Consider the following 288,358-nt stretch of genomic DNA (forward strand, 5'->3'; position numbering starts at 1 on the left):
GAATCAGCACAGCTGAGGATTACGGAGATGCACCATTGTAGGGCATTGAGGTACCTGCTGCACTGTGATATTGAGCTATCGACAAAGTGTGAAGACCTTCAAAACAGGCTGAGAAGAAATCATATCAGGATTTTTCAAATCCCAGAAGAGAGACATGCTCCAGCAGGAACTAAAAAATGCTGTAAAGTGGAATTGAAAATGAGTTTTAAGTTTATCACACAACAGAAGAATGTGTTGTTAACTACCCATCCAAATTTGAATGAAAAAAATACACAGACAAGTATGTTAAATTAAGTGACGTGCAGTCAGGGTAGGCAAGGTAGGCACTGCCTACCCTGCCAAAATTAAATAATTGTATTTAATAAACTTGTATTTGTATTTTTACTGATTATTCTTGTGATTTATATATGCAATATGTTTGTTATTCCAATTGTTTAGACGTTACGATGACAAATGTAGCAGTTAAGCATAATCAAATACAACAAAGTGGTAGAAATTTAGCTGCAAGCAGCAATGAGGTGGCCAAGCAGTCAAATGACCCGTAAAACACTTTAGAAATTCTCAGAACAAGGTTCCGGAAGTGCATGCAGCAAGTTTGGTGTGAATCCATCAAAGATTTGCTGAGATACGACCCAACTTCCTGTTTGCTGGCTTAATGGAATATTTTGATTGCCTGTACTGGGCAAACAGTTCTTAAAATCAAAAAATTGTGTGATGGCCTTGGTGAGGTTTGGTCTGAAGATAATTTCAGCCAAATTTGGTGAAGATTGGACAATATGCGTAGGAGAGGTAGAGAAAAAACGTTTTTCAATGAATTCAAAATGGTGGCCGCATCAATTCGGCTATTATCACAAATGATGATGGGTCACACACGGGACATCCCAAGATATCATGAGACAAAGGAATCACTTAATAAAGGCAAACAAATCAACAGTTATTGGCCAAAACACATTTTTGCTTCCTGCGGCCACGTCCAGTGATCACATGACACCAAATTAATTGGCCAGCCTCAGAAGAGGGTTCCGAGTCATCACATTAAGTTTGGTGTTGATTTCTCAAAGATTAGATGAGATATGACCAAACTTCATGTTTGGTTGCTTTGTTGCCGATTTATATTGGCTGTACTGGACAAACGGTTTTGAAAATCAAATATCCTTTGATAAATTCTGTGAGGGTTGGTCTGATGATGATGTGTGCCAATTCTGGGGATTATTTGACAAAAATTGAAGGAGGAGAAGCGAAAAAACAAAATGTAAAATGGCGGGAAATCCATATAACCGGAAATTGACGTCATAGGGTGTGTTGAACTCGTCTTGATCAAGGGAATCCAACTGTACCTCATTTTTGAATATCGGTCATACGGTTCAAAAGTCACAAGTTACACAAGTCCAACTTTGACCAGTTGGTGGCGCTAGAGTGCTCCAATGGGTGACATGAAACTTGGTGAATATAAAGAGGGGACTGTGTTGAGTGTGCCAAATTTCACAACTTTTTACCATACGGTTCTAGGGGCTGCCATAGACTCCAATGGGAGAAGATGATTAATAATAAGAAAAGGTAGCAACACTTAAGTGGCTTCGCCGCTTCGCGGCTTGGCCACCAATAAGAAAAGGTAGAAACACTTAAGTGGCTTCGCCACTTGGCCACCAATAAGCAGTGCTTTTACTGTCCATTCATTGCGGATGACAACGAAAAACTCATGTTGCACATGCGCACTTCAATCCTGTATTCTTTAACATGTACGTCAAAAAGCACAACCCTGCTGTGCCTTTGCACGTAAATATGTTATGCCAGTAATCATCTACGTTATGTATCAAACATGGACCAATTAAAATCGAGATATTACTGGACATTTGGGCAGCTGACGTCATTACACCAGCTAAGCGTAATCCCCGCGAAATTCAAAGTAAAAATGACAGCAGCAGTATCTCTCTATATCGTAGAACTAAGGACTTTTTAAAACCCGATTTGGCAAAAATGATTTGCTAGCAAGAGGGAGGCCTATGTCAACCTTGCCTGAACTACACCAGCAAAAGGGACCAAATATTGTCCGCTCGTTTCAAAGGGACTGGTATGACAAAAAAGATTGGCTATGTGGCTGTGCTAGCAGTCAGCGGCGGATGGATTTTATCTACAAATAATTTACCAATTGGTGAGTCAGAAACTATTTTGGGTTTAATTTTGAATTGGTTGAATTAATGCCGACTGCAAGCCATTTGCCTTCATATTCAATTGAGCCTGTGTGTGTTCTCATTGTTGCTGACTGACAAACATAATTGGCCGCTGTGCAATAATTAAGGATAAAGATGGTTGCATTCTGATGCTGGACATTGGTGTGCGTGCGTGCGTGTGCGAGAGAGACTACGATATGTCATGTCATGAGAGTAAGATATGTCATCCTGATTGGACATTTCTTGATATCAACCGTGCATGTGTGCCGCGCTTGTGCGTACTGTTTTGACGTAGCCTATTAGCCTAAACAATAAATTTGCTATTCTGGCTTTCATAACTCAGTGCCTACCCTCTTACTGACATCACCGCATGTCACTGGTTAAATAAGGCTTTGAAATCGTGAGAAAATAAGCAGCCCAGCTAACACATGACGTTTCATCAACGTTGCCAGTAAGTGCTCAGTTGTTAACCTGCGACTTTACGTCGTGGCAACGTTATACAGAGAATGTTGCCAGGTGGGCCCATGGACAACATTGCCACAATGTCCTACCTTGGTCGGCTGGTTGTTGTTTTTAGACCCGTGGACAACGTTGCCGAGACGTCGTACCTTGGTCGGCTGGATATGTTATTTTTTGGTCCCATGGACAACGTTGCACCTTGGTCGGCTGGTTACGTTATTTTTAGACCCGTGGTCTTCTCTGCTTGAGACTGCACTGTAAAATATAATTTTGTAAGGTGGTAATTATAACCCATGCCAATCGTTTACATTTTACTAAAAGTGTATTAGTCAGCAAGCAAATATATAATTGTGGGTAACTGACACCTACACTACCTATTTTTCAACAGTAACAATTGCAGCCTAAAAAAACATAATAAAAAAATCTAGTCTGTAGTACACCGTGCGCTTGCGTCAAGGCTGGTTCTTGGCGCCAATGTCGATCCTTTCGTTCTTTCGGCGGGATCCTGTCTGGTGTTTGGTTGTTCAGTTTAAGGTAAGATTCCTTTTTACCAGGTTGCTGTTTGTCATATTTAATTGTAAATGTATATCGTATTGTCGGCTTGCTTCTGTGTAAGACAAGGAATTTTAGTTTGTAGCCTTCTCTAGACTGTTAACAAGTTAGCTACTCAATCGCTTTGGATAAAAGCGTCTGCTAAATGAATGAATGGCAGTCTCTCAGCAAGCTAGCTAATAACCGAATGCAAGCTAATGCCAGAATTGAAAGGTTAGGTAATCCTACTAACCTTAAAACGTGGGTTGGTAAAATGGAGATGATGGAAGATATGTTGGTTACGTTAGCTACTTTAAACTAGCTAATGTTACCTATCGTGGTACTTGACAGGGTCACATGTATTGCTGTCACGGCTGTATAACCTGTTCGGCTCAAGATTTAAGCTAGATGCTAGCTAGCTAGCTAACGCTACAGGTAATGTAAGCCTCCTAACGTTATTGCTATCAAACCTAGCCGGATGGTTACTTTGCTTACGTTAAAAAAGTAGCTAGCTTTTTTTTTTAAGGCAGCGCTTTTAAGCATTTTCTGTATTCAGTGTGTTATAGGTATGAGTTTAACGTTAACGTTAGATTCAGAATAGCGTGATAACGTGACCCAAGTGGGTGAAATTAATCTACCGTTTTTCTCATATGTATATGTATAACTTTCCAATTCAAATAATCGGACGAAATACACAATTAATTGTGATCCGTTGTTATAACAGTAGCTTACCTATAAATAGCTCAGTGTTGAGGAAGTGTGTGTGGTCGAGGGAGAGTGAAGGTGAATGTGCACAGGAGCCCCGCTTGGAGGAGAAATAAGCGGAATAATTTTATACTATTACTGTTAACTGTAACCCAAATTATTGTCATGTCTAGACATAGCTTTAACTACTGGTCTCCACTTGTAAACTACTGTTGATTATGTACCATGTATAAATAGCTGTGTTTAGTGTTGCAACCCAGGGGACTTCACGGCCCGCTACACAATAAAATAGGACTCAGACACGAGGGGGTTAACATAAATTGGTCTTTACTCTAGGATTTCAGGGTCAGGGTAGTGGGACAAACTTTAAATTAGGGGTCTTCCCGTATGGGGTCTGTAGTCCTTCAAAGAGTGTGGTTCTGGGGGGGTCAAAGCAGAGGGAAAGGTTAGTTGGTTGGGCAACGCTCCTCCAGGGTTGTCTTGGGCTGGCTCCCTTTAAGCCCTCGCCTGATTGCCTGATGGGCACCAGGTGTGACCAGTGCCATGTGCCCAGTGGCTGCAGCACCTCACCAGGCAGGTAGACTCCCTCTATCACCTCCCCCAATTGTAGTCGATGGACCCGCCTTCGGGCCGGATTGACTGCTCTGACTCCCCTGCTTTGCTACAGACCCCCTCCACCAGCTCCAGGCAGGGGCTGAGATCGTCCACCAACCAGCATTCATCCCTCCTGGAGAGTGCATCGGCATTCCTGTTGGCTCTCCCCGCCCTGTGCACAACAGTAAAATGAAAGTTTTGCAATTCCAAGAACCACCGTGTGACTTGTGCATTGGTGTCCATGGCAGTGGCCATCCATTTGAGTGGTGCATGTGTATTGCTATGGTCTATAGTTTAGATAATTTGTGTGTTCACCCTGATTGTGTATGTTGTCTAGTTAGATAGCTATCCAAGCTATCCACAACTAGAAGCGTATATGCAAGTAGTCCATCATGAGTGGAACTTTCGCTCAACGTTGGCTGCACAATGGTACATTTGCATTGAAAGTGCGACTTGTACTCCAGTGCGGGTTGTACTCTGATTTGGACAAAATGCCCCTCTGGGGGTCCAGGTAAAAAAAAGTATATTTTAAGTATACTTAATCATAGTATACTTGAAGACTGATTAGTCATCAGTATACTTAAAATTATTGAATGATTAATTAATTTGAAGTGTGCTATTTTGGAACAACTTATTTTGTATTAAATATATTTAAATTGTAATTAAATTATACTAAAGCACAATTTAAAGTGTATTAAGTGTACTTTTATGTGCTAAAGTGGAACAACTTCAAGTATACTTTGTACACTTTAAGTATATGGACATGGCCGTATACTTAAAGTGTACTAAGTATACTTGAAGTTGTTCCACTTAAGCATGTAAAAGTGCACTTAATATACTTTAAATTGTGCTTTAGTACAATTTAATTACAACTTAAATATATTAAGTACAAAATAAGTTGTTCCAAAATAGCACACTTCAAATTAACTAATCATTCAATAACTTGAAGTATACTGATGATTAATCACTCTTTAAGTATACTCAAGTATGCTAAGATTTAGTATACTTAGCATTTTTTGTTTTTACCTGGTATGTTCTCGTACCAGGGGCCATATTTTAGCCATCCTCTCTTGCATCTGATCCACGTACTCTATGACGGAGCGGTGGGGAGAAGGTTGTTGCTCCCAAGCCTCTTTAGCCAGATCCAGCAGGCCTCTGGGTCTCCGTCCATACAGCAACTCAAACGGCGAAAACCCTGTGGAAGCTTGGGGTACTTCTCGTATGGAAAACAAGACAAAATCAAGTAGTTGGTCCCAATTTTTCCCGTCCACATCAATAACTCTCCTCAGCATTTGTTTGAGGGTCCTGTTAAACCGCTCCACGAGGCCATCGGTCTGTGGGTGGTACACTGACGTTCTTATTTGACTTACTTTCAGCAATCTGCACATCTCCTTCATTACCTCCCTGGTCTGTCAAGACCTCCTCGACTGAAGAGGAGGAATAATTCTCGGGCAACAGCTTTAGCGTTAGCAGCCCGTAATGGCACCGCCTCGGGGTAACGAGTGGCATAATCCATGATGACTAAGATATACCGATGCCCCCTACTGGACTTTGGCAAGGGTCCTGCTATATCCATGGCCACTCTCTGGAAGGGGGTGTCAAGTATAGGTAAAGGGATCAAAGGGTTCCGATTGGGTACCTTCGGGGCAATCTTCTGGCACTCCCTACAGCTTTTGCAATAATCCTTTTCACCCCAGGCCAGTAGAATCGACCCAGGATTCTGTCGTAGGTCTTCTCCACCCCTAAATGAGCTCCTAAAAGATGTGAGTGGGCAAGGTACAGAACTTTGGAAACATAGCATCTTGGGACTAGCAGCTGATCAACAACGAGTTCACCCCGCTTAACCACCCTATACAAGAGGCCTTTTTTCACAGAGAAATGTGGAAAACTAAATTGACTCACCCCTTCCACACGTTTCCCCTCAACAACCGCTAGGTTTTGTCTGACGTGTTCCAAGTTGGCGTCCTCCAGTTGGGCGGTCCCCCTTTGCCACCTCCCTTTTCCTCTTCAACAAGGGGAAACTCATAAAAAAACCTTGTCGGATGACGCTTCGTCCTGCCCCCAGTCCTCTTCTACCAGGGCCTCTCGAGGGCAGTGGTTCTCAACCTTTTCAGTGATGTACCCCTTGTGAAATATTTTTTTCAGCCAAGTACCCCCTAACCAGCGCAGAGCATTTTTGATTGGAAAAAAAGATGTAGGCCCTAATACACAGCGCTATGCCATTGTAACAGATGTGTTCAGGGCATGAACAGGGCATGAACAGGCATAACTCATGGGTGGGCTTTTAGATTTATTTGCTCCTGCAGAAGATAATAAAACAACAAATTGCCATCTTATTTTGTCTCTCTTTGCACCTCAGCTTCCCTCAAGTGATACAAAATGTAGTGTTCATTCAACATTACCTCTCATATTCAATTCACACTACTAGCCAAGAGCTATTCAAATTTGATCAGAAAACATTTAGAAAATTAATGTTAACATCACGAAAAACTATATCCAGAGGAGATAACAGTGCCACCTAGAGCAGGGGTTCTCAAACATTTCAGCCCACGACCCCTAAAATAATGGTACCAGTGAGTAGTTAATGCGAGCACGCGTAGCGTGCAATCCAATTTTATTTGCCTTTATTTGAGAGTGACATTATTTTTGAGCTTTGTGTAAAATAAACAAAGCAGTTTTTCATTTGGGAAAACTTTGTGCGTAGCACCCCACCTTCTGACTGCAAGTTTCAATGACTTTCCGTTACGTTAAATGACCGGACTACTTGCGGAATTATATGAAAGATGTGAATTAGAAGCACAAAACCCGTTGACAAAGACAGCGGTCATAAACTTTTTGCAGCGATGAATATCAAGAAATTACAGACCTGTGAACAAAGACATTCAACCTACATATGGCCGATACAAATCAACATAACTTTTTGGAACATTCTGAAGAGCCGTATAATAACTATTTTTCCTATCGTACCCCCGGTTAACAACCACTGCTCTAGGGATCCGCAACTTTTCATCCGTTTCGTCTTCAGATGAAAGGGAGAGCCCCGAGGGTGCTGCACAGGCATGCACCACCTTCACTTTTCGGTTTAGGTGTCTTCCCCGTATTACTTCTCCTGGGGCCCCCAGCCTTGTGGGCCCACAAACGCCAAAATATAGAGCAGTCCCGCCCTATCAACACCGATACTGGCAACTTTTCTACCACGCCAGCCTCAACCTCAAAGGTACCCCTCGTGGTCTGCACCTTGATGCGGGTTGTGGGATAGTCCCGTGAGTCTCCATGGATGCATGACAAGGGGCTGAGGGGCCCATTGGAACCAGTGGTCAACTCTGGCCTTATTAGGGTCACAGAACTTCCCAAATCCAGCAGGGCCTCCGCGTCCTGGACCCTGATCCTGACAGGCAGTTTATGGGCCTTTAGGCCTTCATGGGCCCAGCAGGTGATGAGGTAGCTGCCAGTCTTTTGTGGGAGTCCCCTGACCCCGCTGTGGGCATTGGTTCATCCTGGACGGGACAACTCCAAGCTAAATGGCCCTCTTGTCCACAGGTAAAACATCTCCGGTGGTCGGGATTCACCAGAGGTCGGCGCCATGGTGGTGACCTGGGTTGCCCCACGTGGGTTGTATGGTGTTGATTTGGTGTTTCCACATCTCCCTTCTTCGGCCTCGTCTTGTCTCCCCTGGGGTCAGAACGGCTTGGTCGTGGGTTCTCCATCCGGCTGCTTTGCAGAAGCTCCACTGTGACCTGTGGTTTTCCAACAGTGCGACCAGTTCATCCACTGTCTTAGGGCTGCTGTGAGAGGCATGTAGTTTATCGTCTGTGGGGAGAGCTCTCATGCACCTGTCCATCACAATCCGACCAATGGCGGAGGGTCCATCCCCGGTGGTTAGCCAGCCGCGGGTCAGGCGAACCAGCGTAACAACCTGGGGTTGTACTGGGGCGGCACCATCATAGATCCAGGAATGGAATTGTTGTGCCCTTGTCTGGAGATTGTGGCCATGATGAGCTAAGATGGCTGCCTTCAATGCATCGTAATTATTCACATTTGGTAACGAAAGGTCCCAACTATCATTGAGAAAGTTGTGTGAATTGACAATATTCCTTTACACATTTCCTAGATCAAAGAGGAGTTCCGATTTATAGCAACAATTTCCCTGGAACAAATGTTCATGCTGAAGCTTGATGGCTACACACCACGTCTTCTGCAGTTGATGCGGGTCAAAGGAGGAGCTGCTGGTACCAGGACGCTTAATCTCTTGAACACTGTAAATGAGGTATAGTTGTTTTTTTTACAGATCTCCTCGATGTCATCTTCACTACTTTGTTTGGTCAGCACTTTAACGGGCTCTGTAGGCTTCTTTGGCTTCATCAAATGTTGGCCCAGAACCGTCATAGCATCTTGCAAGGCCACCAGGCTTTGGGCCTGCTGGGTTTGGGTTTGGACCAGCTGGGCTAATGCACTCTCCATAGCACCACCGGGGACTCCTCTACCTATTTTATTGTGTATCGGCAGCTACAGAACAGAAATTCCCGCATTCTCCACCAAAATGTAGCAACCCAGGGGACTTGAAGGCCCGATACACAATAAAATAGGATTCAGACACGGGGGGGTTAATAGAAATTGGTCTTTACTACAGGATTTCAGGGTAAGGGTAGTGGGACAAACTTTCAATTAGGGTTCTTCCCATCCGGGGTCTGTAGTCCTTCAAGGAGTGTGGTTCTGGGGGGTCAAAGCAGAGGGAAAGGTTAGTTGGTAGGGCAACGCTCCTCCAGGGTTGTCTCTCTGGTCCTCTCCCTGCCCTGCGGCCTTGGGCTGGCTCCCTTTAAGCCCTCGCCTGATTGTCTGATGGGCTCCAGGTGTGACCAGTGCCATGTGCCCAGTGGCTGCAGCACCTCAACAGGCAGGTAGACCCCCTCTATCACCTCCCCCAATTGAAGTCGATGGACCCGCCTTCGGGGCTGGATTAGCTGGTCTGACTCCCCTGGTTTGCTACATTAGCTCATGTGTCAAGTGAAAATGCTTTGATTTGATGTCCTGCCTAAATCTTCAGCTGATATTTAGCATTACAATAACAATTAACAATGTCTTGTGTTTCTGATTATCTTTTTCTTCCACAGGTGGATCTAACGGAAACCATTGAAGAGCATTTAAGAGGCATTCAGGTATGCCAATTTTCACAAAAGACACATTAACTTTTGGTACTTGAACGGAACTGAACACTGACCAAAGACCCTCAACTGAGGAATATTATGGGTGTGCTGCCTCATTGCAAATGAACTGGCTGTGCAAAATATGTCACTTTACAACATCCAAACGGTTGGACCTATTGAAACACTATAGATTACAACATGGGCATTTTGGTCTAAACCAGTCCATGCCCTGTCTCCATACGGATTGCCCTCACAACTTCAGGACATGGGGTGCAGTACGGACACATTTGTCCAGGTATCACTCACACACAACTGAGCCAGGCCAGCTTTCCTTCAAATGTTTAGTGTGTAATTCACACGGTTCCCACACAGAGAGACACTATTTTGAGCACCTTAGTGTCCACCTTAAAACGTTTGAAACTGTGATCATAAGACAAATATACATACAACATTCCACAGTCATAAGAGCAGGAAACATGGGGCCTCATTCTCGAACACAGTTAAAAATAATTTAAGAAGGAATTTCTTCTGAATTGGATATAGGAAAATATTTGGCATTCGTGAAAGTTTTCTTATCTGGGATTTGTTCTGAACTTCAGAAGACTTTCCAAACTCAGAATAGCGGTCATAAATCGTCCAGTTGTCTCAAATGCAATTCCTTAAAAAACCACAAGGATCAAAAGAATCACATTTACGATTTTTCACGATTGCAAAAATACTAAACCCCATTCTCTGAATCAAATGGTCAGTGAACTAAACCAATTTGTCAAATCAGACACTCTTTTGGCAAAACTCTAAACACATTCTCATTCACTAAACACATTTTGCTCTGTGATGCACTTGTGCTGCAAAATGGTAAACAAAAGTGGCAAACAGTAAACACAACTACAACACAGTTGTCATCTGTAAAACACAATGACTCAAAATTGTTCACACTTGTTTCTATTGGTGGTTTGAGACAATGTCAGCTTTCACCGTGGTGTCTATATACAAGAATAGCATTTTTTACTTTACGTAAATGTTTACCTTTCACCATACAGCTCTTTTCTCAACCCAATTGAAGAGTTTTTCTCTGTGTGGCGGGGAAAGGTCTATGACCGAAACCCATATACCAGGATAAATCACCCTACAGGCAATGGAATTGGCATTTGGTGACAAAGGTGTGGAGTGTTTTCAAGGCTGGTTCCAGCACACCGTTGTTCTTTGTTCTTTGTTGACAGTACTACTGTAAGTTGTGATGGTTACTGTAATATTTTCAAACCAAATCACAATATTTGTATAGCCCTTTTTACAGTACAAGCAATGTCACAGAGGGCTTCACATACGCTGATAGAACTGCCACCCAGCCGACCTCACCCCTCAAGGAAGACAGGGAAAAACTCCCAGAAAAACTAACTAGAGGAGAAAAAATTGAAGAAACCTTGGGAGGAGCAATTCAGTTAGGGATCCCTTCCTCCAGAGACGGTTGGCAAAACAGAGGTGCACAACACAAGCTAAACATAGTCATACATCAGGAAAGTTTCAATGGGTGTTGAAACACCAAAATCCAGTGTTTCAAAATCCCAAAACAATTTTCTTTATTGCTACGTAAATGCATTTACTGTGTATACATAAATTTGTCTTTACATGGAACTACATGGCCTGGATTCTGTGTTCTCCATTTTTATGTGTTTTGTCTAATGATTGCTCCATGGTGTTTATATATTGATTTGCTGTGTTTATGATCTGACAGCATTGTTTGATTTTGAGCACAGGTTACATGGTTTAGGGGCGAGTGTTTGATTTTGCCAGAAGAGTCAGAGGTTTTAGAAATTGAGTTTGAATATTTGGTTTTGTGTTTACAGTTTTGAGAAAATGGTTGACTGTTTCAAGAAATGTGTTTTAGCAATTGTGAAAAACTGTAAGAAAACTCACTGTGTTTGAAGTGTTAATGAAGTTATGAGAAATTGTTGGTGATTGCGTTCAACTATACAGACTATGGCAAGCCGTTTAATCATTTAACCAATGAATTCTTGATATCCAGAATTGAATTCTTGATATCCAAAATGCAATTCTTGATATCAACAATTCGAATTCTTGATATCAAGAATTCATTGGTTAAATGATAAAACGGCTTGTCATACTTAGTAAAAAAGCTTAGAATTGTATTTTTTCTATCAATAATTCAAATTTTGGATATCAAGAATTCATTGGTTAAATGATAAAACAGCTTGCCATAACAGACATCCTTGGATTTAAATAATTATAATAATTAACCTTGCTTAGTGTGCACACTGTTAGATTCAGTGGAGAACAATTCCACTGCTCATCTTACTGGTATGATGTTGCACCTGTGCACCGGTTGCTTTTTGCTTGGACAGAACTTGCGTTCCTGTTGCCTTCCTAATTTTGTCGATTCTGACTGTACACTTCACTGCTGTTGCGTGCCCTTATAAGGAGCTTTCGGGGCATGTACGTATGCAAATTCAGGAGCACGAGGACGCGCTTTCAATTTAAGAAAACTCTTCCCGGGGAGCACAGCTCAGAAAACTTCTGCTGTGTAGGAACACATTTTCAAGCGTTCATGAATTTGGCGGATGTCTTTTTCTTACGTTGTTTTTCCAAAGCCCGTAAGAAACATTTCAGAAGAAACTTAAGAAAATGTTCGAGAATGAGGCCCAAGGTCCCCATTCACTGGAAGAGTTTAAGACCTCTGTTTTCCATAATCACCAAAGTCAAACACATGAAGAAAGTGAATATGTTGAAAGTGAAAACTACTGTGACTGTCCTTGTGGAGGATAAAGACATGAAAAAAACTATTATCAAGAGACAAGGGCGGAATCCCAATACTCCCCCTTCCCCCTAGTTTTGCGCGTTCCTGTTAGAGCGAGTGGTGTTCCAACACTCTTTTTGAGCTAAGGATAGGGCTAAGACTAAGGAAAACCAAGTAAGATCGGGAGCTTATTTGAAACCTAGGGCTATGAGAATACTGCGCGACCGGCAACAATGGCGGAGAATTGTATTTTTCATCCAGAGAGTCCGATAAATGTAATATTTTCGGCTTAATTAATTGATTAAAAAATTTGTTGTTTAGTCTTGTTTAGTGTTATACACAGTCCTGAACATATATATTTGCAATCATTTTCCTAATTGAAACGTTTGGTACGCTAATGTCACAGTGCTGAATTGCACAACAGTCCTGCATTTCTTTGACTAGCATATCTACAGTTTTAAGTAAACTCCATTAGCAGCGAATCTTGTTTAATATCAGTGCATAACACTACTTGCTTTGGAGATATCGATACGTGCTAAATGACGTACCTGTAACCAAGTGGCGTCCCATTTCTTAGGGATATGTAGCCCTTACCCCTCAGTTTCGGCCAAGGGCTCGGGGTATAATAAGGGCTAGGGGTAAGGGGGAGTATTGGGATTTGTCCTAGGTTTGCTCTTCCTTTAATTGGAATGCATTTTCAATGTGTCTAATACATGCATAGATGAACTAGTAGAGGAACTTAACTTCCTTACATCATCTGCATCTGGCCCAGTTATTAAAGAAATTATACTGAGCACTTTGAGTAAGAATTCAGTGATTTCAGAAGTGGTAAAAGATCTTTTAAACCCGTTCACTGCAGCTTCAGGGGTGGATGCTCAAGTAAAAATGTTTTGTTAATATTTTTCAGTTCATCTCATTTGTCTACTTAAACTTAGTTTGAGGTCTTTTAGAATTGGTGACTATCATTGAGGAAGTTGAAAGTGAATTGAGAATGTTCTTTTACTCATTTCCTAGATTAAGGAATGGAATTGTTGTGCCCTTGTCTGGAGATTGTGGCCATGAGGAGCTAAGATGGCTGCCTCCAATGCATCGTAATTATTCGCATTTGGTAACGAAAGGTCCCAACTATCATTGAGAAAGTTGTGTGAATTGAGAATATTCCTTTACTCATTTCCTAGATCAAAGAGGAGTTCCGACTTAAAGCAACAATTTCCCTGGAACAAACGTTCATGCTGGAGCTTGATGGGTACACACCACGTCTTCTGCAGTCGATGCGGGTCAAAGGAGGAGCTGCTGGTACCAGGATGCTTAATCTCTTGAACACTGTAAATGAGGTATAGTTGTTTTTTCACAAAAAGTGTTAAGAATTTGCAGAAATAAGTTTAGTCACTAAAATGCATCCATTTACAGTCCCAATGTGTCGAGCAAAAGAGGAATGCAGTTGTCTGTTGCCTAATTGAGTATCTTGGGGAACGTCAAGAGGAGCTCTTCCAAGACTGCCAGGTATGTTATTACAGTTCTTCTCCATTGGTTTGGCTCATTTCTTGAAACAGAAATTAAATTCTCAAAACAACATGGCCAAAACTCCAAACCACTTGGCAATTGCTCACAACAGAATTTAATTTCTCATTAATTTCATCAAAATTGCAAATAATTAAAGCACATATCTCAATGTCTCAGTACATCATTGTAAATGATTAAGTACAGGTAGCCTACATTTAGCACAATTTCCAAGTGAATAAATCTTGTTGATCTAAACTGATTGTTGATTCTCAGTCTAATGGTTGTTCACTCCAAAATGTGTCAGCGTAATTTCATTGTATAAGTCATTACTTGCACAATAGTCTGTTCAATTGTCAAAACTGGTCAAGAACATAATACCAAGAATACCATAAATTAATCCCTTGAAACATTTGATAAATTGATGACAGCAATTGACAATCAGGTGAAACTAGAACTTGACAAACAAAAGAGGAGTTTCACACAACTCAGATGACCAATAAAACAGTTTAGTTACCCAACAGGTGCTGTCAATGACTGTGAATGCTACCAACATGTATTTAAGCAGCTTGACCATACAGCACCAGTACAATTTCTGAACATAGAGGCACCTGGCCAAATAAATCAACAAGGGCAACTGCCTGCTCGAGGAAGAAGAAGAGGAGTAGGAAGGGTGAATGATGGTGGAATAGGGGGAAGACGCCGAGGAACACGAAGACACCAGGCTGTCCCGGATGAAATTCGGGCCACAATTATACTTATTATTATCTTATTATGCTTTCACTAATGAGAAGGGGTGTGTGAAGCATCAGTTGCAACCAATGATAAGCCACTTCTCTACAATCATTGTCAGAGCTGAATCCCATAAACCCCCACTTTACAAGCACATATGAACCAAGCAGGTCATAGTGTGTATCATTTCTACAATACTGTGACACAGAAATGGAAGGTCAGCCTCGTGGAAAAGGGGTGAGGGTGCTCGGCTCTGAAGTCGGTCTCCGGAAACAAATTTTTTGTAGGTCCAATCAGCGAACAGAGGGAGTGGCTGAAAACGATGACGTTAATGTCGTGCACTAGTTTGAGTAGTTCAGTAATGGCGGCAGAGAAAGATGCGAGCGAAACTATTCTACGGTTTTGGCAACGCTGCCGAATATCCATAGGTTAAAGCCGGAGCAAGAACATTCCATGCTGAGTTTTGTTGGTGGCCATGATGTTGTGGCCCTCCTCTCCACTGGGTTCTGGAAAAGTTTGATTTTCCAGCTACGGCAGCTAGCTCCGTTTCAGTAGTGGTGAAGGAGTTGGCTAAGGCGAACGCTTGCGATTGGTTATGGCAAATCAGAGTGGCTCTGGGCGGATCCAATAGTTTTAAACTTCAACAGAGGACCCGCCTTCAAGGAAGTTAACGTTTGTCAATCGAGAGATCCCAGACCCTCTGTACAAATGTAATGTACGAGGGTCTGGTTAGGACCAGGCTACGATTTTGCAGCCTCGTTCTTAAAATGAAAATGCATTTCTGGAAATGCATTTGAATTGTGGTCACGATTTTGCAGCCACGTTCTTAAAATGAAAATGCATTTCTGGAAATGCATTTCAATTGTGGTCACGATTTTGCAGCCACGTTCTTTTCATTTCAAATTGAGTTTTGGTATCTTATTTGCTGGGGCATATTTGCTGGGGCACACTTTTTCGTTTTCATTTTAACTAAGTGAAAGAATGAGCAGTCTTAAAGAAGAAAATCAAAATGCAAATAGGATGATTACTAATTTTATTTACGAGTCAAATAATGCAGCCACATTCTTAAAATGAAAATGCATTTCTGGAAATGCATTTTCATTTTAATTTTGGTTACGATTTGCTTCCATAGTAAGTAGCCCCAGGCCTCAAAATGTCTTAATCCGGCCCTGGGTGTCTGTATCCAGCGCAATTGAGAAATAAGATTAACACCGGGGCATTGTTGACGAGCGCCGCAACGCTGCTAAAGGAGCTGGGGGTTGACGTGCGATGCGGGGAGAGGGAGCGCATCGAGGAGGAGCTGGAGGATACATGGAGGAGACAAGAGAGGAGAAAGAGGGGAGTGCTTCTGTCATCAGCTGATCTCAAGGCCCTTCTGGAGGGGGAGGACTAAAGGACATTGGCTAAACCAATGGTAAGGTTGGTAGTCCCACAAAATGTATAACTAACGGACTTATAGGAATACCGTAAGCGTCACTGGATCTTATTATGTATGGGGTTCCATTTTATGGGGTAGGCTACCATTTGTGCCAAAAAAGTTGATGCTTTTGTACAATGGATGTTGGCGATTGCTTTGCTCTCAGTCGTTTACTTCGCAGCAGTTCTTGGGATTTGCAGTGTAGGCCTACCATTTGTGCCAAAAATTAGTCGATGCTATTGTACAATACGCCTGGTTATCTTACCTATTGTTTTCCTCTCATTCGTTTACTTTGCAGCGTTGCGTTTACAATGTGCCACTTCACCTGTCGTTTGCTGTGGTCGTTGCTTTTGTCTTTGCATCTAAACGATCACGTGGATCCTTGCAGTTACGCAGCACACCTGCGGATTTCTCCCGCTGCCGATTTCGTTGGTTTGCAGCGTTATTTAGCGTTTATTTAGATTTGATTTGTCTTAGCCTCCAGTCATCAAACACAAATTTTAAGAGTATAAAATCACCAGATAGCTGGATAATGTATGTGTTACATTGTTATGTCGCCTACACACAGCTTATATAGGCTACAGTGCTTATGTCAAGTTTTCAAAATGTTTTGTTTCAGACTCATCTTAAAATTGACTCGATTCATTTGTGAATACCTCAACAATTACACACAATACAGACTGACTGACTGACTGACTGGCAGACTGACTGACTGACTGACTGGCAGACTGACTGGCAAACTGACTGACTGACTGACAGATAGACAAACAGACAGAGACTGACAGACAGACATAGAACAGAAAAGAACAGAGAGCAAATCAGTGCAATAATGTTTTGAATTTTGAAAGGCATCAAATACTTAATATTGAAATTTAAACAACACTGAATTCTCATCTGAATATATTTAAATGTAAAATAAAATTCAGGTTGCTGAAATTCGAGCCTAAAAATTTTTATCTTGAAAAATGTAACCATAAAAAACTTGACCATATCAAATTAGATCCGAAAATTTTCGAGCTAAAATAATGCGACCATATAAAATTAAAGCCTATAAAATTTGACCCTAAAAAAATCAAGCCTATCAAATTCGACCCGAAAAATTAGGTCTAGCTTAAAAAATTCAGATTTAACATCCGGGATATCAAGGACAGGTAGAGCAATCGAGCATCAATGCAATCGAACCAACTTCGGACCTATCAGAGCACAGACCTTCAGTCAAGCACTCCGAGGAAGCGGGAAACCTTCAAGCTCAAGAAGAAGAGGAAAAGAACGATGGCTGCCCGTGACGGCAACCAGGCTTCGATGAGTCAAATTTCGATGTGATCAAATTTTATTTATATAGAGCATTTCATACCAAAAGAAAACGCAAAGCGCTTGAAGCACGGTGGCCCAGTACTGTATGGAACCCCACATGCTAGCCAGTTGATCACTTTTGGGCCAGTACTAGTATGATCCGACTGGCCCAGGCAATGCTAGCGACCGTTTGAAAATACCTGTTCATTATTCATTTTATATGAGCTATATTTCATAAAAACTTTCCAAACATTTTACTATTTTTCTATGAAGAGAATTTAGAAAAGTATAATCAAACTAAGTTAACTTTGGGCAAGATTACTACTAATTCAAGGCCAGTTGAATTTATAAGTGATGACCTGGAGTCAATAATATACGTCTAAATGTCGAGCCCTAAGTGCATTATAACTCCTGGAGGGAATATAATGGAAGTTGTTGCTTATTTATTACATCTTTTTGACACATTTTCTCTTTCTTAGGAAGTGCTGCTTGACCATATTTTGGGAAGACTGCGCTCTCGTTTAGAACATATTATTAGCCAAATGCCTTTTGATTTGGACTACTTAAAGTTCGCTGTCACACAAGAGTGTTTTTAAATGCTGTATCCAGTCGGGTGACTGCTTCTCCAGCAATTGTAGATGCCCTGACATCACTACATAGGCTTATAAACCTGGATATGGAACAAGTTGAACAGCCAACTTCAATGGTTCAATTTGAGGAAGGACTAGTTGGACGACCACAAATGGTCCTCTCTCTGAAGTACCTTAGCAGTCTTTTGGGCCTTAACTTGTCCATCCCATGCATAGCTGCACTTTTGGGGGTGTCAAAACATCTGGCTGAGGCATATATGTCAGTCAGGACACTGTACAGCACTCTCACAGATGAGGAATTGGATCGGTGTGTGAGAGACATCAAATCCAGGCAGCCCCACTCAGGTTATCGGATGGTGAAAGCCCTATTTGCAAGCTCAAGGACTGCGGGTGCACTATGACCGCGTCAGAGCTTCCATGCACCGCATCGACACCGTTGGAGTCATATCACGTATGACCAACTTGGGTTGCATTGTCCGAAGAACCTACTCAGTTCCAAGCCCGCAGTCCATGATGCACATCGACACAAATCATAAAATCATCCGGTAAATTACTTTTACAAAGAGCAGATTCATTCATTATTTTACCTAAATATAATGATGGGCTTATTCAGAATAACATCTTGACACATTTTCCTGCAGCTACAGCATTGTCATCTTTGGTGGCATAGATGGCTTTTCACAGAAGATAAGTACAGTTTTCAGGAATAAATGTGTTCATGTTTATCCTGCTTATATGTGTTTGTCTAATACAAAAATGGTGTGTATGGTATTACAGATAATGCATCTTGGTGCAGCCTCCAATAACCTTGCATCAATCACCCTGGCCTTCATCCAAGAATCTGTGGAGAAGTTTGGTTTCCCTCTTAGGTAAATATGATTTTAAAATTTTGTCAGCCCCTCCATACAACAGCTTGATCGCATGCATCATGTTTTGCAGTTTTTGTAAATTTGATGTGAGATGCTTCAAACATTCCTGTGCTGATTTCATAGATTGTATAACCAACCAACACTTAATATAGTCTTTGTTGTAAATGTTTGTTGGAGAATGTGGATGTTGCACGCCTCATGTTTACAGTTCGTGGCACTGGAAGAGGCAGCTTCATTGCTGGGAAGAGTGCTCACAATCAACGGTTAGTAAAAGAGTGCAGATAAAGCTAGTTAAACTAGGGCACTCCACTGCTGCCATGCATCTAAACTTTTTTTCAGAATTGAGAGGCTATTGAGAGACCTATGGACAGCTGTAACAAACATCTACTATGATGTTCTTCACTACCTCGAAGAAGAGGGCTTCCTCAATATCACCAATACTACACACCTCTTCTGTTTCCATTATGTGTTCCTACCACGTCTACAAGATGACCTGGACAATGTTCGCAATGGTTGGGACCATCATTCATTAAGAACGGAAGGCAATATGACCCCTAATCAGCTGTGGGCACTGGGTCAAATACATCAGCCAATTCCAGTTCCAGATCACATGGCAGTATGTCTAAATATTCAACTCTTTTGTGTTCACAATTGTAAAAAAAAAAAAAAAAAAAAAAAACCCACACACAATTATTAACATTAGAAACAGTCTAATTGACAATAATAGACCATATTTAGCTAAATAGGGCTGTGCGTTTACTAAGTAATATGTTGAAGCATATTAACCCCGTCAGCCGCCCCCTAACCCCGTCGGCCGCCCCCCGACAGCCCACGGAACGAGCACCGCTACTACCTGGCGGCGGCAAACAAAGGAAAATGCTGCACGGCACCGTCTCAGCAAGCAGCTGCCTGAAGGGAGTGCCAATGTGCCAATTCCCCACAAACTGAAATGATAAATAAGAGAAGACCGCGTAAAGATTTCTTTTTTTAAATGCTTGTGCGCCCCCCACGTGACATGAAAAAATGCTGCCCCAGGCGGCTGCCCGGTCTGCTCGTGCCTAAAACCGCCCCAGGGTATAGATATGCCGCCACCTTTGACCACCTCAAGGGACAGATTTGTCCTTGCCAGAATCTCCCATCCAGTCCAGAATTTTACCAGATCTCTCAATTCATTCGGTGATGCTGTGCAGTAAACATATTCAATTATTTTACAAGTTACATAAAAAGTTGCTGTGGAGAGATACTAACTAGATGACCCAACTGTTTCACAGTTTATTGCATATGTTTACTCTGTCATCATACGATTTTCAATTAACTGTCGAAGATAACCTGATACGTGGGACATGGTGTCAACTGAAAAATAATTGTCATCATCTTCTTCTTCATCATGATGAGGCCAGGTAATGCGCTTCAGAAGTACCTACATTGAAAGCAAAAAAGACAACATGGGATAGACTTTAATAGTTTTTATTATGGCTTCTTACATTATATTTGGTGTGATTTTTTCAGGCTTTTGAACCATACACTTCAAAAACGCCACTGGTGGGTACTTGGAAAGCATGTTGCAAATCTTAAGAGCGCTAAATCAAGCACACAGACTAATGGGCACAATTACAGATGCTGGATACAGATATGAAATCTCTACCCTATAGTAGTATTCAACAAAGACCTGGATTTAAAATAGTGTTAAGTTACCTCAGGGCTGTAATCCACTGCTCCCTCTTTAGGGAAAAGCAGGGCCACTGTGTCAGGCCATTTGGTCAGCACAGTTTGTCACGGCTGGCTGCAAGGAGGACCCAAAAACGGATTGCGGAACAGAAAGTTTAATAAAGGAGAACTGAAGACTCACGAGCAAAGCTCTGGTACCAAAACAGAAAACAAGCCGTAGAAGGAAACTAAAAGGGATCCGATAAACGTGGTCAGGAAACGCAGGGTCCGAGATTGGGAAGGCAATCCAGTGTCCATGGAGGGGTAAGGCAGCGGCTCAACGTGGCTGGGCAAAAAGCATATTGCAGGGTCTAGAACAGGTCTCAAGCATAACAAATATTAAGTATTTATAAGGGGTATAATCAGTGCAAACAGGGAACAGGTGGTGAGAAGGAAAATAGAAAGAACACTGCCATGACACACAGTGACCACTAGGTCACCACTAAAACCCTGACACAGTTCACATTTGTGTCTCTTTAAGGCCCCGTCCACACTAGCCCGGGTAAATACAAATACGCATATTCGAATTGAAAATGATCTCCGTCCACACTAGCGTTTTCGAATCATTTTCCAAATGTTTGCCGTCCACACTAACACAGATACATGACAATCGTTGTCATGGTTTCGCCACTTCTGTCCCTCCCACCACGCTGCTCTGTTTACATACACACGATCAGCTGAGACTGACACCTGTTTTGAGGTAAAAAAAAAAACCTGTCACACAAAAAACAGTTACACTAACTTATAAATAAGTTATAGAGACGGAGCAGCATATTTCTTTCACTTTCCATCTTGACGTTATAACCTGTAGAGCACAAGCTACCCCAGTGCCATGGCAACTGAGCGTCATCGTATCTGAAAAGTTCCGGGGACCGCGTCCATACTACTACGTGTACCCGGCGTTTTCAAATGTCTCCGGTTAGGGGAGTGTATTCTAAAAGCTCAGTTTTAAGTATCCGAATACGCCGTATTAGTGTGGACGGGAGGTGCAAACGCAGACATATGTATGCGTTTCTAAATGTATCCAGGCTAGTGTGGACGGGGCCCTAAGACCACGTCTCAGCTGTTTCATTTGTCTTGTGACACGTCCAATGACCTGTTAATGACAACAGAGAGAGAAGGTGGAATACATTGTCATTCTTAATCCACCCCCCCCCCCCCCCCCAAATGATTAGGAATTAGAAATTAGGTTCTGCAAACACAACCACATCCTAAGATCTTACTCACAGCATGGATCAACAGTTTCTCGAAAATCCATCTCCTGTTATTATTAGACAGGCAAGGGAGGTCCCAGGCATAGGCCAAGTCCTGTACTCTTTTTTCTGTGCCATGACAAATATCACTTTCAACTAGGAAGTGAGAGGCTGACGGCACCAAATGGCCTGTCTCTCCATCAAACAACCGTGTCACATCAGTGTTTGCTGTTAAAGAAAATTATTTTTAGAGAAAAGCATTTAGGCTTTAATTTAAAGCTTAACAGCAACCTCTAGATATGTTTTAAATGCAGATTGAAGCCGTATGTGGTGTTCGTACCGTCTGTAACTGCTGCACTGCTTCTGGACGGTCCAGGCATTACTGCTTGCTCTTCTTCCATCACAGTACTACACTCAATCGCCTCATTTCCTGCACTGTACACAGTCACATCATATTTATAATGGTAATCTGTAAAACTGCTTTTATGTTTTAATATTTTAATAGTTCAAAGACCAAGGCATCTGCTGGTGAGTGAAACGAGTACGGTACGAACAATGGTGTTACCTTTCCCCGCATGAAGCAGCATGTGCCTCAAAAATGTGACAGGAAAATATGTCCATGCACATAGGACAGGGTTGCTAAACTGCTGCAGAGAATATGAAGTTAGCAAAGACAACAAAACAAACTTAAGTAGGAACCACCAAGAAATGACTTAAAATCTGCTCTCATCAGGCATTTTGATTGCAGCGTATTCATGTTCAATGTTAATAATTATATATTGAAAATGCTCCAATAATTCATTCTTACATGATACGTCTTTCTGCGCAGAGTTTTCCTCCACATTAGCCGGGCAATTATCACTGTCAACATCAATGATGTTGCAAGATTTTAAGTGTTCGGTCAGAAGCGGCAGTGGAATAGCTGCTCCACATTTCTGACACCCTGCTTTTGGTATGCCGCTGAATGTATTGTCTGTTAGTTGCAAAGGAGTTGTGCTTAGTTCTTCTTAAATTGGTGCAATGAAAAGAGTTGTTTTATCCCCCTGGCTTGCAAGCTTCATTATTTTGCCTGTGTAGCCAGGATCATCAGGTGTCTCAAGAGAGTTTGCATTTCTTAGCATAATGGGAAATAAAACTATATATGACCTAAGCACCCTTGTATAGACATGGATTACACTAAGCCTAGTCTTTAAGTAAGAGAAAAATGTAATGAAGATCTCCATTGAAAACCTTTTTTTCCTCTGCCACTGTACCCATTACAGATGACCTATACACTGTTTGGATGAGCACTAACATAGTCATCGTTGTTCCATATCTCAACACTAATAAATACAAACGTATACGTGCCTACATGCTGATTTGTAAGGCAACCAACCACCAGATACCGTCTCCAATTGTGGAAATACAACCTTGAGTGTATCACATAACTGTAAACCAAAAACAATTAACATTAATTATTATTATACATTTAGTTATTATTAAGAATGCTGAAAAGGGTTGAGGTTAAACTTTTTGAAAAACCATGCCAGTCTTGCTTAAATGCATTCAAGCATTATATTAGTTGGTTTGGTTTGAAATTTCACTGCTAAAGCCAAAAGATTCAAAGTTTTCAAATTAGTCATGCAGACTAAGAGTAGTACTTACCTCATCATGTGTTGTGCTCTCATCTAAATGGGCAGTCCTGCGACCCAACCCTGCCTGCATGTGAACTAGTTGCTCTAGCTCAGTGGGAGATTTTTTATATTGTTTAGGTAACAGATGGAAAGCCACTTGAAGTGGTTTGCTCTTTTAGCAGGAATTACATTTACTGCAGGAAAACGCCTCTTTCCTTTTGCCTTTGTAAACATACCTGGAAAGGACTTTTGAAAACAAATACAGTCTATTTAAGCCTAAATACTAACAGAACATCAAGTTGTTTTAATCTGTTCAAGTTAATGTACAGAATCTAATGCTGAAGCTTAGTCATTTCAATTTGAACTGAAGGTCTTTGTGACTGATGGCCTGACTGCTCATTCTGTCCTTCCTGCCCGTTTGGTCCTCCCGGCCTCTGTTCCCTGCTGGGTTGTAACCAAAAATAGTTAGTAGTGAGTCTGAAATTATTTATTAGATAGAAAACATAATTTTCATGTGTACAAAAAGTGTACTGAACCTTATATCCTGACTTATAGAAGGGACCACTGCTTGCACCTTGTGATGTCAGTAAAGACAATAAGTTCCTGACCGATTTTACAACCTCAGCGTGATTACCCCTTCAACACAATAATATAAGTGTAATTTAGAAAACACACCAAAGTTCAATTCTTTTTAGAAAGCCAGACCATTTATAGTTAATTGCTACAATACATTCTCAATACATAGAAAAATAGTAAAATTTTCGGAAATGTCATTCATTCATGATATATAATCGTCGTCATTTAATATAAACTGTAAATAAATAACCTTTTAAAAACAGACTTTTCACGAGTGGCCCACATGTGAATATAAAGGCCGAATAATACTACTGCGTTTTCACGGACACAGGGAACGCCCTCCGTCAAGGAACGCCCTCTCCCTCTCCGAGGGGCTCGGAGAGCTCTGCGTCGTCGTTGTCATCTGCCGCTTGTCCGGGGATCGGGTCGCGGGGGCAACGACCTAAGCAGGGAGGCCAAGGCTTCCCTCTCCCCGGCCACTTCCACCACCTCTTCCTGGGGGACCCCGAGGCGTTCCCAGGCCAGCCGAGTGACATAGTCCCTCCAGCGTGTCCTGGGTCTTCCCCGGGGCCTCTTCCCAGTGGGACGTGCCCGGAACACCTCACCAGGGAGGCGTCCAGGAGGCATCCTAATCAGATGCCCGAGCCACCTCAGCTGGCTCCTCTCGACGCGGAGGAGCAGCGGTTCTACTCTGAGCCTCTCCCGGATGACCGAGCTTCTCACCCTATCTCTAAGGGAGAGCCCGGACACCCTGCGGAGAAAGCTCATTTCGGCCGCTTGTATTCGCAATCTCGTTCTTTCTGTCACTACCCATAGTTCGTGACTATAGGTGAGGGTAGGAACGTAGATCGACTGGTAAATAGAGAGCTTCGCCTTTCGACTCAGCTCCTTCTTCACCACGACAGACCGATGCAGAGCCCGCATCACTGCGGACGCCGCACCGATCCGCCTGTCGACCTCGCGCTCCATTCTTCCCTCACTCGTGAACAAGACCCCGAGATACTTGAACTCCTCCACTTGGTTCAGGATCTCCTCCCCGACCCGGAGATGGCACTCCACCCTTTTCCGGTCGATAACCATGGCCTCAGATTTGGAGGTGCTGATTCGCATCCCAGCCGCTTCACATTCGGTTGCGAACCGCTCCAGTGAGAGCTGAAGGTCACGGCCCGATGAAGCCAACAGGACCACATCATCTACAAAAAGCAGCGACCCGATCCTGAGGTCACCAAACCGGACCCCCTCAACACCCTGGCTGCGCCTAGAAATCCTGTCCATATAGGTAATGAACAGAATCGGTGACATAGGGCAGCCCTGGCGGAGTCCAACCCTCACCGGAAACAAGTTCGACTTACTACCGGCAATGCGGACCAAACTCTGGCACCGGTCGTACAGGGACCGGACAGCCCCGATCAGGGAATCCGGTACCCCGTACTCTCGGAGCACCCCCTACATGAGCTCCCGAGGGACACGGTCGAACGCCTTTTCCAAATCCACAAAACATGTGTAGACTGGTTGGGCAAACTCCCATGTACCCTCCAGGACTCCGCGGAGGGTATAGAGCTGGTCCACTGTTCCACGGCCAGGACGAAAACCACATTGCTCCTCCTGAATCCGAGGTTCGACAATCCGGCGGACCCTCCTCTCCAGGACCCCTGAATAGACCTTCCCAGGGAGGCTGAGGAGTGTGATCCCCTAAAGTTGGAGCACACCCTCCAGTCCCCCTTTTTAAAGAGGGGAACCACCACCCCGGTCTGCCAGTCCAGAGGCACTGTCCCCGATGTCCACGCGATGTTGCAGAGTCGTGTCAACCAAGACAGCCCTACAACATCCAGAGCCTTAAGGAACTCCGGGTGGACCTCGTCCACCCCAGGGGCCCTGCCACCGCGGAGCTTTTCAACCACCTCGGCGACCTCGGCCCCAGAGATAGAAGGGCCCCCCCCCGATGTCCCCAGACTCTGCCTCCACGTCGGAAAGCGTGTTGGTGGAATTAAGGAGGTCTTCGAAGTATTCCTTCCACCGATCCAGGACGTCCCCCGTCGAAGTCAGCAGCGCACCGTCCCCACCGTATACAGTGTTGACAGAGCACTGCTTCCCCCTCCTGAGTCGCCGGATGGTGGTCCAGAACCTTTTTGAAGCCGTTCGGAAGTCATTCTCCATGGCCTCGCCGAACTCCTCCCATGCCCGGGTTTTTGCCTCCGCGACCACCAAAGCCGCGTTCCGCTTGGCCTGCCGGTACACATCAGCTGCCTCAGGAGTCCTACCAGCCAATAAAGCCCGATAGGCCTCCTTCTTCAGCTTGACGGCATCCCTCACCTCCGGAGTCCACCACCGGGTCCGAGGGTTACCGCCGCGACATGCACCGACCGCCTTGCGGCCGCAGCTCCGGTCAGCCGCTTCAACAATGGAGGCCCGGAACATGGCCCATTCGGACTCAATGTCCCCGGCCCCCCCGAGACATGATCGAAGCTCTCCCGGAGGTGGGAGTTGAAGCTCCTTCTGACAGAGGGTACTGCCAGCCGTTCCCAGCAGACCATCACATTACGTTTGGGCCTGCCAGGCCTGACTGGCGTCCTCCCCCACCATCGGAGCCAACTCACTACCAGGTGGTGATCAGTTGACAGCTCCGCCCCTCTCCTCACCCGAGTGTCCAAGACATGCGGCCTCAAGTCCGACGACACGACTATAAAGTCGATCATCGAACTGAGACCTCGGGTGTCCTGGTGCCAGGTGCACATATGGACACCCTTATGCTTGAACATGGTGTTCGTTATGGACAAGCCGTGTTTAGCACAGAAGTCCAACAACAGAACACCACTCGGGTTCAGATCGGGGGGGCCGTTCCTCCCAATCACGCCCCTCCAGGTCTCACTGTCATTGCCCACATGAGCACTGAAGTCCCCCAGGAGGACGAGGGAATCCCCGGGAGGAGCGCTTTCCAGCACCCCCTCCAGAGACTCCAAAAAGGGTGGGTACTCTGAGCTGCCGTTTGGTGCATAAGCACAAACGCTCTGCGTACATCTCCTTATTTCCTCCACTGTCCGTGCGCTAGTCCGTCAATTTACGGAAACCCCTTTGCTGTGATCGGCCCGTATTGGAACCATAGATATATATAATCTTTATGTATATCTATGATTGGAACCGCTTGCGTCAGGGGCGGTCGCCAGCATTGCCTGGGCCAGACGGATACTAGTACTGGCCCAAAAGTGATTAACTGGCTAGCATGTGGGGTTCCATACAGTACTGAGCCACCATGCTTCAAGCGCTTTGCGTTTTCTTTTAGTATGCAAAGCTCTATATAAATAAAATACAATTTGATCACATCGAAATTTGATTCATCGAAGCCTGGTTGCTGTCACGGGTAGCCATCGTTCTTTTCCTCTTCTTCTTGAGCTTGAAGGTTTCCCGCTTCCTCGGAGTGCTTGACTGAAGGTCTGTGCTCTGATAGGTCAGAAGTTGGTTCGATTTCATTGATGCTTGATTGCTCTACCTGTTCTCGATATACAGGATGTTAAAAATCAGATTTTTTTAAGCTCGAAATTTTAGAATTTGGGTCGAATTTGATAGGGCCTAATTTTTTTGGCTCAAATTTTTTAATCTCTAAACATTTTGGATCGAATTTGATAGGGTCAAGTTTTTTGTGGTTGAATTTTTTATATGGATTTTTTTTGGCTCGAATTTGAGCAACCTGAATTTTATTTCTATCTAAAAATATTTAGATGAGAATTCATTGTTGTTTAAATTTTAATATTAAGTATTCGATGCCTTTTAAAATTCAAAATATTATGGCACTGATTTGCTTCCATACATTGTTGTCTACGAAAAATGCATGAGACATTTTTGAGAGCTCTTTTTTAGTTTTCTTTTCCTCTGAGAAAGGTTGTTTATAGCATACAAATTCCATCACCGGTTTACTCGAGGCTGCAGTAGACCAAGTGAGACCATCAGATTCAAGACCCTGGTACTGACCTTCCGAGCAGTGAATGGGACTGCACCTGACTACATCAAGTCTCTCCTGCAGCCTTACACCCCCACCCGCTACCTACGGTCTTCTTCAGATAACCGCCTGGTGGTCCACCGCTCAAAACCACCCGGTCCCACCACAAGCTCTTCTCCTGCCTGGTCCCCCAGTGGTGGAATCAACTCCCCACCTCCATCAGAGATACAGACTGTCTCTCCACCTTCAAGAGAAGGCTCAAGACGCACTTGTTCTGGGAGTACAACGGTACTAAGGAATGGTTTGCTGAACCCAATGCTAGTTTCCTCAAGGATCACAATGACTCTTGCATAGAGACTTGTTGCTCTTGTTGGTTAGAGGCAACTGATTTAAACTGTTGTATTTGCTGCAAAATATTCTATTTTAGTTAATCTTATTTTATTTTTACTGTTGCTGCTTTTTCTACAGGTACACTTGGACTTAGAGATTTATGTTGTTTAATTGTAACTTGCTGAACTACATGCTCTTATGGTTCTTCCCATTGGCACTTATTTTTGGTTGTTCACAATGTGTGCTTCTTGTTTTGGCTACCCGCAAAGCTTTGGGGCTATCTTGTTGTTATTATCAGTGACCTATGCACTTTGTAAAGCTCTCTCTTGGAAGTCGCTTTGGATAAAAGCATCTGCTAAATTAATAAATGTAAGTGTGATGCCTTTTCAAGGCATGCACAAACTCTGTAAACACTGTAAATATCCATGTTACAACATTAAAAGTATTACTAGAATGTAATACATAAAATAAGAAACAAAAGCATATCAAACATGACATTAAAAGCTGTTAAGAACTGTACTTACATGAATAGAACTTTAAATTATAATTTCAGAGTCTACAGAGGTGTGTGCTAGAAAGTGTTATTGTCATTTTAACATTACAGTCTCTTTTGTGCAAATTAACGATTGTACGAGTGACCAGTGACAAAGGGGCTGTATCATTCAGGTGTCTACCAATACAGCCCTACACAACTTTAACATTGCAACTAAGATCTCACTTCTCTGCACTGGCAAGATTATATGTGATGCAGCACATAATCACAAATGTGGAAGCCAAATGGCCTGGCTCTGTTCACGACTCAAGGATCTATTGTGAGCAACAGAGTTGCAAATGGTAAGCTTTGAACAAATATTCCCTTATCTACCTCTTTTATCACACTCCCAATGTACCCACTATATAATTATAGTGCTGCTTGGTGACAGAGGGTACCCATGCCAGCCCACTCTGGTGACCCCCTACCCTGACCCTTGCCCTCAGCAGCAGTGTAATGTGGCCCACTGCAGGACTAGAGCCCAGGTAGAGATGACCATATAGGCTCAAAGCCCAGTTCCAGTCCCTACATAGACTGAGGGTAACCCCATGTGACATTATTGTGGCATGTCTTGTTCTCCATAATATTACAACTATTAGAGGAGAGAAACACCCTTCCATACAAATCGACTCTGAGGACAACCATCCCCTCCACCCTGCAGATGTCCAAGATGGAAGAGTAGTCTGAGACATACTGTGCCGCACACACTTCCACCAACCCCTTCCTCCAGACATCATGCTTGGCATTCAGGCCAAAGAGTTCAATCTTTGTTTCATCAGACCAGAGAAGTTTGTTTCTCATGGTCTGAGTCCTTCAGGTAACTTTTGGCCAACTCCAGGGGGGCTGTCATGGGCCTTTTACTGAGGACTGGCTTCCATCTGGCCACTGTCGGCTCTACCATACAGGCATGATTGGTGGAGGGCTGCAGAGATGGTTGTCTTTCGGGAAGGTTCTCCTGTCTTCAGGTTCTCCTGTCTTCACAGAGCAGCGCTGGAGCACCACACTTCTCCCATTTACGGATGATGGAGGACACTGTGCTCATTGACCGTCAATGCTGCAGAAATGTTTCTGTACCCTTCCCTAGATCTGTGCCTCGATACAATCCTGTCTCTGAGGTCTACAGATAATTCCTTGGACTTCATGGCTTGGTTTGTGCTCTGATGTGCACTGTCAACTGTGGGACCATATACAGGTGCATTTCAGTAAATTAGAATATCATGGAAAAGTAAGTAAAGTTCAATAAGTAAATTAAAAAGGTGAAACTTGTATTATACTAAGGCATTACACAAAGAGTGAAACCTTTCAAGTGTTTTTTTTTTTTTTACTTGATGATTATGGCTTACAGCTATTGAAAATCCAAATGTCAGTATCTCAGAAAATTTGAATATTGTAAAAAGTTCAATATTGTAGACTCATGAGGTCCTACTCTAATCAGCCCATTAACTCAAAACACCTGCAATGGTTTCCTGAGCATTTGAATGTTCTCTAACCCTGCGTTCACACTCCAGAGACGCGATGTGAGCGACAACATGTTTTCCATTCATTTTCTATGGAGCTAGGCGATTCGCTTGCGTGGTGCATTGTGGGTAGCAACGCGATCAAGTTGAGATGTTCTCAACCTTATGCAAATGAGGAGCGATTTTCGCTAGCGATGGCCAATCGCAGTGTTTTCTTGTTTCTCGTAACGTAGCAACCATGGTAAACATTGCTAGCTTTCAGTTTTTAAGATGGAGAAGCTAATCGCCTGTGTGGCTGCATATCCAGTCCGGTACGATATGTCCCTGTATTTGTACAAAGACATTAATAAAAAGAATGTGGCCTGGCACAGGTTTGCCGACGTTGTCGGTGCTCCTGGTGGGTTTTCTGTACTTTCAAATTAAGTCTCTCGTCACATTACGTAACTTTGTTCTAGCTAGTTAGCCTACTAGTACAGTAGTAGCCCGGCTGGAACTCCCTGGTCGTATCGACAGATTAGCAGAGACTTTGAGTAATATAATAAAACGTTTTTACACATGTCAACGTGTATGTTTATGAAACAGTTTTGTATTTTGTATATAAGTTGTGCTTACAATGTTGCGAGTGCTTAAACCCAAGTCTTTACACTTGGCCATGACAACTACAACAGTGATTTTAGAGAACTACATTCTAAATAATCTGTTTGAAACGCCCCCCAGCATGGTGAACTGTGGGAAGGCGAGCGATGGCAAGCGATTCGCGTCGCTGCACTGTGAACACAGGCTAAGGCTGCTTCAGTAGGCATTTAAGACAGTCATTGACACCCTCCACAAGGAGGGTAAGCCACAAAAGGTCATTGCTAAAGACGCTGGCTGTTCCCAGAGTGCTGTATCCAAGCATATTAATAGAAAGTTGAGTGGAAGGAAAAAGTGTGGTAGAAAAAGGTACACAAGCAACCACAGCCTTGAGAAGGATTGTGAAGCAACGGCCATTCAAGAATTTGGGGATTCACAAGGAGTGGACTGAGGCTGGAGTTAGTGCATCAAAAGCCACCACACACAGACGTATCCAGGACATGGGCTACAACTGTCGCATTCCTCGTGTCCTACCACTCCTGAACCAGAGACAACATCAGAAGCGTCTTACCTGGGCGAAGGAGAAAAAGAACTAGGGCCACTAACCCTTAAAATATTTAATCGCAATTAATCGCATTCATATCATAGTTAATTTGATTAATCGCATTTAATCGCACATTTTTATCTATTCCAAATGTTCCTTGATTTCTTTTTGTCCCATAATTGAGATGATAGCTCAGTTCACAACGACAAAACACACAGATAACTTTGGTCTTGTCAATGGAACCATTTGGCAACTTTTTAAAAGTAAACCTTCCATTCAGAATTGTCTTATTGGCATCCATTTCAGTTTCTCTCGCTCGCCATCCACTCAAAACGTAACGTTAGCCTACTACTCTTTAGCCGGCTCGCAAGCCCAAACAAGTGTGTGCTGAATGCCTGTTGTTTTGTTTACGGTCTAGCTAGATCTTGTGTGGTAGTTCTTCTAACGTCAGTAGTTGTTGCAACAGCATGTGAAAAAACCGACAAAGTTTGCTTGGCCAAAAGGAACGTTATTCTTGCGGGGAAAAAATTGACGCCGTTAAAATGAGTTTGCGTTAATGCCGTTAATAACGCGTTTAACTGACAGCACTAATACATAGTAAGACTGACTTAATCTGGGGTAGGAAAGTTTGCTACCTCTCCCCCTGGCTTGCGGTAAGGGTTTAGTTGCTATTTCAACGATCTGTTAGTAGGCTACGTCCTTATTTTAGCATCATTTATTGCGAAAGGAATTAAGTTGGTTCACTGTGCCCTGCTTTTCCGCTAAAACGTCATTTGATTAAATAAACAAGTGAGTAGATGACAACATAACTCACTTTATTGACGCTAGCGCCAGCCATCTGCATTGGAATTGTTGATAAATGGAAGTGACGTTGGAGTTAAATTCAAAACGCATACACTATTTGTTAACGAGAACACTTTTTCAAAATTGTCTGCCATCTTTTCTTTTTCGCAAGGCGTCTTATTTTACCCATAATACAAAGCGCAACAGGCTATCTAAGTCAGTCTTGCGTTAGTCACACATAGTGAAGCTTTATGCAACAGGTAAATTGAAGTGTCTATGGCAAGTCGGATTTAAACTTACATTTAAGTCTAAGCCTAGGTCTATTTTTTATGCAACTGGCCCCTGGACTGTTGCTCAGTGGTCCAAAGTCCTCTTTTCAGAGGAAAGTAAATGTTGCATTTCATTTGGAAATCAAGGTCCCAGATTCTGGAGAAAAAGTGGAGAGGCATAAAATCCAAGTTGCTTCAAGTCCAGTGTGACGTTTCCACAGTCAGTGATAATTTGGGGAGCCATGTCATCTGCTGGTGTAGGTCGACTGTTTAATCAAGTCCAAAGTAAATGAGCCGTCTACCTGGGCTGCGTTTTCCGAAAGCATCGTAAGCCTAAATTGATCGTAGAATCCATCGTCCGATGGATCGTAGTTTTACAGGCCGTTTCCCAAAGCCATCGTAGCTAAAGAGGCTCTTGAAAATGCTTGTAGATTAACAAGAGATTTAGGGCTGCCTTTCCCGAAAGCGTCGTAAGCCTAAATTAATTGAATAATCCATCGTACGACGGTTGTTATTTATTTTTTATTTCTTTACTATACATGCCTTTAATCAAATGATATACGAATTACATTGGTATTTCAAAAACGCATCATGCTGATTGTAAATTCATAACACCTGCTAGGCTATGTGCAAATCATGTGAACTATTTTCAACCACCTACAATATAAATTAAAAACAATAATAATTATGATATAGTAAATGTACAACGTTTTCTGTACCGACAGTCAATAATAATTATTGTGTACTGTGATTACTCAATTCTTTTGGTTAAAGTTTATTGAACAAAAGTCTTGAAGTTGTGACAAAGAATCACATTTCCGCATCCGGGAATAGTCTTACGTTGTTCTTAAGAGACACGTATGAGGATTCTCCTTACAGGCATGTTTGGAAAACGCACGTAAGAAATAATGATGGGAAATGCAGCCCAGGACATTTTTGAGCACCGCATTCTTCCTTTTGCTGACAAGCTTTATGGAGATGCTGATTTCATTTTCCAGCAGGACTTGGCACCTGCCCACACTGCCAGAAGTACCAGAACTTGGTTGAATTACCATGGTATCACTGTGCTTGCCAGCAAACTCGCCTGACCTGAACAGAGAATCTATGGGTTTTGTCAAGAGGAAGATGAGAGACACCAGACCAATGCAGACGAGCTGAAGGCCGCTTTAAAAGCAACCTGGGCTTCCATTACACCTCATCAATGCCACAGGCTTATCGCCTCCATGCCACGCCGCATTGATGCAGTAATTCATGCAAAATGAGCAACAACCAAGTAAGGTACCGAAAAGGGTATGTAACATTGGTTGGGTTGAAAATGGCCCGGGTGCTGTTCTATGCCCCCTGACAGATTCTCTGAAATGTTCCCGGGAAAAAACACAAGAATTTCTCCTTTTATGGTATGCTCATTAATATTTAGATAAGCTGCGCGCTGATTGGTTGGTTTTCAACGAGTGAAGCTGTGGAGCAAAAACGCAACACGGCCAACAGTAGCACTCGCTGAAACATCGAAGTTGGAGACTTGAAATAAAAACGCACAAATAAATCTATTGTGTCTACACAACACTGTTTTCAACAGTTTGACTATATATCGTTTGAAATGATAACATTACTTGTTTCCACTTCTGTTGTTGAAGCAAACTGGATTGACTTAGGTGGGTAGAATGTTAGGCTACAGCTTAGCAACCAAACCATATCGTGATTCTACTCGGCTTCAGTTAGCTAGCTAGCTCTAGATATCTTGCTGAAAAATAACATGACAAAGATCTGGACAAACATGCATCGTGAATTGTAGATTTACATTACACAGGTTATTTATTTGAATGAAACACAGTCAGGAACATGAATCAACGTTAGCCCCATTGCCAATAAACTAGGCTAAATGATCACACAGTCTACCTATGCTCTTGCGTTAGCAAGCTAAACTTGTTTACACACCTACAGTCTAGGTGTTACTACTAGTAACAATTACTAGCAATGCTAACGTATCCTGTATCTAGCACCTGCCTTTCTCCAGTTCTTTCAAATAGATTATCTATACAGGCGTTAGCAATGAGCCAGACTGCTGTTCGTTTTCTGGCCATTTTTTGGAAGCTTCCTTTCTAATGCCGACTACAGCTAGTCTAGCTAGAGTCATTTGATGTGTGTAGAAACGTATTTAGCATTCTACCTGGTATGCTATATACAGGAAACGTTAGCATTGCTAATAACTGTTAGCACAAGATCATACTGTCCTTATAGCTTGCGGTTGCAATGAGCATACGGTCGGAACAGCACCTCTTTCCAGGTTCAGCTTCCTAGCAAATCCTGCTTGAAATTGTCCAAGGTGGTCAAAACTGTCTTGGGTGAAATGTTCAGAGCAAATGAATGATTGAGTGTCGAACTTCGCCGGGATCTTCTCTTAGACAACAGCAGCCATGCCTGTTGAATGTTTGGCTCCTTTGGAAGACTGTGAGTGTTAGCCTTCCCTGTACAGCCTGGAACACAGCATTTACGACCGTGGTCCAGTTTCAATATCCTTGTTATAATTCAAAACGTTCTTCTTTGTAATTCCTTATAAGTAGCCTACACAGAGCAGCGCGCAGCTAAACTAGTATCGGAGATAGACGCTACCTCGGGCTGGTCTGGGTGTAAATTCTGGGGCGTGACAAAGATACAGACCAGAGCCAATAAGAGGGCGATCACCGGTCCTAGGACCGGTAGCTTTGTTGTAAAGCTAGCGTTTTACAGCCAAATTTTTTCTTTTTGAGATTTAGATTTAGAAAAGGAATGAGGTGTCAATGGACTTTGATATTCACTGTATGTTCATTTTACCCACCGAACTGTCGTTATTCAACTATGACAAGGTAAAATCGGTTTTGCAATCAATTGCCCCTTTAACTTATTCAAATCAGCTGTTCTGGAACCGAAAAGTTGAAGTTGACCATTTTAGGGTAAATCAACTCAGAGTTCAGGGTTAGGTTCAGTTTGTTAAACCAGCTTTGTGGAATACCCCCCAGGAGGGGATAACCCTAACGCTCTGTCGTGTCAATGTTTTTATAATTTGCTAAAATATATTCATAATTCTGAAGAGGAATCCACCATTTCCGCTTGCAGCTATATTTATTATATTATGATTTACTTATTAACATCACAATTCATTTTTATTTTTTTCTGTATTTTATCTTTGACAGTCTACTTGAGCCTAGTTTGTCAAGTAAAAATTTTAACACACTTTTTCATTCACAAACACACACATTCCCTCACACTCCCCATCTCTCTCCGTCCCTATTTAATCCCTTCACTCCCTCCTCCTCTGTCTCTCTCCCTCCTACCCATAATGCTGTGCGGTCTGAGCAGGATTCAACTGAGCTATAAAAAGCAGGAGGGGAAGGGAGGGCCGCCGCGTAGCAGGGACAGAGGACACAGACAGAGCAGCAGATCCCCAAGCACTGGAATAGAGCCACGCAACGCGTCAAGAGGTTGGTACAGAAGATACACATGCATACAATAGCACCATACATGAAGAAGTCAGGAAGCAGTGGCGGAAACAACTGGGGTTATTGTTCCAGAGGGGATACAGGAGATAAAGAGAGAAAAATGGTTATGTGTTTGAGTGGAAAAGACTGCTTACACACTGAGAGAGAGAGCCTCATTGTATCCCAGTAAGTGTTTCTGTGCTGCAAAGCATTTAGTGGTTGGATTGGTCAGTGAGGACATTAGTCAGGCGAGTCAAATGCTTGGTGAACATGAGGAGCAAATCTGAAGTTAGATATCTTAATGAGACTGTGTTTTGCCAGACAAACATTATTAAGCAATCAGTCTCTGAAATAATTATTATGTTATGCATTTTATTTTCTCCTGCTAATATTGCTTTCCAGAGATATACTCTAATAATCTGAATAATTACATGGGTTAGTGGGGTTCTAAGCAAGCTGTGCTAACATGCAAGTCAGACAAACATAACCTATCCAGAGCCAGAGTTTCATTGCTTCATCATGTCGTGTGTCATGCATTTTCTTAGCACTGTGCATTTACACATCTGCGACAGTTAGTGGCGCACACCAAAATCACCGAAGCCACAACAACAACAGCCACCATTATCCCTCTAACCAACACACATACAGATACACACCATGCATATCTAGACACACACCATGACATATCTAAACTAAACAGCACTGACGTCAGAGAGGTGTCCTGCCTTGCCTAAAAGGGGTATGCACTCAAATTAAAGGTGCATTACACTACAGACAAACAACAAACTCAGTAACCTGCTTTGCACCACAGGGAGAGAATAGGGAGAGTTCAGTTGCAATGATGGATTAAATGCTTATGGCTTAGTACCATTCTTGTGAATGGCATTAACTGTTGTCACTTCCATGGAATTTCCAGGGTTTAAACCAAGTTCAGGCTAGACACTACATGTGCTTTTGACAGCTGCGAAGAGAAACAGGGGCTTTATATATCAGGACTGTATGGCCACTGACATCGATAATACAACTTGAATTTATCTTAACTTCTTAGGTCAGGATTTAAGGTTAGAGAACTTATATGTTAGGCATGCGCATAATAGAAGTTGGATTGGATGGTGAGAGTGTGTGAAAGGTTTTTGTCACATCGATTTAATTAATATGAGAGTGCACAAAGGATTGCAATTGGAGCAATATTTATATTTTATATTATGATCCATGCATTATTATAGAACACGAAAAATGACATCCCACAACAGTCTATTGTATTGAAGCCAATCTCTACAGATTTACGCAGATACGTGGTGTAGCATTGATAAAGAACCCATTCTGCATTACAATTGGGTCTCAAAAAAATAGATTTTTAATCTCAATGTGACATACCTGGTTAAAAAAAGGTTAAAAATCGTATTACATTTATGTATTAAATGGCTATAATGCCAGTTAACCACATTATTATTATTCATACAGTACAGGATCAAGCAAGCATTTATTAATCAGTTTTTCTGTATATTAAGATTATACTATACTATACTATAGTAATGGCTTTTAACATACAATATATTTCTATCCACACATAACTTCACAGGTTACATCTGTCACACACACACACTGAAACTTCAACTGGAAAAGGTAGTAGCCAGGTTGTAACCCTACCTATTACACCCAAATCATATATGGCATACAGGAGGCAGGAGGAGTTATGGTAGGAGGAGACCTGTGATTCTGTCTGCTGTGGGGACCATACTTGGCATTGGAAGTCCCAAAGGGGAACAGTGCTGACTCAGGTTGACATTTGCAAAGGTTATACAGCCTCCCAACTGTACATGTTACCCTGTAAGGCTGAAACCAGGCAAAGGTTCAAAAGAGCAGGTTACAGGAGAGCAGGTTACATTTTATTTTACCAAACATCCATGGCATTGATCTACCAGACTGTATGTGTGTGGGTTGATGTGTGTGTCTATGTTTGTGTTCAAATCCAGGACATTGTGTACCAGCCCAGTAGCAAAGGAATCCTTTTACAAAAAGCCTTGAATAACACATGTACGGTCAACTTTTCTGACCCCAGACATGCTGTGGTTCAAAATCAACTTCTGTTATCACAATAATTATAACTTGTACATATCTGAAGGTACAGAATAGGAATGAATTAGATAGAAGTAGCTCAGCTTTAGTAGTACCACTACAACACATTTTACTACTATATGCAAATCCAGTCCAAGACCAGTTTTGTCTCTTTCCACCTGTCACACCGGCTGTTACAGTACATAGACACATTCTGAACAAACACGCAGTCTAGGCTACCCTGGTCACATGAAACTTGCACTTGACCTGAGAGATCTGTTTACACATGACATCCTGACACACCCAGGAATGGCCCTCCCTCCTTCTTCTCCCCTCCCCTAACTCTTAAAAAAACCTGAAGAGAGAGCTTCCTAACACAGAGACAAAAGAAGGGCATGTTTGCTTATTTTTCAATATTTATACTCTATGTGCTATAATACTTTATATACTATGTGCACTTGAGTCCATTTTGACCACAGACTGTCCCATGCATGAGTCTGATATTTGTAGGACAGTTTCTTTCCTTTAGCAGTTTAATGCTACTTACTAGGGTATACATTGTTGCTCAAACAGGATATTAGAATATGTGATACCAAACAACATACAAAGACGGACCATTATGATAAGATTGAAAGTTGTCACTTATTCTGAAAGGGGTCACAGAAGGCAAATTTCATCTCTCCAAAGAGTGAGCTATTGGTGAATGTTCAGCATGCTGTAGCAAAGCACTCTTGTGGTCAGACAATAAGCATACACTAACAACCTTGTGCAAGGGAATAAGTTTGAACGAAGTAGCCATCTGCAGGGCTAATTTTTTCTTTTTTTCTCATTTCCAGTTCAAAGAAATCTCTTCAACATGGCAGGTAACAACATAATTTAAAATATTCATAATTATACTTAATTGAATATACTGAGTTGGGACTATTTTCACATTTCCTCAATTTTGTCAAGCGTACATCAGTTTGCATTTCTTTAAAGCTTTGCATCTGTTTAGCTAGGGCAATTGCACACTCTTGTGGATGATAGGTTACACTGCAGCAATCTGGCAAAGAAAACCAACATACTCAACAAATGACTACACTGCAACAACAAAAAATACATACAGAAATGTCTGAAAATGTAACTTATTTCTCAAATTTAGACTCTAGTCAGACTCTAGAGTCAGAGCTTTGGATGTCTAAATTATCTGAATTGTTTAGCTACCCTTTCATTTATTTTTGTTTGGGAGATTCAATTTCACCTTACAGATTCAGAGGAAACCATTTAGAATATTCTTATATAATGTACTGCTGTATTCCCCAGTGATTCACATCATATCCATGTGTAGAATAATTGTAAACAAAATCGCCCCATAACTGCTACAGAATGTACCTTAAGTATAATTTGTCAAAAGTCATCCTCTGTGAGCTAAAGTTAGTAAGTGTTATACCATGGTCTGGGTAAATACTATATCATGTGATAATGTAGGCCTACACCTACTAAGTAGTTCCAGTAAAACTGTCTGTTCCCCGTTTTAAATTGTTGCGCTGGCTACATGTGTCTAAATAAGTAACCATAGCAACAGCCAGGGATACAGTCCGTTTACAATTTATTGAAACAATTTAACAGGCTAATATCTTTTTCCAACGAGTGACTTCAACATTTCTTTTAACTTATTTGGAGAATCCACTTTCTAAATTTACCGTGTCAGTGTCACATAACCGCTCATCTCACATTCCATTCGCTATTCACCTCGCTCGTCAATCTACTTCAGCCAGTAGCTTAACCGACGAGGCTAATAGCTCAGCCAAAGGAAAGGAAAAAAACTTAGCAAGTGACCATGGTAAAAGCGGAATAAGGCCCTTATCGGAAAATAAGCCCCTTCAGAGCGAAGCTACACCCCTGGGAGAACAGCCGTGTAATAACAGGCATTATCCCTTACTTAGCACATGATTCATGACATGAGGTGTGGTCACATCGTGATGCGCCTGACAATAGTTACCATGATAACAATACAAAAGTGTGCAGAGTGATAGGCTACTTAACTGCACTTCAAGTGCAGGGCAGTCAATCTGTTCCCCAATCTGTCAACAATGGGTTGCAGTAATTCTACCGAGACATGGACCCTTCTCACAAAAACTCACAGTTCTGTTGGTTTGTGATTTCTTCTTCTTCTTTTTTTTAGGATTCCTCCGTAAGGAGGAAACCTATTGTTATTGGTGGTTTTATTATTTGTAATTCTTGTACCATGGGAGTCAATGGCAGCCCCTAGACCCCATCGACAACTTTTTGTGAAATTTGGCACACTCATTAAGGACAGTTTCTTCTATACCTACACCAAGTTTCATGTCTCCCATTAGACCACTCTAGCGCCACCAATGGGTCAAAGTTGGACTTGTGTTTACACACGCAACTTTTGAACCGTATGACTCATTTTCAAAAATGAGGTACCATTGGATTCCCTGGATCAAGCCGAGTTCAACGCACACCATGGCGTTAATTTCCGGTTATATAGATTTCCCGCCATTTCCGGTTTTATCAAAAACCTTTGAAAGCCTACTCCTCCTACAATTTTTGTCATATATTCTTCAAAATCACCAGAGATGATCTTCAAACCAAGCCTCACAAAAGTTATCAAAGGAATTTTGATCCTCATAACCGTCTGTCCGGTACAGCCAATCAAATTCATCAGAAAAGCCGCCAAACAGGATGTGAAGTCATGTCTCAGCAAATCTTTGAGATATCAACACTAAACTTGGTAGATCGGAGGAAGACACTACAACATATTACCATGTGCAAAGGCAAATTCATATCTCTAAAAATGATTGATATAAATCAAATTGAACTTATCGCTAACGCTAAAATAATGCTTTGCACATCAGCCAGTCAAAAACTGATACTCTGATTCAATCACAAGTTCATATGAAGACTCTTGAGAATGTTCATAACACAAATCTGTGAAAAAGTTGACTGTAAGATGAAAGGTCGATTTTTGGTGAATATTTGAAACATGCTTGCTTGGCTAATTTCTAGGCAAATTTCCAATGAATGTCTCCCCTGCTCCTCCCCGCGCGTGCTCCAAAATCTCACACACACTCAGCCTTCCCTTGACACACGCGCGGCCAAGACGCACACGCAACATTTCAGGAGAGTGTGGGCTGACCAAGCCCCCACTCATTCCTTGGTCTTTAGCAAAGGCCCATGTGGCTCTTGATGGTATTGCATTTCCGATTTTGTATGCAATGGTAAAAAGGTCTCAAATCCTGAAACATTGATAGTATAGACCAAGAGTAAATACCACACCTCAAATGGCCCACCATTACCCATAGGTGGCGCTATAGGCCACGCCCAAAAGCACAAAGATACAAGGCTTTCTGGAATGGATAGGTTCACCAAGCCCCCTCCCTTCACGTATTGGCTTGAAAAAAGGCCCATGTGGATCTTGATGGTATTGCATTTTCGATTTTGTATGCAATGGTAAAAAGGTCTCAAAATCCTGAAACATAGATAGTATAGGCAAAGAAACAGTTTAACAAAAAGCCCATGTGGATCTTGTTGGTATTGCTTTTCCGATTTTGTATACAATGGTAAAAGGTTATAAAAATCCTGAAACATTGATAGTATAGACCAAGAGTAACTACCACACCACAAATGACCCACTATTACCCATAGGTCTTCCCTTGACACACGCGCGGGCTTGGCAAGACGCACACGCAACATTTCAGGAGAGTGTGGGCTTACCAAGCCCCCACTCATTCCTTGGTCTTTTGCAAAGGCCTTGTGGATCTTGATGGTATTGCATTTCAGATTTTGTTTGCCATGGTAAAAAGTTCTCCAAATCCTGAAACATTGATAGTAAAGGCCAACAGTAACAACAACACTTTAACAAAAGCCCATGTGGATATTGTTGGTATATTTTTCCGATTTTGTATGCAATGGTAAAAAGTTAAAAACATCCTGAAACATTGATAGTATAGGCCAAGAGTAACTACCACACCACAAATGGCCCACCATTACCAATAGGTGTCGCTACAGGCCACGCCTTAAAGCACAAAGCACTTCACTTCTTGTGAAGATTAAAGCACTTCACTTCTTGGCTTGAAATAAAGGCCCTTGTGGATCTTGATGTTATTGCATTTCAGATTTGGTATCCCATTGGAAATTCTGCAGCATTGATTTTTCTATACAGTTACAATTTGTCAAGAATATACATTTTTCAATGGTTCGCAATGCTTTACACGTAAGCCAGTCAAACAAGTTCATATGAAGACTCTTGAGAATGTTTAGTACACAAATCTGAGAAAAAGTTGACTCTAAGATGAAAGGTCGATTTTTGGTGAATCTTTGAAACATGCATGCTTGGCTAATTTCTAGGGAAATTTACAATGAAATGTGTCCCCTGCTCCTCCTCGCGCATGCTCCAAATTCTCACACACTCATTCTTCCCTTGACACGCGCGGGCTTGGCAAGACACACACGCAACATATCAGGACTGTGTGGGCTGACCAAGCCCCCACTCATTCCTTGAATATCAGCATAGGCCCTTGAGGACCTTGGTGTCATTGCATTTCCTACTTTGTATGCAATAGTAAAAAGGTCTCCAAATCCTGACACATTGACAGTACAGGCCAAGAGTAACTACCACACTTTACCCAAAGCCCATGTGGATCCTGTTGGTATTGCATTTCCGATTTTATATGCAATGGTAAAAAGTTTTTAAAATCCTGAAACATTAATAGTATAGGCCAAGAGTAACTACCACACCACAAATGGCCCACCATTACCCATAGGTGGCGCTAGAGGCCACGCCTTAATGCATAAAGATACAAGGCTTTCTGGAATGGATAAGCTCACCAAGCCCCCTTCCTACACTTACTGGCTTGAAATAAAGGCCCTTGTGGATCTTGATGGTATTGCATTTCAGATTTGGTATGCCATTGGTAATTCTGCAGCATACATTTTTCTATACAGTTACAATTTGTCAAGAATAAACATTTTTCAATGGTTCGCAGTGTTTGGAGGAATCCGCCATTACTGCTTGCAGTTATATTTTTTCATTTTTTTTTTTTTACAAAAAAGTGTGTAGATTAATAATATCGTTTTTAAAGACTTATAGACTTTGTTCTGTTTCATCCCCATGTTCCGCCCAGACAAAATAAAGGATGCCAAGATTATCTTTGTGGTGGGTGAGTAAACTATTAAGTCATAAACGGAAGCAGGGTACAACATAGCCAACTGTACTGCATTGTGCTGCTACTGTAGAGCTAGCTATCATTAGTGTTCGTCAGTTTCTACAACCAGCTAGAGCCAACAGTATTATTGTTAACAGCTTCATATTTAAATAACTTTGCATGTGAAAAAGCACTGAAATAATATACCAGAGGTCTTCAACCCTGGTCTTCAGGGACCCCCTGTCCTGCATGTTTTAGATGTTTCCCTGCTCCAACACACCTTATTCAAATGAATGGTCGTTAACGGCTTCTGCCTAACTAGATAAAGACCCATTCATTTGAATCAGGTGTGCTGGAGCAGGGAAACATCTAAAACGTGCAGGACAGGGGGTCCCTGAGGACAGGGTTGAAGACCTCTGTATGTTACATATTTTTTTTTTGAGTGGGGCTTTTGCTTGATTGCTGAGTTTGTCTACGTATTTTCTGTACCACCGTTGTTGCTAACTTGCCAGAGTCGGACTAGCCAGAGCTAGTGGATAAAGTATTTATTATTTATGAGACATTCTCTGGACTAGCTAGCTACTGCAGATGTAGGCAATAGTGATGGGTCGCGAATGAGCCGGTGTTGTGTCCCAACTGGTTTTCAAACTAACTGGTCCCCCGGCTGTGCGTGCACCTATCAGTCTGCCTCTATTACCAGAATCGTCACAAATTCACAAACAAACATATTATCGGCGATTTTCAAGTCGGATGTCATATTTGCTGCGGCGAATATGAAAGTATAGGCTACGTGCGCTCTACATTACCATTCACGACAAAATAAATGGAGACAAAATTAAACATTTGCAAGCTCGCATGAAGTGGGATTCGATCTCACTAGGGCACCGAGGTAGCACCGTTGTTAAAATAGGATACAAGCACGCAGTTTCCACAAAACTGACACAAACACACGTGTGTGTTCTTCACAGGTGGGCCTGGCTCTGGTAAGGGCACCCAGTGTGAGAAGGTGGTGGCAAAGTACGGCTACACCCACCTGTCTTCTGGGGACCTGTTGCGCGCTGAGGTGTCTTCTGGCTCCGAAAGGGGCAAGCAGCTACAGGCCATTATGCAGAAAGGAGAGCTTGTACCCCTAGTGAGTTCCGCCAGGAGATGGGGATAGCTCCATAAGCTCTCGGATTATATGGCAAATATCCATGCTGTTACTGTTCCACTTGTTAATGTATGATTTATCAGAAACTTGTTAAATCATCAACGTATGTAATTGAAACATTCCTGTACTTATTCCTGTACTGTGATAAGTTATTTGTTATCATACTAATTTTTTTTCAAACTGGTATTTCATATTGAAAAATATATGCACATTTTTAAGTTGTGATTTGTAAAAATATATTTTCAGTTGTGATTTGCAAAAAAAAGAAAGTTGGTTTTAAATAGTTTCATCTCCTTGTAGGACACAGTCTTAGACATGATCAAGGATGCCATGATAGCCAAGGCTGATGTGTCTAAGGGCTTCCTTATTGACGGCTATCCCCGTGAGGTCAAACAAGGAGAAGAGTTTGAGAAAAAGGTAGGCGGAAAGGAGGATTTGTGCTGTATCAAAGTATTGTACCTTGCACCTGTACTACTTTTGTTCTTCTGTATTTTACCCAGATCGGCGCTCCCTGTCTGCTGCTGTACATTGATGCCAAGGCTGAGACCATGGTAAAGAGGTTGATGAAGCGTGGCGAGACCAGCGGCCGTGCTGATGACAACGAGGAGACCATTAAGAAGCGCCTGGACCTATACTACAAAGCCACTGAGCCAGTCATTGCCTTCTACGAGAGCCGTGGCATTGTCAGGAAGGTGGGACCCGTGCAAAAGATCATTAGGACAAACATAACGACAAAGTATTTCCAGAGCCTGTTTAAGGAGAGCCTTGCCACTCCCTATTAAGCCCCATTGTACTTCATTTTGTTGCAGTTTCACCAGAGTTCCACTGGGAGTGATCGCGGTCTAGTGCAAAATGAATGGGAGTATATGGATTTAAACGGCTACATTTGTCTCTTTCGCCTGATTGTCGTTGAGAAATCTCAGATTAGGTTGTAGTTTTGCATGTTCAACATAGATTACAAGTCAAAAATTGAATGAAGAAGTACTTATGTCCTTTCGATTTCTTACAGGGTAAGTCGTTGTTGCCCATAACACGGTAGTGTGACGGTGGTCAAACAGGGGACTGACGAACACTCTTGACAAAGATGCTTGTTTAATTCCTGTTCATGCACAACCATAAACAATGGGTATACGCAGCATCTGTTCATGCACAACCATAAACAATTGGTATACGCAGCATCATTGACAGGCAACCTTCTTCTGTCTCATTTCATACAACACATTAATCACATATAGTCTACAAATAAAACACTGCACAAACAATTTAAACAACAGTGCACATATTTCACACATATAACAAACTATTGGAGCAACATACCTGTTCATGCACACCATAAACAATTGGTATACGCAGAATCTGCACAAGTAAATAAAATGACAAAATACATCAGGTTCAGTATGGCAGCACGGTTAGCTAGCTAACAGAATGTCAGGAATGGGAAATTCCCGTCTAACTAGCTAGCTAATCACAACGTATAATGATGAACCTTGTGGTATACACAAACACTTTAGGCACATTGACAAAACTGATTTACAAACAACACAATCATACTAATCACATAAATACATGTAATATGTCGAAGCTGTCGACATTCATTACATTTATCAATCTATAATCTATCAAAGTATGAGGTTCATTTTGCACAGTAGACCTACCATTGACAGGCAACCTTCTTCTGTCTAACTACGGCTACAGTACATACAACTCTATAATTATGGCAAAACTCATCATAATGTTAAACTGATTTTTCAACTCCGTTACACCAGCATTCTGCTAACGAATGCTGATTGGTTAGTGAAGGACTGACTACAACCAGAGATCCCGCTTGATGGCATCCGAAGCAGAACCAGAATGTCAGAGCATTAGCAACATTAGCAACAACAAAGCAACAAAGCAAGCCAAAACTCTTTCTAGCATGCGTATTGACAGGGAGAACCTGTCAGCTGTGTTGTCGATGCCTCAAGAGAAAAGTGGAAGTAACCAGAGCTAGCCGTCAAGCAATAGCTCTGGTCTTACGATGTGTATGATGTCAATTACATTTTCAAAGGCTTTTTAGAACAGAAAGGTGACTTTAAAAAAATGTCAGAATTCAAATTACTAGACAAACAATTATATCCTGAGAAAAGTGGATTTTGAGGGGTATAGCTCCATAGACCTCCATTCATTCTGCACTCGACCGTTAGCGCCTTCATATGGAACTTGAGTGGAACTGAAACCAGTTCAGAACCCGGAAGTTTCGAGAGTGGCAGTTCTCCCTATATTAGACATTCTCTGGTATTTCTAAAATGTTTCTTGTTCCTCTCTCTCCAGATTGATTCTGAGTTGCCAGTGGATGAAGTTTTTGGTCATGTTGCAAAAGCTATTGATGCCCTTAAGTAAAAAACAACTAAAAACAATGACTGGGTGAACTTTTTGGTGTTTTTATATATATGTGTACATCTCATGACAAAGAAAGCAACAAACTGCTGTGTCTTCTTGGTTTGAAAGAAAAGTCATACATTTACATTTAGTAATTTAGCAGACGCTCTTATCCAGGGCAACTGTACAGGGACATTCCCCCGGGGCAAGTAGGGTGAAGTGCCTTGCCAAAAGACACAACATAATTTTGCAACAGGGAGTCGAACCGGCAACCTTCTGATTATTAGCCAGATTCCTTAACCGCTCAGCTATCTAAACCCCTACAGGTCATATAGGAACAGCTATGCCTTAAATCCAACTTAAATTAGGTATTCACAGTGCATCACTCTTGTTAAGTTACAGCCTTATTCCTAAATTGATGCAAATTCTTTTTTTCAAAATTCTACACATAATGGCTTGGCATACCTATTTTTGGGCAGTTTCTCCCATTCTTTTTTGCAGGACCTCTCAAGCTCGATCAGAATGGATGGGGAGTGTTGTTACACAGCCATTTTCAGATCTCTCCAGAGATGTTCAATCAGGTTCAGGTCTGGGCTCTGGCTGGTCCACTCAAAGATATTCACAGAGTTGTCCCGAAGCCACTCCTTTGTTATGTTGGCTGCGTGCTTAGGGTAGTTGTCCTGAAGATGAACCTTCCCTCCAGTCTGAGGTTCAGAGCGCTCTGGAGCAGGTTTTCATCAAAGATGTGTCTGTCCATTGCTGCATTTATTTCCCTCGACCCTAACTAGTGTCCCAGTTCTTGCCGCTGATAAACATCCCCACAGCATGATGCTGCCATCATCATGCTTCACTGTCAGGATGATATTGGCCAGGTGATTAGCGATGCCTGGTTTCTTTCAGACATGACACTTGGCATTCAGGCCAAAATTGTTCGATCTTTGTTTAATCAGAACAGATAATTTTGTCATGGTCTGAGAGTCCTTCAGATGCCTTTTGGCAAACTCCAGATGGGCTGTCATGTGCTTTTTACTTTAAAAGGGGAGAAAGACAATCTTTAACAAAAATAAAAACAGGATCAGAGTGCTTGAAAGCCTATCTATAGACACAATAGGATGTAAAGACACTTTAAACATCCATCTTACTAGTTTTTGGAACCTTCCGTCTGATTTTACCGTCATTGATCAACCAAGTTGTTTCCTGCACCTCACACACACAGGCCCTACATGGCCTCACATACACTTTCCAACAGGTATCCGGAATATCCTCTATTCTCTTCTCTGTTGATGACTCAGTTCAGAGATGAGGAAGAGGAAAAGTGAGTAGACGGGGAAAGGATGTCTACTGGAAAGTCAATCAGGCTGCCAAGAAAGGAGTCACTTTCAAAAGTAAGCACTTTTGAAAGCGCAGGGAATTTTCTTGCATCTGTGGAATGCTGTTTTACCTAATGTAGAGGTAAAGAGAAATACCATGAAGTGAGAGAAATGAAAGGGGTGACATTCTGATTACTAGCCCGATTCCCTAACCGCTCAGCCATCTGACTTGCTGTAGGGCAGGCGCGTTGCTAGACATCAAACTACTGGGACACAGGCCCCAACTCATTATATGTACAGTTCAGGGGCATTAGTTTGATCAGCTTTGGTAGGGCCATCAATGGTTAATGCGAGTGCGCACCAAATTATTCCGCAATAACTTGAGCTTGAATACTGTTTTTTACATGTAATGTAATACATTGGACTCATGTTGTTATAAGTTTGAGTCAAAATAAGATGATCGTAGAAACTTTAGAAACTTTCTTTAATTTCATAATTTCTCTTAGCCTACCTCAATTCTGACTTGGACTTGTGTGTGCGCTGCAGTGGCTATTATAGCAAGCACCAGAGGAGCGTGCGGACATGGAATTCTGCAGGCACGCATTAGTTTCGGTTTTTCAACTGCGTTGATTTTACAAGCATTGACTGGGTTAATGCATTTCTTTTCCGAGGATTATCCATCTAAACAAGTGCACTAACTAATAAAACACGTTTTTCCTGGGGCACAGCAAATTTAGACTTGGGCATGTGCCCCAGTAAAAAGGGTCTAGCGACGCCCCCGGTCATAAATGTTCTAATTTGGCACATTAATACTACATTCAAGTGGGTACCCCCACACCAAATATGGGCCACATCGAACCATAGGGGGCGCCACAGGCCATGCCCAAAAGTCAAATTTTCAAGTGATGGCATTTTCTACCGAATTGCTCCAATTATTCTGAAACATGGTGTGCATGTCTAATTTTTCATGAGGAACAAAAAAGCCTCAAGGACCCATAAGGTCCGCCATGATGGATTTTCTTGTACAGTGATAATTTTGGAAAACATTCAAAATTCTTTGTCTCTTGAACCAAAGGTCTAATTGACTTGAAATGTTTTACAGATATGTATCATTGGCGTATTTTAAATTTTTACATAAGAAAATTGAATCAAGTACAAAATGGCAAAAGGGGTGTATTTATGTAAATGTCCACATTGCCTCAATATGTTTGGGTCACTAAATCAAATGTATTTTTGAAGGATGGTTCAAACCGAATAGGCTTTAAGGTGACATGCCTTTTAAGTACCATGCGAAGTTTCACCTTGATATGTCAAAATATGACTGAATTACAGCTGTTTGAACTTGGACCAAATCTGACAATGCGCGCCATAGGAGAAACAGCTTTTTTTTAATCCAGTTATTGAACTTTGTGTAATCCATCCCTGGGAATGGCTCAATTGGCTGAGATGTTGTGCTGGTAAGCAAAGGGTTGTAGGTTTAAAACAGTCAGAGGCATAGTTTTTTATTTTTTATTCTGACAAAACGGTTTCAAGTCTTCTGATCAATCCTCCAGTTGTAAAACATAGCAATGCGTTTTTATTTGAGCCAATCACAACACTCCAATCATCTGTTTAGCGAGACTGTGTAAACCACTGCAAAACAAGCCAGGTTCACCACAGTAGCTAGCTACTTGTAGTCTACGCAAGGTAGAGATAACGCTCATGGTTATCTCTAATGAAGTATGTATGTGTAATGACCGCAGCCTCTTACGTGCAAGTTAAAGTTTACACTGTGATTTTAACACTTGAGTTTAATGCGAATTGTGAATTTTACTGTGAATGTGAACTCTCGCAGGTTGTTTCATGTAGCATGTTTCATGTAACATGTTTCATGTTTATATTAGGTGTCGAAGACAAAAAAACAAATACGCGCACACACACACAAACATTTTGAATAAGTGGAACACATGATAAAAACGTTATTTTCCCGAAATTATATAACACTGCAATTTTCTGCCAAGCCTAATCATCTTTGCAACCTTGCTGCTGCTACGGAATTAAATATCGATTCGTATTAGGCAGTCACCGATTCCACTGGGGGAAAATGGGCGGTTCAGTCTTTTTTCTCTGCCGTTGCAATGATGAATAGTGTTATCTCTGTTCGATTGATGAGGGCTTGTTTTATTCTTGTGCGCGTCTGCACGAGCTTTCCTCAGGGTTAATTAGACTCGGAGTTTACAGAACTAATTATCACCCGTTCTGAAACCACTCTGAGTTTGACAGCTCAGAGTTAATCTATCCAGAGTGGTTTAATTCAGTATTTAAACCCTGGTTTCTGATTTACCCCCATGTGGCACATACAAGAGGGCAAACGTGGAGTTGCACTATCTTAACAAAATAAGGTTCAGATTAAATCTTCCTCCATGCAAAATGTTTAGTATGAATGTCTGTGTAAATGTCACTGGACAAATAAAAAAGTGCAGAATACCCGAAGACCGCACATATAAGCTTCTCCATTTTCAGATGTGTTGTTTGTGGTTTGGACGTGAGTGAAGCTCGTCAGCATTCTCCGGTCAGTGGGAGTGGTTCAAAAGAAGGCTATAGCCGCACCACCTCAACGGACACACTGTATAAAGTTTTTTACCCGTTCTCAGGATTGACCGTTGTTTCGACCTAGTGGATTATAAATGATAATCAAAGGGGACATTCTACGTTGAGATGTGAGTTACATTGTATATATTTGGGGTAGGCCAACATATGATAGGCTAATGGCTATTAGTCAGTCGGTACAGGAGCCTATAGATGCGAGGGGTGACTGTGTAGTCCGTAAAGTCTGCTGTAAAGGTACAAAAAGTCAAGTTTGTTTCAAATGTGTAGTTTCAATACCTAGTCAATACAGTAAATGGTAGATTCAGATTTTTAATCCTGTGTAGTAAAGTTTATAGAAAGTATAACTATTGCCATTTATATTATATATATTTTTGGTTGAGTTTAACAGAAAAAAAGAACAAATGGGAAACAGCAACATAGGCCTACACAGACATAAAACTTAAATTGTTTTTAGGAAATAATTATTTGACAATCTGTTGATGAAACTTCTTTTGTTTTGTAGTGCTAAAACATCAACCGTTTATACAGGCTTAAACTATATGAACAAGAGCAGTCTCCCCTGCTTATCAGATCTTCACATTGTAATATTATTTAAAGAAAGCGACGCCACACAATTTCCTTACGTACCCAGCCCAGAGTTACTGACCACTCCATAAACTCACAAATCTGTGCGCCTTATTGCACACCAGTCTCCTGGCAACTGTTGTGGAAACACCAAAACATACAAGTTCAGTGCTTTGAGGTTTTCCACATAAATCATATTTGTATGCATGCTTTTGAACAACTTCGCTTTATGAAGTGTTTTGACAAAGTTTGCCACCTCAAGTGGCCATGTGTTTCATTGCAGGGTAGTGTATTTTATATTATTTTAATATGCTTTATCTAAATAGCCCACCAGAAGTTACCTCGAGCAATAAGAGCCCCCCCTCTCATATTCACACACTTGTGATCCTTCATTGTTTCCATACTTCTGTCCTACAGCTGACCATTGACCTCCCAAGGCTGGTGTTGTGTGATCAATCTTCTGGAGCAGAACTACTGCCACAGTCACTTTAACTCTGCCACTGGACAACGGCACTTCTCCCTCCTGAGCTCTTAGACGGGATAGAAAACAAGCAACTTGATTGGAGAGTTGAAGATGGAGAATTACTACAAACTATTCTCCCTGCTCATGCTGTGCTTTACCATTGCACCCTCAGGTAAAAACCATGATTGATCTCCTACGATGCATAATCTTTATTTTTGTAGAGGGCTTTTTAATGCACGGATCATTCAGACATCAGAGAAATCTGAGACTTATGGAGTTGAAGCTTTAATGATATCTTTGCGGGGAAACCAGATGCTTGACTAGTATTATACCTTTATTAAATGTCCTGTCATAGCTTTATTATTTCTAGTCCATTTTTTGACAGACTAGTCAGAGCCTTTATTTGAACAGATGTTTTGAGTCAGACTTGTGGCCATTTAGGATTACCATTGGATTTAATAAGTCTATATTGTCCATTAGTTTTAGTTATGATGGTTAACCTATATCTACTACACAAGTTACTGTCATAGCTTGATAATCAGGCGTGTTAGTGACAAACCAGAACAATGAACCATGTAATCATTTTTCAGTAAACCCCCCATATTGAAAGTGCAACCCCGGAATCTTGATGCACTCCTATGTTTATTCATATGGGAAAGTTGTTCAGCACAACACAGATGTATGGGATTAAAATCTGTCAGGCATTTCCATCCAACTACTATAGCTTTAGCTATTGGAAAAACTTAATAGGACATTTTATATCTCTGATTCTTTTGGCGCCAGAGAAAGTAATAACATTTACACAACGTATTTATTAAGGAGTATTTTTTATCCTCATTGTAATCCTAAAAACACTCCTACTGTGCTTTCTCTGGCCAGTAGTGGTGGAAGTCATGGTTGGTCAATAGAAGTCCAATGTAACAGTGTATTGGCAGTGTTATAAACTCCAGTTGGTGATGTGGTCACAGCTGGATCTCTCTGGGTAGTATTTCAGAAGGGCCTTTACTTCTGCTCTTTAGATCAATGGGGGTCCCCAGTTACACTACTCTCTTGGGGTGTATCTTGTATAACACTAACAAATACCCACTGCAGCATGTGCCAATGGAGTAATTAGGGTGACAAAATACAGCTTCTGTTTCTGAAGGCTTTGCAATGTGAAACTGTAGACTACGCCAGTGGAGAACTGTAGATAATCTCTCTAGTATGGGTTTAGTTTCCCACGATCAACTCAAGAATTGGGCACTCTGCAAAGTTCATATTCTGCATGTGTCCTCTTTATAACCCAACGGAGTGCCGCGATTGACATTGTTTGGATAAGCATTTCAACATAAAATAATGAAAAATAATGAAAACATTATTTGCCGCCAGTTTGGCTTGCTCTCTTCACCTCCCAGCCCTTTCACTCTGACTGCTCCTCTGGTCTGCAGCGAGACTCAAGAACCGGGCACTCTGCAAAGTTAATATTATCAGGTGTCCTTTTTATAATATAACGCAATCTAACTAATATGATTAACAAAGGTATTCACAATAAAATGACACAAATTAAGTTTTTTTAGTATAGATAAGTGAATTTTGTTACTGAAATTAATGTGTTTACTAGGGTGTAACAATTCAACAAGCCCACGTTCGGTTTGTATTGCAGTTCATGGGTCATGGTTTCGGTTTGGCGGTTTTCGGTTGACAGGTGACTTAAAAGAAAATGGTACATCCCATAGGTTAGGCTGACCAGAAGTCCTCTTTTACCCGGATGTGTCCTCTTTTTGAGACCTAAAAAATGCGTCCTGCAGGTAAACCAAAATCGTCGGGGATTTTCCCTTGTTGGATACTTGTGTTTCTCTGGGTCTTTCACAAATTAGTTATTATGCCCGTACAAGTTTTGGAAAGGGTTTCTCCCTTACGTCCATCTACTCTGACAGTAGACTGTCACTGGTCAACTGCCTTCTCAGTGTTGCCAGATGCACGATAATTATCCTCCTGGATGGTAATGGTGGGGCATGCAGTACACTAGCTCCCCCCCACCGCCGCAATGAAGTGTCCTCTTTTTCACAAGCTCAAATCTGGTCACCCTTCCATAGGTGCAATCACCAGCGTATAAGTAGTATTGCCAAACATTTTCGGCAGATTCAGATTCCTCACTACATCAACTTTGGTTGTCATTACACTTTACTTAAGTCTTCTAAACTAAATAAACCTCATAAGGTCTGCAAAAAATAAGTATTGCCTGGCATTACTACTTTTTTGGCAATACTGACGGCGGCAGCAATGGCACGTCCTCAAAAGCTAACCTTTCGCCTCCACATCCCATCTCCATTCTCCACATTTTTATCTTCCCTAGCTTCATATGACTTGCCTCTCCCCAGTTCCTTCCAGTACGTGACTCGTCATTGATATACTGACAGTTCATTGGACAGGTACTCTCCGAGAAAAGTTACGGGAAAGGGGAAGAACAAAGGGTGTTAGGTTGTGTTTTCTCGTACATTCGAAAAACCAGGCTTACATGTAATAACCAAACCGTGGGTTGTGTGTTGAACAATTTGGTTTTTTTTTGCAGTTCGGTTTTGCACCCCTAGTGTTTACTGATGTCAAAACAGCCTGCATTTTGCAAATGTACAAGCAATGTATGGTGAATTAGGCCTTCAATTATGTCAACTGGCTCAACCATTGTTAATGTAATTACTTCTGTTATTAACTAAATGTTTAGATGCTTGTGGTGGTAAGACAATTTAACAGAGAACTAATATATACAATTTGATCAACATAACATAAGCAATGTATTACGTTGGAATCAGCAGACAAATGAAGGCTACATATTAATTTGCATAAATGTAGTCTACCACAGCATTTTCAATTTGACTAGAATAGATGTGGAGGTTGAACAAGTACTTAAGAGATGACAGAGAATTGCAATGGTGATCTGAGAAATATAGGACCAAAACCACTGAGAAGAACTGTCATCACCAGCTGCATCACAGGCACTGCACTATCTATAATCCCAGAAATCTGTGTGTGTGTGTCACCAATTTTATCACGTGCACTATCCATAGTTCAAGGAATCTGTATTCGTGTGTTTCACTGACATCTAAATCACCGCCGGCATAAAGGACACTGTGCACTAGTAGTCACAATTGCAGAACCATTCTTCAAACATTGGCCTTCATTGGTTATAATCACTATTTGTGTCATTATAGCTTCCAAAGATCGGTTATTGATCGAGTTAATGTGGGTTATGTTTATGAATGGGCAATGCTGTGTTGACTGTAAGCTGTACTGGACTGCTGCCAGCAAATTGTGTTGTTGACATACCATCGTTGAAGACGCTCTAGGTAAGGGACAATGTTAACTCTAAATCCCATTGCGACCCCAGTGTGGTTTATTATCTGCTGCACCCTCTGTAGAAACACAGGGAAGTACCACATTTCTGTCTGACGGGGGCTTTGTCATCTGTGCTCCCTCTGCATTGAGCAACAGTGGGAGCTCGACACAGCGGTGATTACAGGGCTTCCCTAAGCACTTCCGCCAACCCAGGGTCCCTTTACTCCACGGGTAGAAGAAAAAGTACAAAAGCGATTAGCAAGCGCTACCGGAGGGTTAGTGTGTGGGCGTGTGTGTGTGGGGCGGGTAGCTTAATAGCAGGCAGGGGAGACTCTACTGGGAAGAGATACATGGGATTTCAGGGATGGGGGGCTTGATTATGTAACTGTAAAAGCATATCAGATGTATGTTATAAGGTGGGTATAAGAGCAGGAGTTTTTAAGGTAAGAGGGAAAGAAAGGATACATCATGGGTAAAAAGAAGAGGGGGAAAGTCTTAAAAGATTGCCTGTTAGAGAGACAGATAGAGAAAGACATGGCTATGGTAGCAGTACCCTTACATACAGGGCCGGCGTTTTGGGGTGCTGTTGAAACATTTTGCCTAGGGCGGCGAAGGTACTCGCACTGGCCCTGCCTACATAGAGAGAAATTATAGGAGAGAAATATGACAGTTTTTCAGAGGGCCTCCCGATGGGAAACAACAACTGAATGAGAGGATTTTTTTTTTTTTAAGGCGTTGGAAGTCTAAATATGCCACTTCCCCCCGATACCAAAGTGAGCAATCTGCACTGTCTGAGACGTAACGATGCAGCCACTTGTGGCTCCCGCAGACCGATTTCTATCTCCCTTGTTTTGCAATTAACAATCCATTTTAAACTTCCTCTTTTCCTCTCTTTGAGTGGGAAACACAGCTAAGCATAACAGGCTACCGTATTTGCTCTCTCACAATTGTTTTCCTGTCCAGGATGGCTATTGAAACACTCAATGAGTTCCTACAGCAATAGAGACAGTTTTCAGATTAGGAAATTAGGATGGGGAGTTTTAATTTGTAGTTGATCTAAATCTCACAGTAAAAGTCTAGTCAGTGTGGTTGGCTTCGTCCATTTGTGAGTTGTGTTTTCCTTGATTTAAGTTGTTAAGAAGGTACTCCACTTGTGCAGTAAGACATTTATCAAATACAATGCTCAGCGTAAATGAGTACACCCCCATTGAAAAGTAACATTTTAAACAATATCTCAATGAACGCAGGGCAGTATAGAGTCCCAGTAGTCTTCATCTTTCGAAAGATGAAGACTACTGGGACTAATACTCTGGAGTGATGAGACCCAAGATGAATGTTTTTGGAACTGATGGATTCAAAACTGTATGGCGTCGCAAAGGTGAGGAATACAAAGAAAAATGCATGGCGTCTACAGTGAAACATGGTGGTGGCAGTATCCTTATGTGGGGCTGCATGAGTGCTGCTGGTGTCGGGGAGCTGCATTTCATTGATGGCATCATGAATTCACAGATGTACTGCTCTATACTGAAAGAGAAGATGCTACCATCACTTTGTGCCCTTGGTCGTTTTGCACTTTTCCAACATGACAATGATCCTAAACGCACATCTAAGGCCACTGTTGGATTTCTGAAGAAGAACAGGGTCAAAGTGATTCAGTGGCCAAGTGTGTCTCCTGATCTGAACCCAGTCGAACACCTATTCTGAAGAGAAAGGTTGAGCATCACTCTCCATCCAGCATCCAATCTCTAAAAGAGGTCATTCTTGAAGAATGGAAAAAAATTTATGTTGCAAAATGTCGCCAGCTTGTTCATTCCATGCCTAGAAGACTTGGTGCTGTTATTAGCTATCATGGAGGCCATATAAAGTACTAGATGTAGTCTACTTGTCGTGGGGTGTACTCATTTTTGCATCACCCTAATTTGAGTTAAACAAAAAAAAAAACTTAAAAAAAAAGTTATTAACTTTACTTTCATGTTATAAGTTAAACATATGTTCTTAGTCTTGTCAACATTTTTGACAATTGTTTTGTGTTCATTTAGATATTGTTTAAATTGTACTTTTAAAGGGGGTGTACTCATTTACGCTGAGCACTGTATATACATTCAGTTAGCTCAACAATATGGGGGCAGTGCATTACCTAACCCAGGGGTCAGGAACCTATGGCTCTTTTTTCAGGATTTTATATGGCTCTCCAATTTTCAAATGTTGACTGAAAATACACCCTTGAACATGATGATAAATTTATTTTTTAACTATCAACATACTTGATTCATGTATAAATATGAATGTGTAAAATTAAATGAAATATGTTCAAAATATTTAGGTTAGAGACTCGCAGCTTAATATGATTGACAGCGGCATTTGGCCTGGAGCTAACCTAGAGTAAGCGGCCCCATTATCGTCAAACTCGCCAACGTTCCAGACCCAATATCGTCCACGACCGTTTCTTCCGTTAATTTAGGCTGACCAGACGTCCTCTCTTACCCGGACATTTCCTCTTTTCGAGACCTAAAAAAATGCGTCTGGCAGGGATTCCAAAATCTCCCTTATGTTCCACCTTCTTGCGCAAGCTCTGAGCCTCTGACTGTAGCAAGAACTGTCATTTTGATCAGATAGTGACTTCAAGTCCAACCAGAAACATCGGGTAGGCCTACGAATCATGAGCTTCAAAGTTGTTTAAATAAATACATACATATGCATGGCCGCGGGAACTAGGGGTGCTGAGGGTGCTGCAGGACCCCCTGACAGCACGAGAATTTAAAATGATATAACTTGAAAATCCACCACCCCGCAATAGCGGACTGGCCATCGGGAGCACCGGGAGAAGAATAATGATCGAAAACCAGGCTAAGAAACGTAGGGTGGGGCTGAAAAATTTAGACAAAAATACATCACCTTCACTAGACCAGGTTTTACCAATTAAAAAACGGCTATTTTTGTTTTTACATAAAGTTAACAAAAACTATTTTACGCTCAAATAAAGGCCCCAAAACTTGGCTTGCGCGCTATGCGCGCAGGCATTAAGTATCGAACTCCCGAACTAGCATCACATAAAACACAGACTGTGCATGCATTAACAGGGCAGCTGTGGTGGTGTATATTATTACTGATGACAATTAAGCATTCCCCAGGGCCCCGCCCCCTTAGTTACTGTTGCTACGTCCGACACAATTCCCGGAACTGATAACCCAAAAGCCATAGCGAGTACGGGGATAAGCGCTATAGCTGTGAGTGATGATTTTTGGAGTAATACCCCCGCGATATCCTCCAGTTCCAGGCAGAAGGGACTGCAATACGCAGTGGAAGGATATATATAAAAAATATTAAAATTAGCAACGAAGGGGAAACAACAAAAATCTAAGCTAAAGCATACAGGTCTCAAGTTGCCTTGACTGGCCAGGCACTTCACAGCAAACACAGGGTTGGGATACTCGGGAGTAGGTCCCCCACTCATTAAATGCTACGAAGATTAAAATAACATATCTTTATAATGGCCTGTTGGGACGTTTTGTTCAACAATGATAGTATTTTAAGCTCCTCGCAGCTTGCAATTTTACAGACATTAACATTTTGATTTCAACATTAACAAATTTGTTGGAGTGACTAGTTATGCACTAGTAGTGGTAATAATAGTAGTTGACATTAACCGTAACTGTTTGGGGATGTTCTCTCAACTAACATATCTTAGAAATCGTTTGCTAGCAGCTTAATTTAGCTACCTTGGAGCAGACATATTTGTGTTTGTTGATGTTCGCTAAATTAAGTTAGGAGTGGGGTCTCCCACACTGTTCAATCCACTGCCGGCACCTTTCCTCTTGTGCCTTGGCCTTTGGAAATTGAAATAAAACCAAGCCTCCCTCTAATCTGTCAGGATACCTTGTGTCAGTTCGACACGTCCCGTAGGCACACGTTACTTCAGATGTCAAAGCTTGACGGACATTCTTCTCTTAGTAGCGTTTGCTGGGGTCCGATTGGACGAGGGCCGTTCTAGGGAGAAGTTTCGGGAATGGTCAATTATAACAAATTATCCTGTTAAAACTTTTATTTGTGAGACATGTTTATTATTTTAACGATTGAAAACAGATGTATAACTGACCGCTGTCGTATGTGTCATCCAACAAAGGCTAATGAAATAGCAGAATACCGCTTCCGAAAGTAGATAAATAGACTAAGTAGATAATATTAGCGTATATTTTATTGTACATTACATTTCAGTATCTCCTTTAGTATTATTTTTTGCAGTGGGGGCAGGTCTGTCCGGTGTGAAGCGCGTGTCCATGCTATTCACGGACATGCACTCAGTCACTGCTGATAGACGGCCTTTTGTACAGCCCTATTTCTGATACCATGGCGCGCCGCCACGTAGAGGAAACACTGCATTTCACAATTATATTTTTATCACAATGTTAAATGAGCAAATACTTATCACCCTGGCCTTTGTCTGTGACGTTCCTGCAGCTGTTTTGCAGTTTTAGGTAGCTAACCATCTCCCGGAAGTTAACAAGTGCACAGGTTTTGTCATTGTGAAGTTAGTGACGTTTGTGACTGTAGCTAGCTAGTTAGCCACCGTTAGCTTCAGTTTTTGCCACAAAAACTAAAATCATACCCAAACCACCAAACAAAACGTTCACGCGGATACATTCAACGCAATCGGGACCAAGACAAACATTTTGACATCGACTATGTAGTGCAAATATTCATGTTTTTTTAAGGGTGGGAAAATAATAATAAAGAATGTAAAGACCAATTATCACCCTACGTCACACGACTGTCAAGCAGGCTCAACTGCGCATGTTGGTAGCAAAAGATGAACTTCTCACAGGTCTATTACACTTGGAGTGTCGATCAGGTCATCATATATAGCATTAGGATAGCTTCTGTCCATTCTTTATTGCACTAAACTGTATATCCTGCACTTGCTGCTATTGCACTTCTGGTTAGACCTAGTCTACATTTTGTTGCCTTGTACCTGTACTTTGTGTAATGACAATAAAGTTGAATCTAATCTAATATCTCTGGCCATAGACGTATATACGTACATATATATATACGTACATATATATACGTACATATATATATACTCGTACATATACATGTGTATATATGTCAATGGCCTCTGGATTGCAGGGCTTGACATTAATATTTTGAAGGCACTTGTCCTTTGGACAAGAACATTTATTTTTCACTTGTCTATGCACGAAAGTCACTTGACCCCGATACTTTTAAATAACCTGACCAAGTGATCGGGCAAAACTAGCCTGGCGGAGGTCAAAATGGAGGTAGCTCTTTCAGGCAAATGACGAATGAAACAGGCTCGGTTAAAGAAATTCCGGATGCTGGCTATCTTCAACAGGCTCGTATCTACAACAGGCAGTCCTCCCTGACGTTTTTGGTGTCGAATGGAGTGAACGGGCAAAACTAGGCTGGCTTGGGCAAAACTAGCCTAGCTAACGGAGGTCGCTTTCTTAGGCAAATGATGAATGAAACAGGCTTGCTTAAAGGTCACATGAAATGCTGTTTTTGGATGCTTTTATATAGGACTTAGTGGTCCCCTAATACTGTATATGAAGTCTCTTTCCCAAAATTCAACCTTGGTGCAGAATTATAGCGACTACGAGTAGTCCCACAATGAGCTTTCCTCAAAACGTGCTGCTTCTGACCTTTAAATGCTAATGAAGAGGAGAGAGGCGGCACCATGCGCTAATGTTTACAGTGGATGTATTGCAATGGCTCGTAGACCCGTTTCTGCAAGATGCCTCGAATTTGCCCATTCTCATCTGATAACCCTGGTTTGCAGAGCTGCACACTCAGTCATTTCAATGTGGGGAAAGGCGGATATCGCACGCGCCATAACACCAACAGCAGAACGTTATCCACATAACAACGAAGCGTACAACACTGCGTTACAGAATGTGTATTCACACACGTACATTACCTTTCTACCTTTACATTACATTTACATTTAGTCATTTAGCAGACGCTCTTATCCAGAGCGACTTACAGTAAGTACAGGGACATTCCCCCCGAGGCAAGTAGGGTGAAGTGCCTTGCCCAAGGACACAACGTCATTTGGCACAGCCGGGAATCGATCTAGCAACCTTCAGATTACTAGCCCGGTTCCCTAACCGCTCAGCCATCTGACTCCCCTACATTAGCGACAGTACCCCAGCTGTTATCTGCAGAGGTAATGTTACTGCCAGATTCTAAGGGTGGCAAGCTAGGTAACAATATAGTAAGCAACAAAATGATATAGCATGAGTTACCTTACTTGTCCGAGGTTTGTAGCTGGACAGAGGAGTACTGATCCAGAATTTAATTTCAGACGTTCAGCAAGGCCAACTTAGTATTGGCTCAAGTTAAGGAAACAGTGGTGGCTGAAATGTTTGGCGCACACATGCAAAACTTTGAGAGGTTGTGTCAGCGCATTTCCAGCAAAAATAAAATTAAGATACTGGTTGGGCAGAGGCTCGGATGAAGGAACTAAAAAATACTTTAGTTTTAATTTGTACATCCAAGCACTGAGCAACTGTTATGCTTCGTTTGTTTGCTCGCTATGATGTCTCTCCAGGAAAAGACGATATCGCACTCGCCCTTGCACGGTTGTAGCTCAGTTTTTTCATGGAAGGGCCAGATTATCTGGGCGGGCAAAGCAGAGAGAGGGGAGGTAACCTTCCTCCTTGTGACGTCACAAGGTTTCAAACAGAGCAATTGAGCTTTCATTTTCTCAAAGGCGGAGAAGAACACCCAGGGCTTGGTTTACACTTATCGAAAATTATAGCCACTGGGGGACCAATGGCAGTCTAGGGGAACCCATTAATATTACATATTAATGTTAAATAACCTCCTAAAGTGAAGTTTTCAAGTCATGTGACCTTTAAAGAAATCCGAGATGCTGGCTATCTTTAGCAGGATCGTATCTACAATAGGCAGTCCTCCCTAACGTTTCTGGTGTAGAATGGAGTGAAATACAACATTGTGCACACTGCCATTGAGTGACCCGAGTCTGACTGAGGTTAACGTCAAAACAGACAGTGTAACGGGGACCCAGTCTCACTCAGATTGCCAGTTTTAAACAAATCACAAAAATAATCGGACCAGCGGGGTAAAGGCAGAATTCCCATATCTCTTGAAAGCTGCCCTGCTTGACTTTGTAGATGTAGAACATTGTGACATGACGTGAAGACATGGCTGCCACCCATCTATGCGGTCTACCGGCGACATTCTCACTAGAATGTCAAGACTTTCATGACCCAAATGAAAATGGAATCGCTTTCTCTCCTAAAGGCTGTCCTCCTTGACCTTTTTGCTATCCTTGCCCGGTTTTCTGCCACAACTTAGTGCGCGCATCCCGAATATTTACAAACAAATTATTGGCCTATATGAGAGAAAATGTATGTTGTGCCTTGCCAATGGCAGTCACACACAATAAGAAAAGGTATAAACACAATAGGTGGCTTTGCAGCTTTGCTGCTTGGCCCACAATGACTCAAGGGCCTAGGCCTGCATGTCTCCTATTACAATAAATATATCTGAAATGCCAACATCCGTGACACTGTTGAAGGCATTTATTAAGGGCTAAAAGCAGTGACAAGCAGTAATACAATTGTTACAAATCCTTACACAATTCAGAGGGTACTTTAGTAGTCAGCCCTAACCCTAACCCTAGCCTATATCCTTTCATTGGTATTTTTTACAATTGCTAAAACACATTTCTTGAAACAGTCACCCACTTTCTCAAAACTGTCAACACAAAACCTCATCTTTAAGCACAATTTACAAAACCTCAGAATCCCCTTGCAAAATGAAACTTTCGCCTCAAAACAGATTTACCTGTGCTCAAAATCAAACACTACTCTCAAATCATAAACAAAGTGATCAAAATTGTGTACACTATCAAGCAGTCAGTAAACAATACACCAAAAAATTGAAAACACATTGTTCAAAACATTTTTACATAATCTAAAAACAAATGTCATATTTATCCGCATTGTCTTTAGATGAACAAAAACATGTTCTATCATAGTAGCTCAAAATTGATCAGAAATTACTACTCTGCTTTGCTCTTTGCAGTTTTTTTGCTCTTTCTACCCCTATACAGTACTCAGTGTTGGGGGTAACGAGTTACAAACTAACGGATTACAGTAACGATATTACTATTATAAGTAACAAAGTAAAGTAACGCATTACACTCAAAATATTGGTAACTACACTACTTTACAAGACTTCAGGAACGCGCTTTCCTGCGTTACCCAAGCCATTTTTGCCAGTCTGAAAAGTTCTCTTTTACAGTTTTTCACAATTGCTAAAACACATTCTTGAAACAGTCACCCATTTTCTCAAAACTGTAAACACAAAACCTCATCTTCAAGCACTATTTACAAAACCTCGAATTCTCTTGCAAAATGAAACTTTCGCCTCAAAACAGTTTTACCTGTCCTCAAAATCAAACTTTCACCTCAAAACAGTTTTACCTGTCCTCAAAATCAAACTTTCACCTCAGAACAGATTTACCTGTGCTCAAAATCAAACACTGCTCTCAAATCATAAACAAAGTGATCAAAATGATATACACTATCAAGCAGTCGGTAAACAATACACCAAAAAATTGAAAACACATTGTTCAAAACATATAGTTCTCAAGGAGAAGTACATTTTTACGTAATCTCAAAACTAATTTCATATGTATCCGTCATTGTCTTTTGATGAATGAAAACATGTTCTATCATAGTAGCTCAACATTTATCAGAAATTACTACTCTGCTTTGCTCTTTGCAATTGTTCTTGTTCTTTCTCCTCCTTGTACCCCTATACAGTACTATACTGGCCTTGCATAGTTTGTCACCAAAGGGCACTCTACAACGTCCCTGTTGGCAACACGAGTGGGGCAGAATGTTAGGGAAATCTGTTTGTTTTGTTATTCGTTTCTGGATTTTTTATTTCATTACAGTAATTTTCTATATCGGACGATATATCAGAGTACTATACCCTGCATCTCACTACCCACAACTCACTCTTGTTCTTTGTTGATATAAACCTGCAACCGGTCTAAATCTATTGAGCATTCAGTACTGTTACTGTAACAAATGGAAAGTGCAATGTTCAGGGCCATACCATTTGTTACGTACGTAATTGTACAGTATAGAGCTTATAATGCACTGTACTACAGTATACAATACTATACAGTAAAAGGGACAAAAATCTAAGGAGTAAACATGTGATCAATGTGCTTCTTCTTGTCTTTGGGCTGGGTCAGGGTCATTGACATCACAAGGAATATTTTCCCACCTTCAACAACCTGTTTGCTCTCTGAACTGGCTTATATTGGTTGTGTCACATCATTTAAAAACAAGTGAAATCAATTTTGAGTGGTTGTGTTTAGTCAATGACATGTTTTTTCTATTTGTATTTGATTGTTGCCATTTGTGTTTACCAGTATGGATGACATGTCCATTAGAGTGCAGAAAGTGTTTTGAGAATGAGAATGTGTTTAGAGTTTTGCTGAAAAGTCTATGTGTGATTTGCAAATTGTGTTTTACCATGTGAAATGGTTTAAGGTATTGACAACAGACTGCACAATTAGCTACATGAGTTTAGGCAACTGATAACTTTGGTCAGCCAATGGGTTTTAGTGTTTTAGCAATTCAGAAAAACTGTAGTGGCGCTTGCATGCTTGCCTTAGTGCTTGCTTGTCTGGGCACCGTTGCCACAGAGACCGATTTGAGTGATTTGAGTGAGGTAGCTGCTGGTGCGTAGACATTAGGTGCGTTCGACATGGGCTGACTTCATGCAGCGCCGCAGGCGGCTGCCTTGAATCTGAGAATGCCATTGGCTGCTTCAAGTCAGCCAGGCTGCAGGCGGCTGCAGACGACGCCTGCGCTGCATGAAGTTGAATGCACCTATTGACAACCCAGTATCACATGATACTAGGTTGGCGCTGATGGCTCTGGGTTGGCGGAGAAGGAGGGAAGCGGGAACATGGATGAGACGGAGACAGGAGTGTTCAGCCAGTGGCGATATTCTCATTATTTTAACTTTGTTGCTCAAAAGGACAAAAATATTACAGTAAAATGCACTCTATGTCCAGGCGAGAGGTGTCTTTCAACTGCTGTCAACTCAATGAGATTTTACAGTTTTTCACAATTGCTAAAACACAAAACTCTAAACACATTCTCATTCACTAAACACATTTTGCACTGTGATGCACTTGTGCTGCAAAATGGTAAACACAAGTGGCAAACAGTAAACACAACTACAACACAGTTGTCATCTGTAAAACACAATGACTAAAAATTGTTCACACTTGTTTCTAATGCTGGTTTGGGACAATGTCAGTTTTCACCGTGGTGTCCAAATACAAGAATAGTTCAACACATGGGCGTCAGCAACATTTTGAAAGTGGGGGAGACACATTTTGCCGGGGGGTCTGGGGGTTTCTCCCCCCGAAATGTTTTAAAGATGTAAATGCAATTTCCCACATTCTGTTGCATTTACCACTATTACTACCATAGTTGTTATACATATACTGAGGGGCTGGACATTTACAGTTTTTCACAATTGTTAACACACGTTTCTCAAAACAATAACTTATTTCCCAAAACTGCAGACACAAAACGGAAAACCTCACATACATGTAAGTCGTTTAGCTAAGACTTGCATGTACAGTACGTAATGTCACATTAAATAATGTATTTAAACTCAAGCTTATATGGTGTGTCGCTGTATATCAGTTGTAAAAATTACAGTAAAAAAAACGGACCCATCTGCAACCGACGCAGGCACACCCCACAATTTCCCCAGAAATTGTCCCAGGGGCGATTCTAGGATCAGACCTTTAGGGGGGCTCAGCCCCCAATGAGAATGTGACATGAATACAGTACCTTGTAAAAGTGCCAAACGTAAACCCCCTTGCTAATATAAATCCCTAATTTCACTGGATAACAATTGATACATTTATGTATTATTATGCAAAATTATTAATGAAAACACTAAGGATGTCCATTTCTTCATTAACTATCAGCATCAAATGATAATAAACAATATATTTTACAAATATATTATATTTAGGGGTGCTGAGATTACATTTATGGGTGCTTGAGCACTCCTAAAAGGGGTCTAAACCATTGCCACTAAATTGTACCCTCTCTAGTTACATTAATAAATGCATTGCAGATCAATATAAGGTGTGCCCCTAAATGTTATGCTTGCGCTCCTATAATTTTCAGTCAGGGGCTACTGTGCTCCTAGTAAAAAAAGTTAGTCTTGAGCCCTGAACATTTTAATGTTGAGCCCTGTACAAGTTGAGCAACCTTGTTAAATTTGGAAGACAATTCTGAAATAAAGTTTTTTTTCTTTTTTCAGTCGTTAGAAAAACTAGCAAGTTAGCTAGGTTACTCCAGATTAGCTCACGGTTGTTATGGCAATAAAAAAACACCAGCAATTTCTTTTGTAGCTATTTGGAAAAAAACATCCTTGTCATCTTTTTCTGCCTGAAACAGACGCCTAGGTCTGAACACGGCCAAAAGCACAACATATTTTAGACCCAGATTAAGAAATCAACAAATGCTGTTCCACTTGTAATGGGTAAATAAAGTATGCTATTGCCTAGTGCTAGATGTAGGTAAAAAGCTTGCTTATCTAGCTAGTTATAATCCTAATGTTTGCAGAAGGATCTTTGTGACTTAACGCTAACTAATGCTATTATAGTCAGAGAATGTCTCATAAGGGTGCTATGGCCACTGAAGGGAAAACTTGGGCGACTGTGACTTACTTTCCTCTTCCTCGAAAAAAAACCCTCCTTATGTCCATCTCGTCTGTGGAACAGTCCTGTCCTGTGGTGTCATAGGTGACATAGGTGTGGTGTGTTTTCATGGCTGGATCCAGCACACCAGAGGGTTTTTCTTTGTTCTTTGTTGACAGTACTAAGTTGTGACTGTTACTGTAATATTTTCAAATCAAACCAAATGTACAGTATTTGTATAGCCCTTTTTAAAAGCAATGTCACAGAGGGCTTCACATACGCCCATAGAACTGCCCCTCAACCAACCTCAACCCTCAAGGAAAACTCTCAGAACAACTCACTAGAGGAGAAAAAAATGCAAGAAACCTTGGGAGGAGCAATTCAGTGAGGGATCCCCTCCTCCGGAGATGGTTGGCAAAAGAGAGGTGCAGAACACGGGCTTAACATAGTCATACGTCAGGAAAGTGTCAATAGGTGTTGAAACACCAAAATTCAGTGTTTCAAAAATCCAAAATGCATTTTCTTTATTGCTACGTAAATACATTTACTGTTTATACATGAACAAATAACTACATGGCCTGGATTCTGTGTTCTCCATTTTTTTGTGTTGTGTCTAATGATTGCTCCATAGTGTTTATATATTGATTGGTTGTGTTTATGATCTGAAAGCATAGTTTGATTTTGAACACAGGTTACATGGTTTAGGAGCGAATGTTTGATTTTGCCAGAAGAGTCAGAGATTTGGGAAATTGAGTTTGAATATTAGTTTTTTTGTGTACAGTTTCAAGAAATGTGTTTTAGCAATCGTGAAAAACTGTTAAGTGAGTCATATTTCTTTGGTCAGATAGTGAGGACAGGCTTAATATTCGTTCAAGTGAATGGCTTAGTTTTATATGCCATTTAGTTTTACATGTTTACAATTACAATACAATATGTGGAAAGGCTAAGAGATGCCCTTTATTGAAAATTGAAAAATAAATGAAGTGATGAAAGGGCCATGATGTTTGTCCATGTATCTTTGCGATAAATTTGGACATTTGCTCAAAAAAATTGAAAATAAAGTATCTAGTATTGAAGTTACTTTTCAAATGCAGTAACTAGTAAAGTAATCTAGGTACAATTTTCAGAAGTAACTAGAAACTTGTAACTAGTTACTTTTTCTGAGTAACTACCCCAACGCTGTACTGTATCCTACATCTCACTACTAACAACTCACTCTTGTTCTGTTGATATGAACCTGCAACCAGTCAAAATCTATTGAGCAGTCAGTACTGTTGCTGTAACAAATGGAAAGCATAATGTAAAGGGCCATACAATGTGTTCATTGTACAGTATACAGCCTACAATGCACTGTACTACAGTATACAATACTACAGTATAAGGGACAAAAATCAAAGGAGTAAACATGTGATCAATGTGCTTCCTCTTGTCTTTGGGCTTGGTTAGGCCAGAGCACTTTGTCGACATCACAAGCAATTTTTTCCCACCTTCAACAGCCTGTTTTCTCTCTGAACTGGCTTATATTGGTTGTGTCACATCATTTGAAACAAGTTAAATACATTTTGAGTGGTTGTGTTTAGTCAATGACATGTTTTCTGTATTTGTATTTGATTGTTGACATTTGTGTTTACCAGTATGGATGACATGTGAATTAGAGCGCAGAATGTGTTTTAAAAATTAGAATGTGTTTAGAGTTTTGCTGAAAGTAAGATCTGCAAATTGTGATTTACCATGTGAAATGGTTTAAGGTATTGACAAGACATGCACAACACAATTAGCTACATGAGTTCAGACAACTGAGAACTTTGTTCAGCCAATGGGTTTTAGTGTTTTAGCAATTGAAAAAAACTGTAAGATGGAATTACAACTGTACGTAAAAAGGTTTGACTATCCCAAAATTCTCAACTTGTATCAGGACAATCTTTTCTACACCGCCAACTGATACAATGCATTTGGAAAGTATTCACAGCGCTTCACGTTTTCCACATTTGTTATGTTACCGCCTTCTAAAAATAAAAATGGTCCTAAAAATTCTAGACACAATACCACATAATGACAAAGAGAAACAAGTATTCACAACCTTTGCTCAATACTTTGTTGAAGCACCTTTGGCCGCAATTACAACCTCAAGTCTTTTTGAGTATGATCAAGCTTGGCACACCTATTTTTGGGCAGTTTCTTCCATTCTTCTTTGCAGGATCTCTTAAACTCCATCAGGTTGGATGGGGAGCGTCGGTGCACCGCCATTTTCAGATCTCTTCAGAGATGTTCAATCGAGTTCAAGTTTGGGCCACTCAAGGACATACACAGAGTTGTCCTGAAGCCACTCCTTTGTGATCTTGGCTGTGTGCTTAAGGTCGTGGTCCTGTTGGACAACTCTCCAGTCTGGTCCAGAGCGCTCTGGGGGGTATTCGTTGTAGCAGCTAATTTTCAGGCTAAGATAAAAAATGCCCCTCTTTTTGGTTTGCGGAAGCAACTTTCGATAAACGACCGTAACATTAGCCTGACGTTGTCATACTCATAATTCTAGTCAGAATATGAGTCTGAAAACTCTCCGTTGGGCTGTGACTACGGGGCGTGTTTCAACCGAACTCGTAAAACAAATGCCTCTACGCTCAAGTGGATAGACCTACAACCAATCAGAGCAACGTAATATGTTGTTTGTTGAAAACAAATTCAACCCAAGGGTTCTTTCGTGACGTTGTTGATTACGTTACTGTTGATCATCTGTCCATCATCGTATAAAGCCCGCCCTGGCAATTTCATTGGTCCACCCAGATCCTGGTTTCACATTTACATTTAGTCATTTAGCAGACGCTCTTATCCAGAGCGACTTACGGTAAGTACAGGGAAATTCCCCCCGAGGCAAGTAGGGTGAAGTGCCTTGCCCAAGGACACAACGTCAGTTGGCACGGCGGGGAATCAATCCGGCACCCTTCTGATTACTAGCCCGACTCCCTCACCGCTCAGCCATCTGACTCCCTTTTTTGTAGTTGTTCCCAATACGAGACCCTCCAGACCCAACTTCCCGACCACATTTTTTTGTGGGCGGGGAGAAGTTGGGCTGGAAGCCAGGCTACCGTAACATATCAATTAGCACTAACCTGCTCCAGAGCAGGCTAACGTAAGTGTAGCTGGATAAGCTTGCCACACCCCCGGAAAATAACATGGCAGCTCCCTTTTTTGAGAGACCCAGTTGACCAAGGAGCTATATTCTAGTTCTATTAGCTTTCCATACCAATAGAGTTCTACACAATCACCAAGATCCTTTATTTCACACGGGTGAGTTCTTGTTTGAGCGATATCGATTCAGCTGACAAGGACTCATTTATTTGCAAGACCTTCTCGGCCCGTACGTTGCAAATATCACACGCTGCAGCAAGCTTTATGCTTTATTATGAGCTTATGCTGCTGTATGTGAATATGTTACGCTATGTTTTAGGAAATGTATTGTCTTATCTGTTGTGCCTGTGCTTTTTATATGTTTCACTGTGGGAGAGTGGGAAACGTCATATCGATTCCTTTTTATGTCTTGACGTGAAGAAATTTACAATAAAGCTACTTGAAAATTTAACTGTGCTTCAGACTCTCTACACAGCCTTGACTTTTTTTGCGTCATGTACATATTTATACAGTAGGCTATAGGCGATACAGAAAACATTGGCAAAGCCGCAGCATGCGTTGCTGTAAGAAAAGTGTACTTGGCGCTTAACCAGCTGATGAATCAATTCATCATATTCCCTGGCCGTGTCCCAGTCAATGAAATGAAAGAGGGATTTACACGTAGGCCTACATGCATATTCACATATTACATGATATAAGCGCTTTCAGTACATATATCATCATAAGTGTCTATGAATTCGTATCAATTAGATACTCTTTGGCCTTGTTTTAACTACTTATTCTTATTAGAGTTGAGATCATTATTTTCGCAAGATCTCATTCTATGATTAATTTCCATTAAGCCTATTGCCAGAAGACACATTTAAATAAATGTGATCTGATTGATTGGTAATGAGGCACTTAAGATGACCCTATACATTTTCCCAAAACGTATGCATTTAGCTTATCGACAATTTTTTTGCCAAACTGCCCATCTTGCTCTGGCAGCGGTGGCGGTGTTTGACCCAGCCATGATAATATGCTTATTGTCTTCGTAGAGACTCATTATAATAGTTTTGCTTTGATGGTCAGAATATCACCGCTCTTTCTTTTGTCTTTTCCGCCATCATACCGTTAGAAAATCACGGTTTTCGACCTTTCCTACCTTTTGAAGTAAGACGTGCACATGCACTTGCCCTGGTGAGTTTAGCCTGATTGAAATTAACCACATGATTTGGATGCGAATCAGTCGTTGACGAACTGATATTTGCTGTTCTCAATTAGCTCGCTAATGTTAACGGGCTAAAGAGACAATTGATTAACTTAGCTTCAACCCTTACGACAAATGGGGCCCTGGAGCAGGTTTTCATCAAGGATGTCTTTGTACATTGCTACATTCATGTTTCCCTTGATCCTGACTCAGTTCCTGCTGCTGAAAAACATCTCCACAGTATGATGCTGCCATCATCATGCATCACTGTAAAGATGGTATTGGCATTCAGGCCAAAAAGTTTGATCTTTGTCTCATCAGAGCAGAGAATTTTGTTTCTCATGGTATGAGAGTCATTGAAGTGCCTTTTGGCAAACTCCAGGCGGACTGTAATGTGCCTTTTAGATTAGATTTATTGCTTACTCATTTACTTACTCTTACTCATTTACAGCAAATTATATAATAATTTTTATAGATTTATCACCAGACTATGTAAAAAGGCCACGCAAACCTCGCGGAAAATAATAAAAATAGAAGCCAAAAAATTCAGTTTCCATGTCTTGTGTAGCCACTCTCAGTGCTTACAACGGATTAGAACTCTGCTGAGTCCACTCCGCGTCCGCAGGGCAGAATTTCCACACTTGGTGTAGCCACTGCATTACTGATGAGTGGCTTCCATCTGGCTACTGTACTATACAGGCCTGATTGGTGGAGTGCTGTAGAGATGGTTGTCCTTCTGGAAGGTTCTACTCGGGAGTGACCATCAGGTTCTGTGTCACATCCTTGACCAAGCCCCTTCTCCCCCAATCGCTCAGTTTGGCCGAGCGGGCAACTCTAGGAAGAGTCCTGTTGGTTCCAAATGTCTTCCATTTACGGATGATGAAGGCCACAGTGCTCATTGGAACCTTCAATGCTGCAGACATTTGTCTGTACCCTTCCCCAGATCTGTGCCTCGATACAATCCTGTCTTGGAGGTCTACAGAGATTTTTCTGGACTTCATGGCTTGGTTTGTGCTCTGACATGCACTGTCAACTGTGGAACCTTTTATTGACAGTTGTGTGCATTTCCAAATCATGTCAAATCAACTGAATTTACCACGGGTGGACTCGTTGTAGAAACATCTCAAGGATGATCAGTGTGAACAGGATGCACTTAAGCTCCATTTTGAGTGTCATGGCAAAGGCCGTGAATACTTCTGTACATGTTTTTATTGTTATAAATTAGCAAAGAAAAAATATGGGGTATTGTATGTAGAACGTTGAGGGGAAAAAATGAATAGAATCCATTTTGCAATACAGTTGTAACATAACAACATGTGGTAAAGTGAAGCATTGTGAATACTTTCCGAATGCACTGTATGCCCACAAATACGATTGAAAATTACATTTTTCAAAGAAGTAAAACAACGTTGGTTCTTCTAGAAACATATGTCCTGCAAAGCTACATCGATCTTGAATGATTGGGAGCCCCCAGTGTCCAACACATCACCATTCCTTCCACCTGTTCCCCTGAAACAGAGTTAGTGTAGACCATCGCTGGCTAAACAAATCTTTCCCTTTCCGAAAGCTGCCCTTCTAATTAATGCTGAGAAGATTAACAGATTCTTGCTGGCGACGTAGGTAATTCCTGCACCAACTTGAAGACACACATCTTGATAAAGTGGTGGTGGAACACCCTGTCAGTTATAGGAAATAAGCAACCAAACTAATTAGAGACTTGCTGATGTTCCTGGGAATTGTCTTTGTGTGTGTGTGTTTTAGATTGTGTGTGATTTATAGTCAACCCGAAAAGTGAATACACCTTTCAACCCCTTATCAAGACAGTCAGCTCAAGACTGTTTGTTTTGCAGCTATGCTGCTATACTAAACAACATCAGCATGTATGCACTGTACTGTCAGTATTAGAGCACATTAAGCACCTCAAGAATGGGACTTGACAGGCATGGAAACAGTGAGACAGTTCTCGTGCTTTTGAGAGATAAATGCGGTGTATGTTTGTGTTTGACCATGCGCCATTGGGTTTGTTGTTCCGCCGTCTTCCGCAACAGGATCAGAAGTCTGACAAATGTCTCCCAGAGGTGTAAACAGGCTGCATGTAAAGACAAACTGTCTCCAGACCTGCTTTCATATCCTACCCAGAGTCAACATAGTGGCTTACACAAACACACATACATACAAGTACAGTACACACATACAGTACACACATAAAAACACACAAAGTCACAGAATCCTCACTCCCAAACATACAGATCATAAAGCTAACCCAATCAGTGATTTTTGATCGAGCAAAGAGGCTTGATGGCCTATGGAGAAAGGTAAGTTGAGGGAGTGTACTTGCTAGTCTGCTCTATGCAGGGGTGAGAGGCCAGGGGACACTGCAGGCCCCTGCAGAGTGCTGATAAGAGCTTGTTTACCTTCCTGTGGATGGTCAGGCCTCAGTCTGCAGCTGCGGAAATGGTGGGACAATAGGTGTGTGCATGTGTGTGTGGCGGCGGGAAGGTGGGGGTCTTTAACCCCATCTCTCCCAACCCCCACCATCATGGCTCCTCTGCCCAACCCTTGACAGTTTACTTTGTACATTAGTTTGAGGCACAGTCTCTGTCTACTTGTTTTACATGTGAAAAAGTTCTTTTTAACCTGTTGACATGTCATACATGTCATAAATGGCTTCACCAAGTATGGTCAAAGAACAAATAACCAGCTAGAAGAAAGGGGAGGAGATTGGGTTTCCTTAAAGTTGTTTTTGGGTGTAAAAAGAAAAATGTGATTTACTTCAATCGTACTACAACCAAGACAAAGCAGAAGAATCTTTTAGAATTTCAACATATTCTTAATATGTTTCAACATGCAGAAACTTTTAATTGGCCTTTCATGCAATTCTAGTCGGACGGATTGGTTGAATTTATACTACTCCGACGGCTCTGTGTGCTGAAAGAAATTCACCGCCAGAACAGTAGATTGTGCTGCGCTGCTAGCCAGCTAGGTCATCAAAAAATCTGAGCAAATTTACAAATGAGCCGTTTCATCAATAAAATACGCACATTTTCAGCAACTACACTGCCCATTTCTCGTCACATTATTATTCAAATGCTGATTTACATGTACTAAATATGTCTCACAGCAAAACTAATTTATGCCATTTATTTTTCATTAAAAAAAATATCTGTCCACCAACACCTGTCAAAGTGAGCATTAGTTGGATCTTTTGAGTGTTTCGGATGACTCAATAGGGAAAGTTACCATTTCTTGGAAACACCATTTTGCTCGCAAGCCATTGAGCTTTTCCTTGCATGCATCTTTAATGTCAGAGTTTGCCTGTGGGTGTTTCAGTGTTTTTGTGCTGACAAATAAAGTAACACTTTAAAACCAACACTACCAGTTTGTACCATGAGGGGGGGGCATATTTCCAAAGACCAATAAATACTGACATAACTGTGACAATAAACCTTGTTGCTTGACACTCAGCAGTGTCATGCAACAAATAAATAAATAATCCCATAGGATCTCAGTATTCTCCTAATAAGTCTTATCTAGATGGGCATCACAACGGTCCCTAAGCATGTCTTGGAAAAGGAAATGGAGTAGGTCTGATAAAAATAGATTGAGACATAGGGAGGGATGCAGGGAGCACTATTTCTATACCTCATTTACCACAAAACCGCTTAAAGGAATAGGCAGCATTTCCGGGTCAGGAATAGGGGTCTTGTAAATAGGGGGCGGTCACACAAGAGCTGCACACGGAGCGTCTCTGTCACTATCCCTTTCACAAATGCATATACAGTGGCTGATCCACACGTTCACACTCCTTGGTAAACAAAGCTACATACATGCACACATATGTTGACTATCAGAGTTGATTGAGGACTGCAATATATTTTATGGAGAGGATCAGGCCGTTGAGTGGACAAACAGGGCCAGAATAAGAGGAAACAGGCCTTTACCAGGAGGGCAGGCAGTAAAAAGGGATTAGTAACGGGGGGAGATCTACATCTCTCTGTCTGAGATAACCATTGATTAGGGGGAGATGAAGAAAGAGAGTGGCTTTTGGGTTTACCAGTGTCCTTGTTCTTTTGTTCTTTTTCTTTTGTTTGTCCCCTCTTCATGTAGACAATGCCTTGCCTTGCCACTCTGTCATCATTTGGCAAGCCGTCTAAACATGGCATTTCCTGTTGCCCTCAAGAACGTTGTTGTTTCCTGCCCCCCTCCCCCCTCCCTCCCCCCTATCCCCCCACCCTCCTCGGTTCTTCCCTCCATCTCATTCACCAACCCTTTCCTTCTATGCATTGTATTTGTGACTTTGTGATTTTTGCACACTTGCCCTGAGAAGCTGCAATAGTTTGACAATGTCTTGCTGTAAGACACAACGTTTTTGTATTCCATTTTGTTTTGTATTCCTTGCAACCCCAGTTCTGGTTGTCATTACCTAAGCATTATCTAATTCTCTATTTGATTTAGATTTATCTTAATCATTAGAAATCTGATTTTCCATTTGGAGCTACTAACAGAGCACTCAGCAAAAAGAATGTTTATAACTTTGATTCATTGTCTGCATTTATAATTCTGCTGATTGGTTAGGCTAATTCCTGTTCTCAATCCTATCATTACCCAAGCATTAGGAGACAGACAGCCTGAATGTAGGACATCTTGCCCCTTTCATATTCTCCAGATTATCCAATCCAAATCTATACTTGTCTCAATAGGATACACTCCCCACAAAGTGAAAGGAACAGATAAAGCAAATCAATTATATCAGTGGTTCCCTGCACGGATCTCAACACCATTCCAGTCTTTCTGACTGTTTGACAAACACAAACGTGCTCTCACACACAGACATGTTCCTACATGTAGACATACAGACACAAAGAAACTGGCAAACTTGTCAGATACCCCACACATGCGTCAAGGCCAGGTTCTCCTATCAATTCTCAACCTGGAGCCCCCCCAAAAGTTTCATTATCCCCCCCCCCCCAAAATGATTATAAAAAATATATATATATATATATAATTGTTCATATTTTAAATCTACATTTGTTAATTTCTCTTCCTAAAACCCTCGAGGACACTATTTTAAATGATATTTTCAAAACTTTCTTCTGGGGGAACATGCCCCCAGGCCCCCCTAGTTTTGCTGGGTCACAGGAAAAATAATAGGTTTCATATGGGGCTTAGCCCCCTTAAAAGTGGGAACCTAGATTCGCCCCTGCTTGACCTCCAGGTCCTCTATCTCTCTGACACACCTGGGCTAAGGACGAAACTCCCAAACACAGAGCATGAGGATGACTTCTGATTTACTGTTGACCAAATGGGATGTCATGAACCAAGATCCATCAACCAAGATAGTAAGATGAGCAGACCCTCCCACAGCTAGTATTCATGCCAACTTACTTTCTCAGGGGTGCAAACTCGTCACCTTTCGGCAAAATTTGCAGTTTTTGATCCAAAATAGGTCATTTGTGTGATTTGTGTAGACCTGCAATAAAAATATTTGTGAGGGGGGGGTCCTCCAAGTATCCTAGTCTGCGATAGCAAGCTGACATTAATGTTTTTTTTCAAGCTTGTTGTTTGTCAACAATGTCAACATGACATGCACACTTTTTATTTCGAGGCTTCGGGTCTGTAACTCCCAGAGGCCCAGACATGACATCCAAAATGTGTGGCCACGAAATGCTATTTTGGGGATAACAAGCGAGCCTACCCTTACAAAAAAAAGGATACTTCAAGTTTATTTTGTAAGTATACTTAGTATAAAAAGTATAGTATTATCATATTACTTAAAGTATACTAGCAGTACTTTTTTTGTACTAAGTCAACTGAATTGGCCCACTTTTTAGGGCATTTAGTACACTTTAAAGTACACTTAGTGTATTTCAAGGTTTACTTTTGAATACTGCAAAGTAGTCTGTGTTAGTGCACTCAAGTATACTTCCTAAAGTACTTCAAAGTATACTTTGGAATACTCTAAACTAAAGTAACCTGTGTAGTGCACTTTCAGTTCATCAAGTATACTTCCTGAAGAGCCTCGAAGTGAGAGTTTATTATACTTAAAGAAGTAAACTTCTAAATTGAATCATACTGTGACTTACTAATGTATTAAAATGTTTAGGGGCCCCTCAAACGCCTCAGATCTTAAGTCATTTGGCGAAAAAGGAGCCCTCGTTACATTTCACTGCAGATTCTAAGCTGAAAGTAGTCATTCACTGCGTAAGCGTTACCGTTGCAAGAATCCAGCTGTTCTTATGAAAAGTAAAAGTCATTTAACTCATGCAATACAATGGTAAACCAGCACAACAATGACAATTACCACGCAACAAAACACTACATTCTAAGCAGACACACACAAAAACGTTTAAATTCATGAAGTTACATTTGTATTTCAAACAAACTGCAAACTTGTCAGCAAACTTTAACACTATTTACGGCCTTGCCTCATGGTAATTGACCAGCCAATGAGCCACGCTATCTTCCTTTTTTTCACGTCGTTATTTTGTTCTTCTTCGTCAGTTTGACAGTAAAGCAGAGCTGTTGGAGCTCAGACTGTGAACTTACAACGCGGTATGGATTACAACAGGGATAAGTTTACGGCTCTGCAAAGGAAGATGAAGGAATTGGAGACCTTCCTGAAGGGTGGACGTGAAAATTGAGTCGCAGCTACTCGGCAAAACAGCTACCCCAATCTTATCTACTTTCGGCCCCGTAACCAGCACAGGCCTTGGCCAAGGCTGTTGCTGGAAAACAACTCCCCTGGAGAGCGTTGAAGCGAAACTATCTTGCCCTTCCTTTCCCCCCCCCACCGACAACTGTGGTTTGGTCTCTACCCGGGTCATGACCAAAGATGTCTCCTTGCCAACACAATCTGAATAGGGAGAATCGGACTGATTGTGGCCTAGGTCGAGGGCGCCAACCCAGACCTACTCACACATTAACTTTCACCTACTACAGATATTACCAATCCCCCCCCCCCACCTCCATCCAACGCCTTCGACTGCTTGTTTCCCCAGGGTGGCTGGCGGGTCTGTGTCCAGCGCCTACCATGGCTGCAGGTCCAGATGTAGCTTGTCTACCTCCCCAGCCCCCCCCCCCCCCCCACTCTCCGTTGCAAGTGTCTTTGTAAATGTTGTTGGGCTTATGTGCTGAGGTTTTTGCCTGTTCCCACACTGTACTCCTCTAGGAGCATTGTCTGGGGGTTGCCTTTTTGTCTCCTCCTCTCTCCTCATGTTATGCTGTAACTTTTCTAGTTGGCGCCGAAAAAGGCTGCCTAGGTAGGCTCTCTTGCCAAAGTAAATTCCTTGTCTGTGCAAACTTTCATGGCCAATAAACACCAATTCTGATTCTGATCTTCAAATGCATAATGAAACCCTTCTGTCTGCTTCTGTCTCAAGTAGCTTTTTCGTTTTTTCCATAAATACTCCAATTGATAATTATTAGTATAAGATTATAGGGCTTCAGAATGTTTTGGCAGTAATTAAGGTTACAGCTTCAATACCAAAAAAGATTCAATGTGCAATGCATAATAGATTTTCATAGACATTAATAATTAGAATGAAATGGATCTAAAAAATTTAACCTGTAATGTACTTAAAAAAAAAATTGAATGTTTTTGTATAATATCTGTATAATAATAGAAAACGTGCATCCTACTCCAGAAGAAATGTATACAATTTTCTGTTTCGAAGCATACTTCTTAAAAGTATATCAAAAGTGAAATATTTTCAAAGCATACTTAAAAGTACATCAAATGTGAACTATTTTCTAAGTATACTTATTACAAAAGTGAACTATTTTTAAAGCATACTTAAAAGCATATCAAAGGTGAACTATTTTCTAAGTATACTTCTTAAAAGTATATCAAAAGTGACCTATTTTTAAAGTATACTTCTTAAAAGTATATCAAAAGTGTAGGCTACTATCCATATTTGTATATACTTATAGTATACTTTAATATACTTCTTTTTTGTAAGGGTCAGTTTTTCCAACACAGACCTATTCGTGGCGGTGCGCCACAGAATCAACACCGGCCACCACATATTGCGTTTCTTAATTTTTTTCAAAAACGAATTAGGTTAAAACACAGCGTATTCGTTCAGCTGCATTTCCTTTCTCTGCTCTTCCTCCGTCTCTCTGTCACTAACGCATCTTTCTCACATTCGCACAGTCACAACGTCAGCACACATTAGCAACTATGCATACCTACACCGTTCTAGTAAGACCGACAGCTATTAACAGCGAGCCTTCAGCTTTAGTGCCGTAGCTAAAGGTCTATGAAGTTGAGGCTACTTTTTACGAACATGTGTTAATCAAAGGTTCCCTTTCGTTCTTTTGGTTAGAAGTCTCAGGTATGGAGGACCAAACCTGCCATATTTACAAATGAATGAATGAATAAATAAATGTCCACATCCATGCATTTAGACAGAAATAAACGAACATATATATTAATTAATGCACAATTGTCAATCAATAGTTACATATATTTTACATTTATGTATTTATTTATTTTGTATTCATTTATGTATTGATTTATTGATTTAATTGATCAATTGATTTATTGATTGATTTAATTGACATTGCAATTAATCCAGAGCCATAGATTCAATCTAGCTAACGCCTGGGACACACTGGCTGCGAAGCGCCCTGGAGCGCCACAATATACTACGAATGGCGCGATGCTGTTCACACTAGACGCGCATTTCTCCACGCCGGTCACCAAGCCTTTCACCTTCTCTGAGATTTTCTTTTCTACGTGTAAAGCTGACATGTACATAAACATGGCATAGGCTACAGGCTATTTAGGCAACTTGTTGCTCCAACAATAACAGTCGCAACGGCATCCCATTCCCAACATAACGTGGCAACGTTTGGCTTTTGTTGCCGTAGTCTTTGTAAAATATGTGCTATGGGGCATACAACTCCATTTAGGACTAAGCTACTTTTCATCTTCGATGATTAACTTTGTGTCGTCAATCTTCACAAATTTCTCTTCTGCTTGATTGGGGGCTATATGCCAGATTGTCTATCTCGCTCTTACACACAGGACAAATATGTTGGTTTGACAATCAACAAGGATTTTTTATTTTAAAATGTTTACGTTTTTATCGGGGTAAACACATGGTTGGCCGGTCAGCGTAGTGAAGTTGGGTGTTAAGTGATAGCCCACAACTAACGTAGTAAAATCTTTATAACATGTTTGTTTATCCAAATATCATATGTGGTGAATTAAATCTTTGTTTTCAACAAGGTCGGCCAGCCTGTCCATGTAGGCTATGTTGTCCATGACAGCAAGGATGGATGTAAGGCTACATAATCGAATATAAAGCGTGGAAAATGATTAGCCAATGGTGTGTCAAATACCGCCTACCTATTTTGATTGACACATCTCATTAACATGTTGAGAAGAAGAAATACAGGAATGAATGAATGAATAAATGAATGAATAAATGAATGAATAAATGAATGAACACATGAATGAACACATGAATGAATAAATGAATGAATACATGAATGAATAAATAAATGAATACACAAATAAATACATAAATACATGTAAATTATAAGGTAATATTGATTGACAATTGTGCATTAATTAGTACATGTATTCATTTATTTATGTCTAAATGCATGGATGTGGACATTTATTTATTCATTCATTAATTTTTTAATATGGCAGGTTTGGTCCTCCATACTCAGGAGCTAGCTAGCTACTTACCCGGCGTCATGGAGCCGACCAGTTAGCTAGCTTAAATAGTTATTTAGCATTAGCGTTACCTGCATACAGAAATTATTTGTTTGTTGTTTTTGATTTTGTGAATGTGTGAATCATTTTCAACCCCCCCCGCCACAAATAGCTTTCTAATCTGTGGGAAACACTGCATGGTAACTTTATTGCGGGCAGTTCAGTTATGTGTGGGGCACATAGCCTACCCAGAGCAAGCTAAAGGTGCAGTCATGGACAGAGATAATTTGATTGTATTGTAGGCTTATGAATGACCGTGGTAAATTTGGTGTGAAGTTTGATATTTAACAGATATTCGGACGACCAGTAGGCTATTGTGTTATTTTAACCGGCAGCAGTATGACCGGCCGCTAAGCCAATGCTTTCGGCTGCCTAAACAATGCGTATGTTTAGGGACCATTAACAAATTACACGTTTCAAACGTCAATAGCTTCTCAACAACATGAACTAATAGCGTCACAATAATGTTAAACTGTTGAAAATGTATGCATTCATGCTACAAAGCCTTTATTTTGTTAAGTTATTAAGTTATTAAAAAGTTATTCTTTATTCAAAATAAACCTTCAAACTTCAGTAGCTTTTTGGTCATGTGACCTATAATCCTCAAATTCATTACAGTGTTCACTGACTATGCATATATTATATATATATTTAAATTAAAAATATATATATTCCCAGAGGAGCATGCCCTGGACCCCCGAGGGGGTTCGGATCCTTGTCACCTTTTTCATCCCCGATGAGTTTGCACCCGTTTCAGATAATGAGCAAAAGGTAGTGTGGTTTATACATCGCCTGACCTGACCTGACACTAACCCTGCCTCCTCCCTTAGACTATAACTGAGTCAGATAGTGTTGTGGAAAAACATCACACTGCGGTTATTATGACGATGAAGAAATTATTACAGATTATATGATTGAAAAATAACCTCTTAATCACTTTTTTTACTTTTAAACGCTATATTACTGAAAACCAGATGCAAAGCGGTTGACTGATTAGTATTGCCACTAATATGTTGATGATATTAAACCCAAAGTGCAAATCTGAATATTTAGGGGCTCAGGGCAAGAGAAGACTGTGTGTATAGGCTTCTTCCATAGAAAACTACAAGGCCCTGATATCCAGGACTACAAGACCCAAATGTCATGGAACAGATTTACGACCCTACACCCAGGAATTTAGTGCAGATGGCTTCAAGGCCAGAGTAGGCCTGATTTATATGCAACTGTAATCTGAAGCCCCGGCCTAGAGTAAGAGACCAATGGTGTGAGAAATGCATTATGCATCTGTGACTAACTATAATGCACGAATGACAAAATATCACAAAATAATGGAGAGTAAATATATAAGCGAATGTCCGGAGAAAAATTGGAGTCAGACTCAGGGGTCTACACACGTTTGTTAGAATAAATCCTTTGTGTTGGATTCTAATAAACACTTTGCATCATACTTTGCTGCCGTTTCTGTGCTGTTTTAAAACTTTGATATTGGTTAAAAACTTAGATTAATATTTATCTGACAGGAGGATGTACAGTCAACACCAGAATCAAACAACAATCAAACCTTCAATATAAAGTACATTTATTTTGAAATAAAATTCAGTCATCAACAAATATTTTTTTTTATGAAAGCATTTTTGTTGCCACAATTATAGGCACCCCTGCAAGTTCTTATGAACAAAATGTAACTGAAGTTAATCCGAGTGTTTGGGAATTTACAAACAGTAATCCATGACTTTCTGTTTCACAGGCATATATAGATGAGGTGACACACAGGCAATATTCCCTTGTTCATACAACCACATGGAAAAGATAAGAGAACACAAATTAAATGCAGCAAAAGTATGCTTCACAACTCAGCAAATGGTTAAAAAAAGGTACTAAATTACTATCATGATAATAATTACAGCAATATCTAATTTAATTACATGTTAGCGAAAACAGTTCTATAATTGATCTAATTTTGCTCCCGAAACTTAAGGTACAGCACACGGTCTGAAAAATCAAGTGCGCGGGTCCTTCAACTGGTCTGTGCAGCCGTGCATGCACGCAGCTTAGAGGGAACATTGCCTCCATCCCAAACTAATTATTTGAAAGGCATGCCAGAAAAAAACCATTCCCATCATCTCACCACAAACACCTCATGTATAAACGTTGCGTATGCACAAAAAAGCTTGCGTACGCTGGTTTTCACGCACACTTTGTGATGTATAAAGATTTACTTGACGTGAGAATGTGCGGGCCGTCCGGAAAGTCTTGTCTGGCTCTGTAACATGGCAAATTCTAACTGAAAAGTGCCGAAACTCACCAAACGTTACGAAATAAAGTTTCCACTACTACATTTATGACGTTGACTATTCAAGAAACATAAAAATAAAAGTTTGATCATTAATGTGGATGATCACATAAAAATGCCAAAACCCAAAACGGGAAATGCCGTATAGCCTTCTGTTTAATCCGCCACCACTTAATAACTTCTGTTAAACTTGAGGGTCTCAAACAAACAACAAAATCACTCAGGAAATGCATGTCACGCTAACCCTATAGCTTCCATGCTGTTACGATACGCCACCACTCGTTTCTTCATTTAAAGTTTTACATCACACCATTTCTTCTTAATTTCTGCCATGGTCCGGTTCTGTGAACCCACAGTATTGATGGTCCTATAATAATGATTTTATTTGTAATGCACTTTACATTTAGCTAAATCTCAAAGTGCTACACGTTAAAAACAAGAAATGGCAGAAATAGTGAGAGTTTTCCACTCCGCAGACTTTCTTTTGTCGCTAATACCTGATGACAGACTGCCAAACAGGACACATTTTCTCGCCTCCACCTCTGTTGTCAGAACCTCGATCTCATAGTCACTGTGTTTCTTTGAATAAACGCTGCGGCGTTTAACGTTCATTTTTGGTGCAGCGTTTATTCGAGGGCGGCGTTTATTCGAAGAAACATGGTAATCCAGACAAATAAATGACCGTAGGAGTGCATTTATAGCCCATCTGCATATTCATTGATGGGAGGAGGCAAGGCGGGGTCAGTGGCTCGTTAACGTGAGGTCAATCTCACGTTGATTGTGATTTATAAAAGAAAGGTCCTGGAAAGGACCTGGCATACAACTGCTTTTATACATGTGAATATTTCTGTGCGTAGGTACTTTTCAAGTTTTGGCCTTACGCCATATTCTGGTATGAAAGCTGCGCAATCCTTTATACATGAGGCCCCTGGAGTTTGCTACATTCTACTGGAATTTTGACTTGAACAATGTTCTATGGTCAGATGAAACACAATTGTGCTTTTTAGAAACAAACCCTCAAGTTTTGTAAAAAATCAGGAAAGCAACGCCCTGTTAAAGTCTGGACCTCTAGCCTGATTAGATGAGTGTCTCAGAATACAGTGTGCATTGTGCTGTGATGCGTTGGTGATTATGATATGTACATGCTCTTCTTAATTAAGCTGTTTGTTATATGGATCAAAATGGATATCCAATTTTCCTCTGTAACCCTTATCCCCATTTTCCTTCCTTGATGGTATGCACAGGATATCCCCACTCTGTTTCACCTAAATGTGCTTCCCCCATTCCCTCTCGCCAGCTTCCAGCCAGACGTGCAAGCCGGTGGATCTGTCTATCAAGCAGACCCCATGGATCCAGGTGCGAGAAATGACCATCGGCTGCTGGACGGGCTTTATCAGGGACGACAATGTTGAGGTGCACATCCTCAACCTGCAAATCAGTCCTGGGGTAAGGAAATACTCTAAACTCCTACCTGTGTACTCAACAAATACAATTTACTGTCCACTAGAGTTCAAGCTCAAACCTATACTAAAAACGTAATGCTTCTTATAATAAAATTGCTTTACAGCACTACAGTATGACTGAACTACGAACCAAGACGTTTTCGTCTGCAGACACCAGAATATCACAACAATATATCTGAAACTCTCACTAGCAAGAATAACTCTGAATCCCTTTCCATTATATAGGGAGGGGGAAGGTGGACTGTATTCTGTGAGAATGTGTTTTCCAGAGATTGATACCATATGACTGACGCATTAGGTTTCCCATGTTGCAGTGATGAATAAACACTGGTGACACACTCTTGGCGTCAGCTTCATATCTGCTAACACATGCCAGACATGAGATGGAGCCGGAGAGGTCTCCCCGGTTGGTAACTAACTGGGCTTGTTTCATGTTAACTTTGCAGTGTGAAAACAAGTCTGCCATACTCTACGGCTTTATCTATGATGGGAATAGTTCTATTTCCATGGGAGGTTTAAGTGAATGTGATATTGAGATTGCAGATATGGTTGAATTTATGGCATCTGATTGTAAGGGCTAGTTAAGTGAGAAGCAGACTGTAAACTTTCAAAAAAGAGAATTTGATTTTGAAAAAACGTTTTCTGAGAGTTTGGGAGGCTACTTCCATGCTCGACTTTATTTTTCACCTTCTGATTTTCTGACTAAGCAGCATTAGTTTATTCTTATTCATCATTGCCCACTCACTTCATACTATTGCTCAGTTTCTCTCTCTATCTTTTCTCTCTCTCTTATTTCACAAATGTCTCACTATTGAGACATTATGCATTATCTGAGGATGCCTGCTTGAATCTCTAGCGCTTTAAAATGTATGAACCCAAAAGTCCTGAACCCTCGTCCAGACCTGATGAAAAATGTCTTACCGTGTGGCATTTGATATCTCTGTGAGCTTATTACGTACCTGGAAAGTAAATGGAACGCATTCCTTGTTACAAACCCACAGTGTGAAGAACATAGCTAAACAAATGGTAAATGGTACTCAAGTGCTTTAAATTTTTGCCTATCATTCACCCATTCACATACTGTACATTCACACACCGATATCAGCAGAGTTGCCCTGCAAGGCTTTTTCCTGCCCCTTAGTAGCAACTTGGGGTTCGGTGCGTTGCTCAAGTACACATTGACACATGGGTAGGAGTCTCTTTTCTTTGTGAAATCTGAGGAAGAAATGTGGATAGAGATGAGTTCAAATAATTGTGCTTGCTACTAAGTTTTATAATCCACTTAGATGATGAAACATCAGTCTGTGTGTGCATGTGATTGTGTGCAAGTGTGCAGTGGGTATGTGTGTGTGTGTGTCTGCAGTGAAATCATGAACACAGATTGGCCTGAAAGCTGTGCGAGCCCATGGACATTCCATAGAGCTTGTGTATCCTGCTCTCCTGGGGGGCTGTGTGGATGTTTGCTAGGAGAAAACAGAGGCTATGGCATTTATCAACACAACACTCTTATCAGGCCTTGCCATATTAAGTTACTGGCAAATGCAAAAGTGGTTGCTGAACCAATTAAAGACAACATTAGCAGCCTGACATGAAATGATTTTTGAATTAAGATGATTTGTTCTCTCAGTCCCCCCCCCCCCCTCTCAAGGCCTGACTGTTTGTCTGCCCGACTTTCCCCACTTTTTTTCTTTTCTCATCCGCTTTGTTGGTCTTCTCTAAAATGAACATTCACTCCACAATGGATCAAACAAACTTGCCTCCCCCTTTTCCATGATTAAACCAGTTCCAAACGCAGCTGTAAACAACAATTCTGGAACATGCATGTCTGCTGCTTGGTAGGGTTAGGTAGGTACAAAGGTGTTCAAGAGAAGGGAGCGGGTCCAGAGGGGAAGTGAGTCTGGCTTGGCAATCGATCCATAGCCAATGTTTAGAGGGGGGCCCAAAGAGGACAGAGATTGAAAAATGAAAGGTGGGAGAAAGAAGGTGTCAAAGGGGGATATCGAGGGGGGAACGGGAATGAAGAAAAAATCAAAAGAGAGGAAGGATAGTGTCAGGTCTAGCCAGAAGGGAGCGAGACAAGGCAGGAGAAAGGGGGGAACTGTTGTCCAGAAGTCCATTGATGTCACACTCTGGCATGGATGTCGGAGGTTTTGGCACAAAGCCGAGACTGGAGCACTGGAGCCGGCTCCTGGTAAGGGAAGAGAGTCAAAAGAATAACGGGAAGCTGTTATGCATCAGCAAAGTCCCCTAAGAAAATGGCTGTCGCGAAAGAGGGAAAAAATGTCTGAAGAGGAAAACAATTGTATCTTGAAAGCACATGACCAAAAATAGCAAGGGTGAATGATCAGGGACGGCAATGGTCCGCTGTTCATTGTTCCGTCTGAGAAAGTGAAAGGGGGATATGTATGGAGGATTGGAGAGAGGAATGGGAAAAAAAAGTTGAAGGAAGAAAAACATTTAGAGATGGATTGGAATTATTAAAACTTAGAGTTTTAATAATTAGAGTAGCATCACTAATATGTGAGCGTTCAAATTAAGGCATTACAGCATATTTGTGATTCGAACATTCCAATTGAATGTTTTCTGATAGACAAAAACTATGTAACAAATGCATTAGTATGGTTTCAAAATGTACAATTTTGAAGGCTAGCAAGTAACACTAGCATGGCAGTTGCCTTGCCTCGAGTATAATGCTAGGTAACTTAGCCTGGCAGCTAACTAAGCTAGCTAGCTACCTTTTCGGAAAAATAACTTGTGTACTCACTCTTTAACAGGTTAAACAGTGGTGCTAATAAAAGTCTAGTGAAAGCGTAATAAAAATGATTTGTATCTAATTTGCAGTTTTTTTCAGGTTTTGACTTAGAGGGCTTCAGAGTTGTCTTATACATTAATTACAGTCAGCTATATTTGACCTTTTTGACTCAATTAACTCTAAAACAATGAATGTATGAAACATCCACACGCTTAGATAACAGGAAATATGAATCACACACTCTTGAATGCATTTGAACTTACATATTTTATCCAGTTAGCAGACATTTTTTTAAATAAAAAGTGACACACACAGTGCATATAGAACAGCAAATCAAGAATTAGAAGTGCATAATAAAAAAAAATGGACAGATCCAGGGAATGGTTTGTATTAAGCTTACTATCCACATTGCAAAGAAATAATTTCAGGAACCAGGTGAACAATACTAGTTGCTTTTTAAAGGTCACATGACATGAAAACTTCACCTTAGGAGGTTATTTAACATTAATATGAGTTCCCCTAGATTGCCTTTGGTCCCCCAGTGGCTAGAATTTTTGATAGGTGTAAACCAAGCCCTGGGTGTTCTTCTCCGCCTTTGATAAAATGAAGGCTCAATTGCTCTTTGAAAATCTCCTCCTTGTGACATCACAAGGAGGAAGGTTACCTCCCCTCTCTCTGCTTTGCCCGCCCAGATAATCTGGCCCGCCCATGAGAAACTGAGCTAAGATCGTGCAAAGGAAAGTGCAATATAATTTTTTCCTGGAGAGACATTATGGTTAGCAAACGAATGAAGCATAATACTTGCTCTGTGTTTGGATGTACAAATCAAAACAAAAGTCTTTTTTTTAGTTCCTTCATCCGAGCCTCCGCACAACCAGTATCTTAATTTTATTTTTGCTGGAAATGCGCCGACACAACTACCCAAAGTTTTGTATGTCTGCGCCAAACCTTTCAGCCACTGTTTCCTCAACTTGAGCCAATACAAAGCTGGCCTTGCTTAAATTAAATTCTGGATCATTACTTACCCTCCTTGGTCAAGCTACAAATCTTGGACAAGTAAGTTAACTAACGCTATATCATTTTGTTACTTTACTGTATATGGTTACCTAACTTGCTACCCTTAGAATGTGGCTGTAACGTTAGCTCTGCTAACAGCTGAGTTACTGTTGCTAAAGGTAGATAGCATCAAGTATGTGTGTGAATACACATGCTGTAACGCAATTGTTGTAAACCTCTTTGTTATTTGGATAACCGTTATGCTGTTGGTGTTATGGTTCGTGTGATATCCGCCTTTCCCCTCATTGAAATTATTATTTGATTAGTCATTTTAATATTATTTGATTACCCTGCAAACCAGGGTGATCAGATGAGAATGGGAAAATTCGAGGCATCTTACAGCAACAGGGCTACGAGCCAGCTGAGTTACTGTCGCTAATGTAAAGGTAGATGGCATCAAGTGTGTGTGTGAATACAAACGCTGTAACACGAGTGTTGTACACTTCTTTGTTATTTGGATAACCGTTCTGCTGGTGGTATGGCGCGCGCGATATCCGCCTTTCTCCTCATTGAAATGACTGTGAGTGTGCATCTCTGCAAACATTTACATTTATGCATTTAGCAATTGCTTTTATCCAAAGCGACTTCCAAGAGAGAGCTTTACAAAAGAGCATAGGTCAAGGATCATAACAACAAGGTAGTCCCAAACATTGCAAGCAGCCATAACATGAAGCATACATTGTGAAAAAACTAAACAAGTGCCAAAGGGAAGACCCATAAGAGCATGCAGTTATACAAGTTACAAATTAAAACAACATGAACCACAAAAAGTGCAAGACTGTACCTGTAGACGAACAATCAACAGTAAAATATTTCCCAGCGAGTACAAGAGTTAACTTTGTTATAACTAACCTACAAGAGCAACAAGTCACTCAATAAGAGTCATTGTGATCCTGGAGGAAACTAACACCAGGTCCAGCCAAGCATTCCTAAGTGCCTTTGTAGTCCCGGAACAAGTGTGTCTTGAGCCTTTTCTTGAAGGTGGGGGACAGTCAGTGTCCCTGATGGAGGTGGGGAGCTGGTTCCACCATTGGGGGGCCAGGCAGGAGAAAGCTTGTGTTGGGACCGGGCGGTATTGGGCGGTGGGACCACCAGGCGGTTGTCTGAAGAAGACCGTAGGTGACGGGTGGGGGTGTAAGGCTGCAGGAGAGACTTGATGTAGTCAGTACCAGGGTCTTGAATTGAGTTTTCCATTTGGGGGAGCGTGTTTTTGTATTGGGGGGAGGTGAACAAGTCATCCGATTTGGGAGGAGTTGACTCGTATAGGGGGGGAGTGTTTTCATTTGGGGGATGTACTCATATCAGGGGGTGTGTTTTGCACTTCAGGGCCACCTTACTGAGGACATCTATGTGCGAGGACAGACTGAACAATAGCTGTGTCTACTACTTTAAGGGCTTAGGGTGCTTCACTCACAAAACCAGCAGAATTCAGTGCACTGAGAGTACCAGGATGGCGCACTGCAAACGGTCCAAAAAAACAGTGTACAACGATGGACACTACTCGCCCTAAACGGGCGCCATCTTGGCTACGTAGCAGAAGAGGAGGAGCCCCTTCGGCCACTTTTTCCACTTGAGGTGGAGAAGCGTGTTCATTTTGGCAGGTTTTGCGGTTGTCGCGAGCAGATTTGCGTCTGTCACTTCCGCCAAGTGTTTAACGCAAGTTTTCAATTTGAGACAGCACTTATCAGCGACGGAGTGCACTGAATATTTAAGTGCACTGTTTTGCAGTGCACTGTACTGCAGTGTACTTCGTAAAGTGCGCGGTAGTAGACACAGCCAATTTGACTTTAATGTCAATAGAGAATGACATACTGCGCTAACTGGACTTTGAAGAGCTCATTGATTAGTTTGCATTGAGAAGGAGCAGAAAACGGGCCTTTTAATATCATTGATGTGATGATGGTGATGGTGAGTTACATGTTTGTTCTATGTTAGGCCGCGGCTGCCAACACTCAACATGGCTCCATTATTGTAAAATAGTTTTTTAAATAGCTTGTTTGTATGTAAGCTAATTCAAACGCTTTCCACCCTGGAGATTGTATATCTGATTGTCTGCCTTCTTGTGTTTGGGTCTGCCTATAATGGTCATTCCCTGGCTATTTAGCCTTATTTTTGCTTTTGAATAAATGGAAATATGTATACATTTACATTATTGGTTTATTATTGTCTACAGTGTAGCCTACTACACACCTACGTTTTGTCCTTGACTTTAAACTGATCATATTTGTAGAGTGGCTCTGTGGACTTTAAAAGCATGTGTCAGTGCACTTGGCATTGGTTTGTGTGCGTGTCATGATGTGCGTCGGGGCGACATTGGGGCCTCATCCTGGTAATTAGCCCCAGGCCTCAAAATGTCTTAATCCGGCCCTGGTTATAGCAATTGTGAAAAACTGTAACATGTTTTTCTACTGATGACACCACAGAAAGGTGTAAAAACAGGGCTCTTCTCTACAATGCAATAGACCAATTTGCACTCTACGTCACAAGACTGTCAAGCAGGCTCAACTGCGCATGTCGGTTGCAAAAGAACTTCAAAAGAAAAACAAACTTCTCCCTGGTATAATACACTTGGAGTGTCGATCAGGTCATCATATATCTCTGGCCAGATGTCTGACGTTTTACTTGTCCATGCACAAAAGTCACTTGACCCCGATACCTTTAAATACCCTGACCAAGTGATCGGGCAAAACTAGCCTGGCTAACGGAGGTCGCTTTCTCAGGCAAATGACGAATGTAACAGGCTCGGTTAAATAAATCCGAGATGCTGGCTCTCTTCAGCAGGCTCATATCTACAAAAGGCAGTCCTCCCTGGCGTTTTTGGTGTAGTGAAATACAACATTGTGCCAGTGAGCAACCCGAGTTTGACTCTACAGTATAACGCCGTGAGACGCAGTCTCACTCAGATTGCCAGTTTTACACAGATCACAAAAATAATCGAACCAGCTGGCTAAAAACAGAATTTCCATATCTCTTGAATGATGCCCTGCTTGACTTTTTTGGTGTAAAACTTTTGATGTAGACTTGACCGAACTGTAAAATTATGAACTTTGTGACATTAAGCGACCAAGACAAGACACTGGCTGCCGCCTAAGACAATGCGGTATACCGGGCGACATTCTCACTCAAATTTCAAGACCCAAATCAAAATTCTGATGTGACAGATCAATTGGCAATCGCTTTCTCTCTTAAAGGCTGTCCTCCTTTACTTTGTTGGTCTTTTTAAATCTAACTATGTATTATCCGTGTGATCTTTTTGCCGTTATAAATGCTAACCTTTCCCGTTTTCTGCAACCACATTGCGTGCGCATCCCGAATGTTTACAAAGAATTGGTCTATACTATAACCCAGACAGAAAAGAATACGGTGTTAGATTCAATTTGTTTATCTTGAAAGCCATCTGTTAAACCTGCACAGTGTCATTATTGGATCACAAACATTATTGGTGTTTTGGATCACTGTCCCTGACGCTCAGAAATGTAATAACCCTTTTGGAGCTCTTTGAGTGTGGAAGTGTAAATAACATTTATTGTATTGTGTTGTGTTTCTACCTCCAGGTTGCAATCCACATTTTGTGAAAAACATTTACTTGACAAACTTCAGTTGCTGAAAAAAACTGCATTAAACACAGCAACCATTTTTTCTTCAGTTACTTCTTTTTGGGCAGCCATTATATACTGTGTACTTTACATATACTGTACTTGTTAGACATTGTCTCTAGCTTTTCATGTTCACCTATATCCCCATGTGTATGGTTACACATAAAAAATATAAGTTTTGAGATTCTGTGCTGCAAGTGTATTCATGCTGGAGGAAATGTGTAATTAAGAAAAATAAAATAATGGAATTGCATCTTCTTCCCCAGACAATGTTTAATCTCAACGCAACCCTTGCCAGACCAATGCATCTCATCCTCACAACAGACTCAAACGACACAAAAGGCACTTATGCTAACATCATCGCGAATGAAAACGTCAATTTTTCTGTGAGTACTTGACTACTTTTCTTTCAAATGGATCAACCTTTTTTGTAGAATGTAAAGGATTCTGAATTGCATGCATCACAAACGCACAGACGGGTTTTCAAAGTATGCTGAGAGTTTTCTGACTTTTACAGTATTCTACTCTTGCCATTTGAGCAGCTCCCTTCCAGTGTTTGGACTTGGGAAGGCTACACATCCTAAACTGCCTCTTGCTAGCTCCAGAAGGGTCTCTAAAACAAGATCAGCTGTTTGACAGGGACCCAACTGCAGCTGTGCAACACTCAAGGCCAGTTTAGAGAAGCAATTAGCCTTATTTATTTGGCTTGACAGTACCCAAAGGGTCTGTATTTCTGTATTTTACATCAGCACATTCTTATCGACTGGAGTCCATTCCTTTAGTTCTTTTCACATTGAAAAAACAAACTTCTCTCAAGATGTCTTCAAGATTTTTAGAAATTCAGTTACTGTTTTATTTTGATCTTCTTATCATGTCTACCATCTATGATTAAAACCATGTCTACCATCTTTATTGATAACAAAGTAACCATACCATGTTTACAGCACTGACAGCTCTCACGGAATGCATGATATTGTATTGCATCTTGTTAACATGAAGAACATGAATATAGAAAGGTTATGTTTTTGTGAGGTGAGCTTTATCACTGGGGATTAGTAGTTTTAATGGGGAACAACAGTATCTGGTCTGAGTCTCAGGAAGTGCATCAAGACATGACAGCTTGGTTGGAGACCAGTCCAGTCCTCTATCCAAGTCCCTTCCAAGACTGTGTGTGTGATAGCCAAAAGCCATGAACCTGTCAAAATTGTACATGTGTTTGCAGCTTGCCCCTTTAGTTAGGAAACTGAACTGGCCTTTGTCAAACTGTCATTCTTTTCCATGTTGGTAGTTGTTGACTATTTCATTAGAATGCTTTTTTGAAGCTTTGTTGCGGGTTAGAATGTAGCTGGTCCATAAATGTGTAGCCCAGGGCTTAAAGATCCTGGGCAGTAAATTCCATGTTTTGCTTATAAGTACATTATATACGTCTTAAATGAGTTCCTGAAAACATGTGCAAAGCCCTAAAACTTTGTCGCACTGAAATGTGGAGTTAGACTGAAGAACAGTTTCTCTTCCATTTCAGATCAGGTTTTAATGGGCGGAGCCAAAAAATGCCCTATCTATGCGGGGGAGTCAGATGGCTGAGCGGTTAGGGAATAGGGCTAGCAATCAGAAGGTCGCTGGTACTGTAAGTCGCTCTGGATAAGAGTGTCTGCTAAATGACTACATGTAAATGTATTGTAAATCTACGTTATTCCACCCCATCTACGTCAGATCACTGAATGGCTCCTCCTGCTGTACTGTTATTGTAGCTTACATCAGCTAGCTGTATGTATTCTTATTAGGGTTCCTCCGGTAGGAAGGAACCTATTGTTATTGTTGGTATTCTTATTCATTATTTTTCGTCTCCTTGCGCCCCAATATCTCAAAAAGTCCCCAGTCATAAATTTTCTGATTTGGCACATTGATTCTACATCCAAGTGGGAACCCCCACACCAAATATGGGCCACATGGGACCATAGGAGGCGCCACAGGCCACGCCCAAAAGTCCCATTTTCAAAGTGATGGCATTTACACCCCATTGCTCCAATTCTTCTAAAACTTGGTGTCATTTTTCATGAGGAACAAAAAAGCCTCATGGACCCATAAGGTCCGCCATGATGGATTTTCCTGTACAGTGATAATTTTGGAAAACCTAAAAAATTCCTATTTTCTTGAACCAAAGGTCTAATTGACTTAAAATTTTGTACAGATATGTATCATTGACGTATTAAAAAATGTTACTTAAGGCAATTGAATCAAGTACAAAATGTCTGAAAGGGGTGTATTTATGCAAATGTTCACATTGCCTCAATATGTTTGTGTCACTAAATCAAATGTATTTTTGAAGGACGGTTCAAACCTAATAGGCTTTAAGGTGACATGCCTCTGAAGAACCATGCAAAGTTTCACCTTGATATGTCAAAATATGACTTGAAATTCCCTTCCATGACAAGTTATGGCACTCCAAACAACCTTTTTAAAAACCTATAAGTAAGTTATTCTTTACAGCAGTCATCCTGTTGTCCCATTTTCATATGAAATGTACAAGCAGTTTCAACTTTGGCTGAATCTAACAACACTTACCACAGGAGAAACAGCTTACTTTTTAATACCGTTACTGAACATGACAATATTCAACACTGAGAATAGCTGTTGTTGGTTAAACATTAAGTAATTTTTGAACTCTTGTTGTCCAACTCGATCTTCTACAGTGTACATGTTTATAATATTTTGCCATTTTGCGTAGGAAAACCCGCATCGCTACTTGCGGCTATATTTTAACCTTAGTTTTACAAAGGCAGAATATAGGCAATGCAGACATAAGCCACAACAAATACCTTGCCTATTTAAATCATCATCTGTCTGTTCTTATCGTTAGAACATCTGGCAATTACTTTGTTAATGTCAATCTCGATGTCCCTCTCGATGCACAGCAGCGTTAAGTTGGACAAGCGCTCCTCTCCCATTCTTGATCACAAGAAACTCTTTATAAATTTCAGACGGCTGAAAGTCCTTTCTGCCTTAGCACTGCTTATCGGAACTGTCAAGTAAATGCGATAGAGAATGGAAATGTTGGGGAAAGCACGATCCATGTCGTTATCAATAAGAAATGGTAGGATGCTGTGTGTGTTTAGTTCATGTTTTTCCATGCTCAGCTCACGGTACATAGTAGCCAACAAAATGTAACAAATTCGTCAACCACATCGTCGGCCTTTGACAGATCCTCCTAATATAACTCCGCAAACGCTCTAACTTTCCGAGCAGCACCGGACTGACAAAAATGTTTCGGAAAATGTAGGCCTATATATATATATTTAGTAAAATTGTCTACCATGGATAAAATCAACGTTTTGTTGCCAAAGATAAATTATGAAAAAAAACATAGATCGGGTGCGGGGCCTGGGGTTTTCGGGCCGCGCAATGGCTGCACATTGCCGGCTGCCAGTGGTGCAACAGGTGCAACAGGAAAGTAGCTTTAAACTTGCTTTTCCCTGAATGATTTTGAAAAAAATAATACTGGCTGATAAACACGTATCTAGGTTAAGTCAAGAAAGCAGGATCCTGGAATTTGATCAAGTGCAAAGATTTTTATAGTTTTGTCTTAGGGGAAATGAACTGAAGCACTCGGCGCTACTAATGATTAACACAAAAACAATCACACCCTGTGAAAAGGTCTAAAATCTTTAAAGGAGGATTTCTCTGCTACAACCCAGCCCATTCCAGGTTTACAACATTCAGATACGCGTATGTTCAACAATTTTCAGATTGAAATGTATCACTCATCATTTGAAAGCTTACAATCTGCACTTTCACAGTCTGTAAAAACAGAGAAAGGACCTTGGCCGACATCGGCCCCTTTTCATCAGACCATCTCACAAATGTATCCACCTACTCATTGTGTACCTACACTATAATGCATTTGTACATAAGTCACCATTTGACTTGGTTCCTTCATTGGAGACAGTCAGGATATACATACAAGGAGCAATCATAGACAGAAAGTAAGTGACTTTGACCCTTCTCCTAATTTCCTTTGAATGGCTTCCACAAACAACTGACAGATAACAAGTCAGAGAATAAGATTCCCACTGCAAATGACAGCAATAGGTGTTCCATGCCTGATAAAACACAATACTGAGTGACTCTGGTGAGCACAATGATAATGTCAGTATGTCGGGTTGATACTGTGCTGTCAAATGAGGGTTCTTGGTCAGGTCAGTGATAGTGTAGGGGAAGGAGAAGCAAGCCTGCCATACTATTTGGTTCACACAAAAGGAAAGGATGTCTTTGGGTCCAAGCCATAAATGGAGCCTGTCATGCAATATTGACCCAATGGCTGAGCCAAAGCTAACTCTCACACTCCAGGAGAGTCCTGTCAGAGTAGTTCCCTTTGTCCTATGCTGATAAGTTTTTTGTCACTGTCTTGTATCTGTTTCTTGTTCTCCTCACTCCACCCCCGTCTTAGTCTGTTGTGATCCACCCATAACCAAAATACACGCTTGAGAGGGACCAATAAATCACATCAAATTTCTTGGCTTTCAGCACAATCCTTTGGCTAGGACACACACAATTCAAAACACCTCTAATATGGCAAGAAAGCAACAATGGATTTAATTTATATTATTAATTTTATTTATCACACTCTATAACCCTAACCAACCACAAAATACCATACATAGACTTTTAGAAACACATTCAGAATACACAATGACAATGTTCCCTTTTCTCTAGAGCCCCCCCACCAAAACTCCCCTCACTATAACCCAAAACAAGATGTTCATCTGTGTGCTAGTTTGTGGGGAATGTGGTAGGGAAAAACAAAAATATGAGACAGTATCTAAACGGATATGGTATCGCTCCATCCATCTCTTGAATATACAGTATACAGAAATAGTGAGAGATGTTTTAAGCCAAATTAATGAATGAATTTCTTTTTTCCGTCTTTACTTGACTAATAGGACTTTTGTAATGGTCAAGCTGTTTTAAAAAGGAACATAAGCTGTTCATTGCCATATTATTGTCCCCTTCTTCTTCCTTTTGCTTGGGGAGGGGGGCGCTTCATCTAGAGTCCATTACAACCCCCACCACTACCAGAAGGGGGGGGGGGGGGGGGGTGATGTCTGATCTTCGGGAAAGGCTGGCTGGATGTATATATTTATACTCTGTGCGGAGCCAGATTCCAGAGTCTGACGCACAAAGTTAAAAAGGTCTCATTTCCCCGGCCCCAACTCAGGAAGCGAAGGAAAGACCTTGGCTCCAATGCGGTTGTGCAACCCGGATAGTGGACACTACCATAATAAACATTCCCTTTCAAATGGACCCAGCTCAGAGAATAGTGGTCAAAAGAGAGAGAGAGAAACAGCGAGAGGGGGATTAACATTCAGGTACCCGTATCTTCTTCAACTATTTTCAGATTTCAATGTAAGACACAATGTGAAATGTTAAAATCTGCACTTTCACAATCTGTAAAAATCGGATAAATAAATTGGCCAACTACCGCCCCGTTTCACCAGAGCGTGTCACATAACAAATCGTCCAACATTTATTTTCAGTATTTCAGCCATGTTGAACTTCCAGCTTGTCCGGTCTTGTCACAAGTCACATTTTGCTAAATACAATCAAAGCCTTTAAAAAATATTTAAACTCTTAATCTGCAATATCATACTATTATGCCAGGAATGTGTGTGTGTGTCTGATTGTGAGTTTGTGGCTCAATTAGCTTGCAAACCAGGCATTGTATTAAGTTGGAATATGGTAGATGAATGGCTGAGGACCTAATAAGGACGTGCAGTGAAGCGTGTAAAGGATAAAATACAAATATATTTGAGGTGATATTAAAGGCGTAGCTTTTGAAGGAGCAAGGCAGGACACCAAATGTCAAAGGCCTGAGGTCTGACAAACTGCCATTTCAACATTGGCCAGAGCCATGTAGAGAGCATGTATACCGTATTCTTCAGAAAATAAGCAGCATTTTCTATAAACCGCACCCCACCAGAATGGGAGCTGTGTGTTTGTAAATCGGATTATAAACCGCACTGGAATATACGCCGCACTTGATACGGGAACAATGATACCAAGTAATGCACGAGTATAGGCAGTACAGCATGCCATTGTGTAACACACTTCGAAAACTAAAGTAAGTGCGTAAAGTATGTTTTCTACTGCCCGGGAATTTACTAATATTTACCTTTAGACGAGTGAGTTCTAAATATTTCCGACGGTCCCCAAAGCGCAAGTTATTTTCCTGAAATGGTAGCGAGTTAGCTTTAATTAGCTTCCGGGCTAAATAAGCTAGCATAATACTCGTAGCAATGCTACTACCATGCTAGCAGACATCCCAACCTGCAAAAACTAATTTCAGGGAGGTGGCTTCACTGGCTACACATATATGCAACGTTACGCTGTGAGACCCGAATTCGAACGATCACATATGTGCAACACTACCCCTTTACGGGTTAAATAGCATTCACAAATGTTTCTACTGTTGTTCATTCTATAAGCCGCTTCAAAATATAAACCGCACCACCACTACGGTGACCAGAAGCATGACCCTGAAAGGAGGACACTTGGGTCCAAAAAGGAGGACAAAGAGTCAAAAAGCAGGACAATCCCAAAAGGTTGTTGACTGGGGGGGATGGGGGCCATTAGTATGAAATTAAGTCAATAACATTAGTCATTTAATTAAGTCAACAGTCTAAACTGCAGTCTAAACTCCTGTAAGAGTGGTGATGTTTCACAGCATGAAATAATTTGGTCAGCTCAGCAGCAGTTGTTTCATCATCTGCTGTTGTTGCGTTCTGTAGCGGCATGCCGCTCTAAAGCCCCTTTCCCCCTTCTACTTCTGTCTATATAATACGTCAGAGCTTACAGAAGGCATGATATCGATATGTGCTGCTCTTACTGGCAAAGTGGAGTTCTAAACTCCATGTAGGTTTGAAGGATGTCTTTCTTTTTGGCACTGAAGCCCACGCGAGTGGTAAATTGGACGATGGGCAGGAAGATCAAAAAGGAGGACAAAATGGCGAAAAGGAGGACACGCAACAGCGGTCCGGACAAAGGGCTGGAAAACCGGACTGTCAGACAAAATCCGACGTCTGGTCACCCCAGGGCCGGAGTAACCATTAGGGAAACTGGGCACTTGCCTGGGGGCACATGACATCTAAGGGGCCCTCCGGCCCTGGACAAAATTTTAGGCCTATATCACGCTATGAACACAGTCCTTATGTTCCTTAATGTGAGCACTTTATTGCAACTCGTTCGATAAAAATATTATGTTAAATCACGTCAAAAACAGTGTTAGTGCAGTTTTAGTAGCTGCCTGCACAAATGCCGCTTGCAGCTTGCCAGCTCTACGCCGCGGACACTACGAGCGAGAGTCAAGTGACTTGAAGCGGGAAAAGCAGTGTAGCAAGATGGAGAAGAAACAATTGTGCCAAAAAACATGTCCCAAAAATTTCTCATTTTTTTACTTCAAATGATCAGTGTCCTTAGAGAAAAGGTGATGGAATTGCCGAAATCCCTCCACCTGTGGAAACAGCTAGCGTTAACGTTGAAGTTAGTGGTGCTAGTGGTTTGGAAGATAGCAGCGAGACAAGGGACGACAACCAACCGAGCCAAGAGGACGACGAGGATGAACAGTCATCTCAACGAACATGATGCAAGCCCAACTGCTAGCGTTAACGTTGAAGTTAGTGGTGCTAGTGGTTTGGAAGCTAGCAGCGAGACAAGGGACGACAACCAACCGAGCCAATAGGACGACGAGGATGAACCGTCATCCTCAACGAACATGATGCAAGCCCAACTGAAGGAGCTGAGACAGCAGGTAGCTCCAGCCCCCACAGCACCTTCACACTCCCGTCAGATCCGACACTATGACAGAGACGCTGAGGGAGGAGGCCATCCACAGAGGGCCCGCTGCTTTCCACAACTGGGCTAGCAGGTACCCAGAATCAGTGAGGGAGTCTGGGTTTGGGTGTCGAACCTGTTCTCTCACAAACGACCTATTTAATTGCAGTCTCCAAAACAACAAAGTCGTCCGGATGGAATGGCTGCTTTATTCACCATCTACTGGCTCTGTTTATTGTCATGCCTACAAACTCCTGTCACCCCAAACCCAACAACATGCCTTCATCAGTGGATTTAGCGATTGGAAACACTTTGAGAGGATCGGGGACCATGAAAAAAGTTTGGAACATAGACGGAATATGTTGTCTCTAATTCAGAGATCTCAAGTCGTTTGCCGAGTGGATGCTGCACTTGTCTGACAGTGTGCGGCAGAACAACGGTACTGGACAGAGGTACTCAGGCATGTGGTGACTGTCATCAAGTTTTTGGCAGCTAGGGGGTTAGCTTTCAGAGGGAACTGTTGGGCTCAGTGCATAATGGGAATTATCTAGTGCTGTCAGTTTAACGCGTTATTAACGGCGTTAACGCAAACCCAAATTAACGGCGTCAATTATTTTATCGCGCGATTAACGCTCTTTTTGGCCTAGCAAACTTTGTAGTTTTTTTCACATGCTGTTGCAACAACTACCGACGTTAGAAAAACTACAACACCACACCGGATCTAGCTAGACCGGAAACAAAACAACAGGCACGCCAAACACTCGTTTGGCTTGCGAGCTGGCTAAAGAGTAGTAGCAGAGCCCGTTTACGGATATTAGACATTCTCTAGTAGTAGGCTAACGTTACGTTTTGAGTGGATGACGAGCGCGAGATGCCGAAATGGATGCCAATAAGATTCTGAATGGAAAGTTTGCTTTTAAAAAGTTGCCAAATGGTTCTATTGACAAGACCAGTGATCTGTGTGTTTTGTCGTTGTAAACTGAGCTATCATCGAAGCACGTCCAGTCTGAAATACCACTTGATGGCCAAGCACACAGCTGATGCGAATTCTCTGCCCCCTCGTCAAAGCCAGGCGATTGCAATGTTGTTTTCAATAAAAAAAATATTTGCACAAAGCAATCCGAACCACTTTTCTATGTTGATAAGAGCATTAAAATTTGAAAAAAGATTGGGACAAAAATAAATCAGGGACATTTAGAATAGACAAAAATGTACGATTAATTGTGATTAATCGCGAGTTAACTATGACATTAATGCGATTAATCGCGATTAAATATATTAATCGTTTGACAGCACTAGAATTATCTTGGGATATTGGATGTCATTGCACATTTCGAGCAATTTTTTTAAGAACACCTTGTAAAGCATGGCACCAAGGGGAAAGGCAAGCCCTCACACATCTCTTCCACTGTGTATGATGAATTTATTGCATTAATGGGTGACAAAACAAAACAAGTCATTGCAGATTAAATTAAGCAGGCAAAATATTTCTCTGTTATCGTCGATTCCACCCCAGACCTTTCGCATGTGGATCAGCTGACATTTGTATTCCAATTTGTTAATGCAAGTGGGAAAGTAGTTGAAAGGTTCATATGATTTTAGCCCACAGCAATATAGGCCTTAGTTTACTGGAATCTGTCATTAGCATGGTGCAAAACCTTGGCCTGGACATGGCGAACTGTCGCGGTTAAAGTTATGATAATGCTAGCAACATATCTGGCAAGTATAACAGATAAGCTCGGTTTAAAAAAAGTTAATCCACCATACACCGTGTGCCGCCCACTCCTTAAACCTTGTTGGTGTTTATACCATTGAAGACTGTTTTGCAGATGTCATTTCTTTTTTTGAACTTCTGCAGTCTCTTAATACATTTTGCAGTGCTTCAACTCATTGCTGGAATGCAGTTTTCAAAAACAGCGACATTAGCATTAGCCATACAATAAAATACCTCTGTGCTACGAGGTGGAGCCGTAAAGCAGACTCACCCAGGTAAAAAAAATATATGCTAAGTATACTAAATCTTAGCATACTTGAGTATACTTTAAGAGTGATTAATCATCAGTATACTTCAAGTTATTGAATGATTAGTTAATTTGAAGTGTGCTATTTTGGAACAACTTATTTTGTATTAAAGGTGACATGACATGAAAACTTCAATTTATGAGGTTATTTAACATTAATATGAGTTCGCCTAGCCTGCCTTCGGTCCCCCAGTGGCTAGAATGTTCGATAAGTGTAAACCAAGCCCTGCGTGTTCTTCTCCGCCTTTGACAAAATGAAGGCTCAATTGCGCTGTTTGAAAATCTCCCCCTAGTGACGTAGATAGGGGGAAGGTTACCTCCCCTCTCTCTGCTTTGCCCGACCAGATCATCTAGCCCGCCCATGAGAAACTGAGCTACCACAGTGCAAGGGCGAGTGCGATATCGGTTTTTCCTGGAGAGATATCATGGCGAGTAAACAAACGAAGCATAACAGTTGCTCAGTGCTCATGGATATACAAATGCAAGCACACATCTTTTTTTTTTGTTCCTTCATCCGAGCCTTTGCACAACCCTGCGCCGACACAACTTCCCAAAGTGTTGTATGTCTGCGCCAAACATTTCCTCAACTTGAGCCAACTCAAAGCTGGCCTTGCTGAAATTAAATTCTTGATCATTACTAAATCTCCTTGGTCAAGCTACAAACCTTGGACAAGTAAGTTAACTAACGCTATATCATTTTGTTGCTTTACTGTATATGGTTACCTATCTTGCTACCCTTAGAATGTGGCTGTAACATTAGCTCTGCAGCTAACAGCTGAGTTACTGTTGCTAACGTAAAGATAACTGGCATCAAGTGTGTGTGTGAATACAAACGCTGTAACGCCAGTGTTGTACACTTCTTTGATTTTTGGATAACCGTTCTGCTGTTGGTGTTATGGCTCGCGATATCCGCCTTTCTCCACATTGAAATGACTGAGTGTTCACCTCTGCAAACCAGGGTGATCAGATGAGAATGGCTAAATTCGGGGCATTTTACAGCAACGGGGGCAACGAGCCATTGCAATACATCCTGTAAACATTAGCGCATGTTGCCGCCCCTCTCCTCCTCATTAGCATTTAAAGCTACAGACACAGAAACAGCGCCTTCTGAGGAAAGCTGATTGTGGGACTACTTGTAATGGCTATAATTCTGCACCATGGCTGAATTTCGGGAAAGAGACTTCAGATACAGTATTAGGGGACAACTAAGGCCTATGTAAAAGCATCCAAAAACAGCATGTCATGTCACCTTTAAATATATTTAAATTGTAATTAAATGGTACTAAAGCACAATTTAAAGTGTATTAAGTGTACTTTTGTGCTAAAGTGGAACAACTTCAAGTTTACTTAGTACACTTTAAGTATACGGCTATGTCCATATACTTAAAGTGTACTAAGGATACTTGAAGTTGTTCCACTTTAGCACAGAAAAGTACACTTAATACACTTTAAATTGTGCTTTAGGTTTAGGAGGTTACAACGTTTTTGTGGGAAAAAGTGCCTTTCGTCGACAAAGGGTAACCTGTACTAGCTACGTCACCATGTCAACACACGTTAGCAACGACGCATGGATACAACGTGATAGAGACTTTCTAGCTCACAAATTGGAGCTTGGATTACGAGTGAAAAATACCACCCCCAAAAAATCAAAACCATTTGGCTTTGTAGAGAAAGCGATTTTGAGTGGAACTGCAATCTCGGATTTTTGATTTAGGTCGTGATAGTCGTTGAAATTTGAGCGAGTGCAGGTCGCCCGTGAGACCGCCTAGTCTTTTAGGCGGCAGCCATGCTAGAACGCGTCATAGTAGAAGCAAGTAATTTTATAGTTCAATTTTACACGAAAAAACTGAAACAGTGAAATGTTATGACGATATGACTATTGTGAAAATAGCCAGGTGGTGAGATTTTAATATAGGTTGCTGTAAAAACGTTGATTCGTTTTCTACGTGAGAGCCTGTCAGCCTCCATTGACGATTGTGTTGACACTCAGTCAACCGTCGATCTGCGGCTGGTGAGTATTTTCTTAATTTCGTACCAGGGTAAATTCTACATCTAAATGGACAGCAGTGTTTTAAAGATATGGCGATTGCGAAGACAGCTAGCGGGTCTGCATAATTTGTTATTTGTGTAAAACTTGGAATTTGAGTGAGACTGCGTCTTGTTTTGACGTCAGCCACAGAGTCACAGACTCTGCTCGCCCACTGGCAGTGTAGTAGTCAACAGTAATGTCTTCAAAGCCACAGCTATGGCTAAACTTTATTTTGTCTTATTACACGGCTGTTATTAATGCCGTAGAATGCTCCATTCATTTGAATGGGGCTTCCCAACGTTCTGCGGTGAACATTTTTCTCATATTTGACCATTGCTATGCATATTTGACCACTGTCAAGGGAAGCGAACTAGTTCTCTGCTGATCAACAATACGAATGGTAATGAATACATTGTAAAAAGACACACTGTGTTAAGTTATTTTTGTTGGCAAGTAGCCGTGTAATAAGCGGGATAATGTATAGAACGCCGGTCATTATCGGGGAAATAAGCCTCTTCATTGCAAAACAAAACTGGCGAAAACTCGAGCCTAACAACTCCCCATACCTGTTCTAAAATCAGCGCAAACGACGGCCTCTTGGGGCTTATTGCTTAATTATCCCTTACAAAAGAAACGTTCTAATTTCCTGCGCTTTCAAACAATCAGTGGAGTGTGGATAGCAACGGCAGCTAGCTTGCCTCTAGCAAACTGCCTTTGAATTAGCCATGTCCCCCTAAATTAATATTGAACTTATTTATGTTTTGGGGGACTTTTTTTTCAGTTAGCAGACGGTACTATTTGAATTGCAATTCCATCTGAAATACTGCCAGTGACGCGTGTCCACTACAGCGTTTTTTAACGCTCTGCACCGCTTGCCTTCCCACAGTGCTCCACGCTCGGGGGCGTGTTAGATACAGAGAAGGGATACAGAGTTGTAGTTCTCTAAGGTCACTGTTGTAGTTTATGTAAAACGGTGTCATGGACAAGTGTGCAGACTTGGGTTCATGTACTTACAATATCGATCATAATTGATAAAATATAGGTGCTCCTGTCTCGATCAAAATACAGGATTTACACTGCAAGGAATCATACGCTCCCTAGATGTTGCATGATCTTGTCAACTAGGCTGTGGGTACAGTACTGTACAGCACTTCAGTAACATTCGCTCGGTTATGGCCACTACACATTTACTGTATTGCTAGCGAGTGACTGCCAAGCAGCATTTCAACGTTGAATGTCAATCGTGTGCCGGGTAAACTAGACTACTGTAGCTAGACTAGTACAGTATGCAGCTAGCACAGAAAAACGTTAGAGCTAGGTTGCGTACTGTAGCTAGCTAAAGTGACAAGACTGAATTTAACACACCAGGGACACCGACAACCTCGGCAACCCTGCGCCAGGTATACATTTTTTGTTAACGTTTTTTTAATCGCACAGAGGAGTATAAAACAAGACTTAGTGTGTAGACACACTTACGATGAGTTGCTCTTCCATCTTCAAATTGTCAAACCTCGAAATGTTTACCATGACAAACAGTTGCTACGTTACAAGAAACAAGAAACCAACCCAATTGGCCAACACTAGCGTTTTCACGCTCCTCATTTACATAAAGTTCAGAAAATCCAACTTTGGACGCCCCGCTCGCCTTCCCACCAAACTTTACGCAAGCGTCAACGCCCCGCTCGCCTTCCCACAATGCCCTACACCAGCGTCAATTCCCGGTTTCATTGAAAATGGATTGGAAGCCGACGCTCCGCTCCGCTGTAGTGGACACACACTGCAACAGTAGCTTGTTTCAAAACGGGTTCCTTGTTTCAAAGGGTGTTCTTACTGAATTATGCAATGTGAGTAGGTTAAATGCTTGTAATATCACTGACCCACCTGCAACTGAAGCAAGCAAGCACACCCTACAATTTCCCCAGAAATTGTACCCTCTCTAGTTGTAAAAAGTTATGCACAGTTGTGCATCTGTTTTGTCTATTGAATGCATGCACTTTATGCTGAGGCTATTGTACACACATACATCTCCACTGAGCCATGCAGAAGCCTGATCGTCTAGAAGTGTAGGCTATATGATCTTGATGATAGCGACTTTGCATCCTTTGCAGGGGAAGGGGGGGGGGTAGCCGTGAGCGTCGTTGCCCAGGGCACAGAAAATTGTTAATCCGGCCCTGGGTCACCCTTAGCCTGGTCCTAACCAGACCCTCGTACATTTCATTTGTACAGAGGGTCTGGGATCGCCCCATTGACAAGCGTTAACTTCCTTAAAGGCGGGTCCTCTGTTGAAGTTTAAAACTATTGGATCTGCCCATAGCCACTCTGATCTGCCATAACCAATCGCAAGCATTTGTCTTAGCCAACTCCTTCACCACTACTGTAACGGAGCTAGCTGCCGTAGCTGGAAAATCAAACTTTTCCCGAACCCCGTGGGGAAGAGGGCTACAACATCATGGCCACCTACAAAATTCAGCAAGGAATGTTCTTGCTCCGACTTTAACTTATGGATATTCGGCAGCATTGCCACAACCACAGAATAACTTCGCTTGCATCTTTCTCCGCCCCCATTACTGAACTACTCAAACTAGTACACAACATTAACGTCATCGTTCACAGCCACTCCCTCTGTTCGCTGATTGGACCTTCAAAAAAATGTGTTTCTGAAAACCGACTTCAAAGTCAAACTCCCAGACCTAGTACAGAAGCAAAATCCAAATTGAGCGGAAGTACGTAGGAGGGCAGAGCCAGGCTAGGTCACCCTAACCACCACAAGAACATTTTTAAATAGGGTTATAAAACGTGGTTTTATTTAGACAAATATGGTAGCTTTGACATTAGCTAAATTTGAAAAACTTGTATGATTTCCGTAATAATCTAAGTTTGAATTGAAAGTTGATGATGGAAAATTAAGAAAAAAGAAGAGTTGGTAAGTGGAGCTGAATGATGATTATCTTTGTTAATCACTAATTTAAGCACAATGGTGGTGGAGCAGAAAATGACCCAGCACTAAACTAACTTGCAATGTCTTGGTAGCATGTTGTAAGAATGCTATAACAATACAATAATTTAGCTATATCAAAGATGAGATGTGCAATCCAGAGAGACTAGCAGTTAGCAAGCTACCTTTGAAAGCATAGAGCCCACCCTCGCTTCAGAGGTGTCTCCAAAGCCATGCCTCCTCAATCACACAAGAACACAGAGCAGAGTCTAAGTGCCAGGAGGAGACACATGTTGGTGGAATCAATCACTTCTTGATGTCTTTAAATTTTTGTTTTCTTTTATTGGTGGTTCAGGAGGAACGTAAGGTAGCTGCGGTTGGCCTTCTATTCTCACGCTCGTGCTGCAGTGACAAGGAACCCGCGCTGATGACGAGTGATAGTCAAACAAGTTCATTTTCAATCGGGTGAACGCAAAATCATAAGTGAAAAAGCACATGAGGCAGGGTAGTGGGTGGCTCAACCACCACACTGCAGCACTACCACAAAGTAAAATACAATTTTAAAAGAACAGTGTACTTTTTTTATTGTGTTTTATTTACAACAAATGCCACAGGGGTGCAATGGAATGAACGGAAAATGAACGGTGCCAAAGGAAAGTGGTAACCCTTCTTTATACAGTCCCTTAATTACTAGGTATTTACGTGGAAAATAAAGGGTAACTTTTGTATAGTACATTTCGGAATTTGGAGCGGCCTACTACTTTCCAATGAATTATGTTCCAGCAATCCTGTTGTTCAGAATCACCGTCAAATGCAGAGGTCTTCAACCCTGGTCCTCACGGACCCCCTGTCCTGCATGTTTTAGATGTTTCCCTGCTCCAACACACCTGATTCAAATGAATGGGTCTTTATCTAGTTATGCAGAAGCCTGTTAATGACCATTCATTTGAATCAGGTGTGTTGGAACAAGGAAACATCTAAAACGTGCAGGACAGGGGGTCCCTGAGGACCAGGGTTGAAGACCTCTGATCAAATGTTTACATTTAAGGTGTGCTCTTTAGTTGTTTACTGTCTTATTAAAACATATAACAAATATATATTTTTGTAGTAGAGAAATTGTGGTTTTGATTCTGATTGTGAATGTTAAACAATAACACTACAACTACATTCTATTTTCACCAGGTAACAAATAGCTCCATGGCCTATATCTCAGTCAAACCAATACATCAAAAAGACCTGCCCACAAACAATACAGAGCTGCTGAGGTGGACTACAGAGGCATTTGGGGGAGTGACATCTTTCACCACTGTGCACAACCCAAAGAACATCGTCTTTACAGGAAGAGAGGGTAAGGCAAATGCATTAACATGAAACCCAATCCATTAGAAATCCAATGGATACTTGACCAAAATATGAATTTATTTTCACACCGATTGTTTATTATTCAGAACTACTGAGATATGTTATGTTTCCTTTCAAGATTATTAATTAAGTAGTATGTATCAATAAACAATGTAATTCCAGATCCAACAGAACCATAAAAAATGACCATTATTAGAAAATGTAGATATAACTATCCACAAAATGCTAGTTAGAAATATCAGTATATTACAGTAAATATATATTTTAGGGATGGGAATTTTTTTGATCATAAAAAAGGTCTCAAAAAATGTCTACTCGAGGGAAAGGGCGCGTCCATCATGGAGATAACTAAAACATTGTAAGATTGTGACGAAAATGAATGTTGACAAATAAAATGACATGAAAAAATGTCTATGAAAACATGAAGATATGCTCATCACTGCATCAATGTTATCAAAAAAGAAACATCTGAAATAAAATAGCTTCATGAGGCGAAGCTGAAGAGTAAATTTACTTGAGTAAACTGAAGCCCCTTGTTTGACGCATCCTATGAGATTAATCAGATATCCTAGATACACAACATAAACGTAACATTACAATTTATATCTGCACAAAATAAGACAAGTGCTGTTAGCTGATAGCCAGAGTGTAACTCCCATTGTGGATGTACTTTTCTAACAGCGCACTGAATTATGGGCAAGTATAGTAAAAATAATTCAAATACATTTTATAGTGTTCTCATAATGATATGTATATGGAAGATTACATAACAGTAATTTATCTATTTTGTTGAAGTTAAGTCACACATCGCTACGCAACTTTGAAGCCATGTTTCTCTCTGTCTGGACTTTGGACCACATGCTCTGGAAACGCTAACCAATCAGAGCTCAAGGTGACGGCCCAAATTCTGCTATAACCAATCAGAATTTTTTTTTTTTTTTACTCACACAAGCATTGTTTTTATGATCGATTGTCGCTGTCACGTTTGGGTACTTTGTTCCTCCTGAAAAGTGATGACAAAAAAAGCAATTGCATCATGTATACTTGCCTTTGGTATGTTATAGATTCTATAATATAGAATAAAGAAAGCCTGTGATGAAAATAGATGAATTATTGCGCAAAGATATTCCAAAAATAGCCTGGACACCTGGACATTTGTTGGTACCTCTAAGAAAAGATCATAAGGAATTGGATTATAGTGAATGTCCAAACCCATTTGTTTCTTAAATTACTATTACACATGTCTCCAATCTGGTAATCAGTCACTCAGCCAATTTAAATGGGGGAAAGTAGTCTCTTTGTTTCAACGACGGCGTATTAGGGCCAGGTAGATAAAAAGCCTGAGGAGGGGGGGTAATATTCCGAGATTAAAGTTGTACATTTGCGAGAAAAAGTCTGTGATTCTCTGAGTTTATAAAATCACAAATTTGCGAGAAAAATGTCAGAATTATATTTTTCAATAGGATTCAGCAACAAGGAAATATGATTTTAGCCCAGAATCACAAGATTGTATCAGCATCAGCATTCAGACTTTGAAAAGACAATGCCGTGATTTGGGCCTATTCAGAAGGAAACATCATACTGATTTGGATGAGGTGATAGCTTTTGTGTATCAGGAACTACAATGCAATGGACAGATGCAAGGATATCACTGGTTACATCTCTGGTAAATTCAAATTCGATTTGTGGTTCAACAGAACACACTACGACAGATCCTCAAATTAGTCAATCCTCAAGATGTGGAGCACAGAGTCTTGGCTGAGTCCTGTTGAACCACAAATCTATTGAAAAGTATAATTTGGTCATCCATTACTGCAGGCTTTATACATGGCAAGCGGTGGCGTCTGTGTTGTGATGAGGTTGATCATGCAAAGTGAAGCGATGAGGTTAGGTTCCTTGAAAGAAAAACCCATATCCATATTTTCTACTTTATAATGTCGGGAATCTCGCAAAATTACAAAAAAAAATCAAGCAAATTTGTGATTTTATAAACTCGGAAATGTTTCCGTAAATTTACGACTTTAATGTCAGAACATTAATATTATTATAATTTTGTACCTACCTGGCCCTAATACGCCGTTGTATGTTTCTGATTGGCTGGTAGGTTGCATTTAACTCTGTATAACTTGACACAGACATGAATTTGGCAGAAAACTTCCCTCTGTATGCCTGCGCCTCATCTATAAGCCACCATGCTATTTCATTAGACATACCGGTCATCATCACAAACAAAAAATGGCATGGTAAAATGCATGTTTACAAACCTGAAACTAGTGTTAGAAGTCACAGAACTATCCATATTCTTCCTACAGATTTATCAACCCCTGTTTTATCTGTGAATACCCCACAGATGAAACTTGCCCTTCTAAATGGTAGATCACTAAATAAAAAACATTTCTAGTTAATGATCTGGTCAAAGAAAACAACTTAGACTGCATCTGTCTAACAGAAACCTGGCTAAACAATGACACGGCATCAGCAACTCTGCGTGTCTGCCCGATTACAGCTTTCACCAAGTTTCTAGGAAATAAAAAAAAGGTGGAGTCAGAGCTATTTTCTACTCTAAACTGTTTTTCAAAATCACTGAGCTAGGTGACTTTGCATCCTATGAATATCTTGCTATAGAGCTCAAAACAGAATCAATACTTTTTGTTATTATATATCGGCCACACAAGCACTCGCAAATATTCATTCAAGAATTCTCTGAACTATTATCACTATGTATCACTAGATATGACAAATTAGTTTTAAACAGAGACTTAAATATCCAAGTAAATAAAAAAAGCAGACCCAAGAACTATTGAGCTCTTAAATCTCCTCGACAGTCTCAATCTAACTCAACACACAACAGACCCAATACACCGGCACGGAAACACACTAGATCTAGTCATAACAACTGGACTAAACATCAATAATATTTCAATAACTGATCTACCCCTCTCAGACCATCATTGTATACTATTAAATGTGGAAATTATCAGAACAAAAACCACAAAAGAATTCTAAGTCCAAAGAAGACATATAGATGATACAGCTATGATGAAATTTTCTGAATCTCTAATCATGATTGCTCTCTGAATTAAATGGTAGAGAACCTCAATGATGCATTACTATCTGTGTTAGACTCTGTGGCTGAGAAATTAAAATGTTAGTGAAACGAAAAGAAAATGCCATGCAGCAGAGAGAAAATGGAGGAAAACAAAGATCACTATTCACTACAATACAAAGATACACTAACCACCTATAGCAAAACCAGTTGCGGCTGGAGAAAATTATTCTAGGTGGGGCTGTGAATTATTCAGTCAATTCGGTAACCATCCTAATACAATTGAACACAAACTGCATGATACGAGATCTCTGTGTAATAGTAATTATGTAATTAATGCACACAGCTATAGGCAAATGTCCACATTTGTGGACTATAAATATCATTACACTCAGTTCAAAAATATTGAAAACCACGGACATCTGGGCACTTGAGCCACTCTCCCTGGTATTAATAGGAAACACAACTCAACATAACTAATACTGTAAAACTAAATATTAAGGATTTATAAATGGATTTAACACAACCAATTATCTTTGATAGAACGTCACTTTCATTCACCTATTGCCAGCAGGTTGGTAGGCGTTTCGAGATGTCGAGCATGAAGTACATTTATCCCAAAACTTAATTTTATTATATATATATATATATATATATATACACAACACTTTATTGTGTATTATTAACGCAGTCTTGCTTAAAATTAGTAGTTTTTGTTTAGAAAATATATTACATGAAAAACAAAAATCTAAAACACTTTTCACCAGGGAGGGCGGCGCCCTAGTGCCCTCTATTGACCAGCCGCCACTGGCCTTCAGTTATACAAGTTACAAATTAAAACAACATGAACCCCAAAAAGTGCAAGACTGTACCTGTAGAAGAACAATCAACAGTAAAATATTTCACAGCAAGTACAACAGTTCAGGAGTTAACTTCGTTATAACCAACCTACAACAGCAACAAGATAATAAGAGGCAATAAGAGTCATTGTGATCCTGGAGGAAAGGTCCAATCAAGCATTCCTAAGTGGCGTTGTCCCTGATGGAGGTGGGGAGCTGGTTCCACCATTGGGAAGCCAGGCAGGAGAAGAGCTTGTGTTGGGACCGGGCGGTCTTGAGCGGTGGTACCACCAGGCGGTTGTCTGAAGAAGACCGTAGGTGACGGGTGGGGATGTAAGGCTGCAGGAGAGTCAGTACCAGGGTCTTGAATCTGATACGGCGTTGATGGGTAGCCAGTGGAGAGAGTTGAGGAGCGGGGTAACGTGGGAGCATCTGGGTAGATTGTAGACCAGGCGGGCCGCTGCGTTCTGAATCCTCTGAAGAGGGCGGGTTGTACATGCTGGGAGACCGGCGAGCAGCGAGTTGCAGTAGTCCAACTTGGAGAGGACCAGTGCTTGGATTAGCAGCTGGGTGGAGTGCTCAGACAGGTATCTTCTGATCTTCCGGATGTTGTAGAGGGTGAATCTACACGACCGGGAGACTGCAGCAATGTGGGCCGTGAGGGAGAGCTCGTTATCCATGGTAACCCCAAGGTTCCTGGCAGAGGATGAAGGGGTCATCGTCGCAGATCCCAGGGTGATTGACAGATCGTGGGAGATGGAGGGTTCAGCCGGGATGATGAGAAGTGTTTTGGCGAGGTTCAGCTGGAGGTGGTGCTCGGTCATCCAGGCGGAGATGTCTGTGAGGCAGGCCTCAATCCTAGCTGAGATCCCCGGATCAGTCGGGGGGAACGACGGGTACAGCTGCGTGTCGTCAGCGTAGCAGTGGTAGGAGACGCCATGGGAGGTAATGATTGGTCCAAGTGAGGTGGTGTACAGAGAGAAAAGGAGGGGTCCAAGGACGGAGCCCTGTGGGACACCAGTGGAGAGTTGGCGAGGGCCTGACAGTTTGCCTCCCCAGGAGACCTGGTAGGATCTTCACGACAGGTAGGATGAGATCCACTGGAGTGCAGTGCCAATGATGCCCATCTCAGAAAGTCTGGAGAGCAGGATCTGGTGGTTAACCATATCAAACGCTGCAGAAAGGTCCAGCAGAATGATGACGGATGACCTGGAAGCCGCTCTGGCAGACTGGAGGGCAGTGGTGACTGAAAGGAGGGCAGTCTCTGTGGAGTGGCCAGTCTTGAAGCCCGATTGGTTTGGGGTCAAGCAGGTTGTTCTGAGAGAGAAAGTTTGACAGTTGGTTCGATACAGCACGTTCAATTGTTTTTGAAAAGAAGGGTAACAATGATACCGGTCTGTAATTCTGGAGGACGGCAGGGTTAAGGGAGGGTTTTTTGAGTAGAGGGGTAACTCTGGCCTGTTTGAAGGCAGAGGGGAAGGTGCCGGAGGTAAGAGAGGAGTTTAGGACATGGAGAAGAAAAGTTATGATGGAGGGGGAGATGGTTTGAAAGAGAGGGGAGGGGATAGGGTCAAGGGTACAGGAGGTGGGGTGATGAGAGAGAATGAGGTCAGAGATCTCTGCCTCGGACAGGGGAGAGAAAAAGTTTAGATATTTAGTTGGGACAGTCATGGAGGGTGAGAGGGTAGGAAAGGTGGGTTTAGGGAACCGACTGCTAATGTCGGCGACTTTTTTCTCAAAGAAGGAGGAGAAGTCGTCTGCTGTCAGGGTGGAGGGAGGGGGTGGGGTAGGTGGGTTAAGGGTGGAGAAGGTAGAAAAAGGTTTGTGGGGGTTTGAAGCAGAATTAATTTTGTTCAGAAAGTAGAGGGTTTTAGCACCAGTTATGTGAGAAGAGAAGGATTTAAGGAGGGAGTGATACTTATCAAGGTCCAGACCGTCTTTGGACTTGCGCCATATCCTCTCAACTGTCCGAAGGGTGGACCGTTCTTCACAAATAACATCCGTAAACCACGGGCAGGAGTGAGAAAATCGTGCAGCCTGGTTGACAGGGGACAGAGAGAGTCAAGTGATGCAGTTAAAGTGGTTAACAAGGAGTCTGTAGCAGTGTTAGTGGGGTGGGACGAGAACCTGTCAATGGGAGGGAGAGAGGACGTTACAATAGAGGAGAAATGGGAGGGTGATAGGGAGCGGAGGTTGCGCCAGAAAGTTACAAGGGGAGGGGAGGTAGAGGGGGTTGGAGGGAGAGAGACAGAGAATAGGATAAAGTAGTAGTGATCAGAAATGTGCAGTAGCGGATCCATGTCTCTGTCAGCGCAAGGGCATGAAGAGATGGAAACGCTGGGATGAAGTCTGCCTTGTTCACAGCAGACTGGCAGTTCCAGAGCCCGAAAGAAAGAGAGGGGGCAGGTGGAGGAGATCTGGATAGGTAGTGAAGGTTAGAAGTAGACCGTATATACTTTGTGATAGGGCTGAACGATTATTGCCAAAATGATAATCAGGATTATTTTGCTCAATATTAAGATCACGATTAATTATCACGATTATTTGTTGATTTTAACCTAATCAAATTTGATTTTCACAATGCATTGTACCTGCAGAATGGATGTGAATACAACTCAAAATATACAATCAATAAAAAACAAACAATCTCCGTCCACGCAAGCGTTTTCATATCGTTTTACACATTTTTGCCATCCACACTAACACGGTACATGACAATCGCTGTCATGGTTCTGCCACTCCTGCCCCTCGCTCCCGCCACGCTGCTCTGTTTACATACATCAGACATTAGGTGTATTCAACTCAGCAGCGCTGCAGCCTACAGATTGGAGAAAGAGTTTATCATAGCCCAATACATAAAATGACAGATTTTCCAACTTTACAGAGCCGTTTATAACTCCTCCCCGACTGCAAGCGGCAACTCTCGCTTGTCATTTCATGCAGCCGATGTCGAACGCACCTATTGGTTTACGGAGCGCTAGATTTGCTTTGCAAAAAATAACTTTGATACAGAGCGTTCTAAAACCGAATGACGCATTTTAAATATCGCTCGATCACGTGAATTTGATCGTGGGAAGCCGAAATCGTGATCGTAAAATTCGATTAATTGTGCAGCCCTACTTTGTGACATGTCTACGGGTAGTGTAATGAACAGGAATGCTAAGGAAACACATGCTAGCTATGAATACGTTTTTGGTAGAATATAATATAAATATAAATATGAATAGGTTGATACTTATCAGAAGAGGTGATCCGGCCCCGTCGGCCTTCCTCGGTGGACTCCCGCGGGTAGACTCCCGTGGGTAGACTCCCGCAGGTAGACTCCCTGTCTTTGGTCGACCGAGTCTTCGTGCGCCGAGGCTGCCTCTGTAGTGTCAGCCGTCTTAAATATGCAAGGCGCAGCTGACAATGGCCCTAATTATGTAAACAAAGCCAGGGTCTCACGCGGCGGCGAGTATCCTGGAAAATACCCTGAATCTCAATCTCTAGCTAGCTACTTAACGGACTGGATAGCTGCTGTCTCTCAGCTCTACTCAGACACAAGATTTAGCAGAAACACAACAAAAACTACAAGTTTAAAGTCTAAGTTACTTAGTCAGGAGACAGTCACAATGCACACTCAGTAAAAACACTATTCGCTCACACAACATACATTTCCATAACTATGTGGATGACATACAATTATATATATCCACTGAACCCAACGATGCAACGGCCATCAATTCCATTTCCAACTGCCTGTTGGCAATAAACAAATGGATGAATGATAACTTTCTTAAATTGAATGAAGACAAAACTGAAGTCCTACTATGTGGCCCCAAATCCAAAAGAGAGATGCTTACTAAGAATCTAGGAGACTTAACCCCCTTACTTAACCCAGAGGTGATGAGTCTCTGTGTAATCCTGGATTTAGATTTGGAATTTCAACTCTCACATTAATAAAGTGACAAAACAGCTTAAAACCTACCTCTTTACCGAAGCATTTAACTAATTTTCTCTCAGAGGGGTTTTACTACTTGTATCAGTTATATTGTTGTTTTTATAGATTTGCTATTTTAATTACTACTTTTATCACTTGTATTATTTGTTTTTATTGAGTCTGGGTTGTTATATGTTTTGGAAACTGCAAAGGCAGCCCGGGTCCAAGACTGTTTCGAGAGACCGCTGATAGTATGGCCAGTCTGGGTTGTTATGTTTTGGCAACTGCAAAGGCAGCTCTGGTTCAAGACGGATTCGAGAGACCGCAGATAGATTGCGGCTAGTCTGGGTTGTTATATGTTTTGGAAACTAGTCTAAGACAGACTCGAGACACTGCAAAGACTGCGGCTTATGTGCTTTTGATTCCCGCAAAGACTGCGGCTTGTATTTTTTCTTAAAAATAAAATAAAAAATTGTGTATCTTGTATTATTGTTTCTATTATTATAGTTTTGATAGATTTTATGTAAAGCACATTGAGCTGCAACTCTTGTATGAAATGTGCTAAATAAATAAAGTATTATTATTATTAATAATAATTGTGTATAGCGGGACAAGTTATCCCTTATGACGGCGTGATAGGGCCAGTAGGTTAAAAAAATCGGAGCCGGAGTTGCTTAACCAGCGTTCATTGTTCAGTGAAAAAAACGGTTGCTTCATCAGTATTTAATTTAACAATTATTTATGAGAAACGTATCTAGGTCCAGATAGAACCATCTGGGCCAAGGTCTGCCAATTGTGCACCCCTGCCATAGAGGACTTTTTTCAAATTATAATGCAATTTCAGAAATCCATGATCTTCAATATTTGGGGTGTGCTTGCCTGCGGCGATTTCGAGTGGCTTTGCCTTTAAGCGATTTCGAGTGGAACTGCAATCTCAGATTTTTGATTTAGTTCGTGAAAGTCTTTGAAATTTGAGCGAGTGCAGGTCGCCTGTGAGACCGCCTAGTCTTTTAGGCGGCAGCCATGCTAGAAAGCGTCATAGTAGTATTTTCGTAGGTAATTTTATAGTTCAATTTTACACGAAAAAACTGAAAGAGGGAAATGTTATGACGATATGACTATTGTAAAAACAGCCAGGTGGTGAGATTTGAATGTAGGTTGCTGTAAAAACTTTGATTTGTTTTCTACGCGAGAGCCCCGTCAGCCTCCATTGACGATTGCGGCAGCAACAACAGTGTTGTCAATCTGCGTCTCGTGAGTATTTTCTTAATTTCGTACCAGAGTCAATTCTACATCCAAATGGACAGCAGTGTTTCAACGATATGGCGTTTGCGAAGACAGCCAGCGGGTCAGCATATTTTTGTTATTTTTGTCTTGTTTTGACGTTAGCCTCAGAGTCACATACTCTGCTCGTCCACTGGCAGTGTGTAGTAGTAGGCTACAGTACTGTCTTCAATGCCACAACTATGGCTAAACTTTTATGTCTTATGACACGGCTGTTCTTAATGCTGTAGAATGCTTCGTTCACTTGAATGGGGCTTCCCAACATTCTGCGGTGAACAATTTTCTCATTTGATCGTTGCTATGCATATTTGACCGCTGTCAAGGGAAGTGGCCTTTTTGCCTCGGATTCACGTCTGTCGTCGCACTCCGCAAGTAGTCCGGTAACTTTTCAACCCCAGCGTACTCTGTTGCTTAGCGACGTCCACTAATTTGAAGCTATAATGGCCGCGCATCCTGGTTACCGCCCAAAACGTGATGTCGGTGAAAACCCTCTACGCCGGAGCTCAAATGTATGGTTCAAACGACGGGACAGAAGATAACTTGATCGACTATACACAATAAAGGCAAATTGCTTCACACAGTGACAAGTGGTTGTGATCTCTTTTGAGGAGTTTAACTCTACCTTGGATAGTTAGAGATGAAGCGCAAATGTTAGCTGCACTGCTGCATGCATCGAACACGACATTCAAGTAAGTTCATTCCATGCTGTGTGTTCAAATGGTTCTTCATATTTGTTTCATTTACTCCCTTCGACGAAATATACTTTTTTCACGCGTTACAAGTGGCGTTGTTGTCATTTTGTCGTGTGACATACAATCAAACTTTAGAGCACTTCTGCCTAGTTGCCATGTTTGCTGCAGTCTGAATCAACTATAAAAGTTTGCGCGTGCGCGACTGACGATTCCAAGGAATTGGTTCACTGGGAACCGGTTCTAAACAAGAACCGGTTCTCAATACCCATCCCTACTCATCAAGGCGGTTCTTCAGTTAAAACATTACATTTTCTTTGTAAACTGAAAACTATAGGCAACCTACCCAAACCTGACTTTCAAGGTCATTACATAATGGGATGTCCTGAGATGTCAAATGCATTTTTCATTTCAATTTTAATAGTTAGAAAGCGCATTTTAATATGAATTAACACATAAATATTGTTTTCATTATTTTATGTAAAGCCCTTTGAGCTGATTCTTTGATTCTTGCATGAAATGTGCTATATAAATAAAGTAGTGCTGTCAAACGATTAAAATATTTAATCGCATTAATGTCATAGTTAACTCGCAATTAATCACACATTTTTAGCTATTTTAAATGTCCCTTAATTTCTTTTGTCCCATTATTTTTTCTCATTTTAATGCTGTTATCAACATGATAAAGTGAATCGGATTGCTTGGTGCAAATGTTTTTTTAAATTGAAAGTGACATTGCAATCGCCTGGCTTTGAGAAGGGGGAAGAAAATTTGCAACAGCTGTGTGCTTGGCCATCAAGTGGTATTTCAGACTGGACGTGCTGCGATGATCAGGGGCGGATTTACCCATTAGGCAAAGTAGGCAGCCGCCTGGGGCCCCTTGAAAGACTCCATAAAAATACTATATGATCAATAATAACTATATTAATAATAACACAAATCAATTAAAAGCCAAACCTTCCCCAAAAGTATCAACAAAGTACCAACAGATCGTTTATTCTATTTGTGTCAACGCAGGCTTCCCCTCCCACCCCATTCTACTGTGGACTATTCCATCGATTGCAGCAACTGCACAGCAAAGCACGTCATTTCAGTTGGTCAATATGAGACAGTAGAAGAGTGAAGTGAATGCAAAAAACAATTTGCTAAATGAAACGCAACTCCCCAAGCGGAGCACAAAAGAGAAAGACAAGAGGAGAGTAAACAAGTAGTTGCCAAACTGAAACTACTGAAGGAAACGTCATTTTTCTCTCCACTGGTATCCAATGATGCGGCAGCTAGCACAAGTGCTGCTTAGTGAAGTTTGGCTAGCAACAACAGCTACTGTAGGCTAGCTTGCTCGTTGCACAATTTATCGGGGTCAGCTTCTCCACCAAGCCCCCACCCCTCGACTCTCGGCTTGAGGGAGATGGGTATGGCTGCAGCCTGCAGCCTCCCGTCTCATGCCCTCCCGTCTCATGCCCAAGCTGTCCAACGGTAAATGCAGAGGGTCAAAAATACCAAATCGCGAATTATGGAGTTAAAGGTAAATTTGTGAGCACGTTTGTGCAATAAATTGAAAACTTAAAATTTTACTTTTTTTAATCCATATAGTTTGCTGATTTCTGGATGTTTTCCCTGATGTTAACGTATATTTTATGAAACCTGCGATGACTGCATCAGCGTTTTATGCTGACATTTGTTAGCAAATATTAGCTAACGTTACCTAGAGCTATTTATGGTTGCAGACTTTGATGGTTTCTTTTTGTGATTTTCCTTAAGGTACACATCAGTGTCTTTAAAAAAAAGAAGACACCGCAGATGACAAAATGCACGGTGTGCTGTACCGACCATCATTGTCCACCAACCGTCGTGGTTGTGCCTAACCTTAACCTCGACCTCTGCTACGACTCCTGGCCTTAAACTAATCCTAACCTCAACCGTTGTTGTGACGCCTAAACTCAACCGGGCCTCCCAGACTGCTAGAATGGATTTTTAGTTTGTAGTCTAGCTAATAAAAAAAACACGTACACCAAAGTAGAAAGGAGAAATAGCGGACCAGACAAGCTTTTATTTTGAAAAGTAGAAGCATGAGACGGGAGGGAATGAGGCCGGAGGCCTCAAGCCATACACTCATGGCTTGAGGCAACAGCCCCGGTGGATGTAGGTGGTATCGCATTTCCGATTTTCTACCCGACTCGTCCGGTCGTTTTTATTCTATTAACTCCAGTCAACATATCTAAAACTATCTCCCCCAATATTTTTTTTTTTGTTCGATTCTCGAACCTGGCTCATAATACTAGCTTTTTCATAATTTTTCCTGATTTTTGCTTAGATTGAAACCAATCCGAAATGGGTAAACTAGCAGCCCATTTATTTGCTTACGTCAAGAAAAGTTGCCTGGAAACGTGCTCGTGGATACGAACAATGAACGAGCACAAAAGGGAGCATCAGCAAATCGCTGATTTACCTGAGCTGAATGAGAACAAGGAGAAAGGATTTGATCATCTACAGCTGCCTGCCTTAATTTTAGCACGTTTTACAAATTGTTGCACATACATGACAGTTGTTTGTACAGTTAATTTCAGTTATTTTAAAGCAGATTTAACCATTTTGTAATGAACGCTATTATGCTCATGGCATGACAAACGTAATTATAGCCTAATATAATTAGTTATAATATCGTGGCATGTTACGGCGTCATTATATATTGTTGACATGTTATTCTGAGGCAAAGACAAAGATGAATAAATCATGTCTGATAACGTCAATATTGTTATGGTTGTTTTATTGTTAGAACTTTAGGTCAGTTAACACCACAACAATGGCATTAACAATAAGCTAGTAATAGTAAACAACACTCATTAGGGGCCAAGCAGCGAAGCTGCGAGGCACCTATTGTTATTGTTAGTTTTATTAGGGGCCAAGCAGCGAAGCTGCGAGGCACCTATTGTTATTAGGATTCCTCCGTAAGGAGGAAACCTATTGTTATTGGTGGTTTTATTATTTGTAATTCTTGTACCATGGGAGTCAATGGCAGCCCCTAGACCCCATCGACAACTTTTTGTGAAATTTGGCACACTCATTAAGGACAGTTTCTTCTATACCTACACCAAGTTTCATGTCTCCCATTAGACCACTCTAGCGCCACCAATGGGTCAAAGTTGGACTTGTGTTTACACACGCAACTTTTGAACCGTATGACTCATTTTCAAAAATGAGGTACCATTGGATTCCCTGGATCAAGCCGAGTTCAACGCACACCATGGCGTTAATTTCCGGTTATATAGATTTCCCGCCATTTCCGGTTTTATCAAAAACCTTTGAAAGCCTACTCCTCCTACAATTTTTGTCATATCTTCTTCAAAATCACCAGAGATGATCTTCAGACCAAGCCTCACAAAAGTTATCAAAGGAATTTTGATCCTCATAACCGTCTGTCCGGTACAGCCAATCAAATTCATCAGAAAAGCCGCCAAACAGGATGTGAAGTCATGTCTCAGCAAATCTTTGAGATATCAACACTAAACTTGGTAGATCGGAGGAAGACACTACAACATGTTACCATGTGCAAAGGCAAATTCATATCTCAAAAAATGATTGATATAAAGCAAATTGAACTTATCGCTAACGCTAAAATTATGCTTTACACATCAGCCATTCAAAAACTGATACTCTGATTCAATCACAAGTTCATATGAAAACTCTTGAGAATGTTCATAACACAAATCTGTGAAAAAGTTGACTGTAAGATGAAAGGTCGATTTTTGGTGAATATTTGAAACATGCTTGCTTGGCTAATTTCTAGGCAAATTTCCAATGAATGTCTCCCTTGCTCCTCCCCGCGCGTGCTCCAAAATCTCACACACACTCAGCCTTCCCTTGACACACGCGCGGCCAAGACGCACACGCAACATTTCAGGAGAGTGTGGGCTGACCAAGCCCCCACTCATTCCTTGGTCTTTAGCAAAGGCCCATGTGGCTCTTGATGGTATTGCATTTCCGATTTTGTATGCAATGGTAAAAAGGTCTCAAATCCTGAAACATTGATAGTGTAGGCCGAGAAACACTTTAACAAAAGCCCATGTGGATCTTGTTGGTATTGCATTTCCGATTTTGTATGCAATGGTAAAAAGGTCTCAAAATCCTGAAACATAGATAGTATAGGCAAAGAAACACTTTAACAAAAAGCCCATGTGGATCTTGTTGGTATTGCTTTTCCGATTTTGTATACAATGGTAAAAAGTTATAAAAATCCTGAAACATTGATAGTATAGACCAAGAGTAACTACCACACCACAAATGGCCCACTATTACCCATAGGTCTTCCCTTGACACACGCGCGGGCTTGGCAAGACGCACACGCAACATTTCAGGAGAGTGTTCCTTGGTCTTTTGCAATGGCCATGTGGATCTTGATGGTATTGCATTTCAGATTTTGTTTGCCATGGTAAAAAGTTCTCCAAATCCTGAAACATTGATAGTAAAGGCCAAGAGTAACAACAACACTTTAACAAAAGCCCATGTGGATCTTGTTGGTATTGCATTTCCGATTTTGTATGCAATGGTAAAAAGTTAAAAACATCCTGAAACATTGATAGTATAGGCCAAGAGTAACTACCACACCACAAATGGCCCACCATTACCAATAGGTGTCGCTACAGGCCACGCCCTAAAGCACAAAGCACTTCACTTCTTGTGAAGATTAAAGCGCTTCACTTCTTGGCTTGAAATAAAGGCCCTTGTGGATGTTGATGTTATTGCATTTCAGATTTGGTATCCCATTGGAAATTCTGCAGCATTGATTTTTCTATACAGTTACAATTTGTCAAGAATATACATTTTTCAATGGTTCGCAATGCTTTACACGTAAGCCAGTCAAACAAGTTCATATGAAGACTCTTGAGAATGTTTAGTACACAAATCTGAGAAAAAGTTGACTCTAAGATGAAAGGTCGATTTTTGGTGAATCTTTGAAACATGCATGCTTGGCTAATTTCTAGGGAAATTTACAATGAAATGTGTCCCCTGCTCCTCCCCGCGCATGCTCCAAATTCTCAGACACTCATTCTTCCCTTGACACGCGCGGGCTTGGCAAGACACACACGCAACATATCAGGACTGTGTGGGCTGACCAAGCCCCCACTCATTCCTTGAATATCAGCATAGGCCCTTGAGGACCTTGGTGTCATTGCATTTCCTACTTTGTATGCAATAGTAAAAAGGTCTCCAAATCCTGACACATTGACAGTACAGGCCAAGAGTAACTACCACACTTTACCCAAAGCCCATGTGGATCCTGTTGGTATTGCATTTCCGATTTTATATGCAATGGTAAAAAGTTTTTAAAATCCTGAAACATTAATAGTATAGGCCAAGAGTAACTACCACACCACAAATGGCCCACCATTACCCATAGGTGGCGCTACAGGCCACGCCTTAATGCATAAAGATACAAGGCTTTCTGGAATGGATAAGCTCACCAAGCCCCCTTCCTTCACTTACTGGCTTGAAATAAAGGCCCTTGTGGATCTTGATGGTATTGCATTTCAGATTTGGTATGCCATTGGTAATTCTGCAGCATACATTTTTCTATACAGTTACAATTTGTCAAAAATAAACATTTTTCAATGGTTCGCAGTGTTTGGAGGAATCCGCCATTACTGCTTGCAGTTATATTTATTATTATTATTAGGGGCCAAGCAGCGAAGCGAATTTGGCACACTCATTGGGGACAGTCCCCTGGTCCAATTCACAAAGTTTCATGTCCCATGCTTTGGCACTCTAGCGCCACCAACGGGTCAAAGTTTGAGTTGTGTTTACACACGCAACTCTTGAACCGTATGACCCATTTTCAAAAATGAGGTACCACTGGATTCCCTGGATCACGCCGAGTTCAATGCACACCATGGCGTCAATTTCCGGTATACAGATTTTCCGCTATTTCCGGTTTTATCAAAAACCTTTGAAAGCCTACTTCTCCTACAATTCTTGTCGAATCTTCTTCAAAATTGCCACAGATGATCTTCAGACCAAGCCTCACAAAAGTTATCGAAGGATATTTGATTTACCAAACCGTTTGTCCAGTAGAGCCAATCAAATTCTGCAGAAAAGCCGCCAAACAGGAAGTGAAGCCATATCTCAGCAGTTCTTTGAAGCAGTGACACCAAAGTTATTAGGCCTACTCGGAACTTTATTCTAAGGATGTCCTCCAAAAATGGTGTCATGTGACTTAAAGGGGGCGTGGCCGGAAGCATAAACGTGTTTTGGCTAATAACTATGGAAGTGTTTACCTTAATAAAGTAATTTCTTTGTCTTTTGATGTCTTGTGAGATATCAAGCCTGGCCATTGATAATATTTCATAATAACCGAATTGACGCGGCCGCCATTTTGGATTTCATGGAAAAGTGTAAAAACCTTTTGCACGCACCCCAAATTTTGTCCAATGTTGACTAAATTTGGCACAGATGATCTTCAGACCAAGCTTCACAAAGGTGTTGCATGGATTTTCCATTTTCAAAACCGTTTGTTCGTTAGAGCTGATCAAAGGCGGCAGCGAAGCTGCAAAAGACACGTGAGAGCATAACTCAGCAAAAATGTGTCTGATCATCACCAAACTTCGGTTCCTTCGTTCCCATGAGGAGCAGAGGAGGCCTGTGGTGTTATACCAGAAAAAAATAAAAATTTGAACACTCAGTACTCTTGAACGCAAACAGATATTTCAACCAAACTTGGTGTGTTGCATGAGTGCAACAGGTTGCTGTGACTTCATTGTTGCGCATGTGCTATGGAGGCCTTGTCCTGCTCTGGACTGCTTGGCCCCTCCATTGCTGCTTGCAGCTATATTTATCATTATAATAGTTACAAAGGTATAGGCTTAATTTGCTTTGCAAAGCTAGAACAACGACGGAGCCAGATATTCAGGTTTACAGTTTATTTATCCGACACAAAACATAAGCAGTTAAACTATAAACATGAAGCAAAAAGAACAACGTATAGGCCCTGCACGTATAATACTACAGTACTAATATTGATTTTCGGAAAGTTCACATGTAGGCTATCTGCTTCTTGATCGGACTTGGACCACATTCTGACAGTTTTCTGCAATGCCTTAGCTCCAGCTCACAAGCTCGCGACTGGTTGTCGCAAAATATAACGTATACAGCTAGTTGCAAGCATGCACGAGTTTTGGAGCTAGGAACAAGCTTCTGCGCAAGACCAGACGAGTCAGTCTGGAAAGATGGCGCGGTCCATTAGGAGCTCTCGCTTGCCTCACTGCGACAACTGAGCACTTCTCATAGAAATGAATGGGGACGCCATCTTGGAAGACAGAAGTAGCTGTCTCTAGTTATATTAACTATGTTCTCCACGCAGGTCTCTATAATGAGACCAAATTTGGCATTGTTACTGACAATAAATGCTTCCAGCAAACTTTTTTTTAATTAGCCATTTCCCCCTAAATAAATGTCAAGCTTATTTACGTTTTTGGGGGCATATTTTCAGTCAGCAGATGGTATTGTTTGAATCGCGATTCCTCTGAAATACTGCCGCTGACAAAGTTGTACAATAGCTTGTTTCAAAGGGGGTTCTTAATGTTAATGCGATATGAGTAGGCTAAATGCTTGAAAATATGCTTGAAAGGTGTCATAGAGGTTAGCACTGTTTTACACCGGATTGCCCAATATCTTTGTCTAATCCAACTTTTCAACTGAAGCTGTTATAGTTTATCAATATTCCCTCTTGCAGGGTAAATAAGACAACCGTTCATTCAACACTTCACTTTTGTATTTTGAATTGTGAATGAGTAGCAACAATGGTATGCTTTTACATCTATGCAATCTTCATAAATAGTATATGCATACGCATTTTTATATAAAATATACAGTTGTAAAAATTAGGCTACAGTTAATAAACGGACCCTTCTACAACCAACGCAAGCACACCCTGCAATTTCTCTAGAAATTGTACCCTCTCTATTTATTATTATTATTATATTAATCATTATCATACGTATTGAAACGAGTGAGAATAGGAGTCCCCATCTTCGCCTGGGCCCCCCAAATCACTAAATTTGCCACTGGCGATGATAGCTCAATTCACAATGACAAAACACAAAGATCACTTTGGTCTTGTCTTGGGCTGCAACAACGAATCAATTAAATCGATTGTTAAAAGCGTTGGCAACGAATTTCATTATTGATTCGTTGCGTCGCGCGATTATTACACCACCCGAGCTTGGCTGCCAGCCCAACTTCTCCCCGCCCACAAAAAAATGTGGTCGGGAAGTTGGGTCTGGAGGGTCTCGTATTGGGAACAACTACATAAAACCAGGATCTGGGCGGACCAATGTAATTGCCAGGGCGGGCTTTATACGATGATGGACAGATGATCAACAGTAACGTAATCAACAACATCACGAAAGAGCCCTTGGGTTGAATTCGTTTTCAACAAACAACATATTACGTTGCTCTGTTCTGAAACACATGGCGGAGAAATCAGTACAACTTTAGTCATCCAAGGTGTGCAGCAATTCACACTAATATTAGTTTCATATTCGACATTCGTCTCACATTCTGAAGACGCTACTTTGCAGCATTGCGTTAGGGACTGGGTGAAAACTACCCACACCATTTTTTTAATGTAGACTTTTATAATATTTGTATGAATATAAAACCTCAAACAGACATCAGAGTATCTTAACAATGTCTGGTATACTTCCACAGCCTTTACCTTTTCAATTCAAATATATGTATATATATAAGCCTCACTAGCACAAGAAAACTGTAAAATCGGAGTACAAGCCATGGCTTATTTTCCGAAAATTACGGTAAACTTATAGTGTGGAGACGGCAACCATCAAACCTGAGACAGCTGTAGCAGTTTGCTCATGAAGAGTGGGCAAGACTACCAAGTGCAGGTCTCATTGAGAGCTACAGAAAACTTTTGATTGCAGTGATTGCCAAGGTTGTGTAACTACATATTAGGTTGAGGTCCCATCATTTTTTGTCCATGCCATTTTCATTTGTTTTATTTCTAAAATTACATTGAAACTAAATCAAAAGAAAAGTTCTATTAAATATGGAATAAACAATGGTGGATGGCAATTACTTCTGTCAGTTTCAGTTTATTTCAGAGGAAATTGCGCATTTTTCTTGTGTAGGAGTACCAACAAATTTGAGCACGGCTGTATGTACATACTGCATGTATAATCGTAATCCATTCACTTTTAGTAGTGTTACACCATATCTCCTTTCTGAGTGTTCATTGACACTGACTGAGGTGAGACAGAGGCAGAGTTGAATCTGATCATAATCCTTAACCAGCTGAAGTGGATGAAAGGAAACAATCTTGACCGTGCTTCATCACATGTCATTGTTCTTTTTTCACCAAAAACTTTTTAGAAATGCCATTATTGGGTCTAATCAAAAATACATACAATTCATGTATATCTTTTGCTTAATTATATTAAATAAATAAAAACTATGACCCAAGCTAAATATGTTTTGACTGATCTCTGCCAACACTTGGAGTATTGAGGCTTTAGAGTTGTGGGATCTTAAGTTGTTGTAGATCTTTACAGGGCAGCTTTAGCATGTGATTTAAGTAATCGACAATTTATTCCTTTAGGAACTAAACTCCCCATCTCCACCTCATGTAAACTTGAAAATGAGGATCCTAACTTAAAACACTTTGTGGTGTTGGAATTGGAGCCAAAACAACTTAAGTCTTGCTCCACCCAACCAGAGAAGGGTGCTGCGGAATTGCACATCGTTAACATACCAGAGACTAGCAGTGTTCGGTAAGATACAGTGCAAAGATTTGTTTTCAAACATTATGATTTTAATGTATTTACTAAGACCCCATACATTGGTATATAAAAATGGTTATCCTGGAACCATTTATTGGCTGATGCCAATTAATGCCCGATGTTTTACAGTTTACAGTTTTGTAAGAAACAGTTGATTGTTTGCTCAATAGCATTTATCATAAGAAACAGTTTGACGTTAGCTCCATAGCAGCCTATTCATTATGAACATGACATTGATATGATCCTATGTTGTTGAAAATCTTTTTTTTTAATGTTGTTGCAGTTATGTGTCAGTGAATGTTATCACAGACAAGATGATCGGTTTATTTCTTAGAGGACCCAAAGGCACCTCTTGGGCAATCCACAACATAGAGCACACCAAATTTGGTGTAAGTATGAAACATGGTCAACTTTAACCATACATGTTTAAGAGCTTTGATCATTTATCATACAACAAAACCAAAAATTCAGATGAATTCAGATGTATTAACATAGCTCATTGGATCAGCGGTTTAAATAATTGACCTGAATGGCCCTTCTCATAACTATTAACCAGCTAGGTAGTGCATAATATGACATTTAATGCCATTCTTAAATCTTGACTGGATCTCTTTACATTTCTTGAATTTGTATTTCTTTTCTCCTGTTTATTTATCCTAGTCCAACAATGAGGTTGAGGTTACGGGCATGAGTAACTACAAAATCCCACCCTCAGTACAGACCAGCAGCGACGTAGCCGAGGAGGTACAGAGGAAAGCCCTGGAATATTTCAAATCCAGCAGCATCACTTCCTACGTTGAGATTCAACCAGTTGGCTCTACTATCACTCTGGTGCTTGGTCACAAGGATGATGTTAAAGGTGCAAATAAACAAACATATATTTATTTATTTATAGTATACATAAAAATGAATTGATATATTTATAGTATAAATACAAATGAATTTACATATATATTTGACAATGTAAACTATTTTGGTTATGGGGCCTTTACTGTACATGCAATGTTATATGCAATGTCACAAGTGCAAAATGCAAACCGAACTGTAGGAAATATTCAACAATACTGTGCAGAATATTTCATTCAACATGAGTGAAGTATGTGTTGTTGCATAATGAAAATGAGACTGAAGATTGAAGATGAGACTGGTTTAAAAAGGCCTTGAAAGACAAAAAATCGAAATTGGAAAGGGGGAATTGAGCCTTTATGATAGTGCTGTGTTGTGCAAGATAATATTCTATGTTCTTCACATTCGGTAACAATAGATGCTTGAACTAAATGCAGTAAACAATGTGTTCGCATTTTTGTGTCTGAATTATATAACTCGTTCAATTTAGACCCACAGTTTACCTCCATGGACCAAGTCCTCACCACACCCAGCCACCCTGAGCCACTCCTGTTGATGCAGCTGTATACCTCCCCAGATTATTCCTCTCCCCTAGACCCCAACACCAAGGTCCAAAGCGACAAGAGAATTTACGCAGAGGTGAGATACCACCAGGGCTTAAAAACAGATTTGTTTTTGAATTGGTTTATTCTGAGCAGAATCGTTTTTTGAATTTTTAGTTTTTACGTTCAACCTTAAAATGTTTGTTTGATTGAACCGTTTAGAACCAAATAAATACTGGTTAACATTCCATGTAGGGCTGTGTGATATGACAGTAATTTTCAGACGCTGTAAACAGTTATTTTTATAGATATTTTACTCTATAATCTATAGTCTTTATTGATGCCACACAAGTTGTGAAGCGCCGCAAAGCGCCGCAATCAGTTCGTGCTCTGCAGTGATCGTTAATTAATTAAATTAATGATGAGTTTGATGTCTAAGACCAACATTTAAAAGCTACATAGCATAATATTGACCTCCTCTGATTGTAGAAGACCACACCACAGTTCGCGTCACGCTTTATCACTGCCTGCCTATGGAGCATTATAGGGGCCAAAACGAAATAACAAAATAATTGAATGGTTAAATACTTGAATACATAAATAATTATATAATACAAAGCTTAAATAAATGAATAAGCGCAGCTAGTTCAGGCAGGACAATCGGGCAGCACGCGTCATTCATTTATCGGGGACGTAAGGCGTCTCACTCCACCTTCCTTTACTCCACCCACTACCACACCCATGTTAGCAGCGCATATCCATTGGGCCACGTCCGATAAGGCGTCTTTAAAAGACGCGCGGATATGCACACACTCACCCTGGTTGTTGTATGATCAGTGCTGCTGCCACCCTCCACTGTCCCCTTCTCCCCCATGCTGTCTGGATTTTGTGATTTTTTCTTAAATGAATAGGTCATAATTATGATCATAATAAAACACAGGACAAAAATACTGTTAGTATAGTGTGCTGCTGAGTCGTGTTACTGCACGTGCACACCAGCAACAACTAACAGCCTAGCTGGGGAGGGGCAAAGTGAGCTTGAACAAAGTTAAAGGGGCGGTGTTTGCACAACCATGATGATGTAAAGGGAGTTGTGTACTGAATGTAGAGAAGAGAAATTGAAACTTAAGTATCGATCTCATCACGCCAAGATCAATCAATACTGATACCAACGTTTGTATCGATACTATCGATAGCCTACTTTAGATCGATTTGCCCACCCCTATGCTGCACCAACTCGCCGAGGATTGTGAACACATTTTCATTGATGTCTGTGTCAGTCAGGGCCGATATCATTGCTATAATTTCAGCGAGGCTCTCAGTATGATGTATTTTTTATTATTATAAATAATAAAAAAGCGTGTCTCACGCGAGCTATAGTTCCAAACATTATATTTTCCACCGTTGAACCCCATTCATTTTCAGTGTCTCCGAAGCAAGTTACCTGGTAAATTGATTAAAATCATGCATTTTTTCATATTTCAACCACCACATATCAATTGTTATGAGTTGTATTTCATATAGCCAGCTTTAGATAAATATTTTCGTAAGATTATAGCTTGTTAGATTCTAAATGCAGTTAGCGCTAGACTGTGGGTCTAGTAGGCCTATCTAGAGCTAAGCAACACTTACTGTGGCTAGCTAGAGAGCACCTGTGTCATAACCAGAAGTTCGTTGGTTTATAGTCTGTCAAATTAGTTCTAGTTATTGGTGTTCGTTGGCATACACAGTTTACAGAATCTGCTCTTATTAGCCTATAGTACAACTGATTAGAGCTAGCAACAATGAATTGCAGATTAAAGCCTTGGGTCCCCTATCGTCCAGCAACGCTCGGCAGGAATTTCAGGTCCACTCAATAACTAGCTAGTTAGCTCAAATAGATGCATCTACTACTGTGGTCTAAGGTTTGTGAAAAGCAGACATTTAGATCACCTGCTCACTACAAACAAAAGGAGTGGAAGAACACTGGACATATTGTACAATAAAATATTTTATTGAATTGCAGTTGGTTGCCTTGAATATTCTGTTCTATTTTTTTCTATTGAACAGTTGCTGGTGATCATGGTTAAATTCAACTTGCATCAAGTACTACAAACATAAATGTTGTTAATGTGGTAAATTGTAAGATGGCTGATGAATAAATAAAAAAAAGTTGAACAAGCCCCATTTACTTCAACAGTCAAAGGTTAAACGTTAAGTGGAACAATATACCCAGCTAACACAGTTACGTTGCCCTTACGTTGCCGCAACGTCACTCGTTGACCAAACATACGTTGCCGCAACGTCTTTGGCGACGTTGCGGGACCGTGCATCTATCTGTGGGTTGCCAGTCCGTAACCGCAACGTCGTGGCAACGTTATTTTCCGACGTTGCCAGTCCGAAACCGCAACCTCCTAGCAACGTAATTTTCCGACGTTGCCAGTCCGTAACCGCGACGTCGTCGCAACGTTATTTTCTGACGTTGCCAGTCGGTAAGACTACTGCTAGCATAGCCATTTCTAGCTCTGCTTCACAATATTGCGTTATGTATTATAAGTTAATGTTATACATACATGTTAATAAAGTAGCAGACATACATGATACAACACACCAGAAACCAATTGACATTGTGTTAATATACCGAAAATATCCGTGAAATGAAATGGTGCTGCTGTCTGTCCCGCCGAAAACCATTCAAACAGGTTGACAGCAGTGGGGCTTTTTTTTTTTTATTACAGCGAGCTACCGGAACCACGTGACAAAAAAGCTCTAGCTTTTTTCCTGTGTTTCACTGGCAGTGAGTGTTCACAATGTTGTAGTTCACTCCATTTACACCAAAAAATGTCAGGGAGGACTGCCTTATGTAGATACGGTCCAGCTGAAGATAGCCATAATATCGGATTTCTTCAACCAAGCCTGTTTCATTCGTTATTTGCCTGAGAAAGCAACTTCCGTTGGCCAGCTCCATTGAAAACCACTCAAAAAAGTTGAGAGCAGTGGGTTTTTTTGGAACTACAGCGAGATCAAAGCGTGTCGCAACTCTCTTTTTCTATGGCTCTGCTTTTGACTAATTCAATATGGCACCACCCAGAGCCATAGAAAAAGAGAGCTGCGACACGCTTTGATCTCGCCGACACGTGATCACGTGGTTCATGTAGCTCGATGTAACTGGCCAACGGAAGTTGGCGGAAGGCCCCTATAATCCTCCATACCTGCCATTGTTAAATTTAATCAGAATACGTGACTTACGTTAACAAGAAGATTTTAGGAAGCATATTATAATTTGTTATACGAAATAAAATAACATTATTTAATGTTTTTACTGGTTACCATTATTTCAAATAAAACATTATGTTCCAGAAGATAAAAAAATACAATGTTTCTTGTTTTGGTTTTGTTTCTAGTGACATGTTATTTCTGTTTTTTGTTTTCATTCCTTGAACCAGTTCAAAGCCTTGAATCCCACTTGCTTACCTATGAAATTAACATATTAACGAAGTAGTCCATTTATTTAGATTTTATCTATGCATTTCTATATTTGTCAAAGTATACGTACGATTTACAGTACTTAACCCCCTCTACCCCTTCCCCCCTTAAGATCTCAAGGCAGACTCTGGGTATGATCGTGCTGACCATTAAGGTAATCAATTGCTCAGTACACTCCAAGGGCTCGTGCCCGGTGGTGCGAGACATGCCCTTCAGGCCTGAAGCCTGCACTGCCACAGTGTGCCCAAACACCTCCCGTGTCAGCTTCTCCTTGGAGCAGCTGCAGGACCTGGCTTCCACTAACTGGGACCTGGAGTGCTCTGTCAAACTCTGCTTCAGTGAGGTACATGTGCTTGGTCCATTATATCAAGTGACAGTATGCCAAAATATCACATCTCTTAAATCCACTGAGGTTATTCAAGCTAAATACCAAGTTCCTCATTGTATTGCACCAAAATAAGAGGGTTTAGTTGCTGACTGATCAAACTAAACATTGACAATAAGCAAAGCCCCAAAGGCATTTTGTGTATTTATGTATGTAACAATGTATGTTCTTATTCATGTTGTAATTTTCTATAGAAATGTGGGGATGGAGGAAGAGTGAAGAGGAACTTGGAAGTCACTCAGACATATATTCAACCACCAAGTGAGTTCAGCTTTAAACTACAAATTGATATGTCCCTCCAGTCTCAGTTTGTGTGGTTTGGTGTAGGGCGGTCCCCGACTAAGATTTTCTTTGGTTGATCAAGACTCGACTAAAACGTCTGAAAATTGGCTAATTGAAATTTGAAACGCTTTTTTTTTCACCCAAAAAAACGTACAAACATTTTACCGATCTGACTTAATGGCTGCTGGACATTGCAGATTCAGCCGCTAATAGCCTACTAATAAGCCTCGTATCACAGTCCTGTTGTAACCGAATGCCGATGGTATTTAATATCTCTTACAATGTACTACAAATAAAAAATAGTGTTTGTTTAACAAGCAAATCATCAGAGCGCGCTTCCCTTACAAAAAATAAGTATATTTCAAGTTTATTTAGTAAGTATACTTAGTATAAAAAGTACACTATTATCATGTTACTTAAAGTATACTAGCAGTGTACTTATTTATATACTATTTTTGTACTAAGTAAACTGAATTGGCCCACTTTTTAGGTCATTTAGTAAACTTTAAAGTACACTTATAGTGTATTTTAATGTTTACTTTTGAATACTGTAAAGTAGCCTGTGTAGTGCACTTTCAGTTCATAAAGTATACTTCCTAAAGTACTTAAAAGTATACCTTGGAATACTCTAAAGTAACCTGTGTAGTGCAATTTCAGTTCATGAAGTATACTTCCAAAAGAGCCTCAAAGTATACTTTCAAGTGCACTTTCAATTAATGTAAGTACCTCAAGAAGTAAACTTAATAAATTTAATTTTACTATGAATTACTAATAAATTTACATGTTTAGGGGCCCCTCAGACCTTGCATCACATGGTTAGACTGCAGATTCTGAAAGAAGCTACCAACTACACAGGCATATATTTTTCACGAATCCAGCTCTTCTCATTAAACGTAACAGTCATTTAACTCATGGTTACAATGGTAAACCAGCACAACAATGACAATTACCACGCAACAAAACACTACATTCTAAGCAGACACATTTAAAAAACAAAATTCATGAAGTTACATTTGTATTTCTAACAAATGGCAAACTTATCAGCAAATTTTAACACTATTTACCACCTTGCTTAATGGGAATTGACTAGCCAATGAGCCACACTATCTTCATTATTTCACGTCGTTATTTCGTTCTTCAGTCAGTTTGACAGTATAACCTTCAAATTCTCAAGTAGCTTTTTCGTTTTTTTTCCATTAATACTCCAATTGATAATTATTGGTATAAGAGTATAGGGCTTCAGAATGTTTTAGCAGTAATTAAGGTTACAGTTTCAGTAACACAAAAAGATTCAATGTGCAATCCATAATACATTTTCATAGACATGAATAATTAGAATGAGATGGATCTAAAAAATGTAACCTGTAATGTACTTTTAAATTATTTTGACTGTTTTTGCTGTATAATAATAGAAAACGTACATCCTACTCCAGAAGAAATGTATACCATTTTCTGTTTCTAAGCATACTTCTTAAAAGTATTTCAAAAGTGAACTATTTTCAAAGCATACTTTAAAGGATCTTAAAACTAAACTATTTTCTAAGTATACTTCTTAAAAGTATATCAAAAGTGAACTAAAAGTGTACTATCCATATTTTAGTATACTTATAGTGTACTTTAATATACTTCTTTTTTGTAAGGTTTATCACTGACTGAAAACTTGCAGCATGCAAATTTACGTAGAAGCTGAGTGGGGAACGGTGCAACATGAAAGATTTTGTTTTCTTGGCCGGAGAAGATAATGTCATTTGCTTTGGATGTGATTCCTATAATAGGCATATTGATTTTTCAACCCAGCGCGTTAGCATTAGCGAAGTAGGGGCAACTTACGTGTTTCAGGTAGCCTGACGTTGTCATACTCATAATTCTAGTCAGAATATGAGTCTGAGAACTCTCCGTTGGGCTTTGACTACAGGGCGTGTTTCAAACAAGCCTGGAAAACAAATGCCTCTTCGCTCAATTGGATAGACCTACAAACAATCAGAGCAACGTAATATGTTGTTTGTTCAAAACGAATTCAACTTAAGCGCTCTTTTGTGACGTGGGTGATTACGTTACTGTTGATCATCTGTCCATCATCGTATAAAGCCCACCCTGGCAATTTCATTGGTACGCCAAGATTCTGGTTTTCTGTAGTTGTTTCCCAATACGAGACCCTCCAGACCCAACTTCCTGACCAAATTTTTTTGTGAGCGGGGAGAAGTTGGGCTGGCAGCCAGGCTATGTTTCAGGTGGTAGGCTACATCATATTCGACGCCGAACTATGAAAAATAAACCGTTGTTTGCAGTTTGCATTCAATATTTTTTGAGTCACCCGCTACTTTGTAAATGTAAATGTACTTTAATGAAATGCTGTCATTCCACAGATTTCTTTGCCATTTTGACTAATAACACCGACAAAGTAGGCTATGGCAGAGTTTGTAGTTCAGCAGCCAATTGTGCTCGTGGCGTGTGCAAATTACCAAAACAAAGCGCAGATTAACGAAAGGGAAAACAGTAACATATTTTCTTTTAAATGATATATTTTTAGAGTAGCTTTATTTGTGTTAAATAATATAATCTACAATATCTGTTGAACATTTCGTTAATTCAGCAATGGTGACACAAGCGGGAATCAGATCTCACACTGCCATAGGCAGCTCTACTAAAAAAATCTTAGTCGACCAAGAGCATATCGACCAGAAAATCGACTAGTCGACTGAGTGGGGACAGCCCTAGTTTGGTGTGACTTGCAAGTGTGAAAAAACGATTCACTAATCATACTTGGTATCAGCAGGGGCGGATTAAGGTGGTCAGCGGCCCCTAGGGTGCTTTTTGTGTGAGCCCCCCCTTACAATGTGCTTTACTAGAAAAATGTATTTAGTGTCATACATGGTCCACATGCAAATAAGGTGAACTGGCATACACACACATTGAGATCGCCAACACAACAGCGTTTTCTTTACATTTCTACAAATGATGGACCACAACAGTAAGAAAATTAGCACCACACCACATAATTCAAATGAAAATTTTTACATTACAGACAAAACACAAATACAAACAAGCATAAGGCCCAGTGCTAGAATCAGCCCTTTTATTATCAAGAAACACTTGCAATACAACCAAAACTAACATCAACAGAGATGTAAGTGGAAAGCAATACCAGATTTAACACTTTGCGATCACAGCCCAAAACAAATACAATGGAAATGAATACCCTGCATTCACAGTTCAACTGCAAGCTGGTAATCACTTTTAGCTTCATTAACCAGCACCTGCAACAGTGCAGAACACCATGTTTTACAAATGTTACTGTTTTACTCTACTCCCCCAAATTCGCTGAAATATTACTAATGACATGATGAGCTAGCTGCTGCAACAGCTAAGGATCCTGCTGCCGGTGTTTCAACCCCAGCTCCGATTTTAGCTGATGCTAGTTGGCAGTCCTCCTGCTGTGAATCTTGTCTTCGACTGGGTGAAGATTCAGCAGCCAGATTCAGCATCCAGTCAATTTAGGGATTTGTTTCAGGATATCTTGGTCATGTTCTTTGAACCTTTGTATTTTGCCCCAATTCACATCTACCCAATCAACTGCTTATTTAAAAAAAAGTTTCTTATGGGCCAGTTAGGGTTATTTTGTTCGCGCTGAAGTACATTTAAAATAATAAAAAACAGTCTGGCCAATCCGCGACCCCACGCGGGGCCCCTAGGCTGCAGCCTACGCAAGCCTGTGCATTAATCCGTGCCTGTCAGACACCATACACTCAGCGATAAAGGAAGTACTGAAGTTTAGTACTTAAGTAAAAGTACAAGTACCCAGGAAAATATATACTTAAGTAAAAGTACTACATCAACAATCCTACTTAAGTAAAAGTAAAAAGTACTTACTTTTACATTTACTAAGTTTTAAGTATTAAAATACAAACGCAACGGGTTGTCTTTCAATGTCTAGACTGTGCCATTTTGATAAAGAATGCAGATATAGCTACTGGTAATACTTATGCCTCTATGTCACTACTAGTTATGATTATAAGCAACAACATGTGTTTATTGGGAAGGTTGGTGTACTTATTGTGCTAATATTCAAAAGTCAGGGATATTAACTTAGCATAGCAAGAACTCCGCTTACTTCGACATGCTTCTTTACATTTGAAGGCGAATTCTTGAAAGCTAGCAACTCCTTTTTTGAGGAAGACAGGAAACACATTGAAACCTCCACGAGTCATTTTTGGGGCCTTTGAACTCGAACGTGTCTTTGATATAGGGCCATGGGTGGCTCATAACAGAGGACTCAGTTGAGGCTGACTCTGGATCTATGTTGAATAGGCAATTACTAACTGCCAGTTAGTCAGGCTGTCTGTTGAATGTTTAGGCAAAACAGACTACCGCTAGTGTTGCTGCCAAACGCGCACTCTGCTATCATTGGAGCTAATAGAGCCACCTTTAAAGTTCCAAAACAGCAAAGCAATCCATATTTTTGTGTTGGCAACATTTTGGTGAAACTGTTCATAAAATGTAATGAGTAACGACACATTGTAGAAATGTAGTGGAGTAAAAGTATAGATAATAGCTGCAAAATGTAATGGAGTCAAAGTAAAAAGTAGGCACTATTATTTTTAAGTAAAGTACAGATACGGAAACATTTACTTAAGTACAGGGTCCACCACTGCCATATACAGTGTGTAACGGAGTTAGAACCGTGAAAGTCACTCCTCAGGTATGTAACAGGCCACCCGTGTCAATGAAAAGCTAGCTTTTCTTTGGCGTAGCTGGTAGTGGTCACGCTTGGCAAGTCGGAGGTTGTGCGTTCGAGCCCAGTGAGTGGCAAACGAGCCTTGTCGTGACCGAGCGTGGCTACAGCTGTTACATACCCGTCACATTGGTGCCGTGACCGGGATTCACGAGGTTAGCACAGCTAACAGCCGGATTGAGTTTCAGAGGGGTGAGTGTAACGGAGTTAGAACTGTGAAAATCGCTCCTCGGGTATGTAACAGGCCACCCGTGTCACCAAATAGCTAGCTTTTCTTTGGCGTAGCTGGTAGTGGTCACGCTTGGCAAGTCGGAGGTCGTGCATTCGAGCCCAGTGAGTGGCGAGCGAGCCTTGTCGTGACTGAGCGTGGCTACAGCTGCTACATACCCATCACAAGTGCAGATGTAATTCTATTCCTCAACTTCCCCCTTTACTTTTGTTTACTTTGAATATGAGTATACTGGAATAGCAACTGTACTACTGTATAACACAACAATGAGAGTTGGCTACCATCCCATTCTCAACAATTCCACTTTTGGAAAATTCCGTCTTAGTCTGGCCAGTCATTGGCACTGGAGTTTGGTTGCTATAGTAACGCCATCCCTTAACAGCTACACGTTGTCGTCATGGCAATGGTGTCAGGACGTGCCATGGGGTCGTTAAGGGTGGGGTCTCATCCTTTAGGAAGGCCTGCTGCCTGAACTTGTGGCCATAATCAGCAGTAATGACCCCCTTGGGGTCATCTGCGTGTGTGTGTGTTGTTTGTCTGTGCGACCATTGTGTCCAAGGGAGTCTGGTTGAGCGGCCATCTAAACAAGGGCTGCACAGTCCAGTACTATTGTCAGAGTCTGAGCAACACAAAGAGAGGAAGGTGTTTCCCTTTAATGCTGGGAGACAATCTCTGGGCAGATGAGACAGGAAGAATCCAGTACATTCCTCATTAGCTGCGGCAGGCCAAAGGGGAAGTCCATTATTGGAAAATAAAAAATTGTGGAAAAATACAAATAAGGGAGAAAAAAAATATGGTAACCCTTTGTTATGACTTGGCACACAAACCACTGTTTTTTTGGCCAACAATCTTTATCTGACAATTTCCTCTCCCTCACTGTCTCCTGTGGTGTGTGGGAAAACAAAGGATACAGATTTATCGGCATCATTATCAATGTTGAAGGTGGCTGTGAGCGCAAGCTTCCAGTTTTTTATTCATCCTGTTTGCTCTTTTTGGTCTACCCATGTCAAGTAAAGGTGAGATGCAGAGGGATTCTGAGACTTCCAACTGTGTCCACATGTACAAAGCTCTCTTTGTTGGTTTGCTATAGTCATGTGGGATCTCCCTTCAGAGTGTATTTTTAACACTTTGCCTAGAATCCCACCAATTATAGGTGTCCTCTCTGTCCAACAGGGGGCTCTTGGGAGTTAAATGGCTGTCCTGTTCCTTCCCCAACTGTGTGTCTGATTCTTATTCTTGTTTGTTCAGTATGTGGATGGGGACAACATAAAACATTTTGCAGTATCAACAGGGTTTTTCATGCATTGCATGTTATAGGTAAATAATTGTGCATTGGGTTTTGTTCTCTAAAATGTTTGATCTTGACTATACTGATTTTGTGTTTATTCAAACACAAAGGTGCAAGAGGTGTTTCACATTCCTTTACTGAACTGGGAGATGTCTGTACACTTCCGTAAAATCTGAGAATCAAACATTTCCCTGGCAAACTAGATTTGGTATGTAATTTTTTTTAAGCGAATTGCTGTCTAATATGCAAATGCAACAAAGAACCCCAAAAGCTCCAATGTAGAGTGAACTTGTCAGTACAAAGTAGTGAAAGGTTTGACAGTAAACATAGTAGTAAAGTGTGAAGTTCTTGGATGTAAACTGGACAGTGGAGCTTCCTTCCACTAGTTACCAAATAATCCCACTAAGCTGCTGAAATTGAATATATTGATAGACATCGAGTTTACATGCCTACAAACCTGGAGGGACTGCTTATCTGTAATGTTTATTTCAGCTCAGGTATTGTATGTTTCACAACCACTAAGACTGTCAGCCACTGGAAGTTACAAGCTAACAAACAATATAACACTTCAGCCACGGGCTTTGGTGAAGATCTGCCTCATTTACTTACAGAATCCATGTTAAAGAATCTCCTGTGAAGATGTCTGCGTACATCTTTGTGTGTGTTTGTAACGTTCATAGATTCTCGCATATGTACAGGATGCTCACGTTGGTGTGCATGTGTATCTGGCCATTTTTATATCTGTGAGAAGTGTGTTTTACATCTGTGTATTTCCTATTTATGTTTTCACTACATTACAATTCCTGTAATATTTGTATTTTATATTGTAAATTGGCAACTTATATTTGATTTTATTGACTTTAATTGTGTTCCACTTAGTATTGATAGTTTATGTATCCTTAGTATGGTTAGACCACATATTTAAATTTAAGATCCCTACATGTTTATTGTATGCACCTTCCTGCCAAAGCAAATTCCTTGTCTATGCAAACTTTCATGGCAAATAAATCCCTTTATGATTCTGATTTACAGGACCATGTTTTGACTTTGGTCTTTCGGCTGTGTTGGGCATTGCCTTTGGAGGATTCCTGATTGGAGTTCTCCTCATTGGGGCTCTGTGGTTAATCAAGATTCGAACTGGTGAGTGTGTATTTTAAAAGGCCTAGCATGGCTAGAATATTCTAATTACATTATGATGCAATCTTTCTCTAAATGATTTTGATATTGTATGATTATCTGTTATTGGATACAGGATATCCCACCGGACTGGATATAAGTTCAACTGCAGCAAATCTTTCAGGTGAGAGATACATTGAAACTACTGCTGCTAAATTAATACTATTTAACTGATTTGGACAGCAATTCTCAGTTAAAATCAGTTACATTAACTAAGCTAATATTACGCATATTTAGAATTAATGCCACACTAAGCACTTGAAAACAATAACATTCTAGGGATGGTAAAATTCATCGATTCTCATCAGAGTATCGGTATAAAAGTTCCACCGTATTTGGGATTAACTGGGATTGCATCGGTAAAATTCGATTTAGTCATATACTTTTGTGAGCATAGGCCCCATAACTTTCTTATTTAGACATGACTAATAATTTGTGATCGATAATTAAATATGTAGATTGATTCATTGCTCTAAACAGTTTTTGTCTGTCTCAAACACACTTTCTCATCTCCACTGCCATCAGTGGCCATTTCTGGTCATGTCTCTTGGCCAAGTTGTACACAAGTTGGAGGCGTTGAGGGCAAGTCACAGATTATCACAGAGCAAAACCTACACATTCTGCCAAATTTCTATTATTATTTGTTATATATACAATATGTTTATTCTTTTTTTTCTTCAGGTAATTAAGTACAAACAGACAAATGATAGGATTAAGTTAGAAATTATGCCGAAATGAAAAGAGAAAAAAAAGAAAAACAAGACAATTGAAATCAAATCAAATTAAGGCAAAAAAAACTGAACAAAAAAACCAAAACTAACAGAGCGTACAACTCAAGACAATGAAATGTATTGATGCATCACTAGCACACAACATATATTGAAGAAGAAGTGAGCGGCCTGTTGTGAGTCTCACAGCTGCTCAAGATCTCCATCAAATTGAGCAAGATGGTCTAAGAATGGCTGCCAGATCTTATAGAATTGTTTGTAAAACTGTATCTGTATTTTCTCCATGTGTAATAGAGAAGTAAGTTCTGATAGCCACGTCTTGAAGAGTGGCATGGTTTCTTCAAACTTGTCTTTGAGTTGAGTAAATGAAGCAAAATGTTTGTCAATGTACAAATCTTTTACTACAATGCATTTTTGTCTCCAACTATAAAAAGTTGCATCTAAGAGAGCAGGGGGGAATGCATGATTATGACACACTGGAGCATAGATAGAGGTACCAGGTAACTTGCAGCACTTCTTAATTTGCTGCCATATTTTCAAACAATTAATAATTATTCAATTTTTCACTTTTGTGTTGGGCAGCCCAGGTGTTGAAAAAAGAAGAGCTAGGACTGAACTGTCTTTGATGTCTTTCTTTTCAATGGCTACCCATGCAGGGGTGCACCCCAGAAGGCAAGAGCTTTAAGATTTGCTGCCCAGTAGTATTGCTGAAAGCATGGCAGACCAAATCCACCTTTCTCTCTGGGTTTTTGTAAATTAGTTTTTGAAATTCTTTGAGCTTTAAAACCCCAGATAAAAGGCATGATTATTGAGTCAAGTAACTTAAAGAATGACTTTGTGAGGAAAATAGGAAGGTTATGAAAGGGGTATAGGAATCTTGCCAGTGAAACCATCTTGATAGTATTTATACGACCCACCATAGAGAGCGGAAGCGTGCTCCACTTGCCAATTTCTCCAATTTAGTTTTTCCACCTTTTCATGGAAATTATGTTTAAATGTCAATTTAGGATCCTTTGGAAGGGTAACTCCTAGGTACTTCAGCTTGTCTGTAACTTTAAATGGGAGTTTATGCAGAAATTCTGCTTCATTGTTATGCCCAAGAGGCATAAATTAACTTAATGCCAATGCCAATTAATTGTGTATCCAGAAACTTCCCCAAATGACTGTATGAGGTCTAACAGAATGGGAATAGACTTGAGGCTGTGACATGAAGATTGCAACATCATCTGCATATAAGGACAGATGGTGGTCCACATCTCCCAGGTGAATGGGTTCAAGAGAGCTGTGCTACCTGATACTAATAGCAAGGGGTTCAATACCAATTGCAAAGAGGAGCGGGCTAAGGTGGCAGCCCTGGCGCGTCCCACAATGTAATGGAAATGGAGGTGACCTTTCTTGATTTGTTAGAATGGAAGAGGAAGGGTGGGCATATACAGTTTTAATCCATGAGACAAAACGGTCACCAAATCCAAATTCCTCCAATACCCTCCACATATATGCCCACTCTATCTGATCAAACGCTTTCTCCGCATCTAAGCAGAGGACTGCCACCTTCTGATCTTTTCTGTAGTCATGGTACATTATGTTGATTAATCTTCTAACATAAAAAAAAGGAGAACCGAGCAGGAATTAAACCAGTTTGGTCTGCATGAATAATGGAGGCGATGTGTTTGTTTAACCTATTTACCATCAATTTTGTAAAAATGTTCATATCAGAGTTCAGTAATGCAATTGAAAGATGAGGTTTCAGAGTCAGATGGCTGAGCTGTTAGGGAATCGGGCTAGTAATCAGAAGGTTGCTGGTTCGATCCTGGCTGTGCCAACCAAATGACGTTGTGTCCTTGGGCAAGGCACTTCACCCTACTTGCCTTGGGGGAATGTCCCTGTACTTACTGTAAGTCGCTCTGGATAAGAGCGTCTGCTAAATGACTTAATGTAAATGTAATGTTAATGTTTCAGTCTCATCTCTCCCTTCTTATAGAATAAGTGAGATATTGGCTTCATACAAGGAGTTTGAAGATGTTTGGGTTTCAAATGAGTGGTTAAACATCCGGAGCAAGAGTGGACGAACAGTCAGCTGTTCAGGAAATTTCTTATATAGTTTGATTCCAAACCCATCTGGGTCAGCACTTTTACCATTGGGAAAGGGTTTTATAGCATCCAGAATCTCTTGAGCAGTAATATCAGCATTAAGCACTTCACACGCCTTGTCATTTAACTTGGGGAGGTTCAGGTTCTCCAGCCACGCAGAGGTGTCCCCTTTAGCTTTGGATGTATATAATTGTTGATAATATTCCCTGAAGCGCTTGTTTATATTGCTGGGGTCAGTGATAATGTCCCAAGATTTTGATTTGATTTTATGTATAGCTCTGCTAGCCTGCAAACCTCTCAGCTGTCGGGCTAGTAGCTTCTGGGGCTTATCTTTAAGTTCAAATTGTTTTTGCTTCAGTTTAAACAATTGGTCCTGTACCTGGGCAGATAGTATATCGTTATATTCATAACTCAGTTTAAGAAAATATTCTGCAGGGTGACAGAATTAGCAGAAGATTTATAGGCAGTTTCTAGTTGCATTGGATCTTTTCAATTTCTAGAAGGCGCTTCTTTTCTTTTCTCATTGAGCTTTCAAAAGAAATAATGTGTCCCCTAATCACAGCCTTAAAAGTTTCCCATAAGGTGGAGTCTGTAACCACGAGATTATCATTTGTTTCCCCCCAAAAAAGTACCAATGATATTGGAGAGTGATCAGAAATGATATAATGACATGAGGTGGAGATAACATTTGAAATCAAGTTTGAGTCAAGTAAAAAATAATAGATTCTAGAGAAAGAGTTGTGTCTCTGTGAGAAAAAAGAATAATCCCTTTGTGTGGGGTGCTGAAGCCTCCATATATCAACGAGATGCATGGATAACATTAGATTATTCTTTGATTAGAAGTTATGGAGGCAGCAGAAGGCACCAGGTTTGTTTGGGAAGCACACAATTGAAGTCACCACTTATGATCACATGCGTATCTGAGAGATGGGCAGTAAATTGAAGACTTTACGGAAAAAATCTGGGTCATCAGAATTGGGACCATCCAAATTGCTAGTAATCAACAGTTTGGTAACCCTTTTTTCAAGAGAGATGGACAATTTGACGTATTCCATGTAAAAATATTCCATGTTGATTTAAAGTACACAGGCAGTATGACTAATTTAAAAAAAGATAAAAATATATAGTATATATATAGAAACAGCACCACTGCCTTCTGCTCATTGCTGAGTCAGCCTACCTCAAGTTCTCAGGTAGCGTCCAAGAAGTCAGAGGCAGTTGTATGCAAGCCAAGGTTTTTATTAGAAAAACCGAAAAGGGCAAAAACTAAACCAAAAACACCTAGCCGACTCAGTTGGGAAAAAACCAAAGCGCTCGTAACAGACTGAGGAAACAACAAAAAAATAAACCTCAGTTCTAAGCACTGGGGGTAGCCGAACGTTTCTTCCACACGAGACACAAGACGAGGGGGGGCAACATGCGACGATCTGACACAAGTGTCATGCACATCCGTCTGCTGGCAGTAGTCACGGCACATTACACTATGCTTCACTGTTAATCCTGAGCATACTTACAGTTTTTTACAATCGCTATATCGCAATTTTTTCAAGACTTTCCTAAAGTCTTAACGCACCAACACACCTACCACACACAATTGGCAAAATGGTTAATTTCATGCTCAAAATCACAAATTGTAAACTAAACTCAAACACAAATATTCATAACACAAAAATACACTACACAACACACCATGTCTACCAAAACACTAACTCACGTTCGCTTTCAATCTGAAAATTTAGTCAATCATAGCACAATGTCATAAAAAACACTAACACCACAGAAACTGCATTCTTTTACATGTCAGGTCTCACAGTATATGGATCATAAATTGTGTTTTGCTATGCAGTTTCTTTTGAAGCCTCTCTACATTTTTGTTTTGTTGGGTTAAATGAATTTCCGCACTTTTGCTGCGGAAATTCAGAACAAAAAATGAATGAACCATCTCAAAGTAGCTTTATAGAATGTACGGTTACTGTATTGAAAAAAAAGAAGACAAACATAATTGCTGCAGTAAAGGCTTCATTCGCAACAGGTCATTATTTCAAGAAAATGTGCAATATAACTGCCATTTACAGTGTTTTATCAGTTACCCTCAGTCTGGCCCTTCTCTGAGCGCCACCACACATTCTAACTCCTCTCCCTTGCCCTTGTCCCACTCGTGCAGGCATTATTCTTACTTTCTTTGTGTTGCTCTATATAGTTCTTTTTCCACACTGTCATCCCAAAGGGGTCCTCTTTACTCTGTATACAATATGGTCATGCGATTGAAAGAACCTCAACACCTGAGTGTTTCCTAGTTGGGAATCAGCTGTGATTTGCAGTATTTGCATAACTTCAACCAGTTGCTTCAACCAGCAATGGAATAAAATACAGGGGATATGTTTGTGTTTCAATTCACAATATGAACAGCTGTTCACTTTGAAAATAAGTTAGGTTTAGAACATGATGTTATCTGTTCTGACAAACAATGTGAAAGCATTGGTAAATTGGGCAGTAAAAATCGATTGTTTTGGTCTTGGTTTAGCTTGTGTGTAAAAGTTCAAGCATTTTAAATGTGTTTTTACTCTATGCAGTTTGTGTCAAAGCAACAAGAAATGGGTTAATTGTATAGCCAACACAGACGGATGTTGTGCTAACTGTGTCAAGAGTTAAGGAAACTTGTTAAACGTATTGAAAAAATTCTCATAGCGATTGTAAAATACTGTAAATTGCTTAACTGTTAAATGTGTGAGGAGTTACACCGTGTCCTAACTGGATGTCGCGTAGCATTGGACGCTCAAATTCAGTTGTACACAAACCACGTTGCTATGACTTGAAGCTTGAAAGCTTCTATGAGCTTTCAACGTGAGTGACAAAAAATACATAAAAACACTCGCGTCCCGTCGCATCCACTTAGGACATGGTGTAACACCTTTATGCATAGATCCACATTTCATTGTCTCCCTTTCTATCTCTAGGATGTCCCTGCTCTCTGACCAAACAACAGCCAGTCCACACCAACCCCTCCCCATCTGAAAACAGTAGTGCCAATGCCAGCATTGGCAGCACACAGAGCACGCCAACCAGCAGCATGGCATGAGGATGTCACTGTAATTTCATCATTATTCTGTTATGTCATTCAGAATAGTTTGTTGCAATCCCACTATGTTTTCCAGAATGCCCTCTTTCTCCTCATTTGGTTAATAAAAAGCAAGCACACATCCTATCTCTATCCCCTGATCACACCCCATTTGGGTGAGGTCAGGCTGGGTAGTCAAGACAACCATTTACCTTTCTCTAGTCTAAGCTTCTCAGACAGGAATGAAAGCACAACAAAGTAACTAACAGGAAAATAATTGTCATACTTTTTGATGAATTATGCATCTTTGATGGCAGTATAACAGTCATTCAAAGGGGAAAGGGAACAAAATATATATATACACTATATTAGAGAAGCACTTTTTGTTTCATGACACACACTTTTTCTCTGATTGTCAGAGGTATCCTATTTACTCCGATTCAAATTCAGGCCTGATGCCAATTCAAAAGGAACTATATCATGTGTAGGTTGACTTGATTGGGAGAATAATCATGCATATGTTTTAGGCGTATCAACAAAGTTAAAATACCAAATGTTATCTTCCCATACCAAGGGGTAACTGTCTAATACAAGTGAGAGATTGGGAAAAGGCTACCTCTTAATTTATGTAGAAGTCTGTAGGCTAAGTATGATCTTAACAAAATGCTTCTCTAGTGGAATAGTAGCTTATTTTCTGAAATGTGTACTTTAGTTACATCATACGTATATTTCTCTGAGCCATTTGTAACTCACATACTTTGTAACTCTACATTCATGCAAGTTGATCTTCCCATGGGGGCCTAACACGTTGTCTTATGATATATACAGAACTATTTAAAGTAAGGGAGAGAAACCTTTTTTTTCTTAAGGGCTCGTCCTCGCTCTCAAAAGAAGAAAAGGGTTAACTTAATGGAGCCACAAATTAGGATTCACAAAAAGAAAAGAAAAATCTAAGATTGTAAATAAAATAAAATGAACTCAGGAATCAGAACAATTACCAGTATTGTAATTTAATGTTGCTTATTGAGAAATATAATTACCGAGAGTATTAGGTATCTGTAAAAATAGATGGTTGAACCATAATTGTAAACTCATCCTTTGTTGTTTTTGTAATTGCACAAATGTAAATGTTTTTGGTTTTTTATTACCTCAGGCTTATCTCTATAAAAATAAGGTCTTAAATGAAGCAATCATTCAACTCACAAAATGTGGAAGAAAATCATTATCCCCCCCCCCAAAAAAAAAATATCCATTTGCTTTTGGCAACAATTCATGTTTAACATTTCATGGTTTGGCATTTGGCAATATTACCAATTGTACAAGTACATCAGGGGGGTTCCAGAAACCAGGTTTAGTGAAAACCAGTGTTGGGTAAGTTACTCCCAAAAAAGTAATTTATTACTAATTACTTCATCAATATTGTATTTAAAATACTTTTGTAATTACTCTGTCTGAAAAGTTATTTCATTACTCAATCAGTAATGTACTGCATTACTTCTTACAATCCCTATAAACCTTGACTGGATAGACAACAGAAAGGAAAGTCTTTCAAGAATAAAATACAAGTCAAACTTGGAATAGTCTAGCCTTTTAGCTTTTTAACATAGCCTACTAATACTTAACATTTTAGTGACACATGTTACCTTCTTTCATCTTTAGTTATCAAACAATATGTGCATAACACAAAAGCTTAACTTTAAGTTAAACATGACATCACAGGATTCTACAGTACGCAGCAGTAGCATCTCTTCCTGCAATCTAGTTTGCAATAATTTTTTTAAGCTCACCTTCAGACACTTTCTGCACTACAAATTGAAATACGCACTAACTGATATTTACTTAGTGTCTTGTCAAATCTAAAACCAATGTTACGTAGGCTACAAGCAAAATATGCCTTAACTGTTTTTATATTTCATTTGAAACAGGAGCTCTTGTGCGTGTCGACCACAGAGCAGTGCCACCCCGCCATTTTAAGCTGCTGCCAAATGCCCTATGCGCCCAAGGGATTGCACCTACATAAACATGATATTTTATTCCACCACTTTTTCACCTGTAATATTAACGGACAGTGTGGTTAATGTTCAATGTATGGACTACTGCATTCAAACTTACGCAGTGACTTGGCCAACAATTGTCTCCCACGCCAATTGTCTCTTCTTCGCTGCTACAGCCATGTTGATTTTTTCCGGAATGTGCTCAGACTCACAATAAGCATATATTACAATTGCTAAGACACATTTCTTGACACAGTCACCCATTTTCTCAAAACTGCAAACACAAAACCAAATCTTCAGAATCAATTTCCAAAACCTCTGACTTCTGACATAATCAAACTCACCCCTAACCATTTAACTTGTGCTCAAAATCAAACAATGCTTTTAGTTCATAAACACAGCAAATCAATATATAAACACTAAGGAGCACTCATTAGACACAAATACAAAATAATGTAGAATACAGCATCCAGGGCATGTAGTTACATGGAAAGACCAATTTGTTTATGTATACACAGTAAATGCATTTATGTAGTAATAAAGAAAATTGATTTTGAAACACTGGATTTTGGTGTTTTAACACCAATTGACACTTCCCTGATGTATGACTATGTTTAGCCTGTGATCTGCACCTCTCTTTCACCAATTGTCACTGGAGGAGGGGATGGCTCACTAAATTGCTCCTCCCAAGGTTTCTTCCATTTTTCTCCTGTGAGAGGTTTTCCTTATCTTCCTTGAGGGTTGAGGTTGGCTGAGGGGCAGTTATTTGGGCGTATGTGAATCCCTCTGTGACATTGCTTGTAAAAAGGGCTATACAAATACTGTAAATTTGATTTGAAAATAATACAGTAACCATCACAACTTGGGACTGTCAACAAAGAACAAAGAAAAAACGCTGTCAAACCTTCTGGTGTGCTGGATCCAGCCTTGAAAACACTCCACACCTCTGTCACCATAGGCCAATTCTATTTCCTGTAGGAAATGTACCCCAGTATATGGGTTTTGGTCATAGACCTTCCACTGCCACACAGAGAAAAAATATTCAATTGGGTTGAGAAAAGGGCTGTATGGTGGAAGGAAAACATTTACAGTAAAAAATGCTGGTTGATGTTGAACGATTCTCATATACGGACACCATGGTGAAAGCTGACATTTTCACAAACCACCATTAGAAACAAGTGTGAACAATTTTGAGTCATTGTGTTTTACAGATGACAACTGTGTTGTAGTTGTGTTTACTGTTTTACGCCTGTGTTTACCATTTTGCAGCCCAAGTGCATCACAGTCTAAAATTGTTTTAGAGAATGAGAATGTGTTAAGAGTTTTGCCAAAAGAGTGTCTGATTTGACAAATTGGTTTAGGCCACTGAACATTCGATTCAGAGAATGGGGTTTTGTGTTTTAGCAATTGTAAAAAACTGTAACACTTCCAACTCAAGTGGGGTGAAGGAAGAGGACCTTTTTTGTCGTCGGGTGCCATGGTGGATCCTAATATCGGAATTCCACTGATGTTGTCGCGCTTAACTCTGAGTGGACATACTCTGAGTTGATTGAAATAATTCAGATATGAAATCATCAGCTTGTTCTGGAACCAAAAAGTCTGAGTTGCGCATCTTAGGGTAAATCATCTTAGAGTTCTGGGCTTGGCTCTGAGTTTGTTACACTTGCTTTCTGGAATATACCCCAAGGTCTTAAATATATTGAATACAATACATTTCGAGTTACCAAATGAGAAATAATTGAATATTTTATTTGTTTGAAAGCTAGATACTGTAACCCAAGTTAGCTTTCAAATTTTTACGTCTTGCATTTGTAAATTGCCCAAATATTTTCACCTACAAGTTGTTGTATTTCAGCATGTGTGTGTGTGGGCACACTCATTAGAGTACATGAAGGATAGATGCAAGAAACTAAGCAATACTCATTCAGTTTATCTTGTAGTAGTATATTTTTCAAATCTCATTTTTAGAATTATTTATAGTTAGTTTCTCTCTCTCTCTCATTTTGTCTTATAATTTATTGTTTGTTTTTAAAAAGATGGACAATCATTTATATGGCTCAAATGTTCAGTTTAAATATAAGACACAACAAAAGAAACAAACAGCCATTGAGTGCGTCCTCAACAACTTGTTACCTGAAGATGTTGCTTTGCCTCTTCAACTTTTACCCATATTCCTAATTCTCTACTGTCTTAGATAATGAAATGACCTGCAGATAGGCTGTTTATAAAACCTAATTGATGAAGCCTTGCACAACTTTTCCATAGAACCCGTGCAGAAACACCATATCATATGAAAAATAAATGGTTGAGCATATACAGTATATACATTACATTCACATTGTACATTTTGTCCTATATTTTAAATAAGAGAAAGCAGAGACATAAGTAAGGTCTTTATTGTCAGTGTATTTGAACCGACTTGCTGCAATAGATTTGTGCCCTATGCTACTCGGCTTGTTTGTGTGGATGTAATGCGTCTATACAGGATGTCATCCTTTAGGACTGTTGACTATGTTTGGGATTTGTGATGTTAACAAAATGGCTATGCTTATTATATATCTAGTGAAAAAGAATACAGTACTGTACCCAAAGTAGTCGTTTTTTCAAACCCTAATATAAATGTGCTTTTGTTGTACAGTATCGTGATAAAATCCAATGCCATATGTATTTTGTGTCATCTTTGTTTAAAAATGTTTTACTTGTATAATACCCATTTTAATAAAATGTAATACAACCATTTATAGCTTGTCTCTGTATTATAAAGTGATTCTTAATTATTATGGTTCTTCCGTTAGGAGGAAACGTACTGTTTTTGTTAGTATTCCTATTATTAGGGTAACTCCGCCAGGAGGAAACCTATTGTTATTGTTAGTATTATTAGGATTCCTTCGACAAGAGGAAACCTGTCATAAAAGTTAAAGATTTTATTCTGTATAAAATGATACTGTGTTCAACATTCCATGTCAGCAGGTAAGAGAGCCCCCCAAACAAAATCTAGGCTTTTCTTATTACCCAGGGAGAAGGGTGAGCATTTGTTACTGACAAACTAGAAGACGTTGGGGTTTGTTTGTTTTAAAGGAGATACTGTTCAAGAGGGCTCGATGGACGCGTATTGTCTGATGACCATTTGCTTGAGGAGGAGCTTTTACGACACCAGGACCGGAGATTCTGCTATTTTGTTTCAACCAGGGTTGATGTTGTAAACACGCATACACATACACATGCGCGCAAGATCTATGCAAGGGAGACAACCTATGAAAGAAGAGCCATGTGACAGTTGCATGCCTGTTTGTGCACCAATGACTGGACAGCAATTTTGTTTAAATGGTTAGCTAGCACAACATGCAAGCAGACAACTTTGTACCATGTACCATGTAACACAGACTGACAACTTTGTACCATGGCGTTTAGGTCTTTTGTCTCCTTGCTGCCGGCCGCAAGCAATACACTTTCTTAACTTCTTCACATACTGACTGTGAAATACTTGATAAAGATTAATATTTCAAACAACTTGGTCCTTCAGGCTGGATCTTTACATCATTTTCATCATCCCAGACCAGGAACTGAAATATTGCACAAGGGAGATTGAATCTCTCAAAAAAGACCTGGCAGCCTAAATTGCTGTTCAGGCCAATTTCCCCTGGGATGATGGAAATGTGACAAGATCCTTGAAACCAGTGGCACAGCTTTCGGTGGACAAGGTAAGAACAAGACAAGTCGATATTCATGGTCTATGAGGACTAATTGTATATATATATATGGTCTATGAGGACTAAGTGCAGTTAAGTCGACGAGGACTAATCACAGACATATTATTTGCTAAGAAATGGTGCTGAAGTTCTGTAAGAATACCGATATAGATATGTAATATATATAATATGGACTAAAGAGTCGACTAGGACTAATATTCAACGTGAATTGTATTATTGGAAATATCGCGGTTCTGTTGTGAATTAAATCATGGGTAATTGTTTTGCGAGGCACAAACCAAGACGAGATCCGGAACCTAGACGAGATTCAGAACCTAGACCTGATGTTCCCCCAAATCAACCTCCAATCTATGATAATGAGAGCCACTTTGTGAACCTCAGTGACATGCAGCAATCAGCAACTATGTTGAATGAAAGCCCTTATGAACAACCACTTAGTTTTTCGAGAGTTGCTTCCCTCAGACTAGCGGGGTTTTACCTAAACATGGTATGTCATTGCACTTCCCGTTCAAATAAAATTCAGGAATATGCTTGTCATGCTGAAAAACATTTCCAACAAAAGAAAAAGGCAAAAACCAGAACAGCAGTGTTTTTTTATAGAAGGGCATGTTTGTATTTGACAGTAACGCAGTCAGAGGATGGGAAGGGGCCGAGGAAGAGCCAGGGGGAGAACAAATATGGGAAATGGAACAGAAGGATGCTATGTATGTGGTAGAATAGGACATTATGCTGGAGATTGCAGACAAAGGAAGCGGAACTTCTCACAAGGAGAAGAGGGCACTGCATGGATAGAGGAGATCAGAAGGCCGACAAGGTTCTAGTTTGTATTTGCCAGTCCGATGTCTGTTGAACAGTGTCTGTAATAATTCCTAGAAGGATAGCTTTGGGATCAGAGGAAAGATCCAGGCTGCGAGCTTTGTAAGCTAAATCAGCTAATAGCTACAGCTAACTATTTTCCGGTGAACACCATAGACTGGTAAACACGAGGAGGAAGTGCATTCTGCTCTCTCCTGAGACAAAGAAGAGTCCAGGAAGTTAGAGTTGGCAACAATGTCGACAACATTTGTCTTAGACAGTTTAACAGTGACAGAGCGGCGAGTACGGACTAGTAAAGCAATTGCAGCTTGACAATTGATTTGGGATAAGTAACCACATGACGCATGCACAGACGTAGATTGATAAATATACGAATTTGAGGCGAATTTGATATACTAATTTGGTTAATTTTGAAAGATGTTACGTGAGTACGAGTACGAGTGTTACAAGTACGAGTGTTACAAGTATTTTGATACATTTGCTAACAAGATTTTTGTCTGAGTATCTTTTACATGACTTACAGAAATACCGAGGAGAGATGGAAAAAGGTGGGGGATAAAATAGAGTCCCGTTACGTTGAGATCTTACAAAGGTGAATTACCAGAGGGTGTAATTCTGCATAATGATGTATTGAAGGAGTCATTGATTGCAAACCGATTTTACCTTGTCATAGTTAATGACAGTTCGGGGGTAAGTAAGTAAGTAAGACTTTATTTATATAGCACATTTCATACAAGAATTGTAGCTCAAGGTGCTTTACATAAAATCAATAAAAACAATAATACAAGTGATAAAAGTCATAATTAAAATAGCAACAATAATATAACTAATAAAAGTAGTAAAACACTTCTGAGATAAAATTACTTAAATGCTTTGGTAAAAAGGTAGGTTTTAAGCTGTCTTTTAAAAATGTCTAGCGTGTTTGCTTCCTAATATTTATGGGTAATTTGTTCCATAGTTTTGGGGCGTAATTAGCAAAGGCCGAATGACCAATCTTCTTATGACTGCTTCTGGTGACCTCTAATAGGCCTGCATTTGATGATCGCAGTGTTCTAGCTGGTGTGTAGTTTATAAGGGAGTTAGCAATGTAGCTAGGTCCTTGTCCGTGTAGAGCTTTGTATGTGAGGAAAAGGACCTTAAAGTCAATTCTGAAAGTGACAGGGAGCCAGTGTAAAGTAGCTAGGACAGGACTAAGGGTAAAATGAACGTACAGTGAACCTCAAAGTCCATTGACGCCTCTTTCCAATGCAAATATCAAAATGAATTTTTTTTGCTGTAAACAGTAGGTTTAGAAAAATGTCAGTCCGGTGGCCCGCCTTTTTTGGATCTGGTATGTATCTTTGTCACGCCCAAAAATGTACATCCAGACCAACCCACTCACCGGTGTTCTTGCCCAGTCTGAGGTAGCGTAGATCTCCAATACTAGTTTAGCTGCGCGCTGCTCTGTGTAGGCTACTTCTAAGTAATTACAAAGAAGGTTTTGAAGTTTACAGTTTATTTTAATCGCTAAGAAGCGCTTACCCATACTTCGGATACTTTTTCTAATCTCTTAACACAGACTGACACCTACAAAACACAATTGGCTGAATGGATAATTTTCTTCTCAAAAACACATTTTGTTAAATATATACTAACTCTCCATTTCAAGACAGAACACATGTTTCTCTGCACACACTGACTTTACCAAAGCAGTGGAAATCTGACTCAAAATTAAATTATTCTGTCAAAGAATAACACTTGGTTTTACTTCACAAGGTACATGCAGTCAATCAAAATACACCAGGTTTCAAAATACTGGCTATTGTTGACATGATAAAAACTGCATAGACTTATGTTTCAAGAATTTGCACGTAAAACATGCAATCCACCTTTTACACCAAATTTCTTGGTTGGGAACTGTATGTCCACATGTACAATAATGTTCACATTTAAACACATTTCAGTAAAAAGCAGCTTTTTTTTCTTACTGTTTACTAAAGGAAGTACATTAGAAACACAGTATACAGTAATAGAACAGAAGTTTTACAGTAATGCTTACAGTGAACAAAATATTGGTTTGTTGAAAGATGCGTACAATGGAGGCAACCGTTGACCATCTCAACTTGGGTTGCACTCTTTCACAAGCCTCTCTTAGTGAAAGACCGTGGTTGATTACATGGTCAATGATAGTGACATGAAGTTCATCACTGACTACCGTTCTTGCAGCCCTTGGAATGCCACCACCATCTCTCACTGGGCCTGCTCGAATCTCCCTGGGCCCGTTGCTCTTCCTTGTCCAAACATTACAGTGTTTTTAATTTTCTGTTTCTGTTTCCAAAAACATCACTCCTCAAAGTCCTTCTTTTATAGTAATTGAAGGAAATAACCCCTGCCACTGAGTCTAAGCCAGACTGGAATCAGCTGTGGTCGGCCCACTTTATCCAACATAAATCAGCTGTGTGTCCATTTTTCAATTGTCTTTTTTTTTCTTTCAGCTGAGATATGTTGTTTTTGAACTAATATCATTGCAGAAGCAGATGTTTTTATACTGTATCTAAGGTTTGGATAATTGTTTTTAATATTGTGGGATGTTGTGTGTTAACATTCGTAAATACTACACAAACAATCCATTATTTTGTTGGGAGGTATAGCTTGTCTGTTAAGAAAATGTAAGCGTTGTGGAAATGTGTTCACTGACTGCATATTGTGTGAAAAAGACATGAAATATGTGAATTGTATGGCCAAAAAAGACTGATGCTGTGCTAATTGTGTTTAGAGTTTTGAAAATGTGACAACTGTTTGGACAAATGCTTGTTACCGACTGAAAAAAACTGTAACAAGGATATTGAAAATGGACCATGGTCGTAAATGCTGTGTTCCAGGCTGGACAGGGAAGGCTAACACTTATCATAGCCTTCCCAAGGAGCCAAACATTCGACAGGCATGGCTGCTGTTTGTCGATGAGAAGATCCCGGCGAAGTTCGACATTCAATTTTTCATTGGCTTTAAACATTTCACTCAAGACAGTTTTGTCAACCTTGGACAATTTCAAGCAGGATTTGCTAAGATGCTGAACCTGAAAACATCTCCTGTATCTAGCATAGGTAGAATACTAAATACAGGGCTGCCAACTTCTTCAAAAACCTTGGCATGAGATTTGGTAGCACCACCCCTCCGCCCCCCCGGGGCGAGCTATCGCGAGCTTCAACACCCCCCACCCCACCGGGAGGCGAGCTTGCGCAAACTTCACTCCCCCCCACAATCGATTTATTAGTTCGTTTTTATTTCAAGTCTCCACCTTCCTTGTTTCAGTGGGTGAGTGTTGTTGGCCGTGTTGCGTCTTTGCTCCGCAGCTTCAATCATTGTAATCCAACCAATCAGCGTGCAGCTCATCTATATATTAATGAGCATACCATTAAAGGAGAAATCCTAGCGTTTTCAGAGGATCTATCAGGGGGCATAGAACAGCACCCCGGTCATTTTCAGCCCAACCAATGTACGTCGGTACCACGACGGCGGTTATCAGCTCTCTAACTCAACCCAAATCTTTCCAATGTAGAGACGTGTGCGTTCACATAAAGGGGCGGTGTTTGCACCGTATGTCCAATTGCAAACATGGACAAAACAAGAGCCGCATATTTCACGCAAGAGGAGCAAACAATAATCTTACAAACTTTGTCTACTCCTCCTGCGTGAAATATTGTAATACAAACATATAAGGAATACAGACATATAAGACAGACAAAAATCAACAAAGTCGCTGCTGCCAAACTGGCAGAAAATAGCCAACGCTGTAAATGCTTAAGCTACATGACTTATTGATATCACTGTCCCAGGCACAAGATGTGACCATAATTACATGTCTGGATTCCATAAAGTTAAACTTTTGTTGCAACCCTGTCAGTGGCAAATGATCGTGGGAGCAAATACAAAAATAAATATTAAAACATGACTCAAAAAAGTAAATAGCAGTAGGCAATACTTGCACATATTTTATGGCCAACAAGTAGAATGCTTAATTGCCTGGCTAAAGGGCCTATAGAACAATGAAATTGCTTGCAAACTAAACAGGAAGAAAAATGTGTCAAAAACAACTGGGGGGGGCCCTCCTCCACAGGACTTCACTCTTGCTGAGGAGCTGGCCCTCTCCAGCTATCAGGATCGTCCCATGATGGAAGGAGTGGAAGGGGGCATTTCTTCAGACCCTGGTGGCAGCAGCTCAGAAACCCAGGCATATGTATGTTTCCAACTTAACCTGCTCCCGACCAGGTTAGCAGTCAGCATGTGTTACCATGGCGATCTACCCTGGTAACAAGTGATCCTCTGTCGTAGTACAGAAAACCCTGCGCTGAACCGGAAGTTACCTCACTAACGCCTGTTACGGCCCCCGTGGCTCTAGTGGCCTAGGGTAGGTGGCACAGAGACCCGTAACATCAATCTCATGCAGTTTGGTGCAGTGTAAGGCACAGTGAGGGACTATCAATGACGCAGACAACCAAAGCCACCGTCAATCGTAAATGTTGAATAAAAACACACGGTGAAGGGGTTAGGGAGAAGGGGCTGAGCCGGACCCAAGAAATGAAAGAATATCACAAACAGCCCCAACTGACCTTGCCTGCCTCAAGTCCTCTAGGCTAACTGAACCTAACTCAAAAATACAGAGGGTGGTCCGCTCAGTTCTATCTAGTGTGCATAGACAGCGTGTCCTCTACGGGTGGTGTATGCCCATGGGCATCCGGCTATGAAACCCCCCCTTCTCCCAGGGACATAGGGATCGACAAAACACAGGTATACCGAGACTTAAACAGAAAACAACTGCCCCCACAGCAGTACATACTCACATGAAACTGTATTATGTATGTAACTGTGTCAATGTGTGAACAAAACAAGGTGTATGTATGCATGCATGTACGACGTGTTGTAGGTGTGTCAAATGGAAAAGCAAAAGAGTCTCTGTTGGGGATCCAACTGGCTGGGTTTTTATACCAGGAGGCGCAAGTTAACGGGTGTCCGCTGATTGGTTCCTCCACGGTCAGGCAAGGCGGGAACACCAAGGAGCACAATCAGGCACATAGGGAAACCCTGGCAAAATCACAAGGGAGAAACCAATAACGCATACAGGGGAGACCTACATGCGCAACACTCCCCCCCTTAAAAGAGCAAACCCGCCAAGGTTTGCGACACGAAACAGAGTACACACAACAACAGAAAACAGCAAGCGAATCATACTATTCTAAACACGAGACAAAGCGTCTGCCAGTACATTATCAGTACCTTTTTTGTGGCGGATCTTTAAATTATAGTTTTGCATGACCAGTGCCCAACGCATAAGGTGCTGGTTCTGGTTGTACATACGGTGAAGAAAAACTAAGGGGTTATGGTCCGTATACACGATCACCGGCAGTGCACTCGAACCAACATAAACTTCAAAGTGCTAACAACAAAGCAAGAGCTTCTTGTTCAATGGTCGAATAGTTAGTCTGACACTTACTGAATTTACGAGAGAAATAGCAGACCGGATGGTCTACTCCGCTGTGGTCTGCCTGCAGCAGAAGAGCACCAGCCCCTCTGGCAGTGGCATCCACCTCTAGCGTAAAAGGTTTCTCGAAACTTGGGGCAGCTAGTACTGGGGTACTACACAGGAGCCCTTTGGCAGTGTTGAATGCCGCCTGACACTCGGAAGACCACACAAATGTCCTTTTCGGACTGGGCAAATCCGTGAGTGGAGCGACCACCGCAGAGAAGTTCTTACAACAACTACGGTAGTAGCCCACCATCCCTAAAAGCTGGCGTAGCTCTCGTCTGGTAGTGGGTGCAGAAAAGGCAGTTATAGCTGAGACCTTAGCTCCAACAGGGCGCACTTGGCCTTGGCCCAGCTTTTTGCCAAGATACGTCACAGTAGCTTTCCCAAACTCACACTTTGCTAGATTCAGAGTGTAAGGGGGTAAATATTGTCCAAACAACCAAAACTAATTCCCCTATGGTTTAAAGGAAGATGGGAAACTGAACAATGTATTAGCATGAACCAAATAATGCTAATACCAATAGAATTCCAGGTATTTGACTCTATGGGTTAAATCAGAGCAAGAATGGTCAAAGTACGGTTAAATGAAATACGCATTTAATAACTTTGCAAATGAATGAAATCAATTACAAGGCAAACATGTTACAATATGAAAGCTTTCAATCTTACCTACTCTACCATGATCATTGTAAATCAGAGCAAGAGGTGAGCAAAGAGTAGGACAGTAGGACAAGGGAGAACTGAGGAGAAGGTCTCAGGAGACGAAGAATCCAAAGAACAATGCATTACAATTCCCTTTATACACAAGAACAACCAATCAGACCACATCTTGAATGGGGTTTGAGAGCCATCAAGTTGAGACCGTCCAGAAACTCCAGACTTTAGCATATGAGAGGTGGGGGCAGGTAGCCTTACAAGAGTAAGAGAGGCGGCTGCTAGACGTTCACACACTAACCCTTGTGTCTGTACATGGTCTGTCCACTCTGTTGAATAGACCACCAGGTCATCGAGGTATGCACAGCAGTTAGGGATTCCTGCTGACACAGTGTTAATCAGCCGTTGGAAGGTGGCTGGTGCGTTTCGCATCCCAAAAGCCATGACAGAGTATTGTAAGAAGTCGTCTGGGGTCACAAAGGCTGATATGTCAAAGGCACGTGGGGTTAACGGCACCTGCCTGTAGCCCTTCAGGAGGTCTAACTTGGTTACGTGGGTAGCAGCACCGATAGTGTCATCCAGTCTGGGCAGCGGATACGAATCCGGCACTGTGACGGCATTGACCTTTCGATAATCCGTACACAATCTAGACGTGCCATCTGGTTTGGGCACCAGGATTCACGGAGAACTCCATGGACTTGAACTTGGCACAGCCATGTTGTTCTCTAACAGGTATTTTACTTTGTCTTTCATCACCTTTTGTTTGGAGGCATTGACCGGGTAGGCGTGCTGCTTGATAGGGGCAGCGTTTCCTACGTTGATGTCATGCTCTAACACGTTTGTGCATGTAGGGACATCACCAACAAGACAGAGAAAGCCGTGTAATAGCCCCTCAATGTTGTCTGCTTGTCCGTCGGTTAGATGACCGAGACTGGACCGAAGAGAAAGCAGCATTTCTGAATTGGCCAACCGGGCGCACGGCTGTTGAGTATTGCGCAACTCCAACCCATCCTCGCCCATATCCAAAACATGCGTGCTCACTATACCAGCAGCAGTGACTGAGGGGACTGCAGTGTCTGCCGGCCTCTCTGGGGCTATCCGTTTGAGTGACGGGTCTGGTGTGGTACGTCTTCAACATGTTAATGTGGCATACACGGGATTGGCGCGTCCTATCAGGGGTTTGTATGACATAATCAGTTTCACTTAACTTCCTTTCGATCACATAGGGACCCGAGAAACATGCTGACAACTCTGCACCTGGTACCGGCAACAACACAAGCACTTGGTCGCCTGGGCGCAGAGAATGAGAAACAGCAGTCTGATCATAACAACGCTTCATTTGTTTCTGCGTGGAGGCTAGGGCTTCCGTTGCCAGCGCACAGGCGCCGTGCAGGCGCTCACGAAAGCGACTCACGTGGTCTAACACATTGTCCCTTTCACTCAAGCCTCTAGATGAACTGATCTTTAAGGACTTTCATAGGTCCTCTAACTGTATGCCCAAACACCAGTTCAGCTTGGCTGAACCCAAGGGATTCTTGTACCGTCTCACGGACGGCAAATAAGACCAGAGGCCTGTTCCATAAAGCGACTTTACCGAATAAGCCAGACTTATGTCAGTTAGTCGGACAAATTTATTGTTCATTCGGTTCCATAAAGCTAGCTCAACGTAGTTCGAACTCGGTTACTATGGCAACTTAGGCTACGAAACTAGTCTGGTCAGGGTCAGACTAACTGTCAGGCTTAGCGTGACTTGGTGCTTAACCAGACGTCCCTGTAACACTGACCCAACGGGAAGACGATGATTTACCACGTATATTCTCATTTTCTTATTCTCATCAGTTCAACATTGATAGAAAATCAACGTAAATAGCCTACATAGGCTACAACATTTAGCCTAATGCATTAAACAATGATGAACAATGCTTTGATAGGCTACGCACCATAACCGTTAAATGTATGGATGTTAGTTTGTGATTTCAAATGTTTAGGCATCAGGCATAGGCCTACATCTCAATCTAAATTATCCGAGTATATTTATCATAGCAATATAATTGTTAACAGTAGGCCTAGCCTACAATTGCAAAACAAACCTAAATCCGCCCTCCATTTCCCCGACACAAAACCCATGTTAAAAAGTTAGCACTAGGCTACTGGATAATGTTTTAATTAATAGTAGGCTATTTATTTTAAACAATGTCAAAAAAGTCAATTTAGATTAGTTTAGAGGGTATTTTTTAATCAACAAAGGTGTACTTTTACGATGTCAATCATGGCGTGTCATTTTACTTTGATTGAAGCGGTGGATGAGGGAGCTGTCATTGTACACGATTTAAAGGGGACGTTCTTTCTGGAAGAAGTAATGTAATTAGCAATTAGCTTGACTACGTAAATCTGACTTGAATTAGTAGGACTGCGTGAGCTGAAATTGGCCTTTATGGAACCGCTTAAGCCCTGCTTGACTAATTAAACTTATTCAAGTCTGGTTTAGGACTTTAAGTCTAGCTTTTTTGAGCGGCCTTTATGGAATAGGCCCCAGAGGAACTCCCTCATCCCAATCCTTCTCGGATTCCAAGCAGTATTTACAGAGCATAGACTTCAGTGTCTGATGCCACCTTTCAAGCGCGCCCTGAGACTCTGGATGATACGCGCTTGACACCTGATGCGTTAATGACAAGGTCTTTAACACCTGCTTGAAAAGCTTTGAAAGGAAATTTGACCCTTGATTGGTCTGGACCACCTTAGGCAGCCCAAACGTTGAAAATAATTTAATCAATGCCTTGCTCACCACCGGAGCAGTAATCCTTTGCAGGGGAATGGCCTCTGGGTAACAAGTGGATACACACATGATCGTTACCGAGAACAGATTACCGACTCTAGAGCTCCGCTATGTATTTTATGACTCAATTTTTGTTTGCTACTTTGTAATAACTTTCTGCGTCCGTTTCTGGAAATGAACGAGAGAAACCCATTTTTAAGACCTGACTAAATTAAATTTAAGACTTCGGATGAAAATATGGACGTTTTTAAGATGTTTTAAGGACTTGAATTTAAGACTTTTTAAGACCCCGCGGGAACCCTGCCTTTAAGTAAAACAACTATGGGCGTTTCTCATAAACGTAAGTGGGCGTTAACCGGTCAGCTGTTAGCTAGCTAGCCCTTGATAATCAAGAAATTTGTTGTCTCTGAATGATCTGCTAGCTATCTATCCTAGCCTGTCACCCTAGTGGATCCATCCTTAAGATACTTTTTCCCTACGTCAGGCTGAAAATAAAATCAACTATCGATTATATGATTTTTAGCTTGTATCCACTATTGTTCTTCAATGATATCCCCTGTCCTCCCGGCTCCCGATAAATTACTGTAAGCTAACTCATTTTAGGTTGTTCCGGAAATTTTACAACTGATATTTCTGTATATTTTAAGTATGAGTACCTAAGCACAAGTATGCATACTTATTATTTATAAAGATGGCATAGTTTAAAAATCGTACATTTGCTCATTTACACTTCGTACATCCGTTTGTAACGCTCCATCATAATTAAGAGAGTTTGTATATTCTGACTGTTAAACCATCCTTAAATAAAGATTTATGAATGCTTGTGTAACGACCCTCACACTCGTGTGCATTGGTGATAAGGAATCACCCAGGGGTTCTTCACAGTAGCGTTTATTGCCTGCATTCACAATTAAAACAGAGTTTGCTGCTTGCGCGACTGCATACAGATCTCCAACGGAGAGGTTTCGCTCCACAGTATGGGTTAGCAAGCACTGGCTAACTTCATGCATGGCATAACACACTGAGTGATCGTATAGTTTGAACATTTTGAACACTTACAATATATACACATTCTTAAACATGTACATTTTGCACAAACCACATACCTGCATTCATAATTAGAACAGAGTCTGCTGCTTGCGCGACTGCATACAAATCAAAAAAAAATATAAAACCAAACTCAGGACAATGCTCTCCATAACACACAGTACAGCGTGATTGCCGCCAAAATATACTTTCTCGGTTAAAACATTTATAAATCACTTTCATCGTTAGTTTTCAAGAGCATTGGTTACTGTAACTTGTATACATTTATATGCACTCAATAGTTCGTAAATAAAACATGTTCATTTATTAAAATATGATATTATTCACGGAGCGCTCCCAAAGCCTGCTTACCTCCAACGGAGAGGGTTTCGCTCTAAAATACGGGTAGCGCAAATGCCCAAAATGCGTTAAAATAAACTTAATAGACAGCAGTCGCGCAGCCTGATATTACACCTTAATGAATGCAATATAACATTTGGAACATATTTTGTTAGAATTCACTTAATCTAAATAAGGTTAATTTCAACTCTGTTACACTTGTTTAAAATGATAGGATACTTAATGCTTGTGTCTTATTTTTCATTTTAGATGGCTGAGCACTGGACTGTAGACGGTGTTTGTAATAGGGATGGAGATTTGAACTGATTTCACTATTCGAATAGTATCCGAAATTATTTTCGATTATACGGATAATCTATTTTATTAATGTGGTTCCGTTATGTAATTAGCCTGACGTGACGCAAAGCATACAGTAAACACATGAACCACCACACATTCTGGCAATAATTGGGACTGTTAAACTATTAGATTAAATAAGGGTTGAATTAAGAAAACAAATGAAAGATCAATTTATTAACATGAAGAAAAGACAATGAACTTGAAAAAACACTGCGTCTTCAGACGTAGGCTCTTAATTTGGCGGAAAAGCGATTAGGCTATTATTATGTGAAATAAAAAGTAGGCTACATTGGACTAAATTAAACACATTGGGTAGGCTATCCTCCATAAAAACGAAAGACACACGGAGAAATATTGCATATTAACTTGGATATTAACTTGGAACCGGAATCCTATAGGATACGGTGCGCCACACATTGCGAACATAAACAGCCGATTACGCTAGCTCTACATGGCTACTGGTTAGAAAATAAATAAGCCACAACTGCATTAGCCATACGCATTTTTATTCAGGAGAATTAGCATGTAAACATGCTCAGGGGAGAGGCTAGTACGGAGTCGATTTACGAGCAGGCCGGCGTAGAAAAGACTGCAGGAACTGAGGTTGTTGCGTGGTACTGCTTAGCCAGGACACTATGCTTCTTGTAGCGCCAAATGAAATGAAAGGAGACTCGCAGCAGAACGCAGGCGTAGCCTACCTTTTTTGATGGTTTTCATCATTTTCTAACGTCACAACTATTAGAATTCACAACATGACGCGACGGTTTTTCAATAAAACTACGCTCATAAGTATTCGAAAAAAGTATTCGAATACTAACTTACTTTAGGATATCCGGATATTTGATTAACCACGCCCATCCCTAGTTTGTAAATGGCTTCAGATTAATAATCTAATTGACGGTAAAGAAATCTTCAGAGGTAATGTAAAGAATCTTCAAATGTCCATTCTATGATGTCGTCAAGTTTCAGCTAACGAAATATTTGCAGCATCTACAGGTTCTTCGTCACCATCTTCCTGATTTCCGCATTGTTTGCGATATAGATGGATGACAGGAGTTACACAACAATATCTGGCTTAAGAACACATTTACAGGAAACATAATAATGTAGACAATGTAACATCCTCAGCAGAAAAGAAATTGACCAGGTTGATGACATAGAAGACGTGCAGTTCATCAATGAAAATGGTCTGCCAGACTTAAACACCCTGTTGTCAGGGCTACTGAGGCACGTGGAACTTTTTATATTAAAATTACAAGAGAAACATCTTCTCCCCAAAATAACCCAGGACACAATTGTTGAAAGTCTTAAATTTCTAATACAGTTTTTTCAACAGCATTATGCTGACATCATCAAATTTCATCTGGACCAGTCAGGATTCAGATTGAGAGACAATGAGAAATTGGACAATCAATCTCTGAGTACAAATTAATACAATTTAGTAGGGAGAATCTGAGTCTTGTAGAGCCAGTTCAACATGTCCTTGGTGTCAATAGCAAGGGTAAGGAAGATACTTTCCAATATGTCCCAGTAAATGATGTTTAGAAGTTTTTTTATTTTATTTTTTATTTTTAATTCTTTTCAAAGAAGCTGTGAAAAAGTTTGAGTGATCTTTTGGAAGACTTCATGGATAGAAATATTTTCCAAACTCCACCATTTTTGGGTGATCCAAGTATTCTCCGTATACATCTATACAAAGATGAATTTGAAGTGGTGAATCCATTAGGCTCTAAAAAAGCAATACACAAAGTAACTGCCTTCTATTTTACAATTGGAAATCTAGAACAAAAAATACAAATCCTAGTTACGGCACATACACCTGTGTCTTCTAATAAGATACCAGCTCTGTCAGAGGTACCCCCTCAAGGACATTCTCCGTCTTCTCCTTCTTGATCTCACAGAACTATACACAAAAGGAATTGAGATTTGTGTGAATGAAATAAGTTATTTTTTGAAGGGGGCCCAAGCAACCATTTCTGCAGACAATTTATCCGCCCATAACTTGGCTGGATTTACATGCTCTTTTAATAGTGGCCGGGTGTGCAGGTTTTGCATGATTACATACAGAAACTTAAAAGCACATGTAAATGAAGACAGTTTGCAAATCAGATCTTCAGATGTTCTCAATTACCATCTTGATGCACTTGAGGAGAACGATCAACTCTCAAAACAGACCTATGGAGTAGTGAAAGAATGTCCATTTGCTGAGCTTCAATACTTTGATGTCACCCAAGCATTTCGTCCACACCTAATGCACGATTTCTTAGAGGGCATCATACCAATTGTTGTTAGTAAGGTTATCACTGCACTTCATCAGCTCAAAATTGTGACACTGAATGACAGAAACTCAGAAACTGGATCAGCAGCACAAAACTTGTGTTTATTCAGGATCTTGCCATTCCTTATTGGACAATATATTCCAGAAGGCGAGATACACTGGGATATTTATCTCAAGTGCAGAGAAATCGGCAATATTATTCTCTCTCCCTGCATCAGAAAGAGCATCATTCCGGTCCTCAGCTTCCAAACTGGTGAATTTCTCTCCTCTTTCCAGACTGTGTTCACAGATACTTTCACACTGCGTCTGATGTTAGAGTTTGGCCCACTGAAACATCTGTGGTGCATGTGATTTGAGGGTAAACACCAATACTTCAAGAGATTGTCCCACAACACTTCCAACTTCAAGAACCTTTGTAACACCCTCTCCAAAAGACACCAGGGGCCCGTTCGTCGTAAGAGTTGAAGCTAAGCTAATCCATTGTCCCTTTAGCCCGTTAACATTAGCGAGCCAACTGAGAACCGCAAATATCGGTTCGTCGATGGCTGATCCGCATCCAAATCATGTGGTTAATTTCAATCAGGCTAAACTTATCAGGGCAAGTGCACGAGCACGTCCTACTTCAAAAGGCAGGAAAGGTCAATCACCAAAACCGTGATTTTCTAACGGTATGATGGCGGAAAAGACGAAAGAGAGAGCGGTGATATTCTCGCCATCTGAGCAAACTATTATAATGAGTCTCTACGAAGACGCATAAGCATATTATCATGGCTAAGTCAAACACCGCCACCGCTGCCAGAGCAAGACAGGCATCTTGGCCAAAAAATTGCCGATAATCTAAATGCGTATTTTGGTCAAATGGCTCATCTTTAGTGCCTTATTACCCCGATCAATCAGATCACATTTCTTTAAATGTGCCTGCTGGCAGTAGGCTTAATGGAAATTAATCATCGAATGAGATCTTGCTAGCGAAAATTATGATATCAACTTTTTCAGAATAAGTATAAAAACAAGGCCAAAGAGTATAATTGATACGAATTCATAGACACTTATGAGGATATATGTAGGCATACTGAAAGCGCATGTACTAAGGTGATATCGGGTAAAATGGGCCACTTTTTGGTAAATTGTTTGGGACAATAATACAATACCATATATGCATTTTGCATGTATTTTTATGATTACTAATGACTGTTTTTGATCTTTTTTTTTTTATGATGTAATCAAATATAATTATTTAGGCCCTACAGTTCTTGAAACATCAGCTGTGCCAACTTTTTTGGCACAAGCATTTTCAGGTAAAATGGACCAGCTGTTCAGGTAAAATGGGCCAGTGAAACTGCAAAGGGAAATAGAAAAAAATAAATATAACAATAAAAAAATGATCCTGAAGCCAAGACTCGTCACAGTTCCATATATATGTGACGATGTGCCCTCAATACCCAGCTTGACCAAAAGGCTCTCATACTGGTTGAACCACTGGCTAACCACCTCTTTGTTGAGTCCAGCAGCCCGTGCTGCAGACAGGACCTCTGGCTTGCACATCCAAAGCTCTGGGTTGTGCTTTAGAAAGTTCTTAAACCAGTCATATCCGGCCCTCCCTGCTGTCTTGGAGAAACCAGAAATGTTGTTATTGGCTGCAAAATCAAAGGCCACTTGCCGGACATCACGTTTTGTGAAGGGAAACCCCCTCTGCGCCAATGTGTTGAGGGTGGCAGCAAGCTCCCTATCTGCCTCCTGTGGAAGGTAGGGCTTCTGCCCTGACACATGTTCACTGCCAGTCACCTTTCCACTGATGCATCTTTGCAGTGTTGATTGCGGCACACCCCATGCTCTTGATAAGAGGTGCACACTCACTGTAATTCCTTTCTTGTCTCCCTCCATGTATTAATCTAAGGCCCCCTTCATCCTCTCCTCTTTCCACAGATTGTAATTGTTTGGCCTTCCTTTCCATCCCTGTTTCATCTTTGTATCCTTTCCTCTCTGGTCCTTGCTCCTACTCTCTTTTCTCTCTCTTTCCTTCTCCCTTTCTCCTCTCCTCTCACTTCCTTCTCCTTCGCCATACTCACTGTACATAAAATATCTACTACCATTATTACTGTTGGGGGGGTCATGGTGTGACACACACACACACCCTCACACACACTCCAACACGTGTATGTGTGTTTGTGAGTGACACAGATGATGGCCCATTTTATCTGAAACCATGTTGCCCATTTTATCTCAGTGGGTTAAGGTAAATTGGACCACCAAGAAAAACATAACTTTTTCAAAAAATATGTTCATATACCAAACTAACAACATTATTTGTGATTGATGCCATCAAGACAGATATTCATAGTTTTTTTATGTGCATGTAAAACAACAAAAAAAAAAGATTTATCATCCTTATAATAGTTTAATTCGATTTGGTATGCCAGGCTACACACCATGCAGCTTTCTGGTGCAGTCTTGTTTGAATTATTGGCCCGCCCACCATAGCAACCATAAAGCAATCAAATCCCCTGTTACTTGTCAGGGCTGGGACCCCCAAACCTTAAATGGCCCATTTTACCTGATATCACCCTATATATGTGTATATGCATGTAGGCCTATGTGTAAATCCCTCTTTGATTTCATTGACTGGGGCATGGCCAGGAATATGATGAATTGATTCATCAGCTGGTTAAGCGCCAAGTACACTTTTCTTACAGCAACGCATGCTGCGGCTTTGCCAATGTTTTCTGCATCGCCTATACTGTATACAAATGTAGCCTACCTGACGCGAAAAACCTCAAGGCTATGCAGAGAGTCTGAAGCACAGTAAAAGTTTCAAGTAGCTTTATTGTCCATTTCTTCACGTCAAGACATAAAAATAATTCGATATGACGTTTCCCACTCTCCCACAGTGAAACATAAAAAGCACAGGCACAACAGATAAGACATTTCTTAGAAAATAGCGTTACATATTCACATACAGCAGCATAAGTTCATAAAGCATAGCTTGCTGCTGCGTGTGATATTTGCAATGTACGGCCCGAGAAGGTCTTGCAAATAAATGAGTCCTTGTCGGCTGAATCGATATCGCTCAACAGTTGCAGCAGTGTTGGGAACTAACATCCCTAGACATCCTCCACCAGTGTTCATACACTGAAGGTGAACGTCAAGTCCCATTCCGCTCTCTTCCCTTTGAAATTCAGGAAGGCATTGCGTTAAAGAGTGAGATTGAAGACATATCAAAGGAAGAGAAAGCTAGTTGTTAAGTTGTTAGCTCTCTACTGACCAATAACATCAAATACAAAGCAGGTGACACCATCATCATTGATGTGTTAGAGGAGGACATTCCCATATTTATGAAATTAGAAAAAATTGTTCAGGGCTCTCTGGCTTATCTTTGGAAAACTACTGACACCTGAGACATTCAATTGTCACTATCATGCCTTTTCTTTGGAGGACCAGAAAAAATGGGTTGTTGTTCACCCAGGGGAGGAAAAAGATTACCATCCATTGGACACCTATGTTCATGATGAGCATATGTTCCTTATGCTTCATCATAGTGTCCAAAGGTAAAACCTAGCTGTATTTCTACCATTGGTTTAAAGGGGAAAAAACACAGTTGTGAAATATGTTACTAAGCTCCTGTTTAAATGCAATTTAATGTACAGAAAATGTATTGTTGTTCTTACATTACAGGGGTTTTTCCTGCATAGAGAAAATGTTGGCGAGCGCCAAAGCTGTTTTCCCCGAGCGCCAATGACAAATCCCGAGCGCCAGAGGCAAAAAAAGTCAGCATTGAAGAAAATAAGAAAAAAAAGCTGTGTTCATCACGCGTGCAATGCATGTCAGAGAATATGTTCTCAATAGTATGTTTCAAGTAGGCTACAGCCAAACCCTTGTTCTGTTTTAATCATTAGTAATCGAGTTGATAAGCGTGTCTTCTTGTCTGATCAATACGCAACTGTGAGGTGCGCGAATGGACAGATTATTTTGACCCAGGAAAAACCCTGCATTAACATAACAACAAATTGATGGGGAAACTCTGCTGGGATTGACTGAGAGGATGGTCGAAAAACTTTTTCCTCTAATGAAACAACAGGCTATCTTTTTGAGAGAGTTGGAGAGGTTGCAAAACACATCATCATTGGCTTAGCGAGTATATTACGTTTCCATTTTTCCTGTAAAAAAATTGACTTTCTCAGCGTGAAAGTCTTTTGGGACCAAATGTTATTTTGTCTGCCTATAAACAAGCAGGATCATGTGACGCATTACATGCAGAGCCAAGTACTCAGTAAATGCACAGCAGTTCAGTGTAATTTCACTTTAGTTTTAAATTCCACAACTCCTGACAAATAAGAAAGGTCTAATGTTATTGGAACTGTGCTGCCTGTGTTCTTTTTTATTTCTTTACATCATACCTGTCAACATTGGAATACCAAAATCCAGGAGATTTCTTTTTTTTTGGGGGGGGGGGGGGGGGGGGGGGTAGCCTGACGTTGTCATACTCATAATTCTAGTCAGAATATGAGTCTGAAAACTCTCCATTGGGCTGTGACTACGGGGCGTGTTTCAACCGAACTCTTAAAACAAATGCCTCTTCGCTCAATTGGATAGACATACAACCGATCAGAGCAACGTAAAATGTTGTTTGTTGAAAACAAATTCAACCCAAGGGCTCTTTCGTGACGTTGTTGATTACGTTACTGTTGATCATCTGTCCATCATCGTATAAAGCCTGCTCTGGCAATTTCATTGGTCCGTCCCGATCCTGGTTTTATGTAGTTGTTCCCAATACGAGACCCTCCAGACCCAACTTCCCGACCAAATTTTTTTGTGAGCGGGGAGAAGTTGGGCTGGCAGCCAGGCTGGGGGGGGGGGGGATTGTCGATGCGGCTTGCTGATTAGACATTAAATTCCTCCGTCCATGTATCCTACTGTCAGGGACGAACTGAGAGTAAAAATAGGCCCTGGACTTTGATCCAGACCGGCCCACCAGAACCGGTCCCGTATACGCCACCACAACGAGCGCCCTGCTAATGCATGCAACTTCTGTGCCTGATGTGATGCTAGTTATAGGGACTTCCAACGCTTAATGTGAGCGTGCATAACGTGCAAGCACATTTTTTGTGGCTGATTTTAGCGAAAAAGTTTTTGAGGCTTTATGTAAAACAAACAAACATAGCAATTGGTAAAACATTTTCAATTGGTAAAACATTGTCCAGTGAAGGTAATTACGTTTACGTTTCTTGGCCTGGGTTTCCATCTTTATATTGTCTCTACTAGCTAGCTTTCTATATGTCAGTGTCACTGTTGTGTGCATAGACGTTCATTTGGAATAGACCAACTGTCCTGGGGGAAAGGGGGGCCGGCGAACCGTGTTGCTGGCCAACCGTGTTGCTGGCCAACCGTGTTGCTGGCCAACCGTGTTGCTGGCCAACCGTGTTGCTGGCCAACCGTGTTGCTGGCCAACCGTGTTGCTGGCCAACCGTGTTGCTGGCCAACCGTGTCGCAAAATCTTCTGCCGAAATTTTTATTAGTTGTAAAAAAATATATATGGCAATCGAATTATAAGGCAACCAGAAGCGCATCGGCCCATCGGGAATTCTCCAGGTGCTCCCAATGGCCAGTCCGCTACTGCGTAGCCTACTGTTAATTTGCAGCTATATATAATTTTTTTTGCTGTAGCAATATGTAACGCCGAGTTAGTCGAAATTAAATCAATAAATAAATAGGTAAATAAATAGATAAATACATACATAAATAACTATGGCTATGGAATGAATTCTGAAATTAAAAAAAGATGGCAATAAATATATAAATATAGCATTATATAATTACATAGCTGAATCCATTTACCGACATCAATAAATAAAAACATTTATTTATTTCAAAATGACGTTTTTGTAAAGACAACATTTATTTATTTCATGGGACTTTTACACGCCACATTTATTTCCACATGTATTTCCACGCCACATTTATTTCCACACTACATTTATTTCTGTGCTGTATTTATTTCAAATCTCACATGCAAACGAGAGGGGCGTGGTTATCGTCAGACTAACGCAGCAGATTGCTATGCTACCTGTATGGGGGTGACAGTGGAATCGCACTGCCGAACGGCATGGCTTGTCAGGATATATTATTTTGGCACAGATAGTAGATTTTGTAGAGGTACTTGGGCGGATAAGTGCTCTACAGAACATAGATATTGAAGTCTTAAATAGTTTGAGACTTATCGAGCACTGTTCGTGTGCAAGATGTACAGGTAGTGGGGGGTGATAAGTGCCAGGTAATGTTAGCTAACACAGCTAGCAACAAAGAAGACAATCACTGCCACCACCGCTACATCGCTCTGCTATTATGTGGATAACTAGGTCGATAAGGCACCTGATTATAACGATCTAGCCTCACCATTATGCCATGCATTACCATTTAGTGAGACGAGACCTGAAGTGAAGCCAGACATTACCCATACCTTTGGATTTAGAGTAGGCTACTGCTTCACATTGAAGTCAAGTTTCTTAACGCTTTGTTATTATTGGCAATTTAAAGTTGCAACTAACCAAGACGTGTCAAGACCAAGACCCATTCAACACGGTACACAATAACCAAACCCAGATATTAGGTACAGGTTTATGGAATTATTCAATATTAAATCAAACCACTACCACTGGACTCATTTTAATGACCATTCAGTGACAAAACGGGTTTGGCTGTTCATATGTGCCAATACAGCACAACACTACTAGCTCTACAGTAGCTAGCTCTAGCTGAAATGGCCACACTGATGTCGTCCTTTTATTATTTTGTCAGCTAGCTAGCCGGATAGCCAGCCAGTTGGCCTACAGTTGCCGACTTCGAGACCGGTGATAGCCAACATACCACCTACTAGTAGGAAGACATAGTGTTGTCAGTGATTGTTAGCTTTGCAGACGAGTTCCACGTCACACGAGCGAAAGCCATGTTTATAAAGGTAACTTCAGCGCAACCTCATAGCTATCAAAGATCAAGTCCCCACACGTAGGCTACTAAGTCACCGCCATCCCATAGAAAGGCAGAGACGACACAGACATTATGGGCAAAGCTTGTCTACATTGTATGCTTTTCGGCAGTGCGATGCCACTGTCACCCCCATACAGGTAGCATAGCTATCTGCTGCGTTGGTCTGACGATAACCACGCCCCTGTCATTTGCATGTGAGATGTGAAATACACTGAAATAAATGTGGTGTGGAAATACATGTGGAAAAAAATGTGGTGCGTAAAAGTCTCAACAAATAAATAAATGTGGCATTAGGAAATAAAAGTCCCATGAATTAAATACATGTTGTCTTTACAAAAACGTCATTTTTAAATAAATAAATGTATTTATTGATGTCGGTAAATGGATTCAGCTTTATAATTATATAATGTTATATTTATATATTTATTACCATCTTTTTTTTATTTCAGAGTTTATTTCATAGCCGTATTTATTTATGTATTTATCTATTAATTTACCAATTTATTTATTGATTTAATTTTGACTAACTCTGCGTTCCATATAGCACCACCTGAGACTGTTGCCATTTCTACAAGTTATTCTGTATCAAAAATCAACCATGTATTTTTCAAATTCTCCCGCCTACCTGCGGAGATATCAATAGGGCAACTGGGTTGTAGGTTGCGGCAGAGAATGTAGTTAATATAGACGGGCTCTGGTTGCGGTTACAAATGGGTTGACAATTGTATGATAGCCTATGTAGTATGTGAGTAGGATGTGTTTCATACAAGATCTGGCATCTGGACAACATTGAAATAATATATTGATGTGAATATTTATATAATGAGGTTTGGCCATACAAATTACGGGAGTTTCACGGGAGAAATGACAAAAAAGAAGGGGGTGGGAGATGGGTGTGAAATACGGGAGACTCCCGGGGAAAACGGGAGTGTTGACATTTACATTTATTCATTTAGCAGACGCTTTTATCCAAAGCGACTTCCAAGAGAGAGCTTTACAAAAGAGCATAGGTCACTGATCATAACAACGAGATTGTCCCAAACATTGCAAGTAGCCAAAAACATGAAGCATACATTGTGAAAAAGCTAAACAAGTGCCAAAAGGGAAGACCCATAAGAGCATGCAGTTATACAAGTTACAAATTAAAACAACATGAACCAAAAAAGTTCAAAAAAGTGCAGGACTGTACCTGTAGAAGACAATCAACAGTACCATATTTCACAGCGAGTACAAGACATAGCTTCGTTAACCTTAAAGAGCAATGAGTCACTTAATAAGAGTCATTGTGATCCTGGAGGAAACTAACTAACAAGTCCAGCCAAGCATTCTTGACAGGTATGCCTTGACAGGTATGCTTTACATAGTCAAGGCATCCAGGAGTCATGGCCAGCACATTACACCATGCCTGTTCTGCCTCTAGAGCTACAGGAAGCTCTGAAAAGAAAGGATCCAAATTTTAAGAAAAAGGACAAGTCCCACTTGCGAGCCCTGCTGATCCAAGTGTTGTTTGACAACATAACAAAGTACACATGGTATTGTTACACCCTTGATTTTTGCTAGTTTATGGTCAGGGACATACAGTACATTGAGATTGTTGTGTTGGTTACTTTAAAAGTTGTATCAGCGATTCTGAGCATTTTGTAAACATTTTTTATAATGTTCAGCTAACATCTCCTCATGATCTGGTAGCTCACCATTACCATTGCGCTGTACAAAACATAAAAAAGCAATATCTTGCAGCGTTGCTGATACAACCTTAAAGTGAATTACAGTGTAAAGGCTAAAAAGAAAACGATTTGAGTAGGAAAGTTCTAATTACAATGAATGACATTTCAGGTACCCAAACCACAAAAAATATTCGGATGTCTCATCACCAGATTTCCATTTCTTGGAGACCACAGCTCCTCTGGATATGTATGTTCTTTCCCAACTGTTATGCAAAACATTATTCCTCAGTTCAATTTCTACTTTTATGTTTTTTTGTGAGGCTCTTAATGTATGTCTATACCCACAGGTGACCCTACTACTGGAGTGTCTAAGAATTTTTTTTTTAAAGGTTAAGGTCACCTTTGGTCAACTTGACGACAGTCCAAGAAATGAAAAGGAAGTTTGGTGCTAGAAAAATTGTGGACCATGTGCCTCTGGAGGAACCACCTGGACATCAGGTGCCACTTGTTATAATATTGTTTGTCTTTAGCCCAACTGTGTGCCTATGTCTGTATATCTATTTGCTTGCTAGTCACAGTTGTCATTGTTTGCCAGTCTTAATTCTAATTTTACACTTATTATATATACTTATGGCAAATTTAAGAGAGCAAAGAGGTGCAGATTGCAAAACACAGTCGAGATGCTTTCTGGGAGTTATGCCACTCAAGAGGTTTGCAATATTTTCGTGAATAAGATACTGAATTATACAGTAGTTAGGTCTGGTTGAATTATGTTTACTTATTTCTGATTGTACGAGAGACTTTCTGGCTTGAGAACATTTATATTATCATTAACTTGTTGTTGTTGTACTTTATGTCTTGTCCTTTGGGGGGACATTTTTTCTTTCAGATTATGCTGGAAATTGAGGTAGTTGGGGAGGATGACCACAGTTACCAGGTGCATATTAATGCCATTAAGAATGAGCTGCGCCGGCGTCAGCCAGACATCCCCATTATAATGGACAGAATGCGGCTTACGCTGTACAAGAGGGTGGAGCATATGGGGAATCCGACTGAGGAGGTGATGGAGATGTTCCCTTTTCCCCGGGTGCCAGAGCTTGTGAGTAACTAATAAGATTATTACTATAATGTCAATCAGTGCTGCTTTGGAGTAAGTGTCTTAATTTATAATCATTCATTGGTAACCTCAACTCTCTCTCTTTGTATTTTATTAAAACATTTTGAAGATGCATCATGAAATGAGGCTGTATTTTGGTCAGGACCTGGAGGTAAACCTGCAAAATGCCCTCAGTGTGATGACACCCAACATCATCAGGGAAGCTCAAAGTGGGAATCAGAGGGAGCTGCTGTCAAGCCTGCTTGGAGATGAAGCCAACAGTGATGGTATGTCACCAGCTGACAATTCTTCTTTTCCCTTGCACCCTTCAATCATCTCCATAAAAATGTTTCTGTTTAAATATTGTTTGTTTCTGTTGAAATTTCAGACTTTCAAAAGAGTGCGGCAATCCTCACCCTGCCTGCACTTTTCTTGGAGAACTCAGATTTTCTCTATTGTTTAACCCTTTCCTGCCGGACCATTCAAATATGGGTCAAGGGACCCATGGTTTCCGCCTTAATATCTTCGCCGTCCAATCACCGATTTTATTTCTGAAAACTGTCAGATACTTATGACAACTTAAACTCAAAGTACATATCATTGGTTAAGGGGTGACTAGTCGTAATAAATAAATGTACCGTCATGAATCTCATCCGCCGTTTGCTTGAGCGGAGCCGCAGAGTATATCCCAGGAGATTACAGCAAGAGCTTGATTTACTTCATTTTGAAAACGGAGACGATCATTTGAGGTAAGACAAGTTTCTTAACTATGGAGGACCAAACCTGCCATATTTAAAAATGAATGAATGAATAAATAAATGTCCACATCCATGCATTTAGACACAAATAAATGAATACATGTACTAATTAATGCACAATTGTCAATCAATATTACCTTATAATTTACATGTATTTATGTATTTATTTGTGTATTCATTTATTTATTCATTCATGTATTCATTCATTTATTCATTCATGTGTTCATTCATTTATTCATTCATTTATTCATTCATTCCTGTATTTCTTCTTCTCAATATGTTAATGAGATGTGTCAATCAAAATAGGTAGGCGGTATTTGACAGACCATTGGCTAATCATTTTCCACGCTTTATATTCGATTATGTAGCCTTACATCCATCCTTGCTGTCATGGACAACATAGCCTACATGGACAGGCTGGCCGACCTTGTTGAAAACAAAGATTTAATTCACCATATATGATATTTGGATAAACAAACATGTAATAAAGATTTTACTACGTTAGTTGTGGGCTATCACTTAACACCCAACTTCACTACGCTGACCGGCCAACCATGTGTTTACCCCGATAAAAACGTAAACATTTTAAAATAAAAAATCCTGATTGTTGATTGTCAAACCAACATATTTGTCCTGTGTGTAAGAGCGAGATAGACAATCTGGCATATAGCCCCCAATCAAGCAGAAGAGAAATTTGTGAAGATTGACGACACAAAGTTAATCATCGAAGATGAAAAGTAGCTTAGTCCTAAATGGAGTTGTATGCCCCATAGCACATATTTTACAAAGACTACGGCAACAAAAGCCAAACGTTGCCACGTTATGTTGGGAATGGGATATCCATTGCGACGTTTATTGTTGGAGCAACAAGTTGCCTAAATAGCCTGTAGCCTATGCCATGTTTATGTACATGTCAGCTTTACATGTAGAAAAGAAAATCTCAGAAGGTGAAAGGCTTGGTGACCGGCGTGGAGAAATGCGCGTCTAGTGTGAACAGCATCGCGCCATTCGTAGTATATTGTGGCGCTCCAGGGCGCTTCGCAGCCAGTGTGTCCCAGGCGTTAGCTAGATTGAATCTATGGCTCTGGATTGATTGCAATGTCTGAACATCAGTTTCCAGCCTACTGGCCTCCTCTCATCATATTGGGAACAATGAATGAATGAATAAATAAATGAATAAATAAATCAATACATAAATGAATACAAAATAAATAAATACATAAATGTCAAATATATGTAACTATTGATTGACAATTGTGCATTAATTAATATATATATTCGTTTATTTCTGTCTAAATGCATGGATGTGGACATTTATTTATTCATTCATTCATTTGTAAATATGGCAGGTTTGGTCCTCCATACTTAACAAATGTTATCAATATTGTCAATTAAAAGTCAAAGGTTTTTAGTTACGAAGCATTTATTTGTTGGAGTGACGCGAGAAAAAAAGAGAACAAAATTACAAGGCTGGCGTCGACATTCGTGATCGGTAATAGCCTCGACTATTTAGCAAATGTAGGTGAATCTTGGATAATAAAGGTTAGCTAGGAACACTATGTAAACTATAAGCTAAATATTTATTTCCTTTTTTGGACAATTTAGTCGATTGTGGAATATAGTCAAACTTGTGTAGTTATGCGGAGGAGTAGCTAGTGTGCTAGCTATTTTTTTTACGTCACCCCAATCGGTGCTTGTCGACAGGCAAGTACCAAACCTCTTCTTATATCAACCATTCTAGTTTGTTTTGAGAAGTAAATAGTAACTAGCAATAATGTTTTATTTTACCTAAAGATCAGTAACTTTTTGGGCCAATTTTGTTGCTTGTGAAAATTTGCCTGAGGTAATGTTAGGATAGGTTGTGTGGAAGCTGTTCAGACCTGACTGGAAACTGGTGTACTACTGGAGTTCGACAAGTTATCTAGCTTGTTGATTTTCTCATGTAGGTGCCAAAGCCGACTAAAGGATATTTAGGATTCCTCCGTAAGGAGGAAACCTATTGTTATTGGTGGTTTTATTATTAGGATTCCTCCGTAAGGAGGAAACCTATTGTTATTGGTGGTTTTATTATTTGTAATTCTTGTACCATGGGAGTCAATGGCAGCCCCTAGACCCCATCGACAACTTTTTGTGAAATTTGGCACACTCATTAAGGACAGTTTCTTCTATACCTACACCAAGTTTCATGTCTCCCATTAGACCACTCTAGCGCCACCAATGGGTCAAAGTTGGACTTGTGTTTACACACGCAACTTTTGAACCGTATGACTCATTTTCAAAAATGAGGTACCATTGGATTCCCTGGATCAAGCCGAGTTCAACGCACACCATGGCGTTAATTTCCGGTTATATAGATTTCCCGCCATTTCCGGTTTTATCAAAAACCTTTGAAAGCCTACTCCTCCTACAATTTTTGTCATATATTCTTCAAAATCACCAGAGATGATCTTCAAACCAAGCCTCACAAAAGTTATCAAAGGAATTTTGATCCTCATAACCGTCTGTCCGGTACAGCCAATCAAATTCATCAGAAAAGCCGCCAAACAGGATGTGAAGTCATGTCTCAGCAAATCTTTGAGATATCAACACTAAACTTGGTAGATCGGAGGAAGACACTACAACATGTTACCATGTGCAAAGGCAAATTCATATCTCAAAAAATGATTGATATAAAGCAAATTGAACTTATCGCTAACGCTAAAATTATGCTTTACACATCAGCCAGTCAAAAACTGATACTCTGATTCAATCACAAGTTCATATGAAAACTCTTGAGAATGTTCATAACACAAATCTGTGAAAAAGTTGACTGTAAGATGAAAGGTCGATTTTTGGTGAATATTTGAAACATGCTTGCTTGGCTAATTTCTAGGCAAATTTCCAATGAATGTCTCCCTTGCTCCTCCCCGCGCGTGCTCCAAAATCTCACACACACTCAGCCTTCCCTTGACACACGCGCGGCCAAGACGCACACGCAACATTTCAGGAGAGTGTGGGCTGACCAAGCCCCCACTCATTCCTTGGTCTTTAGCAAAGGCCCATGTGGCTCTTGATGGTATTGCATTTCCGATTTTGTATGCAATGGTAAAAAGGTCTCAAATCCTGAAACATTGATAGTGTAGGCCGAGAAACACTTTAACAAAAGCCCATGTGGATCTTGTTGGTATTGCATTTCCGATTTTGTATGCAATGGTATAAAGTTATAAAAATCCTGAAACATTGATAGTATAGACCAAGAGTAACTACCACACCACAAATGGCCCACCATTACCCATAGGTGGCGCTACAGGCCACGCCAAAAAGCACAAATATACAAGGCTTTCTGGAATGGATAGGCTCACCAAGCCCCCTCCCTTCACTTATTGGCTTGAAAAAAAGGCCCATGTGGCTCTTGATGGTATTGCATTTCCGATTTTGTATGCAATGGTAAAAAGGTCTCAAAATCCTGAAACATAGATAGTATAGGCAAAGAAACACTTTAACAAAAAGCCCATGTGGATCTTGTTGGTATTGCTTTTCCGATTTTGTATACAATGGTAAAAAGTTATAAAAATCCTGAAACATTGATAGTATAGACCAAGAGTAACTACCACACCACAAATGGCCCACTATTACCCATAGGTCTTCCCTTGACACACGCGCGGGCTTGGCAAGACGCACACGCAACATTTCAGGAGAGTGTGGGCTTACCAAGCCCCCACTCATTCCTTGGTCTTTTGCAAAGGCCTTGTGGATCTTGATGGTATTGCATTTTAGATTTTGTTTGCCATGGTAAAAAGTTCTCCAAATCCTGAAACATTGATAGTAAAGGCCAACAGTAACAACAACACTTTAACAAAAGCCCATGTGGATATTGTTGGTATATTTTTCCGATTTTGTATGCAATGGTAAAAAGTTAAAAACATCCTGAAACATTGATAGTATAGGCCAAGAGTAACTACCACACCACAAATTGCCCACCATTACCAATAGGTGTCGCTACAGGCCACGCCTTAAAGCACAAAGCACTTCACTTCTTGTGAAGATTAAAGCACTTCACTTCTTGGCTTGAAATAAAGGCCCTTGTGGATCTTGATGTTATTGCATTTCAGATTTGGTATCCCATTGGAAATTCTGCAGCATTGATTTTTCTATACAGTTACAATTTGTCAAGAATATACATTTTTCAATGGTTCGCAATGCTTTACATGTAAGCCAGTCAAACAAGTTCATATGAAGACTCTTGAGAATGTTTAGTACACAAATCTGAGAAAAAGTTGACTCTAAGATGAAAGGTCGATTTTTGGTGAATCTTTGAAACATGCATGCTTGGCTAATTTCTAGGGAAATTTACAATGAAATGTGTCCCCTGCTCCTCCCCGCGCATGCTCCAAATTCTCACACACTCATTCTTCCCTTGACACGCGCGGGCTTGGCAAGACATACACGCAACATATCAGGACTGTGTGGGCTGACCAAGCCCCAACTCATTCCTTGAATATCAGCATAGGCCCTTGAGGACCTTGGTGTCATTGCATTTCCTACTTTGTATGCAATAGTAAAAAGGTCTCCAAATCCTGACACATTGACAGTACAGGCCAAGAGTAACTACCACACTTTACCCAAAGCCCATGTGGATCCTGTTGGTATTGCATTTTCGATTTTATATGCAGTGGTAAAAAGTTTTTAAAATCCTGAAACATTAATAGTATAGGCCACGAGTAACTACCACACCACAAATGGCCCACCATTACCCATAGGTGGCGCTACAGGCCACGCCTTAATGCATAAAGATACAAGGCTTTCTGGAATGGATAAGCTCACCAAGCCCCCTTCCTTCACTTACTGGCTTGAAATAAAGGCCCTTGTGGATCTTGATGGTATTGCATTTCAGATTTGGTATGCCATTGGTAATTCTGCAGCATACATTCTTCTATACAGTTACAATTTGTCAAGAATAAACATTGTTCAATGGTTTGCAGTGTTTGGAGGAATCCGCCATTACTGCTTGCAGTTATATTTGAGTTTTGTATTTCCTAAATGATTGCTGTGGCTATAAGTTCAGGCTGCAATGAGAGGGTATGGTTTCCCTCTACACAGATAAAAGGGTGTGGTTGTCTAAGGTAAAGGTGTGGGTTAGCAGTAACGGCGGAGCTAAATGTTTTTTTGACCGTAAAAGATAACAAGAAGTTCGTAACTAGTAAGTAAAAAGATTGGAAACTGTTTTCATTGTGGGATCCCATCCGAGAGAAGCTCGGGGAAATGTTTGTTTGAAAAATGAAAACAAAGAACCGAATCAACAAAGAACGAGTCAAGACTAACTGTACCTACTGCTAACAAGAGTGGAGTCGCTATACGATTTGAATTTGCCACTACATCTCATGTTATGAAACGGTAGATATCCTTATATTTTTGCAGATAGCTATATCCATACAGACATGATTTTAGGATGTCTGTGTTGTTGTTACGTATGCCTCTTGGAGGAGGGAACGCAACGCCCCGCTGCTAGTAAGCCCCCCCCAGTGGAGTCAGAGAACGGGTGTGGAGTCGTAGGTGTGAGGAAAGGACACAAAGACTGTGTTACCGTTCACGGGGCTATTTTTTCGCCAAAACACGGTAATATGGGGGAAAGGGCTGGACGGAACCAAAGCAAAGAAAGTAAAAGAAATCACACCCCTAACTGACCTGCCAGTCGGCGCACTAAACAAAAATACAGGGGGTGGTCCGACCGGATTTTACCTAGTGTGCATAGACAAGGTTTCAGCTACGGGTAACGTATGCCCATGGGCCTCTTGCCTAAGCACTCCCAAGGTGCCTTCCCCTTCCCCCTGGGAACAGAAAAGAACACAGGTTAGGTCTGTCACACAGACTGAAAATATGTTTGGCACAGAAGCAAAACGCGTAGCACAGTAACACAGTTCAACACAACAACAGGATATAACACAGAGAACAACACGATACCAGACCATAGACCACCGCCAACAGTCAGCTCTCCCCCTCTGTCACTTGGCAGAGACGTGGAGCTTTTATGCAGAGGTGGAGGTTGGACCGGTTGGATTGAAGCCTTCTCCAACCGTTGAAACACCAATTCCAAAGTACTGACATGCTCGGCCCAACTCGAGGAATGTATTACCACGTCATCAAGGTAAGCGGTACAATTCTGCATCCCTGCGAACACAGTATTTACCAGCTGCTGGAAAGTAGCAGAAGCGTTGCACATGCCGAAAGGCATCACGGTGTACTGCACAAAGTTGTCGGGCGTAACGAACGCTGAGATGTCAGAGGCTTGGGAAGTTAAAGGCACTTGCCAGTAACCTTTTGCAGGTCTAATTTACTAACATAAGCCGCAGAACCGATCCTATCCACACAATCGTCTATTCGAGGTAGAGGAAAGGAATCGGGAACCGTAACGGCATTCACACGACGGTAGTCTGTGCACAGAACGGGATGTACCGTCGGGTTTGGGGACGAGAATGCATGGGGAACTCCAGGAGCTGTTACTGGGTTTAGCCATGCCATTCTTCAGCAAATAGGCCACCTCACTTCTCATTATTTCCCTTTTCTTACAGTTTGCCCGGTACGGGTGTTGGCGAATAGGGACAGCTCTCCCCACATCCACGTCATGCTCCAAGATTAAGGTCCTTTTTCTGGTCACTGACTAAGTGCTCCATTTGAGAGGGTAGCCTTGTCAACATCTTTGAATTACATAACCGCTCACACTGCTGTAATGTATGGCGCAACTCCAACCTGTCTTCCTTGTCCTCAAAACCAGGCTGCTCCAGCACCACCGCAGCCACACTTGAGACGACGGCCTGGACTGGCGCACCCGGAGAGCTATTGGGAGAGTCACGCACCTGGTATGCTTTGAGCATGTTGACATGACACGTACGGGACGACCGTCTACGCTCTGGGGTTTTCACCACGTAGTTGGTGTCACTTATTTTTCTTTCCACAACATATGGCCCTGAAAAGCGGGCTGACAGAGACGAACCAGGGACAGGCAGCAACACTAAAACTTGATCACCTGGGTTAAAAGAACAGCTTACAGCCTTTCTGTCGTAGCGGCCTTTCATGCGCTTTTGAGCTGAGGAGAGCGACTCTAGGGCCAGCAGTGCCCTACAAAGGCAAAAGATCGTAACTCGCCGAAGTGTAGAACTGAGAAAAACGACTTCAAAGTTTTTGCATTTTCAAATAGTTGCCGTGCCAAATGTATTTTAGGTAGGACACTGGAAATCTAGCAGTTTGATGTTTTAGTGATTATAATGTATTATCGGGTCAATCGGGTTTTAAACAGTACATGAAAGGCAAGCCTACTCGGTGGGGTTTTAAGTTATGGGTAATCGCAACATCCGACTCAGGGTATACACTTGACTTTAACGTCTACACAGGTAGTCGTGATGGGCGTGTCAATGACTCAGCCACCAAAGTAATTGAGTCGTTAATGCAGTCGTTCAAAAACCAGGGCCACAATCTTTGGTTTGACAACTTCTACACATCCCCAGCCCTTATGGTTAAGTTGTTAGAAATGAGAACCAATGCTTGTGGGACATGCAGGGTGAATCGTAAACTGTTCCCTGCAGAATTTAAAGACATAAAAAAATTGGAACGCATGGCAGCTCGTGGGGATATGAGGTGGTGTAGGATCGATGGGAACATACTAGTAATCCAGTGAAAGGACACGCGTGCAGTTACATGCCTCTCCAAGGTCCACAATGCAAATGACTCAACTAAAATTATTAAGTTCATAAAGAATTATGGCAACTGGACAAAATAACTAGCCCTCTAGCCCGCTGTCATCAGTGAATATAATAAGCACATGGGCGGTGTTGATAGGTCAGATCAAATGATTAAATCATACAACGTCCTTCAAAAAACGCAGAAGTGGTGGAAGACACTTTTTTTCCACTTCAGACATAGCCGTAGTCAATAGTTTCGTACTGTTCAATGAATGGCAAGACGTTCATGCGGCACCAGAAGAGCGTAGACCAGTGACCCAGATAGATTTTAGAGAGAACCTGGCTCGTCATCTGGGAGGTATCGACATTCACGCAAGTTTTCCGTCACGTACACAAAAACCTGTAGTCCCTCCGTCGTCATTCCACACAGCCCATGTCCCTAGAATGGAAGAGTCCCGTAAGAGATGCTGGCTATGCAATCGTAAAAGTAGGACTGAAAATAAAACACAAGTAGTATGTTGCGCGGCGGAATGTAATGGCAAACGACTTTGCTTGCTTCGCGATAGGAACTGTTTTCTGTCTTGGCACTCGGCTAAGTGTGACCAGTATCGGGACGAGGCGTAGATGGAAAAGGGAGAGGGACAACACCAATGAGTTTATTGGTGTTGTCTCCCCCCCTGCCTCTTTTCTCCCTCTCTTCTCTCAACAGGTATTGCAGTTGTTGTGTTAAAGCTTTTATATAGCTTCTGTTCTGCAGTTATTTATTAAAAAATGATTTAAAGTATAGTTTGAAAGTTCTTTGTTGTATGTTTTGCTGAGATATCATTCCCCTCACAGTTTAATGTTCAAATCAAATAAAGTGTGTGTTTTATTGAACACAAAAGGCATATTTCAGTGTTTGTCTCCTTTAATTTTTAATGTATGCAAAGGTATTTAAGAAGTGGTCATGTGAAATGAATCTTAACATTCTAAGTGTTTGTTTTAGTCCGTTTTCTCATAAATCCCTAGAATGGTCATAACTTTTAAACAATACAGTGATATTTCTATCTGTCTGCTATCCTTTAAAGCCCACAACATTATATAAGTGCCATTCACTCAAGTTTTCCTCTAACTTATAATGAAAATGGTAGAAAATGCAGTTGTTTGATAAAGTATGGTAGACAGAGAAGATTTCTGTAGAATAACTGTACTAAATCCTATTGATAATTGATGATTATCCTTACATAATCATACAGATATTTATATCATTTGAAAGCCCTAGTTCTTCTTTTTAATATGGTATAAACAGTTCAGGGGTCTCATTTATAAAGATTGCGTACGCACAAAACGGGGCTGAAAATGTGCGTACGCCACTTTCCACGCAAAGGTTGTGATTTATAAAAAACAAATTTGACGGGAGAATGTGCGGTCCTCCACGCAAACTCTGACCCTCCTGTAGGCCTACGCACATTTTGACATTTAACAGTTGGAATTGGCGACGCAGATGACCGTACTGTAGTCAGACTGCAGGAACTGAATGTGGGAAGAACATTACTCGTAATGTTTATATATTTTGTTTTCCTCACACACGTTTTCATTCAATTTCATGATTATCATGAAGATTACATCCAGCAGTGTTATTTGCGCTTGTACTGAGTGATTCTTGTTCCATAAACACCTTGTATAATCCAACTCAAATTTTTAATAACAATTCAGCACTTCCTCACCATCAGATTGTCCACTACGGGAGTTCAGGAGGGGGAGATTCCCCGACTGCATGGAATACAGGATAACATCACATATCCTACCTTTAGATAACTGCAGAACACAGTGTATAACTAAATATATTTATTTAATACTGTGCAAATATCCTCATATGTCAAAAACTGGAAATACAGTCGTCAAGCTCCCGTGCAATCGCTACACTCTACGTCCTCGTTATCAGTCCAGACTTTAATAGATTACTGTTCATAACAAAACGCTTTTGTTTTCAAATTGTATCTCGACTCGCAGTATCACTGCCACATTTGACGCCACTCACAGTTTTTTTAAATTGGTGATCTACCGGCCACCACATTTTCGGAATTTTCGGGCTCCACCAATAGGCTTACAGTGTCTGAGAAGTTGTCATGCGCTATGATTCACCGTAAAGAACAATCGTATGCCAGGGTCATGATGAGATACTAGATTAGCATTCATGAGGTGCTTTGCATTGACTATTTATGGTTAAAAATCGGCGTGTTCAGGGCGGGTACAATGTTGATTCACGTACGCACACTTGTGAGTAATCTGTGATTTATAAAGGGAACATTGCGTACAGGTGTGCGTACGCACGGTTTTATAAATCAGAATTTTTGTGCGTACGCCATTTTAGGCTTTTGGGCATACGTACACTTTTAGTAAGAATCCTACGCACAGTTTTATAAATGAAACCCCAGGTGTGTGATGTAAAGTGAATATTCAGTGAATATGAAAATCAACATGATATTTTTGGACATAATGGAATGTTCGGAATTTTGGCTCAGGCAGGAAAGGGTTAAACAAGGTATGTGTTGTTTTAACAAAATACAAAATTTAAAAAAAGTGTCCATCCCTGTCCTGAAATTATACAATCAGATTAGTTCATCACTGTTACTGTTGTTTATTTTTATTTTTTTTATACAGTCCATTTTTTAATCCACCTATCCTCTCTTTAACAACAGCTGTAAACAAAGGTTTGCTATCAAGTTATTGGGTATTTTATTTAAAATAATAGTTGCATTTAGCCTACAGCACTTTCCCAAATGGTTATACAAGAATGATTGATTATCACAATTGCAGTATTATTCACTATTGATAATTAAGTGTTAAAATATGATTTTTTTTTCATCGATCAAAGTTAGTCTCAGCTGTCCGTGACTGACCATAAACTTGCTATCAGTAACGTTACGAAACAAGTGTCAAATGTGTAATTCATACTGACAAAGATCTTTTTTCCCGTTTCAAGATTTTTTTTGTGACAATCATCGGAGTGATAGTGTTATTAGCTATAGTGCTAGCAACATTATCGTGAGTGTGGTCTTTAAAAATTACGCCGGCAAAGCGTTGCATAGCAACGAGCCTGTGTAATGAGAGAGAAATGTCCGTAAGGGAAACCTGGTTTTATGAATGCACAAAAGTTGACAAAAACGTAAGAGTAGTAGGCCACCACACCTTGACATTGGTTTATTATCGGTATTTAAATGTTTTTCCCCCTCTTGTAGGTAGTTCTGAAGACTTGCAGTTAAGCCTACATTAGCTTACATAGCCTACCTGTATTCCCAGCACTTTGTCTACCTGAGTAAGTACAATAATATACGAAACTAGAGAGGGTACAATTTCTGGGGAAATTGTAGGGTGTGCTTGCTTGTGTTGGTTGCAGGGGTCCGTATTTAAATAACATTTTACAATTGATATTTTATATAAAAATTCATAGCCTTCTTATTTATAAAGATTACATATATTTAAAAGCATATTTTTTCTGCTCATTTACTACTCAAAATACAAGAGTGAAGAGTAGAATGAAATAGTTGTCTTCTCATTTCCCCCACAAGAGGGAATGGTGATCAGCAATCTCATAGTGGAATCAAAACGAATACATTTGGCAGACCGGTGTAAAAATTGACCTAATCTCTATGATTTAAAACGTCATTGTAAGTTTTTCCCTTCTTGTGATATTTTCAGGCATTTAGCGTACTCATATTGCATTCATTCATTAATAAAAAAAAACTTTTGAAACTTATTTTATCAACAACGTTACCAGCAGTAGCTATGGAATTGTGATTCAAATAGTATTAGGCTAACTGAAAATATGCCCCCAAAAACGTAAATAAGCTTAGACATTTATTTAGGGGAAAATCACTCATTCATAAACATGTCAGTGGTAGCGATCATTGTCAGTAACAAGGCAAAATGCGATATAGCCCTGCTGTGTGGAGAAGCTGCCCCGGTAAATTGTAGGCTACAACTAGCCTACTACTAGACTGTCCTGGTAGCAATTGCGTTGGTTGAATTCGATTTAACGTTACTTCCGTTGTACGGTCTAGGCTGAAATGAATTATTTTCATGAACAGATTGACAAAGTTTAGGCCTTGGCAATGGAGTTCAGGTTAGTAGTCACTAGTCAGATAGGTAGTGCCGAACACGTGCCGCCGTTTGACTTCCTACTAGTACTGTAAACCGCTGTGGAGATGCTTTTGTTAGCTACTAGACTAGGCTACAGCGTTGCAGTGAGCTACACTGGTTTGAAACCACAGGTAATGATGATTTCACCCACAAATCGTTTACTTGTAATCTAATGTTATAGTAAATCTTACAACGAAAATGTATTTGTGAGGAATGTTAATTTTAACGATTGAAAACAGATGCATCATAGACCGCTGTAGTATATGTTGCCCGGGCAACAGAGGCTAATGTCATGATGTAATGCTTCAGTGAAATAGTAGACTGCTGTTTCCGAAAGTAGATGTACTTCCTTAATGATATTAGCTTACAATTGTAATGTACAATATGTGTCATATCACAAAGTAAAATGAGCAAATAGTTATCACCCAGGCCTCTTTGCTTGTGGCGTTTCTGCAGCTGCCTTGCAGTGAATCAGTTAGCCTAGCCATCTCCCAGAAGGTAATGAGCTGCTAAACTAATCTTCAGCTAGAGATAGTCACGCGAGTTTTCGTGACGTTAGTAGCGTCGGTGACTGTGGCTAGCAAGTTAACCACCGTTACCTTCACTTTTCGCAACAAAAACTTAATTTCTACTTAAACCTCCCATAAGAGGGAACGCAACGCCCCGCTGCGCACAAGAACCCCAGGACTGGACAAAATCGGGATAGGGAGTCATGGTGCGAAACAAGGCCGACAGTTGTTTAACAGTGTTTTATTCACTGTTAGATAAACGTGCAGGGGAAAAGGGGCTGGGCACGACCAAAACAAAGAAAGCAAAATAATAATCTCTATCCCTACCTTATCACAATGATCCCCTAACTAGCACCGTAATCCTGGCGCTCTACCCAAAATACAAGGGTTGGTCAGCCCAGGTCTTACCTAGTGTATATAGACAATACGGTTATCCTGTAACTGCGGGTGGTGTAAGCCCCGGGGCCTCTTGCCTAAAGCACGTGGCTTTCCCCTTTCCCACAAAAACAGAAGGGTGTTATCCCAAACAATAATTAACAATGGTACCACAGATATAAATAATTGTACAGACCCCCAAATGTCAGAAACACAGCAGCACACAGAACAGAGACAGCAGTCAGCCAAGCCTCCTTCGCTGGTCAACCACTGGGGCTTATGTGAGGGACAGCACAGGTGCAGCCACTGACGAGGGGGGGGGTGGGGGGCGGAGCGGAGTCCTAATTAGGGACTTCGACCTATCAGCCGCTGCCTCCAAAACCATCCTGCCCGGGATGACAAACCTGAAGGAAAAAGAGTCCCCCCCCACACACACACACAAACCACAAACAAGATATACGGACACAGAACCACATGGAGCACTGGGGACGTAACACACCCACCCTAAAAAACGCAAACCCCCTCCCAGCGACGCAAGCAAATCCCAAGCGGTTCTATCACTCGTGAGCGCGGAATAAAGCATCAGCCACTACGTTACTTGTCCCTTTCACGTAATTAATGCACAAATTGAATTCTAGCGCAATCAGAGCCCACCGCATGAGGCGGCGGTTCTGGTTGTACATCTGTCTTAGGAAAGTCAACGGGTTATGGTCGGTAAAGACCATAACAGGCACAGCACTAGATCCGATGTATACCTCAAAGAACTGTAAAGCCAACAACAAGGCCAATGTCTCCTGCTGTATTGTAGAGTACCTTGTCTGACACGGATTAAACTTTCTTGAAAAGTAGCTAACCGGTCGATCCACTCCTTCATCATCTTCCTGAAGAAGAATAGCACCCACCCCTACCATACTGGCATTGACCTCCAGCTTAAAGGGTCTCTCGAAGTTAGGCGCAGCAAGGACGGGGGCACTGCAGAGCAGCGCCTTAGCTGACCCAAAGGCGGTGTCACATTCCGAGGACCATTTGAAGGGTACCTTAGGGCTGAGCAGCGATGTAAGGGGAGCTACTACCGTCGAGAAGTTCTTACAAAAGGTGCGGTAGTACCCCACCGAACCCAGAAAACTGCGCAACTGGCGGCGTGTCTTTGGAGTAGGGAAACTAGCGATAGCTTCAACCTTGCCAGCAATAGGGCGCACTTCACCGCGTCCCACCTGCTTCCCTAGGTAGGTCACCACAGCTTTCCCGAACTCACATTTGGCCAGATTGAGAGTCAACGAAGCTTCCTTCAACCGCTGAAACACTGTCTTTAGTGTGGAAAGATGGTCAGACCAGGTGAGCGAGTGTATCACAATGTCGTCAAGGAATGCAGTACAGTTAGGGACATCCGCGAAAACAATATTCACCAGCCTCTGAAATGTAGCAGGTGCGTTGCACATCCCAAAAGGCTATACAACAGTATACTGCATAAAGTTGTCAGGTATTACGAAGGCTGAAATATCGGAAGTTCGAGGGGTCAGCGGCACTTGCCAGTAACCTTTCAGCAGATCGAGCTTGCTAACGAAGGCAGCAGAACCTATCTGGTCGATGCAGTCCTCTATACGAGGTAGCGGAAAAGAGTCCAGCACCGTAACTGCGTTAACCCGACGGTAGTCAGTGCACAAGCGGGACGTACCATCTGGTTTAGGAACCAGAATACATGGAGAACTCCACGCGCTATTGCTGGGCTTCGCCATATAATTTTACAGTAAGTATTCCACCTCACCTTTCATCACCTCTCTCTTCCGGGCGTTCACTCGATAAGGACGCTGTCGATGGGAGTATTGTTCCCAACATCCACGTCATGTGCCAGGACAGAGGTGCGCCTAGGAACGTCTCGAAACACATCAAGGAAGGCATGTATCAGGGAGGCAGACAAGATCAGTTGTCTGACGTTTGTCCAGATGTTCCATAACTGAGGGTATCTTTTGCAGCATCTCTGAGTTGCGAAGGCGCTCACACTGCTGCAAAGTGTTACGCAACTCCAAACCATCATCACAGCTCCCATCCAGGCCCACATCCGACACTGGACACGGGGGGTTGGTCTGGCAAAATGGAACAACTGCTGGGGGAGTCACGCACATGGTAAGCCTTCAGCATGTTGATGTGACACGTGTGAAGAGCGTCTACGATTAGGAGTTTGTATAAGATAGTTGGTGTCACTTTTTTTCTACCAAATACGGACCAGAGAAACTGGCAGAAAGCGACGAGCCGGGAACTGGCAGTAAAGCAAGCACTTGTTCACCTGGCAGAAAACAACGGTCTTTTGTCTTCCTGTCGTACCGCACCTTCATGCGTTGTTGTGTAGAGGTCAGTGACTCTCTAGCTAGCCTGCCTGCAGCATGCAGCCTTTCCCGCATTTGACTAACAAACTCCAATACATTTGTAGGTGTTTTACTGGGTGAAACAGACAAGACACACTCTTTCAACACCTTTAGTGGACCGCGTGGTGTGTGTCCAAAGACCAGGTAAGCAGGGCTAAAGCCTAAAGACTCTTGTACTGTTTCTCTTATGACAAACAGAACAAAGGGCACACCCTCATCCCAGTCAGCACTGGTATCCATTTAGTACTTTTTGAGCATCACCTTAAGGGTTTGATGCCAGCGCTCGAGAGCCCCCTGGCTCTCAGGATGGTAAGGGCTAGAGACCTGGTGCGAGATACACAAATTCCTTAACACAGCAGAGAACAACTTGGACATGACGTTTGTCCCTTGGTCAGTCTGGAGCACTGTAGGAAGTCCAAACGTGGAAAATAACTTAACCAACGCCTTAACCACGGTCTTAGCCGCGATGTTGCGAAGTGGGACAGCCTCTGGGTACCTAGTGGCACAACACATGATGGTGAGCAGATATTGGATACCTGACCGAGTTTTTGGTAGCGGACCAACACAATCGAGGATCACTCGCTCAAACGGTTCCCCGACCACATGAATCGGATGAAGTGGCATACGAGGAACAGGCTGGTTTGCTTTTCCTGCAAGCTGGCACACGTGACACGTCTTCAGTGCCGCCGCTCCCATAACGCGCACTACGCGCTGTGCGTAGGGCACCAAGTCCTGAGGTGGCACCAAAAAATAGACAACTGAAAAATCATAATAGTTATAATTATAATGCCGAAATTATTTCAGTATAGAAATATAAGGCACCTTTTAGGCATGTATATCACAAAACAGGCAGAACAAGAGATATTTAATTGTTCCAAAAAAGTTACGATGGTGCCCCCCCCCCCCAAAAAAAAGAAAAAATATATAAATACACACAACTTCCCAATATCGGCATGGGTGACAAACTTTGACAGTAGGCTAGGTCAACTTTTCGAAAATGGCCTCAAAAAGACCACAGGAGTCAGGGGCAGAAATAAGAAAGAGAAAGAAACTGCGAGATGATGACCAGTTTCAGGTAAGTCCATGTTAAATCATTGTTAAATAGGAAAATGTGTTGCTAATTTAATGGTTAGCCTATGTATGCATACACCTTGAACCAGTGACGTTATTGCTAATGTTAGCACACTCAAATATGTTAGGTGCAAGGTCAATTGAGATTTTACATTATCTATGCATTTCACAAGTATGAAGCCAACTAGCTGTTACTTTACATTCTATGATGCTTTTATGTTGATTTGTCAAATAGTTTTTAAATTACTAAAAAAGGTCAAGAGCTCCTTGGCTGCATGCTTTCAGTTTTAAATGGTTATAATTTGGAAAACCATGCTAAGAAACGTAAAAAGGTTTTACCAATTGAAAAACGGCTATGTTTATTTTACATGAAGCTTAAAAACTCGCTCAAATAAAGGCAAAAAAAATTCCCTTGAGCACAAAGCTCGCATTAACTCGAGAACTCAGTAACTAGCATCACATCAAACACAGAACGTAGATGCATTGGCAGGGCAGATATGGTGGCGTATACGGGGGCTGGTTCCCGTGGGCCGGTCTGGATCAAAGTCCAGGGCCTATTTTTACTCCCAGTCCGTCCCTGCTAAGCCCTGATCAACCACCCTCAACCAGCTGTTTAGGGACAGACCCAGAGCAGAGAACCACCACCTCTCAATAAGTGTTGTGATGCCTCTGTTATTGGTATTGAGTAATATGTTTGGTAATAAAGAGTTAAAATGGCAAAAACAATCTGGGTTTTTCCGGGGGGGGGGGAGGAATTAATAAAGGAATTATGCTTAGGCTAAATGGCTAGCAGCGGCACTGTTTACATTATACTGGGCCTAGTGCCATGTAGAAAACATAGCTACCCTGTTATTGTGCATTCAATACTAAGCTATTCAAGTAAGACACAGGTTCATATATTCACTAAAATGTTTATTGTGTATGTTTATTTGTGGGGTTTCTTTTAGTGAGCAGTGAACGGGAGCAGTGAACGGGACTGCACCCGACTACATCAAGTCTCTCCTGCAGCCTTACACCCCCACCCGCCACCTACGGTCTTCTTCAGACAACCGCCTGGTGGTCCCACCGCTCAAGACCACCCGATCCCAACACAAGCTCTTCTCCTGCCTGGCCCCCCAGTGGTGGAATCAACTCCCCACCTCCATCAGAGACACAGACTGTCTCTCCACCTTCAAGAGAAGGCTCAAGAAGCACTTGTTCCGGGAGTACAACGGTACTTAGGAATGGTTTGCTGAACCCAACGCTGGTTTCCTCAAGGATCACAATGACTCTTGCTTAGACTGTTGCTCTTGTTTGTTAGTGGTAGCTGATTTAAACTGTTTTCTATTTTAGTTCATCCTATTTGTATTGCTTTCCTACAGGTACACTTGCACTTAGAGTTTCATGTTGTTTAATTGTAACTTGTTTAACTACATGCTCTTATGGTTTCCTCCCTTTCGCACTTATTTTTTGGTTGTTCACAATGTGTACTTCTTGTTTTGGCTACCCGCAATGCTTTGGGGTTATCTTGTTGTTATTATCAGTGACCCATGCACTTTGTAAAGCTCTCTCTTGGAAGTCGCTTTGGATAAAAGCGTCTGCTAAATGAATAAATGTAAATGTAGTGGCTCAGACACCACGCAAATCTTCTCAAGACTTATTTTTCAGTTACAATAATGTTGTTTTTAAATACAGTGTCTATTTCTCTGTAAATGTTGTAAAATCTAAGCAAAAAAAAGCACAACAAACAACTTATAGGTAGAAATACTGTATATCTACGGAGTTTGGTCCGCCATCTTTTATTTTTGAGCTACGCGCTTTTATACGTGAGGATAAACGCAATCTGATTTGCTAGTGATTCGCCGGCAGGATTCAAAGAGACTGTTCCCACCCATCCTTCAGTCTCTTTACCCCGTTGCCTTCTGGCAGGTGTTACCGCAGCATCCGGTCGCACACACGCAGACTGGACAACAGTTTCTACCCAAGGGCCATCAGGCTTCTGAATGGACACTGATATGGACACTGATTTACAGCCACTTATACACTGTCACTTCCAGCTACTGGTTGCACTATCAGTAACATTGCACTACTGTACCTCATTGTACCGCCATCAGGCTCCTGGATGGTCGTTGGCGTAATCACTGATCTGCAATTTTGAACTATTGTACTGTACTCCACTTAGGTTAGAATAGGGTATAGGGTTGAAATAGGTTTTATTTGCATTTACGGGTTAGTATAGTGTATTATTTATTGTTATCTGTGATTTAGGAAGTTTTAGTATTAGGGTTAGTATAGTCAATTATTTATTGCTATCTGTATATTTAGGAAGTTTCACTTATTTAAGCTCAGCATAGATGTAAATTATGTTCTGTGTACTTATATGTTATCTTATGCCAGGTGCTTGCGTTGTCTTATCTTAAGAATTTCAGTGCTCAGTCTGACCTTGTGTTGTTCTGTGTACCTGACAAATAAAAGACTTGAACTTGAACTAGTGTCTGTGCTGTCGTATTTGCATGAACCGGTGCCCAGCTTGAGAGAACTCCTGTGTTTAGCTGAATGTGTGCATCGCTGACTGAAAGATAACGTCTTCTGCCTCAATTTATCCGTTCACTACAATATGTTGGATTCATGTTAATGTGTAAACAATGAATACAATTCTGGGTCTGAAGAAATTGAGATTTGTGGGAAAAAAATTACAACAATGAAAGAAATATAAAAAATTGTTGTATCAACCAAAAATTTCACGAACCCCCCCCCCCTGCAGTACCTCCGCGAACCCCCTAGTGGTCACAGACCCCCTGTTGAAGACCTCTGCTCTACGGTAAATGCATCATGGATGTGAGCCAGGGTTGGTAGACCCTGGGGGTTTCTGCAGTTTAATGAACACAGGGGATGTGTTTGGTAAACTAATCCAGAAAAACACTGGTTGTGTGTGTGCTTGCGTGCTTGTGTGAATATGTTATGCTTAACACAACGAAATGTTTATGCTGTTTTATTTTCTTCTATTTTGTTTTAACAAACCAGTGTAAAGACTTTAGCGTGAAGTCAGGTAGGGGCTATCAGCAGGCTGAGGGAGACACCCACAGACTGAGGAGAGATCACCCAGTCTAAACTGCTGCTCTAAGAGATGCAGCACTCTAGTGTACTACCTAGGACAGATACACTAGGATTAGCCCCGACACTGAAGCCAGTTCCCAGGACCTTGAGCTCCACTTTGTCCAGTCCGATGTGCGCTCCAGTGTCCACTCACAGGCCCACCGTGGCCTTCAGGGGTCCTGCAGAGGCTGAAGCACTGGCCACCTCTGCCCTGGCCATGGCCCCAGCACCAATGGCCGTATACCCCACACCAGCTCTGGCATTCGGGCCATTGGCCTCTGCATCACACACACCATACTCTGCCCTGGCTTTGCCAACTCCAGCCTGAGCACTGACCCCTCCACGAGGTACGCGATTTCCTGTCTCATTCTTCAAATCCAGATTGATAGGAGCCTGCCGAAGCGTAGGTTGTCTTGGTGTAGGCATTTCCTGGACGGTCAAAGTTGTCAATCATGTCCAGCAAGCCATCGGCAGTGACAGCGACCTTTCCTGTATTTATTCAACAACATTAAACAAAAGACAGTGTTTGGAAATATTTAGTTATTGATCTCTTAAGCATGGGTAGGGTACCCCTTACTAAAATAATGTTTAGGAAGTTTCAAGCTTGTTGTGTTTTGCCTACCTTTTATTTCAGACATTGGACAAGGAAGTGAGAGGATAGGAGTAGTGGGTTTGTTGTTCCTGTTCAATAATAGATTATTTTAAACAAATATATTTTATGATTTTATCATACGTGTTTAACGTATAGTGGTTTATATAATAAATGGCCACTATTAATCTACCACAGATGAGATAAACCTCAGTAGGTCTGTTTGTAAGAATATGTATATATATATATGTATATGGATATGTATATGGATATATACAATTATGTTAACAAAATTAGTAAATATAATTGGTATATTCCATACAATTTGAACCAAGCTTTGCTATACATATTTCAGATCTTTATATGGTAAATAACATAGGATTCCATGTTAAAACAGGACTAACATTGTATAACCAAAATGGAAGTCTAACTGGGTAACTGGCTGTACAGTAACTACTTTTCAGTCATGACTCAAATTGATTTAATCAGGTCTTGCATTTGATTAGTCTTGTGGTTCTATCTAGTTTGTAGAAACAAATAAAAAAATATTTCAAAAATCCTATAGTAACTACAGCTGTATGGTAACTAACTGTAATCAGAATAATTACTATAGCTATACAGTAACTTTAGGCTGCATAGGTAAACTGTGTATTGTATTCATATAGAACACACCTGTAAATATATTCCATCCATTTTGTCTTACCTGCTGTTGTGAAGAGACTTGTATGTTGAAGGTCATTGGGATGTTTGTTTTTAGGGAGTTGTATTCTTAGATTTATACAGTTTTTGGGTTAGTATTTTTTTTAATTATTAATTGTGGGTTGGATTAAGATACATTGGTGGTACATTGAGTCATGTACATATCTATATTGCAGTTAATCATTGAGGTTAGTGTTTGGTTTCAGTTTGTGCTTCTCACTAGGGTTGAGGTTTCAAAACACATTCTTGTACTTAACCAGTGGTGTATCAAGTACCCAAAAGCCATACTTGAGTAAAAGTAAAGATACCTTACTGGAAAATGACTCAAGTAAAAGTAACCTTTTAGAATACTACTTGCATTAAAGTCTTAAAATATCTGATCTTTACTGTAATTATACCATGGTTTGGGTGAATACTCGTATACTTTTGTGAAAATCATAATATTGATTTGGGGAAAGTGACATGGCTGGTTATCCAGCAAATCTCCTTAACAAACATACTTTAAAATTATATTTACTGTTTGCAACCGTACTTGTATTTATTGATGATGTTACTGCTGACAAAAGCAGCAGGATGAATTCTGAAATGTTTCGGGCAATATGATCTGCTCATATTCAGCCAAACGCTTCAGAACTCATTGGACGGCACTTCACAGTGCAGATGGACAATGACCCAAAGCATACTGCGAAAGCAACCAAATAGTTTTTTTAAGGCAAATAAGTGGATGTTCTGCAATGGCCAAGTCAATCATCTGACCTGAATCTAATTGGGCATGCATTTCACTTGCTGAAGAGAAGACTGAAGGGAAAATGCCCCGAGAACAAGCAGGAAGTGAAGACAGTTACAGTAGAGGCCTGGCAGAGCATCACCAGGGACGAAACCCAGCGTCTGGCGATGTCTAGGGGTTACAGACTTCAGGCTGTCATTAACTGCAAAGGATTTGCAACCAAGTATTAAACGTGACAATTAGATTTAGGATTGTTAGTTTGTCCAATTACTTTTGGTCCTTGCAAAAAGGGGGGGGGGGGGGGGGCACATATACAATTTGTTGTAATTCCTACACCGTTCACCTGATTTGGATGTAAATACCCTCAAATTAAAGCTTAAAGTATGCACTTACAGCACATCTTGATTGTTTCATTTCAAATCCATTGTGGTGTACAGAGCCAAAATGATAATCGGGTTAATGTCCAATTATTTATGGACCTGACTGTATATGTGTCAACAACAGGAATCATTAATGACAATGTTTTGTTCTATGTGGTGAGATAAAGGAAACTCTAAAGGCCCTAACACCTTTACTCTACTTTGCAAAAAGGTTTTTCCACCCGTGTCAGATCTCACACAGGTAGAGATAATAATTCTACCATCGGAGTGAAATGCAGCCATGCTTGTCAGATATCCTTTCCAGGAAAGAGTTAAAGGTTCACAGTGTCTACACAGGAAAGGCTATATAACTTACATGAACAAACCTACCAAGGACAACCATCCTAAATGACTAAGGTGTAACTGACTAAATATGTTGTAAAAGGTGTGCTATAGCAGTTTTTCCTTGGCAAATTCAAAAATGCCTAAGATAAGAACATCAGTTAAATACTTGAATCATGTCCACGTCAACTGAAAGTGGAGTGATGACTTAGACATGATGATCCTGACTGCCTTAGGATTCACACTTTAAAAACTGAAACACGTGATGTAAGGATGAAATCTCTTAACAGGTAGACCGGACAGAGGCACGACAATTAGAAAAAGGTTGGCTCGGTTTTATTAGCAACGACGTCGGATCATGTCACCCATCCACAACAGAGTGGCTAGCATGAGTGAGAAACATGTGGACATTATATACATGAGCTGGACAGTACAGATATAGTAACCACCAAAACATGTCCTTAAACGTACACATTCCATGACTTATTGCACAGGGAAAACAACACACAGGTGGTTTGGTCATCACTCATTGTTTGTACCATTTTCTGCATGTTGCTCTTTCCAAAGGTGAAAGTGCACATTCCTCTATGTGTATTGTCATAGACCCACTGTATGACCTCTTGACCACAGCAAGAGACAACCTCACATGTGTATAGAAAATCTGTTTATCATGTGAACACACAAAAATGCAGTTGGTATACCTACGCACTCAAATTTACTTTGTATTCATTTAGCACTTAGGCGGCCTTAGGGTCACAATGACCGAAGGTTCATAACGACCCATCTTTGTGCTGCGACAACTTTACCCAATACAAAAACAAATAAAAAAGCATTTTCTTTTAACTTTTTGCGCTGTGGGGGAGAGAGCCCGACAGTCAGAAGAAAATGCTTCACTTTATTTTTGTATGAGGTAAAGTTGTCGGAACATGTGTGGGGGTCACAATGACTCAAGGGTCAATGACCCGAAGATAACACAAGGGTTAAAGAATAACTTTATTTAATGAATAACTTTATTTCACCCATTAAAAGAAAAGCGAACAGAATTTTGCGGACTCATCTGAAAAGAGAAAGCTATTCTGCTCATTTATGACTAGATTTGATGGACTGCATACAAATTTCAAGAACTTTCACTTTTGTTTACATTTTCTGGAAGTTAACTTCCAGTAAACATCTTTGAATAAATATAGTGGAATATCACACCACAGGTGTAATACAGTCGGGAAAGGCTATATAACTTACATGAACAAACCTGCCAAGCAAAAGCATCTCTGGCTGATTTTCCATTACTGAAAACGTTCACAACAGGACCTGAGGAATTAAAGCTGCATTGTCCTGTAATGGGATCTTTACAAAGTAGAAGATAAACATGAACTGTGTAGAAGTGCACGTCCCCATGACCTCACTACCATTCTGCAGATGTTGATAACTGGGTTGTAAAAGGTGTGCTGGAGCAGTTTTTCCTTGGCAAGTTCAAATACGTCTAAGATAAAAACATCAATCAAATACCTGAATCATGTCCACGTCAACTGAAAGGGGAGTAATTACATGATCAGTGCCGCCGCTCCCATAACGCGCACTACGCGCAGGGCACCAAGTTTTGGTTATCCCTAGGTGTCCAGACCAAGCAGGGTCATGAGCCAGGGACAGCACCTGCTGTCGTAACGGGGTAGGAACAACCACTTGCCTGACTGTATCCCAGTCCTGACCTGTTCTATGCGCGGCCCATCTACGTAGTAACACACCCGCGTCTACGAAGTACGAAGCATCCCTATGTTCTGTTTCAGGGGAGACAACTGCGTCGAAAGACTTGCGAAGGCTAAGGTCTTCTTTTTGCCATTTAATCAGCTTGTCTGGGGTGATTGACAACTGGGTGTCGTGCAACAGGGGTGCGAATCCACATTCCACACCCGTTTGTTGCACCGGAGAAGACTGTACCTGCGACACTGAAGGTGTCTTTAGGGCTGGCTCAACAAAAAACTAATCGGACAAGTCCACCACGTCTCTCAGCTTACGAGACTGTGCCCTTGTAAGGACACAGGCCAGGAAAACATGGGGAAAAGCTCGAATCATTTTGTTGTCAGCTGTTTCGGGCTTTGGGCTGTCTACAACCTCCAACACTGGAGACACGTTACCGCCTGCAATATCGTTCCCCAGCAACAGGGCGACTCCTTCCACCGGCAACTGAGGCACCACACCAACTCGGAAACGTCCCGACACCACGTCTGACACTAAATGGACCCAGTGTAACGGAACAGACACCGTTTTCATTTCAAAACCCTGTAGGAGGACATGCGAGCCACAGAACGTTTCAGCAGACCAGGGCAAAACGTCTGCAAGTATGACTGACTGCGCCGCACCAGTATCGCGCAGGATTCGTATTTGCTTACCATGATGTAGACCCTCCGCAAGCGAAACGCTTCCGCTAGACACAAACGGAGCGTACAGAACATCAGGCCTTGACATTTCTGCAGGTCGGACCAACCCGACGCTTTTCCTACCAGAGTGGGGTGAGGACTGCCTCATACCCCTCAAAACTGAACAATCCGAAATCACATGGCCTACTTTGTGACAGTAATAGCACTCCCGTTTTGCAGGTGGGGGTTTACCTTCACTGGGGCCGTAATGTGCACGGGAAGCTGTTGGGGTTACCACACGGCCCTCCATCCTAGACCCACCAAACACCGTTTTATGGGTTAGTGAATATTCATCAGCCAAAACGGCTGCCTGGGTTAAGGTCGCCACCTTTTGTTCATTCAAGTACACTACGATTCGATCAGGCAAGTGGTTCTTGAACTCCTCAAGTAGAGCCAACTCCCTGAGATCCCCAAACGTATTGGCTTTACTGGATGAACACCAGCGGTCGAATAGAGACTCTTTATCTCTAGCGAACTCTACATACGAGCGGTTTGATGGTTTATTGAAGGTCCTGAACCGTTGCCCATAGGCTTCGGGGACCAGCTCATATGTACGCAACACAGTTGCTTTAACTATGTCGTACTGCAAACTGTCTTCCAGGGAGAGCGCAGCTACTACTTCCTGGGCCTTCCCTGACAGCTTGCATTGCAGGAGAAAAGGCCAAACATCCCTTGGCCAACGGAGCGCGGCAGCCACACGCTCAAAAGCAAAGAAGTAGCTATCTACTTCAGCCTCTCAAAAGGGCGGCACCAGTGCAATGTTTTTGCTTACCTCGAACTGGGCCGTCTGACTTGGTGAGGGGGCCCCATTGACACCTGCCTCTAGCTCTAGCTGCTTTACCTAACCCTCGCCTCTACGTCGGCATCTATCCTTCATTTCTGTAACTCAAACTTGAACAGTCTGGCCTGCTCTCCCTCTTTCCGCTCAACCTCCAGTCTTGCCATTCTCATCCTGAGCCTAGCCGTAACAGAAGCCGGAGAGGCACCAGTGCAGCCTGCAGAGGACGCCCGGTCCGAAGAAAGCCCACGTGTCTGGCTACCCTCCTACTCTTCTTTCTCGCGAGTGACCAACACCCCCTTCTCCACCAAGCCATGCCCTACCGAGGCCAGGAGCTCAGCCTTACGGGCTGCCTTCGTGACCGTAAGGCCATAGTGGTCGGCTATGGTATGAAGGTCCTCTACACGCAACGCCTCCAGCCGAGCTACAGAGAGCTCCTCAATAAAACCGGACACGGCCGAGGTAGCCATACCACACACAAAGTTAACAAAGCTGCAAAGCCAACAACAAAACACGGCACAGACTGACAAAAAACCCCAGGCTCACAACCACGCCAAACACACCCCAATCACCAGAACCCACAGGGACTCAGCACAGCGGGGCTGTGGATCGCTTGGATCCCAGACGAGCCCCCAATCTGTTACAAACGCCTCCCGTAAGAGGGAACGCAACGCCCCGCTGCGCACAAGAACCCCAGGACTGGACAAAATCGGGATACGGAGTCGTGGTGCAAAACAAGGCTGACAGTTGTTTAACAGTGTTTTATTCACTGTTAGATAAACGTGCAGGGGAAAAGGGGCTGGGCACGACCAAAACAAAGAAAGCAAAATAATAATCTCTATCCCTACCTTATCACAATGATCCCCTAACTAGCACCGTAATCCTGGCGCTCTACCCAAAATACAAGGGTTGGTCAGCCCAGGTCTTACCTAGTGTATATAGACAATACGGTTATCCTGTAACTGCGGGTGGTGTAAGCCCCGGGGCCTCTTGCCTAAAGCACGTGGCTTTCCCCTTTCCCCCTGGAAACAAAAACAGAAGGGTGTTATCCCAAACAATAATTAACAATGGTACCACAGATATAAATAATTGTACAGACCCCCAAATGTCAGAAACACAACAGCACACAGAACAGAGACAGCAGTCAGCCAAGCCTCCTTCGCTGGTCAACCACTGGGGCTTATGTGAGGGACAGCACAGGTGCAGCCACTGACGAGGGGGGGGGGGGGGGGGGGGGGGGGAGGAGCGGAGTCCTAATTAGGGACTTCGACCTATCAGCCGCTGCCTCCAAAACCATCCTGCCCGGGATGACAAACCTGAAGGAAAAAGAGTCCCCACAGACACACACACAAACCACAAACAAGACATACGGACACAGAACCACATGGAGCACTGGGGACGTAACACCGTGCAATCGAACGTAAATCCCAATACAAGCAACTCAATCGCTACCAAGACAAAACGTTTGACACCTAGGTTGTCTATGTAGTCCAAATATTAACAAAGTTTTAGGGGGGCAAAAAGAATAATAACTAGAAAAGGCTGTTCCTGCGAAACAACAGTGAGAATGCTGAAAACCTGAAGGGGATAGCTGACCATGCTAAAAAAAACAGAAAATTGTGAATTTTTTTTGAAAGTTATAAGCTGAAGCTTCAAAGCTCCCGAAAGGTATTTTAAATAGGGGCTGGAGCTGGACGAAGGCATACAACTACCGAAAAGTGAAAAAAATCTGAAAGAAGAGAAACGATGCATACAAATGTGAAAATTGCAAGATGAAGGAAGAAAAATGCAAAACAAAAAGGGGAAAATTTCAGAAAGATGAGCTGCAGGAAAATTTGAACATTTAGCAGAAAAACAGTTCCTGAAGTCTGGGTTGAACGAATTTGAAGGTAAAAGGACAACACTGGAATGACTTGAACTTGCTGAAAAAACGTAGCAACCGTTGGTCATTGGCAACATTTCTAACCTACAATCTAGGTTTCAGGTTCAAGACGGAGAAACTAATCATGCGTGCCTGCACACCCAGTCCTGTTCAGACACTTAATTTAAGATGACATCAAAATAATAATTCATAGTGCAGGGTTGCCGATGTTGTCCCTGGTGAGTTTTTTATATGTAAATAACAAGATCATGCTACATCAAACCAGCGGATCATTTCTTTCAAGTGTGTCAAAATGGTATGTATTAACACTGTAGGCTTGAATAATAACCGAAGGCGTGAACCCAGAGAGAGAATGCAATGGAAGATTTCCTACATAAGTAGATCTACAACTTTAAATTGAAAACGGAGAAGATATTTAGAGTAAAAACAAGTTACTTTACATCTGTGTTCAATATCATCAATTCAAAGTAAAAACTTTCCAGTAACGAAGCGTTTGTTCGTAGGATTAACGCCAGCTGCAGCAAACACTTACCCCAACCCTGGGATTGGCTGTTCGTGACGGTGAGCTATGACAGTCGAGCCTCGATGTTTGCAGATTTCTGTAAAACTTGATAACATAAAAACGATCTAGCTAGATTATTTACACTTTAAGCTCAATGTATATACCTTGTTTGGCCAATTTGGTCGATTGTGGGAAAAAAGTCGAACCGCTATTAGCCTATATAGAGAGAGCCATCACGCTAGCTCGATTATGAGAAATGTAACTAGAATCCACACCTCAAACAAGTTAACCTAGACGCAAAACTGTACGTCCAATCCAAAAAATAAGGATATATTCCGAGACCCAAGACTCTGCCGAAACCATTGATATCCTTTATGTGTCTGTGCGGTCAGAAATACAACTCTTTTGGCAATTTCCAAAACGTCACCCAATTCTGCAATCATGGTGCGTGTCTGTTTGGTTGCCACGGTGATGGCGCAGCTGTGATCGCTACAAGCTGGGCAGAGAGAATCACAAATTTAGCTGGAATTGACACCTCAAACAAGTTAACTTAGACGCAAAACTATACGTCCAATCCAAAAAAGTAGGATATTTTCCGAGATCCAAGACTCTCCCAAAACCAGACATGTCCTTTATATGTCTGTGCGGTCAGATGTACGACTCTACCGCCAGTTTAAAAACACGTTCACTTTCTAAATTCTCTGACGCATTTTACCCACCTCTCCATTGAAGTTAGTGAGAGAATTTGAAAGGCTGCTCTCGCTTCAAGGCTCAAAGCTGAAAATCTGTAAATGTGAGCTCTTTAGTAGTTACATTGGCTGAAAGAGGACAAGTCTTCCTACATTTTAAGGTATAACTTGTTTCTACTTGTTTCAACTAACTATATGAATGTCAGAGGAATTTGTCAATTTAGTTCAATATCAGAAAAAGAGCAGCCACTCTGCTGGCTGCTCAACCATAACAATCAAGAAGGAGCTAAATTTGTCATGTATTCAAAATTGGCTGAATATTTGAAAAAGCTGAATCATTTGGGAATAGCTGAATGTCTTGTGAACATTTTAAAGTTTGAATGGTGTCTCTACATTTAAACATTTTGATGGGATAGATAGGATCTAAACCACTGAAGTGAAGTACCAGAAATCCCAACATAGTTCTCCATATGTTCCAGGAGAATCTCATGATCCACAGTGTCAAATGCTGCACTTAGGTCTAGAAGAACCAGAACAGAGATAGAGCCCGCGTCAGAGGCTAATAATAGATAATTGACTACCTTAGCTAATGCAGTTTCAGTGCTGTGGTGAAGACGAAATCCAGACTGGAGAGGTTCATAAAGCTGATTTGAGGAGAGCTGCTCAGTGAGCGGTTGTGCCACAGCTTTTTCAAACATTTTGGATAGAAATGGCAAATTTGAAATTGGCCTGTAGTTGCTAAGACAACCTGGATCCAGGTTTTTTCTTTTTTAAGAAGGGGCTTAAAAATAGCTTGTTTGAAATCGTCAGGGACTTGTCCAGTTACAATAGATTAATTAATAATACTAAGCATGGGTTGTCCAATAATAGGGAGAAGTTCCCTACAAAGTTTGGCAGGGAGGGGATCGAGAAGGCAGCTAATGGGTTTCGAGGAATCTACCAGCTCGATGAACGCTTCCATAGAAATAGGGTTAAGAGTGAGAGCCAAAACATGCAGCATGCTGGGTATAGAGTCAAATTCAGTGTTGATGGCCACTCCTCCAGGACTAGTCTGTAGTTTGTCCCTTATTGCATAGATTTTTTGGTCAAAAAAATCAAAGACATCATTGGGAGAGAGATCTGAACTAACACAGAGTACTTTTCTTAGTGAGTTTTGCAACAGTATCAAATAGGAACTTTGTGTTGTGTTTGTTCTTACTAATCAATTTAGAGAAATATTCTGATCTGGACCTGATGAGGACTTGCTTGTACTCCATTTGGCTGTCCTTCCAGGCCAGGCGGAAAACCTCCAATTTAGTGGTACGCCACTTATGCTCTAATTTTCTAGTGGACCTCTTGAGAGTGCGGGTTTCCTCTGAATACCATGGAGCCATTTTCTTGTCTTTTCTTTTCCTTGGTTTGAGTGGGGCAACAGAATGTAGGGATAGCTGAAGAACCAAATTCAGATCCCTTGTTTTAGCATTTACTTATTTATTTGGGACGTCCAGTGCTTCTAGTGCAGCGGGTAGAATACTAGCCAGTTCCATAGCTGTGTTTGGGGTTATGCAGCGGCTAGTAGAAATATTCTGGGTGCCTCCAAGGCTCTGGTAGAGATCCATTTTAAAGGTAACCAGGCAGTGGTCTGATAATATAGGATTGTGGGGGTGGACAATGATGTCACTAATCTTGATTCCCCGCGTGAGAACTAAATCCAATGTATGCGAGTGAAGATGGGTAGGTTTAGAAACCACCTGAGTGAGACCTGTGGAATCCATTAGAGCAGTAAAGGCCTTACTTAGAGGATATTTTGGGTCATCCACATGAATGTTAAAATCACCCATAATTAAGATATTATCAGTATATGTCACAAGATCAGCACTAAAATCTGCAAATTCCTCTAGGAAGAGGGAATACGGGCCAGGGGGCCGGTATAGAGTAACTAAATAAAATGAGGGAGGGGTTGGCAATAGTAGAAGAATTGGTCCTTTTTAAAGTAGTTGGTGGTTTCATGCAAATTATCTCAAATGATTTAAAGGTATTTACAGATTTCAGGTTAAGGTCGAAGCTGGCTTTATTTATCATAGCAACACCGCCTCCTTTTTTTGAGACACGAGGGATGTGTGAATACGCAAAATCCGGAGGCGATGCGTCATTCAGGGAGGAATATTCTTCAGGTTTTAACCAGGTTTTGGTGAGTCCAATCAGGTCCAGGCTGCATTCAGACATCATCAGATCATTAATCAAAACGGCCTTTGGGGATAGAGATCTGATGTTTAGGAGCCCAACATTCCAGTATGGGTTTTTGGCAGCTTTAGACATAGATAATCCTTCTGAAAAGGTGGCACTGTTATCAGAAAACTTAGTAGGAAGAGCAACGGGGGAGCAAGGCTGAATACATATTAAATTGGTATATTTCCTAATAATTGAGGGCCCAAATTTGGAAAAATGACGGGAGACAGACACAGTCTCAATGGGAGAAACAACATCAGCAGCCACACTGGCTACACTACAAGCTGAGCTATCGGGCCCCCAACAGCTCACAACATGCCTATCAACATACCTATCAGACTCTTTAAGAGACTGTGGCCCGGCTTGTTCTAGTGAGTGTCAGGCATGCTTTAAAAATAACTTGATCGACTATACACAATAAAGGCAAATTGCTTCACACAGTGACAAGTGGTCGTGATCACTTTTGAGGAGTTTAGCTCTACCTTTGATAGATGAAGCGCAAACAGTGACGTGCAGTCAGGGTTGGCAAGCCAGAATTGCCAAAATTCAAAAGTAAAAATGTTTATTAAATAATTGTATTTAATAAACTTGTATTTTTACTGATTATTCTTGTGATTTATATATGCAATGTGTATGTTATTCCAATTGTTTAGACGTTACAATGACAAATTTAGCCGTAACGCATAATCAAATACAACAAAATGGTAGAATAAGCAGTGCTTTTACTGTCCATTCATTGCGGACGACAACGAAAAACTCATGTTGCGCATGCGCACTTCGATCCTGTATTCTTTAACATGTTAGTCGAAAAGCACAACTCTGCTGTGCCTTTGCACGTAAATATGTTATGCCAGTAATCATCTACATTACGTATCAAAAATGGACCAATTAAAATCTAGATATTACTGGACATTTGCGTAGCTGACGTCATTACACCAGCTAAGCGTAATCCCCACAAAATTCAAAGTAAAAATGATGGCAGCAGTATCTCCCCATATCGTAGAACTAATACAAATTTTAAAGCTCGATTTTAATGGCAAAAAATGAGTTGCTAGCAAGAGGGAGACCTATGCCAACCTTGCCTGAACTACACCAGCAAAAGGGACCAAAAATTGTCTGCTCGTTTCAAAGGGACTGGTATGACAAAAAAGATTGGCTATGTGGCTGTGCTAGCAGTCAGCGGCGGATGGATTTTATCTTCAAATAATCTACCGATTGGTGAGTCAGAAACTATTTTGGGTTTAATTTGAATTGGTTGAATTAATGCCAACTGCAAGCCATTTGCCTTCATATTCAATTGAGCCTGTGTGTGTTCTAATTGTTGCTGACTGACAAACATAATTGGCCGCTGTGCAAAAATTAAGGATAAAGATGGTTGCATTCTGATGCTGGACATTGGTGTGTCACTGCACGTCACTGAGCGCAAACGTTAGCTGCTCTGCTGCATGCTTGAACGCATGACGTTCCAGTAACTTCATTCCATGCTGTGTGTTCAAATACTTCTTCATATTTGTAGTATTTCCTTCCTTCGATGAAATATACTTTTTACACGCGTAACAAGTGGCGTTGTTGTCATTTTGTCGTGTGAAATACAACCAAACTTTAGAAAGCTTCTGCCTAGTTGCCATGTTTGCTGCAGTCTGAACGAACTATAAAAGTTTGCGCATGCGCAACGCCACAGAGAACCGTTAGCAGAATCGTTGTATCATTTGGCTGACGATTCCAAGGAATTGGTCCACTGGGAACCGGTTCTCGATACCCATCCCTAGTGAGGATTGCCATGACTATATACAGCTAGACTAAATGTAGCTAGCGACTGCGCTGTACTTGGCTTCCTTTGCAATGCCTTACAGTCTCGCTAAACAGAAAACCAGTGACATGGCAGGCTTGTTAGCTTTGAACCTCTTACGTTGCCCTTGCCAGGACACCAATTTATCCTAGTGAGCTATTCTCTGTGCTGGAAATTACTGTATTTAGTTACTGTGTAAAAATATAAGCAGTTTTTTAACTGGCAAGCGGTTGTCAGATTTAGCCCAAGTTTAAACAGAAATTCAGTCCTATTTTGACATGTCAAGGTGATAGTCGTCTGAAGATAATCTATGCCAAATTTGGTGAAAATTAGATACATTTTGAACAGGAATAGGGAAAAAGCGTTTTATAAAACGTAAAATGGCAGCCGCATCAATTTATCTGGTATCACAAGTTAACATGCGTCAGACACGGGATTGCCCCGTAGTCGTTAGATGACACAACCTTTTGTGGTCCTCTTTGGAACAGGGACCCGAACACCTGTACCAGGTTTGATGTCAATTCAGCAAATATTTCCTGAGATATTACATTTACATTTAGTCATTTAGCAGAGGCTCTTATCCAGAGCGACTTACAGTAAGTACAGGGACATTCCCCCGAGGCAAGTAGAGTGAAGTACCTTGCCCAAGGACACAATGTCATTTGACACGACCGGGAATCGATCCGGCAACCTTCTGATTACTAGCCCGATTCCCTAACCATCTCACTTCCTGTCTTGGCGGCTTCATCGCCGACTTTGATCAACTTTACCGGAAAAACTGTTTTGAAAATCAAAAACCATGTGAAAACGTTTGTGAGGCTTGATCTGAAGATAATTGGTGAAACATTTTTGCTTATTGCAGCTCCACCTAGAGGTGAAATCGCATGACCTATTGGACCTCTTTTGAACAGGTTCCCTAGTCCTTATATAAGTTTAGTGTCAATGCAGTAAAGAGGTGCTGAGATATTACCTCACTTCTTTTATGGTGGCTTGGTTGACAACTTTGATTGGCTGTTCCAGTCAAAAGTTTTAGAAAATCAAAAAAACATGATGTCTTTTGTGAGGCTTGGTCTGAAGAGGATATGTGCCAAATTTGGTGAAGATTGGACACATTTTATAGGAGGGGTAGCAAATAAATGTAAATCATTCCATCAAAATGGCGGCCACATCAATTTAATTGGCTGTAACTAACAAACAATTTTGAAAATCAAAAATCCATATTGTACTGTCCTCCTTAAAGGTGACATGACATGCTGTTTTTGGATGCTTTTATATAGGCCTTAGTTGTCCCTTAATACTGTATCTGAAGTCTCTTTCCCGAAATTCAGCCATGGTGCAGAATTATAGCCACTACAAGTAGTCCCACAATCAGCTTTCCTCAGAACGCGCTGTTTGCAGAGGTGCACACTCAGTCATTTCAATGTGGAGAAAGGCCGATATCGCGAGCCATAACACCAACAGCAGAACGGTTATCCAAATAACAAAGAAGTGTACAACACTCGCGTTACAGCGTTTGTATTCACACACACACTTGATGCCATTTATCTTTACGTTAGCAACAATAACTCAGCTGTTAGCTGCTGAGCTAATGTTACAACCACATTCTAAGGGTAGCAAGCTAGGTAACCATATACAGTAAAGCAACAAAATGATATAGCGTTAGTTTACTTACTTGTCCAAGGTTTGTAGCTTGACCAAGGAGATTTAGTAATGATCCAGAATTTAATTTCAGCAAGGCCAGCTTTGTGTTGGCTCAAGTTGAGGAAATGTTTGGCGCAGACATACAACACTTTGGGAAGTTGTGTCGGCGCATTTCCAGCGAAAATACAATTAAGATACGGGTTGTGCAGAGGCTCGGATGAAGGAACAAAAAAAAAGATGTGTGCTTGCATTTGTATATCCAAGCACTGAGCAACTGTTATGCTTCGTTTGTTTGCTCGCCATGATGTCTCTCCAGGAAAAACAGATATCGTACTCGCCCTTGCACGGTGGTAGCTCAGGTTCTCATGGGCGGGCCAGATGATCTGGTCGGGCAAAGCAGAGAGAGGGGAGGTAACCTTCCCCCTATCTACGTCACTAGGGGGAGATTTTCATACAGCGCAATTGAGCTTTCATTTTGTCAAAGGCGGAGAAGAACACGCAGGGCTTGGTTTACACTTCTAGCCACTGGGGGACCAAAGGCAGGCTAGGGGAACTCATATTAATGTTAAACAACCTCATAAAATGAAGTTTTCATGTCATGTCACCTTCAAGGTGTTTCTAACCCGAATTAGACAGCCAGCCAAACTCCTATCATCACGACACTGGAGTCAGGAATTAGCCTTCTAGCTCCAGATTTATTTCGAAAATGACAAAGGAGTGAAACTGTAAAAAATACAGAATACAATAAAAATGTGGGTTGTATATAAGCAAACAAAACAGCACAGAAAAGCGACTTAGAATAACACAATGCTCACAAGCAATGCTTACGCACGGAAGAACAACAACACTTCAGAACTCAACAGTATGTTATGTGAGGCGAATTTCTAACAAACTAAATAGCTGCCTGGTAAATAAACCGCTGGCCAGCAGGGGGTGCTAAAACACATGCATCTTACATTTAAAGGTAAGACAGAACACGTGATAACTTTTTTGAGGCTTGGTCTGAAGATCATCTGTGGCAATTTTGAAGAAGATTCAACAAAAATTGGAGTAGTTACAAAAAAACGCTTTTCCTTAACATTCAAAATGGTGGATAATCTATATAACTGGGTATGACGTCATACAGTGCGTTAGACTCGTCTTGATCCAGGGAATACAACAATACCTCATTTTCGAAAATGAGACGTGGTTCAAAAGTAACAAGTGTAAACACACCTTCAACTTTTACCGATTGGTGGCGCTAGAGGGTTTGAAATGGAGACATGAAACTTGGTGAAATTGATGAGGGGACTGGCCCCAAAGAGTATGGCAATTTTCACAACTTCTGACAATACGGTTCAAGGGGCTGCCATAGACTCCCATGGCAAAAGAAGATGTATAATAATAATAACTAGAGAGGGTACAATTTCTGGGGAAATTGTTGGGTGTGCTTGCTTGCTTCAGTTGCAGGTGGGTCCGTTTTCCCTTCTAGTGATATTTTCAAGCATTTAGCCTACTCATATTGCATAATTCATTAAAAACACCCGTTGAAACAAGCTACTGTAACAACGTTGTCACTGGCAGTATTTCAGATGGAATTGCGATTCAAATAGTACCGTCTGCTAACTGAAAATAAGCCCCCCAAAACGTAAATAAGTTGGATATTAATTTAGGGGGACATGGCTAATTCAAAAGCAGTTTCCTTGGGGCAAGCTAGCTGCCGTTGCTATCCACACGCCACTGATTGTTTGAAAGCGCAGGAAATTAGAACGTTTCTTTTGTAAGGGATAATGTATAGGAGACCCGACAGGCCGAGCAGCACCCCGACGCAAAGCAGAGGGGTTTTGTTTTGCCCTGAAGGGGCTTTTTTCCCCGATAATGACTGGCGTGCTATACATTATCCCGCTTATGACACGGCTACTTGCCAACAAAAATTACTTTACACAGTGTGTCTTTTTACAATGTATTTGTTACCATTTGTATTGTTGATCAGCAGTTCGCCAAAGATGTTGAACTTCATAGACGTTTGAACATTATTTAGGCTTCAAATCAGCTGATGTCGCTAAGCAACAGAGTACGCTGGGGTTGAAAAGTTACTAGTGTTACTAGTCTTTCGTAGCACTTGCGGAGTGCTACGAAAGACGTGAATCCGAGGCAAAAAGGCCACTTCCCTTGACACTGGTCAAATATGCATAGCAACGGTCAAATATGAGAAAATTGTTCACCGCAGAACGTTGGGAAGCCCCATTCAAGTGAAAGGAGCATTCTACAGCATTAAGAACAGCCGTGTAATAAGACATAATAAAGTTTAGCTATAGCTGTGGCATTGAAGACAGTACTGTAGCCTATTACTACACACTGCCAGTGGGCGAGCCAAGTCTGTGACTCTGAGGCTAACATCAAAACAAGATGCGGTCTCACTCAAATTAGGGAGGACAAACCCGTTTGAGCGTTTTTCCTGAAATACGTTTTTATTAGTTATTCCTGGGGAAATTATGGAATTAAATGACATATTTACGATATTTGCTAAATGTAGACGTTTTTAAAGGTTTCTAGTTTTACAGCGACTTTGGATGTAAACTTCTTTAACATGTTAGCTGATTAGCCAGTATGAGTGACATATGTATACAGTTACATTAACAAACCTCTTGCTTGTAAAGTATTTTGTCTTAAATACGATGGGAACACATCACATTAACAATTCTAAAATGCTTGACACGCCAAATGTTGTCTTTTTTTGTCAAACGTCCCTGAAGCTCAGATTCCGAGTCGAGTTCCATGAAGCTATTTCGTTGCAGTAAATGGGTGCAGGCACTCATCGGACTTGAACTCAAATATCTCTTAAGTCCCAACTGGAAAATGTTAGCAGTTTCACAGTCCTGTAGAGGAAATTATCCTGAACAGATTGACATCAAGTTAAGGTTGTGGGATTAAAGTTCAGGTTAGCTAAAGACCACTCAGCTAATAACAGACATCTTTCTCCCTGTACATCAACAACTGCACCTCCAGTCAGCCGTCTGTCAAACTCTTGAAGTTTGCGGACGACACCACCCTCATTGGGCTCATCTCTGACGGGGACGAGTCTGACTACAGGTGGGAAGCTGACAACTTGGTGACCTGGTGTAGCTAAAACAACTTAGAGCTCAATGCTCTTCAGACAGTGGAGATGGTTGTGGACTTCAGGAAGAACACAGCCCCACTCACCCCCTTCACTCTGAGTGACTCCCCAGTCAGCACTGTGGAGTCCTTCCGCTTCCTGAGCACCATCCTCTCTCAGGACCTCAAGTGGGAACTGAACATCAGCTCCCTCACCAAAAAAGCACAACAGAGGATGTACTTCCTACGGCAGCTGACGAAATTCAATCTGCCAAAGACAATGATGGTGCACTTCTACACAGCCATCATTGAGTCCATCCTCACCTCTTCTATCACCATCTGGTACGCTGTTGCCACTGCCAAGGACAAGAGCAGACTGCAGCGTATCATCCGCACTGCTGAGAAAGTGATCGGCTGCAATCTGCCTTCCCTTGAGGATCTGCACACCTCGAGGTCCCTGAGGCGAGCGAGGAAGATTGTGGCTGACCCCTCCCACCCTAGACTCTCCCTGTTTCAGCTACTCCCCTCCGGCAGAAGGCTGCGGTCCATCAAGACCAAAACCTCACGCCACAAGAAGAGTTTCTTCCCATAACAAAAATATTCGCAATCGCCATATCTTTAAAACACTGCTGTCCATTTGGATGCAGAATTGACCCTGGTACAAAATTAAGAAAATACTCACCAGACGCAGATCGAGAACACTGTTGTCGACGAGTGTCAACACTTGTCGACAACACTGTTGTTGCTGCCGCAATCGTCAATGGAGGCTGACGGGGCTCTCACGTAGCAAACAAATCAAAGTTTTTACAGCAACCTATGTTAAAATCTCACCACCTGACTGTTTTCACAATGGTCATATCGTCAAAACATTTTCCTCACACTTCCCCCATGTTTTTTCGTGTAAAATTGAACTATAAAATTAGCAACGAAAATACTACTATGACGCTTTCTAGCATGGCTGCCGCCTAAAAAACTAGGTGGTCTCATGGGCAACCTGCACTCGCTCAAATTTCTAAGACTTTCACAACCGAAATCAAAAATCCGAGATTGCAGTTCCACTCGAAATCGCTTTCTCTACAAAGCCAAATGGTTGTGATTTTTTGGGGATGGTATTTTTTACTTTTAATCCAAGCTCCAATTTGCGAGCTAGAAAGTCTATCACGTTGTATCCATGCGTCATTGCTAACATGTGTTGATGTGGTGGTGTAGCTAGCACAGATTGACCTTCATCGACAAAAGGCACTTTGTCGCCACAAAAACGTTGTATCCTCCTAAACTGTGCAATGGAATGTAAATCCCAATATAAGCAACGCAATCTAGACCAAGACGAACATTTTGACACAGGCGTTGTCTATGTAGTCCAAATATTGACTGATCCTTAGGGGGGCAAAAATAACTAGAAAAGGCTGTTCCTGTGAAACAGCAGTGAGAATGCTGTAAACCTGAATGGGGATAGCTGACCATGCAAAAAAAAAAAGCTGGACATTTTTAGAAAGTTATAAGCTGAAGCTTCAAAGCGTCCGAAAGGTATTTTAAATAGGGGCTGGAGCTGGACGAAGGCATAAAACTACAGAAAAGAGAAGAATAATGCAAAACAAAAAGTGAAAAAAATCAGAAAGAAGAGGAACAGTGCATACAAATTTGAAAATTTAGCAGAAGATTATTTGCTGGAGTTTTAAAAGGCCTGAAATGTATGTTATAAAGGACCTGCAGCAAGATGAAGGCAGAAAAGTACAGAAAAGAGAAGAAAAATGCAAAAGTACTGGCAGTTGGAAGGTACTGCTGCGAAAGGTATTTTTGAAAGGACCTGGACCAAGATGAAGGCAGAAAACAGAAGAAAAGAAGAAAAATGCAAAACAAAAAGGGGAACATTTCAGAAAGATGAGCTGCAGAAAACCAGTTGCTGAAGTTTGGGTTGAACACATTTTAAGGTAAAAGGACAACACTGGAATGACTTGAACCTGCTGGAAAAAGGTAGCACCGTTGGTCAATGGCAACAGACTGCCAACATTTCTAACCTAGAATCTAGGTTTCAGGTTCAAGATGGAGGAGAAACTAATCATGCGTGCCTGCACACCCAGTCCTCAGACACTAAATTTAAGATAACATCAAAATAATAATTCAAGGTGCAGGGTTGCCGATGTTGTCGTTTTACTTTTTTTTTTTTTAAGTAAATAATATCATGCTACATCTAACCAGCGGATCATTTCTTGCAAGTGTGTCAAAGTGGTATGTATTAACACCGTAGGCTTACTTAATAACCGAAGGTGTGAAGGTAGAGAGGATGGAATGGAAGATTTCCTACATAAGCTACATCTACTACTTCAAACGGAGAAGATATTTAGAGTAAAGACAAGTTAATTTACATCTGTGTTCAATATCGTCAATTAAAAGTAAAAACTTTCCAGTTACGAAGCGTTTGTTCGTATGATTAACGCAAGGTGCAGCAAACACTTACCCCAGTCCTGGTTTGGCTATTCGTGACGGTCAGCTATGACAGTCGAGCCTCAAGCCTAAAATAAAAACGATCTAGCTAGATTATGTACACTATAAGCTAAATGTACATACCTTGTTTGGCCAATTTGGTCAATTGTGGAAAAAAAAAGTCGAACCGTTTTTAGTTATGGAGAGCCATCGCGCTCGCTCATTTATGAGAAATTTAGCTAGAATCCACACCTCAAACAAGTTAACCTAGACGTAAAACTGTACATCCAATCAAAAAAATTAGGATACTCTGCGGAAACCATTGATATCCTTCATGTGTCTGTGCGGTCAGAAATACAACTCTTCCTTTCGTCCCCCAATTCTGCTTTCATGGTACTTCTGTTTGGTTGCCATGGTGATAGCGCAGCTGTGATCGCTAATGAGCTGGGCATTCTCTATGACAAATTTAGCTGGAATCCACACCTCAAACAAGTTAACCTAGACGCAAAATTATACGTCCAATCCCAAAATTTTTGATATTTTCCGAGACCCAAGACTCGAGATGTCCTTTTATATGTCTGTGCGGTCAGAAATACGACTGTTCCTTTCGTCTTCCTTTCGGCCTTCTCTGACAAATTTTACCCACCTCCCCATTGAAGTTAGTGAGAGAATTTGAAAGGCTGCTCTCGCTTCAAGGCTCAAAGCTGAAAATCTGTAAATGTGAGCTCTTTAGTAGTTACATTTGCTGAAAGACGACACGTTTTCCTACATTTTAAGGTATAACTTGTTTCTGTAAGTTAAACTATATGAACGTCAGAGTAATTTGTTTGACAATTTAGTTGAATATCAGAAAAAGAGCAGCCAGCAGAGTGCCAAACTCTGTGGCTTGCTCAATCAAAAAAATCAAGAAGGAGCTACATTTTTCATGTATTGAAAACTGTCACGATTCAAAATTGGCTGAATATTTGAAAAAGATGAATCATTGGGGAATAGCTGAATGTCTTGTGAACATTTTAAAGGTTGAATGGTGTCTCTAGCTTAAAGTATGCTGAAGTAGTTAAGTTTGAAAGAGGAGAAAACTTTTTAATGATTTGAAATGATTTACCATTACTTTTAATAGGAGAATAATTTGCCCAAAAACCTTAATTCTTTATAAAGAATAAAAGTGAGAAATATCAAAAGTCATAGCCTCCTGAAGCCTCCTGAAGGTGCTGAACGTTTTGATTCCAAAATTATAGGAATCAGTGAAAGTATGCAGGACTAGTTAAAGGCCAAAAAACGGCGGAAGAACTGAGAAGTTGAAAAGCATTCTCACGATAAACTAGAACATACATTTTCTGCTGAAAATGCCTTGAAATGCTGAAATCTGAAAAAAAAAAAAAAATGGCTAAAAATATAGAAATGAGAAAATACCCGCAAGCTGAAATTAATTTAAAAAATGTATGATTCACACAAAACAGGGAGTGTGGAAGCTGAACTGCATCATCTAACAAAGCTAAGTGCTTAAATACAATGCGGGAGAATACGTTTGAACGTTGTGAAGAAATAGTTGAATTTCAAGAGGCAGTGTGGAAGCTGAACAGCATCAACAAAGTTAAGAGCTTAAATAGCCTACAATGCGGGAGAAGCTGAACTGTTAAACAGAAGAAGAAGTAGGCTAGCTAGCGTCACTTAGTCCAATCCCGACCTGTTTTTAGCTAACATTCTGATAAAATGCCACTTCAAATATTGATAAAAAATGATCATATCACGTTTTCAGCTGATTTACTGATTTCACATTAAGCTTTAACTTCTTACCTTTCGAGATAGAGTTTTTAGAGTAATTTTTAGAGTTAGCTGAGCCTTTACTAGAGCCGCTAAAAAGACGCTGGCGCCGGTAAATTAGCCGTGCTCTACCCTTGTCCAAACCTGAACGCACTTCTATCCTCGTAGTAAACACTCGCTGCTGCTGTTTTTCCGGGGATATTAACTTTATCTAGGGTCACCAAACTGACCATCAATAACGTCAACATATCCGGGGACATAGTTATGTCCTTCACAATAATATATAACGCTTTAACATCTCTAAACTATGCGATAAAAGCTCAATTTGACTGTATACCACCATCTGCTGGATGTTTTGTTGAACTCTACAACCTACAAACATTTTGATCCAAAGAACACTGATGCGTACCACATGTGTACAGAACATTGAAAACGTATCATGTTAATTTAACGTTTATTCAGTTGTCCCCATTAAATTCGAAAGTCATGAAATATGAAGCAATAGTCAATCATATATTTACAGACCTCAAACATTGAATGGGATCAAAGATAACGGTTAACAAAAGACAAATGACTTGTGCAAGTCTTTGAAAATATGAACATTTATTTAAATACAAAACAGACAAAAAGAAAATACAAAATCACTATGGACACAAATAACATTTAAAATCCTCCTCGTCATCCAGCTCCTCGTCCAAACCCACACACATGGCGTGATACCATGTGTGGCAGCTGTCACACTGAACCCACGACACCAATCCCTCCGAGCTCTCGGGAGGGTCAGGTTCCCTGCACCGGCCACACTCCCAAACTGTTGTCTCCTTGTCTTCAGGAGTGTGACCTATTCACAGAATAAAAAACAACTTTGAACAAAAAAAAAAATCTGATTTTCATGGGTTGGAATTCAAAGAAAGTTAACATGAAGTACACTACCGGTGGATGTCATGGGTCCAGCAGACGAGGAGCTGGATGATGGTCCGGCGTCTGCAGGTTTGGAGGCTGTATGAATAACAGAAAAAGCATAAACATGTTTTGTTAAGTCTTCAACAAGGCTAATGTCACCATCATGTTATTATATTGTATTTTTTCAGATTACATAAAGTGGGAGGGAGAGCAACGTTGTTGAAGGCTCTAAAAAATAATCATATTTTATTATAACAATACTAAAATACACTCATGTCTAACTGTAACAATAGTTAATGCATTGAAATCTATACTCAAATTAAAATGGTAAATAGGTGTGTGCTGACCAGTAGATGGAGGAAGGTGGTCGTGTTCCTCCGCAGGCAGGCTCTGGAGTGATGTGCTGGCAGGCAGCCAGGGACCGTGGGAGGCACAAGAGGGGGCAGAGTGGGTTGAGGGACCGGCGATGGAAAGTCCGGAGCTGGAGGCGGAAGGTACCCGAGGGACTCCTGACTTCTGCGGCTGGGGCGGAAGCCGCCAGACAGGGTGGAGGAAGTGGCTGCCGAGCACCTGTCTTTGGCCCACCACTGCTCACTGTCTGCCCTGGCCAGAGCTTGTGCTTCCCTCCTCGCAGCTCAGTCCTCCGCCTCCTCAATGACATCGGACATCTCCTGGGCTTTCAGTAGCCTGGCCTTGGTGACATTCCTCCTAAACCTTACCAGTGTTATACCTGATTTCGGTAGGGGTAGGTAGGGGTTGGGCTGGGAAAGGGGAATTAGGTTGGGAGGGAAAGGCAACATCCGGCGCAGCCCAGGAAGATGCCGATGAGGTTGCGAGGAGGTCCCGCACTGCGGCCCGGACGGCATGACCCGTGACCAGTCAATGGCCATCGAGTCCAGAGGGTAGATGCCACACCGCCTGAACCCAGCCACTACCACTCTCCAATCTTTCACCCTCTGGTAGGAGTATCTTAGGACCCTTGACTCCTTCTTATAAACCAAGAAGGAGTGGCTCACTGCCGACAGATCTCCTGTAACACCAGAGAAATCTGCCTTCAAGGGTCTGAAGAAACTCACATCCAAAGGCTGAAGGATGTGAGACGTGTGGTGGCAGGCACAGGAGAATGAAACCCTACCCTTGGTGCCGCCTGGACCAGCTCTGTATCCAGGTGGGACTGATGTCTATCCATTGTGAGCAGCAGTGGGCGCTCCTGACTGGCAAACTTCAGGAAGTGCTCGACAAACTTCTTCCTGAACAGCTCACTGTCCATGTACCCTGCTGGCGACTTCCCGTAGAGGGCATTGGGAACCCCCTCTTTATTGTAGGGGCCCCCTGGATATCCCCCCTTGTAGATGATGAAAGGGGGGATATCCTCCCCAGCCGAGTTGAGGCCGGCCAGGACGGTGATGTGGTCCCTGGGCCTGCCTGTTAGCGTGTTTTGTCCCCCGGGGCACAATGACCTTCCTTCTTGTAGCATCCAGCTGAAACCCCTTCTCGTCACAGTTGTAAACCTGATTAGGTTTCTCCCTCAACCCGTGCTCCTCCAGGGTGGTGGTGAGGAGCTTAAAATACTCCTCTATTGGCCCCCTCTTGGCGCAAGATGCTCTCCCACGGTCAATTATGTCTGGGGTCCGGGCAGTCAGGCGATGGTGGTGCCGCTCCCTGAAGATCCACCACGTCTGGCCAAGCCCGGTCTTGGGGGCTGCCTGTTGGCAGAGGTTGTAAATGAGCCCATGCTCATCAAAAGCTGTCTTTCCTGCATACAAAATGGTTCATTCATTTTGTAGCCTATCCTATGGCTAGCAAGTTTAACCCTCCTACCATATTGTATACAGTGTTATTTGGACATTAATAATCAAATAATGATTCATTATATTTGAATAACCAACAGTGTTAACTTATTCACATTGCCAACTGTTTTTTCCAGCACCTGTCCAGCAATGCAGTGACAGTCCATCAACTGTGAATTTGTCCGAGGCTAGACTCCTAACCTTGGTTGAAAGATTTGCTACAAAAGCTAGGTTTAGCTCTAACAATACCCTGGGTAACATATATCACCAGTTAATAAATGCATAAATGTAAATACTTTTTCCACAGTAGAATCTGCATTTGAAAGCCTGGTCACTACCACTGCTAGTATGGCTAGTTATTTAGCCTGACTTACACTGCTTTTTGAAAAAGCTTTTTATGTCCCCTTTCTTCTTCTTGGGTGGAGGCATTTCTACAAAGCACAAAAAGGGGCAAACATGTACATGCTGAAGGGCAAAGGGAATATTAAAAAGTGTTACTCTGGCCTTTTATATATGTATTGTTGGTAGACAGCCCTAATAAGTTAGCTGTACCGTGGTCGCCGACACACCCGCTAGCTTGTCAGCGACTGCCAGTGCAAGCAAGGTAAGTGACCTGCGTGAAGTTGGCCCCTCTTCCAACGCAAAACATCGTCAAAATAGGGTCAATCGTTTGTGCTGCTATCATTTTTTAGATATTAAAGAATGTTTTATAGGTCATCCTGAGGTCACTCAGCCCCCCAACATATTCCGAATGAACCCAAAATAGTCTCAAACGTTTGTTCTTCGTTTGTGCTGGTTTGTGCCGTAAACATTTTCGTTTGTGCTGCAGCGGTATTTTTTATATGAGACATTTAATGACTTCACCAGCCCCCCCCACTTGCTCCAAACTGATTGTAAATAGTCACAATCGTTTGTGCTACGTTTGTGCTGGTTTGTGCTGTCAAATAAGTTATGCTGACTTCACACAGATGCATAGGCAGGTAGCATTGGCTATCTTAACTAGTAGGCCTAGAACAATCAATTATTTGAACAGCGCAAACCAGCACAAACGTAGCACAAACGATTGAGACTATTTTTATGAGATTTGGACGTTGACGGGGGGCTGAGTGACGTCATGTGTGAAAAATGAAACGGTAATATCTTTAACACCATAGTAGCACAAATATTTATTTTGACAGCACAAACCAGCACAAACGTAGCACAAACGATTGCGACTATTTACAATCTGTTTGGAGCAAGTGGGGGGGGCTGGTGACGTCATCGGCCATAATTAAATGTCTAATATAAAAAATATAGCTGCAGCACAAACGAAAATGTTTACGGCACAAACCAGCACAAACGAAGCACAAACGTTTGAGACTATTTTGGGTTTATTCGGAATATGTGGGGGGGCTGAGTGACATCAGGATGACCTATAAAACATTCTTTAATATAAAAAAAATGATAGCAGCACAAATGAAAATGTTAACGGCACAAACGGAGCACAAACGATTGAGACTATTTTGACGATGTTTTGCGTTGGAAGGGGGGCCAACAAAGTGGCAAGTGCTTCTTCCCGTGCGTGTCGCGTGTCAGATAACCCTCCCCCTTCGGATTTTCAGCCAATCAAATTATGGCGTTTCTTGTACTGTCGCGTCCTGGCCGTCGGAATCGATCCAAATAGCAGCACAATTTGCTAAAATATTGGTGGGGACAATTTTGTCATTTTCAGATGTTGGTGGGGACAAGTACCTAGCGTCCCCCCCTAAATCTACGCCCATGACGGCGACACTTTGTTGCAGAAGGATGATGGTGCACGTTTTGTCCGTGGAGCATACAACAATTAATAAAAAAAATCATGTATGCGTGTTTGAGTAATCGCATAACTAATTACACATGTAAAAGGAGTAAACGTTATTGGCATAAACCGACAATTGCTATGGCGTTTTTCATGGTCAAGTGAACGCACTCAGTGGCGTATTATAACAAACAGTGTCATTAGCATAGTAGTTAGTAAAAGAGATATTAGCAGCATCTGCAGAATTAGTAGTTGTAGTGTGGCATAAGATATAGCAGTAGTGGTAGTAGTTGTGTTGTGGTGCTCTTAGTCTTTTAATGAGACGAGTTGACTGAATAGCTTGTCTTGTGTCTCCAGTAATCAGCTAATACCAATCACCTGTGTAACACTGCGTGTCCACTGCAGCGACGCGAATCGCTTGCCATCGCTTGCTTTCACACAGTGCACCACGCTCGGGGGCGTGTCAGATAGATGAATATAGAGTTGTAGTTCTCTAGAGTCACTGTTGTAGTTTGTATAACGTCATGGCAAAGTGTGCAGACTTGGGTTTACGTACTCGCAATATCGAACAAAATACAACTTACATACGTCAAACAAAAATCAGATACACTGGCTAGATGTAGTATGATTTTATCTAGCCTAGCTATTGCACACAACACCGTTATAATTTTTTTCCAGTACGATTGTAAATAATTGTATAGGCCAAGCTGGATTTTGATAACCACACCCTGTATTAAGAACCAACAAATGACATTCCCTCCTGGTCTTTTAAATATTTTTGGAGGGAATACATTGGTATAAATATATCCTACGCAGTCCGATACTCTATCATTCATCATGAATAACATTCAGAGGATCGCTTTCATGGCCCTGCACTACTGCCGGAGAAGACGCCACCGACTCTTCTGGGTTCATCCCATTCGCCGTTTGCGAACAAACAACGGAGCTTATCACCGGCTGGTTCAGGAGCTCCGACTGGATGACGATCTGTTTCAGCGGTATTTCAGGCTGAACCGGGCCGAATTCGATGACCTGCTGACCAGAGTGGGACCCCGGATAGCGAGGCGAAACACCTCGTTCCGCAAGGCGATCAGCCCAGCTGAACGCCTCGCTATTTGTCTACGGTAAGCTTTAATAGCAATTATAGTAAACAGTAAATACTTCAGTGTTCTCAGACAAAAATATAGTGTACTTATTTTCTATACATTATTTTCTGTCTTGGTAGATACCTTGCCACGGGGGATTCATTCATGTCGATCAGCTTCAGCTGTTGTGTGGGGTCATGCAAAGTGGCACGCATTGATGGGGCTGTGTCTCAGGCCATTTGGGACTGCCTGGTGGAGGAGTACATGACTGTGCCAACCAAGCAGGACTGGAGGGACATTTCTGCAGGCTTCCTTCATAGGTGGAACTTCCCAAATTGCCTGGGTTCCATTGATGGCAAGCATGTTGTCATCCAGGCAACTCACAATTCAGGGTACTCACTGTACTACCACAACTACAAAGGAACATTCGCCATCGTTCTCCTTGCGGTTGTGGACGCCGACTACATGTTCCGGGTCATAGATATCGGTGGCTATGGACGAAACAGTGACGGCGGACCCTGGGGAACTCTGCATTTGGTGAGGCCCTGAAGTATGGGACCCTGGACCTCCCAGAGAACGGTGTCCTCCCTGGAGCAGAACCACGCGGACCACTGCCACACATCTTCATGGGTGATGAGGCCTTTCCTCTAAGGAGCAACCTCATGCGCCTCTTCCCTGGGACAAACATCTCCAGGGAGAAGAGGCTTTTCAACTACCGCCTCAGCCGTGTCTGGTTGACAGTTGAGTGTGCCTTTGGCATACTCTCCAGCCAGTGGAGAATGTATTGGCGTGTCGTTGGTGTCAACCTGGCAAAAGCAGGGGCGTGTGTGAAGGCCACCTGCATCCTCCACAACTACATCTGGAGGTCCAGGAGAGGTGCCAGGGGATGTCCAGAAGCCAATCCTGGCCAGGAGGGGTCGGCAGGTCTCCAGGAGGCTCCACGAGTGGGCAGCAACAACGCTGCACGTGCAGCTATTTGTGTGAGGGATCCATTCACTGCATATTTCAATGCAGAAGGTGCAGTGCCCTGGCAACAATCAGTTGTATAGCCCATGTCATCAGGAAACAAAGGCTCTTTTAAGAGCCACCCACATTAATCAGAAAATAAGCAAACAGTTCCCGACTGTTCTTTTCATAAAATATGAGTTGAAATCATTGTTTTTCTTATCATTACTAATTTTCACAACCAACAATTCATAGTAAATATCTACCAGCCCATTCAATAAAACAAACACAAAGTTTTGTCAGTGACATCTTTTTTTTAATTACATGTCACTCTGTGTGGCCTGCATCTCTGCCTCAAAAAACATGCGGTGAATGTTGAACTTTAATTCAACCCGCTTAGCTGGTGGCAGTCTTGAGTGCAGGGAGAAGGCTTTTTAAAAACAGCTCATCCTCATCCTCTGCTTGAGGTGGTGGGAGAGGAGCAGGTGTCTGTGCCTGCTCCATAGCACCAAGCATCCTCTCCTCAAATTCGGTCAACCTCTCTCTGCGCACCCTCTTTCGACCAGAGGATGCTGGGGGCTGGCTGGTAGTTGCGACTGCCTGACTAGCAGGGGAAACTCTGGCCTCACTGGTTTCTGGCTCGCTGTGTGGCACTGGCTGCTGTCTGCTCTACATCTTCCTGGCTGACTGGGGATGTGGTGGCAGGCCTCTGGAAGTTGCTGCTGGAGTCCCTGTACTCCATAAATGGATCCAGGAACCCCATCACAGCAGCATACTTCCAAGGTTTATGCTTGGAAAGACCTGCTCCACTCCTGCCCAACTCCTTCTCCCTGTTCCTCTCCCTTTTGAAGTTGTCCCTCTAGTTCTTCCACCTTTTTTTTTGCAAACCTCATCTAGAAATAAATTATTTGCAAACTGTTTAATAGACATACACGTACATGTGTAAAAACGTTGTATTATATTACTCGAAGTCTCTGCTAATCTGTCGATACAACTAGAGAGTCCCAGCCGGGCTAGCACTACTGTACCTAGGCTAGCTAGCTCTGTAGTTACCACAGAACAAAGTTACATAATTTGACTAGATGGAATTTACAGACAAAGTACCAAATACCCACCAGGAGCACCAACAGCTATGGCAACCTTGCGCCAAGCATCGTTTTTTAATTTACATCTCAGTATGAATACAGAGATGTGTCGTACAGCACCGGGTACACAGCTACAGAAACAATTATTTTATCCTCCATCTTGAATGTGAAAGCTAGAAATGTTTACAATGGTTGCTACGTTACGAGAAACAAGAAAACACTGCGATTGGCCATCGCTAGCTAAAATCGCTCCTCATTAGCATAAAGTTGAGAACATCTCAACTTGAGTCGCGTTGAGTCGGTACCCACAATGCAACACGCAAGCGATTCGCCTGGCTCCATAGAAAATGACTGGAAAACATGTTTTCGCTCGCATCGCTGCAGTGGACACTCACTGTAAGAGACTGGCGGGTGTTTGTGTGGTTGCCACGGTGATGGTGCAGCTATGGCTGCTAATGAAGAGGGAAAATTGTGGCAATGCTGGCAAACTAGAAATATGTTTTCAATGACATCTGAAGCTCCCCTCCACACAGCGTTTCAGTCTGCATTCGAGCCTTTCACGTACACACCCATGTAAATCTCAGAAACGGTTTGAAAAAGTCATGAAACATAATCAGTGATATTGAAAAAAGTTGAATAGATATCAAAAAGCTGAATAATGTAAAAATAGTTTAGGGTTTTGTCAACATTTTAAAGTTTAAATGGTGGCTCGAGCTGAAAGATTGAGGAAGGAGAAGGATTTGGAAGTTGAAGAAGTTTTAAGAAGTTTGATAGGATTTGAAAGAAAACTCCATTGGAAACCCATGTTAAAAATATTATGAATATTGATTTATATTAATTCAAGCATAAGAGGTACACAGCTGAAAAGTCACAGCAGGAATGGCCTGAAACTGCTGAATTTTTTGATAGTTGAACGGTTTTAATAGCTGAAGATTGGAAGGCGCTGAAACGTGCCACGGAAGAAATAGAAGAAGTTGAAAAAAGATTCAAAGAACAATACTTGGAATGCTGAAGCAGCATTCCAACAATAAGTTGAACTAGAACATGCATTTCCTGCTGAAAATAAGTTGGAATGCTGAAATCTGAAATTATTTTTTTTAAATGGCTGAAAATATAGAAATGAGAAAATACCCGTAAGCTGAAATTAATTTTAAAAATGTATGATTCACACAAAAGAGGGAGTGTGGAAGCTGAACTGCATCATCTAACAAAGCTAAGTGCTTAAATACAATGCGCAAGGATACGTATGCACGTTGTGAAGCAATCGAAGACATAGTTGAATTTCAAGACTTCGGTAAAGTTGGCATGACATTTACAGATTCAAACTTCCGGGATCAATTACTCTATAGCAACATTTTATTAAATCACAAATAACGCATGTTTCGTACTGTAGTAAGGTAAACAACAAGCTACAAAGTCATTTTCATCAAAACGAGCCGTCCTGCAACCTGAAGAAATAATATTGGTAGTAAAACGAGCGCTTAGGGACCATCTACAATCTACAACAGCGAAAAGAGATACAACAAAAATATGTATTAATTTAATGTTTAAACAAGGTGGTATTTCCAAACGTACCTCAATTATAACTTGTCTCCTGCTTGTTGTACTACAGCACTTTTCAAAAATAAGCATAATCCCAATATTGGGGAATATGTTTTGCCAAAAACGTTTAATAGTTTTATCATTAAATACAATTGTGTCTTTAAACTTTACTCACACAAATATTATTCTGCTGGTTGTACTACAGCACTTAAATTAAAAAAATAAGCATAATACCAATTTTGGGGAATATTTTATTGCCAAAAACCTTTAATAGTTTTTTCATTAAATACAGTTGTGTCTTTAATCTTTCCTCACATATAAATAGTCCTATGATGGTTGTACTACAGCTCTTACTTTTCAAAAATAAGCATAATACCAATTTTGGGGAATATTTTTTTGCCAAAAACCTTTAATAGTTTTATCATTAAATACATTTGTGTCTTTAAACTTTACTCACACAAATATTCTTCTGCTGGTTGTACTACAGCACTTTCATTTAAAAAATAGGCTTAATCCTATTTTGGGGGAATATTTTTTGCCAAAAACGTTTAATAGTTTTGTCATTAAATACAGTTGTGTCTTTAAACGTTCCTCACACATAAATCGTATTATGGTGTTTGTACTACAGCACTTACTTTTCAAAAATAAGCATAATCTTAAATTTGGGGAATATTTTTTGCCAAAAAACGTTTAATAGTTTTATCGTTAAATACAGCTGTGTCTTTAAACTTTGCTCACACATACTATTCTTCTGATGGTTGTACTACAGCACTACTTTTCAAAAATAGTTATAATCCTCATTTATGGGAATATATATTCCCAAAAACGTTTAAGTTTCATAATTAAATAGAGTTGTGTCTTGAAACTTTTCTCACATATAACTAGTCTTCTGCTGGTTGTATTGCAGCACTTACTTTTCATAAAAAGGCATATGCATAATTTTAGGGAATATTTATTGCTAAAAACATGTAATACTTTAATAATTACAAAGAGTCATGTCTCCAAAAAGAATCCACACACAACTAGAGAGGGTACAATTTCTGGGGAAATTGTAGGGTGTGCTTGCTTGTCTTGGTTGTAGGGGTCCGTATTTAAATTACATTTTACAACTGATATTTCTGTATATTTTATATTTAAATGCATAGCCTACTTATTATTTATAAAGATTACATAGATTTAAAAGCATATTTTTTTCTGCTCATTTACAACTCAAAATACTAAGAGTGAAGAGTAGAATGAAATAGTTGTCTTCTTATTTCCCCTGCAAGAGGGAATGGTGATCAGCAACCTCATAGTTGAATCAAAACGAATACATTTGGCAGACCGGTGTAAAAATTGACCTAATCTCTATGACTTAAACGTCATTGTAAGTTTTTCCCTTCTCATGATATTTTCAGGCATTTAGCCTACTCATTGCATTCATTCATTAATAAAGAACCCCCTTTGAAATGTATTTTAACAACAACGTTACCAGCAGTAGCTAGCTATCTCAGATGGAATCGCAATTCAAATAGTATCATCTGCTAACTGAAAATATGCCCCCAAAAACGTAAATAAGCTTGACATTTATTTAGGGGAAATCACTCATTCATAAAAATGTCAGTGGTAGCAATCATTGGCCGCGTTTCCCAGATTCGATCATTCTTAAGAACTTAAGAAGGCTCTTAAGAAGGGCTCGGCTAAGAAGGAGCGCTAAGATAGGGGTGTTTCCCAGACGCGTTCTTAACTGCCTTCTTAAGATCACGCCAAAGAAGCCCTTTTAAGAAGCTCTTAGTGGGAGCTGTCCACCACCGTGGTGTTGAAACTGAATCAATCAATGCCAGGAAAATGGATCACCCACCACTTTATCGGCGCATGAATCACACACAACACCGTGTAAGGCCGTAATCATAATACATATTGGGGGGACACACCCCCCCCCCAATATTCAAATCTGGTCAAAATGTCCCCCCCAATATATTGATATAAAAATATAAATATATTGATACTACGCTACGACAGGCAACCAGGCACGCTGTCCAAAATTATCATAAAAAATGTAATTCGTACCCCCCAATGTTGACTCTATGGCTACGGCCTTGAGCCCTATACATGATAGTTGATATGGGTTGTGTGATGGTGGTAGTGGGTTTATTGTTGGGAGTAGGGTGGTGCTGATATCCGTGCTTGGTGACTGGTGGTGACGGCGTAGGGGATAAACATCAAAAGAGATTGACAAGCTCATCTCTGGTCTGGACACCAGCTTAGTGGAGTGCTGCTCGGGATTCGCGGGGGGCGAGGTTGGGGGCTTCATCTTCCGATGATTCCCCATCTTCATCCTCAGGAGGCCGCTCATCTGCTCCAACACGCACTGCTTTGTTGTGCAGCATGGCTGTGACAACAATCACGCGGCAACATTTTACAGGTGACAAGCGCAGCCCCCCCGACAAACGATGGATACTGAGGGCAAAATTGCAGCGGGTTGCCCTCCGGATGTGTGGTGACACTAGGGTGACGAGGCGTTGGATCTCTATACGGGGAAGGCGGTACTTGGACTGGACAGCCCGGTCCGACAGCACATTCAGTGGGGAGAAGTGCTGACGCACATAGGCATTTATATAAACTATCTGGCTTGGCGCACGGTAACGCTGTTGATTAGCAGCGAGAATATGCTGTATTGCAGCCATGGTGTCTCATTCGCGTGAACTTCAGCAACCCCTTATATTTATAGACTCAGGTGGAGCCTCGATCTCTTGATGAGGTTCCAGCCGAGTTCAATTACACCTGTCAGTTTCCCTGATATCTGTGAAATACCACAGGGTTGTTGATGTTTTTATATATATTGTAAACTCATGCAGATGCCGAATGTTTGTGAAAACGTAATGAGTGAAATTAATGATTATTCATTTTATTTCTGTAGCTACAGGAACACATGGGCAATTATTTATTTTTATATCGTTATTTTTATTCTTATGCTATAATTTTTCTTGTTCTGCAGCTGTGGGCGCACATTTATCATCGCGCATGGTTTTAGTATTCCTTTGAGTGTCAGATATAACTTTCCTTGACGCGGCTGCAGTGAGTGTTTGGTCGCTAAGAAGGCTGTTAAGAGTGGGTTAGGCTGATCTTACATTTCCTTCTTGATGAAAGATCTTCTTAAGCTAAGAACGACTCTGGGAAACACGTCCTTCTTTCACAGCGCTCTTAAGAGCGTTCCTTAGAAGCTCTTAGCGCCTTAGAGCTTCTTAACGAATCTGGGAAATGCAGCCATTGTCAGTAACAAGGCAAAATGCGATATAGCCCTGCTGCGTGGAGAAGCTGCCCCGGTAAATTGTAGGCTACAACTACTAGACTGTCTTGGTAGCGATTGCGTTGGTTGAATTCAATTTAACGTTACTTCCGTTGTACGGTCTAGGCTGAAATGAATTATTTTCATTAACAGATTGAAGTTTAGGCTGTGGCAATGGAGTTCAGTTTAGTAGTCACTAGTCAGATAGTTTCACCTTTTGAAAGGCTTTTGATTTAAGTAAGGGTAGTGCCGACCATGTGCCGCCGTTTGACTACCTACTAGTAAACAGCTGTGTAGATGTTTTTGTTAGCTACAGGACTAGGCTACCACGTTGCAGTGAGCTACACTGGTTTGAAACCACAGGTAATGGTAATTTCACTAACAAATCGCTTACTTGTAATCTAATGTCATAATAAATCCTACAACAAAAATGTATTTGTGAGGATTGTTTATTTTAACAATTGAAAACAGATGCATCATATACCGCTGTTGTATGTGTTACCCGGGCAACAGAGGCTAATGTCATGATGCTAATGCTTCAGTGAAATAGTAGACTACTGTTTCCGAAAGTAGATGTAACTACTTCCTTATATCAGCTTATATTGTACATTACACTTCACAATTGTGTTTCATTACACAAAGTAAAATGAGTTAATAGTTATCATCCTGGCCTCTTTGCTTGTGGTGTTTCTGCAGCTCCCTTGCAGTAAAGCAGTTAGCCTAGCTATTTCCCAGAAGTTAACGAGCTGCTAAACTAATGTTCTGCTTGAGGTGGTCACGCGATATTTCGTGACGTTAGTGACGTCAGTAGCGTCAGTGACTGTGGCTAGCAAGTTAGCCACCGTTAGCTTCACTTTTGGCACAAAAACTTAATTAAAACCTAATCCGTGCAACGGAACATAAATCCCAATAGAACCAACGCAATCGTGACCAAGACTAACCTTTTGACATCGACTTTGTCTATGTAGTCCAAATATTGACTGAGCCTTAGGGGCGCGAAATTAAACAATAATAAAAATTCATATATATGTAAGATAACAATGGTTTGTGCTCACCAAAGGCAAGCACACCCCAATTATAGTCATCCTCACATGACTAGCATGCACATTGCATCTCGTCTTGTTTTCATCACTTGATAAAGGTTCGTTGACGACGATATTTAGTCATCATTTTCATTGACGAAAGCAACACTACCCTTACATTGCTAATGTTACACAACGTGGACGTGCACTCAGAACCGACCAAATCCTTTTTGACACTGAAATAAAGACAAATAATTTAAATTGTTTTTAGTTTTCTTCATTACCTTCAAATAGAAATCCAACAATTAGTATTTTTATCAGCTATTGTTCATACAATAAACATGATTTACCTGTGACCATGTACCGTCCTGTAACTGGTGTTCCAGCAAATATTGCCTATTTCAAGATTAACCTTTATTCAGTAGTAGGCCGACACCATGTCTTGGTCAGTTTTTGGCACTTTCTTCATGAGATGCAGTTTCTACAACTCATTTACTTGTAACTGGGAATCCTTACGGAAAGAAAATATATTCATCAATATATGACTTGAAATATATCGTAATATATTATTTCCTATTACATATTCCAATATATTATATATGGACATACATGGGATAATATATTGATTATAAGAATTCTTGTGCCGCCCCCTACCCCGCCGGCCGCCCCATCACAGTACACGGAACGACTCTCACAAACACAATCGTAATACCTTTCTTTGCCAGCAGAGGCCGCCAAACACAAAATGCGGAAAAAGTTAAACTTTCATTAAAGTACACGAAGTACAGGGACATACCCAGAGGCAAGTAGGGTGAATTGCCTTGCCCAAGGACACAGCTTCATTTTTTTGCCCTGCCGGGAAACATACCAGCAACCTTCTCATTAATAGCCTGGTTTCCTAACCGCTCAGCCATCTAGAAGGTATTTTAATAATGTTGTCAACGGCAGTATTTCAAAGGGTTAGGGTATCCCGATTCAAACAGTACAATCTGCTAACTGAAAATGTGCCCCCAAAAACGTAAATAAGATTGACATTTATTTAGGGGGTATTGGCTAATTCAAAAGAAGCTGGAAGTGATCATAGTCAGTATATATTTCCCATATTTTTCCATATAATGTTACCTATATTTAAAATATATTCCACAATATATTGAAAACATATCTGTACATATATTTCATGTATATCTTTCCATATAATTAGGATTCCCCCATCAGGAATAGGCTTTAAGGTGACACCCCCCTGAAGTACTGCAAAGTTTCACCTTGATATGTGAAAATATGACTGAATTAGAGCTGTTTGAGCCTGGACCAAATCTGACTATGCCTGCCATGGGAGACACGTCTTATTTTATTATTCAGCTACTGAATAGTGAAGTCTAGATTTGTGAATGGGTCAATCGGATGAGAGGTTGTGCTGGTAAACGAAGGGTTGCAGGTTTAACTCCAGACAGGCATTTTGTTGTTGTTGACAAAACAGTTTCTAGTCTTCCGGGTAATCCCGGTGTAACTGTCTAATATGTCAATTTTACAATATTTTGCCATTTTAAAGGAGTAATCTGCCATTCCTGCTTGCAGATATATTTTTTACATATATTTAAAATATATTCTACCATATCTTATACATACATGTGACACTATATCTTTACATGTATTACCAATACATTTTCCCATATAAATCGTAATACATTATGGTGGTATTTATAAATATAAAATTGCATATATTGGATGGATATATAAAGACATATTATATATTAATGTTGAAAATGTTGCAATGTATTGTAAAATATTTAAATATTAAATCCCATATATGTATATATATTGCTTAATATATCATATGATATTTTTCAATATATGGCAATATATTTTCCTTCGGTAAGGGAATACATGAGATTACATTAGGTTCCACATGCAGAATTCACCTGCCATTAAATGAACATCTCACTGTATACAGCATCCATGCTCTGTTCAACAGCATCAGAATGCGCAAATAGTTTTTCAATTCATTATTCTCATAATGTCAATAACTGACAATTCCACACAAGCTTGTAAATAAAAGTACATGGAGAGAGAACTACCAGCAGCTACACTATATGTGCCATACATCTCTGCATCCATTTATGCGGCAGCAAACATGTCTTCGTCATCTTAATCATCATCCTGTGATGAAAAGCATTATTTTGGGGGTAACTGCAACTACAAGTTGAAATAGGCACCAACTGATATTTACTTTGTATCATGTCGAATATATATACAGTAATATAACATTGAACATGCTATTTTATTAAGTCCACCACTTTTTCACCTGTAATATCAACGGACATTAAGAAATTCAAATCAGTTGAGTTTCCCATTTTTTCTCATTTCAACTCAGAGTTCAGGGTTAGGCTCAGTTTGTTGCTCAGTTTGTTAAGCGGCTTGCACACTGCCCCAACAAACTCCAACGAATCCCAACATTCTAAAGTTGGCAGTTGTTGGTGATTGTCTTTACAATGTCCAGAAAACCAATGCCAGCTCCACACTGCTCAGACAGTAACATACTTTTTTCAGCTAGCTAATTACTTTTTCTGTGTGTTGTAGTACCATTTTAAGATCTATGCCATTCTGCGTTATTTATTCTGTGATAATATTTAACTCACAATATAAAATTATAACTATAATGAGTATTTTTCCTATGCATTTTGTCAGTGACCATCGCAGTGTGCGCCCATCGGAAGTAGCCTAGATAATGACAATAATAATATAATTGGTCTGTTTAGCGCTTTTCATGGACCTCAAAGATGCTTCAGAGAGCAAACATGAAAACAGATGATGCATATGGTGGGGAGGTGTTGTTGGTAGAGAACCATGTGACAGGCTACCACCGTCGATCGTTTCATAGCACCCTCGCTAAAACGCCGAGCTCCCCAGAAAAAAAATGTCTCATGCTGCCACTGCAATACACTTGTAGCCTACTAGATCAGGGAGCAGTGACCATCTAGGCCTACTACCGTGTTAGCAACTAGTTAGATAGGTTATAGGCTATCTCTCCCTTGTACGTCGCTTTGGATAAAAGCGTTTGCTAAATGACTAAATGTAAATAGTTCATTTTGTTAACAGATTAACATAGCAGAACTAATGCTAGTAAGCTAGCTAGTCGCGATGTTTCTTATTGCAGAACTTTTGCTGTCTCGGTTGGAGTAGCCTATGCCTGACTCCTAATGTCGTACAGATGGGTTCTCTCTTCCCATCACTCCAGGAGTACATCCTCACGTTCCTGGGTCCAGAAACCAGCCATTGTTGAGCCTAGTTGTCAAGGTAACGAGCTGTCAGAATGTTGGAGTTTGTTGGAAATCCCTCTACATTGGTCAGACATTCAGCAACTTCACCCAATCCGACTGAACATGTCGAACTCTCCCGACAGTACCCGACAATTACCAACAAACACAAACTGCTGGCCCACACTGACCCGACTGTTGGTGTTTGTTGGCGTTTGTTGTAGAATGTTGCCGTTTGTCGGGGCAGTGTGCAAGCTGCTTTAGACAGTTTGTTAAACCTGCTACCTGGAATATCCCCCTGCTCTGCCCTGTAGATCAAAGGGGCATGCCCCTGTCCTTCTGGTGACAGAACTTCTGGTGTGTGGATGTCTATTTCCATCAGTGTGTGCTCCAATGAGAGTGCATATGTGATTGAATAACTAAATCGGGTTTTCTTCTATATACTCTGCAGCTGCTCCCCAGTTGAAACCAACACTCATCGAAACACCCCCATCACTGTAGGGGGCACAGAGCCTCTAGAGGTTTACCCAGATTACACAAAGGCGCCCTTCCCACATTCTTGCCGATGTATCAGCATGGGAATGTGAATCCAGTCTGACTCTGCAAGTAAAAATAGAACCTGTTCCACTGTTGAAAAAAGCCAAACCCTTTCTGTACTTTCTATGGCTCAACAAGGCCCAGTGTCTTCATCTCATATGACAAGAAATGAAGTTGTGTTACAGTTTTTCACAATTGCTAAAACACTAAACCCCATTCTCTGAATCAAATGTTCAGTGGCCTAAACCCATTTGTCGAATCAGACACTTTTGGCAAAACTCTAAACACATTCTCATTCTCTAGAATGGTTGGAAGGTCTATGACCGAAACCCATATACCAGGGTACACTTCCTACAAGCAATGGAATTGGCCTGTGGTGACATACGTGTGGAGTGTTTTCAAGGCTGGATCCAGCACACCAGAGGGTTTTTACCCCGTTTTTTCTTTGTTGGCAGTATTAAGTTGTGTACTACATTTACAGTATTTGTATAGCCCTTTTACAAGTAATGGCACATAGGGCTTCACATGCGTCCATAGAACTGCCCCTCAGCCAACCTCAACCATCAAGGAAGACAAGGAAATAATTGAAGAAACCTTGGGAGGAGCAATTAAGTGAGGGATCCCCTCCTCCAGAGACGGTTGGTGAAAGAGAGGTGCAGAACACAAGCTAAACATAGTCTTACATCAGGAAAGGGTCAATGGGTGTTGAAACACCAACATCCAGTGTTCCAAAATCAATTTTCTTTATTGCTACAGTAAATGCATCTACTGTGTATACATAAACAAATTTGTCTTTACATTTAACTACATGCCCTGGATGCTGTGTTGTGTCTAATGATTGCTCCATAGTTTTTATATATTGATTTTCTGTGTTTATAATCTGAAAGCATTGTTGATTGATTTTGAGCAAGAGTTAAATGGTTTAGGGGTGAGTATTTGATTTTGCCAGAAGAGTCAGAGGTTTTGGAAATTGAGTTGGAAAATGTGTTTTTGTGTTTACAATTCCGAGAAAATGGGTGACTGTTTCAAGAAATGTGTCTTAGCAATCAAGAAAAACTAATATAACATAAGAAACCAGGAGGAGGCTATTAGACTAATTACAGTTTTTTTACAATCGCTATGACAATTTTTTCAATATAATTTTTTCAATACTTTTCCTTAACTCTTAACGCACCAACACACCTACAACACACAATTGGCAAAACGGTTAATTTCATGCTCAAAATCGCACATTGTAAACTAAACTCAAACATAACACGAAAATACACTAAACAATACACCATGTCCACCAAAACACTAACACATGTTCTTTTTCAACAGGAACATTTAGTCAATCATAGCACAATGTCGTATAAACACTAACATCACATGGAATTACAGAAACTGCATTATTTTATATATGTGTCAGGTATCACAGAATATGGATCATAGATTGTGATGCAATGCAATGCAGTTTCTTTTGAAGCCTCACATTTTTGTTTTGTTGGGTTTAGTAAATGCCTTATAGCTTTATAGAATGTGCGGTTACTGTATTGAAAAAAAGAAGACAGAAACATAATTGCTGCAGTAAAGGCTTCATTTGCAACAGGACATTACTGCAATAAATATGCAATATAGCTGCCATTTACAGTATTTCATCAGTTACCCTAGCTCAGGCCCTTTTCTGAGCGCCACCACGCATTCTAACTCTCCCTCTCCATTGCCCTTGTCCCACTCCTCTCCCTTGTCCTGGTACTTGTCTTCCTCTCCCTCGTGCAGAAATTATACTTACTTTCCTCATGTTGCTCTATATTGTTCTTTTTCCACACAAGATCAGCCCAAAGAGGTCCTCTTTATATACCATATGGTCATGTGATTGAAAGAACCTCAACACAGGATATGCATAATTTCAACTTTAATTTGTGTTTACTGTATGCATTTTGTGTCTAAGCAACAACAAATGTGTTATTTGTATAGCCTACACAGAGGTATGTTGTGTTAACTGTGTCAACAATTGTTTTGAAGCTATTGAAAAGATTGTCATAACGATTGTAAAATACCTTAACATGTTGTTTCGTATTTTGTAAAATACATAAATGATGCTAAAGTGTCTAAATTGAGTGAAGAAAAATCAAAAGTGATGAAATTACAAATAATGCATGATGTTTTCATGAATTTCAAATTCTAGGTGTATTACAATTATTAGACAGTTTGTTATAAGATGTTCTTTATTCATGGGATTATTTTTAAAATATTTGTGCTAATACAGTGGCATCTCATCATAAAGTTGAGGTAAGTCTCGTCTCATAATAATAATTTATTGACTATATATTGCCTTCTGCTTTTAACAGATATTAGATCCAGGAAAAATGAAACTAATTTCAAGTTCTTCTGATGGAAGTTAAGTTCACCCAGAGAGGATGTGCTTGACAAAAGAGGCATAGTTGATGCATCCATTGGCATCCTCTTGTCCAGCCATAAGTCTGTCAACCTCATCCTCTGTCATTCTCTCCCCCAGGGTGGCCAGCACATGCCTCAGTTCGGCACCCATGATGGTTCCATTGCCTTCCTTGTCAAAGACTCTCAGGCCTTCGACAAAGTCCTCAAAGTTACCTTGGTCTTTGGAGCGAGAGATGTGCTGGAGCATGGGCAGAAATGTCTCAAAGTCCACTAGTTTGCTGCTCATGTCTTCTGGTCGAGGCTTACCCAGGACCTTCAGCACATCTGCATTGGTAGGATTTTGGCCCAGTGCTCTCATGACATCCCCACACTGTGCAAACGTAATCTTCATTTCTCCCAAGGGAGTGCGGTCAAACAGGGTGAAGGCCTCCTTGAACTCTTCTATTTGATCAGCGCTATATTCAAGAGCAATGTTTTTAGGGTCAAAATCTGGCTCCTTTGGGGCCTCGGGCTGGGGCTCCGGAGTAGGTGCCGGTTTGGCAGCAGGGGGTGCGTCTTTCTTGGTCTCTGGCTTTTTGGGCTCAGGCTTCTTTGCTTCCACCTTCTTTGGGGCCATGTTGCTATACTTTGGGGGTTCCAAGGTGAACCGGTGGTGTGGACCTAAAATCTCAGGGTGAACAGAGTAAGAGGAAGGTTGTGAATCCCCAGCACAGATGGTCAGAGCTTTTATACAAATAAGCCTAGACAGGGGAGATAGGGATTATAAGCATGTGCTACGGCACACTATATAAGGAAGAAAACTGAAATAGATCTGCCTGTCTGTGAGGTCACAATGAGGTATTGTTGTAAACTGCTATCATGACAGACTTAAGGGATCAGAGCAAAGTTCTAACATTACTGGATCACAAACACTGACCAAAAATAGTTAGGTGTATTCATGGGCGTCAACAACAAGTGAAAGTGGGGGAGACACATTTTGCCGGGGGGGTCTGGGGATTTCTCCCCCAGAATTTTTTAAAAGATGTAGATGCAATTTCCCGCATTCTGGTGTATTTACCACAACTATTACTACCATAGTTGTTATACATATACTGAGGGGCTGGACATGAAAATATTTTGAAAAATAAACTTTCCAATAAGCAATGGGACATCTTCAACTACCTGTCACCCTTCAGCACTCACCTTAGCAACAGAGCTGTCTCCACTGCCCCTGCATGCTGCCCCTGCCTCTGACTCACTCTCAATCAGAACTACCTAGGCTATATCAGGAGACATGGAGATGCATTGAGCATTCGTTCATATTAATAATTGACATAAGCTTAATGTAGATTATTCATATGAAGATTTCTGAGATGTAAATCATGTTATCAGCGTATCAAATTCACAATTGGTAAAGGTTTAGAAGCCTAATAATTATGTAGGTTACATAAAAATTTGCATCTCCCTAAAGCATGACTGGACAGTTCAAAAATGGTCAAATGTGTGTTCAAACCTGTAGTCTTTTCCACAGATCCCATCCTTAGGATGTAAGCTTTCAGAAAATACATGGGTTAGGTGGTTGAATCTGTTTCCCTAAATGGCACAGCCCAAAAAAGTATCAGCCATATACTCCATTTACCAATACCTAATTTATTATGCATGGGCAGCATACGGAGAGAAGGACGTCTTGTCTCATTAGATAACATCCTGAGGGTATAAGCTTTCAGAGGATATATGGTTTTAAAACCCCTTTTGGATCCTGTTAAATGTGCCCAAAAACGCCTAAACAGCATACCCAAAGTAAATTGACTGCTGTTCTTGAACCATTTGGAGTACATGCATGTAAATGGACTCTTTTGAAAGCTGACACTCTGAAGTTATGTTCCTTGTTGTCAGGACCCGTGTCAGTCCTACTGGTGTTGAATCATAGAAGCTTGAACACAAGGAAAGTGAAAGTTTCTATTTCCGCCTAGATTTTGTGTTGAAAACAGAGGCCTAAAGAGGCCTAGAGGTGGTAGGTATTAGCTGGAAGACAGCATTGGACCACAGGTTGAAGCCTTACCCAATTCAGATCAAAAGTCAAACATAATACCACAATATATTCATATTTGACACATGTTTTTATAAGAGTACATCCATGCGTTTTCTAAAAGGGCCTTTTGGAGAGTCCAGAAAACCCTTGTAACCAAGGTCAAATTCTTAGGATAAAAAGGTATAATTGTTATCTCTAATGAAAGGTGGTACTTAGAACTATCATAAATAACAGCTAAATCCCTCATTAGTATTACTGAAACACAAAAACTGAAGCATGTACACATTGGAGTGCTTTATCTGATTCCCAGGATTGGCGCACAAAGAACACTGACATATTGCGCAATCGACTTTTATTTTGAAGGCTCCACAAACCCTGGCATATGGGGTATCGCCATTTACAGCTAGCGCTAAGCTACAAGGATACCTAGCTCATTTCAGAGCAATTCAAGGCCAGTTAGAAAAAAATCGTGTAGAGGGGGCGGGGGGGGGGGCTGGGGGGGGGGCGGGACGCACAGACCTGGTTGGCTTTAGAGGGCTGTCACTGGGGCATGGAAGCTCCTATTGGTTCAACCAAGATGTCTATCAAGAGGTCAGAGTGTAGCGGCCATTTTAAGACTATTCCCGGGTTTCTAGTCCACTCACATGAGTTGCTATCAGCGATTATTTGAAACACTTCGTCAAATTTTTTTTTTGATTTGTGAGAATGAAGCAACAAGATCGTGGCTATGTGTGGATATAATTCATTGTTTGGACAACTACTCGACATGGTTTGATACTTTGGACCCTTGGGAATGTAAGCAGATGAGGTTTTGATGAGTTGGTTGCATACCTGGAACATTCCTAAGTAATCGTAGGTAAGTAGAACTTTTTTCTCTGGCATTGTTGAATGAACGGTCACCGGACAAAGACGTTGATTGTACTTTCTGTTGCGAGTTGAGCTTGAATTGGTTTATTTCAATGGAAGCACAAGAATCGTAGCTTTCCAACGATGTATAACATGTGTACTAGTCGAAAAAAAATATTTTTTTGAATTGAGTGCGTTCTCACTGAGGGAGGGGGCGCAGTGTTTCTGGCTCGCCGGCGAGCCAAGGATTGAGAACAGGTTAATGGTTGAATCAGTTTTGCCATGTTACAGACTAACATGTAGTAATGAAAAGCTACGGATTGCCAAAATTACAACAGGGCTCGACAATAACGATGGCCCGGGGCCAGTAAAAAGTAACGTCGGGACAGTTAAACTAGCAACTCACTGGCCCGATCGGGCCACTGCAAATTATTGATTGAAAAAAAATGTGCATTGTAAAAGCTAACATCCTTCATATGTTTTGCTATCTGCTAAATCAGTGTTTCCCCTAGGATTTTTTTTCGGAGTGAGGTCAGGTCAGGTCTACCATCCCCCCCCCCCCCGGCCGGCCAAAACAAAGTGCTAACCCTATATTTCGGAGCAGCTTAATATAATAGTCTAATAGCTTATGTAATATTGCACATATTTTCGTCCCATTTCCCCTAAAGAAATAAAATTAGCATACTTAAAGACACCTTACAGTATGTTCTAAATGGCATAAATGCTGCCAATTAATAATTGACTAACAACTTATTGTAAATGCAGTGGCCTAGCCTACAGATTAAGGTAGGCTACTCGGAAGCATGTACACTGTCTGCTTCATTTGATCTTGATAGGCTAAGCATTCTGTAGCAAATAATAACAATATACCCACTATTTATTCATTAAAACTAGGCTACTTAAGCATAATAATGCACCTAAAATACAAACGTGAACAAGGGCAGCAATCGCTATCGAATCAACAGACGTGCAATTTCGCTAGCAGGGGAAGAATACAAACAACGAAAATCACCAGTTAACTTAATGTAAATTTGCAAGAACTATAGCCTAATACAATAACAGGCTTAAATGAACTTACAACATAAGTTATACGACTTTCAGTTCTCAAGGACGCACACGCGCTATCTCAACTGCGCCGTGAAGCGCGTCTGTGGTATTCTCCGACATGCGCTCTAACAATCACGGCTGATAGACAACCTAAATTTTTTTACAGCTCTAATTCTGATACCGTGGCGGCAGAAATTTAACCGTGGCGGGCCGCCACGGTAAAATCAACATAGGGGAAACACTGTAAATGCATAAATAACTTTGCAGCTCGTGGGTCGCACAGTTGGCAATCAAGAGTTGAGGAGTGACGAGTGGTTGTCAAATTGTAATTCTCTAATCTCGATAAATTTTTTAACAACTGGCGCAAGACTGGCGCGAGACAAAGTGAAGATGGCAGCAAAGTAGAGCTACGAGCTCAAACGGAAGTAACTTTTTTTATGGGACGAAGATGCACTGTGTCGTTTGTCATATGTTTCCGTCTAAAGCAGACAAAAGTGGATATTTTTACATTTTACAGAGGCACCAACAATTTTCAATTTTTCAAGTCAAATTTTAGCAGTAGCTGACAGCACCTGGTTTGCGTGACATCTAAGCGGACAATCCATATTCCAGGCCGTTGACTATGCTGGTCAGGAATGTAGAAATTCAATGTAGATGCCAATCGTGTTTTTGCACGACTTATAACAACAGCATATCACGTAATTAAGATCCCAGATAGCAAACTTCATTGAAACTACGTTCAGGGCCGTGGCCACGTGGGGGCCAGGGGGGGCCGTGGGCAATTCATATTGTGTCTTTCCGTCACTTGCACTAAAAACATCCCCGTCTCATGTTAAGGTCCCAAATCCCCTCACTTAATCATGACACATCGCATTCGCACATTATCTAAGCACCAATTCCAATGACATGGGATTATCAATAAGACATCAATAGTGTCCATAAAACTAGATGAGCCGTTAGAAAACTGCTGCTCTGAGTGAAGCAGTGTGTGAGTTAAAAAATAGTAGTTTTTGACAATCATGTGCCATGTTTGTTGTAACAATGATAAATTACAACTTTGGGGGGGGGGGGGGCAGTAAAAATTGTCTCGGGGCCAGTAAGTTTCAAACCCACTGGCCAGGGGTCAGAGGGGCCAGTGCCAATTTTTTTTAATGTTGAGCCCTGTACAAGTTAAGCAACCTTGTTAAATTTGGAAGACGATTCTGAAATAAAGGGTTAATAAGGGTTTTTCTTATTTTTTCCCAGTAGTTAGAAAAACTAGCATGTTAGCTCGGTTAAATCCAGATTAGCTCACGGTTGTTATGGCAATAAAATATGGCAATTTCTTTTGTAGCTATTTGGAAAAAAACATCCTTGTCATCTCTTTCTGCCTGAAACAGACGCCTACGTCTGAACACGGCCAAAAGCACAACATATTTCAGACCCAGATTAAGAAATCAACAAATGCTGTTCCACTTGTAATGGGTATATAAAGTATGCTATTGCCTAGTGCTAGATGTAGGTAAAAAGCTTGCTTATCTAGCTAGCTAAAATCCTAATGTTTGCAGAAGGATCTTTGTGACTTAATGCTAACTAAAGTAGTCGGTTTTTGGGGATGGTAGGCTACTACCGCACATTTTGTCGGAACTTTTCTGCTGTGGTAGCCCCTCTGACCGACTTGCTTAGCCCCAAGACCCCGTTTCAGTGGTCTCCCAGTTTTCAGGCTGTTTTCGACTCCGCCAAGATGCTGCTCTGTACTGCCCCAGTTCTTGCTGCCCCTAATTTCGAGAAGCCCTTTAAGATAGAGGTAGACGCTAGTGCCGTGGGGGCTGGAGCAGTGCTTCTGCAGGAAGATGGGGATGGAATGGACCGTCCTGTCTGTTTCTTCTCTCGGAAGTTCAACCCATGCCAATCCAGGTATTCCACCATTGAGCAGGAGACTCTCGCCCTGCTGTGGGCTTTACAGTTCTTCGAGGTGTACGTGGGCTCGAGCGCATTGCCTGTGGTGGTCTTCACGGATCATAACCCCTTGGTGTTTTTGAGTAGGATGTACAACCAGAATCGCTGCTTAATGCAGTGGGCCTTACTGGCCCAGGAGTTCAATCTGGAGATCCGCCATGTTAAGGGATCTAGCAATGTGGTGGCCGACGCCTTGTCCCGTGCATGGTATTAACGGGCGTATGTGTTGTGTTGGCGGAAAAACAAACAGAGGGTTTGTGGGTTTTTTTGGGGGGGGGGCGTGTTACGTGTCCTGCCCTGTTTGTGTGTGTGTGTGTGTTAACTGTTTCCTTAGGAGATGTGGGGAGTGCCCGCCAGCGAGTCACCATCATCACCAACCCCACCTGCAATCAATCATCCAATCATCATCCAATCCACTCATCATCCAATCCCGGTCGTTGGCATCATCATCCAATTAACCAATCCCAGCCGTTTGCACGAAGCTTAAAGGGCTGTTTGTGGAGAGACTGAGGGGGGGGGAGCACACCTATGCTGACGTTAGTTGTGACACATATCCCAGCCCACTGATACTGATATCGTTCACACAGACACTCCAAGGCTCGTGTTTTTCTTTTGTTTTGCTCCCTGTCATCCTTTTTGGTCCGTGTAGGTATGTCAGTCTTTGTGTAAGGTGTCTGGTTGCTGTTGTGTCGTGCATTGTTCGTGTGACCCATTGTTTGTTCTTTAGTGTTCATTGTTTGTTTCTTCGTTTCCCAGGGGAAAGGGGAAAGCATCCTGGGAGTGCTTAGGCTAGAGGCCCCGGGGCTCACCCGTAGTCAACCTCTGTCTAAGAACACTAGGCAAGACCTGTGCGGACCACCCCTTGTACTTTAGGTAGTGAGCCTAGCAGTATCTGCAGGGTGGTAAGCGTAGGGCTTCTTTTTGGATTTCTTTCTTTGTTTTGGTTCCGCTCAGCCCCTTTCCCCCATTTACCGTGTTAAGGTTGAATAAACCCAGATCTGAACGGTATCCCTGGCTATCTTCTTGGTCACTTAACTTCCACACAACCGTACCACCACACACCCATATCGTAGAGGGCCCACGTGTGGAGGCGCATTACGGTCTTCTCCAAGGGAGTGCGTAACAGATGGGGGCTCGTCCAGGATAGAACATCCATGAGGTAGAATGTTTTTCGTATAGTTTTGTGAGTAGCTAATGGCTTTTGTGTTGCATAGTGGTTGTCTTTCTGTTAGATCATTTGTTGCTTCTTTAGTGCTTTTGACTGGTAGTTACCTCAGTGACCTGTTTGAGAGCATCCAATTAGAAAGCCATTGGGCAGACAAGTCTTGCCACTTTGTTATTTTGCCTTTTTTATTTTTGGTGGTTTACCTGGACGTGGGTGCGTTTTCTGGGTGTGGCAGTAGGCTTTGTATTGGGTCTGCTACCTGCTTACAGAGCTTAACGTTTAAAGGAGCCTCCCGGGGCGCCACTGAAGACTAGCTAGGAACTTTAGCCATCTTGGAAGACAGGGCGGGATGCTTCTCTACAGGTTAAGTCCAGTCGTTTGCACTTCACAGCAACGGGTCTAGCTTTGAGCGGCTTTGTATTTGTTATGTTAATGTTGTCTTGTGTAGCTGTGATTTTTTTTTTGTAATGGTGTTGAGCAGTAACTCGTGGTGCATGACCTTTGAGTTGTGGATACCGCACTTCACATTTGTTGGGTCACTGTTTGGTTGCAGCTTAGGTGTAAGTTGACAACATTTTGTGTGTAGTGATGACTACCGTGACCCGTTTGTGCATTGTGGTTGTTGCAGTCCACGTTTGGTTGGGCCACTTGTGTGTTGGTGTTCTTGCGTGTTTGAATTGCAGCTAAGCTTATCAGTAGTGTTATGCCCTTTTTTTTTGTTTGTGGGATGTGGTCACTCCAGAGATCAGTGGATCTTGGGTTGGAAGGCCACAGCCACTACATAATTAGGTCACTGTGTTGCTGGTTTCTTGCATCAATCGTGTGTGTGTGTGTGCGTGTGTGTGCGTGTGCGTGTGCGCGTGCGTGCGACCAGGTGTCCATTTTGTGTTGTGGTGGTGGCAGCTCACTTCACTTGGGTCTTTTGTGTTGTTGTTGAGAGAACAGCAACTTTGTAGGTGATCTACTTGTGTGACCCTTGTTGGTTTGTGTCTGTTGCACTCCACTGGTTTGGTCACCTGTGGTGCTGTGTATGGTTGTGAATAAATGCAATAACTTTGTTCGACTTGTTTGTTAACCTCATGGTGGTAGCCATTTTGTGTCTTGTGGGAGTGGGACCCACTTTGTATGGCTACCTGTTTGTTTGGCTGCTGTCCTTGATCTAGTAGCAGCACCTTCGTTGGCCCGTTTTGAGTGAACTTGGACCTTGTTACCCTTGTCATATAGGCAAGCATTTTGACTCCCCTCTGACCTTAGGTTAACACCTTTTTTGTAAGCAGTCCCTATTTGTTTCAGAGTACAATGATTAAACATTGGTACAGTCACAGTGAACTAGTTAGTATTATTGTATGTGACTCACTGTTTATTCATTGTTTTAAGGGTGGGGGTGTTACGGCCACGTGTTGTGTTCTTTGTTTGTCGTTTCCCTTCCCTTTTCTGTAGCTCCGCCCAGGTTGTGTCCCCCATGATTGCCAGATGAGACGCACCTGGCCAGGTGATCAAGCAGCAGATAAAGACTTCGGTTTCCTGCTGCCAGAGAGAGGCTTCTAGCTTGGGGACCGCTGTGGTCTTGCTGCCTCTTAGCCTGGGAGTTTGTTGTTATGTTTGTTAAATGATGTTGTATTAATAAATCCCATGGATTTGGTACTTTTAAAGGTGTTTCAAGTAGTCGTTTTGGGTCAGTGGTGGAATGTTTGTTCGCCCCATAGGGCCACTAGGGTTGGGGCGTAACACTATTATAGTCAGAGAATGTCTCATAAGGGTGCTTTGGCCACTGAAGGGAAAACTTGGGCGACTGTGACTTACTTTCCTCTACCCAAATAAATGTCCCGGTGCACGTAACTCTGTCAGGCTATTGCATTTTGTACTTCTGTCGATCAATTTCTTATTTCTTGTTAGTTAGCCTACTGCATCCAATCAGCGCTGAAGTGTAGTACCTACCCTTTCCGTTCAGAGTTAATGTAATGTCGTTTCCATTTGGGGGAGCGTGTTTTTGTATTGGGGGGAGGTGAACAAGTCATCCAATTTGGGGGGAGTGCTTTCATTTGGGGGATGTACTCATATTAGGGGGGGGTGTTTTGCACTTCGGGCCCGCCGTAGTCCTGTCTGAAGTGCTAGCTGCAAGCGCTATGCGTCGATCAAAGAGTATGGGAGTTGAATCTGCGTGCGTGATGCAGTTAGTCTCAAACGTGCAGTGGAATTCTATTGCTATGGGTATTCTCCCTACTGATAAAGTAGAACGGATTTGATTGTGAAGCAATGGAAAGATCGCTGGACTAGTAGACCATTAATGCACTAATATTTTGATCGCAAAAGTGGGGGGGTCCAAACTATTTTTTTTTTTTTATGTGGGGGGGACGTGACCCCCCCAAGTTACATTGCGGCGACGCCCATGGATGTATTACTTTTTAGTACAACTGTTCAAGTATTCCATTAAATAAAACCAAATTAATTTAACTTTCCTGAAGCCCAGATCAAAGTTGTGCATTATACATACATTATAAATCAATATGCAATTATTATAAGGTAAGTATTACATATATTTTATAGATTCACACTTTTACATATATTTTATAGATTCACACTTTTTACCAGTCTAATAATTGTTAAAGTCACATACTCACACTGGGCAACTATAAATGCAGAATTTCTGTGGGCCTATATGGGGCTTAATTGTCTTGAGAACCAGGCACTGTGAAGTTGCAAGTTGGCAGGCGTCTTGCTCATGACCCAAGGACATGCAGTGTCAACTGTTTGCATCTAATAAAATTAGTGCTGTCAGTTTAACGCGTTATTAACGGCGTTAACGCAAACCCAAATTAACGGCGTCAATTATTTTATCGCGCGATTAACGCTCTTTTTGGCCTAGCAAACTTTGTAGTTTTTTTTACATGCTGTTGCAACAACTACCGACGTTGGAAAAACTACAACACCACACCGGATCTAGCTAGACCGGAAACAAAACAACAGGCACGCCAAACACTCGTTTGGCTTGCGAGCTGGCTAAAGAGTAGTAGCAGAGCCCGTTTACGGATATTAGACATTCTCTGGTAGTAGGCTAACGTTACGTTTTGAGTGGATGACGAGCGCGAGATGCCGAAATGGATGCCAATAAGAATCTGTGTGTTTTGTTGTAAACTGAGCTATCATCGCAGCACGTCCAGTCTGAAATACCACTTGATGGCCAAGCACACAGCTGATGCGAATTCTCTGCCCCCTCGTCAAAGCCAGGCGATTGCAATGTTGTTTTCAATAAAAAAAAATATTTGCACAAAGCAATCCGAACCACTTTTCTATGTTGATAAGAGCATTAAAATTTGAAAAAAGATTGGGACAAAAAGAAATCAGGGACATTTAGAATAGATAAAAATGTGCGATTAATTGTGATTAATCGCGAGTTAACTATGACATTAATGCGATTAATCGCGATTAAATATTTTAATCATTTGACAGCACTAAATAAAATATATAATGTAAATAGGCTTTATGAACGTGTTCATTGCCAAGCGTTTGGCCCACGGGCACTGCACTAGTGTTGGTTGAAAACACAAAAACTACCCTGAACTGAGTTTGTTAGGTTGTTATGATTTAGTTATGATTTTTAGTGATGGATAATGATGCAATGATATTAATTTTGATTATGATTACATGAAATTGACATGATTATAATGTACATCTATAATTATATTTGTGAACACATTGATGGGTATGTATTCCCTAGATAATCTATTTTTGAAAAAAGCAGGAAGTCATTTTTGTTTAGTAGTAGTTAAGCTTCTTACAATGAATAGAAACACCAAAGTGAAATGTAGTGCTGTACAGTAAATCTATAAACAAATACAACTGTTTAGGTATATGTAAAAGCAGGGTTCGTACGGATACTGTATAATGAAATTCCAGTACTTTCAAGGACTTTTCAAGCATTATTTCAGGGGTTTTCAAGGACTACAATCAGATATCTCATTTATCAAACATATACTTTAAATTCATCTTTATTAAAGCTACATATGTTATTCGATCAAGAGCAGCGAGTGATTTACTGTTTTTCTTTTGTTATTTGATTACAGTTTTTTTCAATCACTAAGAAGCGCTTACCCATACTTCGGATACTTTTTCTAAACTCTTAACACAGACTGACACCTACAAAACACAATTGGCCAAATGGATAATTTTCTTCTCAAAAACACATTTTGTTAAATATATACTAACTCTCCATTTCAAGACAGAACACATGTTTCTCTGCACACACTGACTTTACCAAAACAGTGGAAATCTGACTCAAAATGAAATTATTTTGTCAAAGAATAACACTTGTTTTCACTTCACAAGGTACATGCAGTCAATCAAAGTACACCAGGTTTCAAAATACTGGCTATAGTTGACATTATAAAAACTGACTAATAGACTTATGTTTCAGGTATTTGCATGCAAAACATGCAATCCACCTTTTACACTAAATGTATTGGTTGGGAACTGTATGTCCACACAGTAGCGGACTGGCCATCGGGAGAATCGGTAGACTTCCAGATGGGCTGAAGCACTTTTGGGCCGGAGGGCCGCCGGAAGGGCCAACGGCCCTCCGACCCATAATTTTTCACTACTAATAACAATTTTGGAAGAAGATTGAGCAACACGGTTTGCCGGCCCCCCTTTCCTCCAGGCCGGCTGGTCTATTCCAAATGAACGTCTATGCAGCCCTTAGTGCCGCTTAAGGCCGATTTATACTTGTGCGTTTTTACGCACACGCACACGGGGGAACGCCCTCTCCTTCAAGAAACGCCCTCTGCGTGTCTTCGCAGAGCCCTCGCAGAGCTAAACAGCTAAACAGTACATGTAAATCAGCATCTGACTTAAAATGTGACGAGAAATGGACAGTGTAGTTGCTGAAAATGTGCTTATTATATTGATGAAATGGTTCATTTGTAAATTTGCTCCGACTTTTCGATAACCTAGCTAGCATCGCAGTGCAGCGTCATCTACTGTTCTGGCTGTGAATTGCTTTCAGCACGCAGAGCCGTCGGAGTAGTATAAATTCAACCAGTCCGTCCGACTCCGTGCGTGCGTCTGTCCGTTAACGGAGACGCAGAAGTATAAATCGGCCTTTACACACAACAGTGACACTGACAGATCGAAAGTTAGCTATAGAGACAATATAAAGATGGAAACCAGGTTAAGAAATGTAACGTAATTACCTTCACGAGACAATGTTTTACCAATTGGACAAACGGCTATGTTTGTTTGTTTTACATCAAGCTCAAAAAACTATTTTTTGCTCAAATCAGCCAAAATTATTTGCGCGCTCGCATTAAAGGCAATTTATACTTCTGCGTCTCCGTTAACGGACAGACGCACGCACGAGTCGGACGGATTGGTTGAATTTATACTACTCCGGTGGCTCTGCGTGCTGAAAGCAATTCACCGGCAGAACAGTAGATGGCGCTGCACTGCAATGCTCGCTAGGTTATCGAAAAGTCGGAGCAAATTTACAAATTTTTACAAAATAAAATTTTAATTCAGATGCTGATTTACATGTACTGTTTAGCTGAAATATGAATTGTAAAAACTTACAACAATGGCGGTCAAAGGATTCTGTTTTCTCGTTGGTCACGGCAACCCCGCCCCCGCGACTGACGCAAGCGGTTCTTAATACGGACCGATCACAGCCAAGGGGTATCCGTAAAATGACGGACAGACAGATGGATAATCAGGAAAATCAAGAGGTGCACGCAGAGCTTTGCGAGGGGCGGGACAAGGGGGAGAGGACACGGAGAGGGCGTTTCTTGACGGAGAGAGCATTCCCCGTGTGCGTAAAAACGCAGAAGTATAAATCGTCCTTTAAGCGTGGAAGTCCCAAAGCCTCACATCAGGCACAGAATGTGCATGCATTAGCAGGGCGCTCGCTGTGGTAGCGTATACGGGATCAGTTCTGGTAGGCCGGTCTGGATCAAAGTCCAGGGCCTATTTTTACTCCCAGTCCGTCCCTGTGTCCACATATACAATAATGTTCACATTCAAACATTTCTGTAAAAAGCTCATCTATTTGTTATTTCTTAGGCTACTGTTTACTAAAGGAAGTACAGCAGAAACACAGTATAAAGTAATAGAACAGAAAGTTTTACCGTAATGCTTACAGTGAACAACACATTGGTTTGTTGAAAGATGTGTATAATGGAGGCAACTGTTGACCACCTCAACTTGGGTTGCACTCTTTCACCAGCCTCTTAGTGAAAGACCGTGGTTGATTATACGGTCACTGATAGTGCAGGGCTCCGGACTGCGACCAGTTTGAGACAGTGCAAGCATTTTTACAAGCACTCGCGCATGTGCGACCTACACATTTTGAATTAATTGGGTGTGCACAATGTCAGCACACGTTAGCAACAACGCAGATACGACGTTCTAGTAAGACAGCGATATCAGCTTTCCTTCTGCATTAGTACCGTAGCTTAAAGTCTAGGAAAGTTGAGGCTATTTTTGGCTAGGTACCTATAAACCCAGCTAAAAGTCTTGGAAAGTTTAGGATATTTTTCGCTAGGTTCCTACGAACATGTCTTAATCTGCCAGACAAGTGGGTGCCCCTTCGTTCTTTTGGTGAGCAGATTCATGAGCCCTTCTTACCCAGCGTCATGGAGCCGAGCAGCTAAATACTTATTTAACACTAGCGTTGCTACTGTATCCCTGCCTGTGTTTGAGCTGTTGCGCTGTTATACTCGGCAAGTATCGTGTTGTGGTGTCGGAGGACTGATCGAAAAGTGCATCATACATTTAAGTCATTTAGCTAAGACTTGCATGTACAGTACGTAATGTCACATTAAATAATGTATTTAAACTCAAGCTTTTATGGTGCGTTGCAGGGGCGATTCTAGGATCAGACCTTTAGGGGTGCTCAGCCCCCAATGAGAATGCGACATGAATACAGTGCCTTGCAAAAGTGCTAAACGTAAACCCCCTTGCTAATATAAATCCCAAATTTCAGTGGATAACAAATAATACATATGTATTATTATGCAAAATATTGAATGAAAAAACTAAGGATGTCCCTTGCTTCATGAACTACCAGCATCAAATGATAATAAACAATATATTTAAGAAAATAAGATAAAAATATTAGGAGTGCTTGAGCACTCCTAAAAAGGATTTAAAATTGCCACTGAATTGTACCCTCTCCAGTTACATTAATAAATGCATTGCCGGTCAATATAAGGTGTGCCCCTTAATTTTCTGCTTGCGCTCAAAAATTTCAGTCAGGGGCTACTGTGCTCCTAGTAAAAAAAGTTAGTCTGGAGCCCTGTGGTGGTAAGAAATTCATCATTGACTACTGTTCTTGCAGCCCTTGGAATGCCACCACCACGCATTCTTACACCTCTACCTGGCCCTCTCCTTGGGCCTGCTCTTATCCTCAGCCCTGCTCCTCTCACTGCTTCTGCACCTCTCCCTCCATCTCTCACTGGGCCTGCTCGAATCTCCCTGGGCCCGTTGCTCTGCCTCGTTCAAACATGACAGTGTTTGTAATTTTCTGTTTCCAAAAACATCACTCCTCAAAGTCCTTCTTTTATAGTAATTGAAGGAAATAACCCCTGCCACTGAGTCTAAGCCAGACTGGAATCAGCTGTGGTCGGCCCACTTTATCCAACATAAATCAGCTGTGTGTCCATTTTTCAATTGTCTTTTTTTTTCTTTCAGCTGAGATATGTTGTTTTTGAACTAATATCATTGCAGAAGCAGATGTTTTTATACTGTATCTAAGGTTGGGATAATTGTTTTTAATATTGTGGGATGTTGTGTGTTAACATTCGTAAACTACACAAACAATCCATTATTTTGTTGGGAGGTATAGCTTGTCTGTTAAGAAAATGTAAGCGTTGTGGAAATGTGTTCACTGACTGCATATTGTGTGAAAAAGACATGAAACATGTGAATTGTATGAAAAATACAATTCAAAAAATACTGATGCTGTGCTAATTGTGTTTAGAGTTTTGAAAATGTGACAACTGTTTGGACAAATGCTTGTTAGCGACTGAAAACAACTGTAACATTAATGAGATGAACAGCAGTGGGTTTATTAGACGACTGTCTCTTTAAGACCTGACGCACATGTCACGTATCTGACACGAATACAGTTTTCTTCCAGCTCTTTACCATTTGAAACTCATTAAAGACTGCTTATGAGGATACTCTCAAAAATGGTAATTTTAACAATTTTCTGTTTCGTCCTCAAGTCGGCTTAATTACTGTAATACGGTACTGGCGCGCTGGCTGAGAAGAAGCAGCCTTTCTCTCGGTGTTTGAGTCAGGTGTTGCCGCTTCAGACAGTGCTTCTTTAGAACCAAATTGATTCTACTTTGCTCTTATCGGACTTTAAAAACAGTTAAATTAATTGAGAACATGATCATATGCTATAACGCAAACCAAAGAATGCCAGAAAAAACGGATGGTTCTTTAATTAAATTAGCAGGAGGGGGATGGGCTGAGGCGTTAATTTTGAGCGAAAATACTTTTTTTATTTTATCATTATAGTTTTTCACAATTGCTAAAACACTAAACCCCAATTATCTGAATCAAGTGTTCAGTGAACTAAACCAATTTGTCAAATCAGACACTCTTTTGGCAAAACCCTAAACACATTTTCATTCACTAAACAAATTTTGCACTGGGATGCACTTGTGCTGCAAAATTGTAAACATGGGGCAAACAGTAAACACAACTACAACACAGTTGTCATCTGTAAAACACAATGACTCAAAATTGTTCACACTTGTTTCTAATGCGGTTTGGGACAATGTAAGCTTTCACCGTGGTATCCAAATACAAGAATAGTTCAACATCAACCAGCATTTTTTACTTTAAATGGTTGCCTTCCATCATACAGCCCTTTTCTCAACCCAATTGAAGAATTTTTCTCTGCATGGTGGTGGACGGTGTATGACTAAAACCCATTTAACAGGGTACATTTCTTACAGATACCGTAATGGAATTGGCCTGTGGTAACATAGACGTGGAGTATTTTCAAGGCTGGATCCAGCACACCAGAGGGTTTTTTCTTTGTTGACAGTTGTAAGTTGGGATGGTTACTGTAATATTTTCAAATCAAATTTACAGTATTTGTATAGCCTTTTTTACAAACAATGTCACAGAGGGCTTCACATATGGCCATAGAAGTGCCCCTCAGCCAACCTCAAGCTTCAAGGGAAAATTCCCAGAAAAAAACTCACTTGAGGAGAAAAAATGTATAGTAAAAAACCTTGGGATGAGCAATTCAGTGAGGTCCCGTCCTCCAGAAACGGTTGGTGAAAGAGAGGTGCAGAACACAGGCTAAACGTAGTCATACAGCAGGAAAGTGTCAATGGATGTTGAAACACCAAAATCCACTGTTTCAAAATCAATTTTCTTTATTACTACAGTAAATGAATTTACCGTGTAAAAGAAATAATTCTTTACATGTAAGTAACTACATGCCCTGGATGCTGTGTTCTCCATTTTGTGTTGTGTCTAATGATTGCTCCATAGTGTTTATATATTACAGTTTTTTACAGTCGCTAGGACCCATTTCTCAATACTTAAGTCACGTTTTCAAAACTCTTAACGCAGCTGTCCTAACCAACTTTCAGCTCGGCACAGCCGTTAATTTCACATTCAAAATGTAATAAAACTACCAAAGCACTTCATACATGTCTCAAATCAACTCATTCCTCCATAACAGTAGCAAAGGATGACAGCCAACAAACATACTTTGTCACCCACAAAACAATGACCTAAAAAACACTAACAACAAGTAGCATTATACAATGTTTTATACAATGTAAAACCAGGACAACTCTCTACTGTTTAGAATGTACTGCAATATATGTTACTGGAATGTATCAGACATGATGCAGTATGCTTCAATGTGTTGTATATCTTTCTTTTTTTTCCCACTAGTAATTCCAGAATACAAGAATATGTATACACACCATCCACTGATACAGATACAATAGGAATGCTACTGTAATCTTCTGCATTTGGCCATAGGTTCTCATCCACACCACATCATATGAAATCTAAGGCAATACACCTCGGAAAGAATCTTCTGGCATGCCTGATCCATCCCTGGCAGCCCAGGCATCCAGCATTCATTGCGTCCAGGAGGGACATTTGATTATGTGGATGGTGGTCATACAGTAAACCTTCCACCTCCATGAGGAAAATAATGATTCTATGGGGTTGAGGAATGGATAGTAAGGTGGGAAGAAAAGTGAAACCACTTGGCAAGGGAGTGGTGACATGCCACAATGTCCCATACAAATGTTGGCTTTCTTCTCTTTGCATCCTTTTCCTCACCTAGCACAACCCTTTATGGAGAGATCATTTTATAGCATTTAATTTTTTTTTATTTCAGTTTTATTTCTAAATACATTTAATTACAATATTACTGTAGTAATGTAGCTAATTTCTGTCTTATTCAGTTTTATATTATGTTATTGATTTGAACTGAAGTTTAGCATGTAAGCATGTGCAAATTGGCCTGTAGGTACATAGAGTTTTGGCAGTTGTTGTGTCGAAGTGAGAAAAGAATGACTGAAATTTGAAAGATGTAGTCATTGAATGCATTTTGTGCCAAAACAATGATAAATGGTTCACAGTTTAGCCCACATGTACTTCTGTTGTGCTCGCTGTGTGAAGAGTTTTGAAAACGTGACTTTTTTATTGAGAAATGTGTCCTAGCGACTGTAAAAAACTGTAATTGGTTGTTTATGATCTGAAAGCATAGTTTGATTTTGCCAGAAGAGTCAGAGGTTTTGGAAATTGAGTTTGAATATTTGGTTTTGTGTTTATAGTTTTGAGAAAATGGTTGGCTGTTTCAAGAAATGTAGGAAGTGTGTTTGTTTTAGCAATCGAGAAGAACTGTAACACTTCAAAATTACTTTGTAAATTCATATATATTGTCTTTAAATAATTCAAGCACTTTTCAAGTACCTCGTCATTAATATGACTGTTTTCAAGGGTTTTCCAGGACTTAAATTTACAAAACACAATTTACCAGACATTACAGACTGAAGCTGGAGGAATTCTACTCCACTGCAGATTCCCGACGCATGTGGCAAGGCCTGCAACACATCACAGGATACCAGCAGGGGAGAAGGGAGGTTGCAACCAGCCAACCCACACTGCCAGATGAGCTGAATGCTTTCTGTGCCCGCTTCAAGGCCCTCAACACCAATCCACAGGGAGGGTTCTTGACCACGGAGCGCACACAGGACTCACCACTCACTGAAACAACAGCAGAGGTGCGTACGGTTCTGAGGAGAACAAATCCACAGAAGGCATCTGGCCCAGATAACATCTCCAGGCCCCCTCAGCGCCTGTTCATCAGAACTGGCTGTTGTGCTTGCTGACATTTACAATCTGTCACTAGCTCACCTGATGAGACCTCATGAGCCCACCTGCTTCAAGTCCACCACCATCGTGCCCCTACCAAAGAGAAACATTGTGACCTGCCTAAATGACTATCGCCCCATTGCACTCACCCCAATAGTGATGAAGTGTTTTGAGAGGATAGTCATGACCCACATTAAAAAGGTAATCCCAGACACCGTAGACCCACTGCAATTTGCGTACCACCATAACCGGTCCACTGATGATGCAGTGAACAACGTTATCCACACAACCCTCACGTACTTGATGGCAAGGACACCTATGCAAGACTCCTCTTCATAGACTTCAACTCAGCCTTTAATACAGTTATCCCACACAAACTTTCAGTAAAACTCCTCAGTCTAGGTCTGACAACGTCCCTCTGCAACTGGGTGCTGAACTTCCCATCAGGCAGAGTTGGCATTCGCACTTTCAATACCAGAACTGTGAGCATAGGGACCCCCCAGGGGTCTCATTTATAAAACTGTGCGTAGGATTCTTACTAAAAGTGTACGTACACCCAAAGCCTAAAATGGCGTACGCACACAAAAATTCTGATTTATAAAAGCGTGCGTACGCACACCTGTACGCAATGTTCCCTTTACAAATCACAGATTACCCACAAGTGTGCGTATGTGAATCAGAATGTTACCCCTCCCTGAACATGCCCATTTTTAACCTTAAATGGTCAATGCAAAGCACCTCATGAATGCCAATCTAGTATTTCATGACCCTGGCATGCGATTGTTTTTCACAGTGAATCAGGGCAATCCAAAAAACAATAAGCGAAAGTTCTCAGACACTGTTAACCCGCTAACCCGAAAACCACATTATTTGGTGGCCGGTGGATCACCAATAAAAAAACTGTGCGAGTGGCATCAACTGTGCCAGATGATACCCGTAGTCGATACACAATTTGAAAACTAAAGTTTTTTGTTATGAACAGTAGTCTATTAAAGTCTGGACTGATAAGGAGGACGTAGAGTGTAGCGATTGCAAGGGAGCTTTATAACTGTATTTCCAGTTTTTGACATATGAAGAAATTTGCACAGTATTAAAGAAATATATTTAGTTATACACTGTGTTCTGCAGTCATCTAAAGGTAGGATATGTGATGTTATCCTGTATTCCATGCAGTCGGGGAATCTCCCCCTCCTGCACTCTCATAATGGACAATCTGATGGTGAGGAAGCACTGAATTTTGATTTAAAATTAGAGTTGAATTGTATAAGGTTTTTATGTGAACAATTATCACTCAGTACAATCGCTAATAACACTGAATGAATGAAATTGAATGAAAAAAAAAAGTTTGTGAGGAAAACAAAATATATAAATATTACGAGTAATGTTCTTCCCACATTCAATATCTGCAGTCTGACTACAGTACGGTCATCTACGTCGGCAATTCCAACTGTTCTCAAAATGTGCGTAGGCCTACGGGAGGGTCAGAGTTTGCGTGGAGGACTGCACATTCTCCCGTCAAGTTTGTTTTTATAAATCAAAACCTTTTGCGTGGAAAAAGGTGTACGCACATTTTAAGCCCCGTTTTGTGCGTACACAAGCTTTATAAATGAGACCCCAGGGCTGTGTACTGAGTCCCCTCCTGTACACCCTCTTCACATACGGCTGTGTGGCCTCCCAGGAAAACACCAGTATAATAAAGTTTGCAGATGATACGACGGTCACTGGAATGATCACTGGTGGGGCTTGGACAGCGTACAGAAGAAAGGTGGAGGAACTTGTGGCCTAGTGTCAAAATAATAATCTCTCCTTGAACACAGACAAGACCAAGGAGATGATTATCGACCCAAGGAGGAAGAAGGTGCAGCACACACACCACTGTGCATGGGTGAGACCGAGGTGGAAAGGGTGAAAACCTTTAAATTCCTTGGAACACACATCAGCGAGGACCTCACCTGGTCTCACAACACACTCCAGATCACGAAAAAGGCCCAGCAGAGGCTGTACTTCCTGAGAAGGCTGAGGAAATTTGGCAAAATCCCAGCAACTTTTACAGATGCACGGTCGAGAGCGTCCTTACCACATCAATCATAGTGTGGTATGGACACTGCACTGCCTAAGACAGGAAGGCACTCCAGCGTGTGATCAAAAGAGCACAGTTCATCTCAGGAGCAGCCTTCCCCTCACTACAGGACATTTATTCTACCAGGGTCACCAGGAGAGCCCACAATTTCACACCCCCCCAGGACAGACTCTTCGCTGCTGCCATTAGGCAAACAATACAGGAGTTTGAAATCCAGAACAAAGAGACTAACAAACAGTTTCTACCCGCAGGCCGTCAGGCTGGTGAACAGGGGCCCGTTCGTCGTAAGAGTTGAAGCTAAGCTAATCCATTGTCCCTTTAGCCCGTTAACATTAGCGAGCCAACTGAGAACCGCTAATATCGGTTCGTCAACGGCTGATCCGCATCCAAATCATGTGGTTAATTTCAATCAGGCTAAACTCATCTGGGCAAGTGCACGCGCACGTCCGACTACAAAAGGCAGGAAAGGTCGATCACCAAAACCGTGATTTTCTAACGGTACGATGGCAGGAAAGACTGGACTTAAAGAGAGAGCGGTGATATTCTCGCAATCAGAACAGCATTTAATAATAAGTCTCTATGAAGACTTCAGAGACGTAATCATGGCTAAGTCAAACACCGCCACCGCTGCCAGAGCAAGACAGGCAGCTTGGCAAAAAATTGCTGATAAACTAAATGCGTAAGTTTTGGGAAAATGTATAGGCTCATCTTTAGTGCCTTATTACCCCAATCAATCAGATCACATTTCTTTAAATGTGCCTGCTGGCAGTAGGCTCAATGGAAATTAATCATTGAATGAGATCTTGCTAGCGAAAATTATGATATCAACTTTTTCAGAATAAGTATAAAAACAAGGCCAAAGAGTATAATTGATACGAATTCATAGACACTTATGAGGATATATGTAGGTCTACTGAAAGCGCATGTACTAGGGTGATATCAGGTAAAATGGGCCACTTTTTGGTAAATCGTTTGGGACAATAATACAATACCATATATGCCTTTTGCATGTATTTTTATGATTACTAATGACTGTTTTTGATCTTTTTTTTTAATGATGTAATAAAATATAATTATTTAGGCCCTACAGTTCTTGAAACATCAGCTGTGCCAACTTTTTTGGCACAAGCATTTTCAGGTAAAATGGACCAGCTGTTCAGGTAAAATGGGCCAGTGAAACTGCAAAGGGAAATTGTAATTTATAATCAAATTTACTTTTAAAACACAGTTGCTTATACAGCCACAAAACATTTAAACTGCATTAAACAAACATATTCATATGTGCCATAATTTAAAAAAAATGATCCTGAAGCCAAGACTCGTCACAGTTCCATATATATGTGACGATGTGCCCCTCAATACCCAGCTTGACCAAAAGGCTCTCATACTGGTTAAACCACTGGCTAACCACCTCTTTGTTGAGTCCAGCAGCCCGTGCTGCAGACAGGACCTCTGGCTTGCACATCCAAAGCTCTGGGTTGTGCTTTAGAAAGTTCTTAAACCGGTAATATCCGGCCCTCCCTGCTGTCTTGGAGAAACCAGAAATGCAAAATCAAAGGCCAATTGCCGGACATCACGTTTTGTGAAGGGAAACCCCCTGTGCGCCAATGTGTTGAGGGTGGCAGCAAGCTCCCTTTCTGCCTCCTGTGGAAGGTAGGGCTTCTGCCCTGACACATGTTCACTGCCAGTCACCTTTCCACTGATGCGTCTTTGCAGTGTTGATTGCGGCACACCCCATGCTCTTGAAAAAGAGGTGCACACTCACTGTAATTCCTTTTTTCTCTCCCTCCATGTATTAATCTAAGGCCCCCTTCATCCTCTCCTCTTTCCACAGATTGTCATTGTTTGGCCTTCCTTTCCATCCCTGTTTTATCATTGTATCCTTTCCTCTCTGGTCCTTGCTCCTACTCTCTTTTCTCTCTCTTTCCTTCTCCCTTTCTCCTCTCCTCTCTCTTCCTTCTCCTTCGCCATACTCACTGTACATAAAATATCTACTACCATTATTACGGTTGGGGGGGTCATGGTGTGACACACACACACACCCTCACACACACTCCAACACGTGTATGTGTGTTTGTGAGTGACACAGATGATGGCCCATTTTATCTGAAACCATGTTGCCCATTTTACCTCAGTGGGTTAAGGTAAATTGGACCACCAAGAAAAACATAACTTTTTCAAAAAATATGTTCATATACCAAACTAACAACATTATTTGTGATTGATGCCATCAAGACAGATATTCATAGTTTTTTTATGTGCATGTAAAAAAAAAAAAAAAGATTTATCATCCTTATAATAGTTTAATTAGATTTGGTATGCCAGGCTACTTACCATGCAGCTTTCTGGTGCAGTCTTGTTTGAATTATTGGCCCGCCCACCATAGCAACCATAAAGCAATCAAATCCCCTGTTACTTGTCAGGGCTGGGACCCCCAAACCTTAAATGGCCCATTTTACCTGATATCACCCTATATATGTGTATATGCATGTAGGCCTATGTGTAAATCCCTCTTTGATTTCATTGACTGGGGCATGGCCAGGAATATGATCAATTGATTGATCAGCTGGTTAAGCGCCAAGTACACTTTTCTTACACCAACGCATGCTGTGGCTTTGCCAATGTTTTCTGCATCGCCTATACTGTATAAAAATGTAGCCTACCTAATGCGAAAAACCTGAAGGCTATGCAGAGAGTCTGAAGCACAGTAAAAGTTTCAAGTAGCTTTATTGTCCATTTCTTCACGTCAAGACATAAGAAGGAATCTATATGACGTTTCCCACTCTACCACAGTGAAACATAAAAAGCACAGGCACAACAGATAAGACATTTCTTAGAACATAGCGTTACATATTCACATACAGCAGCATTAGCTCATAAAGCATAGCTTGCTGCGGCGTGTGATATTTGCAATGTACGGCCCGAGAAGGTCTTGCAAATAAATGAGTCCTTGTCGGCTGAATCGATATCGCTCAAACAAGAACTCATCCGTGTGAAATAAAGGATCTTGGCGATCGTGAAGAACTCTATTGGTATGGAAAGTTAATCGAACTATATCTCCTTGGTCAGCTGGGTCTCTCAAAAAGGGAGCTGCCAATTATTTTCCGGGGGTGTGGCAAGCTTATCCAGCTACACTTAAGTTAGCCTGCTCTCGAGCAGGTTAGTGCTAATTGATATGTTACTATGGTGATTTATCTAAACTTGCTTCTACGAACCAAAAATAGGGGCGTGTTTTATTTTAGCCTGAAAATTAGCTCGCTAAACTGCTTAGCGAGCTACGACAAATACCCCCCAGCTCCCTCACAAGCCACATCTACAAACTGAACTATGACTTGCGATATTTGCAAACAACGCACAAACTGTCATTTTATTGATGTGCCTATATTTATATATTTTTCTCTCTTTTTAGTGTTTTTTATTGTAATTATGTGGAAGGAGGACATTGCGCTATAAGAATTTCATTATACGGACTAACTTTGTTAAACCTTGAACCTTGGTTTGCTTAATTAGCCCCAAAACCAAGTACTCTTGGTACTTTTCACAAAACGTCAAAGAAAGCACCTACGGACTAGTGTTGCACGGTAAACCGGTACTGACACCGGCACTAAATTCAAGCAATGGTACTATAATGGTATTTAGGAAAAAACTATACATTCATGCGCCAAAATAGGCTGTTGAACCGCAGCGCTAAAAGTTGCTGTGCACTTTAAAGGGGTCGTTTACTTTTTGGGGGGTATTTCACACTGTTCCTTAAGGTCTCCGAATAGGGTATGTAACCTTGGTTGGGCTGAAAATGGCCCGGGTGCTGTTCTATGCCCTCTGGTGCTTCCTGTGAAATTGTCCTGAGAAAGAACGCTAGGTTTTCTCCTTTTATGGTATGCTCCAAGGGTGTAGCCACAGGTAGGCACATGTAATGGAGTTATAAATGTAAATAGAGTGTGAGTTTCGCCATAAATAAGCGTGTTTTATTAGTGTTAGTGCTTTGTAATACTTACATGCACGACAGCATGTAAGTATTAAAGTCGTTAGGGCTATCCGACTTGCAAAGTTTAAGAATTTTCTGTTGAAATTTGTGAATTTGTACATGAGACATTTTTGTGTGACCCAATGTGATGTTCATTGGAAAGTGAGATTTATTTGAAGTAGTGTCCATACCTCAGTGGATACAATATGTAAGTGGTGCAGCCAGAAGTGTTGAGTGAAAGGTCAGCAAACTTCTCTTGGAAATTCTCTTCTATTGGAAAACTATTACTAGAGATGTTTCAGCATCACATATTACTAGGGCTGTCGAGCGACTAAAATAATTACTTGCAATTAATCGCAAAATTATTCAGTCTATTTAATCTTAAAAAATGTTATCCCAATAAATGAAAAATAAATAAAAATAACATTAAAAGGGTGTACTTAAAAACTTCAAATATTCCTAACTGGATGCAACCACAGATTGACCTTAATATTGAACAATACAGTTTCTATTTTGTTGAACCCAGTCAGCTGCTCGCTTCTTATGCGAGTGTTGTCTGCCATATGGAACTTCCCATCTAAAAGCCCTCTATCCATCATTCAGCTACCGTCAGCAGTCAAAGTCCTGTGACGACAGGTGATTCCCAGGGTCAAAAAGAAACCTGCGTTAAAACAGAACTTTTTTTGGGGTCACGTTAAAGTGAGATTGCGTTATTAACGCGTTAACTTTGACAGCCCTACATATTACATTACTACACCTGAATGTGTTTCTTGTTCTATGCCTTGAAGCATAATATTAGTTTGGGTCGCATAAAACAAGTTTAGTTTGGCGATGCTTCACTTAAGGCTTGCATGCTGTTCTGGCTATGTGCAGTTTAAGGAATGTGAGTAAGGGTTTGAATGTGTGCATTTCCAATGTATATACAAACACATATGGAAAGAATGTGTCTGGGTATTGAATGGCTGTTACGATTATTTTGTTACGGTTATGTTTTAGGTTGGCGTGTTGGAGGCAAAAGTGGTCTTTTGAAGACGATGCCCCAAAGTGAGGTGAAGGAGTGCGAAGAGGGAGATGCCACCGGTAGCATTCAGTTGAAATTGTGGGACAGTCAAATATTTTCTGTAAAGGATACAAGAGAGGATACAAGAGAGTACTTGGGAAGTGTAAAAGACCATTAAATCTCCCTCTCTCTGAAGTGGACCGTCTCCTTTATTTCCAGCCAGAGGGCGGTCTGGTCATGGAATACCTTACTAAAGGGGACTCTTACTAAACCTGAGCTAAAAACAATTTGTTCGTTTATGGTTTGGTTTGTTCATATTTCTCGCTGAATTCTCAATATTTACATTGTATTTATTTGTTTTACAACAGCATCTGTTATCCGACATGCCTTTATTTTGAAGTCTGTGATAGGAATTTCAGTCGGCGCACACTTTGTATATGTTGGCGCACTTTTCATGTGATACACCATTAAACACTACTGTACCAGTGAGTGAAACGAGACTAGTTTATGGTCGCAGACTGAATATATATCTTTACAAACAAGTTTATTTCTACCTCTTAGCTCCTGGCTGATGAAGGGCACAAGGTATCGTTTTTAGTGTATTGTTTTCTAATCTTTCAGAGACTGGGTTTATTGTATCAATCTCCTCTAAGCTGTTAGTGGGTCGCTAGCATGCAGATGGTAAATCAGCGATATGTTATATAGAGTATTTCTCTAGGTTTAAACGTCTTTAAACGGCGATTATTCACAGGAAATTAGGCCCTTATTTGGTCATTTTTTATGTTTTAGCCTTTTCTCTCTGAACTGAGATCGTCAGCTTTCAATATATCTCATAGTTAAATTAATTAAGTTGTCATTTAGTCCTTATTGCATTTTAGAAGGAGATATGAGCCTGCATAATGCTATTTATGGTGTAGCCATTTATATACATTTGCGGTTTATACATTTATGGACATTTGTATACAATCGCGTCTGTTCAGCCGGGAAAGATACAGGAAGCATCCTGCTGACCACCACGAGGTCTACTGTATTTGAACCAATATATGATATCAGTGGATTTGCAGCCTCGGTAGATGGAGAGGGTCAAGCAGTAGAGACCATCACTACATTTTGTAGTACTGTTGAAGGGGTTCACATTGAAGCAAACCACCAGTGCCCAACGTGCCATACTCGGCAGCTGAGTTTTGACAGTAAAGTCCCTTTCCACCAATGTGAGAAAAGCAAAATTTTGCACAGGGGCGGAAGTTGTTTCGAAGCTGAGTGGGGAGATTTTTTTGTCAGTGAGAAGGGGGAGCTCAGCTTAAGCATAAATAATTCTGTTTTGAGGAGTAACTTAAAGAGTGAAGGGTGTTTCAGAGACATGTTGATGTCCAGGACATTGAGGAGCATCTGATCACTGGAGACTGTTTTGAAGTTGTGCACAACAGGACAGATATCATAACAAGTTTAAAGAAGGTTGTGCAGGACGTTTTGATAGTTCTGAGTAGGTTAGCTAGTAGATAAGGTTTTATGTGTAGTGAAGTTCATTGATGTTAATTGGAATGTTAACTTTTCAATGTTTAATTAAAATTAATATAATTTACAATGTTAATTGGAAGAAAAGTGTTTAGATTGATTTGATTATTAATATTTGTTTTATTTTCATGTGGTATCTGTCTTTTTTGTTTGTTTGTAAATGATTTTATTTTTTTATTATGATGCAAACTTCAATTTTATGCAGATTTGAAAAACTTGTTGATATATGATAGTTGTGACAAATATATTGTTTTGTAATGTTTTGTTTCTGTTTTAAAGACATGATTACATGTAATTTGGATTTAGCTTCTGTTGCACAGTTTAGGTTTGAATTCAGTTTTTGTGGCAAAAAGTGCCTTATGTCAACGAAAGCAGAGCCATAGAAAGATAGATAGCTTTTTCTATGGCTCTGAACGAATGGTACTCCGTGCTAGCCTTACGTCACAACGTCGGCACACGTTAGCAACGACGTGCATTGATGTGCTAGACCAGTGGTTCTCAACTTTTTTCAGTGATGTACCCCTTGTGAAATATTTTTTCAGCCAAGTACCCCCTAACTAGCGCAGAGCATTTTTGATTGAAAAAAGATGTAGGCCCTAATACACAGCTCTATACCATTGTAACAGATGTGTTCAGGGCATGAACAGGCAAAACTCATTGGTGGGTTTTTAGATGTATTTGCTCCTGCAGAAGACAATGAAACAACAAATTGCCATCGTATTTTCTCTCACTTTGCCCCTCAGCTTCCCTCAAGCAATACAAAATGTAGTGTTCATTCAACATTACATCCATGGGCGTCGCCGCAATGTAACTTGGGGGGTCACGTCCCCCCCACTTAAAAAAAAAGTTGTTTGGACCCCCCCACTTTTGCGATCAAAATATTAGTGCATGAATGGTCTCCTAGTCCAGCGATCTTTCCATTACTTCACAATCAAATCCGTTCCACTTTATCAGTAGGGAGAATACCCATAGCAATAGAATTCCACTCCACGTTTTCGAGACAAACTGCATCACGCACGCAGATTCAACTCCCATACTCTTTGATCGACGCATAGCGCTTGCAGCTAGCACTTCAGACAGGACTGTTCCACAGACGAGAAGGACATAAGATTATTTTTTTTCGAGGAAGAGGAAAGTAAGTCACAGTCGCCCAAGTTTTCCCTTCAGTGGCCAAAGCACCCTTATGACACATTCTCTGACTATAATAGCATTAGTTAGCATTAAGTCACAAAGATCCTTCTGCAAACATTAGGATTATAGCTAGCTAGATAAGCAAGCTTTTTACCTACATCTAGCACTACGCAATAGCATACTTTATTTACCTATTCGGTCAGTGACATTTGTACCAGAAAAACGTTTTTCAAAAAGGCATAAAAACGATTGACCTTTGTTCTACTAACTCTCATCTTTATAGAAACATATGTTGTTTTTTGATTTTCAATTGGAATCAGAATTTATGTGAGAATTTGTTGTATTAGTGCATAAAATTGTCATATGGTGTGACATGAAAATAATTGTATATAAACTGAAAATGGATTATACCTTTTCTTAAGTTACTCACTTTATCAAAGTCATTAATCATAACTAAACAGTGATCCATTACAGTTTTGTGAAGATTAATTACATTTGTGTATTATTTTCTAAAACATTGCTCAATGTGAGACCTATGCCGTCGGTCTTTCAACATATTTTCGATTTATTGTGACAAACCTTGCTATAGAATTTTAAAAATATTTGTGACTCTTGCTGATACTATTTTCTATGTATTCCATTAACATTTTCAGGTGTTATCATTAATAACGGTATGTTATTTTCACAATTTGGAATGTCACACCAAATTATATAGTGTCACGCTATATGATAATGTCGCCTTGTGTCAATACAAACCATGTATTATCCTACTTATTGGTGAGTACTGATCACTCATATGGCAGGAATTATTTAACCACTCTTAAATGCTGGAAGGTCATATTCAAATGTTATTGATTTATTTGATATTGAACAATAAAACTTTTTTTTTTTATGTTTATACATATGAACATATGTCTGTCTATCAAATTTCATTTCAATTCAAAACTGGTCTGCAATAGGTATTAATATAAGTAAAACAAACATACAGGGTAGCTGAGTGGGTCTATTAATAAATCAATTCATCTGGGCTTCATTGTACATAAGTCAGTCAAATTTGCAGAGAGTAGCAAACCGACTGCCTTGCTTAGGTTGTGATATGCCACAAACAACTTCCTGATCTTGATAATAAATGCAGTCTTGCCTGTTTGGCCAGACAAAACCATTTTTGTCTCCATGTTGTTTCATGCAATTCACCTGCCGCCCCTCCATACTTCTGTCAACAATTTGTCCCACATATGGTTTTCCCTCATACTTAATTAAGACAAACTGTCCTTCTGTGTATCCTTCATCTGAAATGGTGTCTGAATCCTCAGCTTGGGCCTCTCCAATTGATGCACTTGATTGGGCACATGCATACAGCACCTGAGTAGAAGAGTGGGCTTGGGGCTCTCTAGTGGGCAAGCTGGATGGAGAATAAGGCACCTCTGTAGCAGAGCCGCCATTATGGGCCCGGGACTCTGTAGTGGGCCAGCTGGGTTGGACAGAAGGTATTTTAGCAGATGGGCCACCATCATCACTTGTCTTGTCACCTGGCACCTCATCAGGGGATACATGGTCAAACTCAAGTTGGTCCAGCTTGTGACAGGTGCACATCCCTGGATACTGGCAGAAACAACTAAGATCTCTGTAAAATATCTTTCCTGGAGCAAAAGACAGAACTTGGTGTGTACTGCTGATTCCAGTGACTGGACGCACTGACGGAGGGAGCATTTCATCCATGGTGGAGATCTGCTCTTCTTCAATCCACATGATGGTGACATTTTCAGAGGACTTTTGCAAATACTCATACAGATCCCTTGGTGTTTGTTGATCACTGCCTCCGAGGACATACATGTCTGCCTTACGCTTCAGCACTCCTCCCACACCGTCAGGTGCACCCTTCCCATGGGAACGCTCTGAAAAGTTCCAGATGACCCTCTTGAATCCCTATGTATAGTGAATGCTGCTCATAAGGAAGCAGTTTGATCGATTCCGGTACTGGGTTGCTGGCCCATCCCTGAGGACATGCAGGGTGTCGAAAATTGCATTTTCATGTCTTCTTCGGAAATCATCAATAACTGGCTTGATGTGTGCCCACACGGCACGCTCATCATGATGCAAGGACTGGGAAATGGTGGCATAGCACTGGGAGCCACTGACTGAGTAGGCAACTCCAGTATGCATTGTGGCCTGCTGCCTATTGCCACCGAAATGAAAGGCCTGAATCTCAGTGTTGAGTTTACACGCATAGTTTTCTGAAAAGTCTATGTGTAAGACCATTTCATTGGGATGGATGTTCTCCTTGATGTGTCTGAACTGTTTCACCTGATGAAGCCAGTTTAATTGATGACTCGCAATTGCGTTGAACACACCAGTTAGCTCGCCTACTGTCCCCCTCTTTTTTTTCTTCACCCTGTTCTTGTAGCTTCTCTCTCCCACTACAACATCCTGCTTCTCCCACTGCTCCCATGTTGCAGTGTCAGCTGGGTTGTGGTCCTGCAGGTTGGGCTCGTCATAACAGCACTTTGTGCACACACATTGCATGCATTTTGTGTTTTCAGTATCACATGTGATACCCGACACCAGTGCTGAAAGGCTTTTTGTCATGATCATGCCTCTGCTTGAAAGAGCATCAATTAGGAGCGAGATTTTGCATGTTCCCAGCAGGCACATGTGTTGCGGTCGCTGGACCTAGCCTCTGTGACATAAAAAGGTTTATACCTTATGAACTGTCTGTAGGACAGCTTGTGCTATTTTTCACATTTTTGCATGTAGGCCTTATGAAGGTCCTTTAGTGAGCAAGTCAGCACTCGTCTTTGTCTTTTCTCTTTCCTGCCTACTGTGTCCTTCTTCCCAGGAAGCACAGTGCTATTTTCATCTAACAGCAAGAAGGATTCCAGCTGAGCCTTTTTTTCATTTATTAACTTTTTCCTGGGTGGCAAGTGGTATTTTTCTCCAACTGTTAGTTTTGTTACGTTTTGCCTCACACTTTGTGCTAACACTTTACAATAAGGGTGCATGAATTATCATTCATTAATGCATTAACTAATGCATAAATCATCATCAGTCAATACATAACTCAGAAAGTACTTAATGATGCACTGATCATGAACACATCATTTGGTAATAGGGAGTCACATATGATTTACTATTAATTAAATCTGGAATCATGTATCAATTCCTATTGACATGAACACATTAACTGAAAGGTGAGTTAACTACTTTAGTTAATCATGCAAACTATGACTGTTAGTTAACTGTGTGAACCAAAACCCTGAGTTAACAGGGTAATTCATGTGTTATTTCTACAATGGCGGTATCCATGGATTGAGACGGTAATTATTTGTTAATAGTAATGTGCCTCCTCAAGTAAAGTTATAACAGTTACATTCACTAATCATTAACTAATTATTCACTCAACAAATACTTTTTTTTCAGAGAGACAACTTTTAAATAAACTCTTTTATAAGTTGGAATCCTTTATTACAGTCAAAATAACTTTTTGACAAATTGATGACCACCATGCTGTTTGCAAAACGTTTTATTTCACTCAAACAATACATGCAAGGCCACCTTTCTAAGAAGTCCACTCGAAATATCGACCAGATCTCCCGTAGAAAATGTCTGGCTGCAACAGATCCTGGATTCTGGACCGATTCACGACGGTGAACTTCTATCTTCGAATGTTAACTTTCCACTATACCCTAAGCTCAGCATTATACATCAACTTGAAAAGGGTGAACGCTAACAGAGAATAAATAAGTAGTGCTGTCAAACGATTAAAATATTTAATCGCGATTAATCGCACATTTTTATCTATTCTAAATGTCCCTGATTTCTTTTTGTCCCAATCTTTTTTCAAATTTTAATGCTCTTATCAACATAGAAAAGTGGTTCGGATTGCTTTGTGCAAATATTTTTTTTATTGAAAACAACATTGCAATCGCCTGGCTTTGACGAGGGGGCAGAGAATTCGCATCAGCTGTGTGCTTGGCCATCAAGTGGTATTTCAGACTGGACGTGCTGCGATGATAGCTCAGTTTACAACGACAAAACACACAGATCACTGGTCTTGTCAATAGAACCATTTGGCAACGTTTTAAAAGCAAACTTTCCATTCAGAATCTTATTGGCATCCATTTCGGCATCTCGCGCTCGTCATCCACTCAAAACGTAACGTTAGCCTACTACCAGAGAATGTCTAATATCCGTAAACGGGCTCTGCTACTACTCTTTAGCCAGCTCGCAAGCCAAACGAGTGTTTGGCGTGCCTGTTGTTTTGTTTCCGGTCTAGCTAGATCCGGTGTGGTGTTGTAGTTTTTCTAACGTCGGTAGTTGTTGCAACAGCATGTGAAAAAAACAACAAAGTTTGCTAGACCAAAAAGAGCGTTAATCGCGCGATAAAATAATTGACGCCGTTAATTGGGGTTTGCGTTAACGCCGTTAATAACGCGTTAAACTGACAGCACTATTTTTTACCCATTGCAGTTAGACCTAGATTAGCTAGCTAGTCAGCCATCTGACAGGCTCTAACCTATCTATTTAGAGACGTCGAGGTGATTATCGAAATGATCAAAAACAGTATATACTAAAATGAATGGCTAGCAATTTCGCCAAGCAAAAAAACTGAAATAGATTGCAGCAGTTTGGCTCTACTACAGTTAAAAAATCCGTGATGGGACTGAATTTATCCCTTCGTAGGTTCGGCGACTTTTTATAGTAAAAAATAGCTGTCAATCAAAAGGAGATGCAGTCTTTCGACACACCCTCCAATCATCATGCAGAAGCCCAGCGTCCAGGCCAGCCCACTCCTCTATTCACCTCCAGAGACGCTGAGCTTCCATGGCGGGCAACTCTATGATGGCGGGACATAATTGCAGTATTTATCCAATGAGCGTATAGTTTTGAAACACTGAGAAATCTCTTCGGAGAAGCTTCATGATGTCCATTGAAGCTGGGCTGCAACAGGGAAATGCACTGTGACGCTACGGGAATGTATGAGAAGGAAATTAGTTAGTCGACCTGCTACTATACGCAGCTGATTCTGAACCAATTTGTCTTAGAGGTGAACGTGTTCTAACACATTTAAAATTTTAACGCTATAGTAAATATTTTACCATACATTTTTTGATATTTTAGGGGAAGCTGAGCTTCCTTTTCAGTCTTAAAGAAATCGCCACTGGTGGAAAGTTAACATAGGAGTTCACCGTAATGAATCGGCCCAGAATCAAGGATCTGTTGCAGCCAGGCATTTGGAAGATCTGATCGATACGTCGAGTGGACTTCTTCTTAGAAAAGTGGCCTTGCATGTGTTGTTCGAATGAAGTAAAATGTTTTGCAAACGGCATGGTAGTCATCCATCCGTCAAAAACTTATTTTGACTGTAATGCAGGATTCCAACTCATAATAGTTTATTTAAAAGTTGTCTCTGAAAAGACAGGAAGTATTTGTCGAGTAAATAATTAGTTAATTGGATGACCGAGCACCACCTCCAGCTGAACCTCGCCAAAACAGAACTTCTCATCATCCCGGCTAAACCCTCCATCTCCCACGACCTGTCAATCACCCTGGGATCTGCGACGGTGACCTCCTCATCCTCTGCCAGGAACCTTGGGGTTACAATGGATGACGAGCTCTCCTTCACGGCCCACATCGCCGCAGTCTCCCGGTCTTGTAGATTCACCCTCTACAACATCCGAAAGATCAGGAGATACCTGTCTGAGCACTCCACCCAGCTGCTAGTCCAAGCACTGGTCCTCTCCAAGTTGGACTACTGCAACTCGCTGCTCGCTGGTCTCCCAGCATGTGCAACCCGCCCTCTTCAGAGGATTCAGAATGCAGCGGCCCGCCTGGTCTACAATCTACCCAGACGCTCCCATGTTACCCCGCTCCTCATCTCCCTCCACTGGCTACCCATCAACGCCCGTATCAGATTCAAGACCCTGGTACTGACCTTCCGAGCAGTGAACGGGACTGCACCCATCTACATCAAGTCTCTCCTGCAACCTTACACCCCCACCCGTCACCTACGGTCTTCTTCAGACAACCGCCTGGTGGTCCCACCGCTCAAGACTGCCCGGTCCCAACACAAGCTCTTCTCCTGCCTGGCGCCCCAATGGTGGAACCAGCTCCCCACCTCCATCAGGGACACTGACTGTCTCCCCACCTTCAAGAAAAGGCTCAAGACGCACTTGTTCCGGGAGTACAACGGCACTTAAGAATGCTTGGCTGGACTTGTTAGTTTCCTCCAGGATCACTATGACTCTTATTGAGTGACTTGTTGCTATTGTAGGTTAGATATAACGAAGTTAAGTCTTGTACTTGCTGTGTAATATTTTACTGTTGATTGTTCTTTTACAGGTACAGTCCTGCACTTTTGTGGTTCATGTTGTTTTATTTGTAACTTGTATAACTACATGCTCTTATGGGTCTTCCCTTTTGGCACTTGTTTAGCTTTTTCACAATGTATGCTTCATGTTTTGGCTGCTTGCAATGTTTGGGACTATCTCGTTGTTATGATCAGTGACCTATGCTCTTTTGTAAAGCTCTCTCTTGGAAGTCACTTTGGATAAAAGCGTCTGCTAAATGAATAAATGTAATGTAAAAGTTAATGATTAGTGAATGTAACTCATGTCGTGATTTTACTTGAGGAGGCACATTACTATTAACAAATGATTAATTACCGTCTCAATCCATGGATACCGCCATTGTAGAAATTAACACATGAATTACCCTGTTAACTCAGGGTTTTGGTTCACACAGTTAACTAACAGTCATAGTTTGCACGATTAACTAAAGTAGTTAACTCACCTATCAGTTAATGTCAATAGGAATTGATACATGATTTCAGATTTAACAAATAGTAAATCATATGTGACTCCCTATTACCAAATGATGTGTTCATGATCAGTGCATCATTAAGTACTTTCTGAGTTATGTATTAACTGATGATGATTCATGCATTAGTTAATGCATTAATGAATGATAATTCATGCACCCTTATTGTAAAGTGTTACCCACTTTGTTTCCTATATTTCTCAGCCCTCTTCTTTTCATAGCTGACTTTTCTCTGGAGCCTTTTGTTCTGATCCTTCAGTCTCCTTAATGATTTATTCAGCTTCTTTATCTCTTCAGTGTGTGGGCTTGGTGGTGACGTAGGTGGGCTTGGTGGTGGTGATGTAGGACCTGGAACTTGACCTGGGTCTACCTGGATTTCTCCATCATAGATGGAGTTATCTGGGGGAGTCATGTTGAGTAATGCATTTAAATTTCTTTGGCTCTATATTTTGTTTGAGAATTTCTCCATATCTCCCTCAGCTTCTCTTCTTGACGGTGGGAGAGTTTGGATTCTAAATTTAGGCATCTACCCTTTGTTTCTTTTCTTGATATCTGTTAACAGAGTAACATCATGGTATGAACATTTGAATAGTTGTTCAACATTGTCTATTCTCTTAATTTTCATGTTTTCTGCACTTAGCACAACCTTGAGTCTTGTAGCTACACATTAGCATACTAACAACATGCTAGCTATAACAAAGCAGCATAGATTTACATGTAATTATGACAAAATAATAACATTTCTTTTGCATTTTTATGAAAAATGTGTCACACCAAAAGACATCCAACAAAATCTTATTTATTGTAAATATAAAAATGATGACTCGCCTCAGGTTGTACAGTAGCAATACACTGCTAGTACTGTACAACCTTGCTGAAGAAGGTCCTCTCCTTCCCAAAGGTGTCAAAACTGTTGCCCGTTCAAATATCCCAATATAGTGTCACACCATATGATTTTGATATGTGTGACAAAATCTTTTAGATTAGAACTGACTCAAAACATTATGCTTGGACTTTGAAAATAGTAGGCTCACAAATAGACATCTGTATCATCTGTCACTTGTCCTCTCCAAGTTGGACTACTGCAACTCGCTGCTCGCCGGTCTCCCTGCATGCGCAACCCGTCCTCTTCAGAGGATTCAGAACGCAGCGGCCCGCCTGGTCTAAAATCTACCCAGACGCTCCCACGTTACCCCGCTCCTCACCTCCCTCCACTGGCTACCCATAACGGCCCACATCAGATTCAAGACCCTGTTACTGACCTTCCGAGCAGTGAACGGGACTGCACCCGACTACATCAAGTCTCTCCTGCTGCCTTACACCCCCACCCGCCACCTACGGTCTTCTTCAGACAACCGCCTGGTGGTCCCACCGCTCAAGACCGCCCGGTCCCAACACATGCTCTTCTCCTGCCTGGCCCCCCAGTGGTGGAATCAACTCCCCACCTCTATCAGAGACACAGACTGTCTCTCCACCTTCAAGAGAAGGCTCAAGACGCACTTGTTCCGGGAGTACAACGGTACTTAGGAATGGTTTGCTGAACCCAACACTAGTTTCCTCGTGGATCACAATGACTCTTGCTTAGACTGTTGCTCTTGTTGGTTAGTGGTAGCTGATTTAAACTCTTAATCCTATTTTTATTGCTTTCCTACAGGTACACTTGCACTTAGAGATTCATGTTGTGTAATTGTAACTTGCTTAACTACATGCTCTTATGGTTTCTTCCCTTTAGCAATTGTTTTTTGGTTGTTCACAATGTGTACTTCTTGCTTTTGCTACCCGCAATGCTTTGGGGCTATCTTGTTGTTATTATCAGTGACCTATGCACTTTGTTAAGCTCTCTCTTGGAAGTCGCTTTGGATAAAAGCGTCTGCTAAATGAATAAATGTAAATGTTTATTTACATTGTCTATATTAAATTCAGTCAGTCAAGTTACCATCAATATTGTATTCTTGAATGTGTGTACAGACAATTTACCAACTCTGTACTGGTACTGTAGCTAGCTAGTGCTAATGGATAGAGCTATTTCTAGTCCCGTCAGAAATGTGAATATAAAAAAACCCTGTTATGACAAAACATTAATAGGTAGATACATACCAAGCTCAAAACATTCCGGCTTAAAAATCCAATGGTTATGTCGGGAATCGTCATTTTCTCATTTTGGTAGAGCTAAACTGTGCTAACGTAGAGCTAGGCAAGTCTACCGGCGTGATCGACAGCCCAGCCAATTTCAATAGAGAAATGTTTGACGCTGCACAATACAATTATGATAAGCTACACGTTGTTAGTTTGAGATAGTGTTTAGATATATCAATGTAGGAGGCTACTTTTCTTAGTTGCTGTGGAAAATCTTTAACAAATTAACGTAAGAAACGGTCGTAACTGTAATGGGGTGGAACGTTGGAAAGTTTGACTGCAGACTTGATTACACAGAGAACATTCATCAGCATAAAAATTCACAACTGAAAGTTATAATTTTGTGTTTGTATGTTTTCTGTTTTGGATGCCCTAACTCAGCAAATGGGGACAGGAATATCAGAATTTGCATTTGCCCAGGCCACACAAAAATGACTTCGCTACACCCCAGACAGTTGGGCTGGACGCCAAACAGAGCAAGAGTGAAAGTTTTTATTTATTTTTATTTTTACAAATTAATATTATTTCCTTTTTTCATTTATATATCACATAAACCCTTATGTGTAGGATAGCCTTAATAACATTTATCCTGGCTGTTGCAGGACATTTTCACCTATTATAGGCTTTCTGTGGTTTAATATCGATTGAAATACCATTGAAGTCATGTTGATCTATAGTTAGGTTATGATTACAACGTTGTTTCAATAGTAATATTGGTGGAAATACCATTAATATCACATTGATTTTGCGTTGATATTTCAACGTTGTTTCAATAAATAAGGGTGCAAAATGATGTGGAATCAAAATCAGAGTCTGACGTTGGTTCGATGAAATAAGCGTTGACAGTGGAATATTGTTTCAACGTAGTCAGGGGCGTAGCCAGGACATTATTTCTGTGGTGGCCAGCTCTGGCTAGTCTTTTATTTGGGGTGGCACATGATTGTCAAAAACTACTATTTTAAAACTCACACACTGCATCACTCAGAGCAGCAGTTTTCTAACGGCTCATCTAGTCTTATGGACACTAATGATGTCTGCAGTCTGCTATTGTCCTTGGCAGTGGCAGCAGCGTACCAGATGGTGATGGAAGAGGTGAGGATGGTGTAGCGTGGTTTGCTCGTTTAAGATTAGTAATACTTAATTTCTAATAAAGTATAGTAGTTCTTGGGGCACCACCTCTGATTCGTGAAAGGGACAGAGGAAACCTTGTTTAATAGTATCGAATAATAGCACTCGTAATAATCAGTCTAATCTTAAGTAGTAAATTCTATGAAAGTAGAGCAGATCATATAACGTGAGAGATAAGCGAGTATTATACACAATGATTTATTTAAGAGAATGTAATTATAGTGAACACATACCAGACAAGTTATGGGTTAGTTGGGCTAAAGCAGTACAGTAGGCCTAAATTCTAATGAGAGCGCGCTACACAATGGTTGCGTAGAGCGCGTGTGGAGGGGAGGGGAGAAGTTGAGGAAGAGGTAGAGATAGGAAGAGGCTTTTATAGTAACAATGGACGATCAATGGAAACTGACCTAACGATGATTAAGTCAAATCATTTGTAGAATACAATCAAACATCAACAATTCAATCACAACATGCCAATATGTCACAAGTAAGAAATATTGCAAATCGCAGTTACTTTTGTCGGTTTGAAGAACGGAGTCAAATGGTTCGTTATGTCCAACGAACAGAATCGGAATCTCTCGTCAAAGTTCCGGGCGCTCAGTGAAGGTGCAGGTTAAGAGGAATAGGTTAGAGAGTGACGCGTTCACCCACAAGTTTATCCTACGAACAAGCAGGGGTGATTGTACGTTTGGGGGTTAAATACCCCAAAGAACAGGGGGTCATCCCTGTGAAGGTGACCTCTCTCATTGGTCAGTTACTTCCACCTGGGCGTTGTCCTGGGACCTGCCCAGAGGTGTGAAGTGGCTGATAGTTTTGAGTTCCATTATCTCAAATGTCCATGGAATGCTCAAACTTCAGAATATAACAATACAACGTTCATAACTGGTTTTGTTAGTATGATACAATTATTTTGATACCAAGATTGACTGATTTAACTATACCTGAAGGGAAGTTATAATCAAACATCAATTAACAACGTTCTAGGTAAATGAGACAAACACATTCTAACACATCGACTACTGTCCTTGAATTAGTGTCCATGAGCCATGTAGTCCTTTAGAAAATGTTTGTAAGTCCACACAAGTAAGTTCCTTCAAGTAATTCCTTTTGTTCTGACAATGTGAGACCATGTGGTCTCTGTTCCTGACCCCATGCTGGGTCAGGAATTTGAAGCTCCTACTCTGGGAGATAAGGACAAAGGGGAAGGACCCTTCCCTTGTCGGGGGTAGGGGAAGGTGTGGATGGTACCATGCTTTGTCTGTGGACTCTCTGCTACATATCCCCCTGCTGGCAACGTCCGATGACTCGACGTCGTTGGGCTGTTGGCACGTAAGAAGAGCAGAGAAAAGACAAACACGACAGTACGATAGCATTTCTACTGGACACATTGGCATGAGTGGACTCTAAACAAGGCAGGAATCAATGGGGCTAACTTAGGTCCTATTAATAAGTTTCTCTAGGTTAAGGTCCTATGCCTAAAATTGAAAGGAAAGAAAGAGAAAAAGAAAGGAGAAAGAAATAAAAAAATAAAAATAGAAATACAAAATAATAAAGTGGGAGTGGGCTTTGACTTCCTGGAGTCATAGTCGTATTTGTAAGGGGCCAGGGTAGTTTGCTCATGAGGCATTGTAGCATATTATTGTGGTCAGTCATGTTGGGTGTCTGGTACCGATTTATTTATTTTTGGTAAATTGGTGGAGCCATATTTGTCTTGTGACGGTATTTGGCTATTGTTTTGGTTTAAGGGAAGGTTAGTTTTGTGAACTTTGAGGCACTTGGGCAAGGCACCTGTTGTGCACTTGTTTCCTCAGCAGTTTGACAGGGTCAGGTTGCTGGTATAAAGCCAGGCCAGGCCTCTGTGCATGGCCTGTTGTCCGGTGGTTTCTTCCGGGGGTTGCGCCATTTTGTCACAGCTGGGGTGCCTCTTCTGGGATGCTTATCGGCTATAGTAGGTCTTCCTACTTTCTGCGCTCTCATCCAGTTGGCATCATGTGACTTCTTTTGGACCTGTGATACTTCTCGTCGCAGGTGGGTTTCTGATGGCCGACAGTCATTGCGGAGTGCTGATTTTCCTCGAACTGTGTGTCTCGATGAGTGAGTGGCGTAGCTCTGGGGCGGTCTGGAGTGGCCATCTAGTCCATGGGTCGAGTCTCCTTCTGAGATATGTGGATCAGACGTAGGATGTCCCCCTTCAACTGTGAAGACTGTGTTGTGGACTTCAGGGTGAGGCAGTGGATAGGGCTTCTTGACGTTGGTCCACATCTGGTTTCGTTTGAAGTCAATGAGGGGTTCCAGTCTGTTGAGTAGATCGTGTCCAATCAGCAGTTTTTCGGTCTCAAGCGGAGAAACATGGACGGGGTGGATTAGGGACATTTCCCCGAACGTTAGCTTCAAGTAGAGTGTTTCTGTGACTGGAGCTTTGTTTTGGGTGAAGCCTGTGATGTTGAACTCACTATTTTCACTTGCAATCCATCTTCTGTTTGACCTGGCTATTCCTTTCACTTTGAGGGCATCTTTGAGGGTCATTTCCTGTCGTATTAGCTGTGTTTCCTGTTCCGACAGCTGTGTTGTAGCTTTATCCAGTTCTTCAGCCAGGCAGTTGGCTTCTTGTTCCAGTCGTTCCCTTTGGTACTGTTCACCTTCTTTCGCTTCGAGGGCATCTTTGAGGGTGCTATCTTGTTGCGTTAGCTGAGTCTTAGCGTCTTCTAGTTCTTCGGCTAGGCTGCTGGCTTCCTGTTCTATTTGTTCTCGTCGATCTTGTTCTGTTTCTCTTGCTTTGAGGGCCTCTTTGAGGATTATTTCCTGTTGTATCAGTTGTGTTTCCTGTTCCGTTAGCTGTGTGTTAGCACTCTCCAGTTCTCCAGCCAGGTCGCTTGCTTTTTGTTCCAATTGTTCTCGGCGCTGTCGTTCACTTTCTGTCGCTTTGAGAGCATCTTCTTGATCTCGAAGAGCTTGTGCCCATTGTGTTTTGACATCCGCAATTGATAACCTGAGTTGGGCAGCATAGTTGAGACCGAGGCTGGATAAGCATTTGATGGTTTGGGACTTGCTCAATGTTTGACCCACATTTTCTGCAACCACTTCCAGGGTTTTCCTGGCGATCTCCTCAAACGGTAGACCGGTCAGAGTTTCCACATATTTGGGGTTTTCTTTCTCTGATAGGTAGGCCATCAATTTCTCAGCTTCCGTGAGGTGAGACATGATTAGTTAACTAAGGATGTATTTGGCTAATTGAGGTTATTAGCACAATGCTATTGTGGTAAAGTTCTTAGGCACTTTAGTTTGTAGTGTTTTTTTTTTTTTTTTTGTAAAAAAAAAAATTAAAAATTAAAAAATATTAATAATAAAAAAAATAATATATAATATTAATTAAAATCAGAAATTAATATTCAAAGATTAGCAATCCAAAAGTGAAATTAATATTCAAATTAAAATTAATATTAAGGTTAACTGGCAGATCAAATCACAGATAATGAACCAAATTGCTGCTGCATCTTTGATGTAGCTTTAAATTGGGCAAGGCTTTACATTAATGTCGAATTGAATGTAAAACAGTGAAGCTTTTCCGAAAGCTAGGGTTTATCAATTTAAGAATTGTGTAACAATTTGTGGCAGTAGGCTGCGTTGTTTGGCTACTTCGAAACAAAAGTCCTTTTGGACTGCTCGCAGATATAGTGGGCAAACTAAAAATAATACACTTTACGTTTAATTATTATTTAGTGACTGTGTTAAAGTTGGTACTGATGAGGGGTAAATAGAATTACAGTTCAGGATGGTCAACAGCGCCGATATTCTGACAACTTTCCACTTTTAAGTGCGCGGAATGAAATCAAATTACAAGTTTTGCTGACGAAGCGTAACTATTTCCGGTTTAGCAAACAATAAAAGTCCTTAAATAAGCAGCGTCCACTGTCTCAATAATTATTTTACTGTTACTTTATTGATTCTAGAAAGTTGAGTGTTTACATTAATGTTGAATTACAAGCAAAACAAAGTGAAGCTTTATTTAAAAAGCTATGTTAATCAATGGCCAATTGCTTAACAATATTGAAGCCTATAGCTTAGTAGAGAACTGCGAAGTGTCTTTCAACATAAAAGTCCTTTAGGACTAAACCGCATGTTTGTTTCTCGGAACAACTCATCAGTTTCAAAGTGAATTCGCTTAAGTCTCTTTCAAAATAAAAGTCCTGTAGGACTAAACCGCATGTCTGTTTCCTAACGAGACATGGAACAACTTAACAGTTGCAAGGTTAATTCGCTTAACCCAAAATAGTAAACACTACTAAGATACACCTTCAGAAGCGTGTATGGTACCAATATAAGTAGTGGTTACGACCCGTCAAAAGGTTCTTATGCCTTCTCTTGGAAGCGCTGCCTTCAAATTTACAAAATGAAATGAAACGGGACGCCGTGTCACTGCGCACGCGCGTACCTCCGCTCAATCCTAGCTCAAAGCTAGATAGCAACCACAAACATTCAGTTGTCACGACAAAGCCAATTCAATCAGTAGTCAGTACACAGCGCAGTATTCAAACAGTGTTTAAAACTGTAGCTATTTGGGGAATAGTTAAATACAACGGACGTTTATTTAACCAAAAGGGTGGGAGGGTGGGTTCTGTTTCAGACGGAAAATCTCAGTTATAAATCGCTCGTTTCAATCTGTTTCAAAGCCTCACACGGGGCACCAGTATGTAGCGTGGTTTGCTCGTTTAAGATTAGTAATACTTAATTTCTAATAAAGTATAGTAGTTCTTGGGGCACCACCTCTGATTCGTGAAAGGGACAGAGGAAACCTTGTTTAATAGTATCGAATAATAGCACTCGTAATAATCAGTCTAATCTTAAGTAGTAAATTCTATGAAAGTAGAGCAGATCATATAACGTGAGAGATAAGCGAGTATTATACACAATGATTTATTTAAGAGAATGTAATTATAGTGAACACATACCAGACAAGTTATGGGTTAGTTGGGCTAAAGCAGTACAGTAGGCCTAAATTCTAATGAGAGCGCGCTACACAATGGTTGCGTAGAGCGCGTGTGGAGGGGAGGGGAGAAGTTGAGGAAGAGGTAGAGATAGGAAGAGGCTTTTATAGTAACAATGGACGATCAATGGAAACTGACCTAACGATGATTAAGTCAAATCATTTGTAGAATACAATCAAACATCAACAATTCAATCACAACATGCCAATATGTCACAAGTAAGAAATATTGCAAATCGCAGTTACTTTTGTCGGTTTGAAGAACGGAGTCAAATGGTTCGTTATGTCCAACGAACAGAATCGGAATCTCTCGTCAAAGTTCCGGGCGCTCAGTGAAGGTGCAGGTTAAGAGGAATAGGTTAGAGAGTGACGCGTTCACCCACAAGTTTATCCTACGAACAAGCAGGGGTGATTGTACGTTTGGGGGTTAAATACCCCAAAGAACAGGGGGTCATCCCTGTGAAGGTGACCTCTCTCATTGGTCAGTTACTTCCACCTGGGCGTTGTCCTGGGACCTGCCCAGAGGTGTGAAGTGGCTGATAGTTTTGAGTTCCATTATCTCAAATGTCCATGGAATGCTCAAACTTCAGAATATAACAATACAACGTTCATAACTGGTTTTGTTAGTATGATACAATTATTTTGATACCAAGATTGACTGATTTAACTATACCTGAAGGGAAGTTATAATCAAACATCAATTAACAACGTTCTAGGTAAATGAGACAAACACATTCTAACACATCGACTACTGTCCTTGAATTAGTGTCCATGAGCCATGTAGTCCTTTAGAAAATGTTTGTAAGTCCACACAAGTAAGTTCCTTCAAGTAATTCCTTTTGTTCTGACAATGTGAGACCATGTGGTCTCTGTTCCTGACCCCATGCTGGGTCAGGAATTTGAAGCTCCTACTCTGGGAGATAAGGACAAAAGGGGAAGGACCCTTCCCTTGTCGGGGGTAGGGGAAGGTGTGGATGGTACCATGCTTTGTCTGTGGACTCTCTGCTACAATGGACTCAATGATGGCATACGCATTAGTAATGAAGCTACTTTGGACCAACCCATTTTTAGTTTCCGCCAGACGCAAAGTCATTTATCCCGCCAGCAAAATAGCAACCGCGCCGGAGTCCCACCCACAAAGTTACTTGCGCTTTGCGTTTTGATACTTGCATTTCAGATTGTTAAAATAGGGCCCTAAAAGGGCGTGGAAAAATCTAAATTTTCACTTGGGTTACAGCAAATGACAGCACCGTGCTTTTGTTCCTCATGGTCAAATTAGCCAGAAACCATTGAGAAAAGTAGTGCCGTTCATATTGAGTACTCACTCTTAAGGCTGCTACTCCAGTAATCCAGTAAAGAACGATTTATACTTTTCCGACTCCGTTACGGACAGACGCACGCACAGAGTCGGACAGATTGGTTGAATTTATACTACTTTGACGGCTCTGCGTGCTGAAAGCAAGTCACAGCCAGAACAGTAGATGACGCTGCACTGCGATGCTAGCTAGGTTATCGAAAAGTCGGAGCAAATTTATAAATGAGCCGTTTCATCAATAAAATAAGCACATTTTCAGCAACTACTCTGCCCATTTCTCGTTACATTTTGATTCAGATGCTGATTTACATGTACTGTTTAGCTGAAATATGAATTGTAAAAACTTACAACAATGGCGGTCAAAGGATTCTGTTCTTTTGTTGGTCACGGCAAACCTGCCCCACCCCTGACGCAAGCGGTTTCTTAATACGGACCAATCACAGCCAAGGGGTATCCGTAAAATGACGGACGGACAGTCAGAAAAAATCAGAAGGTGCACGCAGAGCTCTCCAAGGGGGTCGGAGAGGATACGGAGAGGGAGTTCCCTGTGTGCGTGTCCGTAAAAACGCAGAAGTATAAATTGGCCTTAAGCTTCTTCCATAGAAAACTGGCCCTGATATCCAGGACTACAAGACCAAGATATCATGGCATAGATTTTCGATCGTACACCCAGGAATCTAGTGCAGCTGGTCTTCAAGGCCAGTGCAGGCCTGATTTCTATGCAACTATAATCTGAAGCCCCTAGAGTAAGAGACCAATGGTGTGAGAAATGCATTATGCATCTGTGACCAACTATAACGTACCAATGGCAAAATATCACAAAAATAATAGTAATAATAGAGTAAATATATAAGGGAAAAATTCCAGTCAGACTCTGGGGCCTACTCACGTTTGTTGGAATCAATCCTTTGTGTTTAATTTGAATAAACACTTTGCATGATACTTTGCTGCCGTTTCCGTGCTGTTTTAAACTTTGATATTGGTTAAAAACGTAGACTATATTTTCGACGGCATAATGAGAGTTTCAGTATAAGCAAACAAGTAAAAGCAAATAATTTCAACTCCAATGGTGACAGAAAAAATGACTTAATTACTCCTCAAAAATGTCCAGGCCATCTTTAAGTGATTGTTGACACCAGTGGCTGATCCTGCACAGTTTCCTTTCTCCTCAAGGAAAATGTCGTCTCCATCTTTGCATTCAAAAAATTTCTATTTTTCACTTCTTCCTCCATCGATGACCTTTCCTTCTCCAATTCTTCTTCATCCAAACCAACAGGATGGTCGAGAAGAAGGTTGAGTTCAGATCATCTGGGTCGCTCGACAGATCCTCAAGATTAACCTTGTCTTGAGTGGGTATTCACAACCAACTCACTGTATCCTGCATTGCGGAGTTTCTGACAATAATTAGCCTATTTAAACTTCAGGCTAATTTTCCATGCTTCACATCCCGTCCTGTCAGATCCTGGTCTTTGAGACATGGGTGTTTTTCTACCAAAGCAGATGCAACCTTCTCTATTTCAGAGTCCTTTGAATAGGTTTTGTAAGAGTACACAGTTTCAGCCAATTTGTGCAAGATTTTCATTTTCATGTCTCTTGGAACAATCAGGACTGTTCCATTTTCTTGAAGATCGTCATTAGCTTTTTTCAGCCTCAACTCCACATCATATGAAAATTAAGGCACTGGAAAAGTGCTTGGCCACTGCTCTAATCTAGATAGAGAAAGGAAAAACTGAATGGGGTGATGACGACTCAGTGGATGTCATGCTTGCATCATCCACCACTGGGCTTAAAACTACTTCCCAGTGGATGCTCAAAGTAGCCTTGTCGTTTGGAAGCTCAGTGATGTCATTTAAGCAAGCAAGCAACATTTATTTATAAAGCACTTTAAAATTCAAGGTGAAACACAAAGTGCTGTACAGTAAAAACAATAAAAGAATAAAAACCCTAAAATACAAAGACTCAACACGTCTCACACAATACAAAAACCATTAATATAACCAGACACAACTTTCATTTGATTTTTCGAAAGCCAAAGCATAGAGGTGGGTCTTAAGAAGAGACTTAAAAACAGGTAGTGAGGCTGGCTGTCTAATGTGTAAGGGTAAAACATTCCACAGTTTAGGAGCCACTACTGTAAAAGCACAATCCCCTTTTAGCTTGTACATTGTTTTGGGCACACTTAGGAGCGGTTTATCGGCTGACCTGAGAGAATGGGTGGGTCTATAGGAATGTAACAACTCAGAGATGTATAGGGGGGCTAGGCCATTTAGGCCTTTAAAAGCAAATAAAAGAATCTTAAAATGGATCCTGTGATATATAGGGAGCCAGTGGATTGAAGATAAAATGGGGGAAAATGTGCGAGTATTTACATGTTCCAGTTAAAAGACGTGCAGCAGCATTTTGCACCAACTGGAGACGAGCGATAGACAACCCACTGACCCCCACATACAATGCAATACAATAATCCAGTCTAGTAGTGACAAAGGCGTGAATAACTGTCTCAAAAAGCTGCCTAGACAGAAAAGGCTTTATTTTGGCCATTTGCCTCAAATGAAAAAAGCTTGATTTAACCACTGACCTAATCTGTAAAGTACAAAGTTCATTGTTGAAGTCAGGGTCTTCATATTGGATAACAAAACTTCCCACTATCTGCACTTTTTCCACAGAGAACTGCAGAGTTCCTCAATTGATGATGGTGTGGGTATTGATAGCTTCCTGATGTTGTCAGCTGAGAGAATGACTCGAAGTAACATTGTTTCCTGGGAAAGAACATTTTGAAGAAATTCAATATTAGCAAAGTAAAAATCTCCTAACCCTACATTGTATGATGCCAGAGGGTAGAAATCAATGACATTTTGTGGGTTAACAATGGCTACATTGCAGGAAGTACTTCCAACTATTTCATATGTTCTTAAATGTTCAGAGTACCATGAAGACAGTTGTTCCACTATGAATGAGACCTCTGTACCAACAACCAGAATACTGTGAATTCGACCAAACTCTGGAAAGCCATCACTAAGTCCAACTGGAAGAATCATTCCTTTACTATAAAAAGCCCAAGCAATGTTGCACTGGATGCTAGGGACAAGGAACTCAGATTTGAATATTTGTTCTCAACAGCCGCGCTTCAACAGCCAACATTTTGACCACTCTCAATTTTTCAACATGCAATGGTCCTTTGAAGAAATGTTGAGCCCAAAGCTAAAGCAATCATTGATTGATGCCTACTTTCCAACGTTTTGAGAGGATTTTTGAAATTGCGGGTGTTGTGCAACACCCTCTTGAAGAAACTATGCTGCGCCTCATACCGCATTGTCCACAGATCAGCCAAAGACCCAAAACAACAGATCAAGTTTGGATAATGCTCAAGGAAATGATGTATAGTAGAAACCTCTCATTGGGAAAAACATCCATGAACACAACTGGCGATGATCAGAAATTTTCAAGATCAGTGTTTCCCAAAACCTGGGTCCTGACCCTCAGGTGGGTCGCAAGAGATTTTTTTGGGGTTGCCTTGTCACAATCTGCATCTCTGCCAGTGGCAATTTCTTAAACAAATTAATGGTCAAATATTTACTATTGTGTTAACATTTTAAATGCGTTAGAACTCGTTTATATCGAAGACAAGTTCATTCAGAATCAGCTACATATATTAACAGGTTGACTGACTGATTTACTTCTCATTCATTCCCTCAGCTTCCATGGACTTCAATGGGGCAGTTTTGAACAGTTTTTTTCAGTGCTTCAAAACTGTTTCTTGACGGAGAGGGCGTTCCCCATGTGCGTGTGCGTAAAAACGCTGAAGTATAAATCAGCCTTTAGCTCCAGCTCACAAGCTCGCGACTGGTTGTCGCAAAGTATGACGTATACAACTAGTTGCAAGCATGCACGAGTTACGGAGCTAGGAACAAGCTTCAGCGCAAGACCGGACGAGTCAGTCTGGAAAGATGGCGCGGTCCATTAGGAGCTCTCGCTTGCCTCACTGCGACACTGAGCACTTTTCATAGAAATGAATGGGGACGCCATCTTTGAAGACAGAAGTAGCTGTCTCTAGTTATATGAACTCTATGCTGTAACCGCGACCTCCTAGCAACGTTGTTTTGTGACGGTGCCAGTCCGTAACCGAGACCTCCTAGCAACGTAATTTTGTGACATTGCCAGTCCGTAACTGCAACGTCAATTAAGCAACCAATATTTCTCAATTCTACTGCTTCTATTGGGGCAGTTCATATGCAGACCTCATTTGCCCAAAATGCTACTTGTTCTTGTATAATAGGCTACACAGTAGCCAACTTTAGGAAGACTGTGTGATGTGATTTGTCAAGCTTATCATAAACAAGGCAGCTTTTCAGAATCAGAATGTGTTTTAATCGCCATGAAAGTTTGCACAGACAAGGAATTTACTTTGGCAGGAAGGTGTATACATTCAACATATAAGAATCTTAACTTAAATATGTTGTCTACCTATACTAAGGGGGAGTCAGTCATGGCTGAGCGGTTAGGGAATCAGGCTATTAGTCAGAAGATTGCCAAATTATGTTGTATCCTTGGGCAAGGCACTTCACCCTACTTGCCTCCAGGGAATGTCCTTGTACTTACTGTAAGTTGCTCTGGATAAGATCGTTTGCTAAAATGACAATGTCAAAGTCACACCCTTAAGGGGCTTTAGTACGTAACATTTAGAAATAAAAACTAAAATGGCCAAAATATATACATACTTGATATAAAGTGCCAAACAAACACTGCAAAACAAAAGTGCCAAACAAACACTGCAAAACAAACAAAGTGCTAAACAGTGAATTAAAATCTTCTGCCAGTCCCCGCTACAGGTCCTGTCTGTTGGCCCTGACAATAAAGCACAAAATAAGTTAGTGTCCTATCAACATAATTGCACATGTGAAAGGGGCTATACAATTCGTTACAAGTAATTAAAAAAATCACATCTAGAATAATATACATCATCAAAAAAAGATCATGGGATTCTAGTTTGTCACATAGCCATGTGAAAGGTTGGATGTGGAAGCTGCAATCATGATTCATTTACCTGGCTGGGGCGTGTTTGAGTGTCAACGCTATGAGGAGCTCCACAGCCTTCTCTCCCCATCCCGTCTTCGACTTCATCACAGCATCTGCAATTAGAAGTCATGAACTTAAAGCATAGCGTCGCACATGTGTGATTCCGAACATTGAAGTGAAAGCGTCGGAAACATTTAGAACTCACGCATCTTAAGGTTAAAACGAATAAACTTATCCAAAAACAGATTTCATGTACAAATTGGAAGAATTAGTGACATGATACTTTTACAGACGCCATTGCTGTGCATGCCATGACCAACTGTGAACGTGATCAGCCACGTGCTAACTCCAGAGTCTTTGAAAATTCAGGGCAAAATAAACTATTTTGGGATAAGGATTTCTAACAGTTCTGAACGTTTATTTTCACTGATTCTTTTGTGGGTGAATTGTGAGATGCCAAACTTTGAAAACATGTATGCCTTTTACAGTATTTCAACATAACTTTCTGGAGGGTTTAACCGAGCTAGCGAAATCCTAACGTAAACAATGTGATTCTGATAGCACATAAACAGGCTAAATAGCCTAAATTTCAAACCTATATGCCCCATTCAATTTCTGAAAATATGTTTATATTTGTAGAACTATTTCTGTAAAGAAACTCACCTTTCAAGTAAATTATTTCCAGGTAAAATCCAAAACGTGAAAGACGGTGGGACTCCTGCAAAATCTGTTGAGGAGCTTCAGCCATGCGTTGAAATGGGCATGCGCTAAGTTGTTGCTCAGGGGTACACTGATGGGCAGGTTTGCGAAGGAAGAATTGTAATATTCTGTGATGACTTGTCTTTGGGAATGAAACTCTTAGGAGTCGGTTACCTTTTGGTCACATTTAACAATTTTGTATTACATAATTATTGGAGCACAAATTTGCATTGTGTGTCACCGCTTTGGTGTGCTATACAAAGAATGTTTGCTTAATCATGTTACACATTACACATCGATTGCTTTTGTACATGTTTATAGTAAAACATGAAAGACTAAATTATATTCCAAATTCAGTCTTTTATTTATTAAAGCTATGTTTCTGCATATGAGAAAATTGATGACCAATAACATTCTGGGGCTGAGCTGCACATGAATTACATGCATTGTCTACATTTATACGTGCAACATTTAATATTGTGTGTGATTGAAATTCATGTAGACTATGGCTACATTACAAAAGTGTAAGAACTGAGAGCAGTCCAGTGTGATCTCTCCATCTCTGGATAAACCACTATATTGCACTCGAGATCCGTTGTCCTGCGACCAAAGAGCCACTTAACGGCAACTTAGCCCATGGTACCAAAAATAACGTATCCAACCGACCAAGGTACAACGTCGCGGCAAAATTGTCCACGGGACCAAAAATAACGTAAACAGCCGACCAAGGTACTATGTCGTGGCAATGTTGTCCGTGGGACTAAAAATTAACGTAACCAGCCGACCAAGGGGCGACGTTGCGGCAACGTTGCCCAAGGGTCTAAAAATAACGTAACCAGCCGACCAAGGTACGACGTCGTGGCAACGTTGTCCATGCGACCAACTGGCAACATTCCCTTTATAACGTTGCTACAACGTTGCCAGAAGGTAACGTCACGGGTTACCAACTGAGCACTTACTGGCAACGTTGCCGCAACGTCATGTGTTAGCTGGCAAACCGAGTTGTTGCAGCTCAGCTGCGATCGCACTGACCCTATGGGTCTGTGACCTTATCGTCATTCTGGATAAGCATTTCGTCAGAATATCATATCATCAGTAGGGCCAGTATTTCTATGCTTATTCCTTTCACTACCACTGAATGTGCGAATTGGGATTTTCTGTGCTCACAAAAATGAAGACAAAGCACAGAAACTGACTGAATGCTGCACCTGATATGCGTGTTGCGCTCTCCTGCACCCCGGACTGGAACGCGCTACAAAAACGCGGACAGGCCCACCTACCCCATTAGCAATGTTACAACATGTTTTGTATAATTTGTAAACTTTTTGTAATTATTACATATTTTGTTCCAATATTTCTGGTTCAATTGAATGTTGAAAATAAAAAGAAATGGGCTATACGTTTTTTTTTTATAGCCTATATTTAATGTCCAATTAGGCACTTA

The 288,358-nt window shown here is 41.1% G+C and overlaps 4 protein-coding genes and 2 long non-coding RNA genes across 7 annotated transcripts; 2 read left to right on the plus strand and 4 right to left on the minus strand.

Moving 5' to 3' along the window:
- Positions 1–35,569: 35,569 nt before the first annotated feature.
- On the plus strand, positions 35,570–46,477 carry ak1 (adenylate kinase 1). The gene is made up of 7 exons (XM_084694126.1): positions 35,570–35,726; positions 38,618–38,644; positions 42,911–42,946; positions 43,900–44,063; positions 44,382–44,498; positions 44,582–44,773; positions 46,392–46,477. The coding sequence occupies exons 1-7, from the start codon at positions 35,585–35,587 to the stop codon at positions 46,458–46,460; spliced, it is 747 nt and encodes a 248-aa protein (XP_084550252.1). The 5' UTR covers positions 35,570–35,584; the 3' UTR covers positions 46,461–46,477.
- A 3,818-nt stretch (positions 46,478–50,295) lies between these two features.
- On the plus strand, positions 50,296–150,907 carry eng (endoglin). Of its 2 annotated transcripts, XM_084694125.1 has the most exons (15): positions 50,296–50,448; positions 51,320–51,537; positions 84,044–84,192; positions 91,880–91,999; positions 107,608–107,773; positions 127,172–127,343; positions 127,636–127,741; positions 128,013–128,211; positions 128,689–128,837; positions 132,318–132,548; positions 132,785–132,851; positions 140,154–140,261; positions 140,374–140,421; positions 141,608–141,697; positions 146,074–146,143. In XM_084694125.1, exons 2-14 carry the CDS (start codon positions 51,477–51,479, stop codon positions 141,649–141,651), a joined length of 1,620 nt encoding a protein of 539 aa, XP_084550251.1. In that variant the 5' UTR covers positions 50,296–50,448; positions 51,320–51,476; the 3' UTR covers positions 141,652–141,697; positions 146,074–146,143. The 2 variants fall into 2 exon arrangements, with proteins under 2 accessions (XP_084550251.1, XP_084550250.1); XM_084694124.1 differs by lacking the exon at positions 141,608–141,697 and having other exon boundaries at positions 50,298–50,448; positions 146,074–150,907.
- A 44,349-nt stretch (positions 150,908–195,256) lies between these two features.
- LOC146220800 (uncharacterized) lies at positions 195,257–201,680 on the minus strand. Its single transcript, XM_084693218.1, is given in 2 exon segments — positions 195,257–201,219; positions 201,534–201,680. Coding segments are annotated over 2 exon segments (1,371 nt in total). The 3' UTR covers positions 195,257–199,995.
- Positions 201,681–217,043: 15,363 nt separating this feature from the next.
- LOC146220801 (uncharacterized) lies at positions 217,044–220,746 on the minus strand. Its single transcript, XR_014750894.1, has 4 exons — positions 220,430–220,746; positions 218,435–220,308; positions 218,118–218,183; positions 217,044–218,025 (listed from the first exon to the last, which is right to left on the minus strand). It is a non-coding gene; the product is annotated as an uncharacterized LOC146220801 (long non-coding RNA).
- A 15,835-nt stretch (positions 220,747–236,581) lies between these two features.
- On the minus strand, positions 236,582–237,510 carry LOC146220802 (myosin light chain 3). Its single transcript, XM_084693799.1, has one exon. The coding sequence runs from the start codon at positions 237,385–237,387 to the stop codon at positions 236,779–236,781; it is 609 nt and encodes a 202-aa protein (XP_084549925.1). The 5' UTR covers positions 237,388–237,510; the 3' UTR covers positions 236,582–236,778.
- A 48,068-nt stretch (positions 237,511–285,578) lies between these two features.
- On the minus strand, positions 285,579–287,006 carry LOC146220803 (uncharacterized). The gene is made up of 3 exons (XR_014750826.1): positions 286,879–287,006; positions 286,244–286,328; positions 285,579–286,044 (listed from the first exon to the last, which is right to left on the minus strand). It is a non-coding gene; the product is annotated as an uncharacterized LOC146220803 (long non-coding RNA).
- Positions 287,007–288,358: the final 1,352 nt, after the last annotated feature.

This window comes from Hypomesus nipponensis, chromosome 27 (assembly GCF_054491055.1).
Source record: "Hypomesus nipponensis isolate SF chromosome 27, ASM5449105v1, whole genome shotgun sequence".
Classification (NCBI taxonomy): domain Eukaryota; kingdom Metazoa; phylum Chordata; class Actinopteri; order Osmeriformes; family Osmeridae; genus Hypomesus; species Hypomesus nipponensis.

Coding starts and splice junctions, on each gene's coding strand:
- ak1 (XM_084694126.1), top strand. CDS start 35,585: ATGCTGTGCGGTCTGAGCAGGATTCAACTGAGCTATAAAAAGCAGGAG. Junction 35,727..38,617: donor GCCACGCAACGCGTCAAGAG/GTTGGTACAGAA, acceptor TCTCATTTCCAG/TTCAAAGAAATCTCTTCAAC. Junction 44,064..44,381: donor AAGGAGAGCTTGTACCCCTA/GTGAGTTCCGCC, acceptor ATCTCCTTGTAG/GACACAGTCTTAGACATGAT.
- eng (XM_084694124.1), top strand. CDS start 51,477: ATGGAGAATTACTACAAACTATTCTCCCTGCTCATGCTGTGCTTTACC. Junction 132,549..132,784: donor TCAAACTCTGCTTCAGTGAG/GTACATGTGCTT, acceptor AATTTTCTATAG/AAATGTGGGGATGGAGGAAG. Junction 140,262..140,373: donor GTTAATCAAGATTCGAACTG/GTGAGTGTGTAT, acceptor TATTGGATACAG/GATATCCCACCGGACTGGAT.
- LOC146220802 (XM_084693799.1), bottom strand. CDS start 237,387: ATGGCCCCAAAGAAGGTGGAAGCAAAGAAGCCTGAGCCCAAAAAGCCA.